General features: G+C 39.5%; 3 protein-coding genes and 1 pseudogene across 11 annotated transcripts; 2 read left to right on the forward strand and 2 right to left on the reverse strand.

Annotated features, from left to right (window-relative positions):
• Positions 1-7500: 7500 nt before the first annotated feature.
• Positions 7501-23438, forward strand: Tsga13 (testis specific 13). Of its 4 annotated transcripts, XM_021237589.2 has the most exons (10): positions 7501-7658; positions 8182-8294; positions 9204-9239; positions 9459-9605; positions 11812-11884; positions 13911-13982; positions 14907-15113; positions 19386-19525; positions 20617-20744; positions 23159-23438. In XM_021237589.2, exons 4-10 carry the CDS (start codon positions 9583-9585, stop codon positions 23323-23325), a joined length of 810 nt encoding a protein of 269 aa, XP_021093248.1. In that variant the 5' UTR covers positions 7501-7658; positions 8182-8294; positions 9204-9239; positions 9459-9582; the 3' UTR covers positions 23326-23438. The 4 variants fall into 4 exon arrangements, with proteins under 4 accessions (XP_021093248.1, XP_004856376.1, XP_087060656.1 ...); XM_004856319.3 differs by lacking the exon at positions 9204-9239; XM_087204530.1 differs by lacking the exons at positions 9204-9239; positions 14907-15113 and having other exon boundaries at positions 7503-7658; positions 23159-23431.
• A 3-nt stretch (positions 23439-23441) lies between these two features.
• Copg2 (coat protein complex I subunit gamma 2) lies at positions 23442-148053 on the forward strand. 2 transcript variants are annotated; one of them, XM_004856323.3, is made up of 24 exons: positions 23442-23731; positions 24819-24871; positions 25346-25426; positions 27512-27583; positions 34977-35056; positions 54360-54435; positions 56496-56588; positions 57558-57644; positions 58978-59135; positions 87800-87933; positions 88602-88669; positions 90655-90843; positions 96715-96810; positions 97147-97390; positions 99968-100043; positions 100836-100939; positions 101697-101822; positions 102707-102769; positions 103237-103376; positions 104287-104458; positions 145713-145810; positions 146519-146657; positions 146949-147047; positions 147491-148053. In XM_004856323.3, the coding sequence occupies exons 1-24, from the start codon at positions 23695-23697 to the stop codon at positions 147619-147621; spliced, it is 2616 nt and encodes an 871-aa protein (XP_004856380.1). In that variant the 5' UTR covers positions 23442-23694; the 3' UTR covers positions 147622-148053. The 2 variants fall into 2 exon arrangements, with proteins under 2 accessions (XP_004856380.1, XP_021093246.1); XM_021237587.2 differs by lacking the exon at positions 23442-23731 and adding an exon at positions 23886-24397.
• Positions 51280-51426, reverse strand: LOC147829605 (U2 spliceosomal RNA; annotated as a pseudogene).
• On the reverse strand, positions 125314-166582 carry Mest (mesoderm specific transcript). 5 transcript variants are annotated; one of them, XM_004856324.3, is made up of 12 exons: positions 166368-166582; positions 157575-157729; positions 156048-156127; positions 155559-155636; positions 155304-155440; positions 155089-155147; positions 153943-153983; positions 153068-153138; positions 152734-152835; positions 151348-151424; positions 150329-150392; positions 125314-149439 (listed from the first exon to the last, which is right to left on the reverse strand). In XM_004856324.3, the coding sequence occupies exons 2-12, from the start codon at positions 157726-157728 to the stop codon at positions 149322-149324; spliced, it is 981 nt and encodes a 326-aa protein (XP_004856381.2). In that variant the 5' UTR covers position 157729; positions 166368-166582; the 3' UTR covers positions 125314-149321. The 5 variants fall into 5 exon arrangements, 4 of the variants coding, with proteins under 4 accessions (XP_004856381.2, XP_004856382.1, XP_087060654.1 ...); XM_004856325.4 differs by lacking the exon at positions 166368-166582 and adding an exon at positions 160662-160969; XM_087204528.1 differs by lacking the exon at positions 166368-166582 and having other exon boundaries at positions 157575-160654.
• Positions 166583-207448: the final 40866 nt, after the last annotated feature.

Consider the following 207448-nt stretch of genomic DNA (forward strand, 5'->3'; position numbering starts at 1 on the left):
ATCATATAAGCACTAATACAATAGTAGTGAGGGAACTCAATACCCCATTGTCACAAATAGATAGATCAAATAGACAAAAAAAAAAGCAATGAAATACTAGAACTCAATCAAACTCTTGAACAAATGAACTTAACAGATGTTACAGAGTGTTCCACCCTGCAAAATCAAAGTACACATTCTTTTCAGCTGCACATAGGTCGTTCTCCAAAATACACCAAATACTCATTCATAGAACATATTTAGATAAGTGCAAAGGAATTAAAGTTATCCCCTGTATATTATCAGACCATAGTGTGATGAAATTGGAGATCAATGGCAAAAGAAACCTCAAAAATTTTATAAACACATGGAAATTGAACCACACACTTCTTAATAACCAATGGGTCACCGAGGAAATTAAAGAAGAAATCAGACAGTTCCTTCAATTAAATGACAATGACAATACAACATATCAGAGTCTATGGGACAGAATGAAAGCAGTCTTATGAGGGAAATACATAGCAGTGAATACTCATATTAGGAAAACAGAGCAAGCCTAATTAAACAACCTGATGCTGAACCTCAAGCTTCTAGAAAAAGAAGAGCACAACAAACCCAAAGCTCATACAAGGGAGGAAATTATAAAGATTAGAGCAGAAATCAATGCAATGGAGTCTAAGAGAATGATACAAAAAAATCAATGAAGCCAAGAGTTGGTTCTTCAAAAGCATAAAAAAAATTGACAAACCCTTAGCCAACCTTATCAGAAAAAGGAAAGAAAAGGCCCAAATCCATGCAATTAGGAATGAAAAAGGTGAAATTACAACAGACCTAGCAGAAATCCAGAGGATCATCAATACCTACTTCCAGAACCTATATGCCAATAAGATGGAAAACACGGATGAAATGGACAGATTCCTAGACACATATGAATTACCCAAGTTGAACGAAGACCTAAAAATTCTAAACAACCCAATATCAACCAATGAAATTGAAAATGTAATTAAAAACTTACCAACTAAGAAAAGCCTGGGTCCTGATGACTTCACCACTGAATTCTACAAGACATTTAGAGAGGAACTACTGCCACTACTGTTTAAACTCTTCAATGAAATTGAAAGGGAAGCAATATTCACAAATTCATTCCGGGAAGCAAGCATCACCTTGAGCCCCAAAGCAGAGAAAGATCCAACAAAAAAAGAGAACTATAGGCCAATCTCACTAATGAACATAGATGCAAAAATCCTTACTAAGATACTGGCAAGTAGAATGCAGAAGATCATCAAGAAAATCATACATGTATCCTAGGTAGTTCTTGCCTACCCTGAATTCATAAATATTTTCCCTTATAATTTCTTCTTAAAGTTTTATACTTTTAGGCTTTCTTATTTAGGTTCAGAGATCCCTTCAAGTTATTTTCATGTATGGAAAAAAAGCATTGAGGTTAATTTTTCATATACGAATACCAGGTGTTCTAGTGCCGTTTGCTGCAAGCACTATCTCTTCCTCGGCTCTTGAATTGAGTTTAAATTCTATAAAATGCTGATGTTAAATAATCTTTCAAAACTCAGTGGACCATATATGTGTGGTTCTATTTCTAGATTCTCTGTTTTATTCCAATGATCTATATGTCTTTCCCTACACCAACACTGCCTTGATTACTGTAGCTTTAGAAGAAGTCTTAAAATTAGATACTAAACATCTTCCAACACTGTTTTTGTTTTTAACTTTTCTAGGTCCTTTGTACTCCTACATAACTTTTAAATTTCAATATCCAATTCTTCATTTATAGCAAGTATATACACAGACCTGAATTTTTATATATACCTCTTGTTTTCTAATCCTGCTAAATTCAAATACAAGTTCTAGGGGCTCCTAGAGATTTCTTAGTATTTTCTCTGTAGATGATCATTTCATCTACATATAAAGATTTTGTTTCTGCCGTGCCAATCCTATCCTAGTTGTGTCATTTTATTGCCAGACTATTTTGGTGGGGACTAGGTTTCAAAGTTTAATGGACAGATGAAGAGTAGGCATATCTGCCCTTGTTCCCCACCTTAAGGAGAAAGCATTGTATCTTCTCCATTTATATAAGGCATTCTCACTGGAAGTATGGAGTGCATGTCTTTAATCTGTTGAGAAGGTTCTGTTCTACTTCTAGTCTCCTGATAGCTTTTACCGTGAATAGCTGTAGAATTTAGTCCAATACTTTTTCTCCAACTACTGACAGGATCATATGGCTTTTTCCTTTCCTCTGTTTAAATGATGACTTTTGGGGGTGGATCTTCCAATGCTGAACCAACACTGTCATCCCTATAACAAAAGCACTTTTTACATCCTGCCAGATCTGACTTCCAATAGTTTGTCTTGTTAAACAAATTTCTATCTATGTTCATACTTTTTTCTTCTATTATCTTTATCCAGTTTTAGGATTAGCACAATGTTGAGTTCCTTAAATGAGGGGGGAAATGTTCCTTCTTTTTTCTGCTTTAATTGTTTGATATAATTTATCAGTTAAAATGTTTATGAGCCTGCTGTTGTCATATAGGTAGGTTTTCAAGCTAGGAATATACTTTCTTTAATAGGTGCTATTCAAATTTTATATTTCCTCCAAGTTAGTTTCATTAATTTGTCTTCCAAGTTACTTCTTAGAAGTTGTCCAATTTATTTCAAAAAAGATTTTTGTAATATGCTTTCTATATCCTTTTAAATTCTGTAAAATCTGTGGTAATGTCTCCTAGATCTTAATATTGTAATTTTAAAAATGTATAACTGATATTTTGTAACAGGAAGAAAAGGTCTAAAAGAGCAGGGGAATTGGGAGGGGTAGGGGAAGGGGAAAAAGGGAAAGGAAAAAATATGAAAAGAGGAAAAAAAATGGAAACAAGGCCTTTGCAAATAGGGAAGGGTGGAGGGGGTGAAGGGAGGGCAAGGGAAAGGGAAAAAAATAAGAACCAAGATACTCATGTAAAGGTACAAGATCCCAATGATGAATGTAACTGTATTTCATACTGAAAATGTACCAATAAACTTAATGGGGGGGGGGGAAGAAGATCATACACCCTGACTAAGTGGGATTTATCCCAGGGATGCAGGAATGGTTTAACATATGCAACTCAATCAATGTAATATACTACATCAATAGAGCCAAGGACAAAACCCATATGATCATCTCAATAGATGCAGAAAAAGCATTTGACAAAATCCAACATGCATTTATGATAAAAACTCTACAAAAAATTGAAATAGACAGTCTCTACCTCAATCTGATAAAAGCCATCTATAAAAAACCAACAGCCAATATCATATTAAATGGTCAAAAACTGAACTCCTTCACACTAAAATCAGGAACAAGACAAGGATGTCCACTATCACAACTCCTGTTCAATATAGTTTTGGAAACATTAGCCACAGCAATTAGACAAGAGAAAGAAATAAAAGGAATAAGGATAGGAAATGAAGAAGTCAAATTGTCATTATTTTCAGATGACATGATACTCTATATAGAAGACCCCAAGAACTCCACCAAAAGTCTTCTAGACTTAATAGCCAAATTCAGTCAAGTAGCTGGATACAAGGTCAACACACAAAAATCAATAGCTTTCCTCTACATGAACAACAGATTCACTGAAAGAAAAATAGGGCAAACAATTCCTTTCACAATAGCATCCTGAACTACCTAGGAATCAACCTAACAAAAGAAATCAAAGACCTCTTTTCTGAAAACTATAACACTTTTAAAAGAGAGATTGAAGATGATATCAGAAAATGGGAAGACATCCCTTGCTCCTGGGTAGGAAGGATCAACTTAGTGAAAATGGCCATACTTCCAAAACTGCTATATAGATTCAGTGCAATCCCAATTGAAATTCTAGCAGCATACTTCACAGACCTTGAGAAAACAATCCAAAAATTCATTTTTAACCTGAAGAGACTTAGAATAGCAAAAGGAATTCTAGGCAACAGAGACATGGCAGGGGGCATCACAACCCCCAACTTGAAACTATACTGCAAAGCTACTGTGATAAAAACAGCATGTTACTGGCAAAGAAACAGACATGAGAACCAGTGGAACAGATTAGAAGATGCTGAAACAAATCCAGAAACACTCAGCCACCTCATCTTGACAAAGGATCCAGACACCCTCACTGGAGGAAAGATAGCCTCTTTAATAAATGGTGCTGGAAAAATTGGGTTTCAACTTGCCGAAGTTAAAACTAGACCTATGTCTCTCACCATGCACTACAGTAAAATTGAAATGGATTAAAGATCTAAATATTAAAACAAATGCTGAACCAGCTGGAACAGAGGCGAGGTAGAATTCTTGAAGAAAATGGTGTGGGAAAAGATTTTATGAACAAAACCTCAGTTGCCCTGCTGTTCCCAGACAAGGGTCTACTATCTAGAATCTATAAAGAACTTAAAAAAGTGAGACCTCCCAAATTTAAAGACCCAATACAAAAATGGGCATCTGAAATGAACAGATATTTCTCAGACAAAGAAGTAGAAATAGCAAATAAACATATGAATAAATGTTCAATAGCACTGCTCATTCAAGAGATGCAAATGAAAACAATACTATGATTCCACTTCACTCCAGAAAGAATGGCTGCTATTATGAAATCAACCAGTAACAAACGCTGGTGTGGCTGTGGGGGGAGAGGAACCCTGCTCCACTGCTGGTGGGAGTGTAGACTGGTGCAAGCACTGTGGAAATCAGTATGGAGATACCTCAAAGAACTAGGACTGGAAGTCCCATTTGACCCAGCTATTCCCCTGCTTGGTATCTTCCCCAAAGAATTAAAAGAATCATACCACAGTGATATATGTACACCCATGTTTGTAGTAGCACAGTTTGTGATAGCTAAAACTTGGAAACAGCCCAAATGCCCATCAACTGGAGACTGGATAAAGAAAAATGTGGTTTTTTAAAATAAAATGGAATACTACTCAGCCATAAAAAATGAGAAATTAGAGACGTTTATGACTACCTGGATGCACATTGAGGCAATACTTGGGCCAGAGGTTTAGCTCAGTGGTGCCAACGCCTGCCTCACAAGCACAAGGTCCTCAGTTTGATCCCTGGTTCCACAAAATAAAAAAACATTGAGGCGATACTCTTAAGTGAAATAAATAGGACACACATGTGTAAATACCAAATGGTTTCTCCAGTATGAGAAACTGAAAGTGTAAATAAGGACTAAAAGGTGTAACAGATAATGTGAATTAGGAAGAAAAGGGACAAAGGGGAAGGGGAAATGGGAAGGGTAAGGGAAAGGAAAGAAGGGAATGAAATTAATATGAGAAAGTGAAAGAAATGGTAATAAAGTTGTAAATAGGGAGGGATGGAGGGGTTGAAGGGAGGGCAGGGGAAGGGGAAAAAATAAGAACCAAGAGAGATTATGTAAAGGTACAAATTTCCAATGATGAATGTCATTATGTTGTATACCTAAAATGTACTGATAAAATTAATTTTAAAAAATAAAGTATAAACAGTTGAATTTTTACCCACTTTATGCACTCACTGTGTTACATTTTTGTGTATTTATAATTTGTTTTATTAAATGTTTTCTTTTGATTTTTCTGGTAGAATTAACTCAATTCAGTACAATGTTGCATGAAAATCTGCTTTTACACCTCTAGGAGGAGGTTAAAAGTGGCTCACCAAAGTGACTCAGCTACCAAGGATGACTTGGATCATGTAAGCCAAAAAACGTTTGTGACAGTGAGAAAGAGCAAGATGAGGTCTTGATTAACAGTGAAGATTAATGGTGAAGATTAATAGAAGATTAATAGTGAAGGTTAATAGTGAAGCTGTGTGTGGTGGCGCACACCTGTAATCCCAGCACTTGGGAGGCTGAGGCAGGAGGATCCTGTGAGTTCAAGGTTAGCCCATGCTATATAGTGAATTCCAGGCTAGTGTGAACTGTATAGCAATGCCCTGTCTCAAAACCACACCCCCCAAAAAAAAGATTGATAGTGAATCAACACAAATAAAACCACAAAATAGTCACATTTTACAACAAAATGAAAGGTGGAGTAGATGTTGCTGACAAGTCATGCAGCAACTATGATGTCACTCAAAGCCCGAAGCATTGGACAATGGTTGTGTTTTCTTGATCCGAAACATGTCAGGCATAAATAATTTCACAGTTTACAAAGAAAATAAGAAGCACAAAATATCACAGATAAATTTTCTTAAAGTATTGGGACTAGAATTGTTAAATGATTGATTACAACAGAAGAAGAACAATATGTATCTAGCCAAAGAACGCCACAAAAGAATTCTGGAGCAGACTGAATTTTTTCACCTGTGGATAGGTGAAACATCACAAGAACCTCCTAAAACAAATCAGGAAGACCAGCAAGATGTCAAGTATGTCCTTCCAAAAAAGACAGGAAGATTAAAAAATACGTGATATCAGTGTATGCAATATTTGTGTATGAAACATACTGTTTTAATGTGTGAAGAGTGTCTTAGGTGTGAAAATTGAAGTAAAGATTATTTCTGTGGTAGAATTTTATTTGTATTTTCATTGTAGTTCACATAGGAATGTATTTCTATTGTTATTTTTAGATTTCATAAGCAAGTAAACAGTTAATGTTGAAAATGATGTTTATTCTAAACACTCATTACATATTAAAATATCAATATTTTATTTTATTCATGTTTTATTTTCCTGTTAAGTACACATTGTATAATATAACAAAAATCATAAAATTACAATAAATAATTCATCAGTAAAAATACTCCTACAGAACAAATGTGGCCATTATTTGCCCATTTTAATGGGTTTTTAAAAATTTTACCTTGGGTCAGGGATTTAGCTCAGTGGTTTCACCGCCTGCTGTGCAAGCTCAAGGACCGGAGTTCGATCCCCTGTACCCCCCCAAAAAAAATTTTACCTTGACACCTCCGGTTAAGGTCAAGAATACATTTAAGCTATATTTGGTTCCCATCACCGACGATGGTGTCTAACACACGACGAATGTGCAGTAAATATGCTAAAATAAATGAATACTGATTTTGAATGTTAACATACAAAACTTAATGGGGGTACAAATATGTATAAAATTCACATTTCCATTTTTAAGGAGCTGACCACTTAGGAAGCAGATAAAACCTGCCTATAAGAAAAGTATAAATAAAAATACACGATACCATATAATTACATTCATGAAAAATAATGCTTGTAGTCTTGAGTGTGGTATTGATCTAGAAAGCTTTGTGTTTAGAAGAAAGACCTGAGTAGAAAAACACACAAAAAAGAAGATACAAATAGTTATTATGCAGTGTTTTAAGCATGGGGACTAAGAGAGAAATGTTCACTATGTATGTACCTTACTTGTGAGGAATGGTATGAAAATACTGACTGAAGTAGAGACTGACTGAGAGATGTTGAAAAGATCAGTATGCATCTGTGTATGCGTGCGTGTGTACAGAAGTCATAGGTTAAAAAATCTGAGCACAAAAGAGTAGATTTTAAGTATGTCTTTTTTCTTTTCATTCTCTTTGTTTCAATATGGAACACCTCAGCGTTCTAGATTGCCTGTTCATCACAAATTCCTTGTGTCTCCTCCAGAATCCAGAAGAGAGTAATTAAGATATTTTCAAAATGGAAAGTTTCCATATCAAGGAATTTCCTTTTCTTCCCTGAGATTTCCTGATGTCCTTAAAGGTACTGTACCCCAGATTATTTTCTCTTTTTTTTCTTTCTTTCTTTTTCTTCTTCTTTATCTGCCTTCTTCCTCCTCCTCTTCTTCATTCTTCCTTCCTTGCTCCTCTTCTTTTTCTTCATTCTTCCTCCTCCCCCTCTTTTTCCTCTTCTTCCCCCCCTCTTCTTCCTCTTCTCTCTTCTTCAGTCTTTCTTCCCTGATCCTCTTCCCCCTTCTTCCTCTTCCTTCCTCCTCCTCCTTCCTCCTCTTCCTCTTTTTTGTTCTTCCTTTCTTGCTCCTTTTCTTCCCCTTCCACTCCCTCTCCCCCTTTTTCTTCCTTCTCCTTCTCCTTCTTTTTCTTCTTCTTGCATATAGGGTCTTTCTGTGTTCCCCAGGCTAGCCTCAAACTCCTGGGTTCAAGTGATCCTCCTGCCTTGGCTTCTCAAGTAGCTGAGCATATAGCTAGCTATGTGCCCCCTACTCTCAGCTAGATCTTTCTGTTTTTATTTTAAATGTAATTTTGTGTTTGTGTGATTTTTCCCACAGCCTGCGGTACACATGAGCAACACAAGCCTGGTAACTTCCAATTTGATAGCTCCTTCTTACTTTTACTTCAGTATACACTTAAAAGTGGACTTACAATTCCAGAAAAGCTATAGGTGAGAAAAAGATTAACAGCTTATTAGTCTATTCCCCTGGAAGGTAACTTTTAGGGTTTGGTTCAATCTAATCATAATCTCTAGACAAATATCTTTAGGGTCTAGGGTCTGGACAATAAAACTAGACCCAAATCCTAAAAAATTACCTATCAACACAAACATTAACTGTCTTTCTAGATCTTCCATCTTTATAGGAATTTGGACTACTAGGTCTTATTAAAGTTTTACTTAATCTTTGGAATCCTAACCTCTCTACCTGTCTTTATTTCTCAGTACTTAAAACAGCAACAATTAGCCTTTCAGTTAGGCTTCTTCACACACAATCCTGCAAGACCTGGCTCAAACTCTACATCCTTTAGGTAAACTCTTCCCAAGCCTCACTGACCTCTCCCTTCTCTAAATGGTGAATTCTACATTGTTGACTGTATCTACCACATCTAATTGTCTATGTCAAAAAGTATAGCAATCCCCAGTGCCCTGTCCCAGTACACACACACACACACACACACACACACACACACAAACACACACACACACATTTTTCCAGCTTCTCCAGTGTGGTTTGTTGAAAGGCAATTTAAAAGAAGGCAGTTCCTCCAACTTTATTCTGCTACTGATAAATGTGAATTAATTTTATTTCAGATCTTCTCACAGGTAAATCTTACTACTATCATGGAATTAGAATGTCTCCTTTCAATCATTTGGTAAATGCCCTTCACTTACAGATGAGGAAATTGAGATGAACTGACTTACCTACTATATAAAAATGTGGCTGTCATTATTGCTTCACATTTTATAATCACCTCCTCTCCCCACCCCCACCCCACTGACCAAGTAGCCTTTATTTCTTGTGGATAAGGACCATCATATTTTGTGCATTTTCTTTTCTCTTTTCTTTCTTTTTGGCAGTAATGAGGACTGAACCCAGAGCCTTGTGTATGCTAGGTAAGTGCTCCTACTACTAGGCTCCCCAGACCCACTTTGCTAAATTTATTTATCTATGTATCTATTCACTTATTTATTTTAGAGACAGGGTCTTGCTAAATTGCCCAAGATGGCTCAAACTTGTGATCCTCTGGCCTTAGCCTCCTGAGTAGCTGGTATGTTTTATGTATTTTCTACACCTACATTTCATCTATCAGTCTTTCCTTGTTTCCCACACAGGATCAAGAACCAGGAGGGGCATACAGGGTGTGCTAACGAAAGAATGGATTGAGTTGAATCCCTGCAGAATGTGGACTATTTAGAGACACTGAGTTTGGGTTTCCCTAATTAGCAGTGAACAACAATGGGACCAAAGAAATACGCCAAGTATGTTGTTCTGTTTACTCAACTAAATTATAAATACCACTTTATACTTGGTGTTTTTTTTTTGATACAAGGTCTCCCTATGTATCCCAGGCTGCCTTGAACTCACTATGTAGTCCAGGCTGGCCTTGAACTTATGATTCTCCTGTCTCAGTCTCCCAAGTGCTGGGATTACAGGCATGTGCCACCACGCCTGACTACTGACTTGCTTTGTAATCCAAAGCATTCTGAACAGTGCTAATCACAGAGTAGGTCCCCATTAAAGATATTTTAATTGACTGATTCCAGATTTAAAAAAAAAAACTTGCTAAAAAACAAAAACAAACAAAAAAACCCTTGCTATTTCATGCATCAAGCAGGGTAACTTTGATGAAAGGATTGTTCAAAGTGAACACTGTTGGGCTGGCTAAAGAAGTACTTTTTGTGTAGTTCTAGGCTTTAAATTGGCCTCAAAGAAGAGTATCTGGAATCTGTGCTGCCTTTTAGATAGCAGAGAATCATTTTTAAAAGTGCCGCTATAAAGATTGTGTTATATTTTTAATTATTAGATAATTTACAGCCATAGGACAATCAAACAAGTACAAACTTGAAGATGTTAATTGGGATAAATTTATTTTGGTTTATCCACAGTGAGTCTCCTGTTCCCCTTGGGGCCATTTTTAAGACCCATTTCCTGGGCTGGCATGGTAGTGCATACCTGTAATCCCAGTAATCCAGGAGGCTGAGGCAGGAGGATCATGAGTTTGAGCCTAGCCTGGAAAATGTAATGACTTAGTGAAACCACATCTCAAAATTTAATAAATAAATAAAGGCTGGGGGTATAGCTTACTCAGTGGGAAGGCCTTACAGTACAAGCAAATGAATAAACAATTTCTTGGTTGAATTAATGGTTATCTGATGGCCAGCAAGGAACAGCAATAGATGAAAGTCAATCATCCCTTGGGCCGGGGATTTAGCTCAGTGGTTTCGCCACCTGCTGTGCAAGCGCAAGGAACCAAGTTCGCTCCCCGGTACCAAAAAAAAAAAAAAAAAAATCATCCCTGGATGGAATTTGATCTTGGATTTGGAATTGTGATACCCAACCTGACTCCATTTGGTATAACAGAATTATTTATATCATGCTATAGCCAGTTGAGCTACCAACTACCTAGCTTGACTATTTCTATTTTTATTATTTTGGTCCTTGTTCAGCTATTCTCATTTTTAAATGAGAGAAGTCTAATTGAGGTACTTGCAGAATTCTTCTAAATTTGAGCTAGTTGAACCCCAAAATGGAACTATCTCCAAGGAGGAAGAGGATCATTTATTTTAATTATTAACCTAGTCTTACTGATGAACATTTTTTTTCTATGTTCTGGCTGTAAGTAAGTTTAAAAAGAACCAGAGAATTCCCAGTATTTATTAAATATTGTGACTTCTACCTCTTTCCTTTTTCCTCAAAGGGAACCAGTGTCAGGTGAGAGATGCGAAAGTAAGGGAAAGAGCAGAATATGAAAATATTTGCCATTGATGATCACTTTTACCACCTTAATTCTAGGAAGAGCAATCTTAGATATGGTTAGGAAAATGAGATAGTCCTCATTTCATAAGTAATGGATATTGAATTGTGAAGTGTCACAACCTATATTCCTTCTCATAGATTCACTGGCTAATTGTTAACCAGTCACTGACAAAGGCCATTTCCATGTGGAGGAAGAGAGAAGTATGCATTCAAATTAGTAGGTGGTCTTTAAGGATGTTGTAAGGGTCTGACTGTCCAAAAGAATTTCTCTAGGCAGTCTACTAGGGCATTTTTTTTTCAGTGCTGGAGATCAAACCCAGGGCCTGCACACTGAACTACATCCCCAGCCCCTCTTTTTTTTGACACAAATTATCACTAATTGCCCAGTTTGGGCTCAAAGCTATGATCTTCCTTTTTTCTTTCCTGAGACACCTTCCCAGAGTGCTGGGATTATAGGCGAGCCTCGTTTAGAGTACTTCTTTGACCCAAAACTTTTATTTTTGAAGAAACTAACTCATTGAATGTCAGCATATCTCCAAGAGGTCCTATTTGTTTAGCCGTTTACTCTGCAGTCCTATTCTTTACTACACATTCCATTTGTGATTAATCCAAATTAGGCCCCTAAATTTAGTGGAGGGAGATTGAGACATATAGAAGAGCCAAGACGCCAAGTTAGCAGATGCAGCAGATGTTCTGCCTCTTTTTCAGGTTTCAAAATGGCAGAACCTCAGAAAACAGCCCACTTAAACTTGAGAAAGGAATAGTTACCAACGATGACGAGGTAAGAAAGAGCAGTTGCAAATCTTGTGTATGCTTTCTTTGGGGTTGCTCAGGAGTCTTTTATAAGCTGGGTCTAAAAACTTCCTGTTGGAAAGCAAACATGGGTTAACACTTAAATATAGAACAAGGTTAATTTATCTCATTTTGTGAAAGAGAAACAGAAGCACGGTGAAAACAGATAAGGACACATCAGCAACAAATCAGGTACCAGCTCCCCACGATGAATGTAATCATTATACACTGCAAACGTGCTAATAAAAATGAAAAAAAAACAACTTTAAAAAATCAGGACACAAGACCTAGGAACTAGTACCCTACCTTAGGGAGTGCTAACTCACTTGGTCTTGCTACCTCTTTTTTTTTTTTTTTTTTTTTTTTTGGTATTGGTATCAAACTCAGGTCCTTGCGCTTTTGAGGCAGGCAGCAGAACCACTGAGCTAAATCCCTGGCCCAGTCTTGCTACCTCTTATAGCAAAACTCCCTTGGGCATCTTGGTTGGTTTCCTAGGATTATCATATTCAAGTGAACATCTCAGGCTTTTATTTTATCAGACAGCAATAATGCAGGTCAACATAACAAAACTAAAAACATATTCCAATTTGGACAATCTTGTGGGTTTAGTCAACTGCTGAAGGCTAGTTTGGAACAGAGATGCAATACCTCAGAAAAAATCAGAAGTAAAAACATTTTCTCCAGAGAATTTCCCCTCTAAAATTAATTTTTAAAAACTGTTTAAAGAATAAAAGTCTTCATACCTTTCTCCCAAGTTAAAAAAAAACTTTCTTAGATTTCTAGTAATTGTAAATATATCATATATACCATATTTCTGAAGCAGGTTTTTCATAATATATTTTAAATAAGTAGACTTCAGTTTTGAAAAAGACAATAAAAATTAATTGGTTATATCTTTGAATTTGTCTCATATTTCATCCCACCCTCCCTAAGAGATGTATGGGTATCTCTCCTATTCCTCTGCCCTTTCTTCTTCCAATGACCAAGAATTACCAGATAACTTGGCATTTTCCTTCTGAAGCCCGTCAACTCCTCTCCCAGAGCTCTGTCCCATTCTTACTACTGCCTTCTTCATTCACCTTCTTGCTTTCTTTACCTTCCATTGTGTATCTACTTTCTCCTGGGCCATCTTACCATACCACCTCTTTGGGGGCATAGCATCTTTAGAGATGCTGATCCAAACACAGGATCATGATCCCCTTCCCCGATTTCTGATTATGTCAAGCCCAAACCAGAGCTTCTTCCTTCAATGTTCTTTCCCCTTTGATTTATCCTTAGATAATTTGGAGCGAGGTGAGAGGGGAAGCAACAATGCCAGAAGCAGTAGCAGGGAGGTGAAAGAGGTTCAGCCACTCAGATACAGACATGACCCTCAATCTGCAGATAGCCAGCACTACCACCGGTGCAACAGCACAAAGTAGCAGACAGAAGTGATAACAATTCAATTACTTTTTGCAACATTTCTAGAATTGTATTGCAGAGATGTTCAAAAAATGCAACAGGCACTGTCTCCTCTTCTCCCTTCCTCTCTGAGTGTGTCTGCTCCTAGCTCAGTTGCAGAGTTGCATCTAGGGCACCCTGGCACCCACAACCCTTAGGCTGTTGCCCTGTTATAATTGCTTTTCTCCTTAAAGGCTGTCCTCCATGTTTACTGCCACCTGATTTCCCTCCTGTAGAGATGGAAAAAGCAGAGAAAGAAGTGTGATTTAATGCAGTGATTTGTCTTAATCCAAACTTTGATGCTCACTAAGTCTACTTCACCTCCTGACAGTATCCCTGACATTTCCTAAGCCTGGTCTACACTTCCATTTATAAGCTTTCCTCTCATGATGTCCCAGGTCCCAGCTCTATGTGCTATGCCCCTTGTTCTAAAAAAAGTGTGCAAAACATAAAGCATAGTGTTCTCCTCACTTAGCATTCATTAAAGGCCCCTTTTTAATGAGCCCAAGTAAGCAGTAGAATATTGTTTAAGATAGGTACAGTGTGAAACCACTAATTCTGATTATTGTCTTTAGATTTTTGATGCAGTTGGCCAATCAAAATTTGTCCTAGAGAACCTTCAATACTACACAACCCATCCAGATTTGGTAGGTGGAAAAGCATTCCCCCAAAATCTCAAAGGATGAGTTTCAGCAGCAGTGCAGAACTCAGTGTAAGAATTCAGTGCTTACTACTGAGTGTCCCCCTAATGCCAAATGTGCCCCACCCCGTTTCCCAGACAGGGAGGTAGGCAGAGCAGCTCTGGCTTCAATGCCAGAGGCAGTTTTTGGGAATTGTTGTGGTGAGGTGAGAGGAGGGCCTGGGAAGAAAGTGATTCTTCCACATGATATTTTTCTCAGTTGAGAAAACGTGTTTATAATCGAAGAAAACATTTATATTCGTTCCCTCCTGTTCCCTTCTTCTCTCTCTAATTCTCTTATTGAGAAAAAAGCAAATGTAGTGGGGCTGCCCCATCCCACCCACACCTTAAGTGACATGCTGTGCTTCGTGACTGCCTTTCCTTTGCTTATGAATGCCTGCCTGTTCAGGCGACTTTGCCGGTGGGGAGGCAGTGGCAGTGGGAAGTTGTAAATAGGGAGGTGTTTGCTGGGCCTGCTAATGAACAACTCCTCCGTGCACAAGCAGCTTGGTCTCTGGCTTCCCCTCTCTGCAGAGACAATTGCCAAGGGAAGGCAAATCAGGCTGAGCCACAGAGGACTTCCCAGTTTGCCCTACTATGCTGGGTAACATGTTACACTATTTTTGGAAGAATTTAAGCATCTTGTTTCTGTTATCATGGGAAACTTTTTATTGTGTTTCCCCAGCGTTTTAGGTTATTTGAAGGGTAATGAATGCCCTGAGGGAAGATGAGGATAGAGGGCTTCTGAGAGTTTAGGATCAATATTTTGGAGCAGATTAGTCCAGTCCCTGCTCAGCCTTTGATTTTACCCCACAGCGTAGTTTAGCCAACTGATTTGCTAGTATTCTCAATCTAACTCTTTGTCTTTCTGGAAACCCTTCTATCCACCCAGGCCCAGTACTATGAGCCTTTGAAGCCCACTACACTGCAGAAATTCCTGGATCAAAACAGGAAAATCACTAGCTTCATGTTAAAAGTAACTGAATATGATCAGGATATGACCTTACTGATTATGACCAACAACACACCTCCCTGTTCAATTTGCCAGCAGGAAAAGGACAGTGCTCTGAAATACTTTTCTAAGGACTTATTGTTCAAGGTAATGCTACATAGGGAAGTCTCCTGGCTCTCTAACTGTGGACTCTGAAGAATTAAGAGTAAACTTGAGAAAGGAACTAACAACATGGAGATGGTACTCAGGAAGCTAACTTTGTCTTCTAGTTCCTGGCTAGATGATTCACAAAGCAAAATCCAGAGGGCCTGTGGAAATACTCAGAACATGAATTCTACAAGCTTGGGTCATGAAATATCATTACAGGGAGAAGACGGGGTCTCAACTGTAAAGTGTTTCTCTTTGGCCAAAGATACTTGGTTTGTAAAGACCAAAGGGAAACTGTCCACTGGCTTTCTAGTTGAGAATAAGGTAGTAAAAGATGAATCAGAAATTGAGGAACAGCAATGAATATCTAAATGGAAGAAGAGTAAAGGTTGTTTTATTTTGCTTTCAGGTATCAGGAGGAGGGAAAAAGGAATTTACCATCACAGTAGATAGATATATTGGAACTTTATTGGAACTTTAAAGATGTTCAAATCCCATTCAATAAACCATTGTTGAACATAGAGTAAGCCAATAACCAGAATAAAAGGATGATTATAGGACAGTTTCTATTTTGAAGGAACTTGGAATCCAATTGGTGATCAATCAATTAAATACATAAAAGTAATACCAAGATATATGAATAATCAAAGAATATACAAGATACAGAAGTAATGTAGGCTACAGAACAATATTTCTGTTGGGAGAAACAGAGTAATCAAGGAGGTGACTCACAATAAAAGAAAAGGGAAATGTTCTAATCACAGAGAAATGCAAAGGCATGGAGGCACAAGAAAGCGAGGCACTTTCAGGGAGATGTAAGAGAGTAACGGCAGGAGATAAAAGGATATAATCAAATTTATGTTTTAGAGAGAGCATTTTGCAGATTGAAGAAAGGTGCATAAGTTGTGAAAGAGACAAAATCCAGAGAAGATTAGTTATGATGTTACTATAATAGTCAAGCTGAAAGATACTAAAGATTTGAACTAAATCAATAGTAGAGGAAGTGAAGCATTGATTTAAGAGATATTTAGGAATCAAGATATAAGCAAAATGTTGACAGCCTTGAGAAAGGGTCTAATCTAACAAGATGAAATTAAGTAAAAGTGCAAACAAGGAATATAATAGAAATTAGGGAATGGGGTATCCCAAGACAAATCCTTAGCTGGGGATGGTGGTGCACACCTGTAATGCTAGCACTTGGGAGACTAAGGCAGAAGTTCAAGGCCAGCCTGGGGTAATAGTAAGTCCGAGACCAGCCTGAACTACACAGCAAGACCCTGTCTCAAAAAACAAAAACAAAACAAACAAAAACAAAGAAACCAAGACAGATCCTTATAATAAAATACAGCACATTAGGAATTAGTACATTCCAAATTTCTTAGTTGTTACATGGATGGCAGTGAGCAATTCCTCTTCAAGAGGAAGATAAAATTCTACTATCTAATGGTATGTATGACAAAAGGAATTAACAAATTCATTGCCTGCAGTCTCTTGGGTCTCAGAATTTGTGCCATTTGAAGGTAAGTTCAGTGGTCATTTCTCATGGAAGTCCATAATATGCACTGAGGGAGAAACAAATGCCCAGCCAGGATTGCCTGGCTCAACATGGAGAGAAAATACAAGACAAACCTGTAACTGGGGTGCAAAAAGAACTTTCTTCCAGTAGTTAGCACTTTGTGACCCCTCAGACTGTGTGGAATCTGAGCAAACTGTGGTACCAGTTAGATTATATTATTAGACAGAATTAAGCTCTGATTATGAAAGACTGGAATGCACAATATCTACAAAGGATCTTCAATATTTATGCTGTATCCTCTCCTTTGCTTGCTGAGAAGTACAGTATTTTGTGAACTTGGAATCTTGTATACACAAATGCCTATCTCTCTCTCTCTCTCTCTCTCTCTCTCGCTCTTTCACTCTCTCTGTTGTGGTGCTAAGGGTTGATCACAGGGCTCTACACAAGCTAGCCAAGTGCCAAGCACTCTACCACTGAGCTACATCCCACTCTACCACTGAGCTACTCTCTTATTTAGAGACAGAGTCTTGCTAAGTTGCCCAGGCTGGCCTTGAAATTGCAACCTTTCTGCCTCAGCCTCCTGAGTAGCTGGGATTTAGGCCAGGCAAGATAAGCATTCTTTTCACACACCTGCACATGTGTAAGAAGAGTGTGGGTTCCAGTAGCCAAGTTGCAAAATGTAAGGTGATTTTTACACTCACAGTTTCTTCTAAGTAAAACTGGCCTTACCACAGTCTCCCGTGGAAATGGCCTACGGGGCCTTATTTTGCACAATATCACCCTGTCTCTCTACTGGTTTGAGAGTAGATGGGGTACTTTCAAACCCAAACAAATAGAAAGTCAGAATAAAAACCTACCTACCAACAACTGAAATTCTTCAGTTAATCAAATTTTTGCTTCCAGACACCGGAATTAGAAAATGAAAAGATTAAAGCAGTGGGAAAGAAAACTAAACATAAGGCACAAAGAGTGAGGCCATAAAAGAATCAAACCATGAGGAAGGACAGTGTAGGGGCCATGAAAGTAGAGGATGGGCTGAAGTTTTACAGAAGTAGAATACACATGGCAGAGGAGGAAAGAAGTGAAAAAGGAAGCAGACAGGAAGAAAGTAAGAGAGGACATTTTAGTAATAGTGATATATTAAGGTTACAGCAGTGGTTCTTATAGAGTGCCACTTTTTATTTCAAATAAGCTCTATTTTTCTGCTATAAGGCCCAGTTCTGCTAGTACTTCTCTTCTTTTTATGGCTGGGTTATTAGCTATGTTCCTAGGCATATGTGTTCTTCCATTAAAACCCTTGTTAGTTGAGGTGACTTGAGTAGATTTTAATAAAATTAGAACAAATTAAAGAGAATGAGTTCAGGATTAAGAAAATATGGTTCAGCGACAGCAAGTATTTTAAAAAAGGCTTTCAATTTCTGAAAGAAAAAGCTCAATACATCAATTAATAGTTTGTGCTCATTCATTCAAACAATATTAGTTGAATACCTACTATATGCCAAACATTATTAGGGATACACCAACATCCCTAAGACTGTCTTTAGTTTAATGAAGTTCAATTCTAGTGAGATAGACAGACCACAATCAAGTAAACAATCATACAGTAATATATAATGTAACAGTGTGGTGACAAAGCAGAATAAAGGGATAGATTGTGAATGGCAGTTTTGGATCATGGATTAGGGAAGGCTCTCAGCAGAGATAATGACTTATGAAAAGACACTTCAATGAGGTCAAAACCATGCAATTACTACACTTGACATTGTTTTCATTTCAGATTGCTATGCATTAGAGAAAAATATAAATTGTAATTTTCTCAAATAAGATAAATCAGCAGAATAAAGGAACTCAAAACCATGTTATAGGAAGAAAAGTTCAAGATATTGGTAATGTTTAACCTGGAAGAAACATAGCTTGGAAGGAAAATAATGGATTGCATCAAAAAGTTGAAGGGCTCTGGAAGAGGCATTAGATTTGTTCTGTTTGGTCTACTGGGTAAAAGTTATAGGGACACTGCTACTGGCTGGTCAAAGTTTTGGGTTTTTTTGTTTTTTAGATATAGGGGGATCAATCACTTGGTAGTGAAATGATGGCAGGGATATGAATGCCACAGGAACTGTTAGAATGGAAGACTTTTAAGACTCTGAAGGTCTTTGATTCTATGATCTTTAGGAGCAGTGCAATTATTACCTCACAAAACACCCCACCCCCAGGCCTTTTCACTATAGACAGAGAAAGGAATGTGGATAAGGCAGTCATCTTCAACAAAGGAAGGTAGAGTCCCATGGATTTATTTCCCAATTTCTCTTCAAATGTTCATTTTCTCAAATAATTTGCTGATTGAAACCTTCCCCGAACATAGTAACTTCTCTGTTGTTCACTTCCAAGGGCCAGTAGGAAATTTCAATCAGTTGCTTAAGAAATGGACCACCTTTCAGGCTGGGGATTTAACTCAGTGGCATAGCACCTGCTTGGCAAGTGTGAGGTCCTGAGTTTGATCCCTGGTACAAAAAAAAAAGCAAGCAAGCAAGCAAGCAAAGAAATGGACCACCTTTGGACAAGCCATCTGGCAATGAAACATAAGTATTAGCTCACTCAGAACTGCTTCCTCTGGTTCTGGTTTCTAAATTCCCAATTCCCTCATGTGTTGTCCCATCATTTCAGAGGAATTACAACAGTCCAGGAACTTAGTCCAGGCTTCAATTCCTAAGGGACTCAGCTTACTTGCTCACTTTTTCTCCCTCTGCCACATATAGGAAAGTCATCAGCACAAAGCCACCAAGAACTTTTGCCCACCCCTGATGCTTCAGAAAAAAATGTTGAGATCGGGGCTGAAACCAATCTTCTCTGTGAAAAAGTTTGATGATCCTACATCCAAGGAAAACCAATGGTTTAGGTAAATGGTCCTGTACTCACTCTTTCATGTCTTTTCTTGTTACTGTCTCCTCTCAATACAATTTAACAAACACAGAAGGGGACCCAAAGGGATTTTGGATAAGATTGCACAGAACAAGATGGAATGAGAAAGTTCCTCACATAGTTTTAGTTGTAAGGAGTATGTCCAACTATGTAATAATGAGACATGGCTTCCCTACATGACTTTCAACCTCATGAACTTTCCCCTACATAACCTTTAATGTATACACTAATTGGGCCAGGAATTTAGCTCAGTGGTTCTGCTGCCTGCCTTGAAAGCGCAAGGTCCCGAGTTTGATCCCTGGTACCAAAAAAACACATAACACAAACACACACACACACACACACACACACACACACACACACACACACAGAAACAGTAATGAGCCAAGCGTGGTGGCGGATGCCTGTAATCCCAGCACTTGGGTGGCTGAGGCAGGAGAATCACAGTGAGTTCAAGGCCAGCCTGAACCAAATAGCAAGACCCTGTCTGAGAGAGAGGAGAGAGAGAGAGAGAGAGAGAGAGAGAGAGAGAGAGAGAGGATAATGAAAACTAAAGTTTTTCACTGACTGTGATTTCAAGAGTGAAGGCGAGTGCTCTATTCTAAGGTTTGCATTTTGAGGAGACAAAAAAATGTATCCTAGATGCAAATTAAAGACTATAGTACAGGAATAATGTGCCATGAAAATACAAAAACAAAAGAGGTCTTATTTGAAAGCAGTTACTGAAGCAGCTTTTATCTAGTTTGGAAAAGAGAGAGGAGATTCTGAAGTTACTTCAAGGGTTGGCAGTGCTACCTTGCTATTGAATGATACTCTCACGCTATACTAATCAGCAGCCTCGTCATTGTCTCTTCTTCTCTCCTGGAATCTCCGAGGATGTAGTCAATTTTTTTTGTTTTGTTTTGTTTTGGTACCGGGGATCGAACTCAGGTCCTTGCACTTGCGAAGCAGGCGGTGGAACCACTGAGCTGAATCCCCAGCCCTGTAGTCAATTTTAAAGTGCCCAGTACCAACCATCAACCTTCTTCCTTAGGATCCACTAAATGAACTTTTTTTTTTTTGGTTAAGGTTTTCAACGGACAATGACTTTAAGACGGAAGGGCAGTATTTGAAAACCTATGCTTTGAGGAAACAGAAAAAAATGTATCCAAAGCTTAACTTTGCTCCAGTCTGTGAAAGAGATAAGATGAAAGATGGTAAGCTCTTCTCTTTCAATGCAGTGTTTTTCTGGACTGAGATATGGGCTAGAGATAGAATTTATGGGGATTGGAGATATGGGGAAATTGATATTTCTTGAGTTCTGGACACTATTTTCCCTTGTAGCAGGCAAGCAAAGAACTAAAAGAAGCTCAAGTGGAGAAGGTTTTGAACCCTGTTTAAAGCCAAAATTTTAAGAAAGTGCAAGCATAGTGTTTCCCAAACTATATCACCTTTTATAGTTATTAATATTATTTGCTCTATTATTTGCTTAGCATTTTTCTTTAAAAGGATTTTTAAAATTCTTGTCCTAAATCACATCATATTGTTGACATCATGGTTTTGGTATACAAATTTATAAATTTTAAAATATTTGCCTATCTACCACATAAAACCACCCAGACATATGCCTGTCATACTTGAGGATAACTGCTTCAGAGGAGTCAAAGGATAAGTCTGTGAGTCTCAGAGATCAACAGGTCTCTTTGGAGTTCAGGTAAGGGATGAGGTTGAAGGGAATTAAAATAAGGTTGTATGGAAGACAGTGTTAATGAAAATGCTCCTTACTTTCGTTTAACAACATTTACAGGGTCCCTATTAAATGCTGGGTACTTAGCAAACACCAATGATAACACTTCCAATATGTGAGACAGATGGACCAGACCATGAAGGGCCCCACATACTATGGAATATAAATTTTCTCCATTTGGTAGTTGGGGCCCACTGAAGGTTTTCAGGGCACTGGATACACAAATGTGTTTTAGACATGGGCCCCTAGACTTCATCAGCCATGGCTGCAAGAAAAGTTCCATTCCTCCCACTGGGTTTCTCTCAACAGTGTCTGAGACTCCTCCCCCAAAGGTATCCTTACTCGTCCCTCAAGGCCACCCCAGTGACTGCCTAACACCTTTGCCAGCCATCCTCAGGCTATAGTCCCAGAGGTGTAAGGTCATATTGCACAACCCTACTTAACTTCTTCAGGCTTCTCTGTTCTTCCTATACTTATTTGCACCCCACGACACCCCTACTTACTGTCTTTCCCTAACTCCTCACATGCAACTAAAACCAAACTGTGGCATGAAACTGAATTTTGATGTAGAACAAAAGCAGCAGAGAGTGATTTATTTTTCTTTAAAAGGGGCCACTCTTAGGTTCAGCCTCATCCCAACCTCAGTTTCTTTGTACTTCCCAGCACGTCTCTGTCACATTTTTATTCTTGGGACTCTCCAAGCTTATGAACACTATTTCTGCTTAGTTCCCAATACTGTTGGCCCAAGGAAGGGGAAGTGGATCTCTCCTTCCCCTAAGCCTGTTTATTTTCAGCCCCAGACTATATAAATGCAAACATCTATTTCTTCCAAGAGAAATTCCACCTGGAAAACATGGTCTGAACATTATAAGCCAGATAAAGCAAACAAAATAGTTAATACAAGACATTTAGTCAAGTCTGAATTAAATCTTAAATGATACCATATGTAGGATACTGCAGTTCAGCTTACATCCATATGGGGGAAAGAACTTTTCTAGACTCTAATTTAGATTTGAATTTCTCTAATCTTGCAAGAGCAAGGTGGTTAACAGGATGCACTCAATTTACATATACAAAAAGAACACAATATCTCAGTTGGCAGCTCCTATCTTGATTTAAGGTGAAGTGACCTGTAGTTTCCCTCAAAAAACAAAAAAAGTGGATAGTTTACTTTTGTACATAAAGGGCCCGTTATAGTGCATTTCCTAAACAAAGACACATCTCCTGAGGAGTTGAACCAGTGTTCCCCCTCCAAAATAATGCCTCTTGTTTATGAGGCATCCAAATAAAAGATTACACCAAGAACGGTTAGGGTGGAAGCCATGAAAGCTAGTTAGGAGGCTGTCCAAGCAGAGGACAGGACTGGAACCAAAGTGATGGCAGTAGGGATGAGGGGATATACACAAGGCAAAATACATCCAAAAAAGGGGGGAGAGATGGGCGCAAGACCATCCCACGCTTCCAGAAAATCAGGCCGATAAGAGAATCTGGATAAAGTAATGCCACTGAGGCCAAAGGTAGAAAAAGTTTGTCACACTCCCAAACACCAGAACACCAATGTATACTTTCTGAAAGGCTAAAAGGCATGCGAGAGTGCACATCAACTTAGTATGACTTGTCAAAGTGGCTGGAGATGGAATCCCTTGAAAAGGGTGGTACTAAGCAAGAAAGATTAAACTGGCAGGGTGCTTCAGACTAGGTTTTGATGAAGAGAAGGTATTCAGAGTTATTTAAGCTGGGAATGGCAGTCTGCAATCTAAAAAAATATCTAGCCTCTTGCTAAGAGTAAAGATCAACTTTCTGGTCCTCCCAAGCCTCCCATTAGGTATCCTTCTAGCATGTTTGGAAATGACATCCACTACGATACCCTGTGCTTTGTCGTAGCTTCCAACAGCTCAGTGAATGAGACGCCCACTTCCCAGGTGCTTCGGGAGCCACTCACACTTTCATCGCTTCAGAAAGAGAAGCCCAGCCGAAGCACGCCGGGGGAAAACTTCCGCAACGGAAGGGCCCAGCAGTGGATTATCAAAAATGCCACGCTCATTAAGTGAAAACAACAGGGCTCTCGCCTGGCTCTACAGGGACTGAGGAGCTAGCAGAAGTAGCCAACCAAATAAAATCACCTTGCAGCACACAGAAAGCGTGGGCTGAGGCGCGAGCAGTGGGTGGGGCGAGCCCGGGGCCCCGCCTCCTCCCGCCCCTAGTGGCGGCGGGGATGTGGGGCGAAAAGGCGTGGTTACATTCCCAGAGGGGTGAGGGCGGCCACGACGGGCCAGGGGGTGGGTCTTGGCCCCGAGTGACAGCCGGGCGGCCCAACCACCGAGAAAGGACGGGGCCGGCCTTCCTGCAGCCTCTTCCGCTTGCCAGCAACGGCGCTTGGGACTACTGCGGTGGGTCTGGGCGCTGGGAAGTCGTCCAAGATGATTAAAAAATTCGACAAGAAGGACGAGGAGTCTGGTACGCGCGGGGCTTCTGTCGCCCACTCTCAGCCGCGGGTGCCCCCTTCCTTCGCCCGCCGCAACCTGCTTTCCTGGACTGCTGGGCTGGGGGCGTGGGCGCTCCAGCAGGGGGCCTACCGTAGTCCCTCCCCCGAGCGCCGGTGCCTCCCTTTGGGCCGCGCGCTCTCGCCCGGGCGCGAGCTGCACCGCCTCAGGCTGCTCGGCAGCCCCGCCCCCGCCCCTCCCCCTCCCCCTGCCCCTCCCCCTGCCCCTTCCGCCCTCGCCCCCGCCCCCGCCCCTCCCGCCCTAGCTCTTGGCTGAGCCACTCTGAACCGCCCTCCGGCGGGTCTGCAGCCCCTTTGGAACTCGGCTGTGCCGGCCTCTGTAGCCCCGGGTACTGGTGATTTTAGGCCTCGAGTGCACATCCTCTTATCCGGGGCTGGGGTCCACGGAGCAGCGAGTGCGTATATATGGACGTGAAGGTGTCTTGTACCTTCCAATCTTCTTGGTGGCCCTCGAATGTGACTTGTTCCCAGGGGCCAACTGTCCCATAGGACATAGCTCTTCGAATGCTCATACATCCAGAAGTGACTTTCGAGCGAGCAGATGAGGAAGATGCCAAGCCACCCCCAAAAGAAAAAGAATTCCCAATGTTTGAAAGCTGCCAAGCGTGGTAGAGGGTTAGGTTAGTTAACCCCCATGGCCTCATCCAGCTTTACGTTCATGTGATTCTCTGTGAAACTCTTCATCTGTGCCTCTCAGTAGATCTTAGAAACATAAAATAGGGCTTTTAGTTAAAAGGGCCGTACCATAATCTCATTAATCTTCGTTGTATGGAAATGACATTTGTAACATTCGTGGGGGCTGGTGAAGACACGAATTTGGGGCACGGTTCCTGTAAAAGAGATCCAAGCTCTTACAGTATGACGACAGGACTTGTATCAGAATCAAAATGACTTCATTCGGTTTATATGCATATTAGTAATTAGTATCACTGTAATAGCTAAGTGATCACCTCATTTTTAGATTTCCCAAACATTTAGTGCCCTTCTCTAAAAATTAATGGTAGAGCAGCTACTGAAGACTTGTTTTGTTTTATGCTATAGGTAGTGGCTCCAATCCTTTCCAGCATCTGGAGAAGAGTGCTGTCTTACAGGAGGTATGGCTTGGAAGTAAATTGTGCTCTCTTTTTTTTTTTCTATTCTTTTTTAGAATGGTGTGCATAGAGCCTTTGGGATACTATGATCAGGACATCCAAAATAATAATTAAGAAATGTAACTGAGTTCAGAAAATAGAGACTTGAGGAAAAAGGAGAATTTACATGTCACAGGAGAATCTAGAGCTTACAGAAATGCAGGTTCTGCTATGTGTTGGGAAATTAACCTCATTGTATTCATTTGATAAATATTGTGACTGTTGTTTAACATAAAGTCCATATAGTAGAAGGCCATGAGTTGGTTAAACTAAGGGAAGGTATACATTAGAAAATCAAGGCCACATCTAACAATTTGTCATATATCATAGTAAAGTGAGGGCTATAGAGATTTTTGAGATTATATTAAATACAGTATTAAAGTAATTTGTGATAGCAAATTCATTATATGAAACATAATGTTTTTAATGTTTTCATAGGCTCGTATATTCAATGAAACTCCCATCAATCCAAGAAGATGTTTGCATATTCTTACAAAGATTCTTTACTTACTGAACCAGGTAAATTATTTTGATTTTCCTGAGATTTGTGTCACAGAATAGAAGTATGTAACATACAGTGAAGTGTTTTCTAGAAAGTATAATAATTTTAAAGAAATTTACTGAACTTTAAAATCCTCAAGTTTGATTGAAATAATATGCAAAACTCAGAGCAAAAGGAGTATGACATGTTTCTTTTTATATTCATGAGATATTAAACTATTTAAGCATAGAATAGATTCTCAATAAATATATTGATGTCAGTTTAATAAGTCTTAATTAGACCATATTTTTGTATTTTTTTGGGGGTCTTCATGGTTATCTGAAAATGTAGTGCAAAGTCAGACAAATTTCAGATTTTTTTTTGTACAGTAGTGAGGTTTTAAAACTTAATATTCAGATTTTGTGTTTATTATCCCTATTTCAATATTACTGGCAATATGATTTTGGGCAAGTTATTTAACCATTATGGGCCTTAATGTCCTGTTCTATAATGAGGATTATGGTAATATCTTTTTTACAAAGTTGTAATGATTAAATGAAATAATAAACGTAAAGCATTGAGAATAGTGCTAGACACATGATAAACATTCAGGACCAGCTGTCATGTAGTTACTCAGCAAGTATTTATCGCATTCCTGTTGTGTCTTGTGCACTGTTGTGGGCATTGGGATATAGCAGACAAAACCAAAAACAATACTTGCCATCGAATGTAAATTCTGCACTCTATCATTGTTACTTCTTTTTTTTCTTGTTTCACACTGTAAAATATCTCATGCAATTTATAGAGGCTTAAACAATATACTTTTGTTTCATAGATCATAAGCTGCTAAAAAGAATATAATGTGCAATTTGAATTCTAAGAGAATGCTTTATTTTTACTGTTTTATAAATGAAGGTCTCATTCAGAGATTTAATAACTTTGTTGTTTGCAGATTGAGACTAAGCAACAAGAATATAGTTTTAAATAAAATATATTTGTTTACAAATAGCATAGTCCCTCTGTGGCAGCACATTATAAATACTTAAGCCACAGTTAGTTTAACTTAATTTTTCCTAGCACACATTATGTCCAAATTGGCTAAATACATTTTATAAACAGAGTCAAAGTTGATTCAAAATAGCATATTCTTTTATATTGGCCAATATCTTTTACATGGGGCAATTCATATTGAAACAATTAACTTGATAAGGAAATTATCAAGCACAGTATAAACATAATTAACCACATGAACAGGTTTGGGAACATCTGCTTTATCTCTTTCCCTGTTTTTTGTTGGATCTTTATGGCAAAATACTTTTAGATTTCCACTAAAGTTAACAAAGCCATGTGTTCTCTGAGCTTCAAGTCAAAAAGGGTTCCAGGGCCAGGATTTAGCTCTGGTTCCACCGCCTGCCTCGCAAGCACAAGGTCCCCAGTTCCATCCCTGGTACAAAAAACAAAACAAAACAGTAGGGTTCCAGTGAATTAGAATCTGCATTTGAGCAAGATCCACAAATGATTTATCTAGGTTAAAGTTTGTGAAGCTCTGATCCAAATCATATTTTTAAAGGTTTGGGCCAGTGTCTTGGGATCTATAGCAGCCCCTTAAGCCGTATTAACATGGTGAATTTGGATCATTCCCTTTTGATTAGACCCCATTTTGCCATATTTTCTGGGATTCCTCATAGACAGTTCTTATAGTTCCATATTTATTATGCTCCTATGATATGTCAGGCATTTGCTGGGCATTAGACTATGGAAATATACAAGGTATGATCTCTGCTGTTGGGCAGTGTTTAGAGATTTTACTCTTTAGAAACTTTACTTGCATCATAATTCTGTCTCCTTGTAAATCCTTCAGGGAACTCAAAATACTTTCTGTTAAAAGCTTAGCATTGTTCCATAACTTTTATGTGTGCTGTATAATACTGAATTATTTTAAATAAGGTATGCATCATTGGCTATGCAGGTTTATAAATTGAAAGCCAGAAAATTACAAGAAGCAGAATGTTCACAAAGAGACTTTTTTCCCCTTGAATTCTAAAAGATTTATGCAGAAATAAAGAGAAAGTCCTTAACATCTGAATTTTTATGTTTAAAAAATTGTTTCAAATTTTACTTAGGGTGAACACTTTGGAACTATGGAAGCTACGGAAGCCTTCTTTGCAATGACTCGATTGTTTCAATCTAATGATGTAAGTTTTCTTTTTTTAATTCTTTATTCTTACTTGTTTTCCCCCAGGGAATTTAGAGTGTTCCAGAATAGAAAGGATTTCCTGAAATGTTTTAAACTGCATGCTTATTTTTACAAAACTTACAAATGGTCATTAAAGGGCATGTAAAAATGAAAAAATGAAAATATATAGTATAAAGCTGTTCTTCATGGATTTATCATGCATATATAAAAAATAGGTAATACTTAGCTTTTGGTATGACACTGAAAAGGTAGACTCAGAAGCCAGAGCATATAGCTACCATGTCTGCCAGGTGTTAGTTGAATTTCTAATGGGCCTGAGGTTGCTGTTGGTCAGCAGGCCTGGCAGTTGAGAAGACCAGCTAGCTGGATGTGGAGTAGGGACAGTGACATGGATATAGGGAGAGAGAGGAGTGAGGACAGATTAAACTTGTCAGCCCTCTGCATCCTACCTCTTATTACCTTAGATCACCCCAACCTGCAAGGCATAACAGTAGCTGCCTTTTTTCTGTCTTCTGAATGTGACACATATTTCTCTTCTTCCCAACTCTAGTACAGAAACATACAGGGAAAAGGACTCTGAGATACGTATTTCCCAGCTTTATGTTAACATAAATTGGCCAGATCTTGCAGATCTTTTCATATATGTTGCATGTCAGCACAGGTCACATTTTGTGCCCAACCTCCAGCACCTCCTGGGATTTGAGTCTGATTATAAGTCTCAATAATGAGAGGTTTTAGGAGTAGGTCTATAGGACAATTGGCAGTCGCCCTGTAGGGCACCTGTCTCTGGGGATGTACCCTTCAGGCAAAGGAAGACTGAGTCCTCAAACGTGGGTTGAATGACTACTTCTGTTGACAAAGGACCCTTGACAGATTTTAGGAGTTTCAGGCCCTTAGCTCCATCAGAATCTGCCTAGATATTCCCATGTCAATTTTCAAGGCCTTTATCCTTGCCCGTCAAGGTCCCAACTTTGATGTAAGATGCCCTGCAAGGGTGTGAACTGGACTTACATTGGAATTCAGGACATGCTTTGTCAGCTCTGTGGCCACATGAACTAAGACTTTCTATTAAGACCTTGAGCTATGTATTTAAAACACTAAGCTCATCGTTTTCTTTTCTCAAGAAAAGAATTCTCAGGGGCAGGGGATTTAGCTCAGTGGTTCCACCACCTGCCTCGCAAGCGCAAGGACCCGAGTTCAATCCCCAGAACCAAAAAAACAAAAAAAAACAAAAAAGAGAATTCTCCAGTATATTTAGAAACAAATTAACCTGTTAATTTAATTAAGCAACTTACTGTTAATGACTTAAGTTTCAACAACTTACTTTTATTAAAATCTTTGGCAGCAACGATGTACTTACCCAAGGATTTGCTCTCTGATCCTTGTCTGCAGATGATAAATAGTAGTAAAATAGTATTTTGCCGCTGCATCATGTCCCGTGTATCACTCAGGGTCATAAATGCCTTTATCACAAGCAGAAAAACAATTCAAATTTGTAGCCTTCCGGTCCTGTTCCCTTTAACTGCTTCCTGTACCAAATTCAGGGTTCAGTTAGGGAAGAGAACCAGTGTATTTCAGGATTAGGTATTTATTAGAAGACTTGGACTAGAAAACTAGGCATTTTGAGCTACTAGAATGGGTTGCACAGGAGTGCTGTCAGTAAAGTCACAGGGATGTGGGTGCTGTTGCCTCTCTGTGACTCTGATTTTGCAGCCAGGTGTCTGGTGCTGGACTTGATTGGGTCAGGAGAAGTTAATAGGACCAATGGATTGTAGGTCATGACGGAATGAAAAGAATTGTTGGAATCAGCAGTGATGGTTGAAGAGTGTGATGTTTAGAAATAAAATGGAAAGGAATACTGTTACTCATAAAGGATGTGACAGTAGAAATGTATGATCACTACAGGAAGATACTAGAGAAAAAGAGTTCAAAGAATAGATAAGGTCTGTATGGATTGTAAGATCCCCAGTAATTATTAGTGGAATAATATTGGAGAGTGACAATAAACACTGCACTAATTTTTTTTTTTAACATAGGGAAGTAACCTAGGGTCTGTATGCATAACCAGGAGTTGTGGCAGATGGTACAGTCTAATGCAAGGAGTGTCAAAGTCAAGAGGTTTTTTTTTTAGAAAAGGAGGTGCAGTGAAAGAAGGTGGTGTGATGATTTGGTTTTTTTGGTACCGGGGATGGAGCTCAAGACCTTGCACTTGTGAGGCAGGCACCAGAACCACTGAGCTAAATCCCTGGCCCTGGTATAATGATTTTGAAGAGGTAATGAGGAAAAACTTGGATATCTTCCTCAGTTGTAGGCCTGGTGAAGTGGGGCTTGTGGGAGAGAAAACAGCTACCATTTTGAGAATGCTGGAGGAGAATCCTTAGGGAAGAACCAGGTTTCAGTTAGAAAAAAAGATGGGAACATTCAGAGAAAAATTTGAGGATGTAGAAGATTTTGCTGATGAAAGTGCCAGAGAACAATAGAGAGGCTTAGGATTTGTGGAAGGGTGAAAAATGGAGCTGTTCATAATTATTTCCTTATTCTTCTAATGCTTACAGAATCTGTGGTGGTGTCTCTTCTTTCATTTTGATATTGGTAAATTGTGTCTTCTCCCCTTTATTGCTAGGAAGTTTGTCTAGAAGTTCATAAACCTTACTGAACTCTTCATGTAATCAGCTTTTTGTTTCGTTGATTTTTTTCCTTCCAAACTAATTGTGGGGTGGGGGTGGGGATAAAAATCAAGCCAGAAGAAGGGAAAAAAGAAAGAAAAAGAAACAGTACAAACCTAAATCATATGATGGTAGACATAGACTTATTTGCATTACATGTAAATGAACACTTATAGAAATCAACTATATAACAGCTATAAAGCCACATACAAATTCCAAAGGAATGATGTCATATAGACTATGTTCTTTAATTATAATGGAATAGATTTAGAAATTGATAATGAAAGAATAAATAGATAATATACCCTATGTTTTGACATGAAGAAACCATTTCAGTTTTGTTTCTAGCCATGGTAAAGGGGCTGGCATTACCCTGGTACAGTAAATACTAGAAAAATCATACAAATACGTGACACAGCAGTTTTCAGCCATTGGATACTAGACATCCAACTACTGTGAACTGAAAAAAGGAAGCAAACAAGATGAGCCTGGGATTGTACTAGTTCACTGCCCAGAAGCAGGTTCTAGGCCTCAGGCTAGGCAGGGCATACTGAAAAGAGCCTGTCTTAGTTAACTTTTCTTATTGCTGAGACAAAATACCTGACACCCAGAGTTAAAGGGGGAAAGGTTTATTTGGTTCACAGGTTGTAGAGGTTTCAGTCCATAGTCGACTGGGGAGGTGTGACAGAGGGATATTGCAGAGGAGAAACAGTTCAAGGTAGGCAGAAGACAGCAAAAGCAAGCAAGTGAAACAAAAACCAGCAAGGAGATAAGAGCAGCTTCTTTCTGCCCTTTTTATATTCTATCTAGGCTACCTGGCTTAGGGTGGGTGCCAAACTTATCAGTGGACTAGTAATAGTAATCACACATCCTCAATCCCAGCATCACACATTCTAGATCCAGCTCCTTCTGAAAAAAAGCCCCACCTATGACTGCATGAGGCTTTGGGGGGACATCTAGACACAAGCCATGATAAAGCCTAACCTTCTCTCTGAGTCAGAAAGGCAGACAAATGTTGGGGAAGTCAAGAAAGCCTAAATCGTAGGGCAGAATATCAAAGAAGAAGGAGGGAAAAGGGAGAAGAGAAAAAAAGAGAGCCAGAAATCTGAGGACTCCCTTGAATATAGGTGAGAGCTGTTCTGTGTGCATGTAAAAGGAAACTGTTCAAGGCTCATGAAAGAATCAGAAGAACTTGAGGCTGAGAATAGTTCATAGTCTTACCAGTGAGAGTGCAAAGACCCTGTCAATACAGAAGGCATTTGGCGTAGTTCTCAAGAGGATATTATCTGAGTGATGGGAATATATTAGCCTTAGATTGTAGCTTTCTAAGTCTTAAAAGTAAGCCTCAAAAGTTAAGGAAACCAAAAGTAACCAAACTTTATGATATACTGTGTGAAACAATATGACAAAATCCAGCACTTAACATAAATTTAATATATAGCATCTAATAAAATCTGAATGTGGTGGTGTACACCTATAATCTCAGGTGCTCAGAAGACTAAGGCAGGAAGATCACCATTTAGGCCAGCCTGAGTGATTAGGGGGAGAACGTGTCTCAAAATAAAATTTTAAAGAAGGCTGAGGGAGGGCCAGGGATTTAGCTCAGTGGTTCTGGCACCTGCCTCGCAAGTACAAGGTCCGAAGTTCGATCCCTGGTACCAAAAAAAAAGGCTAGGGGTGTTGTTCAATGGTGTAGTGCTTGCCTAGCACACACAAGGCCGTGGGTTCAATCTCAGGTACAGCAATCAGTCAATTAACGGGTAAGGCAAAGAAGCAGTTAACTGGAAGAAAACTGGGTCAGCAGATACAAGCCCAGAAATGATAAAGATGATAGGATGAACATACAGTGACACTGAAACAACTTTTATAAACGCTGTATACTTAAGCATATATTGAAAGGCATAGAAAGAATGAGGAGTAAAGAAGGCATTAAAGAAATCCAACTATACTTTCTGGATTTTTTTTTAACATTGTATAAAGTGGAAAATACACTTACGGAGTTAATAGCAGATTAGAATATAGGAAAAATATCACATACTAGTATAGTGTCTGACTTACTTTCCTTGTTGCTGGGACAAAATACTCAAACCCACAAGCTAAGGAAGGAAAAGTTTATTAAGCTCACAGTTTGTAGAGGTTTCATTTCATAGTCAGGTGGCTCCAAGATGTAGTGGCATGGCAGAGGGGCATTGCAGAAAAGAAAGTTCATGATGTGGCAAGCAGAAAACAGCAAAGCAGCGAACAGCAGCAGCCTGCCTTCCCTCTCTCCCTTTACATTGCATCCAGTCTATAAGCCTATTGATCGGTGCCACCTACACCCAGAGGTGTGGGCTTCCATTTCCCACACCTAAAACTGCTAATTTCAATCAGTGGATGAGGTTAGTACCACATATCTTTAATCACAGGTATCATACACTGTAGATCCAGCCAGCTCTGGAAAGCCCCATGTATAAGCACATGAAGCTTTGTTGGGGGGTGGATATCTAGATAAAAGCCATAATATATAGCATATTAGTAATAGAAACTGTATAAAATAAATCAAAGATAATAAAAGTGAAGAGCATCAGTGACAAGTAGAGTAATAGTTTGGAAGTTCTTTTGGTGGTTATCTTACAATTTGCATTATAGATTTTTGTTTGTTTGTTTGTTTGTTTTTTGGTACTGGGGATCGAACTTGGGACCTTGCGCTTACAAGGCAGGTGCCAGAACCACTGAGCTAAATCCCCGGCCCTGCATTATAGATTTTTGACTTAACAAATCTAATATCCATCTTTGTCTTTTTCCGCTCATGGGAAATTTGTCAATCTTAGGACGCTCTTTTTCCACATGTATGTAAGTATAAACATATCTATGTTTATATACACACAGACACATACACATTTACATACATAAATCCTTTATTTTATAATATTAATTTTTGTGGGTTTTTATTGTTGTCATGCATTCAGACTTACTCATATCTTTTCCACTTTTTTTCCTCATTTTATCTATGAGTTATTTGGAATAATTTTCCTTGTGCCTAAAGAATATATGTTATGGAATCCAGTTCTTCCTAGCCCGTGCCATTAAGGTACTAGGCTTACACTTTCTGGCTATGAGGATTTGTTTTCACTTCTGGTACCTGTGAATTTCCCTGTATTTTTCCCATGGCTACTTATTTAATTTTTTGGTTCTTATGTCATTCAACATTTCTGAGTGTTTAGTTATGGAGTATGTTTACTGGCTGAGAGCACATCTTTGCCAATACTTTGTATTGTTAGTCTTTTGAGGTTTTGCCATTTTGTTTGGTGTGAAGTAGTATCAGAAATATAGTTTTAATTTCATTTCTTTGATGATTACTAATGTTGACTCCCATTTTTTTCTTCTTTTACTAAACTTTGTATCTCCAGTTTTCTTCCGCTTCTGTTCTGCTTTTTATTTTTAAATGGGGAGGGTGGGTTTTTCTCAGCTCTGAAATTTTGATTCTTATTTTCTGTTTTCTTATGATAGGAAATTTATATGTCTGTGATCCACCCTATTCTGGCTTTCTCTTTGATTTTTTTTTTTTTCTGTTAAATCACCCTAAGAATCCTCATTCTCTTCTTTCTTTAATGGGCTCGGTGATCTCTTTCTTTAGATTCTTTCTCTAGCTTGGATTCTGGAACTGAGTCTTTGGGTTTCTCTGCTTACAAGAAATTTGAAGTTACTTAGAAGAAGATGAGGCTGGACATACTAAGGAACCATGGGGTCTGACTGGTACCCATAGTGTGTGGATAAATCAGAGGTCAGGAGAGGAGGGAGCAAATTTGTTGTTGTTAGCTTAATACTTTTTGAATCCAGGCATTCATCTGGAAATCTTGATACTTGAAAACAGAAGTTGGTTAACCAAGCACAAATCACGTAAGGCTCAGGAGAAACATTGATGTACACTCAGCTGAGGAAAGTGCAAAGTATGTATTTCTCTATACACATTTTAATTTTTATATTTTTTTCTGGTACCGGGGATTGAACTCAGGACCTTGTGCTTGCGAGGCACGGTGCCACTGAGGTAAATCCCTGGCCCATACATATTTTAAAAGAATTTTAAAAATACTTTTTTCAGGACAAGGCTTTAACTGAAAAAAACCTACGTCTTTGAATTTAGACAAATCAGAGTCTTAAGTTTGGATCTCTTTGTAGAAAGCCCCGTATAATTAATTGAATTTTTAAGGTTTTACTTAGATTTTTTCCAGGGTATCAGTGCATCAAATAGTGTGTTTAGAGCCAAATACCAGCACTCTCTAGGAGACTGAGTCAGGAGGATTGCAAGCTGAAGTCCTGCCTAGACAGTTTAGCAACTTAGTAAGAGCCTGTCTCAAAATAAACTATTAAAAAAGGGCCGAGGGGCTGGGGATTTAGCTCAGTGGTTTCGCCGCCTGCTGCGCAAGCGCAAGGACCCAAGTTTGATCCCCAGTACAAAAAAAAAAAAAAAAAAAGGGCTGAGGATGTAACTCAGTGCGAAAGCCCTGGGTTCATTCAGTCTCCAAATACTGGAAAACAATAACAACAAAAACCAAAGCAACCCAGTATTTATGTTTAGGAAAAAGTAATATTCTGAATATTTTCTTACCCAGATATTTTAAAATTTTGGCAGGAGCTAAGAATCTTTTAAAATGTATTGTTCTAAATATATCTACTTGGTGTCCTCACTTCAAACAATTAAGAAAAAATATCAATAACTATTACCTTTTATGAATAATTTTTCAGCAAACATTGAGGAGAATGTGCTACCTTACCATCAAAGAAATGGCTACCATCTCTGAGGATGTGATAATTGTCACAAGCAGGTATGTGAATAGTCTAGGATGTGATGTTTATGGAATATTTGCTGTTTTCTTTCTGTTGATTTTACTTTTTTGACTGTAAGAAAGCCAGTAAGAATTTAAAAGAATATCATATCTTAAGGATTTTGTTCTAAAATGCACTTGTCATCATGTGAAAATCATCCCTTTCTGATAAGTAAAGAAAGAAGTGATAAAGGGTAATACTATTAGATTTGATAACCACAAACAAGTTCATTAAAAAATATATATAAATGATAACTTAAAGTAAATGATACACTGAAATAATATAAGAAGGCTAGCATCTACAATGTATAAAGAACTTTTATACTTAAAACAATACCAAGCAGTAATTCATAAAATAACCAATATAAAGAATGTAAGTATATTCAATCACTCTTGCGAGTAACCAAAAAATGTAAATGAAAAATTCAGGAATATTTTTTACTCATCAAATTGCCAGGAAGGCAGAATTCAATACTTGTAAGGAAGACTGATATTCTTGTACACACAAGACGGAGTAACACATTATCCAGTTTTTCTAGAAAGCAGTTTGGCAGCATTTATTTAATGAAAAGCTTTATCCCTTTAGCGTAAGGTATACCATGTCTGTAAAACTATCCTCAGAAAATAATCAGACATAGCAAGACTTATATGGAATGGTGTTTATTGCAACACTCTTTTTACTATCAAAAATGATGGACAAATTATGTGTCTATCATTGTTACAATTATTTAATCATGTTTTAATCATACTATAAAATATTTTTAAGTTTTTGAAAATATTTTAAAAATATCTTTGATGATATGGAAAATTCCTCACTAAATTTAGTGCTATGTGCTAGTTTAATTCAGTATATATTTCCATATACTCTCACTTTAAAATATATTGTATGTGTATAAGAAATATGGATGGAAGTACAATGATAAATTACCAATAGGTTATCTCTGGGAATTTGGGATTATGGCGAGTATTTATTTTCTTTAAAGTTTTGATAATTGCCAAATGTCTTAGAATGAGTACATAAAATTTTTTTTTTCTTTTTTCCAGTTTTTATTGTGGTAAAATACACAACAATATTTACCATCTTCACCATTTTAAACATAAAATAGTTCTAAAATATCTAAGAAGTTGCTTTAAAACCCTTTTCATTATTAATAATAACTCATTTAACTGAATATGGTTTTTGTATAACAAAATACATTTTTGAAGGAAGGTGCTTGTGTTTAACCAACAGTTACATTGAATACAGTTGTAATGAGTAACGTTTTCAGCTGAAAATAACAGAATAGAATATGTAAACAATGACTTAAACAAGATGGGAGTTTATTTTTCCTTATATAACCATAGGTCTAGAGGCATAGGCTAGGTGGTGTTGGTTCACTCACTCAGTAGTGGTGGGCTGGTGACTCTTGTGTTTGTTTGGACATGCTCCATTATTACAAAACAGATTTCTGAATTACTGGCAGAGCATCACCCTCAAGGCTGGAGGGCTACTGGGAAGAGGGCCAGGAAGTGCCAACGCCATATGCTTCTTTTATCAGGAATACAATAGCTTTTCCCAAGGCAATTTTTAGATTTCACTTGGCACAACTGTATTATATGACTATCCTTAGGAGGCCAGGAAAATGGGTATTTAGTTTTTATAGCTCAAGCATTAGGGTTAGGCAAGGAAAAAGGAATTGAAAGTAGATGTTGAATTAGTCAACTAATAGTGTCCTCCACAAATATGAAACAAAATCTTAAGTTAGATGGCTAGAATTACTAAATATTTAAAAATTTAAAATAAATTAATCATCTGGGTTTTTTGTTTGTTTTAGCTATTAATACTTCCTCCTAAATTGTTTTAGGCTACTTTGAATGACTGCTTAATTAAAATTTTTTATTTTAATTGATTAGTAAATGTGGTAGGCAGAATAATAAATAGCTCTCTAAAAGATGTCCAGGTCTTAATTCTCAGGACCTGTGAATATGTTACATTACATGGCAGAGAGGAATTAGATTATCCTGGATTATTCATGTGGGTCCTGTACAGATAAGCATCCTTAACAGTGGAAGTGGGATGCAGAAAAGGTTCTGTAAAGAGATGTGATGACGAGAACAGGGTCAGAGGAATGCATTGTTGCTGGATTAGAAGATAGAGGAAGAGGGCCATGAGCCATGGAGCAAGGGTGACTTCTATGAACTGAAAAAACAAGGAAGGTTACTTATCCTATATCTGTTTTTTATTTCTAAAACAAAATGCCTAAAGTTGAGTTCTTAAAAAATTTTGGAGCCTGAATGGTGAGGCCCCATGGCTGATGGCCTCACAGAGGAAGGAGTGTGTGCAGCAGGGACTATGTGGTAATACAGGAAGCCAGAGGGGCTCAGGGATCAGGCTTTCTCTCTTTATAACAGCTCATTGTTGCAGGAACTAACCAGGTCCTACCTTCATCCCATTTGAGGACAGTGCCACCTTCTAAACCCCACTATGTTCCACCACCTTAGCTGCTCCGCAGTAGATACTAAGCTTTCAGCACATGGACCTTTGGGGGCATGCTCAAACCACAGCAACCCCAACAACCCCCAGAAAGGAAGGCAGCCCTGATTATATGTTGATTTTAGCCCAGTGAGATCTCTTTTGGATTTCTAACTTACATAATGGAAAGATGAAGTGAATGTTGCCTTAAGCCTCTAGGTTTGTGGTACTTTGTAATAGCAGTAATAGAAAATTAATATAAATTTTGGTACCTATAAGAGAAGTGCTGTGTAGAAATAGCTAAAAATTGTGTGTGTCTTAGGAATTAATGTGCAAAGAGCACATTCTGGAAGAATTTGAGGTACATATTAGAAAAACTCTAGATTATTAGTAGAACAGTAGATGCTAGTGACTGTCACAGACGAGGAAAGAAGTAAGGAACAGGACAGAGAAAACATTTATCTCTTTAGAGAATACCTAAATTGTTGTGAACAGACTTATGGTTGAAATATGAATTGCTGGTGGTAAGTCCTCATAGGAAAATAAGGAAGATGTTGGAAATAGGAGTTTTATGGCTTGTATCTAGATGTCCCTCCCCAAAGACTCATGGGGTCCTAGGTGGGGAATTCAAAGTTGTCCGGATTAGGGTATATGTTGCTGAGATTAAGGGTGTGAGGCAGAGATTAACAATGCCCTACCCTAGGTGTGAGTGGCACCACCCAAAAGGTGGATAGCCTGGATGGAATATAAAGGGACAGAAAGAAGCTGCTTTGCTGCCTTCTGCCTTCCATGCTTTGCCATGGATTTTCTCTTCTGTGATGTCCCTCTGCCATGCCACCCTGCTTTGGAGCCAGCTGACTATGGACTGAAACCTCACAAGCTGTGAACTGAAATAAACCTTTCCTCCTTTAACTATTTTGTCTCAGAAATGAGAAAAGTAACTAAGACAAGGAGGAAAGGGGATCCTTTATAGTGATCCTTATAGTGACAGAAAGTTTAGCAGAATTATGTCCTGTGGTTATGTGGGAAGCACAATTTATAAGCAGTGAACTTGGATTTTTTTTTTTTTTTTTTTGATACCGGGGATTGAACTCAGGACCTTGCGTTTGTGAGGCAGGCACCAGAACCACTGAGCTAAATCCCCAGCCCGAACTTGGATAGTTAACTGATGAAATTTCCAAGCAAAATGTTGAAGGTGCACCCTGGGTTTTTTTTTGCTGCTTTTAGTAAAATTTGAAAGAGAAATAAATTAAAGGGAAACCTGTTAAAAATGTACTAGACCTTGATGATTTTGTAAATTTTCAGCCTATCCAAATGGCAAAGAATGATAAAATGAAGAGATTTACTGTCAGAAAAGTGTGGGCCAGAGAGAAAGCCAAAGGTGTCACTGCACAACCTTTTGCTGGAACCTCAAATTAAAAGGTCAGCATTTTCACTCACTGAGTACTCTGAAGAGAGGTAGGGTGAGACTTACAGTTTCCTTTAGCAGAGAAATAAAAAATAGAGATGAGGTTATCAAGACAAGATCTATGGAGGAGCCTGTTGTATAATAGAGTGAGTCTGTGAACTTACATGGTAGACCTGCAAGGCACAAGGATTCTGATCTTGAGGCTCTCATACCAGCAGAAACATCAGCTTGAACTTGAAAGCACAGAGAGGATGAAATAGAAGTCAGTACCTAGAATTGTTCAGGCAAGCAGCAACCTAATAGAACTACTCAGCTTTGAATGAATGCTAGCTACCTTTTATGAAAAGGAGAGATAACTTTTATAAAAAGGAGAAGAGCAGGCCTGTAGGGTGGCACTGAAAACTTTACAGAATTCTGCCCAGGCAGAAACCATTTGCCTGACTAGATTTTACAGTTGTTTGGGACCAATGACTTTTTATTCTATTTTCTCTCAGAGTGGAAATATCTGTACTTGTTGGAGCAGGGAACTTGTTTTCTAGTTATATGTGTCTGAAGATGGAGTTGAATGCTGCCTCAAGATGGTTTATGCCAAGATTTTCACCCATACCTAATTTGTATGATTTTGATAATAAGATTGGGACTTTTAAATCAGTGAGATTGAGATGAAATTTTGGACTTTGATTTAATGCTGCAATGTGTTGAGATTTTGGGGGATTTGAGGATGTGATAAATGTATTTTGCATGTGAAATGGATGCAAAACTAATAATAAAATTTTTAGTCCAGTGAGACCTATGTTGGATTTTAATTTTACAGAATTGTAAATATTAAATTTGTGTTAAGTCACAAATTATGGTAATTTGTTATAGCAGAAATAGAAAACAAATATTGTATGGGCCGGGGATTTAGCTCCGTGGTTCTGCCACCTGCCTTGCAAGCACAAGGTCCCAAGTTCGATCCCCGGTACAAAAAAAAAAAAAAGAAAAAAGAAGGTATCCTTCTTCTAGTGAAGGTGTTTGACTCCTTTGTCAAAGATAAGGTGGCTGAGTATGTCTAGAGTTTTTCTGCATCTTCTAATCTGTTCCATTGACCCTCGCGTCTGTTTTTTTGGCCAGTACCATGATTTTTATTTTTATTTTTTTATCACAGTAGCTTTGTAGTATAATTTCAAGGAATTGTGGAATTTCAAGGAATCAGGAATTGTGATGCCCCCATCCTTGCCTTTGTTGCCCAGAACTGCTTTTGTTATTCTAGGTCTCTCCTGGTTCCAAATGAATTTTAGGATTATTTTTTTCTAATTCTGTGAGATAAGCTGTTGGAATTTTGATTGGAATTGCATTGAATCTGTATAACAATTTTGGAAGTATGACCATTTTCACTATATTGGTTTTTCCTATCCAAGAACAAGGGATATTTTTTTATTTTTTGATATCCTCTTCAATCTCCTTTTTCAGAGTACTGTAGTTTTTAATGTTGAGGTCTTTTACTTCTTTCGTTAGATTGATTCCTAGTTATTTCATTTTTTGGATGCTGTTGTGAAAGGGATTGTTTGTCTAATTTCTGTCTGTGAGTCTGCTGTTCGTTTATAGGAAGGCTATTGAGTGTTGACTTTGTATCCAGCTCTGCCACTGAATTTGGTTATCAAATCTAAAAGTCTTTCAGTGGAGTTTTTGGGGCCTTCTATGTAAAGCATCATGTCATACGCAAATAGTAATTTGACTTCTTCTTTCCCTCACCTTATTCCTTTTATTTCTTTCTCTTGTCTAACTGTTCTGGCTAGTGTTTCCAGAACTATATTGAACAAGAGTGGTAACAGTGGACATCCTTGTCTTGTTCCTGATTTTAGAGTGAAAGCTCTCAGTTTTTGTCCATTTAGAATGATGTTGGCTGTTGTTTTGTCATAGATGGCTTTTGTCAGATTGAGATAGATGGTCTATACCAATTTTCTGTAGGGTTTTTATCATGAATGGGTGTTGGACATTATCAGACACTTTTTTCTGTATTTTATTGAGAGGATCCTATAGTTTTTATCCTTGGCTCTGTTAATATAGTGTATTATATTTTTTGATTTGCATATGGTCAACCATCCCTGCATCCCTGGGATGAATGCAACTTGGTCATGGTGTATAACCTTCTTGATGATTTGCTACATTCTCTTTGCCACTATCTTGAGTATTTTTGCATCTGTGTTCATTAGGGAGATTGGCCTGTAATTCTCCTTTTTGGTTGGATCCTTCTCTGGTTTTAGAATCAGGGTAATGCTTCTAGGAATGAATTTGGGAGTATGGCTTCCCCTTCAATTTTATTAAAGAGTTTGAGGAGTAGCATCATTAGGTCTTCTCTAAATGTCTTGTAGAATTCAGTAGTGAATCCATCAGGGCCAGGGCTTTTCTTTGTTGGTAGGTTTTTAATTACATATTCAATTTTATTGGCTGATATTGGTCTATTTAGAATTTCTATATCTTCTTGATTAAACTTTGGTGATTCATATGTATCTAGGAATCTGTCCATTTCTTCTGTACTTTCCATCTTATTAGAATACAGGTTCTCTAAGTAGGTATTGATGATCTTCTGAACTTCTGCAGGGTCTGTTGTGATTTTACCCTTTTCATTCCTAATTGTGTGGATTCGGGCTGGGGATTTAGCTCAGTTGTTCCACCGCCTGCCCTGCAAGTGCAAAGTCCCAAGTTCGATCCCTGGTACAAAAAAAATAAAAATAAAATAAAATAGCCTAATTGTGTGGATTTGAGTCTTTTTCTTTCCTTTTTTTGATGAAATTGGCTAAGGGTTTGTCAATTTTATTTAATCTTTTAAAGAATCAACTCTTTGATTCATTGATTCTTTGTATTTTCTTAGTCCCTATTGCATTAATTTCTGCCCTGATTTTTATAATTTCCTCCCTCCTACGAGCTTTGGGCTTGATTTGTTCTTCTTTTTCTAGAATATTGAAGTTCAACATTAGATTGTTTATTTGAGCCCACTCTGTTTTCCTGATATGGGAATTCACTGCTATAAATTTCCCTCATAGGACTGCTTTCATTGCATCCCATAAGTTCAGGTATGTTATATTATCATTATCATTTAATTATAGAAATTGCCTGATTCCTTTTGTAATTTTATCTGTAACTCATTGGTTGTTCAAGAGTGTTATTTAATTTCCTTGTGTTTCTGAAGTTCTTGTGGTTTCTTTTGCTCATTATTACCAATTTCATTGCACTGTGGTCTGATAATATGCATAGGATAATTTCAATTCCTTTGCATTTACTTAAGCACATTCTATGAGCTTGTATATATATAGTCTATTTTGGAGACAGTCCCATGTGCAGCTGAGAAGAATGTGTATGCTGATGTTGTGGAGTGGAACACTCTTTAGTTATCTACTAAGTCCATTTGTTCAAAAGTTTGGTTCAGTTCTAATATTTCATTGTTGATTTTTTTGTCTAGTTGATCTGTGTTTGTGATAATGAGGTATTGAGTTCCCCCATTACAACTGTATTAGTGCTTATATGATTTTTCATGTCCATTATTATTTGTTTTATATAGTTGGGTACACTGGTATTTGGTGCATATATATTTATGATTGTTTTTCTCCCTTTCTGATTGTTCACTTTACTAGGATTTAGTGACCTTCTTTGTCTTTCTTAATCAGTCTTGGCTTGAAATCCACTTTGTCTGCAAAAAGAATAGCTACCCTTGCTTTTTTCCAGGTTTCTGTCGCATGGAATATTGTTTTCCATCCCTTGTCTCTCAGTCTATGAAATTGTTTTTGAATTAAATGTGTTTCTTGTATGCAGCATATTGCTGGATCTTGCTTCTTGATCCATTCTGCCAGTCTGTTTCTTTTGATTGGTGAATTGAGACCACTAACATTGATAGTTAAACTGATATGTATTATCCTATCTCTGTTGTTTTATTTTCCTACTGTTGGCTTCCTTCTTTCCTTTTCTGTTTAATTTCTTGCCTTGCCTTTGGATTCATTCTGTTGGGCTTCATGGAGTTGTAATCCTTATTGTAACTTTCTAGAATATCCTTTAGAATATTTTGGAGTGCTAGTTTGGTGGTCATGAATTTCTTCAGTTGTTCTTTGTCATGGATGTATCTTATTTCTTCCTCAATTTTGAAGGATAGTTTTGCAGGGTATATCAGTCTGGGTTGGAGGTGTTTTTCCTTTAGGGCTTGAAATACTTCACTCCAAGCTCACTTTGACTTGAGAGTTTGTGTTGAGAAGTCTGCTATGATTCGGATGGAATTTCCTTTATAGGTGATTTGTTTCTTTTTTGTAATAGCTTTTAATATACTGTCCTTTTGTTCAATTTCTGTAATCTTGACTATTATATGCCTTGGGAAGATTTTTTTGATAATGGCTAATTGGAGTCCTATGTGCCTCATTTATCTCTATGTCAAATTCTTTTTCCCTATTTGGGAAGTTTTCTGCCATTACTTCTCTGAGAACAGGGTTTTATGTCATTTGCATTATCTGTCTCCTGCTTTTTCATTGACTTCAGTCAATCCTGTGTTATTCTTCTTTGCATCATCTAGCAGCTGCTGATTGATTTCTCATGATCCCTTGCTGTTTTTAAGAAATCTCTCTTTTCATGATTGCTAACTATAATCCTGTCCTCTATATCTGATATTCTGTGGTCACATTGGCTCATTCCGCTGTGTATACTTTCAGTGGAGCTTTTAATCTCCTGGTTATCTGTTTCAGTCTGTTTCATGAATTCCATTTCTTTACTATGCTAGGTGTTTGTGGTTTCCATTTCTTTCCTATGCTGGGCATCTGTGGTTTGCATCATGTTTCTGAGCTCCTCTAATTTTTTTTATCTGTATCTGCTCTGGTGTCACTAAGCATGTCTTTCATTCTGGTCACCACCTCTAAAGTTTTCTGGGAAATTATTTCTTCTAGAGCCTTGTTCATCTGCTTTGTTACTTCTGCTATTACCACTCCAGATAGACCAGGTTAGTGGCTTTCCCTATTGTTCCACTTAATTGCTCTCTGGGTTTGCCTTTGGTGAGCTGAAAGTCTGGGGAGGTTGCATCTTGTTTAAGATTCTTTTCATTTTCTTTTTTTTTTAAGTTTGATTCCTGGGTTGACACTTTTAAATTGCTTATGACTAGTAGCTTTATTGCCAGTATTAATAACCAGTATTAATAAACCATAAGAAATGACTACTTCTCAGAAGCATCTTCCAGCTAGCTTTTGAGTTTTGAGTCTGTTGCAGGATCCTATCTCTTCAATTATTGGGGATGAGAAGTTTCTGCCTACTTGGCCCAGCTGCCAATTCTTTGGCACTGGCCTGTAGGTTGTTTTTTTGTTTTATAAGACCCTTAGGCAGTCTCAGTCTTGTTATACCAAGAGGAACAACTAATTAGCACAATTATGTCACCTTGGCTGAAGTAGTACAATTAACAATAACAGTAGCATCACAAATAGCCTAGAAAATGACAAACTACAGCCCTTAATACGGCAATTTTACCCTTCGGGGAGAAGATTTAAAAGGGGTTAGTGGGTAAAAAACAAATATAAGAAGAGGAAGAGATCAGAAGCAAGGCTGGAGGACAAAATTTAGGAAACTGGTGGAGAAGACAGGTGAGAAAGAGAACAGGAAAAAGTAAAAACCAGAACAGAACAAAAACAACAAAAAAACTAGAAACCATGTTCAAACAGTCAAGAAAAAACAAAACAAGAATAGAAAGGAGGAAAAAAGGAAAAAAATGAAAAGAAAAAAGAAAAACCCAAAAAGACCAATTCCAGGTGTGTCTCTGCTGTCACTCTTAGGCAATATGGGCAAAGAGTCCAGAGCCAAATTGATTAATCCCAGCAAGCTAGCCACAGCTTCATGGTAGGGTAGTGGATAATCCCAGACAGCCTGCCCTTTTAGTTGCTCTGTAGTTTAGTCTGGTTTCTGGCTATGAGGCTGAAACAGGATTCCTTGAGCCTACAGCATCTATATGTCTTCTGCCACCTTGAACTCCACTCCCTGACCTCTTACTGACTTGAACTAGGCACCCACACCAAGACACTGGGACCCACTAGATGGAGTCTGCTCCAAGCTGTTCTGAGTTCTGAGCTCAGTTGGACCCTCTCCACGATGGCTACCAGCCAGTCACTCTCTCCTGAGTGAGGTCTGAACCTGGATAACTCACCAACCACTGCAGTCTGGTGCATCCACTGCTTCGTTCTACTGGTGCATTTCTCTGTGGAGGCCTGTGGGGTAGCCAGCAGTCACCATGCATCTGCAGGTTTGGCCCACAGTTCCCTTGCTGAGAGTCCGGGCTTGGGAGAGAGCGCTGCTTGGTACCTCCCTCCTTTTCATTAAAGTCTCTCTCTTCACTCTCTCTGTAGACTTCAGTTCTGGCCTCAGATCCTTCCTGGGTACCAGGGACCCACTCCCCTGCTCCTCTCCCTCCTCTCCCTCCACCTCTTCCTAACCTTCCCCCACCCCCCATCACACTGCTATAATCCAGTGTTTGGACATCAAATCTCAGAGAGGGTCCTTCTCTGCCCTCACCACTCTACTGTCTTCCCAGAAGTCTCCCCCTTCCCTTTCAATTTAAAAGAGTGAGGAGTATTGTTATTAGATCTTCCCTGAAGTTATTGTGCAATCCACCAGTGAATCCGTTAGATCCTGAAGTTTTCCAAGTTGGTAGGTTTTTCATTACTTCTTCAATTTCATTGCCTGTTATTGGATCATTCAGGGGTTTTGTATCTTCTTGGTTCAGTTTTGGTAATTTCATATGTATCTAGGAATCTATCCATTTTTTTCAATTTTCCAATTTTTTTTGAGTATAGGTTTTCTAAGTAGTTACTAATAATCTTCTGTTTGTAGTGGTGACTGTTGTGATTTCACTTTTTCATTTCTAATTGCATTTATTTCAATATTTTATTCCTTTTTGGGGCTAAGATTGGCAAATGGTTTATCTATTTTGTTTATTCTTTCAAAGAACCACCTCTTTGATTCATTGATTCTTTGTATTTTTTTTTAGTCTGAATTTCATCTCTGATCTTTATAATTTTCTTCTTTCTACTAGCTTTGGATTGTTCTTGTTTTTGTAGAACCTTAAGGTGCCTCAGGTTACTTATTTGAACTTGTTCTGTATTTCTGATGTGGGCATTCACAGCTATATGCTTCTCCTCCTAGAACTGCTTTCATTGTGTCCTACAGGTTCTGGTATTTTGTAATGGCATTATTGTTTGAATCTATGAACTGTCTTTTCTTCCTTGATTTCTTTTGTGACCCATTGACTATTCAAGAGTGTATTGTTTATGGGCTGGGGATGTAGCACAGTAGCGCCACACCTGCCTGGCAAGTGCAAGGTCCTGAGTTTGATCCTTGGTTCTGCAAAAAAAAAAAAAAAAAAAAAAAGTATTGTTTAATTCCCATATGTTTGCATATGTGGTTACTTTTTTCAGTTTTTATTTTTTATTAGTATGTGTGTGCAGTCCATAGTGATTATGTCCCTCGTGGGGAGTTGGTATATGTATGTCTTGGTTACTTTTCTTGTTGCTGAGACAAAATACCCAACATCCAAAATTAAAAAGGAGGAAAGGTTTAGTTTGACTCACAGTTTATTGAGGTTTCAGTCCATAGTCAGCTGGCTCCAAGGCAGGGTGGCATAGCAGAGGAGAAACAGTCCGTGGCAGGGTGGGCAGAAAAGCAGTGAAGCAGCAGGCAGAGAGTTTGCCTTCTTTCTGTCCCTTTATATTTCATCCAGCCTACAAGCCTATTGATTCATGCCACCCACACTCTTGACGAGGCCTCCATTAACACTCAGAACTATGCTAAACCAATTTAGTTATCAGACCAATATCACACCCCTTAATCCAGCATCACATACCCATGATCCGGCCACCTCCCCAAAACCCCAAATATGAGCACATGAGACTTTGAGGGGCACATCTAGATACAAGCCATAACAAAGTACATAACACATTTTAATTCTTTCTTCATCCTGTTCCCCTTCCTTTTCCCCAGTCCCTCCATCTCTCGATCTCCTTGCCATTTGAAAAAGATCTATTTCCTTACTTCCTCTTATCTTTTATTTTGCTCTTTATTTATATTTTGGGTTTCTCACAAAAGGAAACTATGCTGTATTTTAAGCTTTATTTCATTTAACATGTTTTCTAGGTATATCCATTTTCCTATAAATTCTGTGGTTTCTTTTGCTATTGTCTAGTTTCATTGTACTGTGATCTAATAATGTGCATGGTATAATTTCTATTCTTTTGCATTTACTTAAGCATGCTTTATTGGCTGGTATGTGGTCTGTTTTAGAGAAAGTTCCATGTGCTGCTGAGAAGACTGTGTATTTTGTTGTTGGGTGGAACACTTTGTAGTGTAGATGTCCATTTGTTTGAAGGTATGGATTAGCTTTGGGGGAGTTGGGAGTTTTGAGAGACATTTTGTCATCTTATCTTCTCATACTTCTGTTTGTATGTGTGTGTCTGTGTGTATGTGTGTGTGTGTGCGCGCATGTGCACTGAGGTTTGTGGGCTGAGTATGGTGGAAAGATTTGCTGCTAGCATGGAGACCTCTTTAGAGTTCGTTTTTCAGTACTGCACTCTGGGTGAGGCTATCTGTAGATCTTTGCCTCTGTCCCAAGACCCAGCCACCTCCATTATTTAAGAGAGGAAGCTACAGTATACTTGACCTAGCACCCAGTTCTCTGGGAATAGGCCACAGTATTTTCTCTTTTTTTGGTACCAGGGATCAAACTGGGAACTTTGCTCTTGCAAAGCAGGTGCGGGAACCACTGAGCTAAATCCCTGGCCCTAGGCCACAGTATTTTTAATGACTCAAAGTCAATCAAGATATTGGCATACAGAGAAAGCAATTCCTTGGCAATAGCAGTAAAATCAGCAATAGTAATAGCATCAAAGACAAACTGGATATTGATGTACCCTAAGAACCAGTAACATACCACCCTTAACTGTAGGAAAGAGGTCTATAACTATAGTATAAAAACTAAAATGAATCAAATATTGACATATAGTAAATACTAAATGTAACAACTGTACCTCCACTAATAGAAAAATATTCAACAATAATAGTGTAAAGTAACTACCTACAGATTAATAAAGTTTGTTTATGCTAGTAAAGGTGGGGGGTGGGGTGGGAGAATAAAAACTATAAAATCTATAAAATTAATCAATGGAAGATGAGAAGGAGGAGGATAAAGTGAGGTGAAGGTTCCAATTAGGAAGTAAAAGGATACTAATAGGATTAGATAAAAATAGCAGAAAAAAATAAACAAGAAAAAGGAGAAAAAAGAAAAAACAATAAAGGGATAAGAAAAATAAGATGAAAAAAATAAAAGGAGAAAGGGAAAAAAAATACCCCCTTAAACCCCAAAACCAATAAAGGAAAAAGAAAAAAAATGGGTAAAAAATATAATCTTCTGTATTTTAAATGAATGCTTTCTAGGATCTGCAGTCTTGGAATCCAGGAAGTTGCAGTTTTTAAAATCTAGCTTTAGGGTCTGAGGGTTTGTGAAATACCCCTTCTACTTCAGAGATACCTCTATCTGTACCCCCTAGACTGTGGTAACTGTCCAAAGCCAAACACGTGTCCTGCTAACATTGGTAGATGGGGAAAACAGACCGTTACTCTCTGCTGGATTTAGGAAGTGGGTTGGGGGTTCAAGCAGATTGCTGGACTTAATTCCAGTGCTTTCAGATCCAGCTGCTTCTGAAAGCCACACTTGCCAGGTCTGGCTTCTCACCACAGAGAGCAGGGGTCTGTGTTCTTCCTACCCTATGCTTGCACTTCTCTGGGAATCTGTGTCTAGCCAGCACCCTCTCTGCAGCTGTCTCATTTGGCTGTCTCTCACCTAGTCCCTGTGGTAGGGTAACACTGGAGAACCTTAAGTGGAGTTTTTCTGAAGTTGTTCTGTGGCTCAGCCTTAAACAAGTAATCCCTTCCCAAAAATGAATCCTCATTAAACCTTCTCCAGTATGGCAGGTGCTACACTGGATTTTTTTCTCCAACTCTAACCTGCCCACACTATTTTTTTTTTTTAAAGTTTACAATAGCTTATGCACAATAGGAAGAAAAGGTCCAAAGGGGTAGGGGTAGTGGGAGGGGCAGGGGAAGGAAAGAAGGGAAAGGAAAAATGATGAGAAATGGTAAAAACAGAAATAAAGTCTTTGTAAATAGGGAAGTGTGGAGGGCATAAAGGGAGGGCTAGGAATGGGGAAAAAATAAGAACCAAGGTTCCCAATGAGAAATGTAGATGTGTTTTATACCTAAAATGTACCAATAAAAGAATTTAAGAAAAAAAAGTAAAGTTTGTAATAGCTGTGGGCTTTTCTTGGGCTGGTGCTGCTGGCCTGTGCATTGTTTCTTACCTTCTCTCCCAGGGCATTGGGTTTTTTCCATGATCAGGTTGGTTGATTGGTAGGTACCTCTGGTGCCTTGGGCTGGGAAGAAACAAAACACAGAGGGGGCTTGGAGTTAACAGGTAGCCATGGCAAGGGCATGGGATCCATGGGAGTGGAGTTTGCTGGGGGTGCTTGTGGCTTCTGTCTGTAGGCCCCACTTACAAAATTTATGCATCTGCTGTGCTTTATTTTTGTATCCCTACAAAATTCAGATTGAAATTTGCTTTCCTATGTAATAATATTAAGAAGTAGTACCTCACTGTCCTGAATGGGATTAGTGCTCTTATAAAAGAGGCTCCAGAGAGCTGCCTCTTTCTCTTCCAGTGATTCTGCTGCGTGAGGACACCTAGATGGTGTCATCTGTGAGGAATGGGTCTTCACCAGGCATCAGATCTGCTAGTGTCTTGATCTTGGACTTCCTAGCCTCTAGAACTGTTCACAAATAAATTTCTGTTCTTTATAAATTACCTACTCTAAGCCATTTCATTACAGCAGCAGGAATGGATTAAAACAGCATCCTGTTGAATGTAGATTAAAGTTCCTGCTGCCCAGAGAACAATGTTTTAAAGACATGAAAAGGCAGAAGAATTTAACTCATTAGCTCCTAGTTCCTAATGGTTGAAGGTCGTTTGCAGCACAGAAATACCTTATTATCTCTTGTATTATATGTGCCTGAGTGGTGAGTTGACACGACAGGCATCTCACACTCCCATGTCAGAGTTAACCTGGGAGAAGAAGTAAACCAGTCTACATACCTGGAATGATGACTACTTTGGGTTACTTGTATTCATCATGTAGGTGAAGGTAAAGAAAGGAACTACTGTATTCAGAGATATTTAACTGACCTTGATTTCTGTCTGGAACTAGGGTTATTTCTATATAATTGGGGCAAAGAGGACTATATCTAGAATTCATGGTATATCCTTGGATATATTTTGGTGCTTTCTATTATGTCTGTGACATTGGTGACTGGGAATAGGGAAAACTGAAGGTCCAATCAGGGAACATCCAACAGAGGGCTCAGATCCTTTGGGATAAAGGTTTGAGTCACCTACTGTTGCAGTAAGCAAGACTAGATGAAGTGCTGGCTAATTTTCTTAGTTTTCATAGGTCAACTTTTTCGTCTAAAGTTTTATGGCAACTACAAAAGAACTAAAGTTAGAATATAAATCTTCCATATTTCAGAAAGAAAACAACACTTAGCAAAATAAAACACAACTATTACAGCTGTTTTATCCAGCAAGATAGCTACTAGCCAAATATGGTAACTTAAATTATAATGAACATTAATTAAAGTTAAGTAAAATTAAAGGCTCACCTCCGCAGTCTCACTAATTGTATTTAGGTGCTCGGTAGCCACATATAACTTGTGGCTACTATATTGAATGATGCAGAACATTTCCATCATTGCAGAAAGTTCTGTTGGACAGTGCTGCCTTATAGGAAACAAAGGAAGTATTCAGAAGAGAGATGTAACAAAACACATCGACAGAACTAACTCTAAACACAACCTACTAAAAAACCCAACGAGCTTAAAAAATAAAATACAACTAAACATATGCTACATTTTGTAATTCATAGTCGAAAACAAATTAACATAAAGTGAATGTAGAAGGGTGGTTGAAAGCACACAAGGCAAACACTGTTGAAAGGAAGCTCAGAACTTGCTATTAATACTGTATTAGGAAATTCATATCAATGCAAAAACACTTTGAATGAGACAGAAAAGGAATACTTAATATACAAACTTAAGGCAGAACTATATTAAATTATCAATATAGCATTAAAGTACATAAACCAAAAATCACAAAAAAATGCAAATAGAAGCAAACCAGAATGTCCTGTTATAAAAAAGAAGAAAAAAATGATCTGAATAATGTATTTGTAAAAGTTAATTAATATTTTTAAATTATACCTTTATAATAGAAATATCACCTTTACAAGTGTTTATAGGGTACTTACAAAGTTCAGCGTACATTCAGCCCCTGAACACTCCTTAATTTCAGGAAGTGGAAGTACAACAGAGTCTATTTTTTCTTATTACATTGCAGCCAAACTATAAATTTATTTTGAAAAAGAAACTAATATTTAGATACTACACTTGATCTTATCCAAAAGGCCGAGAAGTGATAGAAACTAATATTTAGAGAAGTAGAAAGAAATAATATATTGAGAAGGAATTAGCCGTTGTTATTTAATGTGATTTTCGTTATATTAAACTGTTTAAATTCTTATTTTGTTACTTTCAAGATGAGTTGTTGTGTGCTTTGGTTTTCCCATCTTTAGAACAGGGATAGTACTAATCCCTTCTTTTAGGGACTTTGTGAAGATTAAATGATTTTTCTATATTTGAACACTTATTAGAATATAGAATAAAATAAAAATTTCAATTTGTTGTGGCACACAGAAGTGATGAATACTGAAAAGTAAACTCAAGAAATGTACAGGACCTATCTGAGGGAAACTTAAAAACTGCTGAGAATCAAGTTCAAGAAGGCCTGGGAAAATAGAAAAGATTCATCCTTTGTTAGCCTGTATATGTATATTTATTGCAGGCACTTCAAAAGATGTTAATGAGGGCTGGGGATTTAGCTTAGTGGTTCCGGCACCGGCCTCACATGCGCAAGGTCCTGAGTTTGATCCCCAGTACCAAAAAAAAAAAAAGATGTTAATGAGATATTGACAGATGATTCAAAATCTTTTCAGAAACAGCCTATGTGACAACAGCCAGGATCATTTATATAAAGAAGAATCATGAGGGGGAACCTGCTCTATAATTGTATAGTAATTAAAATAAATTTATATTGAAAAGGGAAAAATAAGTAATGTAAGAGAAAGTACAGAAATAGGCCCAAATTCACATATGATTTTAGTATTTAAAAGGTAACATTTCCAATCAATGTAAAAATTTGTATATAGCACTAATAGAAAAATATTCTTGTTTATTCTTAAGTTATATTAAGTAAAAAAAGGTAACATTTCCAATCTGTATAAAAATTCAAAAAGAATCATTGATTTGGGATAATGGCTACCATTTGCAGGGGAACACAGCATGGATTTCTAACATAAATGTTTCACTAAAATTAACTTGAATATTTTACTTTGATAATGTGACTATCTCCCAAATAATCTTTTAGCAGTAATTTTAGTGCTTGTTGATGTTGCTTGTCTGAATTTATCACTCTGGTGGTTGAAAATGGTGATTTTCCCCCTACTTCTTTTATCCACACATTTATTATTTAACAGTTTTTTAACAAAACTCTCCCCCTTAAAATGTTCAAGGGCTGGGGATTTAGCTCAGTGGCACAGCGCCTGTCTCACAAGCGCAAGGTCCTGAGTTCAATCCCTGGTACCAAAAAAAAAGTTTAAGCATCAATCTGAAATTTTAAACATTTTTGTTTGTGTTATAAACCATTTCTATCATTATATGTATTGATTCTCATAATGGTCCAAACTTGCTTAACAGAATCTTCATTTTGTAAATCTTACTGGAAAATTCAGTTATTTGTGGGAAAATGGTTAGCACATCATTTATCCAAACAGTGGAAATCTGTGCTACTAATAAAAAGATATTTTAGAAATACTCAGATATTAGCCAGGTGTGCTGGTGTATACTTGTAATCCCAGCTCAATGGTGAGCTGAGGCAGGATGATTACAAGTTTGAGCCCAGTCTAGGCAATTTAGTGCCTTATTGAGACCCTATCTCAAAATAAATCTAGGCTGAGGATGTAGCTCAGTGCAAACACCCTAGGTTCAATTCTCAATATTAAAAAAGTTTTTAAAGGGGCTGGAGATTTAGCACAGTGGTATCGTGCCTGCCTGGCAAGTGCAAAGTCCTGAGTTTGATTCCTGGTACCGAAAATAAAAAACTGATATATTTAAAAATACATGGATAGATATGTAAAAATGTTTTTTAAAGTGTTGATATACAAGTATTCTCTAGTTACTAAGTACAAAAGGAAAAGTTTCAAAATGAAGAACCAATGGTGTCCATTTTAATAAATGTCTGTGGTTGTATGCATTTAAAATTTTTTCTGGGATTATATACATTTAAAAAAATTTTCCCTTAATAAGAAACTGTTCATAGTGATTATCTCTAAGTTGTACTAAAAGTTAGGTAGGTGAGGGAAGATTTAAGTATATTTTATACTTTTCTGAATATTTAAAAAATTAATTGTAAAATAAATTAATTACTTTTATAATTAAAGAAGAAAGAAGCCAGGCATGGTGGCACACACTGTAATCTCAGCACTCTGGAAGACTGAGGTTGGAGGATTACAAGTTTAAGCCTAGCTTGGATGATTAAGCCACTTAGGGAGACCCTATGTCAAAATAAAAAATAAAGGGCTGTGGATGAAAAAGAAATCAAAGGACTTTTGTTATTCACACTGTTTTCTCTTGGTGTCTTACCAGAGTGAGGTCAGAGTTGTGGGCCATTTTGGGTTATGTGAGAGTTGATAAAGAGGAAAATTGAGGGGCCGGAGATTTAGCCCAGTGGTTCTGCCGCCTGCCTTGCAAGCGCAAGGACCCGAGTTTGATTCCCAGGTACCCCCCCAAAAAAGAGGAAAATTGATAGTTTGAGGCTTACACAAATGCAGGAGGACAAGAAAAAGGAAAGCAAAAAGGTGAAACCTTTTAAAACTATGGATGTAGAATTTTGTTGCTCAGACCATGTGCCTCTGCTTGTTTCTGAAGCCATTGATGACTGCCATTGTACAAAGCTATGCATAAGAGAGAGAGAACTAAATGAGTTAGTCTTTTTTGTTAGTTTTTAATAAAAATTTGTGTCTAGTCTGATAGCTTTTTAGAATTTGGGTCTTTGTACCATTATCCTTATTTTTATACCAGTTATTAGTTTTTAAATTATAGTTTCTTGTCTATTTGATTTTTACCTCTTTCCACTGGATTGTAAGTTTCAGGAAGGCAGTGGACTTTGTTTTGCTCACCATTGTATTGATTAGATTTAGAAGTAATTAAGGGGACAATTGCGAATTAGCTAGGAATGGTCTCTTCAAAAAAGAGTATTTTAATTGATCTTCTGTGAACTAATCGATTTTTCGTAGTCTGACCAAGGACATGACTGGAAAGGAAGATGTGTACCGGGGCCCAGCGATCAGGGCACTCTGCAGAATCACAGATGTAAGTTCTTTTTGTTTTCCTGAGTTACCAAAGGGAACATTCTGTTTGTTTGCAGGCAATCATATAGATTTAGCAGGATTCCCTAGTCTGACTTTGTGAATCTCTAGTGTAAGAGAAAGATGACCACCAAAAAGGCTTTTGTGGCTCTGGCTTATCGTCTTTCAGATTATTTTCTTTTGTCTATTTACATTAATGTGCTTTCTCACTATACAATATTTGTTATCACGAATTGTAATAGGACACATTGCTTGTAGGAAATAAAAGTCCATTCCAATTTGGCTTTAAACTTCTTAAAAAATTACAGTACACAGGTCACTCAGAATGTGATGTAAAGCTTATAACCATTTAGTTAAAAATAGGGCAGATCTAGGGAATTTAGAGCAGGATTTTTAGATATATACTGTGGTTATCTATGATTTCCTAGACTTGGGCCTCTTGTTTAGATACTTAAGAGACAGAATTTTGTTAGCCACTAGTAACCAGTAGCTTGTGTACACCTCGGTCTGAGTCAGATTTTTCTTTCTTTCTTTTTTTTTTTTTTTTTTGGTACCGGGGATTGAACTTGGATCCTTGTGCCTGTGAGGCAGGCGGCAGAACCACTGAGCTAAATCCCTGGCCCATCTGAGTCAGATTTTTAACCTGATACAGTCTATCAGATCTGGAGTGATGAGTTCATTTAGTGGTTAGGTTGTTTCTTCCCAGGAACTCTGAGTAGGAAAGATCGAAATGAAAGGCAGGCCAGTGTTGAATAATAGCTATATATGCATGTTTGGATATATCTTACATGTATATTTGCAACCTTCTTAAACCTTTGAAGTTTGGGCCAAATCAAATTGTAAATTTGGCAAATTTGGATCCTAAAGGGAATACAGATTTTTTCTGCTCTGTTGTTTTGTTGTGATTGTTTTTAACTTTAATTGGTAACATAAGTCTAGACCATGCCAGAGCTAGCAATAAAATTCTCTTTTTATTTGAATATTGTTCCTAATCTGTTTACTCTTTTTTATCTGCCACTACCTTCCCAGTGCTAATTTTTTTTTTATTTTTGGTACCAGGGATCCAACTCAGGACCTTGCGCTTGCAAGGCAGGGGGCGGAACAACTGAGCTAAATCCCTGCCCCCCCCCAGTGCTAAATTTTAAAGCAATAAAGAACTGTATTTCCATAAGATTTTGTGCTGAGGGCTTGCTGTAGTAGGATGTTGAAGATTAGCTAAGGGTGGACTTCTCTGGGGAGAACATGTATGTGTCTGAGATAATCACACATTATGCTTAATTTTTTAAAGTGTCTGGAATCCGTATATAATATATGTTCTTCATATAAAGGTATTTTTTTGTACTGGGGTTCGAACTCGGGACCTTGCGCTTGCAGGGCAGGTGGTAGAACCACTGAGCTAAATTCCTGGACCCATATAAAGGTATTTTGAGGACTTCAAAAGTAACCTCCACATTTTGGAAGGCTGATCAGGAAGATCACAAATTTGAGCCCAACCTAGGCAACTTAGTGACTTAGCAAGATTCTGACTCAAAATTTAAAAATGTAAAAAGAAGTTTGGGGATGTAGCCTCTACCCCCATACAGGAATTTGTTTATAGCAGCTCTTACTGAGAGATTCAGCTTCTGCTTATGTATTTTCTACAAGGTGGAATTCTCCACTTTGAGACATTTTGTTTCCTTATTGAACAGTTAAACTTTATCACATAATAATCTTGAGTGTTCTTTTTTGAAACTCCACTGGGTTATTTGGGTTCTGCACTCTAGGATATTATTACTATATTATATAATAATCCTTTTAATGTATTCTAAGTATTCTAAATATTAAATATAAGCACATGACTAGTTTTTGTAAATTACTTTTTTTTTTTTTGGTACCGCGGGGATCAAAAGTAAATTACTTTGATTTTTTTTTTTTTGGTACTGGGGATTGAACTCTGGTCCTTACGCTTGCAAAGCAGGCAGCAGAACCACTGAGCTAAATCCCCTCCCGGAAAGTAAATTACTTTGAAGTGGTAATTTTGCATGACAGTTTTTTCAATAGCTTTTTCTTTCTGAATGTTATTAGGGAACAATGTTACAAGCCATTGAAAGATACATGAAGCAGGCCATTGTGGACAAAGTCTCCAGTGTATCCAGTTCAGCCCTGGTATCTTCTTTAGTAAGTGAGCAAGCAATTTTCTGGTTCTTATACATGTAACATTTTCTAGTTGCAAAAACGAAGTATCACAGTTTAAAAATATGTATACATTTCTGTTACTGTATCCAGATGTGTTTTAGCATTGAGCAGTTAAAGTAGACAAAATCATAGAATTTCATGTTTGAAAGGTTTTGGGAATGCAAAGTTGTGCACATAATTGGGGTGGAGGGTGAGGTGAAGTAGAGAACAGTGAAGAAACTGAGAGCCATTCCTGTAAAAATTTTTCCTTTATGACCTGTGGTTCTACCTCTTACTCTTTTGTCTTTCCTTGAAGCCCTGTATCTGCAATATGTCCTTCAATCCAGTCTCCTGTTTCACTTCTGAATTCCTTCCCTAGAAGCAGTCTTCGTTTTTAATAATAACTTTTCTTTATCCTTTTCATTAAAATAAAATAAAATAAAATGTGGGGCTGGGGATTTAGCTCAGTGGTGCCGCTGCCTACCTTGCAAGTACAAGGTCCTGAGTTCAGTTCCTGGTAACAAAAAAAAAAGTGTTGCACTGCATTTGATTAAAATCAGTAATGAATGTGTGAGTGTATTAGAACATCTGAATCATAAGACTTCCTGATTCTGTAATGCTTTTGGTTGGTTTTTACAGCAGGGGATATATTGTGCTCAGTTTCTTTCTTCAAAGGAGTTTCCTGGAACAGTATTTAAGTATTAACCATTCTGTTAAGTATCAATTCCCTTCCTCTTCTTCGCCTTTCATTACTTTTATATACCCCTTCCAGCTTACAAACATAGTTTCACTTTTGCACAAAGGTATTGAAAATGTTTCTGGTTTATCAATAATGAAAATATGAAATACTTATTTAGCTATAAAATTTTCTATCTTAAGAAATGTCTAATGTAATTTTGCAAGAAAATTAACTCATGTTTCTAAACTTCTAGTGATCATACATTATCTATTCTCTTTTGCTCTTATATATAGCATATGATGAAGATAAGTTATGATGTGGTTAAACGCTGGATAAATGAAGCCCAAGAAGCTGCATCAAGTGACAATATTATGGTCCAGGTAATCTCATTGAATCACAAGAGTCTGTGGATCCAGATCTGCTTTCTTTAAGGGGAACTAATAGTGACTAAAGGCAAAGTGTTTGGCATTTAAGCAGCCTACCAGTGCATATTCTCAAGTAGTTAATCTCACTAATTATGATTATTATCATAGACCCTTTGAGTGTTTAGTAGAAGATAGGTTACCTTCTGTAGGAATGTTCAGTAAAGGTTCTTATGTTCAGCAATAGATTGAAATGTTCATTCCAAAGGTCCTTCAAGATGTATTGTAGGCTTTTGTATGAGAAGTAATTTGTGGAAAAAGATATAGCCCTCAATTTCTAGTTTTTCAGGCCTTGAGTACAGACATTATAAAAATAATAAAGAACAGTTTTTACTTTATAAAACTTGGAAATCATTTTGTCAAAAATATCTTTTTATGATAATTATTAGGCTTATTTCTTATTAACAGGAACAAGATTATTATTTTATCTTCTTTCTGTTACTGGGGATTGAACCCAGAGCCTCACGAATGCTACGCAAGCACTCTAGCACTAAGCTACATCCATTTTTAAATTTTGACACGGAGTCTTGCCAAGTTTCCCAGTCTGGCCTCGATCTTGTGATTTTCTTGCTTTAACCTCCTGAGTAGCTGGGATTATAGATCCCAGCAAGACTATATTCTTGACTAGCAGTCTTGCATAAAATACTTCATGTGTATTTGAGAGGGTATTTATTTATAGCTTTAAAAATATTTATATTTTCTCATATTAGCAAATTATATAGAAACAGTAGTAACTTTTCCCTTGGACACTGTCACTGTCCTAACTCTGTTCATTATGTTTTTATACAAAGCATCATGGTAAAATTCCCAGCCTACTTTAGGAGATTAATCCTATAACTCCTGAGGTGATCACACATGCTTTAAAGCTACTAAAAGAGACCTATAAACACGCATAGTGGTGCCAACAACCTATAGTTAGAGCTCTTGGAAGGCTGAGGTTGGAAATCGCTTGAGCCCGTAAGTTCAATACCACTGAGGCAACATAGTAAGATCCTGTCTAAAAATAAACATGTATGAATGAATGAGAACTGCAACACTGGTAAAGCCTTGGATTTCAGTATGTGTGGGTCTGGTTGAAACTGCTAGAATTTGCAACTTCTTATAAATTATAATTTCTTATCATCTTAGTCTTGCCTGTGTTTAGTTCACTATGAAAAAGATATCTATATACATTTAACTTGGATTTCTTCTTAAGAAACATCTTTTATCTAGTTCCATGTTATTCTATTTTCATGGAAATTTTTTGTCTTTTTTCTAGTCCGTGTGCCATGTTCTTTTTCTTGTTTTTCAGTATCATGCATTGGGAGTACTGTATCACCTTCGAAAGAATGATCGTCTTGCTGTTTCCAAGATGTTAAATAAGTTTACTAAATCTGGTCTCAAATCACAGTTTGCTTACTGCATGCTGATCCGAATTGCTAGTCGTTTACTAAAAGAAACTGAGGATGGGTAAGTGTCTTCACCTTATGTATTTTCCATTTGCAAGTTAATGTACCTCTAGTTGAAGTGAACTCTTATAAATATTTATGAATATTTTTAGGGCAATGTCAACTTTACAGATAGGTTTGATATTTTCCATATTTAAAAAATTATGAAATTACAAGTAACACAATTTAAAAATGTATAGCTCTTGTATATGCACCTAATAGGTTATGATTGATAATAGTATATATATATATTTTTTATTAAATTCTTTTATTGGTACATTGTAGGTATACAACACAATTACATTTCTCATTGGGAGTTGTACCTGTACATAATGCATCTTGGTTCTTATTTTTTTCCGATTCCTAGCCCTCCCTTCACGCCCTCCACCCTTCCCTATTTACAAAGACTTTATTTCCATTTTTTCCATTTCTCATCATTTGTCCTTTCCCTTCTTTCCTTTCCCTTGCCCCTCCCACTACCCCTACCCCTTTGGACCTTTTCTTCCTATTTTACATTATCGATTATTCATTCTAATCATTGGTACATTTTAGGTATACAATATAATGACATTCATCATTGGAAATTTGCACCTTTACATAGACTCTCTTGGTTCTTATTTTTCACCCTTGCCCAGCTTTCCCTTCAACCCCTCCATTCCTCCCTATTTTCAAAGATTTTGTTCCTGTTTTTCCATTTTCTCATATTAATCCCATTCCCTTCTATCCTTTCCCCTAGCCCTCCCACTTCCTTCCCCTTTGCCCCTTTTCTTCCTATTTCACATTACCTATTATACATTTTAGTCCTTATTTACACTTTCAGTTTCTCACACCAGAGAAACTATTTGGTATTTATACATGTGTGTCCTATTTATTTCACTTAAGAGTATTGCCTCAATGTGCATCCACTTAGCTATAAATGTCTCTAATTTCTCATTTTTTATGGCTAGTAGTACTCCATTTTATAAAAAAACCACATTTTCTTTATCCAGTCTCCAGTTGATGGGCATTTGGGCTGTTTCCAAGTTTCAGCTATCACAAACTGTGCTGCTATGAACACGGGCACACATATATCACTGTGGTATGATTCTTTTAATTCTTTGGAGAAGATCCCCAGCAGTGGAATAGTGGGGTCAAATGGGACTTCCAGTCCTAGTTCTTTGAGGTATCTCCATACTGATTTCCACAGTGGTTGCACCAGTTGACACGCCCACCAGCAATGGAGCAGGGTTCCTCTTTCCCCACAGCCCTGCCAGCATTTGTTATTGGTTGATTTCATGATAGCAGCCATTCTTTCTGGAGTGAGGTGGAATCTCAGCGTTGTTTTCATTTGCATCTCTCGAATGACCAGTGATGTTGAACATTTTTTCATGTATTTATTTGCTATTTCTATTTCCTTGTCTGAGAAATGTCTGTTCATTTCAGATGCCCATTTTTAGATTGGGTCTTTAAATTTGGGAGGTCTGATCTTTTTAAGTTCTTTATAGATTCGAGATAGTAGACCTTTGTCTGAGGAAGATCAGGTGAAGATTTTTTCCCACATTGTGGGTTGTCTCTTCACACTGCTGGTGGTTTCTCTTGCTGTGCAGAAACCTTTTAATGAGAAGAGATCCCACTTGTTGATTGTTTGTGCTAGTTCACGGGCAACTGAGGATTTGTTCATAAAATCTTTTCTACACCGATGTCTTCAAGGGTTCTACATAACCTCTGTTCCAACTGGTTCAGAGTTTCTATTTTAATATTTAGATCTTTAATCCATTTCGATTTTAGTTTAGTGCATGGTGAGAGATATAGGTCTAGTTTTAATCTTTGGCAAGTTGAAACCAAATTTTTCCAGCACCATTTATTAAAGAGCCTATCTTTCCCCAGTGAGGGTGTTTGGCTCCTTTATCAAAGATAAGATGGATGAGTGTATCTGGCGTTGTTTCTGCCTCTTCTAATCTGTTCCACTGGTCCTCAGGTCTGTTTCTTTGGCAGTACCATGCTGTTTTTATCACAGTAGCTTTGCAGTATAGTTGCAGGTTGGGGATTGGGATACCCCCTGCCATGTCTCTGTTACCTAGAATTGCTTTTGCTATTCTGGGTCTCTTCTTGTTCCAAATGAATTTTTGGATTGTTTTCTCAAGGTCCATCAAGTATGCTGCTGGAATCTCAATTGGAATTGCATTGAATCTATATAGCAGTTTTGGAAGTATGGCCATTTTCACTATATTAATCCTTCCTACCCAGGAGCAAGGGATGTCTGTCCATTTTCTGATATCCTCTTCAATCTCTCTTTTCAGAGTGCCATAGGTTTCAGAGAAGAGGTCTTTGATTTCTTTTGTTAGGTTGATTCCTAGGTATTTCAGTTTTTTGGATGCCATTGTGAAAGGAATTGTTTGCCCTATTTCTTGCTCAGTGAGTCTGTCATTGGTGTAGAGGAAAGCTATTGATTTTTGTGTGTTGACCTTGTAACCAGCTACTTGACTGAATTTGGTTATTAAGTCTAGAAGACTTTTGGTGGAGTTCTTGGGGTCTTCTATATAGAGTATCATGTCATCTGCAAATAATGACAATTTGACTTCTTCATTTCCTGTCTTTATTCCTTGTATTTCTCTTGTCTAATTGCTGTGGCTAACGTTTCCAGAACTATATTGAACAAGAGTGGTGATAATGGACATCCTTGTCTTGTTCCTGATTTTAGTGTGAAGGATTTCAGTTTTTGACCATTTGGTATGATATTAGCTGTTGGTTTTTCATAGATAGCTTCTATCAGTTTGAGGTAGAGACCATCTATTCCAATTTTTTGTAGGGTTTTTATCATAAATGCATGTTGGATTTTGTCAAATGCTTTTTCTGCACCTGTGGAGATAATCATATGGTTTTTGTCCTTGGTTCTATTGATATAGTGTATTACATTGATTGATTTGCGTATGTTGAACCATCCCTGCATCCCTGGGATGAATCCCACTTGATCAGGGTGTATGATCTTCTTGATGATCTTCTGCATTCTATTAACCAGTATCTCATTAAGGATTTTTGCATCTATGTTTATTAGTGAGATTGGCCTATAGTTCTGTTTTTCAGTTGGGTCTTTCTCTGCTTTGGGGATCAAGGTGATGCTTGCTTCCAGGAATGAATTCGGGAGTATTGCTTCCCTTTCAGTTACACTGAAGAGTTTGAACAGTAGTGGCAGTAGTTCCTCTCCAAATGTCTTGTAGAATTCAGCAGTGAAGCCATCAGGGCCCAGGCTTTTCTTAGTTGGTAAGTTTTTAATTACATTTTCAACTTCATTGATTGACGTTAGATTGTTTAGAACTTTTAGGTCTTCTTCGTTCAGCATTGGTAATTCATATGTATCTAGGAATCTGTCCATTTCTTCTGTGTTGTCCATCTTATTGGCGTATAGGTTCTGGAAGTAGGTATTGATGATCCTCTAGATTTCTGCTGGGTCTGTTGTAATTTCACCCTTTTCATTCATAATTACATGGATTTGGGCCTTTTCTTTCCTTTTTCTGACAAGGTTGGCTAAGGGATTGTCAATTTTGTTTATTCTTTCAAAGAACCAACTCTTGGCTTCATTGATTTTTTAGTATTGTTCTCTTAGTCTCCATTATATTGATTTCTCCTCTGATCTTAATAATTTCCTCCCTTTTATGAGCTTTTGGGTTGTCCTGCTCTTCTTTTTCTAGAAGCTTGAGGTTCAGCATCAGGTTATTTAATTGGGCTCGTTCTGTTTTCCTAATATGCGTATTCACTGCTATGAATTTCCCTCTTAAGACTGGTTTCATTGTGTCCCATAGATTCCGATATGTTGTATTGTCATTGTCATTTAATTGAAGGAACTCTCTGATTTCTTCTTTAATTTCCTCTGTGACCCATTGATTATTCAGAAGTGTGTTGTTCAATTTCCACGTGTTTATGAAATTTTTCCCGTTTTTTTGCTGTGGATCTCCAATTTCATTGCACTATGGTCTGATAATATACAGGGGATAACTTCAATTCCTTTGCCCTTACTTAAACATGTTCTGTGTGTGAGTATGTGGTCTTTTTTGGAGAATGATCCATGTGCAGCTGAGAAGAATGTGTATTCTGATTTTGTGGGGTGGAAGACTCTGTAAACATCTGTTAAGTTCATTTGTTCAAAAGTTCGATTGAGTTCTAGTATTTCATTACTTATTTTTTGTCTAGTTGATCTATCTGTTTGTGACAGTGGGGTGTTGAGGTCCCCCACTACAATTGTATTAGTGCATATATGACTTTTCATGTCCGTTAGTATTTGTTTTATATAGTTGGGTGCATTAGTGTTTGGTGCATAGATATTTATGATTGTCATCTTTTCCTCTTGGATTCTTCCCTTTACAAGGATGTAGTGTCCTTCTTCATCTCTCTTAATCAGTGTTGGTTTGAAATCTCCTTGATCTGCAAAGAGGATAGCTATTCCTGCTTTTTTTCGGGTTCCTGTTGCATGGAGTATTGTTTTGCACCCTTTAACTTTCAGTCTATGAGTTTCATTTTGAATTAAGTGTGTTTCTTGTATGCAGCATATTGTTGGATTTTGCTTCTTGACCCATTCTGTCAGTCTGTTTCTTTTGATTGGTGAATTGAGACCATTAACGTGGATGGTTATAACTGAAACGTATTGACTTGTCATTGCCATGACTTTTTCTTTTTGTTGGGTTCTCCTCCTTTACATTTAATTTCTTGTCATGTCAGATGGGTTCATTCTGCTTTGCTTCCTGGGGTTGTGATCCTCAATGTCTGTTCCTAGGATATTGTGTCAAATTCTTTGGAGTGCTGGTTTGGTATTCACAAAGTTCCTAAGGTGCTCTTTGTCATGAAAGTATCTTATTTCTCCATCCATTTTGAAAGATAGTTTTGCAGGGTACATCAATCTGGGTTGGAGGCTGTTTTCTTTTAGGGCTTGGAATATGTCACTCCAAACTCTTCTTGCCTTGATGGTTTGTGTTGAGAAGTCTGCTGTGATTCTGATGGACTTTCCTTTGTATGTGATTTGTTTCTTTTCTCTTACTGCTTGTAGAATTTTGTTCTTCTGTTGAGTTTCTGGAATCTTAACAATTATATGCCTATGTGTAGATTTTTTTTTATCAAGGCTATTTGGAGTCCTATATGCCTCACTTATCTGTATGTCAAGTTCTTTTCCCCTGCTTAGGAAGTTTTCTGCCATTACTTCTGTGAAGAGTTTTGTTATGTCATCTCCACTCTCTCCTGTTTCCTCATTGACTCCAATCCGTCTTATGTTATTCTTCTTTGCATCATCTAGCAGCTGCTGGATTGATTTCTCATGTTCCCTTATAAGTTTGAAGCAATTTTTCTTTTCCTGGTCACTAATTGCAATCTTATCTTCTATATCTGAAATTCTGTCTTCACATTGGCTCATTCTGCTGTGTAGACTTTCAATGGAGTTTTTCATGTCCTGGAAATCTATTTGCATCTGTTTTATGGATTCCATTTGTTTCCTATGTTGGGATTCCATCATGTTCCTGAGCTCCTCTCTAGATTTATTAATCATGTCTTGCACTAGGGACACAATTTCTCCTGTTATGTGAGAAATTATTTCTGATTTCATTTTTTCCAGATCCCCTTTTGTTGCCAGTTGAGTGGGTCCAGGTGTTTGAGTATCAGAGTGTTCCATCTCATTTCCCTTTGGGGTTGCTGAAGGTGATCTGGAAGTCTGGTTTTGAGACTTATGTACGTGTTTTCTCATTTCGACTGGGGCAGGGTGCTGTTAGCGCCTGCACGGATTACCTCCTCTGAGCTGGGAGAGGTGGGACAGGGGCCAGGAGCGGCAGTAGGGATGGTAGCCCAAAAGCTCTTTCCTGTGGGCTGGGAGCAGTGGGAGGGATGGTGGCCAGGAAGCCCCTTCCTCTGGACCAGGAGCAGTGGGATGGCGGCTCAGAAGCCCCTCCCTCTGGGCCAGGAGCAGTGGGAGGGTTGGTGGCCTGGAAGCCCCTTCCTCTGGGCCAGGAGCAGTGGGACAGAAGGTGGCCCAAAAGCCCTTCCCTCTGGCTGGGAGCAGCAGGAGGGATGGTGACCGGGAAGCCCCTTCCTCTGGACCAGGAACAGTGGGATGGCGGCTCAGAAGCTCCTACCTCTGGGCCAGGAGCAGTGGGACTCAGTACTATGGTCTGTTGGTCCGGTGTCCTCTGTGTCTTTGTAGTGTGGAACCAGGTGGCTGTGCAGAGGAGCGGGGAGGCCAGGGTCCAGTGGATTGTTGCCAGGGGGCAGGCTGATTCGGTGTGTTCTGCACGACTGGGGACCTTGGTAGGGTGTGCGCAGACCTGCCTGTCTGCAGTTGGGTGATTCGGCCTCTTTCGCGTGATTCAGGACCTCGGTAGGGTGTGCACAGACCTGCCTCGATTGCTAATAGTATATTAACAGACTGATATTGAACAAAGAGTACTAATAGATCATCAGGCAGTTAATTAAATATGAGAGCTGGAAGAAGAATTAAGACTCATCCTGTGTATCCTGTAGTTTTATAAAAGAACATGATGAAGTCCTAAATTGACTTATATGCCTAAGATCATTCTGGAAATCTGAGGGATATGTAACATTGCCAGGTATACTTTAACAGTCTTTTGGAGGCTTGGGAAAAGGGCAGAAAGGAGAGAGAGATCTTTAGAGGTATAGTAAGCTGAGGATGAATCTAGTGAGTAAAAAAGATTCCTTTCTTTAGCTCAGAAATCTCAGAGCTTAATTGTATGACAGATTTCTCACGTGGCATGGAAAGCTGGGGAATAACATAAAGAACTCTAGAATCTGCCACTGTTGAGTACTAAAGCCCTGTGGAGAGGGGAAGCCTGATCCATCCTTCAAATCATTTGTAAATAGCAGAGAATTGAATCTAATTAAAGCTGTGACCAAATTGAGCCCCAAATCAACTACTAGCTGCTAATAACAACAAAAAAAGACTTACAGTATTTTGCTGAAAAGTGTTGTTTGCATCAGCCTCTACTGTACCTTTATAAACAGTGTTTATCAAACTGTCAGAAAATGAAGAGGCAGGGAAATGTGAACCATAATCACAGAGGAGGAAAGCATCAATAGGAGCTGACTTATAGATGACTCACATACTAGAATTAGTAGATAATGACTTTAAAACAACTATTAGAGGGTTTTAAAATATTTTCATTTGCATTATGGGGCTAATTTTCCTACTATGGTAGTTGTGTTTTTTCATTTAAGTGCTTTTTGGTAGTTTAATCTGATTTTACAGCTTTTGTACTTTTTGGAATCAGGTCTAGTAGTCTGACTGTATTCCATCTACTTAACTTTAATAAAATTATAAAACATCTTCATAACAAATAATAAGAGAATAACAATAGTTATTACACTGTGTATTGTTATATTCAAATTAGTTACCCAGTATAAGACAAACCAAAAAAGATTCTTACAAAAAAATCCCAAACATAATAACATAAACTTTTTCAATGAACTAAAATAAATAGTATAAAATGAAGCAAATTAGCATATGTATTGAAATACTTTTAAATCAATGGAATATGTAATTTAGGAAGTACAGTGGACCCTTGACTTATGAACTCAATCGATTCCCGAGGGCTGGTTGTAACTCGAGTTGGTTTTAAGTCACTGCAGCTGAGATCTGGATGTTTAGCTGGGTACACACTATAGGTAACAAGAGGCAGATGAATCTTCCATTAACCTAATTAACCCAAGTTGTGTCAGGCCAGTTGTAACTTGAGGGTCCCACTGTATTTGAACTTCTCTCTGTTTCCTCTTTTCTGTTTTGCTCTTTATTTGTGTGTGTGTATTCATTTCACTTAACATTATATTCTCAAGTTGCATCCATTTATTTACAAATGCTTCAACTTTTATCTTTCTATGTCAGCATAGTACTCCATTGTGTATAAATGCTACATTTTCCTTATCTAGTCATCTGTTGATGGACATATATGCTGTTTCTAAGATCTACCTATTATATATTGTGCTGCTGTAAACATGGCTATGCATGTATCCCTGTAATATGATTTTAACTCTTTTGGGAAGATACCTAGGAGTGGGATAGCTGGGCCATATGGAATTTCTAATTTTAGTTTTTTGAGAGTCTCTACACTGATTTCCATAATGGTTGTACTAACTTACATTCCCACCAGCAATGTAGTATAGAGTTCCTTTCCCCGTTTCATCCTCACCAGCATTTGTTATTTTTAGATTTTTTGATGATAGACCTTCTTTCTGGGTTAACATGGTATCTCAGTGTAGTTTTAATTTGCATTTCTCTGATAGCCAGAGATGTTGGACATTTTTATGTATCTCTTGGCCATGTGTACTTATGAGAAGTGTCTATCCATTTCGCTTGCCCATTTTTTGAATGGGTCTTTTATTTTGGGGGGGTTCTAATTTTTTTGAGTTCTTGATGTTAGTCCTTTGTCTGTGGAATAGGCAGCAAAATTTTGTTCCCATTCTGTAGGTTATCTCTTCACTCTGTTGGTTGTTTCCCTTGCTGTGCAGAAGCTTTGTAATTTGATATGATCCAATTTGTTGATTCTTGGTATTATTTCTTGTGCCATTGGGGAAAGTCCTTGCCTGTGCTTATGTCTTCAAGAGTTGTACTCATCTAAGAAAAAAAAAAGAGCTGTATGCATCTTATCTTCCTGCAGGTTAGGTGTTTCTGTTTTAACCTTTAGACCTTTGATACAGTTCGATTTTAGTTTAGTTCATGGTGAGATGTATGGATCTAGACTCAATCTTCTACATGTGGTATCTAATTTTCCCAGCATCATTTATTAAAGAGACTAATCTTTCCTCCAGTATATGTTTTTAGTTTGTTTGCCAAAGATCAAATAGCTGTATTGCTATAGCTGGGGTTGTTTCTGCTTCATCTATTCTGTTCCATTGATCTACATGCCTATTTTTATGCCATTACCATGCTGTTTTCATCACTTCAGGTCTGGGATTGTGATGTTACCTACTTTGCTTTTGTTACCCAGGATTGTTTTTGCTATTCTGGGTCTCTTCTGATTCTATATAAATTTTATTTTTTTATTTTAACTTTATTTTTTTATTAGTACATTTTGTTGTACATATCAATCACATTCATTATAGGGAATTTGTACCAGCACATAATATATCTTAATTTTCCTTTTTTAAAAAAACCATTCCCCTCTGCTGGGGATTTAGCTCAGTGGTTCCAGTGTCTGCCTCACAAGTGCAAGGACCCAAGTTTGATCCCTGGTACAAAAAAAAAAAAAGTTAAAGAATTTAACATTATAAAAACATTCCCCTCCCTTCAACCCTTTTTCCCCTCCCCATTTACAAAACTTTGTTCCATTGTTTTCCTTCTATTTTTTAAAAAAAATCTCTATTCCTTCCTCTCCTTCCTCCATCCCCCTCCCTTGTTCCCCTTCCTATTTGAACATTATCTTCCTACTTCCCAAACTCTGTCCTTCATTTTTCTCCTTATTTACCCTTTGAGTTTCTCACACAAGAAAAACACTGCAATATTTAAATATGTGTGTCTGATTTATTTCACTTAAAAGTATGGTTTCAAGGTGCATCCATTAACCTAAAAACATCTTGAGTTTATCCTTCTCTCTAGTAGAGTATATAAAAACCATTGTATATAAAAACCACATTTTCTTTATCCATCCATTGATGGGAATCTAGGCTGCTTCCAAGATTTAGCTATTGTAAAGTATGCTGCTATAAATATAAGTGTGCATATTTTGCTGTGATATGCTTTGAACTCTTTTGGGAAGATACCTAGAAGGAGAACGGCTGGGTCAAATGGTACCTGTATTTTCAGTTTTTTGAGGAATCTCCATACTGATTTCCACAGTTTACACTCCCACCAGCAATGGAGAAGAGTTCCTTTTCCCCCACAACCTCGCCGGCACATTGTTGATTTCTGGATGATAGCCATTCTTTCTGGAGTGAGAGGGAATCTTGGTGTTGTTTTACTTTGCATTTCTTGAATGACCAGTGATGTTGAACATTTTTTTTTGAACATTTTTTTAATACGTATTTATTTGCTGTTTGTACTTCTTCATCTGAGAAGTATCATTTCAGGTGCCAATTTTTGGATTGGGTCTTTAAATTTAGGGGGTCTGATTTTTTTGAGTTCTTTTTATATTTTAGATGTTATTTGTCTAAGGAGTAACTAGTTAAAATTTTTTCCCATTCTGTGGGTTGTCTCTTCACAACCCAGAGTATGGCGATTTCTTTTGCTGTGCAAAAGCTTATTAATATTATATGATCCCAGTTGTTGGTTTTTTGTAATATTTCCTGCAATTGGGATTTTATTCATATAATCTTTACCTACATCTATGTCTTCTGGAGGTTTTATTTATTTATTTTTGGTACCGGGCATCAAACTTGGGACCTTGTGCTTGCAAGGCAGGTGGCGGCACCACTGAGCTAAATCCCCAACTCTGTGTCTTCTAGAGTTTTACCTATTCTATCTTCCAGCAGATTGTTTCTGTTTTTATATGTAGATCTTTGATCCATTTTGATTTTAGTTTAGTGCATTCATTACAATCATCATCTGTTTAGTTATCTGTGAAATCATTACTGATTTGTTTTTTTCTAGAGAGTTATTCATCTGCTTTCTTACTTCTGCTGCTACCATTTCAGAAATTTTAGGTGGGTGGCTTTTGATTTCTTCCACCTCGATGGCCCCTGTATTTGGCTTGGGCAAGCTGGAGGTCTGGGGTTGCATCTTGCTTCTGTGTCTTCTCATTGTTTACTTTTAAAATTTGCTTTTGTGTGTTATTGCTTATAAATTATTTATGGTAGATAGCTTAATACTAATATAGAGATCTCCTTAGAAAATGACTGCTTTTCAGAGATGTCTTCTACGCGTAGCTGACTTTTGGCTTTTGAGTCTATTCCAAGATCCTTCCTCTTCAAATTAGTAGGGATGAGAATTTGCTATTATTTGGTGTCGCACCCAGTTCTTTGGTACTGGGCTATGGTATTGTTTATGACCCTTAGACAATCTCAGTATAGGCATACGAGGAAGAATAACTGATTACAACAACTATGTCATCTTGGGGAAAGTAGTACAATCAGTAATAACAGTAGCATCAAGCACAGGCTAGAAAATGACAAACTGTGGTAACTGTTAATTTGCCACCTTTAACCATACGTGCATGATTTATAGTTATATAACAAAATTTAAAACAAATCAAAAATTATGCGCACCAAATATCCTCTCAATAGAGCAATTTTACTCATGGTGGAGAAAATTTAAAAGGGATAGGAGGAAAACAATAGAGAAATAAAAGAAGAGAAAGAGGTAGAAGCAAGGCTGAAGGACAAAGAAGATTACCCAAGCTTTGGGAAACCCATGAAGAAGACAGGAGGGAAAAAAAGAAGGAAAAAATAAAAATAAGAACTGAACAAAGCAAATAAACTAAAAATAGTGTTTACACTTATGAAAAAACAAAAACATGGGGCCAGGGATTTAGCTCAGTGGTTCTGGTGCCTGCCTTGAAAGCTTAAGGTCCCAAGTTCTGTCCCCGGTACTAAAAAAACAAAAGCATTCAAGAAAAAGGAAAAACAAACAAAAGCAGAAAAAAAAGGGGAGATTTCTTTGTTGATTTCAAGCCTGTGGTTATCTTCTGGGGTCTGTAGTTTTGTAGCAGTGTCCAATTTAGGGCATATCTCTAATTGTCAGTGGTAGACAGATGAGACAGACAGCCCTGATCAGTGCTGGATCATCCCAGCAAGCCTACAGTGCAATTAGGATGAGGTGCTGGATAACCTCAACAAGCCTGCAGTAGGAATAGGGTGGGGCACTGATTCTGGTACTTTCATCTCCACAGGTGGCCTCTGGTTGTAGAATGGAGGCCTGAACTGTTCAGCTTAGAACACTGTGGGTGTCTCTTTCTGGCCTGACCTTGGCTCCCTAACCCTGGATGTCTCCTGCGGTTGTCCCTCACCCAGTCACTGGGATCTTTGAGATGAAGCCAACTCAAGAGTGCTCTCATTCCTAGGTTTAGTGTGCCTCTTTTTAAAATAGTATCTGGCAACCACTCCCTCCAGGGGACACTTGGACTGGAGTCACTCACCAGTTGTTGTAGCTCACAGCATCTACTGTTCCATTCTACTATATTTCTCCCTGTAGGCCTCTGAAGTCACCTGTCCTCACTGTGTTTCTATAAATTGGAGCCTCCTTTCTCATGCCATGAGCCAGGAGTCAGGGAGAAAGTACAGTTAGCCACCTCCTTTTTCTGCATTGAGTCCTGTCTCTTCACTTTCCCTGTAGGCTGCAATTTTCCCTTCAGATACTTCTTGGGTCCTGGGGATCCACCTCCCTCCTTCTTTTCTTTCCCAAGTTATTATATTCCACTGTCTGGATTTCAAATCTCAGGGAGGCTGATTTGCTGCTGTATTAATAGAACCCAGAATAGGAATCAGGGTATAAAGCATTAAAAATAACAAAATGAGATTTTGTATTTTGAAACAAGTAATGGTCTAAAAAATAATATAATAGGAATGAATTTGTATGTACTTAATGTACTATACTTTCAAAATATGTAAAGCAAAAATCTTAGTGAACTATAGGAAATTAAGTTGTATTCACAGGAGACTTTGAAGAAATCACTCAGAAACTGACAAATCAAGTATGAAATATAAGACTAATTGATCTGTGCATCACTGATAACAAAATTGAACTCATATTTAGAACTTCAAGTTCAGTAGAGAATATATAATCTTAAAATTTTTAAATTGAGGAAGATAATGTATGTACAGAACATATATAAAACTTAGTTTGTAACATACATCGTTACGAAAAACCCATATAATGATCACATGCATTAAGAAGTAACACATTTCTAGTACCCCAGAAATGCTATATGTATCCTACTTGATCCCATTTACCCCCAGAACAAACTATTAGCTTGACTTCTAAACTAGTAATTTCTTTGCTTTCCCTTAGATTTTTTTACCCCTGTATATCCATCCCTAAACAGTAAAGTGTAGTCTTGCCTTGTTTGAACATTCTATCATTTTGTATTTTATAGAATCACTTTGGGTTTTTTGCCTAGTATTTTGTGGTAAGTTACCCTGATTTTACTTGTAGCTCTAGTTCACTTAAATTATATGTCCATACAGAATAAATCAACGTGGAAATAGAAGGGGAGCTGTTAGGGAAGGGGAAAGGGAGAAAGAAGAGATGGTAGGAGGCAAGAGAAGGTAATGAGGATGGATGCCATCAAAACGCATTATAGGGGCCGGGGATTTAGCTCAGTGGTTTTGCTGGCTGCCTTGCAAGCCCAAGGTCCTGAGTTCGATCTCTGGTACTGCAAAAAACCCCACACATTATATACATATATAAATATGTCATAATGAAATTATTATTTTGTACAATTAATATGTACTAATAATTATAAAATAAATAAGTTCCTTGATGATTTATCAGTTTATGTTTTCATTCTCTTATTAATGGACATTTGAGATATCTTCTGTTTTATGCAGTTATAAGTAGAACTGCTACAAGCAGTATCCCTGTGCCATTACCACAGAATGATCTGTGTTCATTTTTTGTGGCTGCAAAAAATACAAGTAGTCTATAATTTATGATAGTGTAACTTAAGTTTTTCAACTTTAAGATGGGGTGAAAGTAGTATGCATGTAGTAGAAACCCTACTTTGAAATTTGATCTTATCTTATGGTAGTGAAATGCAGATACTTTCCTATGGTGGGTGGCAGCAGCAACAGCAATAAGCCACAACTGTCAGTATGCAATCAAGAGGGTAAACAGTGCAGTTCATTGTGTGACTCAGCTATGATTGGTTGGTTAAATGTATTAAAAGCATCTTTTACTTTTAGTATTTTCAGCTTATGATGGGCTTATTGGGATATTACCCTGTTATAAGTTGAGAAGATCTGTACTGAGACTAGGTAATTTATAATCAGTAGACATTTATTTGGCTCATTTGTGGAGGCTAGGAAGTCAGGAGCATGCTGCCTGCATCTGCTCAGCATCTGGCGAGGGCCTTCTTGCTGCCTCATAACATAGTGGAAGATATCACATGGTGAGAGAGCAAATGAGCTACTTTGGGTATCTTCTCTAAAGCCACTAATGCTATCATGGGGCCCCACCCTCATGACTTCATCTGATCCTGATTACCTCCCAAAGCACCCCCACCACTCCAAATAACATTATTATATGAATTTGGGGATTAAGTTTCTAACACATGAACATCTTTTTCTATGCTTTTTGGCCAATTGTATATCTTTGGAGAAATCTCAGTCTTGGCCCATTAAAATTTTAGATTGTCTTTATTACAGTTGAATTATAAAAGCTCTTTATATATTTTTAGGTATAATGCCCTTAAATGTGTAGCTTGCAAAATATTTTCTCCCAGTTTTTAATTTGTCTTTTCACTTTCTTGATAGTATTGTTTAAAGTTCAGAAGTTTTAAATTTTAGTAAAGTTTAATTTATCTTTTTTTGTTTAATTGCTTATGCTTTTGGTGTTATGCCTAAGAGACCAGTGCCTAATCCAAGGTCATAAAGATTTGTTTTAAGAATTTTATTTTAGGGCCAGGGATTTAGCTCATTGGTTTCCCCACCTGCTGTGCAAGCGCAAGGACCCAAGTTCGATTCCTGGTACCAAAAAAAAAAGAATTTTATTTTATCTTTTACACTTGGGTTTTTGACCCACTTTCAGATCATTTTTGTATATGGTATAAGGTAGATGTCCAGGTTTACTCTTTTGCATGTGGATATCCAGTTGTTTTTGGTACCATTTTGTGACTGTTCACTCACCATTGAACTATATTGACATCCTTGTCAAATCATTGTGGTTTTGATCTGTAGTTCCCTAATTGCTAATGACTTTGACCATCTTTTCTATATTTACTATCATTTGGATATCCTTTCTTTTGAATTACCTGTTTGAGTTTTGACCAGCTTTTTATTGAGCTTTATTCCCTTTGATATCTAGGAGTTCTTTATGTATTCTAGAGGTGAGTACTTGGTTGTATGTTTTACAGATAGTTTTTCTCTTACATTAGCTCCTCTGTTCTCTTTTCTGGTATCTCTTGATGAACAGACCTTTTAAATGTAAATACATAGTCAAATATATCAATCTTTTATTATAGAAATCATATTTTTGTTGCTTTGTTCAATAAATATTTTCTTACAAATATAAACCCTGTATTGTAATAATTATGATTTCAGTTTTCATGTTGTAGATCCATAATCTACCTGGAATTTGTTTGGGGGCATAATATAAAGCAGCCATTTAATCCCCCCCCAATATGAATACCAAGTAGTCTCAGTGATAACAGCGCTATCATAAACCAAGTGTCCCTACATACATTGGTCTATTTCTGGGTTCCTGTTTCCCACTACTCTTATTTCTGTCCCTGAGATAGCAACATCTGCCTTATTTAACTTTATAGTAGTGTAGATATATGTTAGAGAAAAATCTCCTCCCTTACTCTTTTGTAAGAGTGTTTTCCAGCTATTGTTTTACATCCTTATTTCTCTGTGTCTATATAATTTTTATCAGGGATTGTTTAGCCTTCCCTTCAGTGCACTTTGCTCCTGCTTCGGGGACTCTTACCAGGGCCACTAATAACCAAGGAGTTCTAATCTGGGCATTATTCCCCAGATGGGACTTTAGGGGTATTTCTCACAGGTAGTTATCAGGCATTCCAGTGACTGGCCATGCTGTCAGAATAAGTCTCTGAATATTTGATTTACTTCCAGAAAGCCACAATAGAAACCTGCTTTGATGCTGAGTTTTCTGTGCCCTTTATGGAGTTAAGTACAAATGGCTAAGCAGAACTCAAATATCTACCTGGAAGAACATGCACTGGGGAAAACACACAGAGACTGGAGTATTATCAGCCACTCTGGCACCTCTATGGCTCATTCATTCTGGGTCAGTGTACAGAGGTCTAGAAGGGCAGTTTTTATTCCTTGATAGAGGGATTATGACCCTTGGGCTTTGAGGTTTTTAAACTTCATGAAGTGTAGAGGCTCCAAATACTCACTGTTGTGATCAAGGGAGAGATCCAGAAACAACACAGTGTGGCATAATTTTGGCTTCAGGCTTACTTTGATAGCATAACATAAATTTTGAGGGGAAGTAGCCCCTCCCTGACATACTCAGGGGCTAGGACCCAAATCTTATAGCTGTAATGTGTGGCATGCCGGTAGCAGGAATTTCCAAGTCACCATTCATAGTTGGGAAGATGCCAGCCTTTCTCTTGACATCATGGGAATATGCTGGAGTCCAAGTTTTATGGTTGACCAGAATTGACTGCCTTACACATTTAGCCAAGTCCAGTTGCCTATCAGATTGGCAAAAATTCAAATATTTTGTAATATCAAATGTTGGCTAGAATGTAGATATTCTTATACCACATTGCTGAGAGTGTAAATAGGAGCAAATGACTTTGAAGGTATTTTGGTAATGTTTATTAAAAAGTAAAACACATACATTATGACCTAGCACTTGCCACATAGGAAGATTTGTACATGTGTGCAAGGAAACAAATACAAAGATGTCAGTTCCACTGTTTTATATATAATGTCAAAATATTGAGAGATATCTTCAGCATTCATAATAGAATATTATAAAACATTTAAATAAAAATTAATTGTACATATTCATATGGTTCTCTTTTAAAAATACTGTTTCATGAAAAATTATTGCTTCATGAAAAAAACAGGATAAAGTAAATGTGCAGTCTAGCGCTGTTTCTATAAAAGAAAAAAGCCCCGCAGTATAGTTTCTCCCTGTGTATATGTATGTATAAAGGTATTGTTTTTTCCCCCTATGGCACTAGGGCTTGAACTAAGGGCCTTGAACATCCTAGCCAAGCACTTGTAGTGTTGAGCTACATCCTTAGTCTTAAAGTTTTTTAAATATCTAAAAAGATAAATAACAAAATATCATTACAGTGGTTATCTTTAGAGAACAGGTAATGAAATGCTTTTTAAGAAGTTTTTATTAGTATATGTTTATAATACATAATAGATACAGTCATTGTGAGAAGTTGGTACATACACATCTCATGTCTTAATCCTTTTTACTTACCTTTTCTCTCCCCTCCCTCCCTCCCTACTCCCCTCTGCTTCCTTCAGTCTTCCTCTACACAATGGTTTTTATAGCAATAGTATATAATTGGATATTGGAAAACATTATAGGACTACTGAGAATAGAACCTTCTATAGTTTCTTAAACGACTGTTTTTAGTATAGTGGAATTTAGGACAGGATAATATCAAAATGTAGGAATTACATTTAATTTGTTAGCTGCTAATAAAATGAAACAGTATTATACTGTTGTTATATATGTGATTATTAGCACAGTTAATTGACTGTAACAGCTCACATTTGGTTGATTGGAATGAAAAGAAGTTACCTTTGGTCCAGTTATGTATAGGAAGGAAAAGATCCACATATAGAATAGTGTAAATACTTAAAATGACGTATTAATCAACTCTGGATTGCATTATTTTGTCAATTTAAAGTGGTTTTTTTTTAAACTGTTGACATCTCTTAAATACTCTGTGAGTATTTTTCTTAGCTCTAGACTTCCTGTTCAGTTTTGTTATATACAGCTAAAAAGATCTCAGTATTTTAAATTTTGATTAATATATTAGATATTGACAGTTTTGTTGGGTATAATTTATAGATGATAAAATTCAGTCAGTGGAATTATACAATTATGTGGCTTTTAGTACCAAAGTTACGTGCCACACTACCAAAATCTTTTAAAACATTTCCATCACTTCATGAAGTTTCTTATTCTCATTTGCTATTTTCCTATTTTGACATTACATATAAATAATCTTTTTTTTTTTTTTTGGTACCGGGGATCGAACTCAGGACCTTGTGATTGCGAGGCAGGCGACGGCACCACTGAGCTAAATCCTAGGCCCAGTAGAATCATATTTATGCATCTTTCATGTTAACTTTATGCTTCTTTCAATTAGCATAATGTTTTTGATGTTCACCATGTTGTAGCATGCTTAATACTTTATTCCTTTCTGTGACTGAATAATATTCCTGGTATGGAATGATGGGCATTTGGGCTATTTCCATTTCTATTACAAGTAATGCTACTATGAACAGTCACGTACAAATCTTTGTGTGAATATATATTTTACCATTCTTTTGAGCAGATTTCTATAAATGGAATAAACTGGGACATATGCTATGTTTAACTTTTAAAGAAACTGACAAACTATTTTCCAAAGTAGTCATACCATTTTACATTGTGTATGAGAATTCCAGTCTCAACCATATGTTATATTGTCTGGTGGTGGTTTTGTTTTGTTTTGTTTTGAGTAGTAGCCATTCTAGTGGGTGTGTAGTGGTCTCATTCTGGTTCTAATTTCCATTTCTCTAATGACTGTTTTATTTCTTTTCAAATGCTTATTAGCTAGTTTTTTTTTTTAAGTGGAGGTCATTCAACTCTTTTGCCCATTTTCTAGTTGGGTTATTTGAATGGGCAGGCTTCCTTGCATGTTCTGGATACAAGTCCTTTAGAAAATAGATGATTATCTGGGTAGTTCAGATAAAAAAACCTGCCTCTCCAAAAAAATTCTTAAGAAAACTACAGATCGATATCTCTCTTAGACCAGTGATGGCAACCTTTTAGAGCTTTCAGTGGTAACAAACAGCCCGTTGCAGCACGTAGGCTGTAGGTTCACTACCACTGCTCTAGACTTTAACACAAAAATTCTTAATAAAATACAGCATATATTTTCTTTTTGTTGCTTGTCCTTTATTTCCTTGTAGTGTTCTGTTGAAGTGTAAAGGTTTTAAATTTTGATGATTATTTTATGAACATTTCCTTTGAGGGATTGTGCTTTTGGTGTCGTAACTAAGAATTGCCTAATTCAAGGTTGGAAAGACTTCATCAACATTTTTTTGTAGAAGTTTAATAGTTTAATAGTTTTAGCTTTTACATTTAAGACTGTAGTCTGTTTTGGGTTAATTTTTGTGTATGATGATGTGGAGGTTGAAGTTAACTTAAAATAAATACATATATTCAGTTTTCCCAGCACCACTTGTTGAAAACCATCCTTTCTGTTTTGAATTATCTTGGCATCCTTTTTGAAAGTCAGCTCACCATGAATGCAGTGAAACACCTAGTTCTGTTCAGTGGATACAAATACCTGTTCTCGTGCCAATACAACACTATCTTGATTATAAAGCTTTATATAGTAAGTTTGAAGTTGGAGAATACAAGTTTTTCAAAATTGTTTTGACTACTCTAGGTCCTTTGCATATCCATGTAACTTTTAGGATCAACTCTGAATTTCTTATCTGTGTAACTTTTAGAATCAACTTTGAATTTCTACAACAAAAACCCTGCTGTCGTTTTGCTAAGAACTACACTGAATAGAACAGTAGGTCTATTTAAAATAAATTATTGTGGGGGAATCACTATCTTGATAATACAGAGTCCTCTAGTCTGTGAAAAGAGACTATTTCTTTACTTGGTTTTCAGAAGGATTGTGTCGTTTTCAGTATAAAAGGCTTATGTTTGTTTTATTAACTTTATTTGTATTTTTTCTTATGCTATTGTGAATGAAATTGTTTTATCAATTTCATTTTGCATATTTTGTTGTCAGTATAGAAACATAGTTGATTTTTGTGTCATCTTGTATCCTGTAACACTGCTGTGCTCCTTTAGTTCCATGAGTGTGCATATATATGTGTGTATTCCTTGGGATTTCCTGTGTACAGGATCATGCGATCTGTGGACAAAGAGACTTTTCCTTTTTTCTTTTCAAACTGGGTGTCTTTAATTATTTTGTCCCTGATTGCACTGGCTCAAGGATTTAGTACAGTATTGAGTAGAAGTGATGAAAGCAGATGTCCTTGCCTTGTCCTTGATCTTAGAAGGAAAGCATTAACCATGGCATTAGTTGTGGGTTTTCTGAAGATGGTCTTTGTCTGGTTGAGGATATATTCTCTATCACTAGTTTTGGAGAAGTTGTTTGTTTGTTTTAATGAATGGGTGATAGATTTTGTCATTTGCTTTTTCTGCCAAAATTAAGATGATTATATGATTTTCATCTTTTATATTATTAATTTGGTATATATGATGAATTTATTTTCTGATTTTTAAACCTTTATATTCTTGTGATTTATACTACTTGTGATGTATAATTGTTTTTATATATTACAGGATTCAGTATGCTATTTTTTTTAGATGTTTGTGTTTATTTTAAGAGGAATATTGTTCTGTAGTTGTCTTATGAATTTTTGTCAGACTGGCATCATAACACTAATTGATTCATGTTTCCTTTTTGTTTCTTTTCTAAAAGTTTGTGAAAGCTTAGTATTATTTGGTAGCATTAACCAGTGAAGCAATTTAGATCTGTGCTTTTCTTTGAGGGATGATTTTAAGTGACTGAGTAGAAATTTAGGCTGTTTTTAAAATCTGTTTTAGTAGTTTGGTATTCCTAGAGATTTATTTCATCTAAGTTAGCTGATGGCATATAGTTGGTCATATTTTCTCCTAATTTTTTTACTTTCTTTGTGATCAGTAGTGCTGTCTCTTCTTTAATTTTAGTAATTTGTATTCTCTCTTTTTCTGCCTTGGTGAGCCTAGCTGAAGTTTTATCAATTTTGTTGATCTTTTCAAAGAACCAACTTTATGAGCTGGACATAGTGGCACATACTTGGAATCAACACTCTGAGAGACTCAGGCAGGACAATTGCAAATTTGAGTTAAGCTTGAGCAACTTTGCAACCTAGCAAGTGACTGTCTCAAAAAAAAAGATTTGAGAATGTAATTCAGTGTGAAGGGTTTAATCCCTAATAACAAAAACAAAAAAAAACTTTGTTTCATTTTCTATTAATCTGTTGACCTATGCGCAGATCTTTATTTTCTTTCTCTACTTTCAGTGTGCCATTTACTCTTCTTTTTCTTTCTCCTCCTTCTCTTCCTTTTTTTCTTTCTTCCTCTTCTTCCCCTTCTCTTTCTTATTCCCTCTCATCTCCCCCTCTTCCTCCTTTTCCTTCTTTTTTTGTTAAGTGCTGGGGATACAACCCACGGACTCATACATGTGAGACAAGTACTCTACCACTGAGCTCATCCCCAGCCTTCCTGATTTTGAGACAAGGTCTTGCTAAATTCCCTAGGAGAGACTTGAACTTTGAATCTTCCTGCCTTGGCCTCCCAAGTAGCTGGGAATATAGGTATCCACCACTATGCTTGGTGTTGTCTTAGTACTTAATATGGAAGCTTAGGTTATTTAGACCTTTTTTATTTTCTACTGTAGGTCCTCCACCCCAACCCCTAGTACCAGGGATCTAACTCAGGACCTTGTGCTTGTGAGGCAGGTGTGGTGCCCCTGAGCTAAATCCCCGGCCCAAGGTTTTTAATATTAGACATTTTCCTCCTACCATTGCTTTAGTTAAAGCAGTGTGTTTGATGTGTTGTGTTTTCATTTTTGTCATATATTTTTTCATTCTCATTTAATTTGTTCACGATCCATGGTTATTTAGAGTTTGTTGTTTAATTTTCAAATATTTGAGGATTTCCCAGATTTCTTTTTTGTTGTTGACTTATAACCTAATTTAGATGTAGTTTGAGACTCAGCTTTGTATGATTTCTGTCCCTTTAAATATATTGAGACTTTTTTATGCTCTGGCAAGATGAGGTGGCAGAGTGTGTCTGGAGTTGTTTCTGCATCTTCTAATCTGTTCCACTGGTCCTCAGGTCTCTTTGCCAGTACCATGCTGTTTTTATCACAGTAGCCTTGTAGTATAGTTTCAAGTTGGGGATTGTGATATCCCCTACCTTGTCTTTGTTGCCTAGAATTGCTTTTGCTATTCTAGGTCTCTTCTGGTTCCAAATGAATTTTTGGATTGTTTTCTCAAGGTCTGTGAAGTATGCTGCTGGAATTTCAATTGGTATTGCATTGAATCTACATAGCACTTTTGGAGGTATGACCATTTTCATTATATTGGTTCTTCCTATCCAGGAGCAAGGGATGGTTGTCTTTCCATTTTCTGATATTCTCTTCGATCTCTTTTTTCAGAATGTTGTAGTTTTCAGAGTAGAGGTCTTTGATTTCTTTCTTTAGGATGATTCCTAGGTGTTTCACTTTTTTGGCTGGTATTGTGAAGGGTTATTTCTCCAATTCCTCTTTCAGTGAGTCTGTTGTTCATGTACAGGAAAGCAGTTGATTTTTGTGTGTTGACCTTGTATCCAGCTACTCTGCTGAATTTGGTTATTAAATCTAGAAGACTTTTGGTGGAGTTCTTAGGGTCTTCTATATAGAGTATCATGTCATCTGAAATAATGACAATTTGACTTCTGCGTTTCCTATCTTTATTCCTTTTATTTCTTTCTCTTGTCTAATTGCTGGAGTTAATGTTTCCAAAACTATGTTGAACAGGATTGGTGATAGTGGACATCCTTGTCTTGTTCCTGATTTTACTGTGAAGGATTTCAGTTTTTGACCATTTCGTATGATATTGGCTGTTGGTTTTTCATAGATGGCTTCTATCAGTTTGAGGTAGAGACCATCTGTTCCAATTTTTTGTAGGGTTTTTATCATAAATGCATGTTGGATTTTGTCAAATGCTTTTTCTGCATCTGTGGAGATAATCATATGGTTTTTGTCCTTGGTTCTATTGATATAGTGTATTACATTGATTGATTTGCATATGTTGAACCATCCCTGCATCCCTGGGATGAATCCCACTTGATCAGGGTGTATGATCTTCTTGATGATCTTCTGCATTCTATTTACCAGTATCTCATTAAGGATTTTTGCATCTATGTTTATTAGTGAGATTGGCCTATAGTTCTGTTTTTCAGTTGGGTCTTTCTCTGCTTTGGGGATCAAGGTGATGCTTGCTTCCAGGAATGAATTCGGGAGTATTGCTTCCCTTTCAGTTACACTGAAGAGTTTGAACAGTAGTGGCAGTAGTTCCTCTCCAAATGTCTTGTAGAATTCAGCAGTGAAGCCATCAGGGCCCAGGCTTTTCTTAGTTGGTAAGTTTTTAATTACATTTTCAACTTCATTGATTGACGTTAGATTGTTTAGAACTTTTAGGTCTTCTTCGTTCAACATTGGTAATTCATATGTATCTTAGAATCTGTCCATTTCTTCTGTGTTTTCCATCTTATTGGCGTATAGGTTCTCAAAGTAGGTATTGATGACTCTGGATTTCTGCTGGCTCCATTGTAATTTCACCCTTTTCATTCCTAATTGCATGGATTTGGGTCTTTCCTTTCCTTTTATGATAAGGTTGGCGAAGAGTTTGTCAATTTTGTCTATTCTTTCAAAGAACCAAGTCTTTGCTTCACTGATTTTGTGGTATTATTCTCTTAGCCTCCATTGCATTGATTTTTTTCTCTGATCTGTGTGATTTCCTCCCTTGTATGAGCTTTGGGTTTGTCTGCTCTTTTTTGTCTGCTCTTTTTTTTCTAGAAGCTTGAGGTTCAGCATCAGGTTATTTAATTGGGCTCACTCTGTTTCCCTAATATGAGTGTTCACTGCTATGAATTTCCCTCGTAAGACTGCTTTCATTGTGTCCCATAGATTCCGATATGTTGTATTGCCATTGTCATTTAATTGAAGGAACTGTCTGATTTCTTCAATTTCCTCTGTGACCCATTAGTTATTCAGAAATGTGTTGTTTAATTTCTGTGTGTTTATGAAATTCTCGTGGTTTCTTTTGCTATTGATCTCCAATTTCATCACACCGTGTTCTGATAATATACAGGGGATAAATTCAGTTCCTTTGCACTTACTTAAACATGTTCTATAAGCAAGTATGTGGTCTGTTTTGGAGAATGACTTGTGTGGAGCTGAAAAGAATGTGTATTCTGATTTTGTGGGGTGGAAGACTCTGTAAACATCTGTTAAGTTCATTTGTTCAAGAGTTTGAGTTCTAGTATTTCATTGTTTATTTTTTTGTCTAGTTGATCTATTTGTGACAGTAGGATATTGACGTCCCCCACTACTATTGTATTAGTGCTTATTTGATTTTTCATGTCTGTTAGTATTTGTTTTATATAGTTGGGTGCACTAGTGTTTGGTGGATATATATTTGTGATTGTCATCTCTTCCTGATGGATTTTTCCCTTTACAAGGATGTAGTGTCCTCCTTTGTCTCTCTTAATCACTGTTGGTTTGAAATCCATTTGATCTGCAAAGAGGATAGCTATTCCTGCTTTTTTTCAGGGTCCTGTCACATGGAGTATTGTTTTCCACCATTGTTTAACTTTCAGTCTCTGAGTTTCTTTTAAATTCAGTGTGTTTCTTGTATGCAGCATATTGTTGGATCTTGCTTCTTGACCCATTCTGCTAGTCTTTCTTTTTCTTGGTGAATTGAGACCCTTAACATTAATGGTTATAACTGATATGTATTGATTTATTTTTGTCATGACTTTTTTTTGTTGGATTCTCCCCCTTTGCCTTTAATTTCTTGTCTTGCCTGATGGATTCATTCTGCTCTGCTTTCTGGGGTGGTGATCCTCATTGTCTTTTCCTAGGATATTGTTTGAAATTTTTTGGAGTGCTGGTTTGGTATTCATGAAGTTCCTCAGGTGCTCTTTGTCATGAAAGTATCTTATTTCTCCATCAATTTTGAAAGATAGTTTTGCAAGGTACATCAATCTGGGTTGGGGATTGGTTTCTTTTAGGGCTTGAAATACGTCACTCCAGTCTCTTCTTGCCTTGAGGGTTTGTGTTGTATTTGAAGTCTGCTGTGATTCTGATGGTCTTTCCTTTGTAAGTGATTTGTTTCTTTTCTCTGTTCGTAGAATTTTGTTTTTCCGTTGAGTTTCTCAAATCTTAAATATTGTATGCCTAGGTGTAGGTTTTTTTTTTTTATTATGGCTAGTTGGAGTCCTATATGCTTCACTTACCTGTACGTCAAGTTCTTTTCCCCTGCATGGAAAGTTTTCTGCCATTCTTTGAACAGTTTTCTTTGTGTCATTTGCACTCACTCCTGTTTCTTCATTGACTCTGATCAGTGTTACATTATTCTTCTTTGCATCACCTAGCAGCTGCTGGATTGATTTCTTGTGGTCCAATACTATTTTTAAGAAATTTTTCTTTTCCTGGTTACTAATTGCAATCCTGTCTTCTATATCTGAAATTCTGTCCTCCCATTGGCTCATTCTGCTGCATAAACTTTCAGTGGAGTTTTTAATCTCCTGGATATTTGTTGCATCTGTTTTATGTATTTTATTTGTTTCCATGTTGGGATCCCATCATGTTGTTCAGCTCCTCTATTTTTTTTATCTGTGTCTGCTCGAGATTTATTAATCATGTCTTGCACAATGGACACAATCTCTGTTGTTATTTGAGAAATTATTTCAGATTTCATTTTTTCCAGATCCTCTTTCATTGCTAGTTCAGGGAGTCCAAGTGGTTGGGTATCAGATTGTTTCATCTCTTTGCCTTTGGGGTTGCCTTAGGTGATCTGGAAGTCTGGTTTTGAGACTTGTTTATGTGTCTTCTCACTTCAACAGATGCAGGCTGTTGCGCCTGTGTTGAGGTGAAATTTTGCTCACCCAGTGGCCTTCTGAATCCTTATGCTGCCCTGTTGTTTGAGGTGAGTTCTGGCTGGGGCCTGTCACACTTGGGATGGTATCTGGGCATGCCTCTGGATGGGGCCTGACCCCCAATGCAGCTGTTGTCTGGGAGGGCCTTTGGCTGGAGGCTGTGTACCCCATTTGCTGGTATATTGATGGGCTTCTGGCTGGGGTCTGCTCTCACTTACCAGTGGTATCAGGGTGGGCCTCTGGCTGTTGCTTGTGCACCTGTGCAGCTCTTTTCCAGGTGGGCCTTTGGCTGGGACCTGTGGGCTCAAGGTGCTGGGGTCAGGATGGTTCCCTGGCTAGGACCTACCTGCACCACTCTATTTCCAGGGGCTTTGACACATCTTAATTTTTTTACATCCCCTTCCTCTCTTCCTTCTCTTCCCTCCCCCTATTTTTACTAAATAATCTCTTTTTGTCCATTTTTCATACATTTTGAGGTGTTGTGGTTGTGTGTATTTATCATTGATACATCTTCCTGATGTGTTGCCTTTTTGTCATTATGAAATATCTCTTTACTTTTTGTTGGCTGATATTAATACAGCCATTCCTGATCTCTTATGGTTAATTTCTATATGGTATATCTCTTTCCATCTTTTTACTTTCGTCCTTCTTGTGACTTTAAACCTCAAGTGTAAACCCTGTGGACAGTTGGCTCTTGGTTGTTCTTAATTACCTGATAATCTCTATCTTTTGGTTGGCATGTTTAAAACATTTTTAATGTAATTATTGATTTTGTTGGATTCATTCCTTGCCATTTTTCTGTTCTCTATAAATCTTGTCATTTTTGTTCTTTTTCCTCTCCTCTTCTTTGCTTGCTTTCAAGTCAGCCAAATATTTTTAATGTGTCACTTAAATTTATCAATATTTAACTTTTCTTTTTAGTTGTTGCTATAGGGATTTTAATTTACCAGTTTACTTCAGATTTATACTAACTCAGTTCCATTAAAATATTGAACCTTTGGGGCCGGGGATTTAGCTCAGTGGTTTCACCGCCTGCTGCGCAGGTGCAAGGACCCGAGTTCAATCCCTGGTACAAAAACAAAACAAAACAAAACAAGAAAACCAAAAACAAAATATTGAACCTTTGTTCCAGTATATTTTCTTTGCCCTTCTCTTTGCTCTTATTGTCATGTGTTATTGTGTATTGTTGTGAATCCACTAATAATATTATAATTATTGCTCTATACAATTTTCAGTACTTTAAAGTAGTTAAGGAAAAAATGACAAGTATAGAATCTTTATCAACTCACATATTTATAATTAATGGTGCACTCTGATTATGTGGCTGGAGTCAGTCTTTCAGTCTAAAATGTTCTTCTTTTAGTATTTTATATAAAGCAAATCTCTTAATAGCAAATTCTCTCACTCTTTGCTTATCTGGGGATGTATTTGTTAGCCTTCGTTTGGAGGACAATTTTGCCAAACACAGTTCTTGTCTCACCAGGCCTGTTGATGCCTGCTTGTAATCTCATCCACTCTGGAGACTAAGGCAGGAGGATTCCAAATTTAATCCCAGCCTGCATAATTTTGTGGGACCCTAACCCCTGCCAAAGAAAGGAAGGAAGAAACGAAGGAGGGAAGGAAGGAAAAGAAAGACAGACCTAGAGATGTACATCAGCACTAGAATGCTTGCCTAGGAAGTACAAGGCCCTGGTTTAATTCCAATAGTGCAAAAAAAGAAAGCAAAACAACAACTTTATTTCAGCATTTTGGATAAGGCATTTTACTTTTTATCTTCCATTGTTTCAGATGTGAAGTCAGTCATTGATTGTATTGATTTTCCACTACACAGTGTAATGTGTTGCTTTTATCTTGCTGCTGGCCAGATTTTTCTTTTTATGTATTCACCACTTTGACTATGGTATAGCTATGTGTGGATCTATTTGTGTGTATTGTACTTGAGAATTATTGCCTCTTGAGTGTGTAGATTAATGGTTTTTAATCACATTTGGGAGGTTTTCAGCCAGTGTTTCGCCAAGTATTCTTTTTGTCCTTTGTCTCTCTTCTTTCCTTCTAGGATTCCTATTATACAAAGTTGCTACCCCCTCCCCTTTTTTAATGTTGCACAGGCCTTCAAATCTCTGTTCATTTTTCTTCCCTTTTTTATTTTTTGTGGCTGGTTTACCTCAGTTAACCTATCTTCAAGTTCACTGGTTCTTTCATCTGCCAATGAAAATCTCTGCTATTGAATCTCCTTCCTGTCATTGTACTTTCCAAATCTGAAATTTTTATTTGGTTTCTTTAAAAAAAAATTCATATTATTACTGATAGTCTTTCTTTAATGAGACATTTAATTTTTTTTTTTCAGTATTACAGTTGGACCCAGGGCCTTCACACTGAGCTATGCTCCCAGGCCCTCCCGTTTACTCTTTACTTTTTATTTTTTGAGACAGGGTCTTGCTATATTGCCACATTGTGTGGGCTGGGCCTGAATTTGTGATCCTCCTGCCTTAGCTTCCCAGAATGCCAGAATTACAGGTGTGTGCCACCACACTCAGTTTAATTCCCTTTAAATCTTTAGACATCATGTACTTTAGTTCTTTGAACGTATTTATATTAGCTGATTTAAAGTTTTTGCATAGTAAGTATAACATCTGGTCTTCCTCAGGTGTAATTTCTTTTTTTTTCCTTTTTTAGGTATAATTTCGGTTGACTGTTTTGTCCCCTGCGTATGAGCCATACTTTACTATTGTACATACTTTATATGTCTTATAATTTTTTGTCAAAAACATGACTATGTCATTTTATCCTTTATATTATTAATGTGGTGTTTAACCTGAATTGACTTTCTGATGTTAAGCCACCTTTGCTAGGCTGCTGGCTTTCACAACTTCTATGGCTGCTGGTTTTCAAGGCTACAATGAAACTGGGAAGAAGGGAAAGGAAATTCGAAGTAGAGCAAGTTAAATGCCAGAAAGCTCATCATTTTTGCCAAGAAGCTTTTTTTCTTGAATAAATGCTCATAGTATTATTGCACATTTTGGTTAATTTCTGGAATTGTGAAAAATTTGGTTTTGACAATTTTTTGTCATTGCTTTTTGAAGAAGTGAATTTTTAGCAATCTTGTATCTACTATTCCACAAATGCATCTCAGTCTGTCTGTGCTTTTAACCACTATGCATATTGTCTATTTGATATCTAATTAACTACATATATGCATTTATTGGCAGCCATGAAAGTCCTCTCTTTGATTTCATTGAAAGCTGCTTGCGAAATAAACATGAAATGGTTATTTATGAAGCTGCGTCTGCTATTATCCATCTTCCTAACTGTACTGCAAGAGAGTTGGCACCTGCAGTCTCAGGTTAATTGTATATTTGATAACTGACTTTTGTTTATGTTCATCCAAGTTTTTAAGTTTGATAGGTCGGCAAAATTAAGGAGTTTTGAAACTTAGCTCTGTATGTGTTGCCTTTGCATTCTGATAGTATACATGTAGATCATTTCAATTGTTCTTTATTACTTCTTTTTCTGAAGTTTCTATTTTCCCATATAAAACATCTGAAAGAATTTTATTTAGAAGGCAAATAACTTTAATATCTTCAGTTTTCCTTAATGTTTAGAAAGCCTATTATAACTATCAATAGTTCTGTCATTTGTATTCAAATATTAATGGGTATACTAATCCTTAGAAAAAAGAGCAATCTTTATTTTCTATTATTATAAAGTTTTTATAGCTGAACAAAAAGTGGTTTTTCTATTTTTCACTTTTTTTTTTTTTTTTTTTGGTACCCGGGATCGAACTCTGGTCCCTGTGCTTGTGCAGCAGGCGGCAGAACCGCTGAGCTAAATCCCCGGCCCAGGTTTTTCTATTTTTGATGACACACTTTTCATATAAATTTTTGATGCTGTGATGTGATTTCTTTACACATATTTTGAATATGATTCATTATGTATTTTATTTTCAGCTGGATAGTATGATGATGTATGATAAAATGAACCATATTTGTAATGGTTTTTGTGTTTTTTCAGTTCTTCAGCTTTTCTGTAGCTCTCCTAAGCCAGCCTTGAGATATGCAGCTGTGAGGACCTTGAACAAGGTAGGATTGCTTTGCTAACTGTGGACTTTGGTATCAGTGTTTGATAAAGCTTTTTAAAGGTTAGTATATATGATTTGTGGGCTTCACTTCTATAATACCTCATTTGTATTTGTGGACTTGGTTATGGCCATTTTTACTAATATTTCACAGAAAGTTATAACTCATTTCTGACTTCTAAGCACTTTATGTTCAAGAGCTGCACTGTTCAGTATCATAGGCATTCACCACAAGTAGTATTTAATTTAAGTTAATTAAGTAAAAAATTTAGTTTCTTAGCTATTCTGGTCACATTTCATGTGCTCATAGCCACATGTAATTAATGATTATCATATTAGGTATTGCGGATATTGAACATTTCTTTCAGTTCCTCATCTATAATCTTAGGGCCAGCCAGATGTGTCTAAGAATTCAGGTTTTTGTGAATTTTGGAAAGGCAATATGGCACCCTCTCTTCTGGTACTAACCAGTTCCAGGGCCCTGGAGCAGCACCCCACCACAAAGACACACTGAAATTTTTACACAAAGCCTATGACTATTCTTGCTAAGTGGATTAATGAAGACTGAGTTTTTCTTTTTTTTCCCTGAAAACACTTTATCATATGCAGGACAATTATATATAGCAAATCCCTTCAAAATTTAAACTCTTGAAACATTCAATTCTTCAGCATTAATACCCACAAATACTATTATTGGGGTGGGGGACAGGTTACATCTTCCATGGGGATCAGATTTTCAACAGTGTTACTCATAAATTATATTACATTGATTTTATTTACTAATCTAGGCAGCCAGAGGAGAAGGATATACAATGTGGAGTAAACACATTCATACTGGAGTGAGGAATGCTGGCAGGAGACAAGCTTTGTAATATTAAAAATGTATAAAGTATTTAGCAAAAGTTACAGAAAACAGACTGAACAAGCAAATTTATTTTATTAGAAAACTTCACTTTCATAGGGCTTGCTGATGTGCTCGTGTCCGTGAAGGGGATGCCTCTGGTCATCTCCTTCTTAAGGGAAGGGGAGAGATGCAGATTTGGGGTCCTTGTCACCCAGGATGGCTGGTGTCCCTTGGAAAGTCTGGCTCTGGGTCCTCACTGCTGCCTAAAAGCCACAATGCTCAAGAGACTGTCTGCCAAGGGAGGTGCGGGGAGGGAAGCACCCCACTTAAGAGATGAGCACACAAAGGTCCAGGTGCAGGTCTGGTTTTAGGGTACAGAACACATGAGGCAGCAGGGCAGGACCAGCCTTGCTTTTCCTCTAGTACTACAGGCTTTTCTCCATCTCCACATCACTGTCCAGCGGGAGACTTGAGTTTTTCATTAGCTTGGGGTATGTTTTGCCATGTCTTTCTCTGTGTATTGTTACGAAAGTGTTTTGCAGGGTGTTACCATGCTTTCAGGATCTTAGGTTAGGGATTCTTTACCAGTGTAGGGTGGGAAGAAGCAGGACACCATCAGCACCAGCGAGAGAGCTTAAGAATGGTGGCACCATCTGTGGCCAGGGCCATCCAGTTTTGCATTATTACAGAAGTAGGGCTAGAGTGCAGCTCAGGACTAGAGCACTTACTTAACATGCATGAGGCCCTGGGTTCATCCCCAGCACCACACACACACACACACACACACACACGCACGCACGCAAAAGCCTGCTAATTGCAGAATTGTTTTCTAATTGCTATTAGCAGTCTTTATTGAGCAGTTTTACCATGGTAAGTCCTGTCTCAAAGATCCTAACATTTGATAGAGTAGACATACATGTGCTGTAAGGAAATACAGGTCTATAATAAAAGACTGTGATATTGTTATGAAGGTTATACAATACTGTGGTAATTAATAATTTATCAAATGATATACCTTATTAATTAAAAACAATTATATTTAACCTATCCTGTACCCTTTAGATTGGCACTTAATTAAAATTTAAGTTTTGCCCTTTACCAACAGTAGTGTGCTTACTTTTTCTGTTTTCTTGCCCTTCCACAAGGTGGCAATGAAGCACCCTTCTGCTGTTACTGCCTGCAATCTGGACTTAGAAAACTTAATCACAGATTCAAACAGAAGTATTGCAACCCTTGCCATTACCACACTGCTTAAAACAGGAAGTGAGAGCAGTGTAGATAGGCTTATGAAGCAGATATCATCTTTTGTGTCTGAAATTTCAGATGAGTTCAAGGTAAGAGTTTAAACTTGACTGTTTTCTTCTTAAAGGTTGCCTATTTTCTTTTTTTCTCTATTTTCTTAATGGTGTCTTTTGAGGAGAAAAAAATTAAAAATTTTTAGAATGTCTAATGTATCCATTTTTTTCTTTAGTGCTATGTTTTATCTAAATAACTTACCTACCTCCAAGTCATAAAGATCTTCTCTCATGTTTTATTTTAAATGCTTTTGGGGTTAGCTTTTATATTTTGGTCCATCTTGAATTAATGTTTGTGTGATAAGTTAAGTGTTTTCTATATTCATAACCAGTTTTTTCAGTAAAATTTGTTGAAAAGACTTTTTTTCACCTTCAGAGTACTTTGGCATCTTTGTTTGAAAAGTACATAACTAATTGTTTATTCATAGTATGTGCACATCTCTTACTAAACTTTTCCATATTAACTTGGCATCCTGTGACCTTGCTGAATTGTCTTATTGGTTCTAATTATTGTTAAATACATTCCTTAATATTATCTGTATAAATAATCATGTCCTCTGTAACTAGACAGTTTTGCTTCTTTTATTTTCAATCCAAATGTTTCTTTTTTTCTTGCCTTATTAAATTAGCTAGTACTTCTATGACAGTATTGAGTATAGAAGTAGTAAGGGTATGTTAGAGATAATCAAAAGAATAATAAATTCCAGTTCAAAGAATAAAAATAGAAACATTTTATTGTTTTATTCTTCTCTGCCATGTAGTATAATTGGCCCTATTACTCTGTACTTGGTATGTTTCAGGACTTAAAAAACAAGCCTAGCCTGTATATTTAAGTGCACATTTTTTATCCTTGGGGAACTTTGAAGTTACGAAAGTTGTTTTTGCAGCTGGGATTATGGGAAAGTAGGTTTGGTAAGGATAATGTTTTATTTTTAAATTTTTTTATTTTTATTTTTATTTTGGTACCAGGGATCGAACTCGGGTCCTTGTGTTTGCGTAGCAGGCGTCAAAACCACTGAGCTAAATCCCCGGCCCAGGATAATGTTTTAGAACAGAAATTGGCAAACTTTTCTCCAAAGGGCCATAAAATAAAATTTAGGCTTTCTAGGGCCCTCCATTGTCTGTTGTGTATTCTTTGTTTCTTTATAACTTTTTAAAAATTTAAAAAACTTCTTAGCTCTCAAAAGTGGGATGTAGGCAAGATTGGGTTATAGTTTAGTGGCTTCAGTTTTAGAAATTTAAAATGTTCATGTACACCATAATATTGTTAATGAGGATGTAGAGCAATAGAAATCTTTATACACCCCTGTATCCATCAATATTTAGTAAAACTTAAGATCTGAGAATATGAGGGCGAGAAACTTACAATTCCATTTGTGGAACCATAAAATCATTTCAGTGATGATATATGTTAAATTTTGCAAATATCCATGTTGATCAAAATGCAGATTTTGTAACATTCATATAAGTACTAAAAAACAAGCAAAACTAAATTATGTATGTTGCTTGTGAATACATTTAATAAACAGAAGAAAAGTAAGGAAATGGTAAAAATATTCAGGAGAGGGATCATTGCTGAGAAGGAAGCATGGGGTATGACCGAGAAAGACAAAAGGCAGGAATTTCAGATACTGAGAACCTGTTGTTGGGAAGCAAGCTTAAGGAGTCAGGGATGCATCCTAAAGTTTGAGTTATATCAAATATTGTATCACTCAAAAACTTATCAATGTAAATCTTCATATTCATAGATAAATAGTTACTACTCTGTCTCTCATATTCTTCAACAAGGGGCCGGGGATTTAGCTTAGCAGTTTTGTCGCCTGCTGTGCAGGCACAAGGACCTGAGTTTGATCCCCAGTACCAAAATAAAAACAAAAAATGGCTGTTATTCAGACTGCTCTTTTGTCCATTTTCTGTCAATGGTGAAAAATTTAGCGTTGAAAGGTGACTGGCTTAACTACTAAAGTCAGATAGTGAGTTAGCAGCACAGCCAAGACCAAAAACTAGATTTTCTAATTTTAAATGCATCCATTTTGCTTCTATATCTGCTACCTAACACTTTGATGTTTGTAACCTTAAGCAGATGAAGGTCGGCTTAAGACTTTGGCCTCTTGTTTTGACTTGTTAAAAAAATTGCCTTTTCTGACATCTTTGCATTCAGACATTCATTGTGTCAGTTAACATAAAAATGTTATTAAAACATTATGAAAGATTTGTTTCCATTTTTTCCTTCTTTTCTCATTTTTCTTTCCCAACTTTCTTTTCTCCCACCCTCCTCCCTAGTTCCCTTTTCCTTTTCCTTTTCTTCCTATTTCACATCATCTATTATACATTTTGGTCCAAGATATATCATGTACAGGTACAAATTCCCAATGATGAATGTGTTCATAATGTATACCTAAAATGTACCAATAAATTTATGGGAAAAAAATTATGAAAGTTCATCAATTAGATATCCATGAGAGAAAAAAGTAAATCCTTAACCCTACCTCACACCATACACAGAAATCAATTCCCGGTGAATTGTAGTCCTAAATGTACAAAGCAAAACAAAAGTTTTAGCTCTTCATCTATGAAACATGTTATGGATATTTTCTCCCTGTTTGTCGTTTCTCTTTTGGTTTTTCTTGTGATGTGTTTTTTCATGTAAAAGTTTATTTTTATGTACTCCAATTTATCAGTCTTCTATTATGCTTAACTTGTGAGTCATTGTTAGAAAGCCTTTCTCTTCAGATTATATAGGATTTTACCCCATGTTTTATTGTAATGCACTTATACTTTCATATTTTACATTTAGATCCCTAATCCATTAGATTTTATTACTGCACATGGTGTGAGAAACAGATGTGATCTTATCCTTTTCCCATAACTATTTAGTTGCTTCCCAAAATTTTATTTAAAAGACCATCTTTGTCCCAGTGATATAAGATATCATCCTTTTCATATAGTAAAAGTTCCATACCTATGTAGGTCTATTTCTGGGCTTTCTGTTCTGTTGGCTTTATCTGTTTATACACCATTGTCATATAGTTTTAAATATGGGAGCTTTGTATGCTGTATTAATATCTGTTAGTCCCTCCATTACAGCTCTTTACTTTTATTGTTTTCCTGAGTATTAGTGCATGTTTATTTTCATTATGAATTTTAGTATCAACTTTTCTATTTTAATGAAAAATCTCACTGGCCTTTTTATTGAGATCACATTAAATGTGTAAGTTAGTGTAGTGAAGAACAGCCATCTTGATCATGTTGAGACATCATAACCAAGAACAAGGGATGTCTTTTCATCTGTTCAAATCTATTTTTGTGCCTTCTAAGAATTTTTATATATGCCTTGGATATTTTCTAAATGCTTATTCTTAAATATTTTATCCTTTTGTTGCTACTATGAATTTTTAAATTGTTTAGCATGTAATAAGTGTACTAATTTATGGGACACAGTGTCAAGTTTCAACACACATATATAGTATGTACCAATAAGTCAGGGTAATTAGCCTATCTCCTTAACATTTCTTTATGTTTGGAGCCTTTGAGCTTCTCTCTTCTAGTTTTTTATAAAATATATTATAGGTTATTGTGAACTATAGTCACTCACCGTACTGTAGAACACTAGAATTTATTCCTTCTGTGTAGCTGTTTTGGTACCTGTTATCCAGCCTGTCTTTATCTCCCTCCCCCTAAAGGCCATTATGTCTTCTAGTTATTATTCATGTATATAAATACTGTTATTTTTATGTTAATTTTATATCTTGTTGAATTATTTTACTGAGTAGTTTTATTATTGATTCTCTGAGGTTTTCAGTTATTCTGTCATGTCATCTTAAAATATAGTAAATTTTTTGTTTTTTCCAATTCCTGTTATTTTAATTGTTTTCTCTTGCTTAATAGCTCCAGAATATTGTTAAATGATAATGGAGGTGGTAGTGTCCTGATAGTGCTTCTGACGTTCATGAGAATACCTCTTGGAGTGCCCTGTTAAGTAATGTGCTGGCATCACAATTGGGGTATATAGTAACATTATGGAGGTATCCATACATTCCCATTTTTCAAGAATTTGTGTTAGAAATGATTTCAATTTTATCAAAAGCTTTTCACCATTTTGAATATAATACAGTTTTTTTCCTTAGACTAATAAGATGATTTATATTAATTTTCTAATAGTAAACCATCCTTGCATTCTTGATATAAATCCTATTTTATCATTATGTATTACTCTTAATGTAGCATTAGTCTGTTAGCTAATATATTAGAATTTTTACATTAATATTTATAAATTATTTCAGTCTAATTTTTCTTTCTGTGCATATATGCTGACTTTTTTAGGTTTAGGTATCATTGCTTCATTAAAAGATTATGGACATTTTTTTCATTTTCTATTCTCTGAAACAGTGTATTGTGCATAGATTTGGTGCTAGCTGGTTTTGGGGAGTTAGGTCTCAGTTCCCCTTGGATCTGTTTGCATTCTGCACATCTTGCTAGTTATGCACTAACTGCCTTTTTTCCCCTACTTTCTCCCTTTTGTTCCCTCTGTGTAACACAAGATATCATCCAGCCTTAGAAGATAATAGTGTCTCCTTCTAAAGTAAAGGGGATGCTGCCTTCCAGCTCCTTGGGAAGCAAAAAGCAAGCATGCTTATTATCTAGCCTAGTAATATTTTCCTTAAGAACCAAGGAAAGTAGCCTGGTATGGTGGCTCACACCTATAATCCCAGCACTCTGGAGGCTGAGGCAGGAGGATCCCACCAGTTTGAGGCCAGGCTGGACCACATAGTAAGTTCAAAGCCAGTCTGAATTATAGAGCAAGACCCTGTCTCTAAAATAACAAACAAACAAACAGAACCAAGGAAAGGTGTGCTTGCTGCCCATGGTAAAATGGTCAGGTTCCATGCCTCATGGTCCTTACCTTGTAGTACAATCCATTGTACATCTAGGTATTATCTGGCTCTCTTTGCATTTGCCCTTCAGGATTTGATACTGAGGAAACTAACCCCAAAATGCTGATACTCTGGCCACTGCTTTTACTGTAATGTACCGTCTTTCATCTTTGACTCAGGAGTCTTGTTTTGTGCCAAGAGCCCATGATATTGTGGCAGGTTAAATTGTCAGCTGCAATTAGGGTAAAATCTCACACCTTTTATACTTCTTGACATTGGTCTTTAAAGTTATGATAACATCCCCCTACAAGTCATCTTATCAAATCATTCTTGGATAGCTTTGTCTGTTTCCTATATGAGAATCAGTCTGTTCAAACTTTTTATATTACTCTTCATTTTAAGAATTTAGCTCAGTGGTGCCGCTGCCTGCCTCAGAAGCGCAAGGTCCTGAGTTCAACCCCCAGTACCAAAAAAAAAAAGTGTCCCAGAATTTTTATGTGCCTATTTGCTTGGGGCAGAGAGTTGGAATCTACTGAATGAACTTTATTCTTCTATTGCTTTTTACTTTCTTTGGGGGGTATCATTGCTTATCTTTTATGAAGAACTATTACTGCAATTTTAGGCAACTACAACACTTTCTTAGCTTACAGTAAATCACAGAGAAAGTATGTCTAGTAGCTAATGTTGTGAAGGTGCATTTATTCTCTCTCTGTCTCTGTCTCTTTGTCTGTCTGTTTTTCTGTCTGTGTCTTCTCTCTGTGGAGTGTGTGAGAGAGATAGCAGTGGTGGGGATGGAATGCAGGAGTGCTTTGCCCCTGAGCTATACCTCCATCCTTTTACAAATTTTTTTTTTTAAATTTTGAGACAGGGTCTGACTTAAGTTGCCCAGGCTGGCCTCAAACTTGGAATCCTACTTCATCCTCGCAAGTAGCTGGGATTTCAAGTGTGCACCAACATGCTAGGCTCTGTGTTTTTTGTACCATAAGTGGGGGTCACACAGTCATTCTAAGGTGAATGTTCTTCTGTTTATCTGCAGGTGGTGGTTGTACAGGCAATTAGTGCTCTCTGTCAGAAGTATCCCCGGAAGCACAGTGTCATGATGACTTTCCTCTCCAACATGCTCCGAGATGACGTAGGTAGAACACTCCTTAACCATAGCAGGTTGCTCTTTTAAATTCTCATGATCACTATTAAATATCGTGATGTTTTCATTACATTTATTTATCATCTCAGTATGCTTCTCAAATAGCATACTTTTAATTCTGGTTGCTGTCTAATTACTAAACATGCTATGGTATTATTTGTTTTCCCATTTGGAGGGAAAAAAAGCCCTATGTTTGTTTTTTTAATAAAAGAGAAATTTAAATTTGAATATTATAAGCATGTGTCTCAGAGTATAAGCATTTCTCTAAAAAGTATCCTTATAACAAATGGAAGTTTTATCTTTTTTTTTTTTTTTTTTTGCCAGGGAGGCTTTGAATACAAGCGGGCCATTGTGGACTGCATAATCACCATTGTGGAAGAAAACCCAGACAGTAAAGAAGCAGGTCTAGCCCACCTTTGTGAATTTATTGAGGATTGTGAACACACTGTTTTGGCTACTAAGATTCTACACTTGTTGGGCAAAGAGGGTCCCAGAACACCTGTCCCCTCTAAATACATCCGCTTCATTTTTAATCGGGTTGTCCTAGAGAATGAGGCCATCAGAGCTGGTAAGTCATGGGAACATTGACAATGATGTCACTGCTGATGTTCTGAAATATATAACTCAAGAAGGTGGTAAAGAAGTTGAAAATAGCCGGGGATTTAGCTCAGTGGTTTCGTCACCTGCTGTGCAAGTGCAAGGACCTGAGTTCAATCCCCGGTACCAAAAAAAAAGTTGAAAATAAAGTTGTAAAATCTGTTTGATGGTAAAATCTTGGGACTTTCCTTGGGCCCAGACACAGTACATACACTTTCTCTGCACTCCAATTTCCATCCAGATTTTGGTCTTGGAGACAAATAATCCTTGACTTTTAGTATCATGGGAATACTTTGGTGGCTTCTCCATTTTTTCATTTATAGCTGTAGGTATGAATGTATGTAGAATTTGTGTTTGGATGTGTCTCTGTATGTGCACTTTTAGAGAACTCTTCCTCTCTCATCTTTGCTTCTCCTTAGCATATGAACAGGTCAGGTCCAGGCTTTGGATTTAGCTCAGTGGTTCCGCTGCCTGCCTCCCAAGCGCAAGGTCAGGAGTTCAGTCCCTAGTACCATATGAACAGGTCCAAATCTGTCCTGTAATCCTTTGTCTCTCATTAAGTACTGATTACTTTTCTTTCCCCTCTGAGATAAACTTGAAGTAGCCATTACTAGCTATCTCTGAATTCTTTTCCATTTTCTTTTAGCCCTCTCCCTTAAAAATCCTCTGAAACTTTAAAAGAATTCCTTATAAATTAGTAAAATTAAGTTGGACACTTTAATGTTCTTACCTTTGTTCACGTCTCAGTTTGATGTGCTGCTGACTAAGCATTTCATGAAATTCTTTCTTCCTTTGGTTTTCACAATGGCCTACTTTTTTTTTTGGTTTTTTGAGACAGGGTCTCCCTTTGTAGTTCCAGCTGGCCCTGAACTCACTATGTAGCCCAGTCTGGCCTCAAACTTGCAGTGATCCTCCTGTCTCAGCCTCTCAAGTGCTGGGATTACAGGGGTGTGCCACCATGCCCTGCTCACAATGGCCTACATTTTTCTGTAATTCCTCAGTCTTAGAGAGTTTCTCTTTCAAAGTTCATTCCGTTAAATATTAGTTCTTAGGATTTTGTCATTTCAGCATACACATTCTTCCTGGTGATTATTTTCAGAGCTCTGTTGATATGGTAAGACATTCTATCATGTCTTTTTCCTGAACTACCATATCTGTCTTTCCTACTGCACTTCATATTCAATCTGAAATTCAGACTAACTCAAACTGACATTCTCACCTTTGTTATACAGTCAGCTGTTGAAACAGACATTTATTCCACCATTTTATAACCCTGTTCATTCTTTAGCAAAGTCCTGTCAATTCTGCTTTCTTATATTTCTTCATTCTCTTGTCTCTATTGACATGGGTGCTGACTTAGGGTCTCATCAATTTCAGATACCTAAGTGGTTTGACTGTTCTTAGTTTCACATGTACCCAGTCCATTCTCCACAATGCTAAAATACAAAAATTTACCTCATATCTAATGTCCTTTAGGGCCTGGGATTTAGCTCAGTGGTTCCGCCGCCTGCCTTGCAAGCACAAGGTCCCGAGTTTGATCCCTGGTACCAAAAAAACCAACAAAAAACTAATGTCCTTTAATAACAACTTGGAGGTTGAACCATACTTGACTTCTTTTTTGTCTCTGGTCTCTCACTTTGACTCCTTTGTTCTCCAACACAGGTTTTATGCTCAGCCTTGCTCACTTGGGTCCGATAATATACCATGTTTTCTGCTGCATGCAGGGGGCATGTGTACTTACTGTTCTCTCTACCTCTAATCTTTTCCTTTCCTCTCTGACCACCACTACTTTTAAAATTTTAGCTCAAGTAATAAGTGTCACCTGCTTGTCTTCTCCTCTATCAGATCTGATATAAAGTCTCTTTTCTATACTCACTTATCATCCTGAATATAATTCTACCTAGAACTTACTATGCTGCATTGTAATTCTTTCTTTACTTGCCTGTCTTTCCTACTGGAGTGTAACTTTAGTGCTCGTTTCGGCAGCACATGTACTAAAATTGGAGTGTAACTTTAAAGTCGGAAACCATGTCTTTTATCTTTCTACCCCCAGTACATACCACAGTTACTCATAGAAGTTAAATTAACAGTGAATCTATTGAATGAAAGAAATTTTAATAATAGAGTTTCTTCTTTATAGTTGGGGCTAGTTGTGGTTTTTTGGGGGTTTTTTTGGTACCACAGATTGAACTCAGGACCTTGTACTTATGAGGCAGGTGGCAGAACCACTGAGCTAAATCCCCAGCCCTGGGGCTAGTTGTTTGAATTAGAACTTAATCACATCAGATGATATATAAGAAGTAGTAGGGTAGAGACATAGCTCATACAGAAAATATGCATGATTCTTCTTCCTCAGTACATGGAGGATTTTCCTTTTTAGGGCTGTCTACAGCCTTCAGAATTCTGTCTATGCTTAAATGTATCAAAGGAATAAGATTAAGGAACACTCAATAAAACAAGAGATTTTCTCTCCCCTGGACATGGACTGCTCTCTGTTTAATTCTAAGAGGCCAATATTTATGTTGCTTTGTTTTATGCTTCATAATAGCTGCTGTGAGTGCTCTGGCTAAATTTGGGGCTCAGAATGAGAATCTTCTCCCGAGCATCCTTGTACTCTTACAAAGGTAAGAAAAGGAGTATCTTTAAAAAAAATAAATAAGAATTCTATATGGCTAAAAATAGTGAAATCCTCATTGTACTAAGAATAGAGCTGATAGAGTAAGTCAGGGGTAAATGACATTTTTTTCTCTTTCTAGTAATTATTTATGTGCTATATACATGTAAAATTCGAGTTTGGATTTCTCTGTGACTTTGGAATCATAATGAAAATGTACTTCAATTTGTTGAACAGGTGCTAAATTCAAAGAAATCTTAGGTGATGCATAACACCAAGTGTGAAAATGTTAGCTTTTTGTGGGCTACGTAATTCCCTATTGGATGAGGAAAAGACTTGCTTTAGCAAATACTGTGTGATTGCACTTTGTAATTGAAACAGGTAAATCACAAGCTAAAAGCTGTCTGGTTTAAATAAAACAAATTGCCATTTGAGCAACAACACTGCCTGGATCCTGAATGCTATTTATCCTTTTAGTATCCTTGGAAAGTATAGTATTTCCATTTATTACTTTTTAGAGAAGTCTAAAGATACCAGGTTCATGTAATTGCAGATGCAAGAATAGTCTAAACTGCTATTTCATTTTACCATGTTCTTCCTAGTTCCTTCAATGCCTACTTATGTAGTACTTGTGATTCACAGTAACATTATTTCTTTAGTAATTCAGAACCGTTCCAAAAACTTTAGGAGCCAATGATGGTAGTTTTATAAAGGTAGTAACATATGACCTTTAGTTATGGTATTGAAGCTATTGGAAATCTTTGGGATTCTGAAACATGCCTATTCTTTTTCTCTTGGACAGGTGTATGATGGATACTGATGATGAAGTACGGGACAGAGCTACCTTCTATCTGAATGTGCTACAGCAGAGGCAGATGGCACTGAATGCTACGTATATTTTCAATGGTCAGTGAGAGCCAGGGACATAGACAAATATACTTCTGTTCCCCAAATGGTATCTTGGAACATAATAGTTCATGATGATTTGTATATTAGCTGGCTATACTAGGCAATTGCTTAGTTTTTCTTTGAATGCAATTTCATTTCTAGGGGAACTTGTGTTCACAAGGATATTTTCTAACTTGATAATGGAAACCCTATGAAACAGCCTGTGACAAAGTATTTCTTAAAGTATGCAAGGGCCCAAAGAATATTGCTTATTCTTGATTCTTCTTGATCACCCTCTTGGATAGGTCTATCCTTCTCTTTTCTTAGGCTCTCATTGCTCCCATGTGGCTAAGGTTTTTTCTTTACTAAGAGGTACTTACATTTTGTTAAAAAATGTTATAACTCTGCTCCCATATTTCCTTAAAAGAAATATGCCAGTTTATAATTTTATAAGGCAGTTGTATATAATAGCCTTTATTTTTAATTTCCTAGTTTATAAAATGGTTATCTTTTTTTCCTTCAAAAAGCTTAGATAAGTATTACAAATCATTGCCAAGAGATTATAATGCTGAGATTTCTCTTTTTTTTTTATTAGCCAAATTTGTGGCAGTTTATTAGATTATACAGTTAAACATGTACATACCGTATGGCCCAGAAATAAAACTCCTATGTATTTTTCAGAGACAAATGAAAATATTTATCTACATAAAGAATTGTACACAAATTTTTGTAACAGATTCTTAAGCCAAAAATAAGAGATTTCTCTACTTAATAGGTCTGACAGTCTCTGTACCAGGAATGGAAAAGGCCTTACACCAGTATACATTGGAACCTTCAGAAAAGCCCTTTGACCTGAAATCAATTCCGCTTGCTATGGCTCCTGTCTTTGAACAGAAAGCAGGTAAAAGGGATAATTAACTCTGTTAGTTTTTCTATATACAGGTAAGTTTTGCAAAACTACTAAATATTAGCATATCATCCAAAGTGGAAAATAAAACTAGAAAAAGAAAATGTCTAATAATTGTTTTGTTTAATTTTTACTTGATATATGATAAATTATATTTTTATTAGGAATTTTCTAAAGGCTTCTGGTTTTTGCATAAAAGCATTATGAAACATGCCCCAGTATGAAAGTGTTTTCTTTTTTTTAAATCCAAAGTGTTAAGACCATTTGAAGTTAGTTGCCACTGTGTATCTCCAAGCAGTACAGTGCTGTCACCACCAATTTTTATTTCCTGAATTTGTCAGTCTCTTAGTTAATTAAGCCTGTTGAAGATTTATCTTGAAAGAATGTAGGACAAGATCATTAAAAATATTTCCAAAGAATCTCTAACCTTAAAACTCAAAAGGAAAAGAAATAAAAGGGAAGAAAATATTTAGTTGTTAGAACACAGAAAAACTGGGAATGAAAGATCATATGCTTATTAGTCAACATTTTCAAAGGTTTTTTGTTGGTATTTTATAAGTGATATTTCCTGTTTTGATTGTAAGATTTGTTTTATAAATTGTTTCTCCTTTTATGAGTAATTTTTTTTACATCTCAGTGTATTTAAAGCAAATGCTGTATTTTTAAGGCCCACTTTTTTAATAACATTATGACCACTAAATTCATTTTCATTTGAATGTCCTCCTACCCACAAAAAAGGTGACAAAAAACTATTGGTATTATTTAGCAATAGCTCATTATCTATCTGCTAGAAGTTTTTGCCCATGTCTTTCTATCTGCATTCTTAGCTCACAGTGGTGGAGAGAAGCTAACTTGATTGTTTATATATGTCTTTGTAGAAATCACACTTGTGGCTCCCAAGCCTGAAAAGTTGGCTCCTTCCAGGCAAGACATTTTCCAAGGTATGATGATTTGATATGTAGAAATAATAATCATTGATCCCTAGGCATTATATTATAAAGACCACTGCTTTTATTCAATTTGATTTATTCTCAAGTCAGGAAATCTTTGTATAGCAAAAGATCATAAGTTATAGTTGCTAGGGCTACCTGGAGCTCATGAAACTTTCCAATTCCCAATCGCTAACTTAGTAACTGGGAATGTTGTTCCTGTCTGTGCACTGTTGGTTCAAAGGGAATTCAAATTTTAAGAAGTTAGAATTTCATTTCTTTTGCTTTTAGTAATTCAGTATATAAACTTGCTAACTTAAAAGATTATTTTGCTAAAACTTGAGGGAATATTAGTTGAATGTTCCACTGTTTTTAAGACTATGGACTAAAACATTTTTCCATTTATGGAAGTTAAAACATTTTAGCATAGCTCTCCTTGTCTTCTTTATATCTTTCTTTCTTTTCTTTTTTCTTGGTAGAACAATTGGCTGCCATTCCCGAGTTTATGAACCTAGGACCCTTGTTCAAGTCTTCGGAGCCTGTTCAACTGACGGAAGCAGAAACAGAATATTTTGTTAGATGTATCAAGCACATGTTTACTAATCATATTGTGTTCCAGGTAAGATAAGTGCCCTTAGTTCCTGTAGAGACTTAGTATAAACTGATATGTTTGGAGACAAACATCAGTTCCCCTTTAGCTGGGCCAGGGATTTAGCTCAGTGGCACTGCTACTGCCTCGCAAGTGCAAGATCCTGAGTTCAATCCCCAGTACTGCAAAAATAAATAAATAAATACATAAATAAATAATTCCCCTTTAGCTTATTATTCTAGCTCTTACTCTTTTTTTTTTTTAATTTAGCAATTCTCTTTGTTTTTTTTGGTTTTTTTGTTTTTTTGTTACCAGGGATTGAACTCAGGTCCTTGCGCTTGCGAGGCAGGCAGTGGAACCACTGAGCTAAATCCCTGGCCCAGCAATTCTAGTTTTCTTTCTAAAGCTATAAAGATCCCTTCATATGATAAGTAACTATTGACTCTTAAAATATAAAACTGAACTATCTGAAGAAATTGAACAACATAAAGTATGACTGTTTTAAAATCAGCTTTTAACATCAAGGTATATTAAATGAGTTGTTTAAAGAACTTATATGTATATATTTTAAGGACTTATATTTGACAGCCATCAGATTTATACCATCTTGTTTCGTAGAGCACAATTTCAGGAAAGAGAAAAACCTGATGAATAATATAAACAGGAAGAGTTCAAAAATAAGACTATCTCTGTTGCCCAGATTAAAGTCTTAGGGTGGGATTGAGGGTATAGCTCAATGGCACATGTGTACTTAGTATGTGCAAGGCCCTCCCTGGGTTCCCAGGACCACCACCCACCCCACATAAAAAAAGAAAGAAAGAAAATCTTAGGGTACCTATAAGTGCTATTTAGAGAGGGAAGGTAGTGTGTTCCAGAGCTGAGCCTGAGATTATGAGATTATGAGAAGAAACCTTCGTTTTTTCATTTGCTGACATTTCAGTTCGACTGTACCAATACTCTCAATGACCAGTTACTGGAGAAAGTGACGGTGCAGATGGAACCATCAGATTCCTTTGAAGTGCTGTGTTGTATCCCAGCCCCCAACCTCACTTACAATCAACCAGGAATATGTTACACTCTTGTTCGTTTGCCTGATGAGGACCCTACAGCAGGTACTAACCCACAAGAAAAAGAACATACTCATATGATTAAGAATGCATTACTTCTTGAGCTTGTAAAATGTCAGGACAAATGTTTAGGGTTCAAGAATATGATTCTTTTCCAGAATTTAATGTAATGATGATGATGTATATGTTTATAAAATTGGGTTACTGTCACAGAAATATTAATTTAAAAACTAAAGTCTCTGAGTAAAATCTGCTGGTGATTTAATCTTAAAAGATAAACTAAATGTATATACTAGTAGTCCAAAAAGGAACTCAGGTTTTCTATTGTAAAAATGTAGCCACTAGTAAGGGTTCATATGTTTTATGTCTCCTAGGAAGATTCATGACCTAGTGATGTTTCTTTCTAGAGCATTTGGAAAAGCTTGGTTATTTACTAGATGATTGGCGTTTTAAAAAACATTTTTAAAGGTCCTGTGTTATAAAGCTTGTGTTTGAAAGTATGTTTCAGGCTCATGAGTAGCTTACCTAACCCGTGTGTTCCACATTTGAGAAAGATTTTGTAATTCTTCACTTGGCCCATGTGCAGTTATTGAGGGGTTGGGAAGGATGTGGCCAGTAGAGCCAACTGCTAGTGTCTACAGTAGGATGTACAAATTTGGGATTTGGGAAGATCTTGTGATCCATCTCTTATCAATGTCAAGTATCTGTTGTACTTGATTTCTCTCCCATATTCACTGCACAATACCTACAGCTGTAAATCACTTAACACAGAAATAAGCACACATATCAGCGTATGTTTTGAATAGTCTTTATTTTAAGTACAGGAAAGACAGGTTAACAAAATTAACAAATATTGGGAAAGTTACAGAGTTACCAGAAATCACAAAAATACTAGTAATTATCCCTGGTCATCATTCAGTTACGTTTGGGGCTGACTCTGCTTTCTTTCATAACCCCTGTCCTAACTCCTTTCTCGATGTTGGTTCCTGGGAGTTCCCGCCCAGTCTCATCTGTGTTGGATGCTGGACCTAGGCTACTCAGACGCTGGCACGAGGTAGATTCAAGTTGGCACCATTGCTGAGTTTGAATCCAGGTGTTCCCTCTGGCCCACGGTGGAACTGCACTTCTGTCCTATCGTCATCCTAGATCATTATCCCCTGGGTGGGAAGGCACTTTCCTATCTGGCCTCAGGTATTTCTCTGTTGAGCTTTAGGCCATCTGGCTTTCACCTTCAGTTACCTCAGTATCCCTTTGTGAGGTTTCTCTGGTTCCATTCCCTTGTAGCTTCACTTTCTCTTCTGGTCTGCTTTTCTCCGCAGTTAGATGTGTCTACTGATTAGGCTTGCTGTACTCTTAAGTAGACTAGTTTTATTTATCCTTCTTCCAAACTAGTATCTGGGCCTACCCCTGTGGCTTTTGCCGTCATCCTGGGAGACTGCATTTTATCAGTTCTTCTTGTTTCATTCCTCCTTTTGTACTTCTCACCAAGTTTCTGTTTTTTTAAGGGATGACACTACTTTGCCACTTAATTTCAGAGGGAGGTGAAATGCTGAACCCATCGAAAACTTCAGCCCTTCCTAACTGAGAACACTAGCTCCTCCCATTCCCCAGGTTCATGCTGATAACTGATAACTCAGGTGCCCCACATCCCAGGGAGTAGAATTAACAGAATCTAGTAAGTACAATTTCACAATACCAAAATACACAAAACAACAATATTGAAATTACAGAAGTTACATATATTACAGGAAAACAATAGAAAACATTTCCACCAAAAGAGGAAGAAGAGAAGAAGTTTTCTCATCCCTCTTCACTAAGGAGTTTCTTTATAAATACAGATCTTAACAAATTAGCCCAGTGGTTTCAACCTTTGGTCTGCTGGCTGTGGACTCTGATTTTTGTGTATAAAATTTTGGCAATTAGAGAATTTTCTGATCAGTGATAGAACATGGTTATAAACTCTTAGTGCATCTTGGAGAAAAATGAAATCTTGTCACAACACTTGGACTTTTTAAATTGTGCTAATAATCAGTTTTATATACCTATTTGAAAACAAACTCCTTTCTATTCTTTAGTTTTGCTAGAAATGTCAAGTTTTAGTTCATGACCAATCAAAAGTCTTTACTATACAACAGAATAAGTGAAATACCAGGGCATAGATGGTAATGGGAGTCTTTCATCCATTCTTTCTTTTCTGTTTACATTTTCCCATCACAGATATTCCAAGCTTTACCAGTGACCTCAAAATCTATCACCTCTACCTCTCATCTTAGGAAAAAAAAAATAGAAAGTCTTGGATATGGTAATCCCTCAATTTGAAAACAATACGGAAAGGAAAACAGGGTTTTTTTTTTCTTTTTTTAAAAACAGGTTTTATATATACATAGAGGATTTTAATTCTGGCCCTGACTCTGTGATCTTGGACAAGTTATTTGACCTGTGAAGCCTGTTAGGTTTGTTATAAGGATGAAATGAAATAAAGTACCAAGTATGATGCTTGACATATAGTAAATAATAGATGCTATTTTGTTTAATTATGTAATTGCCTACACTCTCCTTTTTATCTTTAAAATCAAGGCTTAAAAAAATAAATAAATAAATAAAATCAAGGCTTCTATAGTTCAAAAGCCACACTCTCCACTTTCCTTCAAAAAGTTGTTCCATCAGTTATACCTTCCTTCACACAATCTTAAAACTTTCCTACTCCCCTTACTTCATAAATGTGCAAAAGTCCTTTGGAAAGAATTTACTTTAACCAAACACAGTATTACCATTAACATCTTCTCTCAAGAAATTGGGCCATTTCTTGAAAAAGTTATCAACATCGTAAGTTCTGACTTAATTACTTCTACTTACCATCTTTTGTACTCTAGAACTTACTCATTTACCCATGAAGTTTTAGAAAAACCTTCAAGGCTGTATTCCTTCTTACCATCTATTCTTATTCAGCAACTTTCTTCCCTCTAAATAGTTCTTGCACAAGTACCAATATGTATTATGTATATACTGTTCTGCCATTGCTCCCCACTTTGGACTTTTTTAATGCCCCTTTATATTTCACTGCCTATTCAGAACAATTCTAAATCCATATTGCTTTTGTTGTACTTTATTGCATCACCTGTCCCATCATCTGGAACCCTTTGAACAAAGGCAAATAACTTATTCTGAAAACAGTCTTCAATATGAAACATTCATACTAAGATCAACTTCAACAGTATAAGGTATGTGTTTCTTTTCTTTTTCATTAGGGAGACTGCCTGCTATATAGCAATTCATAACTCTTTTATATATACTTCAATTCTGAACTTTGTGCCTAGACTTCCTTGAAGTGCCATCTTGACTTTAGCTCTTGCAACAATTGGGTGGACTTAGAACTGTTATCTGAATATCCAGTGTCCCATCCATTAATTTTTGTTCAGTGTTGACTGTATGAACTCTTGGCATTCTGATGAAATCCACAACTTTCAGTAATATTTGCTTTAGTGTTTTTTACTTTGACTCACCTCTACTCACTGGGACCCACATTAATAACCCTTAATGAACCTTTGCATTCTTCCAAATAAACATTCAATCTGAATTTTTGCTCAAATAGGAACAGAGCAGGATTGGCAGTCTAGTTATCACTAGAATTTAAGTCTGGCCTTAAAATTAATATTCCCACAATTGACCCATTATGAGACCTGCCAGGATTCCCAGGATCTGACTGAATTCTCAGTAAAGAACTCCTCATTCACCTCATAAATCTTTACACAACCTGCCTTTTCTTAAACTGACTAGAATTTCTGTCATTCCTTTTGAAGCCATCGTTCTGTCTTACTGGATATGCTTCCAGATGATGAGACACATGATGACCTCATCATCTTCATTATCTCTAATCTGTCTTTACTGGTATTCTTACTTAAATGATCGCATTTCTCCAGAATGCAACATAAACATGCATAGGCACTCATTTCTGCTTTTTGCCTTAGGGGAAAAAAAACCCTCCTGTATTGGTGCTGCCTGGGCCCTGTTCACTCATTGTTTCTCAGTGAATGGATTATCAATATAAATATGTGTGAGCTTTTTCCTTTACCTGCTCTCGGTGCTCAAACATGTCCTTGTCTTAGATTTTAACATACTCAACTGCATCCTTGGCTATCAAGAACTGATTTCCTAAGGATTGCTAAACAAGCTAACCTTTCAGATTCCACTTCATAAATTTATCTCTATATGAACTTTTATTCTTCTGACTACCCATTCATCAAATAATTATCTGATGGAGCTATCAAGTAGCCACAAGATTCCCAATTGAAAAATTATTTCTCGATGCTTTTCCTATTTTCTTTTATTCCATACTTGGAATGAAATTTCAATGAATAATCCTCTACCCAACTTATCAACTCTAAATTTCAAATTCCCAACATTATTTGGAGTAAATGCTGTCCCCTAACTCCCGTATTGTTTAACTAGTATTTCTGTGCCATTTTGGCTCTGCTAATTTGGTTGGAGACCACATTAAATATACTTTAGCCTATGTCCAACTCTTACGTTTGGTCATTTTACAGTTGTCTGTAGGGTTTCCAATTCCTGACCTCCAAACACTTCTACCACTACATCCCCATAGGTTGACACTAACTGTGTAAAGTGTTCATTGATAACTATTGTTTCTGTTGTTCTACTTAAGGAAGCAGTTTCCACAACATATTCAAGGTTTTTCCCTACTTACTTCTCTTTTAGACATTATGTTCTCTACCTGTACTGCCCATATGGTATGCTGTGAAATGCAGCTTTACAGCATACCATGTGAGATCTAACAATACCCCCCAGCTTGGGAGTTCTGCATTCCACTGTTGCTTTTCCACATTGACTGCATACCAAGGGAGAACCCCCAGAATTTCAGAAGATTCTATCCTTCCTGTCCCTTTCACTTCCCACCAACTCACCTAACTGAACTAAATTCTAAATGTGACCTTCGTGCTGCTACATTCTTCACTGCTATTTGCCATACTGAATAGAGATATAAAATTGCACAGCAATCCCGTGGATTTCACCCTGCTGTCACTTTCCAGAGAGCCTGATACCTCCTGAATGTCGAATCATATTTTTTAACCTCCCACTTAATATGCTTACTCAGAAATCCTTCCATCAGGGCTGCATCATTAGTCACCTGCCCTCACTGCTTCTAGAACTACCTCCATCTTTCTTCCAAGAGGGCACTACTTACTGACTCCATCTGCTATCTGAATTTATCAGTACAAGGCAAGCCTAGGTACCACTACATGAGAAACAAGAGTAGACTGCCTTGGGATCCTTCCACAGACATCTTGTTATCTCTTCATGTTCACGTGGTGGTAGTCAACATTTTCAGGGTACCCATGTATGCTACAATATTATTGTACTTTGGTATTGTTTTCCTTTTTCCTCTTCTGTTTCTCTGTCTTCTGGAAATATCTGCCTCTCATTCTTACACAACATGCCCACCCAATCTCCTCCATACGTGCCCGCTGACAACCTGAACTACTTACTGCCCAGCCTCACAGCTCTCTCTTCCAGGCAGCCCTTCTATGTCACTCTTTCCTCCTCCTCCTCCTCCTCCTCCTCCTCGCCCTCGGCCTCCACCTCCCACCTCAGCACTCATCTCATCCTGAGCTCTCCTTCAGCACTGGCCCCATGCCCCTCTGCTGCTGCCTTTCCTTCCCCTGGACCATGGGCCCTGCTCTCTGCCTACCCCCAGCCCACCCTCTTCCTTTGTGCACTGTCATCTCTCTCTGCCTCACTCCTCCACCTCAGTGCTCAGCTGGGACCATGGTGCTGCCACTGCCCTCCCTGACCTTGACAGGAAATCCCCATTCAGCCTTCATCCTTCCAGACACCTCTCTGCGGCATCCCTGGGCTCCCTGTCACCCTCAGTCAGCTCTGACAGTCACGACTCTGATGCCTCCATCTACCCCCACTCACAGGCCTCATTTCCTCCCCTCCCATCTCTGCCCAGCCTCCGTTCTCGCCCTTCCACCAGTGATTCTCACCCGAGGATGCACGACCCGCAGGTGGCCTATCAGAACCATCTTCTGGGTCCCTTTGCTGCTGTTGTTTACTGTCTGTGAGCAGAACCCTGCTCCCCTCCCGTGTCCTGACAGGCTTCCCTGGGGCCATGCCCACAGCCCCGTCGGGTGGAACCCACCCCCCATCCCTGGTAAGAATCACTGCTGTGGGTGCCCCCTGCGCTCCCTGGGCCTCACCCTCTGTCAGGCCCCAGCGTTCCAGTGGTGGCCATCTGATGTCCTCACGAAAGGATGTCAGCAGACCAGCACTGTCCTCCTGGAACCACGTTTCCCTCCCTGTTTACTACTCAATACAAGAACTGACCCAAACCCACTCTATGTGAGAGTTGTTCATCCAGAGGACCTCACCCTACACCAGCCCCCTTGAGCCCCTGAACCAAGGCAACCCTCTTGCAGCTGTCAGTATGTTTGAACCAAATGTGGTCTTCTGGGAGATTGCTATTGTCCCTTTTCCTTCTCTTTGTTAATCGCTCCTGCCATTTGTGATTCCTGCACAGGTGTCTTATGGAGTACCTCTTTGATCCTCAAGTCTTTCCTCCTCTCCAACAAAAGCCAGCTTTTTATCCGTCCGTTCCCCTTCCCTTCAGCTTTCATTCCTCCTAGGTGGGTTCAGTGGTCTCTCCAAACTGCAATCTTCACTTTACATGCTAGACATGGAATGTTCCACCTGCTCAGTTCAGTAAGATGTCCTCTTGATACCTGGAGCTAGGCTCATGGGCCTCAAACCCAAAGCCTCCCTACCCTCCCACCCACCCTGACCCAAATCCTGTGCCAAACCCCATCCTAGACACCCACCCTTCCCAGCGGATCCATGGTAAAGAGCCTGGCCAAAAATTTGTACGTTTGCAACAACATTCAAGGTTTTAAGAGCATATGTTTGTCCTTGCCCATAGGCATCCACCCCTTTTCTGTGTTGCCCTTCCCATGCCGAGCCTTGCAGGCAGGCCTGAGCACTCTAAGGGCCTTCATTCCAAATCTGGTGCCACCCTCCTCCCTGGTCCCCTGTTGCTGTCCAGCCTGTCTCCCTCCTCTGCTCTCCATCCTCCCTGGGTGCCTCCTGCCACCCTGTCTGTGTCCCGTGGGTGGCTGTCCCTTTCCCTGATTCTCCTCTCATAACCACATCCTTTCTTGCTGCCTATCTCTTGCCAGCCCTTTCTTCTCTTCATTCTCTGGCCAAGGAAAGCCTCTCTGCCTCTTCTCTGGGGCCATACTTCTCTCAGCTAGTCCCTGCCACTTCATCAGATTCCCATGCCTCTTTTCTCCATAGGCTCTGCTGTCTCCCTGTCCGTGCCGTCTCCGCTCAAACTCTTTCCATCCCTGTCCCAGCCTCACTTCTGCAGCCATTCTTGGCCACTGGCTGGATCTTTCATAGATCCCCAAATCCGCATTCCCTTAGGATACCTTTTCCTTCGCCTTTCCCACGCCAGCCTTCTTCTTTGCTCTTCCCTTCCCATCAAACAAGCTGACACAAACTCTGCAGCCACTCCTGCAATTCTTTGTCTCCTCTCCTCTCCTCTGTTACTTGCATTTGTTCCCAAGCATGCCCCATCTGAGAAAGTACAGCCCTACCCATTGCATCCACACCCGTCCTGGGTCTCTGGATAGTGTTCCTTATTATGACTTAATCCATACTACCTTCATTATATCCATCAAATTCTAAGACATTGTTTTTCCCTCCACTCATCCTCTTGATCAGCTCTCCCAAAGCAGAAGGCTCCCACCTACTCCCCGATTCCCAGCCTCCTGGGTTTAGGATTACTCCTACCATGCCCATTTGCTAGTGACCTGAGTTCTCACTCTAAATACATGATGATCTACTGAGTTGTTAAGGGCTTTGCCCAGCCCAGCCTTCACTCTGTCCCCTGCAGTGGCTGCTACACTGGACACTTCTCTTCTTTTAGCTACCCTTGAACAGTGGAAACACAGCTTCAGTGGTCACTGTGAAATGCCTGTTCTGCATCGGCTCCCAGCTGTGCTTTCTCCATGTGCAAGCATCTGTCCCATGCACTCAACTCTCTCTCCTTGACTCATCCCCCCGTCCCTGAGATTACCTAGCAGTGCTCTTTGCAAGAACCCTCTGAAAATGTGACAGCACTCAGTTTCCTCTGGTTAATCTGAGTCACTGTGACCTTTTGCTCCAATCCCTCACCCACTTCTGGGAACACTCAGAACACTTTCTTTTCTATCTTCCTCTCTGGTGGTTCAAATTTTATACCACCCATCGCACTGACTCTCCCCCAGAGATCTGCCAACTCCCCATTTGGGAATTCTGCTTTTTTTTTTACCTTCCCCTTTGAACATTTTGCCCCTTTATCATCACTGAAACCACCACACATGCATGTGGTTCTTTTATGATGAAAGGACCTATTATATCTTTCTCTTTTCATCACCTCTCCTGGCCTAAGCCCAGTCTCACAGATACCTTCCCAGGGCCCCACAACTCCAATGTCTGTCTTTGGACCCTGAGTAAAGACTGAAGCCTTGCCGTGCCATCCGCTGCATTTTCTCATGCTGTCGTTTTGCAGAGGTCCTGTGTTTCCTTTTCAGTCATATATCCTGTCACATTCCAAACTGTGCATGTCCTCACTGACAGGCAGTTCACTTCCTGCCCTGCATGCACTGCTGCCAGCATTACTAGCTTCTTTATCACCAGTGAACTCTCCTTAGTCCATCTGGATCAAAATGCACCCTGAACCGTACTCGCTTGTCAGTTCTGCCACATTAGAACAGTTATCACCTCCAGTGGGGAATTACCCTAACCCTTCATCATTTTGGTTTGATTTTTTTGTTAATATGTGATTTGCAACATTTCTTGGAGGCCATGACTGGTACAACCTCATTCGACTCTGGCTTCTTATCCATTCCTTCCTGCTTTCCAGTCTCTCATATCCTCCTCCTCCTCTGCCTCCCACCTCAGCACTGATCTCTTCATGAGCTCTCCTTCAGCACTAGCCCCATTCCCCTCTGGTGCTGCCTTCCCCGACCTTGACAGGAAATCCCCACTTGGCCCTCATCCTTCCAGGTACCTCTCTGCGGCATCCCTGGGCTCCCTGTCACCCTCAGCCAGCTCTGACAGTCACAACTCTGATGCCTGTATCTATCCCCACTCACAGGCCTCATCTGCTCCCCTCCCATCTCTGCCCAGCCTCCATTCTCGCCCTTCCACCAGTGATTCTCACCCGAGGACGCACGACCCACAGGTGGCCTATCAAAACCATCTTCTGGGTCCCTTTGCTGCTGTTGTTTACTGTCTGTGAGCAGAACCCTGCTCCCCTCCCGTGTCCTGACAGGCCTCCCTGGGGCCATGCCCACAGCCCCCTTGGGTGGAACCCACCCCCCGTCCCTGGTAAGAATCACTGCTGTGGTTGCCCCCTGTGCTCCCTGGGCCTCACCCTCTGTCAGGCCCCAGCGTTCCAGTGGTGGCCATCTGACGTCCTCACTCAAGGATCTCAGCACATCCATTCTGATGCAGGCCTTTCACTTTCTGCTTCTACCTACAACTTTCCATTCCCTGTGTCCCCCTTATACACAACACCCCATCCTCAATCTTCATGAATGATTTGCCCTTTTGAAATCCCAGCCTCTCCCATTTGTTTTCTCTCACCAGATATGACTCTCAGCATTATATCAGGCTAGGCCATGTACTGTCCTACTGCTTTCCTTTTTCTTTAATCTTCTCTTCACTGTTCCAGTCAGATACACAGTGCTCCACAGAGCCATGCCCTTTGGTCCTTGTATTCCCTGCTTACCGTTCCTTACCTAGCATTGTACCTAAGAACCTCTCTCGTACTTTTTGGATGGGTCCACTTGTCTTTTGCCAGCCTACATTTATTACTCTCAGCACTAGAGTTGGAATTATCTATCAACCTACTTAAAAAAAAAGTGTTTCCTGAAGGTCTGGACTGTGTCTCATCTCCTCCTGCCACACCCACATACCACCATGCCCACCTTCTCTGGAACCCCTTTTAAACCTGCCCACTGGCCCACCCCAGCAACCTTCATCTGAACCCTGGTCCAGCCATCTACCCTCCCCCTACAGATCCTAGTAAAGCTCTTGGACTACAATCTCCAGATATGTATTAAAAAGCTTGGCCATAATTTGCACCCTTGTCATGTGTTCAAGGCTTTAAGAGCACACATTCCTTCCTACCCATTGCTGTCTACCTCTTTATTTTTCCTTCCCCATGTGAAGCCTTGTACCACCCTTTCTCCTTGCTCTTTTCTTGCTCTCCAGCCTGTCACCCTTCCACCTGACTCTCTTCTCTGTACCCTCCCTGGGTACCTCCTGCCATTCTGTCTGTCTTCAGTAGATTCCCCTCTATGAATTTTATTAGTGTCACACAGTCACATTCTCGCTAAATTATGTCAGTCTTGTTTTGTTTTGGGTTTGCCTCCTTGCCAAAGGAAGCCTTTCTTCTTCTCTGTGCTCATATTTTTCTCAAGTACCTAGTGTCTCCCATTTGGTTTGCATTGTTCCCATTGCCGTATAGCAGTGCATACTTTTTTGACTTACTCTCATAGTTCCCACTCTCTCAAACCTGTCCCTATCCCGTCTCCTCTTCTGGAACCATTAGCTGACGCTCACTTTGGAATTGCCTTGATTTTTGGCCTCTGCCTCCCCCAAAACTGTTTTTTCTTATCCACGCCCACTCCAGCCTTTCTTCCTCTCCTCTCCCTATTTCTTCAAGCATGTTCCCACAAAACTCTGCAACCAGTCCTGCCTCTTTATCCTTTCCACTCCTTCATCGTTTCCATTTCCCGCCATAAGGCCCCATCAAACAAATACACCCCTGCCCATCACACCTGCCCTCTGACTACCATTTGAGACTCTTTTTTTTGGTACCAGGGATCAAACTCGAGACCTTGCACTTGCGAGGCAGGCTCCAGAAACACTGAGCTAAGCTAAATCCCCAGCCCCATTTGACTTTTTTAGACCCATCTCTTTCTTTTTCTTTTCTTTTTTTTTTTTTTTTTTGGTACCAGGGATCGAACTTGTACTTGCAAGGCAGGCGCCAGAACCACTGAGCTAAATCCCTGGCCCCTAGAACCATCTCTTTACTTTCCTGCACAGGAGCCATGTTCAGTTGCCTAGATTCTGACAGGACCTCTTCTAACATAGGAAGATTCTTCATCCGTTTTGCTTATCCTCCTCTCTTATCCTCTGCTCAAGTCCCCGAAAGAGAAGCCGTGTCTCCAAATCCATTATATACCCTCACCGTGGCTTTGCTTTCTTCCATTGTGGCAAATATCTGCTTTCCTTACCTTCTTCCATTAAACCCATGTTTCACTGTGCTTCACAATCACCTACTCATGCACATGTGTACCACACCACTACAATCCACCATGCAGCACACTACTACACCTTCATCCTTTCAGCAACTCTGGAACTGCAGAAGCACAGATTCACTGATAAAATGTCTCCTCTGCATTGGTTCCTACCTGCTGCACCACCATCTGCAAGCAGCTTTGTACCCACGTTCTAGGATTCATATCCCTGGCACTACCTACCAGTGCCGACTGTGTAGGAGTAATTTAATGTGCAGCACTGGTCACATTCTTCTGTTTAACCTGAGTCACTTTGGCCCTTTCTCACCCTTCATCCAAAGGACCTGATTTTGCAACTGCAAAAGCTTTTGTTTCTCTTGGGTGTCCATCTCCTATGGTCTGGCTTTGATACCCCACAAGCCTCATTCTCACTCTCTGAGATCTGACAACATCTCCAGTTAGGGAACTCAGCATTTCCCCTTCCATTTTTTGCTTTTACCTCCTTTGAACAAGCTTACCTTCACACAAAGCCTTTTGATGGCTAGCACATTCCAAAGTCTCTTCTTTCCATCTGGGAGGTAGATTTGCCCTCACATCACCCATCCTCTATATTTTCTTTAGTGTCAATTTCCAGAGCCCATGTTCTTCATTATACAGTCCTACTTCCATTGCCACCTCTGAATCAATCCATGGACTCAAAGAGTCCTTCCCTTGCTGTCTGCTCGCTTCCTCATCTGCCCTCACCTGCCATCGCTGCCAAATTCTTTGTTCCTACTGTGTTCTTCCTGCTGATGGACTTCACCTCTACCATCCCATCATCTCAGTCCCACCATGGTAGGCACAATTGATTCCTCTGACTGACCATTCTCAATCATACCATGATGTTTATTAATACAGTGGTCCCAGTGTTTCCAAAGTGGGCTTCACCCCTACAACCTCATTCAGCTTTGACCTCTTGCCAGTTTTCTGCTATTCTTCTTTGTCTTCTCCATGCCCTGCTCTTTCTCCAAGGATTTTATCCTTTGAACACTTTTGAACCCAAGGTACCTGTATTTTCCATGTTCTATCCCTCATTCTTGGTGATAATGTGCCTTCCATGGTGCACTGCTTACGTGACCCTGTAGGCAACCCTTTGCTCTCTCCTTTGCTAGCTCCTCCCTCTGCACCCTCCCATTTGACAGATCCCACCATGCTGCACACTCTTCACCTCTTGCCTCTGCTAGGTCCAGCTGATCCTTTGTTCTGCTTTCCTTCTGTGCACAGGGAGGACCACTTATACTTTTACTGTCTGTCATGCTTTCAGTGGGTTTTTGTGAATCATCTGACAGATGCATTAAGTTTCTTGGGTATCCGCTTCTGTGTTTTTACCTGGCTTCTTAGCCACTGCACCACAGAATCAGGCATCTTTAGATCAGACAGTACTGATACTACATATGCTACTCATGCTGCCAGACAGTCCATGATCATGTCCTAGTGGCCCCATGTTACGATTTCCTTTCCCTCCTCACACCAGATGCCTAAAGCATTTCTCAATCCTACTAAACACACCTTTTGACATAGTACTCAAGGAATCTCAGCCTCTTCTCCCACCACATATCTGTGCCACATGCTTTTGTCCTCTGCCCTCACTACTGCCACCACACATGCCCACCAGCAACCTGAACTACTGCCCGGCCTCACAGCTCTCTCTTCCAGGCAGCCCTTCTATGTCACTCTTTCCTCCTCCTCCTCCTCCTCCTCCTCCTCCTCCTGCTCCTCCTCGCCCTCAGCCTCCACCTCCCACCTCAGCACTCATCTCATCCTGAGCTCTCCTTCAGCACTGGCCCCATGCCCCTCTGCTGCTGCCTTTCCTTCCCCTGGACCATGGGCCCTGCTCTCTGCCTACCCCCAGCCCACCCTCTTCCTTTGTGCACTGTCATCTCTCTCTGCCTCACTCCTCCACCTCAGTGCTCAGCTGGGACCATGGTGCTGCCACTGCCCTCCCTGACCTTGACAGGAAATCCCCATTCAGCCTTCATCCTTCCAGACACCTCTCTGCGGCATCCCTGGGCTCCCTGTCACCCTCAGTCAGCTCTGACAGTCACGACTCTGATGCCTCCATCTACCCCCACTCACAGGCCTCATTTCCTCCCCTCCCATCTCTGCCCAGCCTCCGTTCTCGCCCTTCCACCAGTGATTCTCACCCGAGGATGCACGACCCGCAGGTGGCCTATCAGAACCATCTTCTGGGTCCCTTTGCTGCTGTTGTTTACTGTCTGTGAGCAGAACCCTGCTCCCCTCCCGTGTCCTGACAGGCTTCCCTGGGGCCATGCCCACAGCCCCGTCGGGTGGAACCCACCCCCCATCCCTGGTAAGAATCACTGCTGTGGGTGCCCCCTGCGCTCCCTGGGCCTCACCCTCTGTCAGGCCCCAGCGTTCCAGTGGTGGCCATCTGATGTCCTCACGAAAGGATGTCAGCAGACCAGCACTGTCCTCCTGGAACCACGTTTCCCTCCCTGTTTACTACTCAATACAAGAACTGACCCAAACCCACTCTATGTGAGAGTTGTTCATCCAGAGGACCTCACCCTACACCAGCCCCCTTGAGCCCCTGAACCAAGGCAACCCTCTTGCAGCTGTCAGTATGTTTGAACCAAATGTGGTCTTCTGGGAGATTGCTATTGTCCCTTTTCCTTCTCTTTGTTAATCGCTCCTGCCATTTGTGATTCCTGCACAGGTGTCTTATGGAGTACCTCTTTGATCCTCAAGTCTTTCCTCCTCTCCAACAAAAGCCAGCTTTTTATCCGTCCGTTCCCCTTCCCTTCAGCTTTCATTCCTCCTAGGTGGGTTCAGTGGTCTCTCCAAACTGCAATCTTCACTTTACATGCTAGACATGGAATGTTCCACCTGCTCAGTTCAGTAAGATGTCCTCTTGATACCTGGAGCTAGGCTCATGGGCCTCAAACCCAAAGCCTCCCTACCCTCCCACCCACCCTGACCCAAATCCTGTGCCAAACCCCATCCTAGACACCCACCCTTCCCAGCGGATCCATGGTAAAGAGCCTGGCCAAAAATTTGTACGTTTGCAACAACATTCAAGGTTTTAAGAGCATATGTTTGTCCTTGCCCATAGGCATCCACCCCTTTTCTGTGTTGCCCTTCCCATGCCGAGCCTTGCAGGCAGGCCTGAGCACTCTAAGGGCCTTCATTCCAAATCTGGTGCCACCCTCCTCCCTGGTCCCCTGTTGCTGTCCAGCCTGTCTCCCTCCTCTGCTCTCCATCCTCCCTGGGTGCCTCCTGCCACCCTGTCTGTGTCCCGTGGGTGGCTGTCCCTTTCCCTGATTCTCCTCTCATAACCACATCCTTTCTTGCTGCCTATCTCTTGCCAGCCCTTTCTTCTCTTCATTCTCTGGCCAAGGAAAGCCTCTCTGCCTCTTCTCTGGGGCCATACTTCTCTCAGCTAGTCCCTGCCACTTCATCAGATTCCCATGCCTCTTTTCTCCATAGGCTCTGCTGTCTCCCTGTCCGTGCCGTCTCCGCTCAAACTCTTTCCATCCCTGTCCCAGCCTCACTTCTGCAGCCATTCTTGGCCACTGGCTGGATCTTTCATAGATCCCCAAATCCGCATTCCCTTAGGATACCTTTTCCTTCGCCTTTCCCACGCCAGCCTTCTTCTTTGCTCTTCCCTTCCCATCAAACAAGCTGACACAAACTCTGCAGCCACTCCTGCAATTCTTTGTCTCCTCTCCTCTCCTCTGTTACTTGCATTTGTTCCCAAGCATGCCCCATCTGAGAAAGTACAGCCCTACCCATTGCATCCACACCCGTCCTGGGTCTCTGGATAGTGTTCCTTATTATGACTTAATCCATACTACCTTCATTATATCCATCAAATTCTAAGACATTGTTTTTCCCTCCACTCATCCTCTTGATCAGCTCTCCCAAAGCAGAAGGCTCCCACCTACTCCCCGATTCCCAGCCTCCTGGGTTTAGGATTACTCCTACCATGCCCATTTGCTAGTGACCTGAGTTCTCACTCTAAATACATGATGATCTACTGAGTTGTTAAGGGCTTTGCCCAGCCCAGCCTTCACTCTGTCCCCTGCAGTGGCTGCTACACTGGACACTTCTCTTCTTTTAGCTACCCTTGAACAGTGGAAACACAGCTTCAGTGGTCACTGTGAAATGCCTGTTCTGCATCGGCTCCCAGCTGTGCTTTCTCCATGTGCAAGCATCTGTCCCATGCACTCAACTCTCTCTCCTTGACTCATCCCCCCGTCCCTGAGATTACCTAGCAGTGCTCTTTGCAAGAACCCTCTGAAAATGTGACAGCACTCAGTTTCCTCTGGTTAATCTGAGTCACTGTGACCTTTTGCTCCAATCCCTCACCCACTTCTGGGAACACTCAGAACACTTTCTTTTCTATCTTCCTCTCTGGTGGTTCAAATTTTATACCACCCATCGCACTGACTCTCCCCCAGAGATCTGCCAACTCCCCATTTGGGAATTCTGCTTTCTTTTTACCTTCCCCTTTTAACATCTTGCCCCTTTATCATCACTGAAGCCACAACAGACGCATGTGGTGATGAAAGTACTTACCATCTCTGCTCTGATCCATATCTTGCCTGCCTCCCTTCCACCCTCCTCTCTGCTCTCCATTCTCCCTTGCTGCCCTGTCTTCCATAGGTGATTGCCCTACCCTGATTCATCCTCTCGTAATCACATCCTGTCTTGTAGCCTTTTCTTGTCACCTATTTCTTCTCTTTGGTTCCCTGGCCAAAAAAAGCCTACCTTCCTCTTCTGTGTGACTGTACTTCTCTCAGCCTCCTGCTGCCTGCCACTTTATCAGATTCTGCTCCTTTCCTAAACCTGCTTTTTTGCTCATACTTTTCCTTTCCAAACCCAACCTGTTCTTCTAGAACACTATCCTTATCTTCCACTGAGTCTGACCTCAACCTTCTCTTAGGCTGCTTTCTCATCCACTTTCACTCCAGTCTTTCTTTCTCCTCACCTCCTCCAGCAAAGTAGTTCCCACAAAACTCTAGCCAATCTTGCACTTGCTATTCTTCATTCCTTTTCCTCCTACTTTTATCTGCAAGCAAGAGGGCTCCTTCAAGCCCTGTCAAAGTCTGTCATACATCTCCCATTTCTTTTGTTCTTGTTGGCCCAGCTAATATCACAACAGTCATGTTCAGTATTTAAAGTCATTTTACATGTGGCCCATTCTCCACCGCTTCATTCTTCTACCTACATCTTTCCTCTTCCTAAAAAGAAGCCACGCTCAACCCAGGAATTACTCCTGGGCTCATTTCTCACCCTCAGTACAAATTTGGTCCTTTGTCACCATCTTTCAGTAAAACTGCAATTTTGCATTGGGTTTAGAGACTCACCCATATCCTCCTTCCCCAGGTACCACTCTGGGTCTGTCTGCGGTACACTATGGCTCCCCCTTTCAGGCACCCTTGAATAGCTGAAGCACAGCTGCAATGATCACTGCAAAATGCCTGCTCTGCATTGCCTCCCAGCCACCCCTCTGACATTTGCAAGCATCTGCCTCCTACACACAGGACTTGCTGGACCTGAGTCCACCTTCATGTCCTTGAGGTTCTCTGCCAGTGCTCTGTGCAGGAGCCATCATAAAGTACAGTGCTGCCTGGTTTCCCAGTTTAACTTGACTGACTTCAGTCTTTCAGTCTTTTTCTCTACAGGGCCTAGTTTTGAAAGCACTTGGGCTTTTGCCTCTCTTCTCTCATTTGCTTGCAAAATCTAGTCCTGATACAGCAAATCTCAGGGACATCTCCTGGTGCCCTCAGTTTGGATACTCTGCATTCTGTCTTGTCCTTTTTCCAAGCTGACATTGCAACTGTATTGATGTCCCATATTTAAAAAGATCTTTGCCATCTGGGCTGCCTCCCATCCCTTTCTTTTCCTGTGAACTCCTGTGACACAAATCAAGCCTCACAGCCACCCACACTCCTTTCTATGGCAGCTCATGTTTCCATACTGGATATTGATTTAACCGTGATAACACTCTATCCCTGTTGTCTTCCAGAGACCCTCTACTTCCTCATCCACATCCATTCCTCTTTACCCTCCCAGTCAATCCATGGTCTCAGGAGTCCTTTTTAGAGAGCCTGCTTCCACCTTCACATGCACTCACTGCTACCATCATTGCCAGCTTCTATCCCCAGCATGCTCTACTGACCATTAATTTACCTCTAAAAATTGTACTTTCAGATTTTTACCGTTTGAAGACTTTATCACATTTATTTCCCTCATCTTTTCATTGTGTTAACCTGCGTTTGGTCCACAGTGTTTCTGAGGTGCTACTGGTCTCCTTTGGCCTCTTCCCACCTGTTTTTCATGCTCTCGTCTTATTTGGGCCATGCTTTTTATCCTCCATGAGATTCATCATGTACTTTGGTATACAGTGAAGGAAAAGCTTCTAGATTCTTCACATTGACCCCTTCATTCTTGATCTTTGCCTTGTATCCCTAGATGCAGTGCATTCCCTGATGGTCTTAATAGCCTTCTTCTATTTTAGCCGCTGGCTCCATTTTCTGCTGTGACTCAATATTCTTGCCAAGTAAACATCACGTCACTTAGGGTTCCTAAGTTGTGCTCCCACATGTGTGAGACACTTCATCTGCTCTCTTATTTCCTGGGACTAGTTGATCATCTCTCTCGTTTTCATCCTATATTGTCCATCAAGATACTATCAGATGGTCACCATCTAGCATTCTTATCGCTCACTTCTGAGTTGTCCAGCTGATTCTAGAGAACACTTGAGGACAACCCCTTTCTGACTCCACCTCATTCTCACTGCTCTCCCTGTTGGACTTTGGCATGAGACACACTACCAGATCTCTGTTCTCTGTATAAACACAAATGCACATGTCCCTCTGGCTATAGTCCATGATTTCTTCCCAGCTCCCACAACCTTAGTTCCTTGTAACTCCTCAATAATCCTTTCAAACACAGAATTCTGAAAACACTCTTGGAAACATCTGCCTCTGATTCTCCCACCACGTTCCTGTGCCACATGCTTTTATCCTCTGCCCTCACTCCTGCCATCACACATGCCCACCCCATCTCACACACCTGCCCGCTGGCAACCTGACTACTGCTGAGCCTCACAGCTCTCTCTTCCAGGCAGCCCCTCCATCCCACTTTCTCCTCCTCCTCCTCCTCCTCCTTCCCCTCCTTCCCTTCCTCTTTCTCCTCCTCCACCTCCCACCTCATCATGAGCTCTCCTTCAGCACTGGCCCTATGCCCCTCTGCTGCTGCCTTTCCTTCCCCTGGACCATGGGCCCTGCTCTCTGCCTACCCCCAGCCCACCCTCTTCCTTTGTGCACTGTCATCTCTCTCTGCCTCACTCCTCCACCTCAGTCCTCAGCTGGGACCATGGTGCTGCCACTGCCCTCCCTGACCTTGACAGGAAATCCCCATTCAGCCTTCATCCTTCCAGACACCTCTCTGCGACATCCCTGGGCTCCCTGTCACCCTCAGCCAGCTCTGACAGTCACGACTCTGATGCCTCCATCTACCCCCACTCACAGGCCTCATCTCCTCCCCTCCCATCTCTGCCCAGCCTCCGTTCTCTCCCTTCCACCAGTGATTCTCACCTGAGGACGCACGACCCACAGGTGGCCTATCAGAACCATCTTCTGGGTCCCTTTGCTGCTGTTGTTTACTGTCTGTGAGCAGAACCCTGCTCCCCTCCCGTGTCCTGACAGGCCTCCCTGGGGCCATGCCCACAGCTCCCTCGGGTGGAACCCACCCCCCCATCCCTGGTAAGAATCACTGCTGTGGGTGCTCCCTGTGCTCCCTGTGCCCCCTGGGTCTCGCCCTCTCATTTCAGGCCCCAGCGTTCCAGTGGTGGCCATCTGATGTCCTCACTAAAGGATGTCAGCAGACCCAGGACTCTCCTCCTGGAACCACGTTTCCCTCCGTGTCCCCCTTCTCTCACAACACCCCAACCCACATTTGCATGAGAGAGCTGTTTACCACACATACCTCTCCCCATTCCTGGTGACTGCACCTAGTTTCACTCTCAGGTATTCATTCCATCAGTATCTCTTTTCTTTATATTCTCTTCTTTTCCAGTCAAAGAAAAGGAGCCCCTATAGAGCCTTGCCTTCCCCCTTGGTCTGCACATGACTCCTTACTGCCTGCAAAGCAGCCTGTCAACCTTTACATTTTCCTTCATCCTGACCTGAAGCTACCATTTCTTTTTTGGGTGGATCCCCTCTCTTCCTCTGCAAGTATCCATTAGTCTGAACCTTGGACACAGAATTGTCTTCCAGCTCAGAACAGTAGGATTTTCTCAGCGTCTGGCACTTGGCTCATGTCCCTCACCCTCAACCCCACCCCCCACCCCCCACCCCCATTCCCACCCCACCCCATTACTCCCAACCCTGCCCTCCCCACCAATCCCATTAAACCCCATCCCTTACCCCTCCCTCCCCACCCACCCACCCATGCCCCGCCGGATCCGTAGTAAAGAAAGAGCCTGGCCAAAAATTTGTACGTTTGCAACAACATTCAAGGTTTTAAGAGCATATGTTTGTCCTTGCCCATAGGCATCCACCCCTTTTCTGTGTTGCCCTTCCCATGCCGAGCCTTGCAGGCAGGCCTGAGCACTCTAAGGGCCTTCATTCCAAATCTGGTGCCACCCTCCTCCCTGGTCCCCTGTTGCTGTCCAGCCTGTCTCCCTCCTCTGCTCTCCATCCTCCCTGGGTGCCTCCTGCCACCCTGTCTGTGTCCCGTGGGTGGCTGTCCCTTTCCCTGATTCTCCTCTCATAACCACATCCTTTCTTGCTGCCTATCTCTTGCCAGCCCTTTCTTCTCTTCATTCTCTGGCCAAGGAAAGCCTCTCTGCCTCTTCTCTGGGGCCATACTTCTCTCAGCTAGTCCCTGCCACTTCATCAGATTCCCATGCCTCTTTTCTCCATAGGCTCTGCTGTCTCCCTGTCCGTGCCGCCTGCGCTCAAACTCTTTCCATCCCTGTCCCAGCCCCACTTCTGCAGCCATTCTTGGCCACTGGCTGGATCTTTCATAGATCCCCAAATCCGCATTCCCTTAGGATACCTTTTCCTTCGCCTTTCCCACGCCAGCCTTCTTCTTTGCTCTTCCCTTCCCATCAAACAAGCTGACACAGGGCCAGGGATTTAGCTCAGTGGTTTTGCCGCCTGCTGCACAAGCGCAAGGACCTGAGTTCGACCCTCGGTACCAAAAACAAAATAAACTAGCTGACACAAACTCTACAGCCACTCCTGCAATTCTTTGTTTCCTCTCTTGCATTTGCTCCCTAGCATGCCCTATGTGAGAAATATAGCTCTGTCCGTGCAGCTGCCTCCCACCACTTATTGTGTCAACTGGATCTTTCATGTTCGATATTATGGCTGCACCACCTGCTGAAACACATGATCACAAGTTTATGTCTTTTTCTTACACAGGCACCACTTCCCATCCTGTTTTGCCTTCTTCCTCCCTTGTCATCTGGATCATCAACCTCTAATGTCTCCTCAGGGCCTTGCTGTGCTCTGCAGGACCAAGTTACTTCATTCTTTACTTTCTCCACCAAGCCTTTGAAATCACTGTGTTTTGACGTTTCCCCAGTCCAGGCTTTACTCTGTCCTCTGGAGTCTCTGTATGGGACAGACACCTCTCTCCTTTCAGGCATAATAGAAGCACAGCTGCATTGTTCACTGAAAAGTGCCTGTTCCGCATCATCTCTCAGCTGCCCCTGTCATTTGCAAGCATCTTTCTACCCACACACAGGACTCGCTCCTCTTGAGTCCCTAGCCATGTCCCTGAGGTTCCCTGCCAATACTGCCTGTGCAAGACTGGTAGTAATTTGCAATACTGCTTGGTTCTCTTTGTTGCCCCTTTTTTCCATACTGTTCTCTTCTGCAAATGTCTAGGGTTTCTTGTCTTTTTGCTCCGCTTCTAAGGTATGGTTTTGATACTTCCTATCCCAGTACCCACTCCTGTGTGATCTGCCAACACACATAGTTAGGCAGCTCTGCATTCCACCTTCCCTTCTCCAAGTGGGCCATCACTGAAGCCACCACTAACTCATAAGAGTCTCTCCCATTTATTTCTCTTCCCATCTCATCACGTTCCATGACCCAACTCCCATAGGCACTTTTTCGTGGCAGCCCAACTACTTGTCTTTGCCCAGATATGTATTTAAGCCTTGCACTGCCATTCCCTGTGACACAGAAGTCTTTCCCTCGGTTTGAACTGCCTTCCTGACATGCTCTGCCTACTTTGCCAGCATTGCCAGCCTTTTTGTTCCCATTTTTGTACTCTACAGAGCCCATCTGCTGTTTGAATTCAACCCTGGCCATCCTAGCTTGTTTGTGCTGCTTTGCTGATAGTCACCTCCCCTCTTGGAATGATTACCCCTGACCTCTCTTCATCTTAATATGCTATTTATTGATACAGTGGACCCAGTATTTCTGAGGTGCCACAACTGCTATGGACTCATTTCTTGTTTCGTTTTTTTTGGTACCGGGGATCAAACTCGGGACCTTGTGTTGGCAGGGCAGGCACAGGAACCACTGAGCTAAATCCCCAGCCCTATGGACTCATTTCTTTAAACCTCCTCTCATTTGTTCTTCATTCCTTGCGTGTCTATCCATGCCATATTTTTTTGCTTCCAGGGACTTCGTCTCACTTTGCCTCACAGGTGGGGAAGAGATCCCTAATACTTGCCTACTTGCGCCTGGCATTTGCCTCGATTGGCTAAGTGCATTCTTTGATCCTCTCAGCACTCCTCTCCTCTCAACTGGAGGCTCCTTCTTGCTCTTTTTTATTCTTGTTGTCCATTGAGCTATCTTCCCTGTCACTCTCTCCATGGGTTAAAACTCTGATCCCCTCCTCTAGTTCCTGATGGTTAATTTTTTTCTCCTGCTTTCCTCTACTGCATAGTAAAGGATGTTACTTTCCCCACCCTCCACTTTTAGCTGCCATCTGTCATGGTCCAATCAGCTCAGTAGCCTTCTTTGGTGCATACTTCAGCCTAGATCTGCTCACACTTCCTGTTGATCCAGAATATTCCATCTTCTTTTAATCAGAAACTGTACAGAATCCATGTACTCTGCTCAGCAGCTCATGGTTGCATCTCTGTCTTTAGATACGTGTTTTCTGGCACCAACAACATGGCTCCCTGTGCCTTTTAGGAGTTCTTTTACCTTTTTTCATTCAGACTCTTCTCTGAGAGAACATCTGCCTCTGATTCTCTGACCATGTTCCTGTGCCACATGCTTTTATTCACCACACATGCCTACTCCATTCCTTCACACACGTGCCGGCTGGCATCCTGACCTTTCATCCTTCCAGGTGCCTCTTTGTGACATCCCTGGGCTCCCTGTCACCCTCAGCCAGCTCTGACAGTCACAACTCTGATGCCCCCATCTACCCCCATTCACAGGCCTCATCCGCTCCCCTCCCATCTCTGCCCAGCCTCCATTCTCGCCCTTCCACCAGTGATTCTCACCCGAGGACGCACGACCCACAGGTGGCCTATCAGAACCATCTTCTGGGTCCCTTTGCTGCTGTTGTTTACTGTCTGTGAGCAGAACCCTGCTCCCCTCCCGTGTCCTGACAGGCCTCCCTGGGGCTATGCCCACAGCCCCCCTCGGGTGGAGCACCCCCCCCATCCCCGGTAAGAATCACTGCTGTGGGTGCCCCCTGTGCTCCCTGTGCCCTCTGGGCCTCGCCCTCCCATTTCAGGTCCCAGCGTTCCAGTGGTAGCCATCTGACGTCCTCACTCAAGGATGTCAGCAGACCCGGCACTCTCCTGGAACCACCATGTTCCCCTCCCTGTATTCCCTTTACATAGAACACCCCAACTCACATCTGCATGAGAGCTATTTAACATACATACTTCTCCCTGTTTATGGTGACCCCCATCTGATTTGACCCTCAGGCATTCCATCAGTATTTTGGCCCTAATCTGGTCCTTCTGTATGCTTACTGTTATCCCCTTTTCTTAAACTACCCTCTTCTTTTTTGATTAGAGACAAACAGCCTCTACAGAGTCTTTTACTTTGGTCTGTAAATCCCTCCTTTGTCCTACAAAGCAGTCCCTTACTTTTGCCTCTTTTCTGCCCTACCTGCAGCTGTTAACTCTCTTTCTTATTTTGGGGTAAATCCAATAGTATTGCCAGCCTATATTTATCAACATCAACAGTGGACATGAAATCTTCTCCTGAGTCATATCAGTAAGGTTCACTTTTCAATGCCTGGAGCCTGGCTCATGTCTCCTACCCCTTAACCCCTACTTATCCACTAACCCCTTCCTCTCCCCACCTTCAACCCACTATTCCCAACCCTGCCATCTTGTCTCCCAAACTAGACTCCATCCCAGTTGAATTCCCAGTAAAAGCCTGGCCTGAATTTTTGCACTCAGCAACATTCAAGGCTTTAAGAGAACTCTTTTTTTTTTTATGCATTGCCTTCTACCCCTTTCTACCTTGCCCTCCTTGTGCCGATCCTTGCAGGCAGGTGCCACCCCTCCTCCCTGGTCCCATTGCTGTCAGCAGTCTCCCTCCCACTCCACTCTCCGCTCTCCATCCTCCCTGGGTGCCTCCTGCTGCTCTGTTTGTCTTCCATAAGGGACTCCCCTGCTGTGCTGCATCATTGTCCCATAGTCACATTTTACTTGCCGACTTGCTACTTATTGCCCATTCTTTGTTGCCTACAAATTCCTCCCTGCCTCTTCTCTATGGCCATACTTTCTCAACTATCTAGTTGCTACTACTTCATCAGATTCATGCCTCATTTCTATTAGGAGTCTGCTCTTCCTAGACCTGCTCTCCTTTTCAAATTCCTTTCATCCTCTCCCCACTACCATCTCTTCTGGCACCATCAGCTGTTACTCATTTGCATCTTCCATTTGTTCTAGTCTCCACCTACCTTTAGGCTGCCTTTTCCTTCCTTTCCTTCCTTCCTCGCTTCCATTCCTACCACTCCAGTGTACTTTCTTCTCTGCTCTTCCTTCTCCACCCAGTGAGTTCCTCAGAAGTCTAACACCAGTGTCCCCACTGCTTTCTTTTGATCTTTCCTCTCCTCCTTTGTTCTTCTTTCTCTGGGGTTGAGCCCAGGGAATACACCACAGTCATCACAGTTGCCCTCCCACAACCTCAAGGGTCCCCTTTGTTTTCTCTTTCTCTCTTGATCCCACTACATTAAAACACTGATTTTCAGATTTGAAGTCCTGCTTTTTACATAGGTACCATTCTCCATCCTGTTTCTTTTCTTTCTTGTTCTCTGGATCAGCTAACCAAAACAAAACAAAAGCTTGGCCTGTGAAACTCCTAAGTTCACAGCCCCTAGGGCCTTGCACTATATTTCCTTTACATTTTATTACCTAGGTTCCTCACCTTCTCATCCTAAACCTACACCACCTCAGTGGGTTCTAGTTTCCACTTCTCACCTGCAGCTTCACTCTGTCTTTTGCATCTCTACAGCATGGGACAGGACACCTGTCTCCTTTTAGCCACCCTTGAACAATGGAAGCACAGCTGCAGTGGTCAATGCGAAATGCCTGTTCCACATTGCCTCCCAGATGCTCCTCTGCTATTTGCAAGCATCTGTCTCCCATGTGCTGGACTGAATCTGCATGAGTCCATCTCCATGTCCCTTTGGTTATCTGCCAGTGCTATCTTTGCAGAAGGCATCTTAAAGTGCAAAACTGCTCAGTTTTGTTTTACAAAATCTCTGTGGCCCACAATCTCTGTAGGCCCTCATTCTTTGAACACCCTGGCTTTTGCTTCTGTCTTTGCTCTGCTTCTAAGACCTGTCCTTGATACTACCCATCCCACCAACTTGTCCCCTGAGATCTTGCTGGCACCTTTAGTGTGAGAACTCAGCATTCTGCCTGCCTTCCTCCTTTTTTTTTGTATCTGGGATCGAACTCGGGTCCTTATGCTTCCACATCAGGTGGCAAAACCACTGAGCTAAATCCCCAGCCCTGCCTTCCTCCTTTCTATACTGGCCTCTTCCCTTTCACTGAAGCTACCATAAACTCACAAGGGTGTCTCATAACCACAGCCTTTCCCGTCACTTTGTCTTCACATCACCAACCCTGACCCAATCCCAATCCCACAGATACTTTCCCATGGAAGCCCAGTTCCAGCATCGTTTTCCAGCCTTGATGTGAGTTTAACCCTCACACAGCCATCCCTGGTATTTTTTCCGGCTGTCACTTTCCAGAGACTCTCCACTTTCTCTTCAATGGCCACTCCTACTTCCTGCAACCTCCCAGTCAATCCATGGACTCAAGAGTCTTTCCCTTAGTGTTCCCTCCCTTCCTAATCTGTTCTGACTACTACCACCATTGCCAGCCTCTTTGCCATAGTGTTCTACTGAGCCCATCTGCTATTTGAATTCTCCCTTAACCATCCTAGCTTCTGAATTCTACCACATTGGAGACAGTTGTGTCTTTATTAGTGCCCTTCTCCAACCTTTCATTATCTTACCATGCATATCACTGATAAAGAGATGTCCAACATTGTCAAGGTGTCATGACCACTACAGCCTTATTCTTCTTTGGCCCCCTCTCACTTCTCCTTCATGTTCTACTTATGTTAATCTTCCCTCCAGGTCTTTGTCTTCCTGGGCTTTCTTACACACTTTGCCCGCCTTAAGGAAAAGTTCCTGTATCCTGTGTTGCTTCTGCCTTTACTGTCCTTGTCATTCTCCCTTGGTGTAGTGCCTTCCCTGATCCTCACAGTAATTCTCTTAGCTGCTTTTTCTTTCATCTTTCTCATTCTTCTTGCCAATTGGCCCACCTCAGCTGTCATGATCTGTCCTAGGTTGAAGACTCCTCACCTCTTCTCTCCTCTTCTAATCCCAGATTGATCTTTTCTCCTGCTTTCCTTTTCAAATATGTAACAGAGTTCTCTGCACCCTCCCGATTGCCATACTCCCAGGCCTGAGAATCATCTAATTCCCTTCCTTAGTCCCCTTGGATATTTTTTCCTTTCTTGACCTTCCCTAGGTGCTCACAGCTTTACCGCAGCCTTGTCACACTGCACTGACACATGCACCAGCCGAACACCTTGCTCACTACACTGTGGCCCCAGCTGTCAGGTCCTTCCAGTTCCAACATCCATGGTACCAGGAACCTATCACATTGCCATTCTCATCCTTACTTTCACACTATTCTGAAAACATTCTTGGAAACATCTGCCTCTGATTCTCCCACCACGATCCTGTGCCACATGCTTTTATCTTCTGCCCTCACTCCTGCCGCCACACATGCCCACCCCATCCCCTCAAATACATGCCCGCTGGCAACCCCACCTGCTGCCGGGCCTCACAGCTGTCCCTTCCAGGCAGCTCCTCCATCCCATGCTCTCTCCTGTTCCTCCTTGGCCTCGGCCTCCACCTCCCACCTCAGCACTCATCTCATCCTGAGCTCTCCTTCAGCACTGGCCCCATGCCCCTCTGCTGCTGCCTTTCCTTCCCCTGGACCATGGGCCCTGCTCTCTGCCTACCCCCAGCCCACCCTCTTCCTTTGTGCACTGTCATCTCTCTCTGCCTCACTCCTCCACCTCAGTCCTCAGCTGGGACCATGGTGCTGCCACTGCCCTCCCTGACCTTGACAGGAAATCCCCATTCAGCCTTCATCCTTCCAGACACCTCTCTGCGGCATCCCTGGGCTCCCTGTCACACTCAGTCAGCTCTGACAGTCACGACTCTGATGCCTCCATCTACCCCCACTCACAGGCCTCATTTCCTCCCCTCCCATCTCTGCCCAGCCTCCGTTCTCGCCCTTCCACCAGTGATTCTCACCCGAGGATGCACGACCCGCAGGTGGCCTATCAGAACCATCTTCTGGGTCCCTTTGCTGCTGTTGTTTACTGTCTGTGAGCAGAACCCTGCTCCCTTCCCGTGTCCTGACAGGCCTCCCTGGGGCCATGCCCACAGCCCACCTCGGGTGGAACCCACCCCCATCCCTGGTAAGAATCACTGCTGTGGGTGCCCCCTGTGCTCCCTGGGCCTCACCCTCAGGCCCCAGCGTTCCAGTGGTGGCCATCTGATGTTCTCACGCAGCACATCCCCCTCTGATGTAGACCTAGCACTGTACTCTTGGAGCCACTGGGTTCCCTTCCCTATTTATTCCTTGATACAGGACTCAACCGAATCCCAGTCTGCATGAGAGTTGTTCTTTTGAAAGCCTGTTCCCATCTATCATGCCCTCCTACTCTGATATGACTCCAACTTCCTGTCTGTATCCTTGACTCAAGTGTGGTTTTCCTGAGCAAGTACTATCATATGATCTCTTTTTCATTAATCTCCTATTTCTAGACACAGAAAAGCAGCCCTTCATGACTACTCCTTTGGTCTGGATGTCCTTAGTTTCCTACAAACCAGCTCCTTACCTCTGCCCTCCCTTCCACCCCTACTTAAAGCTCCTCTGTATTTCTTGAGTGGACTCAGTAGCCTTTCCCAACCTGTATTCATTAAGCTCAACAATCAGAATCTTCAACCAGGTTTTTTCAGCAGGATTATTACCTGTTTGTCTGGGTCCTGCCTCAAGTCCCAAACCCATCCCCAAACTCACCCTTCCCCACCACTTAACACTGCTGTTCCAACCATGCTCTCTAGTCCTACTCAGTCTACCCTAACCCAATCTCCATCCAAAGCCCCAACACCTGCATTGACCCACCTCAGCCCATTCTTCCCTACCTAGTCCATAGTCGAGCCTGGCCCAAAATGTGCATTCTTGCAATAATACTCAAGGCTTTAAGACCACACAGTCCTCTCTCCCTGTTGCTTTCGACCCCTTTGTGCTTTGCCTTCAAGACTAGCCTGAGCACTGTATGTGTCTTCATTCCCACTTGGTATGGCCCCTTCTTCTTCTCCTATTGCTGTCCAGTCTGTCTCACCAACCCGTCCCCACCCCCACCCCATTTTCTCCATCCTTCCTGTATGCCTCCTGCCCCATCTGTCTTCCATATGACCTCCTTTTCATATCATCTTCCCTCATCCTTTCTTGCTGCCTTGCTTTCTGTGGCCATTTCTTTTCTTTCTCCTCCTGGCCAAGGGATGGCTCCCTGCCTCATCTCTGGGCTGTACTTCTCTCAACTGCCTACCACCTGCCCACTTTGGTATTCACTCCTTTCTCCATTATCAGTCTGCTCACTCCTTAGTTCTGCTCTCACTACTCAAACTCTTTTCATCCTCTCCCTATTCAGTTTCTCTTTTCAAACCTTTGACTACCACTTCTTCCATTGTTTTCCACCTATTTCTTCTGATAGGCTCTCTTTTCCTACTTCTCCTTCACTAAAATTGTTCCTCTTTTCTGGTCCCTTTCTATTAAGTAGGTACCCACAAAACTCTATAGCTATTCTTACCACTTCTTCCTCCGCCCTTCCTTTGTAATTTCCATTTCCCCTAGTAAGGCCCTACTAGCCAGATGCATCCTTGCTCCAAGAGCTTGCCCTCATAGGACCCCTAATGTTTGTTTGAGTCCTACGTGTTTCTTCTGTCTTGGCACATTACCTTCACAATGCTTGTGTTCAGATTTTAAGACTCTCTTCTTATGTAGGGGCCACTGTCTCTTCTCTTGTACTCTGGATCAGGTGGCCTGAAATATAATCCCTTCATCCAGTCCCTAAAGCCCCTACCTCTAGAGCATTGCTTCCTCCTGGATTGCTGTTTGTCTCATATTAAATTCATGATGCCCCATTGGGTTCTAGAGTGAACCTCCTACACCAATTTCAGTGTGACTATGGAGTCAATCCCCTATGCACTACATGTCCAACCTTCCAGCCACTCTGGAATTTGGAAGAACAGATATAATGAATGATTTTTTAAAATATCTCCTCTTCTATTTGCAAGCATCTTTCTAGCTACATTCTAGACTCAGTCTGCATGAGTCCATCCCCATGTCCCTGAGATTACCTGCCAGTGCTGTCGGTGCTGGAGCCATCTGAAAGTGCAACCCTACCTGGTTTTGTCTGTTTTACTCATGCCTTTGGCCCTGTGTCCCACTATTACCTTAGCTCCCCATTCTGCAAATGCCAGGGCTTTTGATCTTCCTCTCTGCTCCTACGATCTGACACTGATACCACCCATCCACCAACTTGTCCTCTCAGATCTTCCAACATCTCCAATTTGGGAATTCTGCATTCCATCTACCCTCTTTTCCTCACTAGCCCCTGTTCAAGATTGATCCCCTTATATGCCTCCTGTACACTGTGTTGCAGTCAACCCATATACTTGACATCACACATACCACCTTCCTATGTCAGTGCAGCTCCAATGCCTTTCTCTTACCACTCTGGATTCAGACGTAACCCTTGCACAGCCATCCACTGCATTTTCTCCTGCTGTCCTTTCCAAAGACCCTCTACTTCTTCTTTGACATCCAGTCCTTCTCTTGCCATGCCCCAATATATGCACTCAGAAGTCCCACCCATAGTGCCTGCTGCCTTCCTGATAAGTCCTCACTATGCCACCATTGCTGGTCTCTTTGTTCCCAATGTGGTCTGCTGAGTCCATCTGCTATCTGAATTCACCCATGACCATGCCACCCTCTCATTTCCACCATATTAGAGACTATTATTTCCTGTTTCAGACTTGTTCACCGGGCCATCACCTTGCCATTTCCTTGTTTGACACTGGTCTTCAGTGATCACAGGTTCCCATAAACATTACAACTCACTCATGTTACAACCTCATTCTCATTTCCCCATACTCTCTGTTACCTGTGCTGTGCACTTTTGTTCCCTGAGCCGGCCCGCCAGATCCATCACTTTCTCCCTTCTCCTTGGCCCTGATGTGCCTTCCATGCTGCAGTACCTTTGCTGACCCTTTCAGTAGCCCTCTTCTCTCTCCCCTGCTGACTCTTCCCTCTGCTCTTTATCAGCCTGCTCCCAACATGCTGCACACCCCTCACCTCCTCTCTTCCTCTGCTGGTTGCAGCTGATCCTCTTGCCTGCTTTCCTCTGTACTGCTTAAGGAGATGCAGCCACACCCTCCAATCAGCCATGCTTTCAGCAGCCCTCTGTGAATCATCTGGCTGAGCATTAGTCCTTGGGTGTCCACTCCCATCTTCACGTGTCCCCCACACCCAGTGCTCTGCCACATTCAGGCATCTTAGCCTCAGATAGACCATACTGGCGATACATTCTGGCCAGCTGTCCCTGTGGCCCCAGCTGTGGTCTCCTTGAAGAACTTCACATCCGTGGCCCCTGTGTCTTTCATGTTTCCTTTCTCCTTTCTTTCAGTCTTCTGAAAACACTCTTGGAAACATCTGCCTCTTCTCCCACCATGTTCCTGTGCCACATGCTTTTTCCTCTGCCCTCACTCCTGACACTGCAATGCCCACCCCATCTCACACACCTGCCCGCTGGCAACCTGACTACTGCTGAGCCTCACAGCTCTCTCTTCCAGGCAGCCCCTCCATCCCAGTCTCTCATATCCTCCTCCTCCTCTGCCTCCCACCTCAGCACTGATCTCTTCATGAGCTCTCCTTCAGCACTAGCCCCATTCCCCTCTGGTGCTGCCTTCCCCGACCTTGACAGGAAATCCCCACTTGGCCCTCATCCTTCCAGGTACCTCTCTGCGACATCCCTGGGCTCCCTGTCACCCTCAGCCAGCTCTGACAGTCACAACTCTGATGCCTGTATCTATCCCCACTCACAGGCCTCATCTGCTCCCCTCCCATCTCTGCCCAGCCTCCGTTCTCGCCCTTCCACCAGTGATTCTCACCCGAGGATGCACGACCCACAGGTGGCCTATCAGAACCATCTTCTGGGTCCCTTTGCTGCTGTTGTTTACTGTCTGTGAGCAGAACCCTGCTCCCCTCCCGTGTCCTGACAGGCCTCCCTGGGGCCATGCCCACAGCCCCCTCGGGTGGAACCCACCCCCCATCCCCGGTAAGAATCACTGCTGTGGGTGCCCCCTGTGCTCCCTGTGCCCCTGGGCCTCACCCTCCCATTTCAGGCCCCCAGCGTTCCAGTGGTGGCCATCTGACGTCCTCACTCAAGGATCTCAGCACATCCACTCTGATGCAGACCTGGCATTCTGCTTCTTGGAGCTACCACATTCCCTTCCCTGGATTCCTCTTTCACATACAACACCTCCACCCCATCTGCATTATATAATTGTGTCTTCCCCTTATTTGTTTGTTTCCTTTTCCTCTTGAAAGTCATTGCCAATCAGACAATGCCCTTTTTACTTACTTTTCAAGTATGTCTTCCTTTTTCACGCACCATATTCATAATTCAGTTTATATTACCTTACTCAACATTGTCAGTATTTTTCCAACTCTGAAAGCAGCATTGAATTCTCACAAAAGCAATTTCTTTACTATATTTTTAAAACAAGTGCTTAGAACTTGTTGTCCCATTCCTTATTTTTGTACTTCACCCTCAGACTCTGTTAAATGATTTGTCTAAAAGATCTGTGTTGTAAATTATACTGATTTGCCTTATCCGTTCTGTAACTTCCTTTCTCTTTCTTGTTTGATACCTTGAAACCTCTGCCCTCTTTTAGCCATTGTTTGGCATCATCTTTTCTGAGGCTGGTAGCTGTCCTTTCCAAATATGGATGTGCACATTTCAATGCCATTCTCTACCTGGTGCTCTCTCTGCTATCTTGCTTCAGTTCCTCTTTACTCATTTCTTAATTTCTTCTTTTTTGTTGCGAATTAGATTCAAATTTACAGTTCAATCTGTCTTAGCCATTTTGCTTTTTTCTAACATTCCACTCTGATACATTTAGTTGTCTTCTCACTTGCTTTCCTACCTTCATTTCTTTTTCTTTCACTATCTTTAGCTCCTCTTATATCCTGTATCCCTTTTCTTGGTTTATATTCTTCTGCTGATCTCACTGTTGCTGGGTTTCCTTATTGTGAAGCTAGCTGGCCTTGTATTTACTCACATTGCTTTGAAGTGTTATCAAATCTATGAAGTACTTTTTTTTACTTAGTTTCTACCTATATTCTTATCTCATTTGTTAAAATTATACTATCTTGTTCTTCATAGTGTCATCCTTACATGTCATTTTCCATCTAAAAGTAAATTTTACAGTGCTTTTCCACCTACTTTCTTCTTTTATTCCTATTCTGTTCTGCCTTAGAAAAACAATTTTTGTTAACCATCCATTTACTATGTATCAGTCCTATTATTTTCTGTTAGGTACCTTTTCTTGTTCTACATTCATTGCTCAATCCATTTTTATATTTTTGCTTTCCTACATACTGTGCTGAATTGCTTTGGTTCTGTTTGTTTCTTAGTAGGATCCCTGCCTCTTGCCTTATTTTGTGTCCAGTTCACTAAGCCTGACTCTAACTTTTCTGTCAACTACAGTTTTCTTTGCAGATCTACTTTCCTGGACACTGTCCCTCCTGTGTCCTATATTTAGTTACCAACTTTATCTTCACCCCTTCTTTCTTGTTGAATTGCCTCACTAGACAGTACTCTTCCTGACTCAACTGCTTTTTAAGTAATTTTCCTAACCACCACTAAAACACCAATAAAAACCTAAGAATTCCTTAAAATATAAACCATTTTAAAAGACAAATGCCTAATTAATTTACAAAGAATTCATTCAACAGCAGATATGTGTGGTGCAAAATGATTCCATACTACATTAAAGACAACAATTGGCATTTCCCTTTTATACTGTAAGAAATATGACATATTTTCAAGATAAATAACAAATATATATATTTTTAATGAATTATGTAAAGAAGAAATACTTTGGAAATGTTTACTTACCAATTGATGAGTTTCTTCAGTTGTCCCACCCATACTGTAGGGAAGATGACAGGAGCATTGTGCAACATAAAAAAATCCTTGTGCATAGAAAGTGAGCCTACTGGTAGAAGAGCTATGACCACATCAAAAATATACCTTTCTGAGCAGATTTGTGTGCAAGCAAATAATTTTTGTTAGCACAAGAATGGTAACTCACTGTACCAAGTTTTGCAAGCATATGGTGATATATATATAGGAACTTTTCTAGCTGGGCATGGTGTTGCACACCTGTACTGTCAGGTCTATGGGAGGTTGAGACAGGAGGATCACAAGTTTAAGCCCAGCCTGAGCAACTTAACAAGACCTTGTCTCAAAATAAAAAGTAAAAGGGCCAAGGATTTAGCTCAGTGGTTCCAACCTGCCTCGCAAGTGCAAGGACCCGAGTTTGATCCCCGTACCAAAAAAACCAGTAAAAATGAACTGGGATGTAGCTCAGTGCAAAGGCCTTGGGTTCAATCCCCAGCACTCCCCAAAGAAAAACTTTTTATGTTAGCTAGTATTTACATCATGTGACTAGAGAGCAGGTGATATCTGCATCACCTTCTGAAAACTGTTCTGTAATTTATACAGTATTTCCTGGCTATCCTCTGTGTTCCCATACTTACTGGCTAGTCTCTATTTTCTTTTTCTTCTGTCAAGACTTGGCCTAAGTGTGGAGCAGTAGCCATTTTTTCCATCAAAATCTGTGCCACTGTCTTTCTATCTTTAAACAACTTGAATAGTGCTCTTCTCCTTTTCTCTTTATCTTTCTCTTTTTGCTATGAACTCCTCTGACATTTATTTCAACATTCTATTGTTTTTCAGCTAGATCTTTCCAATGGATTTAATTATTTTTTGAATACGTACACTCTTTAATACTCACCATTCAGTATTCAGCCTATTGTCTTCCTATTTCTTGCACTTGGTAGTGAGTGTTTCCACCATCCAGAAAGTCTGGACTTGCCTATGATTCCATCTCTGGCCCATTTTATGTCTGTTAATCTCCCTCTTAATTTCCCATTGTATTGTACACCAATTTTTTCAAATCTTTTTCTAACAAAGCTTTCTGGGCAGCAATATATCATAAATTCAATCTCTCCTCTGCTTCTCTCTCTTTCTGTCTCTCTCTCTCACTCAAGACATCATTATATATCCTAGGCTAGCCTCTAACTCACAGCAATCCTTTTGTCTCAGCCTCTCAAGTGCTAGAATTACAGGTATGGGCCACCATGCCCAGCTTTCTTCTTTTTTTTTCTTTTTCATTCTCAAATTCTTATTTTGTCACATTCTCATCTCCCTCTTATCTCTATTGCCTGATATCAGGTTTAAAATACAACTCTTCACTGAACTTTTAATTCTCGTGTCTCGATGCTTCTCACCCTGGCCCTTACTAATACTGGTCTAACACGTTTGGAAAACTGCATGCTTTATACCGCAGCCTAAATCCTACAACCCCCTGTCCTTATTTACATCAGCTTTCATTTCTCTCTGCTCCTTTCTTTTTTTTTTTTCTTATCCATGTCTCAGTAATTTCTCTCACTTGACATCCAGTTCTAGTGTGACACTTTTGTTCTGAGCAAAGAACATACTTCAGGAAGTTCTTAATTTCCTTCAGTTATTTGCACTTATATATTAACATCTATAATGGTATTACTGGCTTCCTCAATACTCATAGTAATGAATACATTATCTTATCAAAGGGTGTGTTTTTGACTGGTACTCTTTTAATAACACACCTTTCTCACCAAATACAGATCATCGTCTTTACCAGATAAATACCCAGCCATATTTCTAAACCAGTGTTTTTCAGGTTACTGTCAATGTCTTTTATTAACAAGATTCATCCTAATCTTCCTCCTCTGAGCTTTTTTATCAACCAAGTCTTTTAACTAAAACTCCATCACCCTAGAATTTGTACAGCCACTCCCTCACTTTTTCATATTTTAACTTTGTTATTTTGCTTCAGATCCTTTTTTATAGAAATAAAATACTTAATATATAATCAAGATAGAATCATTTCTCCCTTTTAAGAAGAAAATCACTATATAAATGAGATAAATGGAGATATTTACCTTATTTTTATAATTTTAATAAATAGTTCCATATCTGTGAATAATATTCAGTGCTGTCTTTGAGAGTGTGTATTCTTATATATGTGCTTATTTAAATTTTTTTTCCTATCAAGACTTCAAGAACTAGTCTGATGCCTATTCACATTGAGATCTTTACTTCTCTTCTCTCTCACTATCTATACCACACACTCATTGCAAATGTAACACCAAACATTTAGCCCCTTCAGAGATCTGACAGATCTCTCTAGACCATTTCTGATCTCTTTAATGTACAGCTTCTTTGTCAGCCCAGGACCCTGCTCTAATTCACACAGCACTCATTACTTACAGTAAAGCTCCTGTCCTATTATGTTCTACCCTAGCTTACCTATCCATTTTAATGACTATCCCTTTATTATAACAACAGATTAGTAGGTATTCTCCTGAAGTTTACTTCCTCCATGATTCCCAACCATTCCTTAGGAAATAGTTTCCTTTATAAACAAACCACTCACCCATGCTTCCTAATTGGCCAGTCTTTATTTATCTTGGTGTTGCTAGCAATGCCTTTTTAGAATGTATCTTAATAAAACACCCTTAAACTTTCCTATTAAGCAGATTTTTAATGAAAATGTCTGTCATGGAATAGACCTAGTTAGCTTACGCTCTCCTATCCATATTGCTGACACTCTTAGATCCCCCATTCATTTGCTACTGAGCCTTCCCAAACAAGTTCACTGACATGACCCAGTGTGAGATCTTACCAGTTTTTCCCTTCAGGGAGAAACTTTTTTTATAGACCTGATCTGCCTCACTGCCACTCCATCTACCCTTTATTTCTCCATATAGGTATTCCCATACATGGCAGTAGTCTTTTCTGAATAAACAGACTCCTCACAATGGGCGCTCACTGTGCTCACTCTCTGCACACTGGATGTTTGCACTAGCCCTGAACCTATCTCTGCACTCACTCTTCCACCAAGCTTCCTGAACAGCTCCACTCATAACCATCTATGTTTCATTCAGATGGACTCCTTCTCCTTTTGAACAGCACTCCCTAGGCAGGTTTCTTTCTAGTGCCTTTTGTTTGAAAACAAAACAAGACAAAACCACAGTAGAGTAACTTCTAAGAGTAACTTCATTACAGCACTTTACATGACATTCATTTGTTGTTTCCCTTTGATGATTTATTTGCCTTCCCACATATTGTATAATTATTTACCATCTGAACATGAGAATAACAAATGAAGTTTTACTCTTGAGTTGGATTCCCAACATGATCTCCAGCCACTCATTTCCTAATACAGTATTAATCACCCATTCTACAAGCTATTCAGAGAGCTCTCCCATTGTCTTTTTATATCAGTTTATCTTAATCCATCTCCTCCCAAGCACTCTAATTAAAACTTCCCACCAAAGCTTCCACATGACTCTTAAGGCTCTTGTTCTTTTCCCGTTGAAGTCTGATATTAAGACCCAACATCTGTCTGAAAAACCCACATATTAAGGTCTTACAGGACTTCCCTTCTGGAAAATATCATTTCTCATCCTCTCTGCCCAGGTTGCCTCTCATACTCATAAGTATTCTTTTCCCCCCCAGTACTCGTGATTGAATCTGGGGCCTTCACAGTGAGCTACATCCTCAGCCCTTTTTTAAAATTTTATTTTTAGGCAGGGTCTCGCTGAATTGCCCAGGCTAGGCTCAAACTTGTGATTCTCCTCCTTCACCTTGCCAGAGTACTGGGAGTATAGGTGTGCACCACCCTGCCTAGCTTAAGTATTCTGTACAGTGCTCTCAGTACATAGTCTCTCTTACATAGCAGTCTCTCTCTTCTCTCTTAACCATCATCTTTGGTGCACCTATGGTGTCATATCCCTCATATCAGTACCTACCAATCTTCCAGTGACTCCATGTCTTCTGCAGGCTCCTCCACTCTTTCCCTTGATTGACCCTAGAGAAACAGCTGTGTTAACCTATATTAAGTTGCTTTTTTCACCAGCTACCATCTTTGTCATACTTGTGGATTTGATAGTCTTTCCTTCCATGTCTCTTGCTTCCTCTCCACTGTTCTGAATACATGTATATTCTCAGTTCAGTCCAGACCTTCATAGTCCCACCACTGGCCTTGCCTAAGATCCATTGCATTTTGACTCCTTGACCTTTCAGTCTATTGGTCATATTTTTGCTTCAGATATCATTCAGCAAAGATTCTAAGAGGGCATACCCCTACCCATTTCATACATCCTTCTCCTTCCTTAGCTTCAGCATCCATCTTTTCTCTAATTCTGTATTCTTTTCATAAATATCTCCTCAGTAGTTGACTCTTATTTTCAGCCTCATAGCACTCTTATTTAGCCACCCTCTCTTTACATTCTCTGCCTTTGGATGTAATCTAATGTAACTCACCTCTCTCTACTGCAATACAATCTGGCCCTCTTTAATGCCCTTCTCTACCCATACTTCACACACACACACACACACACACACACACACACACACACACTCCCCAGCCTAAATCCTACTTCTTTTTTTGTCAGCCTCCATCTTCTCTTCTTCGGTGACATTTTCATACAAGACTCCCTAGGAAATGTGTGTCACTTTTAGCCAGTCTCCACGAAGCAGGGAACTTCTCTGAGCAACTTTAATGGCACACTATGCAATAATCTACAGTATCTTAACTCTGTCATCCTTTCACTTACCATCTCTCTACAGGAGAAGAAAGGGTTGCAGAATTACTGTCTTCAGATATACTTCCATCGTCATAATCTTCACTCATTCCCCATCTAGCAGGAATAATCCATTCTCTGGAGAAACTACCTGTTCACAACCTCTAAGTAAGCCTCTAAAGAAAATTGTCAGCAATAGGTTTTTATCAGCATTAATCTTAATCAGCTTTCTAATGAGTTTTTCCATTAACTAAGTCCTTTAATTACCAATTTTTTTTCCAAGCTTCAAGAGATACTCTACTGCAGCATCCTACTCAGGTATTTGCTCCTCACCCTTTCTGTATATTTCCCATGGCCTTTATGCCCCACATGTGACCAATCAGACCTGGTTTGAACTCTGACAGAACCCCCCATTTGAGATCTTTACTCTACTAGCTCTGCTTTACACCAGGTAATACTTCCTTTCCTTTGCATCTACTCTCCTTACCTTTTTTATTCTAACCTCCTGACTTTTGGCCTGGGAATACCATCTTATCCTTTCAGTTGATGTGTTATTCTTTAGTGACTGGGCCTTTTTCATCTCAGGGCAGCTTCAGTGTTGCTCTTCTGTACTGTTCCTCCATTCCCTCCTATATTTGTTCTAGAGAAAAACCTTTCAGCATCACTCCTGCCATTTATATAGCATTCCTAAGGATTCCGTAGTGGCTTCTGGATAGTTACTTGCTCCTCAGTTTTGGCTCAGTGTGTGACCATCTTTCTTGACTTCGTACACCCTATACTACATCTGTCCCTTCTCAGTTCACTTCAGAAGTACATGGATTGCTGCAGTTAGCCTGTTTCAGACCCATTCTTTCTAGTGTTTTGTCCTGTTGATGCACCCTTCCTTTATTATCCTTACAAAGCTTTCTAGAATTGTTTCATATACTCCATCCTTACCTCACCAGTCTTCCCTCCAGTGGTAGAGACCTGTCAACTTCCTTCCAAATTTCCCATTCTCACATTTGCCATAATGTATGTTCTGCACCCCAGCCAATTCACACATCTCTCTCTTTCCTCCCAGCATCCATCTTTTCTCCAATTCTGTATTCTTTTCAGATGTATCTCAGAAATTGGCTCTTATTTTCAGCCTGTCCTCACAAGATGAATCCCATTTCTGAGAACAATTCCAATGTAGACCTTAAAGCATACTTTCCTGTTCCCTTTGGTTATTTGCCTTGCCTTATGCTTGAAGCTATCATCTTTATAGCATGGAGGTGGATTCAGTATTGTGCATTTGCCCTGGAAAGGTCCCTCTTCCCTCCTCTCATCACCCAGTGTCAGTCATCTTCTCTAACTGCACTCATAGATTACCACCAGTAGCTTTTTTGAAATTCACCCCAGAGTTTCTATAATACCTTGCTATATCAAACCTTTTAATTAAAAATTTGCTACCAAGGTTTTAAGAACATTTTCTCTACTAATACCTGTCTTAATTTACTTCCTCAGTCCATTTCTGTCTCATGTACTTAATTACATTTACATTTACTTCTGTCTTCTACATAAAATTAAATTTGCCTCAGTCAGTGATCAACATTGTTCCCTAATTTTGTGTCTCCTCTTCTTTTCATCTGCCTATATTCTGCTTAAGCGGGAGTGCATATAATTTATTACTTAATGTCTGTCCTGACGCTGCATTCTTGTGACTTTTAGCCATACCTCTCGCGTCTCTTTCATTTTTTTAAGACCTCAATTGACCTGTGCTGGGTTTCTGTTAACATATACTTCTTTTCCATTCCTCCTGAAGAAAATCCTACCTTAATTTAACCACAATAATTTCTTATAATACTGACACAGATTCTGCAGTGCTGATAAGTATATTCTTTCCTTTAGAGATTAATCCACTACTGTCATAAATTTTCGACATGTTCTATTGAATCCATTGCTCTCTGAATTCAGATCCATTCTTTATGGACTTCCCACCAGTGGTCTGAATTTGGCACCATTTTATTTAGCTTATCTCTAACCTTTCAGTCTCTTGACTACCTCAAAATTGTCTCAAATGACCCCCCCAAAGTTTGTTGTTTTACAACAGAGTCTTGCTCTGTAGTTCAGGGTGGCCTTGAACTCATGACGATCCTCCTGCCTCAGCCTCCTGAGTACTAGGATTACAGGCATGTGCTACCATACCTGGCAGTTGTAAAATAATTTTTAATACATTACTTTACAGTTCCTAAATGAAACCTCATCAACACCTATGTATTAGCATACCTTACTGTTTCCAACTACCCCATGGACTTTGACCTCTTTCCTGTTGGTCCTTACCTTCCTCTGCTAGCCAAAGCTCTTCTCCAATCTTTTGAGACCCAGCTAAACTGTTACATCCTTTCACGTGTTTTATAGTTTTCCCACGCTGTTAATCCTGAAACTTCACACAGTATCTGTTAAATCTGATGTTAAAGAATACAGCATTCAGTTATAATGTTATAGATAGATCATGCCCACACACCCCTAAACAGTCAGCTCCTAGAGACTTAAAAGATTGTGTCTCAACCGTCTTTTAGTGTCCGGTACATTAGCTTACTCCTTTATATGTAATGTCAGTATGATGGATGGGGGATGGAGAGACAAACACAGAGTGAGTTTAAAGACAAGCAGATGAAAGTCTTACTACGGAATTGGTCATACACGTTCTTTATATCTGAGTCTATTCTTTCTTCTCCTTGCTCATCTCCCATATAGCTTCCTAATGCTCCAATTCCTAATATTTTTTGTACTTATAAGGCTTTCCTTAGACCATGGATTCACCCTAAATGCCTTTTCTTCAGTTCCCTCATTATCATGAAAACTACACTTTTCAAAAATGTGACCCCCAACTCCATTTCTTATTACTTCCAATTTGACTTTTTTTTTTGGTACCGGGGATCAAAACATTTATTACTTCCAACAGTCAAACATATAATTGCACACTTGCTTTTCCATCTTAAGTCACTGACTTTATCAATAATAGATTCTATTTACTGACCTAATCAGTGTAATTGAAAGTTGACTTAAAGCAAGTTCATTCTGGTGATCTGTGGAAATCAGTCCACAATTGAAAGTATTAATACTGAGACTCAGGTGTATTTGGTCAATGTTAGTCTGATGGTCTGTAATGTTTTTTACCATCAGTGTGTCTTATTTTGTCAGGTCCTGTAGCAATGATTGTTGTTTTTTTTTTTTTCAACATATAGGGCCTTATGACAAGCATGACAAAAAGCCTCCAAAAGTGTTTCCCTTACTGCTTTCTTCACACCAACACAGAAATAGTTTGCCCATGTCATCTCTTCTGTACTATTCTAACCCAAAGTCCAGAATAGATTTTAACATCCTACTTTGTGAGACTGCCTTTCTGACTCACTTGCATGTGGCCTTGAGAACTACTGCCCTAGAAAATAAGGCATATATATGTTTAACTTGAAAACAGAGCAGCACAAATGGTGCTTCCGTTAATGATGGAACCGATGTGCTCGTAATACCTCTGACATGGGCTTGCCTGCTCTTTCTCCTCCAGTTGCAGGCTCCTTTAGCTGCACCATGAAATTTACAGTCCGGGACTGTGACCCTAACACTGGAGTACCAGATGAGGATGGGTATGATGATGAGTATGTGGTGAGTCATCGCTGTAGAAACATTGACACCGTTCCAACACTAAGACAAGACATCTTCCCTAAGAGCATTTTTCGAGGAACAGCTGGCATGAATTTATGGGGTTTCTGTTCTTCTCAGATTACCACTCCTGTGTAATGGGATTGCACCATGCAAAGAGAATAGATTTACCACTTTATAATTAATTAAAACAAGGAAACTCACCCTTATTTCTACTTGTAATAGGGATGTTTAAGATGAAAACACATTATTTTTCATGAGACTGTAATACATGAAATCAGTTTTACTTGAAGTGGGTTGTTCTGTTTTTGCTTCAGCAACTTTTAGTTTGCTTATAATATAGCCAGATTATGGACTGAAAAATATTCATAGGAAGGAAGACTTATCAACCTTTTAGTGAATATGAATTTTAGAAAGTACTGTGTGGCCTGAATTCAGCAGTTAGGTGTGGCAGCATGACAGCTGTGCATCTCAGGGCTACAGGTATGGATCTGAATTTGGCTCTTGCTAGATGTCCTATTTTTTCACTTTCCTGTGCTAAGGCCCACAGCATTAACTTTATCCAGACTACATCATTTAAACTTTTGTGATGGTAGAGTTTTTCCTGTGCCCCTGCAGGGATATAACAGAGTGATAAATGATTGGTTCCTTCCGTCTTTGTTCTGTATGAAAAGGACTTCTATTTACTGACTGCTGTTTGTTACCTACTAGCTGGAAGATCTTGAAGTTAGTGTGTCTGACCACATTCAGAAGGTACTGAAGCCTAATTTTTCTGCTGCTTGGGAAGAGGTGGGAGATACCTTTGAGAAAGAAGAGACCTTTGCCCTCAGCTCTACCAAAACACTTGAAGGTGAGAACAGTTGTGTTCCCAGTGTACTGTCTGATATAACAGTATAAAACTTAATAGGCATATGTGTTATTCCAGAACTCCTCTTTCATTAAATCCATCCTAAGTCATTTATTTAAAAGACCAGGTACCTGTCTTTATCATCTAGTTGAATCATCCATTTTCAAGGCCAGTAGCCTCACTCAACACACTATCCACACCACTGTGTGCCCCAGCTCCCAGGATATATGAGTACAAAGGTAGATCCTAGTGCTCAACTTCTCTAATACTGTTGCATAAACTTTCTCAACACAGAAGCTGTCAACAACATCATCACATTTCTGGGCATGCAACCATGTGAGAGGTCAGATAAAGTACCTGAAAACAAGAATTCCCATTCGCTCTATCTCGCAGGTAAGAGACTTCTATCAGAGTTCCCTTATACTGTATTTTGTTACAAAATGTAATAAGGGCTGTGGACGGGCATCCCATGTCCTGCTTTTGTACCAGAAGCCCATTATGTAACAATCTGAAGCCCTGTCAAAATGAATAATTTGGTTTGCATGCTATTCTTTTAGGATGAATGTCTGCCCTGACATACTCAGTCTCTCACACAGATACCAGTGCCACCCACTCTCGCCCCTACTTAGATAATTGAATACCTTCTGTGTACCTGATCTCATGGGAATATTTTTTTAAAAGCTAGAACTGATATGTAGTATTCAATTCCCACAAATTTCATTTTAGAAAAGCTAAACTAAAATAATAGAAAGGAGATGTAGGTAAAGCATGATAAATTTCATTATCGGAGCTTATTTTGAGTTCTTAATATGGCTTTCCTTACTTTTTTTTCTCAGGTGTATACAGAGGTGGCTATGATTTATTGGTGAGGTCCAGGCTGGCCTTAGCAGATGGTGTGACCATGCAGGTGACTGTCAGAAGCAAAGAGAGAACACCTGTAGATGTTATCTTGGCTTCTGTTGGATAAGTTCATATGAGGAAGATGACACACTTCACTGTCAGTGAGCTTTTAGGCTAGTGGCATGAATTTCCCCAGAATCACACTCCTAAAGCTTAATGACTTTGGAGAAGCAAATTAAATCTTTGGCCCTAAGCCAGCAGATCAAGCAAATGTCTGTCCTTGTGCATGGGTTTTGGTGTTTCATGGTTTGGTCTGGTTTTTCCTTATTTTTCTCATTTGGTCAGCTTTGGTATGACAGTGCAGCTTTGGGTACTCTTGAAAATCAAATACTATCTTATACTCCAGCTGCTTAACTTCCATCATTCTTTTATTTAATGTGTGAAAGCTCCTGACAATGTTGGAAAATTTTATCCCAGAGGGTGGGGGGAGCCAGAATCCATTTTTGTCACAATTCATTTTTATTAATAGAAAATAAATACTTATTCCAGTTTAAAAGTTGTTATACTTGAAGTAACTAATTTTTTTTAAAAAATTTTAATCACTTAATAATCCTGCTTTGACTAAGACAGTGAAACTGTAGCTTTAAAAAAGTATTCAGCACCATTTGCTTATAGGTCTTTCACAGTTTGTTCTTAAAAGTATCTGGGAACTTTCCTGTCTATAAAGGACAGGAATAGCTGAGCTACATGAGAAAGCCTCTCTGGGACAGCCAATGGAAGCTAAGCGATCATCACAAGAAGAGTGCATATTCAGCATGGGAACTGGACTACACAACAGTCCTCTCCCTCTACTCCAGTTAGGCTCAGGAGGGACATGCTTCTAAAGCACTGAGGTATGATGAGTCAGAATGTTATGCACTGTTAGAATTGGTCTTTCTAGGTAATAATAGTAAATCTGGAATATAATGAATGCAATTGGTCCTTCATGTCCTGTGATTTTAGGAAAGTCTATAAATAGTTTGGATTTAGCTCAGTTTATTAAGAAATTATACATAGTAATAAGGTTCACTATTGTGGCAGAGTAAGGGTCTGCTGGTTAAGTATCCTTATATATAATCTGTAGGCAAATCATAGCCTAGAAGCGTACTCAAAATACTGTATTGTTAACAATATCTATTTTAACAAAATATCTAAAATTAGAAGCAGCTGATAAAACTAAATCCAAAGTTATGACAAGGGAGATTCACTCTCACTCTCACTGAAGCTGTGTTAGAGAACTTTAAAAAAACTATGTGCCCTTAAAGCCATTCAAGGAGAGGTAAGCAGGCCCCCTCTCCTCATTTTTCTACTGTAGGATTCCAAATGGGAAATTATCATTTTTAAGTATTTCATAAAAGTTCACAGAAGTGTTAAAAAGTCTTTTATAGGGGCCGGGGATTTAGCTCAGTGGTTCCGCCGCCTGGCTCACAAGTGGAAGGTCCCAAGTTCGATCCCCGGTACCAAAAAAAAAAAGTCTTTTATGCAGAAGAATGTCTACTGCCTGTCTTTCTGAGTCAATGAGAAGGAGTGCTCACCAGAATTTCCTAAAATACAAAGGTAAGTCCATACCCTTGATCAGATGTCAAAGGAACAGGAGGTGGACTATTATGTCACCCTTAGAGCTTTTGCTACCTTTTTTCTAGATTCTGTTCACCAATGTGAGTAAAATGGACTTTTGTGAGAACAGTATTCAATTGCCAGGACCTCTTTTGGGCATTTCTTCCTAAGTGGAAAACACAACAGATACAGGAGTGGGAGAGGTAACACAGGGAAGCTACTCTTTCCAGCTCAGAAGGAGTTGATGAAGCCCATATATGCATTCAAGAAGCCCATGGGATCCTCTAGCTGTGGGTAGTGGCTAATGTGGTCATCCAGAATCGACACTGTGGACCTCGGCAGCGTTTTCCTAGTGGAAGAGAACAGCATGTAGGTGAACTTGAGGCTGAGCGGGGAGGAGTGTAAGCCAGTGAGAAGCCCCAATAAATGCCCCTATGGACATACTACACTGGAAGGAACTACCAACACAGTTTATTCACCTTCTACATTGGAATTATATCTTAAGCAGATAAACTTGTTCCACTTTAGACACACTAGCTTTTCATTGTTCATAATCCAACAGTCAACTTGAAAATACAGCACTTTTGCAACAGTTGTCAAAACAGAATTCAGCTCCATAGAGAAGCATGAAGCATCAAACAAGTGAATCAGTTCAGCAACTCGAAGCCCAAACAAAGATAGCAAAAGAACTTCCTTAATGTCGGAGATGTGAGAGGGAATATTGTTTAAAATTCTATGCAAGCTGTTTACTACTGGGTTGTATACAGTAGGCCACATGAAGGTATGGAACTTTGTTAGGTGACAAAGTCAAGGTTTCAAATTCTAACGCCTTCCAAGTAAGTACCCAGAGAAAATAACAAACACAAAGAATAACAACTTTTCCACAGTGAACTCGTCTCAATCTCTGCTGCAGTCTGCTCAGGTTAGGACAATGAACTGGTTTTATAATCAGACTAAAACAGGGTATCTACTCTCATACTGTGGTTCACGTGATAGCTTTTTTTTTTTAACCTCTACACCTGGGAGTATGTGAAAACAGGCTATTTAAGATAATGTATAACTGAACTTCTTGATCTTTATACTTATGTGAGAATAAGGTTTCCCGACTCATCTTTTTATGTTGTGTCTCCTGGATGAGAAGCTAATGAGGTCAGTGCCAGTGTCCCTCAAGAAGTAGTTGTGTTTACCCCTGTCAGGATGAAATACTAACAAAACTAAGACCTCTGAGGGAGACTCACCTGTACAGCTCCAAAAACTCTGGATAGGGATTTATAGGATCCATTGGCCCATAGATAAAATGAACTGGGAAAGAGAAGAGGAATGACTTACTGAAAGCTCTCAAATCTGTTCTCCTACGGCCACCCTAAAATTAACTCCCCTGGGATGTGGTGGGAGATTTCTGTAAAATAAAAATTTTTATGATAGAAAACCTAGCTTCTATTATTGGTTAGGCTATAAGGAACTACTGAGCGTTCCCCAATCAGTTCATTTGGGACATTTTCTCCTACATAGAACCATTTGGTCCCTCTTCAGCTCATCTGTGCCCTGGACCAAAAGGAATAAGCCCCACTTTCAACATTCTCTTTCTGTAGATCAAGATACTGTTACTGTCATTTCTTAAGTCTCTTCAGTTACAACTGACCCTTGACATTTGAAACCCACCAATAATTTCTTGAGCACTAGCCACTATGTGGGAAGCATTGTACTGATTTCCTTTTTAAATCTGTACAAATAAGATGAATGAGCAGTCTTTTTTTTTTTTGGTACTGGGGATCGAACTCAGGACCTTGCACTTTCGAGGCAGGTGCAATGCCACTGAGCTAAATCCTCGGCCCTAAAGGCTCTTGATTATCAGCCTCCAGTCCCAGCAATTCAACATTTAATGTGGTATTCAGTGATAGTGCACACCAAAGAAATCAGCAATACCAACTACATTTTCAGTAATACCCTCAATGTTTTATATACTTCAGTCTACACAGATGTCACTGGTGTTTCTAGATGTTGGGAGTAGCATTGCCAGTAAAATAAAGGATGCCCAGTGAAATCTGAATTCAGATTTTAAATTAATTTTGGTGGTTTTTGTTAGTATGTCCTCCATATATAAGTAGTTGTTTAGCTAAATTTCAGATTTAACTGCATGTCTTATATTCTTATTTGCCAAATCTTGAAATCCTTATTAGAGGTGATAGGAATTCTGGTTATTTTAACCCCATACTCCTTAAGGTTTCCTATCAAGAAGTAATATAAAGATACTCACTGGGAATAGTTACAGAGGCAAGAGCTCCCACCCAGCGTCTTCTAAACTTCTTCCTCTGATTGATGTACTGTAAGAGGCTATAGGACAGGTAAGTCAGCAGGTACAGAATTCAAATTCCTGACATGGCCGCAAGAGATGGATCTTAATGCAGAAGCAATTTGGAATTTCTGGAGCGGCCTACTTTATCCAAGTGACTACAGCAGTGATCATATCTGCTATCGATGTGAGAATTAATGGTTCCGTGCATCCAGTAAGCAAGAAATGAGGTCTCAGAAAAGCTAAGAGTTATTTTGGAGTGTATGTGACTAACGCCTGGATCTTGGGTTCCAATTCTGGCTCCACACTAACCAGCTCAATGCCTCAAAGATATGATATAGCACACATCTTTTTACTTAGTTTCCTCATTTTTAAAATAAGAGTATTGAACTGCTGATCTCTAAAGAGGGTTGATCTCTAAATTGACATCTGCCTCTGAAATTCTAAATGTAGAAGTGCATAACCATAAGGCATCATCTCTGTACCACAGACAGAATGGGGAGAATTTCTTTTTCTAAATATAAGATGCCACAGCCACATATTAACACTCAAACTCATGCATTCTAATTGTTCTGGCTGGCAGCTTCAGGACAATTATTTTTGTGAACCTCAGTATCGCCTCTTAGAAATAGTATTTGCTTTTTTGGAAAGGAAACTATAAGAAAATTTTAAGACAGTTCTTCTTGTTTTTCAATTTTATGTAGTAAAATGAATCTTTGGGGATTTTATGGCTGTTAGGAGTGGGAAAGAAGAATGGCTACCTTTAATGCACAATTCCCAGCAAAGCCATCAGTGAAAACACTGGAAGCTACACTGACCCATCTGGTAAAAGGACAGAGCCCTACCTCAAGGAGTTACAGATAACACCATCTCAAGATCCTTGTTCTCATTTGAAGTGAGGCCTGGCAATTCTTTGTACAACATAGGGAAATCCTGAGTCTCATTCCCTTTTGCAACCAAAAAGACATGCAAAACGAGCCTTTTGAAGTGTGAGGGTTGCATTTAGACTTCTTTCAGAAAGGAGAATGAACATTTTGAAGCATTTAGTACTAACAAAGAGTCTAAAGAAGGATTTGCCAAAGTCAGGTACAAAACAAAATTAGCATTAGAATTTGCAGCAATTTATAAGCAAAAAGCACCAAATGGCTTAGGTGTAGGAGCTCACCCTGTTGGACTTCTTTCTTTTTTGGAAAGCACAGACCATGACAATATTAGGTGTGCCTAACAGTCCTAAACCAGCCTTCTTGTGGTAGAAAACAAGCCAGCTAGGCACAGAATAAGCAATCCTGTGTCTTTGTCCAAATTCCAGAACAGCCTTTCTGGAACCCAAAACAAAGGCTTATTTCTTACCTGTCTATGACCAAGTTCCCATCATTGTTGCGGATCCCTGCCCACATGTCCCATAGCTCACTCTCAGAGGGTCGGGTATATGGTCCAAAGACTGGGGTGAGACTGGAAAGAGTCAAAAATGCAGAAAGGTAAGTGTGGGGAGAATTTAGAATGATAAATCTGACTAGAACTTCAGTGGTCACACGGTCTGGCCCTGAAGTGGTTTATAAATTCCTTCTACTGCTACTACCTTAACAAGAGGCCAACACCTTTGCTTGAAAATACCAAATCTCAGGATTTGGCCCAGGCTGTAATTATTCCTAGGCTATACAGTCAGTCTTTCATAGTGACTTACCCTCGAGAGAATACAAAGAAGTTCATCAGCCTTGTGAGGATGGGTGAGAGCACGCCTCCATCTTTGAGTAGCTATAGGTAATAAGTGAAAAAAAATCAAGGATCCAGCAAAAGATGACAGTGCACCAGGTTAAAAGAATTTATACTAAGAACTAATAAAGGTAGCCAAATCTACCTGAAAATTTTGGTACATGGCTTTATTTTCTCTTTTTTGTATTGCTGACCCACATTCTTCTCTTGTGGGAGATAAATCTGTTTCGAATTCCTTTTAAGAGATTATTTACATTTTGCTAAATCCCTAATACTTTTTTTTTTTTTTTTTTTTTTTTTTAAAGAAATGAGCTCTGTGTTGCCCAGGCTGGCCCTAGACTTCTGGGCTCAAGCAGTCTTCCTGCTTCAGTCTTCCAAGTTGCTAGTATTATGGGTACAAGCCCTTTTGCCTGGCCATAAGTCCTTAAGACTTAAGTTTAGACCAGGATCCCAATTTATTCAGACTTAATGCTTGTGACACAAGTCTTTACATAGTAATATTTCTTCAAGTATTTGTTCATCTTTCATCCTCAGAAACAGTTTTTAGTTTTATGTAGGAGTCACTTCCACTGCTTTTATCTGCCTAAGCAGGGAAAAATTAACTTCATTAATGTGAATCCATAAGGAAGAAGACTTTAATTATAGTCCATCACAGCAGATACAGCCATTAAAAGGTCCCAGCACAGGGGCTGGGGATTTAGCTTAGTGGTTCTTGCACCTGCCTCACAAGCGCAAGGTCCCAGAGTTTGATGCCCAGTACCCAAAAAAAAAAAAAAAAAAAAAGTCCCAGCACTATTTATGTCAGCACAAATCCTAAAACAGGCTCTTTTCAGTAAAGTAACCAACCTTTTGGAGAAGGAGAGGACGGTGCGTCTCAGGAAAGATACCTTTAGAAGAAGAGATTGGTTTTAGTCAGTACCAAAACTTAGTTCAAATGCAAACCTATTACTGGAGACTACTGACCCTATTTACTGTCACCTTTGAGACATTTACTGCCAAGACAGAATTGCAAATAAAAACTTAGTACAGTCATTCACTGCATGACAGTATTTCAGTCAACAAGGGACCATATATATGTATATCTCCCTGATTAAGCAAAGCATGACTGCAGTGTCATATAATTACTTCGCCAAGCAATTCCATATTCAACTGGTAAAATTTTAGTCCACTGGAATTACTTCCCCATTTTAAAGGTAGAAAAATGGGAGAAATAATCTATATTGTCATACATCATGCTGATAACTAGGCTCTGGCTCCCTTTAACATATCCTCCAATTGCTCAGAGGAATTGTTCAGTAAGTGTAAATCTTTTAAAAATCTAGTTTTTGCTTTTCCATATTTTTCCAGAGTCAATGGAAGAAACACAGGAGCACTATGACTCTTCTCCCAAGCTGTCCTTAAGGCACTCGGGACATTTAGATATTCGCAGATTTACAATCTGAGCTCAATGGTACATAATACAAGCATCTCTGAAAGGTCTAATACAGGGTCACTAATTTCTAACTGAAACTTGGTGCTAGCATCTAATTAAGACTTTACGGATCTAATACTAATACCACAGACATAGAAGCACCTATGGCCTTCTATCTTGAAGCTTATTCTTTTATAATCCACTGCAGTTCTTACAGATACAGCAAAATAGCCTTTACACTCCTCACTACTTCTAATCAGTGTTGCTAAACCCATCATTAGATCTGTCTAATGCACTGCAAAAGAAACATATATGACTACAGTGCAGCTTCTTCAACCACATTCAATATAATCACTTTCCTTTGTGCTATTGATCTCATTTTCTATATTTAAAAATAGTATTCTGAGAAAAGGTCCATAAATATCGTTAGACCATCAAAGCAGCTCATGACACAAAGAAAAGGTAAAAGACCTAGTTTCATTGTGTCTGCAGTATCATCAGATTATCATTTATTGTCCCATGACAGCTAAAGTGGCCCTTCTAGGCTATATCCCAATTCCATCTACCACCAAGACAGTTACCTCCGTTTGACAGACAGAGACTCTTTATGGTAAGCCGACCAGACCGATTCTGCTTGTACCTGGAACAAGGGATGAGGAAACATGTAGCTGAGCAGACAGACACGAGTGCAGCAGTGAAGACAGTTCTCCCCCAGGGAAAGGGCTAGGATGGGTCCAGGAACTATTTATTTTTCCAGCATCGTTCGGTAGGGTAACAAGTCTGTGGCTTCACTGACCTATACAGCAGCTCCTGAGCAACAATATCTCCATAATCGTGAGACAATAGGTTGATCCTGCGGTTTTGGAGTCCCAGATGCCGCAAAAGTGCCTCCACGATGCTGGCTTGCTCAAATATGGAATAGTGATGTGGCCTCTAAGGAAAGGAAAGGCCAGATATACAGGATAGTCACAAGTGCAGATCTCTGCTGACCTGACCGCTCCCTCCACACCTATCCCACCGCCAACACCAGCCCCATATAAGTTCTGCTTACTGGTTTGTCACTGAAGCCAAAGCCTAAGAAATCAAGGGCAATCACTCGATGAAACCTCAGGGTCAGACCTTCCCAAATCTATAAGAAAGAAAGGGTGATTTGGACTTTCTACTCCTGTGCTGCCCCTCCCCTCACAGCAGCTTCATCCCAATCTCAATTAAACAGACAGATTTGGATAAAGAAAATTACTTGATAAAGCAAAAGCCTCATGAGCCACTATAGGCCTCACAGATGATTCTCTTGGAAAGTGCTTGATTCCTAGTAATTAATCTCTATCAAGGACAGAACTCTAGCATTTTTAACTTGGCAATGATCCTTCCAGACTGCCAAAGAGCTTTTTACTCCCGTAGAGTAAATGAGAAACAGTTCAATGTTGATGCTGTGTTATTAAGCAATTCAAATGTGCAAGAGTCTCCTAGTGCTGACAAGAAAATCCTTGATTTTGGATTTTTTAAAGATACAGTAGGATCTAGAAACTGACTTCATTACCTTGTACCAATCATAGCTGGAAGTTGGAAAGCCATGTAAAAGCACAACTATCTCAGGACTTCCAACCACACCCACAGAGTCTGGGAAAAAGGAAAGAAATCTGTTAGACCAATTCTCTGTAAAAATAACCTTTAAGATGTTAAAAATCTAAGTAATCTAGTTCAAAGAACAGGCACTTTCTCTTTTGAATCAGTATATTAAAAATGCAAATAGCATACACTTTATATGAAAATATTTGAAGGCAGGTTGCTCACTTTCACCTAGATGTTTTTCCAAAAGCATATCCTGATTTCTTCCTCTAGTTTTCATTATTAGTATGTAAACTTTTTCACAGTAAAAAGAAAACTTTCAAAGTTAAAAACATAATTACAACAAGAGATAAAAATGCTTTGACCTTATCACTAATTTATCACAAAAATTCTCTAAGGTATGGCAGGTCTTCCCAGTGAATGCCTTCATTTATGCTGTTTGTCTAGCACTTGTTATTTCAGAAGAGAACCAATGCATCATCAAAAGCATAATGCTAAGACTATTACAAAATTCTATCAACTACAAAAAAAGGGTCAATCGATCAATATAGACTTTTTAAATGTGTATTACAATATGGATCATTAAATAGCTTTAAAGTTAGCCAAACAGTAGTATTAGATTAAAACAAATACGTTCATATACTGCCAATAGCATGAAAATTTGGTTAGTTTTCAAAAATAATTTAATTGGAACCAATTAAAATTTTTATACACTGTAGCCTAGGAGCTTTATTAAGAATCTGTGCAATGCCAGATATTGACAGTCTGGAAACAAACCAACTATCATAAAGAAAATTATATACTTACACTTAATTGAATATAGCAAATGAGAGGAGGTCAGGAGCAATAATGAAAAACGGTTTATGACAAACATTTTTCGTTATTGCTCTTGACCCCCTCCCAAAAGAAATCTTTTCCAATCTGTTCCTCAGTTTCGTCACCTATGAAATGAGATTAATGACACCCATCTCCAAGTGCTGTTGTAAAGATTAAATGAAACAAGGCTGAAAATGTAACTCAAGCCTGGCATATGATAATTACTTGATAAATAGCAGTCATAATAATAATTATCATTAGCAAATTAATTTATACAACAATGAAAGATTTAAATCACATTTGGGAAAACATATGACAAATCATGTTTACAGAAAACAATTCAATAAAATAAAATCAGGGATGAGAGGGAAACAATGGTTCCATCTCTGAATTTTGTACCTACTACCTAACACTAGGGGCGCTCAAAAGAGAAAATCCGTATCTAAATACATATTAGGCTGGAAAAATACTTTTACTAAAAAGTCAGGTGTACAGAAATTGTAATCTCAGTTTTATTCCCTACCCTCCCAGCAGCTCTCTGAACCTCCCTGCTCTCAAGCAAATAAGGGGAAATAGTCCATTCCTTCAAGCATAGCACAGAGACCAACAGACACAAAGTAAGGATCTCAGCTAGGATCTAAGTGACCCACACCTTCAGGGTCTTCCATTGGTCACTTCTTACCTTGGTAGAAGATGCGCAGTCCCTTATAGGTGAAAAACTTGCCAGAAGTCTTCCATGAGTGCAGAGCAGGAGAGAGCTGAGGGGGTGGGATGTGTAAGTAGGCAGCAAGCAGGGGCATAGCCAGGAGCCCCACCTGGACCCACCACTCCCTCATCCTGTGGAGAAAGGGTGGGGGGCACTGTACACATCTGCAAACCAGAACTGGTACCATGGAGTGGGAAATCGCCCCCCATAAGGACCATAGCAGAAAGCTTCACAATAAGAATGTGACTGCCTTTGCCTGCTATAGCAATCACGTATTTGCTCACCAATCTAGTTTTAAGGGGAAAAAATATTTCAATATGTAATCTACTGCTCCCCCCTCCCCTAGCTTCTCCCTATGAGCTCTTCATGATAGCCACTAAGGAGGTTTTGCTCGCTTTTATCAAGTTTTTACAGGGAAAAAATAATTTCCCTCATATTTACTCTAAAAATTCTACCACCTACTCAACAGCCCTCTCCAGTAAAATGTTTAAAGTACATGCAAGGTACTAATGTCTTAAAGCGTATGTGTAAACACATATCCTTAAGCACAGAAGTGTTCCTAATTTTTAATATTCATCAGCCTTCTGGCCTAAGTGAAGCCCTATTTAGCACTACTGTCTAGATTTGGGCTGAGAAACTGCTCAGAGCAGAGTCTGTAAGAGCGAGGAGATAGCTGTTGCACAGTATATTCCAACATAAGCAGCTTGGTCATGACCCCAAATATCTAATCTCTTTGAGAAGTCTGGGGAGCTGATTATATTTCTGCTTTTCTTAGCAGACAGCTGTGGAAATTCCCATTTATTTAATTTCATAGGGTCTTCCCCCTGAACCCCCCCCCCCAATTAGTCAGAACCCATACCTGGCATGTTAGAACTGGTTTTGTCTTTGGATGGAAGCACTGGTTTGTACACCTAGCTTTGCCATTCCCAGAATTTCAAAGGTCTTATCCACACTGACTAAAAGTGTTGAAGAGGAATTAGAAACAATTTCCTCTATCTAGTCTGTGACTTCCAATGGTCACAAGGGAAAGAACTGTCAGAAGTTTTCTCAAAACAGAATATAAACCATACTCTACAAAACTAAAATTTGAGCTGCCAAGAAAATAGCTACTGGGCCAGGGATTTAGCTCAGTGGTTCTGCCGCGCGCCTCGCAAGTGCAAGGTCCCGAGTTTGATCCCTGGTACCAAAAAAAAAAAGCTATAAATAAAGGAAATCAACCACTAAAGTCCTAGTGGACACACACCCTACCACTGTATTACCTGTAATCTCCCCATAATCTCTGATACAAACTAATCCAATTCACAAAATACTTTTTTTTTAACTCTAAAAATAAACTGATGGTCCCACGGTGGTAAAATAACCATGCCCCTTGAAGAATCTCAGCTCCCCTGTTTATGTTTTAGAGATTAGTAAGGCAGTCTATTCCCCCTCCCAAAGTATCTGTGAAACACAATAATTTGGTTCTTTTTTTTTTTTTTTTGTACCGGGGATCGAACTCATGACCTTGTGGTTCTACCTTTTAAGGTAATTCTAAGAATGAGTTGAGAAGTGCTAGATGGAACATGATATGATGTCTATCACAGTCTGCTCCCTGAAACAGTAACAGACTATATACATCCCAATACCTTCTTGAAAGGTAAATGACCAAAAGTATTGGGTTTCGGTTATTTTCTTAGCACTGTCTGTCCTGTCTCAGTTTATACATTTTCACGTTGCCTCTCGTAGCACCCATTCACTGTCCCAGCAGCTGAATGTGCAGTGACTCAGCAGAGCCAGGGATGGGCTCCAGTAGCGGCAAACTAGGGGGCTTCCAGCTAGTGTTGGGGGGTTGTAAAAACGAAGCACCTGACACCCTCACTCTACTCCAGCATACACACTGCATCCTCCTCTTTCACTCCCAGAAAGGAAAGACGCAACCCTGCAGGGACCCATTCTCGGTCTTAATTACCTCAGTAAAAATGCTCCGAGAACATTTCAAGATTTTTATCAATCAGACAAAATAGATTAAACATTTTTGGTTGAATCTCCATTATTCAATGGACCCATGATTCGAGAGTATGAATTCAGCAAAATCCAGTAACCAACTTTGTGGAAATTAACCTTTCTGCGCCTTGATTTCTTCATCTTATAAATGGAGAGGGTATTCATCTGCCCAAATCTGCCCACCTGACGGCATCGCAATGAGACAACGCACTACTTTGGAAATCTAAAAGAAAGCAAACACCTCCCAGAAGTAGTACCATGATGACAGTTTGGTCGCGTCCCCCATTTCCCCCGCACTTCCCCTTATTAACACCGCGAGAGTACTGAGAGCCAGGAGCCTGGTGGGTCCAGGTACACCCACGCGGTCCTCTGTCACTGCGCCGTCAGGGTCTGGAAGGCTTAAATCGCACCGCGGCAATACCCACATCTCGAGATCCTAAGTCGTGCCGCGGCAATTCTGAAGGGTCTGGAAATCCTAAACTGGGAGATGTTAAGTTCTACAAATCCCAGGTCTTGCCACAGGACTAATCAGGTTAAATCCTAAAGCCCACCTGGGCATTACCATGGCTAGAAATTCTAAATCACGCCACAGTGATGACTAGATCTAGAAATCCTAAATCGCCCCATGGCAATAGCAGGGTCTTAAAATCTTAAATCGTACCAGGGCGATGCTGGGGTCTAGAAATCCTAAATTGTGACAGGGCAATAGGTGGGTCTTTAAAATCCTAAACCCCCCAGAGCCATTTCAAGGGCTAAAAATCCTTAAGTCACGCCACAGCGACAACCGGGGTCTAAAATCCCCAATTCACACAAGGGTAATACAGTACTATAGTCTAGAGATCCTAAAACACACCAGGACTAGGCAATGATCTAAACATCCTAAATCACCTGGGGACATTCCAGGGTTTCCAAATCCTAAGCCAGGGAGACCCAGAGTCCGCTCCTACCGAGGACAGGAGCGGCGACTTCCAGGGCAGCAGCACTGCCGCGGACCGGGTAGGGTTTTCGGCACCGGCGAAGCTGCACGGCTCAATCCCGGTCGACCACACCCCCTCGTACCCCCTTGGAGGCCGCACCCACCTGCGGAGGCGATCTCGGCGCACCATGGCCGCGTTATCCCATGCTGCCCGCCGCAGGGTTGCAGAGCTTGGGGCGCGCGGTGGCACCCGCAGCAATGCAGGCTCAGGGGCAGCTGGGGCGCAGCGCGTGGGTCGGCGGTGAGGTGAGTGGCCGCGGCAGCGAGCAGCCACTGGAGCGTCCGATGCGGCACTGCACTGAATGGTGAGGCGAGGCTGCCGCAGAGGAGGCGCCGGGGCCAAGGCTGCCCGCCCGCCTGGGGAACGCACGCTGGGATGCGCTGGTGGCCACAGCAGCACGGAACGAGGGGGCACCGTCTTTTAGAGCCCACCCCGCCCCGCCCATGACCCGCCCACCGCCGCAGCAGCATCCCTCCCGCTCTCTCTGGCTGCAGAGCTCCTCCCCGCAGCCCCACCGCAGGAGAGATGAGTCACCCCCCTCACATGCACCTTTGGGGGTGCCAACACCCAACACCGCCCTGTAGGTCCCTCGCAGACCCCTCTCCAACTCCGAGCTCATGGTTCTGCTGTAGAAACCCTTCTTCATAGACACGCCTCGGGTAAAGATGGCAGAACCTTAAGACCCCGACACTCACTTAGACCAGCCGCAGGTCGGGCCCAGAGGATGGTCTCTTGACCTAAGGGCAGCTGGGCTGAATACTTGCAGTGGTGGCTCCTGTTTTGTGCCCGAAGTGTGGATGCTGAAACCTGTGCTTACCCATGTCCATAAAGCGGGCTAAGCCCCTAAGTATGGTAATGACGAAGGGTCACACGTGTGGCTAGGGAAGGACAGGCTCTCCAGGACCCTCCTTTGAATGGTGGACAAATTCATGGTATGACCGCTACGGAGCGGGGCAAGCCAAAGTTGCAGAAAGTCTGGTTTCACTAGCTGGGGCCACAGCAAGGTGCCAGGCACGTTCCCTCTGCAGCAGCGCCACGTGGTCGGCATGCGAGAGGCCACCGCAGCACCCGTCCCAAAACCCGCTGGACCCACCGTGCCATCGGGAGTGCAAGCCCCCCTTTATTTGTGTATGATGTAATTGATGAAAGGGCCCTAGCGGTGCAAGAAAGAGGGAAAGCATTTTTAAAATCCATAATTCTTTGAAAAGGCTTCTATTACGCCTTCAAAGGTGTAGCATATCACAGAGTGTCTTTGTGCATTTTTTAGCTGTAAACTGAAATTCTGATGACCGCGTGCCAGCTGCACGCCAGCGAGCAACGCCTGGGCCCTGTTGCGACTGTTCCAGCAGGGGCGCTGCAGGCCTCTCTTCCGTACCACGGCAGCTCTGTGGCTCTGCAGCCCAGCAATATAGTCCCTTATAAGTCGACAGAAGCCAACTGTCCGGCTGACTGTGCCCGCGGGCATCTCACCACGCACCAGGAGCTCAGGGCCACCCCCTGGACACTGTAGAAGCCACTACCTAAGAGTGTGTCATCAGAAAGTGTGGGAAAGGACTGAGAATACTTCTATTGAGGTCCAACTGAGAAGGTCAAATGCTCGTTTAGCACCACCCAGCATGCTAAGAGCCCCGGGGTACCAAATGAATGAGAAATGGCCCCCGCCTCAGAGGAAGACACTGGCGATCTGGAAGGGTGACAGACACTTTTTAAATTTTTTAGTTCTCTTTCTATTTCTCAGTAATATTTTGTGAGAAGTCAGCCCCCTCCCCCACAACATGTAAGGCCCTCAAAGGCGGAATCCAAATATTATTTACCTTTTGTATCCTCTAAGCCTGCCATGGTGTGGGCCACAATGCAGGCCCCTAACAAATACTGAATGAATAAGTACAAGAATTTGAGGGCTACAGGGGAGGAAGTAATTAAGGGGAGGGGGAAGGGATGGCCTGAATAATGAATAGACATTTACCAGAGAGACAAAGAACATTCCAGCCAGAAGGGTCGGCATTGGCAAAGCACTGGAGGCTCCCAACCGAAAAACCTTGAGGGAAAACCTCGTCTTTTTGGACACCAACAGGCAAAACAATTAGGCTAGGAAGAATAGTTCATCATAAGGAATCTGAAATTTATCTTAAAGAAATGAGAAGCTATAGATGGATTTAACCCTCTGAGACTTTATTGATTACTTAAAATATAATTAGTTCCTTTATAAGTCGAGGATCACCTGTATTAACTGGCCACTGCCACCTTTTAAACATTGAATTACTTAGAAAAATTTAAATTGGTCCTTTCAACACAGTCAAGGCACTCCTATTTTAAACTACTGACAAAAGCCTTGGCATTATATATTTTTCATGTTTATTGTCAATGGAACCTTTGAGACCCACAAACAATTTGACATTTTCATTTTCGCCAGGCCAGAAGACCCCGCATCCAAGATGAAGATAATTTTCTAATTAATGGACTGAGTGTCCCACAAATGATCTTATTCTGAAGACCGTGAACATATCTACCCGAATGGAACAAGTAGGTAGACTGGGAGGAGAAACCATTTAAACCCCTGGGGAAAGGGGGAGACGGAGAGGGAAAGCTCCCCAAAACAATATGAATTCCAAGTCTGGCACGTAGAAGTCCTCCAGCACGAAGTAAGTAGGAAAAACTTCCTTGAAAAAGGAGGGATGGAGGTTAAGATGGGCAGGAACTCAGAACTTGCTTAGGCGAAGAAAGCATTCCAGTCCCCAGTCAGTTCCAGCACAATGGCAAGGAGTGGGTGAAACACAGAGCATGTGACAGATCAGCCCAGATAAAGCTTTCAGAAGTCGTGGAAGAAAATGCTGGCCATAATGCCCCAAGAGCCAAAGAGGTAAGTAATTTAACTGTGCCTGACTTCCAGAGGGGAGCTTCCCCAGCTGAGGGAGAATCTGGTCCAAGGTATAAAACCCTGAGAAAACATGTAACCACACATAAATGCAAAGTCCCTGTTTGGCTTGCTCTCAGGGAATCCTTTCAGTTCTTCCAAATACTGTTCTTGGCCAACATCACGTGCAGCAATATTCCCTCACCTAGCAACTTATCAGACATTCCAATTCTAACATGAATGCATATCGTAAAAAGACCTCAGATTTGTGCAAAAATTAGCATAGAAAGCTCAGCATTTACCATCTCACTGATGCACAACAGCAGCAGATCAGCAGGACTGGCACCCCAGGCTCAATCTAATCTGAATTTGAGACCCAGAATATGACAAATGCAAGAATAATTATGAAGATAACATAATAGAACACCGGGACTGCTGCTTTTAGAGGCATAATTATAGGTTTGGAAAAAAACTTTAAAAGTTCAGGATGGGAGAAAATTGGGTGACCAGCAGCACTTTAAGAAATTGAGGTTTTTTTATTGACAAAAGATGTAATGAGTCAGTGTGATACAGTTCCAAATAATCTACTGAGACTGTAGACTATGGAGAAGTACCCAGAATATGCTAATTCTACACTATCCTGCAAGTTAGACTGCACAGAGAGTATTTTCTTCTATTCAACAGAGAAGATATTAAGAGATACATAAACAGCAACATGTGCAGAGGTTAACTAAAATATAGTACAAATCATGTCACTGAAGGTATAACAGCTCTCATAGTAGGAACTTAAAGTACCCAATTTGTCCCTAATCCTCAAGAAAGTTTGGCGAGATGAGTATTTCCATTCACACATCCCAGAGAAAGACACAGGACCTCGGAGTCCTAAATGTTATTATGTGAAGTGTGGAGAGCGGTGTGTGGAGAGCGGTGTTAGCCAAAGAGGCTCCATTTTGAATCTTACCCTCCATTGTATACAGCAAGGAGACTATGTTATGAGGAACCGTGTCCTTGCCGAATTAGATTGCCCTGGAACGTGATGAACGTTCTGTAACCCCGAGAAACAAGGAAGCCCATGAGGGTGGGGAATTTCCAAAGAACTAGAAAACAAGGAAGCAGGTGTCTCTGGATAAGGGTCATGATTAACAACCAAACTCACCTGCTGTATAAAAGAGAGGCAAAAAATAAACTTGGGCGCTCGGTCTCTGGGAGCCCTCCCGACTCTATCTCTTTGTCTTTATTTTTCTTCATCCTCACTCCCCTATTCAGGTACTGTTCGACAAGTGACGGCGGGCTCCGTCAGTGAAGGGACTGGGAACTGAAGGCAGATGTGTCTGGCTCCAGAGTGGGCTTTCCACTGCCCCACACTGCCTCCCTGTTTGAAATAACAGCCATGTTTAGTGTGAAGAAAAGGAGCCTTGTGGACTGAGTGGAAGAAGGAAATGTATTAGCAGTCCTCAAATATTTGTGGAAGCAGTATTAGACATTTTATTCTGTATTGCTCCAAGGAGTGCAAACTGTAGAGAAACAGATGTGGATTCAACATAAAGAATTTTCCAAGAGCAGGGGCTGTCTGGAGGGATTGGGTGGCTCAGCCATTCTGTTACATGACAAGTTCTCTATCACTCAGGGCTGGGGAACCTTGTGGTAGGTATGCCAGCTTTGCGGATATGACTAAATGAATGACTTTTAAGGTCTTTTTCTACCTGACAGAAACTAAGACTCAAAGAGGTACTGGAATTTGGCTAAAGTGATCCATCCTCCCATCCTTCCGTGTGTGCGTCTCCCAGCTCAAAACTGTACAGCAGGCTGCTTCACACCGAAAGATAAATTGAAGAAATCATCACTAAAATTACATCAATCTCTCTCGACCAAATTTAACCGACATATTCCTACTAGTGTTTTCCTCTCTCTTCTGGTTCATTTTTGGGTAAAATATCTTTGCAGCAAAAAGCTCCAAACATGAATGGTAAAGAAAGAAAGCAACAGAGCTGAATCCCTTAACCACATAAAACAAACTCAAAGAACAGATACTATAGTTGTTTCTATACATTTACAGTATTACTGGGCACCCTTAAGCTATCTTTACACACCTTCTCTCTGCATTACTCCACACAACCTGTAATCCCACACCTGGTACTCCTACCCCACTATTCCATACCTAGGAGCCATCTAGGCCGCTCAACCAGATAAATAGGTTAAAGGATTCTAGTTGGTTAATACTACTTTCTTTCAGACACACCCGTAATTTCTTCCTAGCTGCCTGGGGAAGAAAGGCTACAGCACACAACTCTTTCTCCACACTTTCCACTCCCCCTTTTTAAACTGCTTCTCTTTTTATTTTATTCCTCCTGCCCGGATTAGTCAACGCAGGAGCAGGTGTCTTGGTTTTTCCTCGATTGCTCTCATCACCTCGCACTTCCCTCAGCTGCAATGATCTGTCCTCCAGGGTCCCCACCCAAGCCACCAAAGCAGATCTCCGGCCGTTGGTCCCCATGTATGCAGGAGGCCCCACGGGAGACCCAAGGGCCTCACGACCCGGCCCCTTCCACCTGCCCGCCACCTCGCCCACATCCGGGTACCTGCGATCATTCCTACTCCCAACGCCATTTCCCAGGAGGGAGAGCTAGGCCTGGCGAGGGGCCAAGTCCCGAGGCCCAGGGGTGCCGGCCACACCAGCTAACTGTGCGAAGGCGCGAATTCAGGTCCTAGGCTCGGCCTTCAGCCTTCAGCTTTCCCGTCTCTGGTGAGCTGCAGGAAGAGGAAGGCCGTGGCCCTCGCCCACGTGCCGTGCCTCGTGCAGCACCCACACACTCCGGGAACCCGCACTCGCTCGCACCCCCTGGACCACTGTCATCACTCAGCACACTCCACGCACACCATCCACACGTCACTTTTGATGGGGGCTGCTAGGGAGAGGATGGAGTTCACTCCTTTCCCGTGTGGTCTGTCTCTTACCTGACTCAGGTAAGACATGGGCTGCGGGAGTCCATGTTGGGAGTGAACCGGGCACGCATGCGCTTCCTGGGGCCAGAGCTTCTTGGCCCTTGCCTCCAGTCTTCAGAGAGTACCCGGCCAGGCCACTGAATAACTGACCCTGGGCTAGAGCGTCGCCACTTCGGCGAACAAGCCATTCACACCCCCTACTCCCCCAGCCCAGCATGTGCGGCTGCCTTCTGCGTACTAGGCGCCAGCACCACCTATCGCAAAGGGTATGAAATGGCAGGCCACGCCTTTAACTGGTATTAAGGCGTTAGAGAATAAAGCTGTGCACTGCCTGACCTGAGTACTTTTCACATTGGATTGTTAAAAGTGAAGGCCAAAGAAGGGATATTTTGGAAATGATTAACTATGGAGAAATCTTGGTGAGCCTCCCATATTTCAACTATTTCCCTAACTTACCCTCAAGACTCCCAATCTCTATCTCCAACTCTGTCCTCTACTCCACACTATAAATGTATTTGCCTGTTCATCTTCACATGGCTGACACACAAAAATCTCATAGTCAACAAGAGCTAGGTTAAATTCACCACCCCTTCTTGTTCCCACACTGACCCCTTCTCCAAAATCTTCACTTCCTTCTGTATCCTATCTTAATGGCACTACCGTCCACTCCAGTCTCCTACACACAATCCCCAGAACCTGAGGCATAATAGGGTGAGGCCAAGGGCTCAGGCAGGCAGCAGTTTCCCTCCTCCTAGTCGTTTTCATCTTATCTCCCAAATTTCTCTTGAATTCGTCCCATTCTCCTCTATTCCTACTACCATTTGCCTTCTTTTGAGCCTCCTTATCTCTCACCTAGACTATTATTGTTTCTGATTAGTTTCCGGGTCTCCACCACTACACCTTTCTAGTTCAACATTAACATACCCACTGCAGTGTATACCTGACCACATCTTTTTTCTTGTTTTTTTTGTTACTGTTGTTGTTGTTGTTGTTTTTGGTACCGGGGATCAAACTTGGGTCCTTGGGCTTTAGAGGCAGGTGGCAGAACCACTGAGCTAAATCCCCAGCCCCTGCATCTCTTTCCTTCTTAAAACTTTTTATTGATGCTAAGTTCAACCTTTTTACCTTCTCATACAAACACTTCACAATGTGGCCCTTGCCTTCCTCTAGGATCATCTCTCATAATCTCTCCCTGCTCCCCTTGCTTGTACCTGGATCATAAGCTGACCAAATGTTACTAATTGTAGTTCCTCAAAAGATACCTTTCTCCACAGTTTCCACAGAAATTTAAACACATGTCCTTTTCCTTGATCACATAGGTCTTTCCCCACATTGACTACCTAAAAGCTTATTTATACTTCAAAAATCAGTTTGTTTGTTTTTCTTTCTTTTTTAAAAATAAATTTTATTTTATCTCATTCCCCCCTCAAGTCTCCTCCCATCCCCATGTACAGAAGCTTTGTTTCTGTTTTTTCCTTCTATTTTCTCTTTTTTTCTTATCTTTTCCTTCCTTTCTCCTTAGTATCAATTATTTCAGTGTCTCTTTGTCATTCCAACATTTTATGAAGATGATAAGATAGCAAACATTTGTTGATTACTTCATGCCAGACACTATACCAAACTCCTTATGTATATTTATTTCTGATAATAACCCTATAAGAACTATTATTATCCTAATTTTACCAATGAGACAGTTTAGGCTTTGAAAAATTGTTGAGTCAGGATTTGAATCCAAATCTATCTCCTCATGTTTATCCATTAATTGAAATATCTGGTAGAAAAAAAGAGAAATATTTGGTAGAATTAAAATATTTGAAAAGTCACAGGTGATTTCTTAAAAGAATTAATGCTTACAAAAGTTTTTTTTAAGGAAGGGGTATTGGAGATTGAACCCAGAGACTTCACACAGAGCTACATCCTCCGTACTTTTTTATTTTAAATTTTTAGGTAGATTCTCACTAAGTCCCTAAACTGCCCAGGCTGAGCTTGAACTTGCACTCCTCCTGCCTCAGCCTCCCAGAGTACTGAAACTACAGGCTTCTACCACCACACTTGGCTTACTTATCTTTTAAGAAGAAAGTACATAGCTATTCTACTCTAGTGGATGGAAATAGATTATTCTAATTTATATATGGAAATAGATTGTTCTAATTTAAACTAATGGTTTAGAAAGCAAAATAAATACTCTTCGTGTCAGGCTAAACAAGAAAATAATCCTGTTATTATTCTTTATGGTCTGTTTTTATTATAAAAATGTTGTTAATAATGCTAAGGGACTGATATATCGTAAACTATATATAATTTTCCTCCCTAAAACTCCTTCTGGATAAGTGGAAGCAGAGAGATCTAAATAAAATTACTATTATAAAACATTCAAGAAGTTGCCAGAAATAGAGATACCAAGATATTGTGAGAAATGTATGAGCTTTAAATGAGTTAATATGTATAATATCCTTAGTAGAGTGTCTGGCACATAGGAATAACCATTTACCACTATTATTGTTGTTAAGAACTTCAACCAGCTTACAATCCTATGGTAGAGATAAATGCATAAACTGATAACAAGCAATGTGATAGATAATAAATGATATAATATAATTTAGCTATGATCAAAATTCTATCAGAGTTTAAAGGGATGGACTGTCTGTCAGGGAATAAGGAGAATGGCAAGGAAACAAGATGGCCCGAAGATCCCATGACTGTATTGCTCAAACCAGAGCAATACCACCTAACTTTTGCAGAAATATTTTATTTGTGGGCAAAATATTTTACTACAGAAGGCTGTATTTTTTTAAAAAACTCATAATGATTAAACTTTCCACACCATTCCAAGCATTCTTTTGACTGGCACAGAGGCCATGGCCCCTAGGCAAAAGGGCAAGGCTTTCACCAGAATGATATGAGAGTAGAGAGTTCAGGGAAAAGGGAACTGAAGCTTTGGATGGTGTAGCCCAGTACTCACAGGAAATTTTAGCCCCACCTGGAAGTCCAAAGTGGGTAATCAGACTCCAGGAGGGGAAAGCACATTCCCATCCCCCAGGCTCCAGTGCGTGCCTAGCAGAGGAGAAATAGCCCACTTCAGCTGTGGCGATGTGTACATCAAGCAAGAGGGAAGGGGTAGGCCATGGAGGCTGTGGTCCAGCTTAGCCGGCACACCCCAAGAAGCCCCACCTCTTTCCTCCAAACCCATGCCAGGTGTCGACACACTAACCCAGTGTTTCCCCAGCCAAATGACATGGAAGGCTACTTAAAAATCTTCATTCTTTACCACAGACCATTAACTTTATGTAGGCAAAACATATTTATGTTCCTACAGTTCTTCAATAAACAGAATAAAGAAACTTTCTGTAGGTAGTTCACTCTGGCCAGGGAAAAAGAGGCCACCTTTTCTGATGAGAATAACTAATGAGACACATACACAGGGAAAGAAGTTCAAAATTAAACAGAGGAGCACTGTTGGTAGAATTAGATACAACTTCTTTGGAAAGCCTCTTGCCGGTAGCCATCAAAATTGACCCAGCAATCCCACTTCGTCAAATTACCTATGTATATTCCCTGACACGTGTCTGAGGTTGAACAATGCTATGTCATTTGGGAAGGAAAAAAAAAACGCTTTACCTAAACCGGATATAACCTGAATATTCATCTATAGTGTACTAGTTACAAAGTCATCCAACCTGCAGATCTTTTCAATGTTACATGCAAAAGCAAAATGCAAAACAGTACGTATCAACCTATAATCCTACTTGTATAAAAATATGAGTTCCATGTATCTGAATGTATTTATAATATTGTTTATCTTTGTGTATGTATTAGAAATGCCTAGAAAGACCCAGTTGTGGCAAACGGGCAGCCCAGGGACAAATCTGGTCTGCAGGAAGATTTGTTTGTTTGATTGATTGGTTGGTTGGTTTTAGATTTAAATTTAAATGCCTTGGGGAAGGCTCCCCTACAGTCCCTATTAATCCCTATTGTCTTATACTTTCTTCTTCCCTTTGTTGTTCCCAGACCCTAAATGCACAGAGGGGGAAAGGGATGGTGGTGGTGTGTGTGTGGAAGGGTGCTTAGCTTTCATTCTCCATTTCTATACTAGAGGCAAACATTACTTTTACACCTTAAAGGAAGGTAGGATAGGGACTGCCTTCTTTCCCAGTCAGGGGAGTGGGAGGCCTGGAGAAAAATAAAGATCCTGGAAAAAAAGAAGGGCTGGTTTGGAATCTCTTGCTTACAGCTTCAGATAAGGAGCAGGGAGTGTTTGAACCAGCCCAGAAAGCAAGGATAAATTGTAAAGCCCACATTTGAAATTTTTAAATCCCTTCTGCACTGTAATGAAGAAAATATCCAGACTCCCTGTCCCTTCCTTCTCCACCACAGTTTGCAGCCCCTGGTTTATAGCTTGGGCTCCTGGGCAGAGCCCTGGTGCACTGTGGGAGGCTAACTCTAGTCCTCAAAATCCCTCAGGGTCTCACTTCCCTGGACCTGAGAGTTAATTCCTCCTTTTTCCCTGTGTTGGCACCAGCTAAAGAGGAAGCGGGGGCTGTCAGCACCAAAGACACTGGGAAATCCAAGAAGAATGTCCCTAAGCCAAGGTCTACCAAAAAGTACTGTCCTGGCCCATGTTCTGTACCACAAAGGATCATGGTTTCCACAGTTAACTTTGAGATAATGTTAAAAACCCTGCAGTCTGCAAAGTAAAGGTTTACCTTAAAATAAGAACAAAGAACACTTCCAAAGGAAACATTCTCTTATTTTTGGCAGCAGCTGAGAGACAGACTGGTGTGAGTCCTGGAGGCCATACCACACTATTTCATCTACTGGAAACTCTTCGATTGAATGGGATTACTTTATTTGAAACAGTTTCAGTGAGTGCAGACTGGTATTTCAGACTTCCTCTTTTGTGCTCTGAACAGTGCGGAACTGGGAGATTGGGTCCTGAAGAAAGTCAGAGCCATAATTTACTCACCTCTCTGTTTAGTTTGTTTCTCAGAAAAAGAAAAACAAACAAACAAACAAACAGAAAACTGAGGTTCTACAAGCAAAGAAAGGGTGGCTTTCCACCTGTCACCTGGTCTACACCATTCCCACTATTGCTGTTCCACAACACTATGCTTGCCAGGTCCTTGGGGATAAATCCACAGAGTTCACACTGGCACACTAAATGTTCATCACCTGATGAATGGATAAAGAAAATGTGCTTTATCCATACAACAAAATATTGACAACAAAGGACTGATGAATGCTACAATGTGGATGAGCCTCAAAACTTTATGCTGAGAGAAAGAAGGTAATCACAAAAAATGCATACTGTATGATTCCATTTCTGTAAAATGTGCAGAATATGTAAATCAGTAGGCATATAAAGTAGATTCATGGTTGCCTGGAGTTGGAAGAGAAAGCAGAGAAAGGGAGTGATTCCTTATGGGTGCAAAGGTTTTTTGGAGGTGGTAAAAATACTCTGGAATTCATAGTGGTGATGGTCACATAGCTTTATAAATAAACTAAAAGGCATTGAATTATTCGAATTATACATTTTAAATAGGTGAATTATGTTATATGTAAATTATATCTCAAAATTATTTAAAAAGAAAAGATATAAGCCAAGAAAATGTTAAAAATCAGAAATGGCATGATTAGTATAAAAATTAATTAATATAGACAATATTTCAGAACAAGCATGCTACCTTAGATAAAAGATTCACAATGATAAAGGGGCCAAGTTGCACTGAAAACACCAAATCAGACCCCTGCAGACAGGCAGGTCTGCAGACATAATCCCGAGGTCACAAGTCGCACTGAACACACCGAATCAGCCCGCGCCCCAGCAGCAATCCACTGGAACACCCACCCACCGGCTCCTTTGGCCTCTTCTCTGTATAGCCACCTGGTTCCACACTACAAAGATGCAGAAGACACCGGACTACCAGACCACTGTACTGGAGCTAATCAAGTTCTCAGCATTTAAAGAACTCCTGCCCAGAGATAGGGGCTTCTGAGCCACATTCCCGCTGCTCCTGGTCGAGAGGAAGGGGCTTCTGGGCCACCATCCCTACCGCCACTCTCGGGCCCTGTCCCACCTCTCCCAGCTCAGAGGAGGTGAGCCGCGTGGGCGCCAACAGCACCCCCCTGCCCCCCAGGCGAAATGAGAAAACACGTAAATAAGTCTCAAAACCAGACTTCCAGATCACCTACAGCAACCCCAAAGGGAAATGAGATGGAACACTCTGATACTCAACCACCTGGACCCACTCAACTGGTAACAAAAGGGGATCTGGAAAAAATGAAATCAGAAATAATTTCTCACATAAGAGGAGAAATTGTACTCCTAGTGCAAGACATGATTAATAAATCTAGAGAGGAGCTCAGGAACATGATGGAATCCCAACATAGGATACAAATGGAATCCATAAAACAGATGCAAATAGATCTCCAGGAGATGAAAAACTCCATTAAAAGTCTACACAGCAGAATGAGCCAATGTGAGGACAGAATTTCAGATATAGAAGATAGGATTGTAATTAATGACCAGGAAAAGAAAAATTGTTTCAAAATTATACGGGAACATGAGAAATGAATCCAGCAGCTGCTAGACGATACAAAGAAGAATAACATAAGACTGATCGAAGTCAATGAAGAAACAGGAGAGAGTGCAGATGACATAAAAAAAACTCTTCACAGAAGTAATGGCAGAAAACTTCCCAAGCAGGGGAAAAGAACTTCACATACAGATAAGTGAGGCACATAGGACTCCAAATAGCCTTGATCAAAAAAAATCTACACATAGGCATATAATTGTTAAAATTTCAGAAACTCAACAGAAGAACAAAGTTCTACAAGCAGTTAGAGAAAAGAAACAAATCACATACAAAGGAAAGCCCATCAGAATCACAGCAGACTTCTCAACACAAATTATCAAGGCAAGAAGAGCTTGGAGTGACATATTCCAAGCCCTAAAAGAAAACAGCCTCCAACCCAGATTGATGTACCCTGCAAAACTATCTTTCAAAATTGATGGAGAAATAAGATACTTTCATAATAAAGAGCACCTCAGGAACTTCATGAATTCCAAACTGGCACTCCAAAAAATTTTAGACAATACCCTAGGAAAAGACAATGAGGATCACAACCCCAGGAAACCCAGCAGAATGAATCCAATGGGTGTGACAAATTAAATGAAAAGGGGGAGAATCCAACAAAAAGAAAAAGTCATGACAAGGCTTTTAAAACTTTTAACTTCATCTCCCTAATGAGGGTATAATTCAATCTTATTATTGTACTGATTAGTATTTTTCTGATTCTAGAGTTGCACATCATTCCTTGTGCTGTACTGGCTATTTATCATCTTCTTATGTCTACATTTTAATTGGGTTGTCTATTAATGAGCTCTAAGAATTCTTTGTATATTCTGGTCATAGGTTATATGTATTGTAAATATGGTCTGTTTAAGGACTACTTTTCATTTTAATGATGTCATTTAAAGTTCTAAATAGTGATGGAATCCCATTTATCAATTTTTTTCTTTTATACATCAAGTTTTTTGTATCCTAGGTAGTTCTTGCCTACCCTGAATTCACAAATATTTTCCCTTATAATTTCTTCTTAAAGTTTTATACTTTTAGGCTTTCTTCTTTAGAGTTATAGATCCCTTCAAGTTATTTTCATGTATGGAAAAAAAGGGTTGAGGTTAATTTTTTATATACGGATACCAGGTGTTCTAGTGCTGTTTGCTGCAAACACTATCTCTTCCTCGGCTCTTGAATTGAGTTTATATTCTATAAAATGCTAATGTTAAATAATCTTTCAAAACTCAGTGGACCATATATGTGTGGTTCTATTTCTAGATTCTCTGTTTTATTCCAATGATCTATATGTCTTTCCTTACACCAACACTGCCTTGATTACTGTAGCTTTAGAAGAAGTCTTAAAATTAGATACTAAACGTCTTCCAACACTGTTTTTGTTTTTGTTTTTGTTTTTAACTTTTCTAGGTCCTTTGTACTCCTACATCACTTTTAAATTTCAATATCCAATTCTTCATTTATAGCAAGTATATACACAGACCTGAATTTTTATATATACCTCTTGTTTTCTAATCCTGCTAAATTCAAATACAAGTTCTAGGGGTTCCTAGAGATTTCTTAGTATTTTCTCTGTAGATGATCATTTCATCTACATATAAGGATTTTGCTTCTGCCGTGCCAATCCTATCCTAGTTGTGTCATTTTATTGCCAGACTATTTTGGTGGGGACTAGGTTTCAAAGTTTAATGGACAGATAAAGAGTAAGCATATCTGCCCTTGTTCCCCACCTTAAGGAGAAAGCATTGTATCTTCTCCATTCATATAAGGCATTCTCACTGGAAGTATGGAGTACATGTCTTTAATCTGTTGAGAAGGTTCTGTTCTACTTCTAGTCTCCTGATAGCTTTTACCATGAACAGCTGTAGAATTTAGTCCAATACTTTTTCTCCAACTACTGACAGGATCATATGGCTTTTTCCTTTCCTCTGTTTAAATGATGACTTTTGGGGGTGGATCTTCCAATGCTGAACCAACACTGCCATCCCTATAAAAAAACCACTTTCTACATCCTGCCAGATCTGACTTCTAATAATTTGTTTTGTTAAACAAATTTCTATCTATGTTGATACTTTTTTCTTCTATTTTCTTTATCCAGTTTTAGGATTAGCACAATGTTGAGTTCCTAAAATGAGGGGAGAAGTGTTCCTTCCTTTTTCTGCTTTAATTGTTTGATATAATTTATCAGTTAAAATGTTTATGAGCCTGCTGTTGTCATATAGGTAGGTTTTCAAGCTAGGAATATACTTTCTTTAATAGGTGCTATTCAAATTTTATATTTCCTTCAGAGTTAGTTTCATTAATTTGTCTTCCAAGTTACTTCTTAGAAGTTGTCCAATTTATTTCAAAAAAGATTTTTGTAATATGCTTTCTATATCCTTTTGAATTCTGTAAAATCTGAGGAAATGTCTCCTAGATCTTAATATTGTAATTTTAAAAATGTATAACTGATATTGTGTAACAGGAAGAAAAGGTCTAAAAGACCATGGGAATTGGGAGGGGTAGGGGAAGGGAAAAAAGGGAAAGGAAAAAATATAAGAAGAAGAAAAAAATTGGAAACAAGGTCTTTTCAAATAGGGAAGGGTGGAGGGGGTGAAGGGAGGGCAAGGGAAGGGGAAAATAATAAGAACCAAGAGACTCATGTAATGGTAGAAGATCCCAATGATGAATGTAACTGTGTTTTATACCTAAAATGTCCCAATAAAGTTAATGGGGGAAAAAAAAACTAGACCTGTATCTCTCACCATGCACTAAACTAAAATCAAAATGGATTAAAGATCTAAATATTAAAATAGAAATGCTGAACCAGTTGGAACAGAGGTTAGGTAGAACTCTTGAAGACATCGGTGTAGGAAAAGATTTTATGAACAAAACCTCAGTTGCCCGTGAACTAGCACAAATAATCAACAAGTGAGATCTCTTCTTATCAAAAAGCTTCTGCACAGCAAGAGAAACCACCAGCAGTGTGAAGAGACAACCCACAATGTGGGAAAAATTCTTCACCTGCCCTTCCTCAGACAAAGGTCTACTATCTTGAATCTATAAAGAACTTAAAAAGATCAGACCTCCCAAATTTAAAGACCCAATCCAAAAATGGGCAACTGAAATGAATAGACATTTCTCAGACAAGTAAGTAGAAATAGCAAATAAATACATGAAAAAATGTTCAACATTACTGGTCATTCAAGAGATGCAAATGAAAACAACACTGAGATTCCACCTCACTCCAGAAAGAATGGCTGCTATCATGAAATCAACCAATAACAAATGCTGGCCGGCCTGTGGGGAAAGAGGAACCCTGCTCCACTGCTGGTGGGCGTGTCGACTGGTGCAACCACTGTGGAAATCAGTATGGAGATACCTCAAAGAACTAGGACTGGAAGTCCCATTTGACCCCACCATTCCACTGCTGGAGATCTTCCCCAAAGAATTAAAAGAATCATACCACAGTGATATATGTGTGCCCATGTTCATAGCAGCACAGTTTGTGATAGCTAAAACTTGGAAACAGCCCAAATGCCCATCAACTGGAGACTGGATAAAGAAAATGTGGGTTTTTAAATAAAATGGAGTACTACTGAGCCATAAAAAATGAGAAGTTAGAGACATTTATTGCTAAATGGATGCACATTGAAGCAGTGCTCTTAAGTGAAATAAATAGGACACACATGTATAAATACCAAATAGTTTCTCTGGTGTGAAAAACTGAAAGTGTAAATGAGGACTAAAATGTATGATAGGTAATGTGAAATAGGATTTAAAGGGGCAAAGGGGAAGGAGGTGGGAGGGCTAGGGGAAAGGATAGAAGGGAATGTGATTAATATGAGAAAATGGAAAAATAGGAACAAAATCTTTATAAATAGGGAGGAATGGAGGGGTTGAAGGGAGGGCTGGGCAAGGGTGAAAAATAAGAACCAAGAGAGATTATGTAGAGGTGCAAATTTCCAATGATGAATGTCATTATATTGTGTACCTAAAATGTACCAATGATTAGAATGAATAATCGATAATGCAAAATAGGAAGAAAAGTTCCAAAGGGGTAGGGGTAGTGGGAGGGGCAGGGGAAAGGAAAGAAGGAAAAGGAAAAATGATGAGAAATGGAAAAAATGGAAATAAAGTCTTTGTAAATAGGGAAGGGTGGAGGGGGTGAAGGAAGGGCTAGGAATGGGGGAAAAAATAAGAACCAAGATGCATCTTGTAAAGGTACAAGTTCCCAATGAGAAATGTAATTGTGTTGTATACCTAAAATGTACCAATAAAAGAATTTTAAAAAAAAGAAAAAAGAAAAAGGGGCCAACTCCAGAAAAAGAAAGAAAGTGGTAAAAGTGTGTATATATGATAATACAGCTTCACAATAACTAAAGAAAAAGCGATGGAACTTAGCTTTCTTCCTCTGTGACAGTTTCATTCTCAGGCTGCCTCACAACAATGTAATCTATTGGTTTGGCAACCCCAGAGGAGGGCACCACAGTAAAAATTCTGAAATAATTTTTAACAGCTCAGCTTAGACACATGCCTTTCCCTGACCACTAAGACTCCAATGACCAGGGCCAGGTCCCAGACCATCCATGAATCTGAGCAAGGACAAGGTAGCATTAGCCCCACACTGAAGAACACTTCCCAACAGGAGAAAAGGGGCGGGGGCTGGGGGCTGGGATATGGCTCTGTGGTTGAGTCTTTACCCAACATGCTCAGGACCCTGGGTTGGTTCTGTAGCACCACAAAAAGAAGGAAAAATATGAGGATCTGATAATAGATTTGGCGACTCAGCAAGCAAAGACAGTAGAAGACTATTGTGCTACTTTTGGAATCAGAAGAAAACTGGTATTTTGTTTTTAATCTTTAGAAAGACTATCATATTTTTTATTTTCTGCTAGAAGAACACCAAGGCAATATTCTCTATGCATAGAGGTGGAAAGAGGCATTCTTTGGCCATTGTACCAACTTTCGCTAAGATGGATTGGAGAAAAGCTAAGGGAGATGCCATCTAAGCAGAACTCTTTTTTTTGCCAAAGCAGAAGGTAGTTCGTAGAAAGAAGTGGAGGTAGATTTGGTCTTGGAGGGGATTAGTATAGTCCCTTGAGGGAAATAACAGAGCAAGTCAGCTACAGAGGAATAAAGGATCTTGGCAAAACTGAGCATGGGTGAGATTTCGTGAAGGGACCATGCCAAGACATGGGGATGGCTGACACATCTGTGGGGTTGCTTCTTGTGCCATGTGCACACAAAATTCAGGATACAACTATTGTACTTCTGAAAGTCTGACCTATTTTGCTTGATGATAAATCACTTGAAATACTTTTATATGAATTTATGAAGTAAAATCCAGACATTGTGTGAATTTTTAAACCAGATACAAATTTCTTGCTTGCAATAAACTCTTCAGACTGTCTTCACTCTCTCCTTCGTGGAAATTCAGATTTCTCCTCTGCCATTAGAGGGCTTTGGTGGAAACCTTTGAGAAGTACCTCTTTAAGGAGTAAGGACTGGGGAATCAGGGATGTTCCTGGGTTTTTCAAATCTGTGTCCTGACAATTTGCCAGAAGAAGCCAGTCAAGAATTCTGAATGGTGAGCCAGGGACTTAGCTCAGTGGCTCTGTTGTCTGCCTCACAAGTGTAAGGAACCGAGTTCAATCCCCAGTACCAAAAAAAAAAAAAAAAGGAATTCTGAATGGCAAGGTCTGGGATTCTGAGGACGGGGCTAATATCTGTCAGGGTTGGCAGAATCAATGTAAGAATATGCATGAGGCACTGGGGTCCAGGGGTTGCTCATACAGACCCTCAGAGCAGCTGCTTTCCTGGGTGATGTCTCATGTGGAGAGTATGGGAGGATCCTTCCCTGACCTGAAGTCTGGATTAGGGTTCCTTGGTAGCGGTAGGAAACTGGGGTTCATGGAGAGGCAGAATCATTTCTAGGGTCAGAGGAAGTTCATCTTGAAACAACAAGCTCTAGTGAGCTGGCTTTTTGCTTTAGCATTGATGGAATGGAGATTTGGAGCTGAGAGATTTTGAGGTCACAGGTTAAATAAAATATGGAAGCACCACAAAGGGTTGTAAAAATATAAAGGCATCTTAACAGCAAAAGAAATGAAAAAGACAAAATGGAAATGATAGTCCTACCCCAGGAAAAAAAGTCTATTTGCTAGCACCTGGTCTTATGTGTGTATGTAAGTGTTTTTTTGTTTGTTTGTTTTGTTTCTAAATTCTTTTATTGGTACATTGTAGGTATACAACACAATTACATTTCTCATTGGGAATTGTACCTTTACATAATGCATCTTGGGTCTTATTTTTTCCCCATTCCTAGCCCTCCCTTCACCCCCTCCACCCTTCCCTATTTACAAAGACTTTATTTCCATTTTTTCCATTTCTCAGCATTTTTCCTTTCCCTTCTTTCCTTTCCCCTGCCCCTCCCACTACCCCTACCCCTTTGGACCTTTTCTTCCTATTTTGCATTATCCATTATTCATTCTAATCATTGGTACATTTTAGGTATACAATATAATGACATTCATCATTGGAAATTTGCACCTTTACATAATCTCTCTTGGTTCTTATTTTTCACCCTTGCCCAGCCCTCCCTTCAACCCCTCCATTCCTCCCTGTTTATAAAGATTTTGTATCCACTTTTCCATTTTCTCATATTAATTCCATTCCCTTCTTTCCTTTCCCCTACCCCTCCCACTTCCTTCCCCTTTGCCCCTTTTCTTCCTATTTCACATTACGTATTATCCATTTTCGTCCTTATTTACACTTTCAGTTTCTCACACCAGAGAAACTATTTGGTATTTATACATGTGTGTCCTATTTATTTCACTTAAGAGTACCGCCTCAATGTGCATCCATTTAGCTATAAATGTCTCTAACTTCTCATTTTTTTATGGCTGAGTAGTACTCCATTTTATTTAAAAAACCACATTTTCTTTATCCAGTCTCCAGTTGATGGGCATTTGGGCTGTTTCCAAGTTTTAGCTATCACAAACTGTGCTGCTATGAACTTGGGCGCACATATATCACTGTGGTATGATTCTTTTAATTCTTTAGGGAAGATCCCCAGCAGTGGAATAGCGGGGTCAAATGCTATGTAAGTGTTTTTTACACACAGGCCACAAAAAATATTTTTCACAACCCACACCATTCTGAGGATCTGGGAGTCAGTGACAGACAGGATGGGTCTTCCTTTCCTGCACTGAAGTAGTATGAAAATTGCCCCGGAGAACTCCATTCAAAGACAGGCCAATTCCCTGATGCCAACTTGCTTAGTATTACTGGTTTGCCATTTCAATATTTCTGTATTTGAAGGGCTTATTGAACATAAAAGTGGATACTGTTAATATTTTAAATATTACTTGTATTAATTTAAATAAACTGTGAGCTGTATGTATTATAAAGACCTGTATTGTATTTTCATCTTAAAATAAAAAGCAAAACAGAGACCAAAAGACCAGCTCCTGGCCATCAGCAGGAGATCTGCAGCCTGACCACAAGATGTCCAAGGACACTGCCTTTTCTGTCTCTCTTGGTCGGGGCCCCTCTGGAAATTCTAATCAGTAAGTCTTGATTATCAAGGTGGATTTTAAACAACAGAGAACAAGAAGGGGTGGAGTGGAATGGAAGAATTAAATTGACAATATAAATTCTCTCAGCAAAGCAGTTGAAAAAAATTAAATAATTACAAACCCGAAGGCCAAAAGAAAAAGAGAGAGAGAAAAAACACGATGCACCTGGAGCCTTAGGTTCTGAAAATACAATTTGCACATAGAGAGTGGAAGGTCCTTTGGCAAAGGGGTCAGGGGCTGAGGACTCACTGAGGAACAGAGGACCGTTGCCCTGGAGACGGTCTTAGCTTGGAAGTGGCAAAGAGGAAATTAACAAGGGCTTGGGGGGGGGGCACTATTTAGGATGGTTGAAATCTTAGAAACCAGATCAGACTACATGAAAGAAATGTGTTTAAAGGGATAAATACAGATTTAACTGCTTTGAAAAATGAAAATAGGAAAAAGGCTATTCTCATTGTTTCTATTTAGTAATCAAGGGGGGTGATCAAACACTCAACTGATGTTATAGAGAAGAGGGAAATTTGCTAAGGGCACAAACTGGGATATACTTGTCTATCTCCTCACCTCTGCCCTAGAACATACTAGCAAAATGTGCTCTCAGAGAGCCACTGATAAAGAAATAAGAATAAAAATGAATTCCAGGGCCTCCTCCCTGGTGATAACAACTGCATGTGGCAGATGCAAAAGGAGAAACTCCAGAGCTAATAATGTACAATGCATGTGTATTAGCTGGACGTGTCAAGGCAAGGCAATGATCGAAGGGAATCTCTGACCGAGAGGCTTTTGTGTTAGAATTTAGTACAATTAGTCCAGACACCCTTTGCAAGATGGCTTGGGCTTTTGGTAATGAATTTGGGACCCTGAAAATCCAGAGCTAAAGAAGAAGCTCTACCTTGGTGATCTGGAGCAGGAAAGCCTGAGATAGATCAAAAGGCTTAGAGACAAGAGAAAATGGAGAGAACCAAGCCTGGGAATGAGCACAAAGGACATGCATGGAGCTATAGTCACCAGTGACAAGGGGAAGAACAAAGGAGTGGTTGGGTAACATATGAGAAGGGCCTGGACTGTTGCTAAAGGTGTACTGAAACTTTGGTTCTCAAAGTGTAGTCCCATTGATTAGCAGCAGCATCACCTGGGGACTTAAGTAAAACACAGCACTCAGTTTCCCCAAAGCAGCAACTGTGGGGACAGAATACAGCAATTTGTGTCTCAACAATCTCACAGCAATCCTGAAGCATCCTAGAGCTTGAGGAACATTCCATTGAAGCAGCCCTGGCTTGCCTTTAGTGCTTCATGGGTTCAAGCCTGCTGGGGAGCAGGGCTCCCTTAAAACCTCTGATCAGCCTAGATAAATGTTGTTATGGCTTGTGTCTAGATGTCCCCCCAAAGCCTCATGCAGTTGTAGGTGGGGGTTTTTCTGAAATGGCTAAATCTACAATGCGCGATTAATTCATGGTACAATGCTAGGCTCAAGGGCACTAGGATTAAGGGTGTGAGTGCTACCCGCCCTAAATAGTCTGGATATGATATAAAGGATAGAAAGAGCTGTGGTTGTCCCTTGTTGTTTTGCTATCTCCTGTCAGCTGCCATGAACTGTTGCCCCTCTGCCATGTGCCACCTTGCCTTGGAGCCAGCCAATTATGGACTGAAACCTTCACAAATTGTGAGCTAAATAAACCTTTCCTCTTTGAACTTTTAGTGTCGGGTATTTTGTCTCAGCAATGAGAGAAAAGTAACCAAAACAAGTAGAGAAGTGGAAAGACAGTAACGGAGCCACAAGGAACTGAATCTGAGTTTGACACAGTATTGGACTGATGGTGGGAGAAATTTTAAATGCAATTAGCCAGCTCATAGAAGAGAAGTGAGCTTGGCATGGTGGCATGCACCTGTAATCTCAGCACTTGGGAGGCTGAGGCAGGAAGATCAAGAGAGTTCAAGGCCAGACTGGGCTATATAGGGAAATTTAAGGCCAGCCTGGACTATGTAGTGAGACCTTATCTCAAAAAAAAAAAAAAAAAAAAGGACAAGGAGTAGATAAAACTGGTTTCAGAAATAGGATGCTGGGAAGAATCAGGATTCACTGATCATCTTTCCCCTCTAGGAGAACTAACAAACTGGAAAACTACAAGTTTGAAATGGAAAAATTAGCCCAATAACAGAATATAAACAAAGGCAATCTATGATCTTAATATGGAGCAGCTCTACAGATCAGAAGGCTCCTAAGAAATAGGAAAGAAACATTTTCAGCTAGAGATCAGGTAGTAAAGCAACAAGAAGTTTCAGACATCAGGAACCAAAAACATGCAGACATAATGGGATAGGGTCAGGGCACTAATGGAGAAGACTGTAAATGACTGTAATTTTCAGAACTGTGAAGCCATAAATTGCACTGGGAGAACTGCCTGCTATTAGTGTAGCACTCTCTGCTCTCAAGATGCAGCAGCTGCAGGCTTCGGAATTGGTTAAAATGATTCCTGGAAAAAGAAAGAAAATCGTATATGAAGGATTAGAGGTGGAGCCCAAAGCCCTGAAAAAAGGACCTGGACCATCACCAGAGGTGTGACTGTCCTCATGTTTCTGCAGTCCAATAATAGAGTTTTACAGCTAGAAACTCAAGGGCATAAAAAACAAACAAAGGGCCAGTTCTTATTACCATTAAACTTTGGTTTCATATGGAGGCAGAGAAGGGCTCCAGTTTGTGGGAATATAGACTATATACAGGATGTATACAGCAAACAAAACTTGCTCTGGAAAGGATCTTAGTTTTGGAAATGCAAGAAGGCCAACTAGGGATATAATAGGAGCTGAAGAAAAGACTGAAGAGACCCAGTGCCTTCTCCAAGTTCTAACCCCAGGAAAGGCTGACGCTCCAGTAGGAAATAAAAGATAAAATATTGAATCAAAATGAGGGGGGATTGAGGCACTAGGAAATCCAAGAATGAAAACTAAGCAAACAGGCAAGCCAGAGACAGGTGGCTGCTAGAGACCAAGTCCACGTAGTTTTCCTCAGCCACCCCTCCCTTTTTGGTGAATTTTTAACTTTATTGAGATATGACTGATGCATGAGAAACCACAAATTTTTCATTGAATATTTCAATGAACAAATATTTCATGCCATGAATTTCAACATGAAATCATCATCATATTCAAGACAGTAAACATATCCATCACCCTCCAAAATAATTGCCTTGTGCTCCTCTGTAATCCATGTCTCTTCCTTTCCCCCTACCCCTTCTCACCCCCATAACCAGTCTATTACTGATCTAATTTCTATCTCTATAGAGTTGTTGGCCTTTTTTGAATCATATAAATGGAACTGTGAGATATGTGCTGTTTTTGACTGATTTCTTTCGTTTAATGGAATGGTTATGAGACTCATACATGTTGTCGTATGTTAGTTTATTTTGTTTAATTACTGACTGGTATTCCATAATATGAAATCAACTACATAGCCATTAACTGTCTAATCATTTATTCATTTATATAGCCACTCATAGGCATTTAGGTTGTTTCTATTTTAGGCTATCGTAAATAAAGCCATTATTGGGCCAGGGATTTAGTTCAGTGGCGCCACACCTGCCTCACAAGCACAAGTCCTGAGTTCGATCTCTGGTACTGCAAAAATAAATAAATAAAGCCATTATTAAACATTCATGTACAAAGCTTTGTATGGATGTATTTCACATAGGAAGATACTGATGCTGTATTATTTGATTGGGGTTTGAATTGTTAAACTTTTGTTAAGAATTTTTGTGCCATGTTTATGATGGCATTGGAATATAGTTTTCTTAAAATGCTTAATGCCAATCTAACAAGATCAGTTGGGAAATGGTTCTTCCTCTTTCATTTTATGGAAAAATTTGTGAAGAATTGATAAAAATTATGATTGAAGTTATCTCAGCCTGGAGGGCTTTGAGGGGTGTTGGATTTGTGGAGGAGGGAGATTTTTAGGCTATAAACTCAATTATTTTAATAGATAACATGACAATTCTGGCAACCTATTTCATCCTGAGTGAGTTTTGGTAGTGTGTATCCTTGTCAGATTTGTTGGCATACTTTTTTTTGATAAATGTCATTAGCCTCTTAATGTCTGTAGAAGCAGTAATGATATCCCCTCACGTATTCCTTATATTAGTAATTTGTATCTTTCTCTTTTCTTCCTGGCTACAGATTTATCAACTTTATTGATGTTCCCAAAGAACCAGTTCTTAATCCCCTCAAAAAGAATAAGCTCTTAAGCAAGTTTCTGGGATGTTAGGCCTTTAATCCCTTATCACAAGAGCATTCCAGTCCCATGTCTAAAGGGACTCAGCTAACCGTGCAGGCAAAATTCTTAAGGAATAATGCTTAAATGTAAATTCACCATCCATCTGGATACATGAGACCCCTCTCCCCAGCAGGATTAATAAGGCTGGACTTCCTGATGCCAAGAAATCTAATTTTTCATTAACAATAAAAAACTACAGGTATCTTAGAACAATGCTTGAGATTACATATAATATGATTTTCTAGGCATGTTGGTGCTCCCAAGATGCTCCTCATTCTTTAACAGCCAAAGATTGGCACCATTAGTCAAGAAAAAAAAAAGAAAAGACAAAAATTACCAAAATACTAGGAAAAAAAGAAGAAAGATCCCACAAATATTGAAAGGATAACAAGGCAATATTACAAACAATTCTATTCCCCAGGGTTCAAAAACTTTGATAAAATGGACAATTTCTTTGAAAAATACAATAAAAATTTTTCTATAGAAGCAACAGATAAACAGTGTTCTGAGAACCCTACACCTATTACAAAAATTAAATTTGTAGTTGAAAACTTTTCCCTAAAAAGCTTCATGGCAAGAAAGTTTCACTGTAAATTCTACTAAATGTCTAAGGAAGAAATACGACTAACTCTATATACCATCTTCCTCAAATAAAAGACAGAACACTTCCTGGCTTATTTTTATGAGGCCAGCACTACCCTAAACACAAATATCACTCAAAGGCCTCTCAAGAGAAAACTAAAGGCAAATATCCTTAATAGACACAAAAATCTTTAACAAAATATTAGGAAATTGAATCTATCAACATATGAAAAGGATAATACATATGATTAAGTGGGATTCATATTAGGAATGCAAGTCTGGATCAACTTCAAAAATCAATATAGTTTGCCAAATTAATAGGTTAAATAAGGAAAATCATATGATCAAATCAGCAGATAGAAAAAAACCTCTTGACAACATTCAGTATCAATTCCTGATTAAAACTCTCAGAAATGTTATGCTTTAGATCTAGAATGTCTCCCCAAAATCCTCAGGGGTGGATTTTCCGAGGTGGGGCTTTTGGAAGTTGGTTGGATCATGGTAGAGCTACGGCTGGCTTCTGTAAGGAGGTGAGGCCTATTGAAGGCTGGTCAGTGGAGTGTGACCGACCTGGAGGGTGTCTCTCTCTCTCTCCCTGCTCCTCCCTTCTTTCTCTGCTTCCTAGCAGCCATGATGTGAAGGGCTTTCCTCTTTTCCATCCCCTTCACCATACTGTTCTGCATTTGAGCCATCCAACCATGGACCAAAACTTCTGAAACTGTGACCCCAAATTAACCCCTTCTCTTTTAATTTGTGAGCGTCAGGTATTGCATCTGTACATTGGAAGTTTGCATAGAAAGGCTGAGTTTTCTACTCAGTGATTATAAGAATGAAACAACTGAGTTGAGTCTTCACCTGCAAGCACTGGGAGGAAAATCTACTTCCAAGCTCATTTTTATTGGAAGTTTTGGTTTTATGAGTGAGTCCCCTGATTTTTGCTGGCTGTTAGCCAGTTTCTAGAGATTGCTCAACATCCTTGACATATGGTCCCCTTTATCTTCAAGCCAGCAACAGGGTATTAGATTCTTCTCATGCTTCAAGTTGTTGACTCATTTTTGGTGACCAGCTGGAGAAAATTCTGTTTTCAAGTGATTAGATCAGACTCCCAGATCATTCTCCACATCTGAAGATCAACAGTGCTCATAAAACATCAACTAATCCTGGGAGTAAAATCCATTCTACTAACAGTCCTAAAGATTATTCTGGTCATGTTCACTAGAAGGGCAGGAAATATGGTGGGTAATCTTTTAATTCTTCCTACCACAAGGACGTTTTATTTTTAATAAAATAACTGATTCATCTAGACAGCAAAACTAAATGTGTTTATACAACAGAGCTTCAAGATACATGAAGCAAACACTAATGGAACTAAAAGAATTAGACAAATTCACATTTATGCTTAGAGATCTCAGCCTTTCTCTGTAATTGGTAAAACAAATGGACAGAAAATCAGTTAAGATATAGAAGACTTGAACAACACTACTGACCAAAATGGCCTAACTGACATTTGCATAGCATATTCCCAATGATTTTAGAATGCCCACCCTTTTCAAGTTCATATAGTATAATCACTACTATAGATTGTATGTTGGAGCCCAGAACATTTCAATAAATGTAAAAAGATGAAAATCATACAAAATGTATTTCCTGACCACAAAAAAATTAACCTAAACTGTAGTAAAACCCATTATAGCAATTCTACCACGACATGGAGACATTCCAACTTTACGTTTGGATGTCAATATACAATGTTCTTTTGGTTTGATCAAAGAAATACTAATTCACTCACATCAGAATGGAAGTGAGTGCTGGAGAGGGTGACTCTCTGAGAGAAGATCCAAAACAGAGAGAGAGAAAGAGAGAGAGAATAATGAGTGTGCATCATTGTATAAATGGAGAGTCCTGCCAGCATGAGATTTGCCAGCATGAGATTTGAGAGACTCTACCTTTCTACCTAGCAGGAAATTTCAAAGAGGTAGCAAGCAGATACATGTGCTTAAGGGACATGGGGGTGGGTGAACTTTATCAGAATGCTTCAGAAGGAACAAACAAAGGCATAAAATGAGCTTTTTTTTTTTTTTAAAGGAAATAAGGCTTAAAAGGGTCTAAAACTAAATCAAATACCAACAGTTTTAATATGGTCTTCATAGCCAAATAGAAAGAAATTAAACAACAAATATAATTAATTCATCAATCAAAAATGAAATTGCAAGGGAAACAAAAAACTATTTTGAACGAATGACAATGAAAATGTGACATATCAGAATTTCTGGGTTGCAGCTAAGGTAGTGCTCATGAGGAAAATTATACCTGACCCAAGGAGAAGGATCTGACATTAGTGACCTAAGCTTTCACCTTTAGAAAAAGAAGAGCAAAAGTAATCCCAAAATGCATAAAAGTAGAAATAATAAGGATAAAATGATAGCAATGTTATATGTATATGTCCCAATACCCCATGATGAATATATTCATTTTATATCACAAACATACTGTACTAATAAAAATTTTTTAAATAAAAAAGATAAGAACAGAAATAAACAAAAAAGAGATACATTAGGGAAAATTAAACTAAGTGAAAAGTACTTCTTTGTAAGCTCCAACAAAAGTGACACACCTTAGTTGGCTAGATCAAAGAATAAAGAAGACATACCCCTGATATAAGGAATGAAAGGGGTCATCACCACAGATCCTACATGGATATGTTTGTGCCAAGAAATTTGACAACCTAAATGAAGTGAAAAAGTCCTTGAAAAATAGAATTTATAACTGACATCCCCCAAAAGTATTCACAACTTATATATGAGACAAGACATATACCCAGAACACATATAGAACTCTTACACTCATTAACAAGAAAGCGAACTACCCAAATTAAAAATAGACACAGGACTTGAAGAAATTTTCACAAAATGATAACTAGCCAACACACAAAAGATACACAATATCATTAGTCACCAGAGAAATGCAAGCCAAGCCACAATAATTTACTATTACATATCCACAAGAATGGCTACAATTTTTAAAAATGAAAATACTAAGTATTAGAGAAGATGTAGAGAAATTGGAACCCTCACATACTGTGGGTGAGAATGCAAAATGGTATAACTACTTTGGAAAACAGTTTAGCAGTTTACATTTACCCAGCAATTCCATTCCTATTTACACAAGAGAAGTGAAAATACATGTCCATATAAAGGCTTATACGTTAATATTCATAGCAGCTTTATTCATAAGAGCTAAAATCTGAAAAAATTCCAGTTGTCAACAGGTGAATAGATACACAAATTTCAGTATTTCTATATGCAGTAATAAAAAGGCACTAAGCATTGATGCTTATAGCAACATAGATAAGCCTTGAAAAACAGCATGTTGAGGTGATGGGTATACCCTGATTTGATCATTACACAGTGTATATAGGTATTGAAATGTCACATTTTCCTCTAACATATATCATTATTAGAGCCAATTAAAAATAAAAATATGTATTTTTACAAAACAATATGATGAACAACAATAATTATGCCATATGAATCTATATAGAAGAAATTCTAGAAAATGCAAATTTAATTTACAATAACAAAAGTAGATCAGCGGTAGCCTCGGACTAGAGTAAGATGTGTTGATTGGACTGGACCAAAGGGAAAAAAAATTTATTTTGGTACCGGGGATCGAACTCAAGTCCTTGCGCTTGCACAGCAGGTGGTAAACCACTGAGCTAAATCCCCAGCCCACAAAGGGAACATTTTAAGAGAGAATTGATTGCAATTGTGGCTACATGGGCATACATTTGTCAAAATTCAGTGAATTTTATGCTGGAAATTGGTGCATTTTATTGCTTGTACGTCATAATTCAGTAAAGTTCAGTGTAAACAATCTTCCTACAAGGAAAATTACAGACCAAGATAGTTTCACTGATTTCTATTAAACATGAAGGAAGAAATAATGCCAATCTTACTCTCTTTCAGAAAATAAAAGAGAACACTTCATTTTAGGAAACCAGCAATGCCTTGACACTGAAACCACATACATCACAATCAAACTCCATACCGTATCCCTTATGAGCATACATATATAAACATAGACAAAATATTAATAAACTTAATGGAAAGGACAGTATATCACAACTAAGTGAGTTGATCCCAACACTGAAAGGTTGGCCTAACATTTGAAAGTCAATTGATATAATCAATATATTTAGAGAATAAAAGGGAAAACATAACATAACTGAGGCACTCACTTACTTAAAGGATATATCATAGCCATACAGAATGTTAGACCCAGTGAGAGAGAACCAACCAGAGACCGATATTAAATCCACACAGGAGTTGATTACCGGCCGGGACCAGAGCTGAGCACTGGCCTCGACTGGGGGGAGACAAACATGTTTTATACACCTTTGAGGCCAACAGTTTCTAGGCCCCCCATGGGATAGAACTAGCAAAGCAAGTGAAAGGTACAGAAGCAGAACGTCCTGCTGTTAGAACATTTGTAAAACAATAGTTGATTAATTGTTGTTTCTAAAAAGACTTTCTAAGGGGAGGAGGTTTCTAAGCTTCCTCCTTCTGAGTTCATCTAAAGGGCAGGCAGGTGGGTCAAGCAGCAATATGGAGTCTGTCTTGCTAACTAGGGTCCTTCACAGAATACCTTTTAAACAAGCCTCTTTCCAACTGAATCTAGTTTAAAACAAGCTCATAGTATGTGAATGCCTGGACCCCGATTGCTTAGTTGCCTCACACCTAATCATCAGCTCTTTGTTGAAGGAATATTGCATTATTAACACTAGGGGCCTCTGCCTGCATAATAGCACGTGAGGGTGAGAGCAGGCATTCAGAATATAACATTGTTCTGCTGTGATAGTTTACCTGTGGTGTCAATTTGAAGAAGAAACACCTAGCTGATCAGTTTAGCACAATTCTGGGTGTGTCTGCATGATTGGCTTACTGAAAAGGGAAGACACACCCTAGGTGTGGATGGTATCAACCAGTAGGTTTGTAGCTTGGATAGAATAAAAAAGAAAAGAAGGAAGTCTCACTTCTGCTTCTTCAGAGTAGCTTCAGTCTTGGCCACCACCTTTGGACATTTGTCTGCAGGCTTTCAACACAGATTCTTCAGTCTACCAATGCAGACCCTTTGGCTTCCTCATAAGGACTTGCATGGGACTTGGCAGTTAGCTCCAGGCCTTTGACTGGACCCTGTGACTTTTTGGCATACAGATGGCCCTTTTGCATTTTCCCATACCTGATTCTGTATGTGGCCACTGTAAACCTATCTTGATATAGAAGACAGATAGATATTATATTATATTTTATTATATATGAAATCTGTTCCTCTAGTGAACACTAACTGATATACCTTGATTCCTGAATATTTGGTTGAAAGATTCCTGTCAAAGCAAGAGTTTACATTTCTGGGGCAATGACACTGGATTCTGAATTCATTTGTTTAATTTTCTTAATGAGCAACATTTGGATATTTGTCTCAGAAAAGAATTCCTTTCTGGTACTCCTCTTCTCCAAAAACAAGAAAGTAGTGAAATAAGCTGTCTGCTGTCAACTCATAGGAATCCAAAAAGTTCTCTTAACCACGGCCAGATTCTGCATTTGACAACCACTCTGAATCCTGAGAACATGCCCTACCCCAGCTCTAGACAGCAAGACTCTGCCTCCTTGCTTCCAACCCTGCTCATTTCTGAAGTCCATGAAGCCAGCCTGACTGAGTCTCTCTCCCTGCACCTCCAAAGTAGCATCAGCCAAACTGCAGCCACCAGGAAGACCATCACAGCAGCATCTCCTTCAACCAGAGAGCTCAGTACCATTAACTCCAAACCATAACCTGGCCCAAAGAGCCCAGAGAAAGACTCATGTAGCTGCTCTTACCAATGATAATGGAAAATGTCTGTAAGAGTCTAGAGGTGGCCTGAACGCCCTTGCTTGCCAGAGAAGGTGCAAGGAGGACCTAGTGATTGCTGTGTAGCAACTCAGGAGGAATCAGCTTGAGCCAAGAATTTCCCCCAAAGGGTAGTTTAAAGATATCTGAGAAACTATGAGAGATAATTCTCTGCTTTTACTGGGGAACCATGCTCAGGCCTTTTTCTTTTCTTTTTTTTTTTTTTTAATTTTGAGATAGGGTCTTGGTATGTAGTCAAGTCTGGCCTTGAACTCACTATGTAACCCCTCGAACTTACAGCAATCCTCTTACCTCAGCATCCTGAGTGTTGGGATTACAGGCATGCACCACCACGCCCAGCAAGGCCTTTCAAATGTTCCTTTCCAGAACCATTCCTGATACTAGACTGGCTTCCTTTGTTTCCCATCCTTGCAGGAGCCCCTGAGTCATGTGCTGTCCTCCCTATTCCTTACTGCTATCAAGAATTGAAGTGGCCATAAAATTTATCTATCTGGGACCCTTTCGAGAGTAAAATGTGGATAGCATTACACTGTGATAACTGTGATGGTCCCAGGCAGTACAGGCATATGGTTACCCTAATAATTACTTCTCTATCCCAAGGATAATGCTCAAAACTAAGTGGAAAGCCCCTATACCATCCTATTCTCTTTGCTGCTCCCATTAAAAATTGGACAGATTTATTATAAAGGCTTTACTTCTAATCATTAGAGATAAAGTGACAATGATAACTGAAATAACCAACAAGAGAAAGTTAAAACAATGTTCCTAGTTTATGGTCCCTTGTCTAAACAGCCAAATTCATTTTGAGATGGCAACTGATGTTTCACAGACTTTAGTTTTAGGGTTTATTTATGTATATATTTATTTATATGACCACTTATTATAATTATATATATATATGAAAATCACAAGATTTAGACAAGCCAATACTACAAAATAAATTATTACATAGCCATCAAGAGATTACTATTGCTGAGTGATATTAGCAAAACAGTGGGCTGAGAGCCTCAAAATCCTTTCCTCCACAAAAAGCCATGAAAAAACTAGCAAAAATTGTCAGAATCAACTTTTCAGAGCTCTGGAAATTTAATCAAAAGCTTATAGCAATCCAGAGAGTATTTATTCAAGAAAAATGGCTAAATCTCAGTGAAAACAGGAAGTTTTGTGATAATTTAACTTGCCCTGTTCCCATGCCCCTCTTTCCAGCTCCACAGTAGCCTTGAAAACAAAGCGCCCACACTTGCAGTGAAAACCAGCAGCCTGGAAGCCACAGAAAGGGGGCTGCTTCTCTCCCCCACTCTTTGGAGCTTCTTAAAAGCCTCATTCATAAAGAATTGTCATTATTTTATCTATCTGGTGTTTCCCTGGGAGACCTCACTTGTATGGCTTCCTTTATTTGATTAGAGTTCATCAGTGGGGGGAAAAACACTTTTCTCTAGAATGTTTGTCAAAAACAATTAGAGCTAATTGTTTAACTTCATGGCTGCTTGAGTCAATGAATAATGGTTGAGGCAAATAATAGACTAACCAAGAAGCTTGAAAGAAGAATCTGGGAATGAAATGTCTATGGGGTCTTTAAAAAGATATGTATATTCTTGGGACTCTAGAAGGCTACATGCATACATGCAACATGCTCATACCTAGGGTTGTGCAAATAATTAGAAAAGATCTGAAGATCTCACTTGTAATGACACAAAAGAAATGCAAGACTTATGTAATGAAAATGATGAAACATTTTTGAAACAAGTGAAAGAAGATGTAAATAATGGGAGTACATCCTGTTCATGGGTTAGAAGACATTATTTTTAAGATGGCCGAACTCTTGGAATTGATCTATGAATTCAATACAATCCTTAAAAAGTACCAAAGCCTTTTTGGTTTTTTATTTTTTGTACAAATTGGCAAGCTGATGCTAAATTTCAAATGGAAAAACAAGGAATGCAGGAGAGCTAAAAAAATCTTGAAAAAGAAGAGCAAAGTTGGAAGATTCACATTTCTACTTCCCAATTTCAAAACTTACTAAAGCCACAATATTCAAGACTATATGGCTCTACCAGAAGGGTAGACAGATAGATGATTAAAATACACTTGAGAATTTAAAAATAAACTTATATATTTATGGCCCACTGGTTTTTTTCCTCTTAAATTTTTTTATTGGTGCATTTTAGATATACAGCACATTTACATTCATCATTGGAAACTTGTACCTTTACATGATGTATTTTGGTTCTTATTTTTTCCCATTCCCCTGCCCTCCCTTCACCCCCTTCACCCCTCCCTATGTACAAAGACTTTGTTTCCTTTTTTTTTCCTCATATTTTTTCCTTTCCCTTCTTTCCTTTTCCCTACCACTCCCACTTCCCCTACCCCTTTGGACCTTTTAATGAGTAACTGATAACATGAAATAGGAAGAAAAGGCCCACTGATTTTTGATGAGAGCACCAAGACAATTCAGTGGGGAAAAAAATAGTCCTTTCCACAAATGGTTCTGTGAAAATTGGATACTCATATGCAAAAGAATGAAGTTGACCCCTATCTCATACTACGTACAAAAATTAACTAACAATACATCAAAGACCTAAATTAACTGTAGAGCCAAACCTATAAAACTCTTAGACGATAATATAAAGGTCAATCTTTATAAATTTGGGGTAGGTTTATTTTCTTAGATATGGCACCAAATTCACAAACAACGAAAGAAAAAATAGTTAAAATGGGCTTCAAAATTTACAAACTTTTGTGCTTTAGAAGACATTGTCAGAGAGTGAATGGGAAAAATATATGCAAAACATGTATCTTATAAGGGTCTTGTATCTAGAATGTATAATGCAATTCTTTTAGCCCAACTATGAAAAAGAATAACCTAATTTTAAAATTGTCAATGGATTTGATAAATTAAATGAAGGTATTAAAATAACCAATAAGGACCGGGGATTTAGCTCAGTGGTTTCGCCGACTGTTGCGCAAGTGCAAGGACCTGAGTTCCATCCCCGGTACCAAAAACAAACCCAAAAAACATAAAATAACCAATAAGCACATGAAAAGATACTTAGCCTCATTGTCCATAAGAAAAATGAAAAGCAAAACCACAATAAAATGCTACTTCATATATGGTAGAATGACTATTATTTTCTACAGCAATACAAGATTACTTAAGACAGGATGGTAATACTCTTTGAGATTTCTGAGTTTTTTTGTTTTTGTTTTTTTGGTACCGGGGATCAAACTCGGGACCTTGCGCTTGTGCGGCAGGCGGTGGCATCACTGAGCTAAATCCCCGGCCAAGAATGACTATTATTTTAAAAAACAAAATAACAAGTATTAATGAGTATGTGAGGAAATTGGAACCCTCATACATTGCTGATGGGAATGTAAAATAGTTCAGCTGCTATGAACAGCTTGGCATTTTCAAAAAGTTAAACATAAAATTATATGATAAACAATTCCACTGCTAGGCATATACTAAAGATAATGGAAAATATATGTTCACACAAAACCCTGCACATGACAGCTCATGGCAACATTATTCATAATACTTGAAAGGTCAATACAACTAAAGTGTTCATCAACTAATGAATAGATAAACAAAATGTGTTATATCCATACTGTGGGGTATTATGGAGTCATAAAAAGGAATGAAATAATGATACATGGTACAACATAAACTCTGAAAATATTAGACTAATTGAAATTAGCCAGACATAGAAGGCCATAATTTATGGTTCCATGTATATATCAAGTCCATAAAGAAAAAGAGGAGATGAATAGTGACTACTAGTGAATTTGGGGATTTCTTTTGCAGTGATGAAAATGTTTTCTAATTATACAGTGGAGATGGTTGCACAACCTTGTAAATATACTAAAATCCTCTGAATTCCATACTATAAAAGGATGACATTAATAACCATATTCTTTTAAACCTTTTTCAATCACCTTTCCATTTCTGTAAGTTTTCATTTCATCTAATACTTGACCCATATTCACATGTTTCCACTTGTTCAAAAAATATTCTTTAAAGCTAGTGTGTCCAAATCAACACCCAATCTAGGACCACACATTAGATTTTGCTTTGATGTCCCTTTAGTCTTTGTGAACATATTTCAGTTCCTTTTGTATGGCTTTGACTTTTTGGAGAGGCCAGGTCACTTATCTTTCAGAATACTCTCCCCACTGGAATTGTCTGGTTGTTTTCTTTTAGAATCATCCAGCTTTTTCTTCCATCTCTGGTTTTTCATATAAAAGAAGTTATATCTAAACTGTGTATTTGAGTTGGTGATATCTGGCCAAAACATACCATAGGTTATACTGGATGCGCCACAGAGTCACATCATATCTGATTGTCCATTAGTAGCATTAAGATCGATGCCCAGTTATGAGAGTGATGACAGCCTGATCTATTCATCATATGGATTTTTCACCTTGCCACTAGAAAGGTATCCAGAGGTTTTGCTTTGGCACTAGGCAGGTAGATTTCCAACAACCATTCACCAGGGTATTTAAAAACACTTATAGAAGCTCTTTGCCTGAATCAATAATTTCACTTGAGCTTCTAAATTTGTTTGTGACATTTTTCTGGCAGAGCTTTTCCTCAACTATTGAGTGGGCCCCTAAAAGTTCTTGTGTGGGACACTTACTTCCTTAATGCAACCATGTTGGGAGGTGGGGTCTGGTGGAAGGTGTTTAGGTCATGGGAACAAACTTTTCATGAATGGGTCAATACTTTTCTTGAGGGAAGAGGTTTATGATCAGAGGAGTTCAGGCCCATTTTCTCTCACACATGCCCTGTTGCCCTTCCATTTTCACCATGAGTTGAAGCAGCCTTACCAGAAGCTGAGAAGATGCAGGTCGCCAACCTTGGATTTTCCAGCCTCTAGAACTGAGCCAAAATAAATGTCTTTTCTTTGTAAATTATCCCATCTTGGATATTTTGTTACAGCAACAGAAAATGACTAAGGTGGGCAATTTGCTTATCCTGAAATAAATTCCTGCTAGAAATGAAGAATAAATACTTACTTTCTTCTATTTAATTACAAATTTGCAGGTATGCCCCCCCCCCAATAGGCACCAATTCCATCTTCCTTTCTTCTGGTTTCTATGGGTCTGTTTTTCAGTCTGAAAAGGTAGGCGAGGCATCTCTTATACTCAACTTTGACTCATTTGGCATTTCCTCTCAGAGATACCATCAACTAAGCTCCCAAACTTTTCCTAGAATTCAAAGCAATCCATTGAGAAAAAACACACCCAAACCAGCCATAGGACTTCCAAAATCATTAGTAGAGGTATTAGGGCCTAGGGAAGTTGTCCAAGCATCCATTCCAGTGAGATTAATTCAACCAGGTAGAGATCGATCTCTTCCTTCTTTTTCCTCCATTCTAATTGTGGCTGAGCCCTTTATACTAGACCCATCTCAACTCCAAGCATGTTCTCTGGAAGGCCTTCTCTCTATGGGGAAGAGGCAAGCCCAAACTAAGATGGGGGTGTTCTCAGAGGAGTTTTGGCTAACTTGTGATACCTGGTCCTCCACCCATTGCTGACTGAGGATGCAAGGAAAGGGGAACAGGGCCTTGCTGCAGTCTTAGCAAGAGCTGGGAGAACGAGCACCTTTGCAGCCCATAGTGTGAATAAACTGACTGATGCATAAACCAGAACACCAATGTGTTCATATACAAAGGCAATGTTTCTTGCCAAATGGACCAGATGTTCATGTTGACTGGTCAGTGCATTCTCTCTTGTTGGAAAATGTACATTGGAAGCCAAATTATAATCAGGAGATTGTTTGTGAGCATGAAATCAGAACAAAGGGAGGGAATTGGATGAGCTCTGTGGCATCCATAGGGATAGAGGGGGGACTACATATTTGTGTCTAATGGTCAAAAAACAACTCTTTCCCTTGACAGGGCTGGAGACATAATGACAAATGTTTGTTTCTTGGCTCTACTTTTCAGCACTCCCTACAGACCACCCCCCTTCTGCTCCCATATTCTTTCTTCAGCTGTTAAGGCCATTGATGTGGTTACAACTCTCCTTCATATTCCATCATGCCTTGATTAGATATCCAGGTGCTGTAGCATCCTGTTTCTTCGGAGGACATCTGCAGACATTTATTCATATCCATTTTATGTGGATCTTCTTCATTCTAAAATCAAAGGCTAATATTACTTATCAGTTTGGAAGATACTTCTCCATTTTGCCTTATGTACTGATACACTACACAGAAGAAAAAAACAACTGACAATGACCAGGGTGCTCAGGGAGGAGATTTCTCATGTTTTGATCTCCCATGTCCTTCATGGGCACTATCACAGAATATTATTCTTCACAAATATTTATTGAGTGCTTGGGGCCGGGGATTTAGCTCAGTGGTTCTGCCGCTTACCTTGAAAGCACAAGGTCTCGAGTTCGATCCCTGGTACCAAAAAAAAAAAAAAAAAAAAAAGATATTTATTGAGTGCTTACTGTAAGCCAGACACCATACTGGTCACTGGGGATATAGGGACCGAGCTATGATGTCCCTTGCCTTTAAGGAGCTGAATGCGCAGTAAAGGAGACAAATAAAGAAATCATCTATTACAGTCTGGGCTTCTTACATACCTGCATTGAAGGCAAGTAAAAAGAGAATCTCCCAAAGCCTAGGATGAGGGGAAGGGATAGTCAGGAAAGGCTGCCAGAAAGAGATACTTTAGTTTCATCTTTAAGCAGCAGAAAATAGGTTAAGAAAAGGTGTTTGACCCATGCAGTGTTGATTAATTTTTATATATGGTATAAAGCAGAGGTCCAACTTCATTCTATTGCATGTAGGTATTCAATTTTCCCAGAGCCAGTTGTTGAACAGTCTTTTCCTCAGTCCAGCTTTCTTTGATTAGTGTTTGCACAGATAATTTTTCTATTCATTTACTTTTTTTTTGGTACCGGGGATCGAACTTGGGACCTTGCGCTTGTGAGGCAGGCGCCAGAACCACTGAGCTAAATCCCTGGCCCTATTCATTTACTTTTAACCAATCTGTACTCAGTTTTAAGGTGCAATTTTTATAGCTAGCGTATCTATTTGCCTTTTAATTGAAGTGCTTATACTAGGAATTGGCAAACTTTTCTGGAAAGGGCTAGATAGTAAATATTTTATGTTTTGCAAGTTATCCAACTCTGCTGTAAGTTCTCAGCTCTGCCACTGGAGTGAGAAAGGAGCCACAGGTGACACATAAATTAATGGATGTTCCAATACAACTTTTCTTAGAACAACAGACAGTAGGCTAAATTGGAGCCAAATTGTTTACAACCATGGTTTAGGCTATTTGTGTTTATTTCCATTGTTAAAATGATTGGGTTTAAATTTAATGTCTTGCTGTTTTTAAAGTGGTTGTTCTAAGGTTTACAATATGCATTTTAAACTTATTGCAATCTACTTTTAAATAGCTGTGCCTTATGTATTGATACAATAGACAGCGGGGACAAAAAGGTTGAAAATGACCAGGGTGATCAAGGGTTAGACTGCATGTATATTTTAAGGACCTCACAACAGGACCTCTCACTGCCACTTCCTCTCCCAAACTTTGTGCTATTGTCATCTATTTTAATTTAACATGTCATAAATCCCATAATACATTGTTATTATTTGTACTTAGTGAATTTTTTTAAAGAAAAAACTTAGCAGGAAAATAAAAAGAATAAAATTTACCCTCATTTTTATTGTTTCCATTGCTCTTCATTTCTTTGTGCATATCAAAATTTCCACTAGTATCATATTCCTTCTGCCAAATAATTTCCTTTAACATTTTCTGTAATACAGATCTATCAGCTCTGAATTTCCTCACTTTTTGTCTGAAAAAATACGAATTTTATCTTCATTTTAAAAAGCTATTTACGGCCGGGGATTTAGCTCAGTGGTTTCTCTGCATGCTGCGCAAGTGCAAGGACCCGAGTTCGATCCCCGGTACCAAAAAAAAGGAAGAAAAAAGCTATTTATCCTGATTACAGAATTCAGGGTTGACTTTATTTTTTCACTTTCTGCACTTAAAAATGACCCACCATTGTGTTCTGTTTTGTATAGTTATTAACAAGAATGCTGTCATCTTTTCTTTCTTTGTTCTTTTGTTTGTAATATCCCCCACCCCCCACCTCAGGTGCCTTTGAAATTTTCTCTGAATCTTTGGCTTTCAACATTGTGGCTATGATAGTATAAAGGTAGATTTTATCTTGATTTTGGTTTGGTTAGGTTGCATTTAGCTGTTGAGCATCTTAGATCTCTAATTTGTTGTCTTTCATTAATTTTGGAAAATTCTTCACCACTATATCTTTATTTCTTGTCTGATTCTCTAGCTTCTACTTGACAGTGTCCATAGTAGTTAATTAGTGCTCTGTTTTGTACTGTCTTCTCTTTGTGTTTCATTTGAGATCATTTCTATTGCATCATCTTCATGATCATTGATTCTTTTATCAGCTGTGTCCAGACTGGTACTGGTCCTAATACAAGAATTCTTTAAAAAAAAAAAAAAATCTTCATCTTTGATACTGTGGGTTTTTTTTCTTTTTTAACAGTACCTGGGTTTGCACCCAGGGCCTTCACACTGAGCTATGTCCCCAGCCCTTGTTTATTTTTTACTTTGAGACAGCGACCTGCTAATTCACTAAGTTTCCCAGGCTGGGTTCAAACTTGTGAGCCTACTGTCTCAACCTCCTGGTGTGCTGGGGTTATAGGCATGGGCCACCACACCTGGCTGATGCTGTGTTTTTTATTTCTTACATTTCCTTTTTTTATAATTTCTATTAGCCAAAATTTTCCATATACTAACATATGTGTTTGCTAACTTTCCCCTAGAACTTTTTTTTTTCTTTTCTTTTCTTTTTGGTAACAGGGATCGAACTCGGGACCTTAGGCTTGTGAGGCAGGCGGCGGAACCACTGAGCTAAATCCCCGGCCTCCCCTAGAACTTTTAATATAATTAATTAGTCATGCTTATTTTAAAATCCCTGTTTGATGGATCCTCATTGCTGAGTCTGGTTCTGTCCATTGCTTCATCTCCTGATAAATAATCTTCTCTTTCATTTTTCCTTCTTTTTTTGTCATAATTTGATACTGAATGCTGTAAATATGTAAAAGCTAATAGAAACTAAGGTAAATTGTATTTATGCTTAGAAATGTTCATGCTCTTTCTTCTGTTTCTACACAAAACAAGTCATCACAACTTTATTGTGGAGGTTGAGTTAATCTAGGTAGTAGTTGTGCTGACTTGCTTTTGGTTTTTGCTATCGTTACCCTCAGTGTACTAGAGAGGGCCATAACCTTGTGCTTGGTGTAAGGAATGGGTTTCTGCAGGCTTTTTCTCAGTATGTCTGCTCCACTGCCAGCTTTCAGCAGGACCTGCACACCTGTACCACTACCCTGCACACCTGTCCCATTGAGTGGAGGTTTTCTCACACATCTGCTTCCCCTTCAGTCTTAGATAAGCTATTGTTGCTAACCTGTGGCGGGGAGGGGAGCAGGTGGTAGTTCTTGATTCTGCTGATCCAGCCTGTCTTAGGCAAGGCCTGTGCCCCTGGGTCTGGAGGTTGAGATTATTGTCATAGTGTTCCTTCCTTCTTCCCCTCATCTGTCTTCTGCTAACCAAACTCCACCTTGGAACTGAGAGATTTCCTTTATACCCCCACCCCACATAAGACAGCTTTTGAAGGACATTTTAGATCTAAATACTGTTACTCTCCCTTTCTGTCTCTCCTCCTTCTTCCTTTTTTTCTTTCTTTCTCACCCCCCTCCTCTCTTCTTCTTTCTCTCTCAGTTGATAGATACACATAGATAGACACAACACACACATGTGACCTCAGCTCTCTGAAGGATTCAAGGAAACTTATGATTTTGTAGATTTATTCATTTTTCTTATTGTTAGGATGGCAGTAATGTTCCCTTGAAGCTTTTTATATCCTAAATGGAAGCACAACTCTTATTAAAGTGGCATTAGTTTTGTTTTGTTTTTATCACTGGTATGATCTTGATTATTTAAAAATCATGAAGGACAGGCATTATATTTGCAGAGTTTAGCACAGTGATTGTAAGATAGTGGCCTATAGATTTCATTTTAAAACCTAGGCTCAAAGCCAGGTGTGGTGGCACAAGCCTGTAATCCAAGCACTTGTGAAGCTGAGACAGGACAATTGCCTCAAGTTTGAGACCAGTCTGAGCTACATAATGAGTTCAAGCCCAGCCTGGACTACACAGCAAGACCTGTCTAAAAAAAAAACACCTAGGCTCTAGGTTATTTTGAAAAATGAGACCACTGGACACACTTGATCCACATTTACTGGCCTCTTCACAGGCCAGAATGTGACAGGTACCTTCCAGCTCTGACAACACCTCCATTCTGACCCAGATCAGTCCTCACAGTACTCTTGGAACTGTGTCCATGACAGAACATTGTTCTATTCAAATCCCAAGGCAAAAGCCAGAACATGTCATGTGACAACCAAATGCCCTGGGCTTCATTACAGGTGGTAAAGGAGGTTTTGGATCTTCTAATAGGGGATATCATGCATCCTTTCTATCACATCTAGATGTTCCATGTGGCCCATTGTATGATTTGAATGCATCCCCCAAATTGCATGTGTTGAAAACTTAATCCTTAAATTCATATGTTAATGATATTTGGAGGTAAGTCTTTTTTGAGTTAATAGAATCATAAGGAGTCTGACTACATGAGTGGATTAATCCATTCATGGGAAAATGGACTAATGAACTATCAAGGAAATGCCTTTTTTTATAAAAATGAGCTCTCTCTGGTGTCTGGCTAGCTTGGTCTGTCTCATCATGTGATGCCCTCCACCATGTACGATGCAGTAAGAAGGCCTTTACAAGTGCCATGCAAATACTATCAGCACTGTCTTCTTGAACTTCCCTGCCTCCAGAACCATGAGCTAAATAAAACTATTCTTTTTAAATTACCTGGCTGCAAGTATTTTTTTTAAATAGCAACAGAAAAAGACTAAGACACTTCAGAGATGCCTGTAGAAAGAATTTTACAGATGGAACTGCTGACCCGTCCATCAGAAAAGCAACCAAGATGTCTGTCCTAGTCACTTTTCTTGTTGCTGAGACAAAATACCTGACACCCAAAGTTAAAGGAGGGAAGATTTATTTAGCTTACAGTTTGTAGAGGTTTCAGTTCATAATTGGCTGGTTCTAAGGCATGGTTGCATGGGAGAGGGGCATTGCAGAGGAGAAACAGTCCATGGCAAAGCAGGGTAGGCAGAAGGCAGCAAGGGATAAGCAATGACCCTCTTCTGTCCCTTACATTTTACCCAGGCTATCCTCTCTTAGAGCAAGTAGCACACACCCTTAATCCTAGCATTACATCCTTGATCCCAGCATCACAAACCCTAGGTCCAGCCACCTCTGAAAAGTCCCACTTATGACTCCATGAGGCTTTGGGGGAACATCTAGACACAGCCATAACAATGTCAATTAAGACAATTCTTAGTTTCATCAGAAAGTAGTGCAGCCTGTGATGATTTCAAAGAAACGCCGGGAGATGAGTATTACTCCCACATTGGGGCTGTGGGGATGTTTGAGGCCTTTGGGCCCAGGCCCAACACTTCAATTCTAGCCCAAGGGTAGCCAAAGGTCTACAAGGGCCAGTTTCCACTCAGAGGTGGTGGTGCTTCTCTGTTGGACATGTCCCACTACTAGTAGAATGGCACCAAATTGTTACCACCATTGAAGGAATATCATCACAACATGGGGCCTGCAGATTTGTGGACTTACTGCCTCCCATACAGTTCCAATCCTAGAGGTAAGGAAAGAATCCAAAGATTGGACTGGACTGAGCAGAATTGTTTCCTTAAGCCTCTGGAAGTGCATTTCATTTAGGAAATGAGGGTAAATGCAGCTAGGGAAAAAAGCCAAGGCCCACATCCAAGAAGTAACAGGCCTGTGACAGGCCTGGGCTCTAACCAGGAAATCAGATTTGACTCCCAAGAGTGGGAGAATGGAGAGCTAATTGGATGGATGGAGGCTTTGAGGGTAGACAGGCAGAGGGACTCAAGAGGAAAGAAGGTCGAAAGGGTTTTGGGGCAATGACCTAGTTTGCTTGATACCAAAAGGCCCTGATTGGGCCCAGGAGCACTTAAAACAAACTAGCCTTACTTTAACTATAGTGCCCTACCTGGGCTTTTTCCCCCAACTCTGCAGAGACTACACGCTTTTAGGAACCCTTACAGGGTTAAAAAGAAGACATCAAACAAATGGAAGTTCACAAGAGCACTTCTAACTTCAGGAAAAATAAGATTAATCAGTGCAAGTAGGAACTTTTAAAGAAAAGAATCAGAACTTCTTCTCTCACAAACAAAGCTTGAACCTCTTAGCAATCAGAGTCGTGATTGCAAGATCTCACTCAAGTGCTTGGAGAGTCTTTTATTGCCAAGAACAGCGGCACTTCACATAGAGGAATTACTCAGAATTCAGCTCTGGTCTAAATCACCCCAGACAAAAGCCATAGGCACTTTTCAGGCTGAAGTCAGTATCAGGCTTTTCTTTCTTAGAGGGAAAATGTGATTTTTAAAGTACAGATTGAATTCACAGTCACTGAAGAAAATCTGTGAAATGTGTAAAAGGTATAAAGAATAAAACAAATGTCCATATTCTATAATACAGAGATAGCTTGCATTTAAATTTTTTTTTCATTTTTTTTTTCCTGTGGATACCTGTATTTTTCTCCATGAAAATCAAGATCATATTAAATAAAAAGTTGTGCCACGCTCTTTTCATTTACTATATCAGGAAGAGATCACCATTACCTTAATTACTACTTGAAACACACTTTTTAATGGCTTCATAAGATTACATTTTTCCAGATATACCATCATATATTTTAATTCTTTTTATTGATAATCAGTTAGATTGTTTAATTTTCATCATTTCAGATAGGATTCTATTAAACATCTTGAGTGTAATTTCTGACCATTGCTCTGATTTTTTCTTAGGAGAAATTTTTAGAATATTAAGTTTCAAGAACTTTTCAATACCCACCCTGAAATTACTCTTCAAAATGGTCACATGTCTTTATAGTCACAGTAATAGTGTATAAGTGTGCTTGTTTCATAGATCCTTAGATAACACTGAGTATTATCATTAAAAGAAGAAAAAAAATATTTTCTCTATTTGTTAGTTGAAAAATGGGATACAGTTATTTTGTCTTGTATTTCTTTGATCACTAGCTAGGCATTTCCTCATACATTTTTGGAATTTTTTTCTATAGATTATTATTTTGCACCCTTTACCTATTTTTAATTTTTAGGGTAAACACCTTGCTTTAATTTTGATCCAGTTATGACATAGTAGAATCCAAAACAAATGGTGATATTAAAAGCCTTTTAGTTTGTAGCTTTAAGCTTTCCAAATGTCCCACTGAGGCACATTGTGAAGGAAATAGATGGCTCTGCTGGAGCAGAGTCTATCAAAATGTGGCCCTTAGAACCTCCTGTACCAGAATTAAGGGGTGGAGAGAAGAATATGTATTTAAATTTCTCTATCCTAGACACACACTCAGCATCAGATTGAAGAACCCACAATTCCATAATTTCTCTATATGTTTCATATGCAGCCCAGATTGACAACTACAATCACTGCAAAGGTCAATAAACCTGATATTCCCATATCTTTTTTCCCCCCATTAACTTTATTGGTACATTTTCGGTATAAAATACAGTTACATTCATCATTGGGATCTTGTACCTTTACATGAGTGTCTTGGTTCTTATATTTTTCCCCTTCCCTTGCCCTCCCTTCACCCCCTCCACCCTTCCCTATTTGAAAAGACATTGTTTCCATTTTTTTTCCTCTTCTCATATTTTTTCCTTTCCCTTTTTGCCCTTCCCCTACCCCTCCCAATTCCCCTGCTCTTTTAGACCTTTTCTTCCTGTTACAAAATATCAGTTATACATTTTTTAAATTACAATATTAAGATCTAGGAGACATTTCCTCAGATTTTACAGAATTCAAAAGGATATAGAAAGCATATTACAAAAATCTTTTTTGAAATAAATTTGACAACTTCTTAGAAGTACCTTGGAAGACAAATTAATGAAACTAACTCTGGAGGAAATATAAAATTTGAATAGCACCTATTAAAGAAAGTATATTCCTAGCTTGAAAACCTACCTGTATGACAACAGCAGGCTCGTAAACATTTTAACTGATAAATTATATCAAACAATTAAAGCAGAAAAAAGAAAGAACACTTCTCCCCTCATTTTAGGAACTCAACATTGTGCTAATCCTAAAACTGGATAAAGATAATAGAAGAAAAAAGTATGAACATAGATAGAAATTTTTTTAACAAAACAAACTATTAGAAGTCAGATCTGGCAGGATGTAGAAAGTGGTTTTGCTATAGGGATAGCAGTGTTGGATCAGCATTGGAAGATCCACACCTAAAAGTCATCATTTAAACAGAGGAAAGGAAAAAGCCATATGATCCTGTCAGTAGTTGGAGAAAAAGTATTGGACTAAATTCTACAGCTGTTCATGGTAAAAGCTATCAGGAGACTAGAAGTAGAACAGAACCTTCTCAACAGATTAAAGACATGTACTCCATACTTCCAGTGAGAATGCCTTATATAAATGGAGAAGATACAATGCTTTCTCCTTAAGGTGGGGAACAAGGGCAGATATGCTTACTCTTTATCTGTCCATTAAACTTTGAAACCTAGTCCTCACCAAAATAGTCTGGCAATAAAATGACACAACTAGGATAGGATTGGCACGGCAGAAGCAAAATCCTTATATGTAGATGAAATGATCATCTACAGAGAAAATACTAAGAAATCTCTAGGAACCCCTAGAACTTGTATTTGAATTTAGCAGGATTAGAAAACACAAGGTATATATAAAAATTCAGGTCTGTGTATATACTTGCTATAAATGAAGAATTGGATATTGAAATTTAAAAGTTATGTAGGAGTACAAAGGACCTAGAAGAGTTAAAAACAAAAACAAAAACAGTGTTGGAAGACGTTTAGTACCTAATTTTAAGACTTCTTCTAAAGCTACAGTAATCAAGGCAGTGTTGGTGTAAGGAAAGACATATAGATCATTGGAATAAAACAGAGAATCTAGAAATAGAACCACACATATATGGTCCACTGAGTTTTGAAAGATTATTTAACATTAGCATTTTATAGAATATAAACTCAACTCAAGAGCCGAGGAAGAGATAGTGTTTGCAGCAAACGGCACTAGAACACCTGGTATCCGTATATAAAAAATTAACCTCAACCCTTTTTTTCCATACATGAAAATAACTTGAAGGGATCTATAAATCTAAAGAAGAAAGCCTAAAAGTATAAAACTTTTAGAAGAAATTATAAGGGAAAATATTTGTGAATTCAGGGTAGGCAAGAACTACCTAGGATACAAAAAACTTGATGTATAAAAGAAAAAAATTGATAAATGGGATTCCATCAATATTTAGAACTTTAAATGACATCATTAAAATGAAAAGTAGTCCTTAAACAGACCATATTTACAATACATATAACCTATGACCAGAATATACAAAGAATTCTTAGAGCTCATTAATAGACAACCCAATTAAAATGTAGACATAAGAAGATGATAAATAGCCAGTATAGCACAAGGAATGATGTGCAACTCTAGAATCAGAAAAATACTAATCAGTACAATAATAAGATTGAATTATACCCTCATTAGGGAGATGAAGTTAAAAGTTTTAAAAGCCTTGTCATGACTTTTTCTTTTTGTTGGATTCTCCCCCTTTTCATTTAATTTGTCACACCCAATGGATTCATTCTGCTGGGTTTCCTGGGGTTGTGATCCTCATTGTCTTTTCCTAGGGTATTGTCTAAAATTTTTTGGAGTGCCGGTTTGGAATTCATGAAGTTCCTGAGGTGCTCTTTATCATGAAACTATCTTATTTCTCCATCAATTTTGAAAGATAGTTTTGCAGGGTACATCAATCTGGGTTGGAGGCTGTTTTCCTTTAGGGCTTGAAATACATCACTCCAAGCTCTTTTTGCCTTGAGGGTTTGTATTGAGAAGTCTGCTGTGATTCTGATGGGCTTTCTTTTGTATGTGATTTGTTTCTTTTCTCTCACTGCTTGTAGAATTTTGTTCTTCTGTTGGATTTCTGGAATCCTAACTATTATATGCCTATGTGTAGATTTTTTTTGATTAAGGCTAGCTGGAGTCCTATATGCCTCACT

The sequence above is a fragment of the Heterocephalus glaber genome, unplaced genomic scaffold, assembly GCF_053883595.1.
Source record: "Heterocephalus glaber isolate CG9 unplaced genomic scaffold, H.glaber_assembly_v1.0 deba00000546, whole genome shotgun sequence".
Taxonomy (NCBI): Eukaryota; Metazoa; Chordata; class Mammalia; order Rodentia; family Bathyergidae; genus Heterocephalus; species Heterocephalus glaber.

What these genes read in the sequence shown, in the direction of transcription:
- Tsga13 (XM_021237589.2), top strand. Translation starts at nt 9,583, where the DNA reads ATGGGACCAAAGAAATACGCCAA. An exon ending in AAGGAAAACCAATGGTTTAG is followed by an intron (nt 19,526 to 20,616) that starts GTAAATGGTCCT and finishes TTTTTGGTTAAG; the next exon opens with GTTTTCAACGGACAATGACT. An exon ending in AAGAGATAAGATGAAAGATG is followed by an intron (nt 20,745 to 23,158) that starts GTAAGCTCTTCT and finishes GCTTTGTCGTAG; the next exon opens with CTTCCAACAGCTCAGTGAAT.
- Mest (XM_087204528.1), bottom strand. Translation starts at nt 157,785, where the DNA reads ATGGTACCAGTTCTGGTTTGCAGATGTGTACAGTGCCCCCCACCCTTT. An exon ending in TTCTTTGTATTCTCTCGAGG is followed by an intron (nt 152,836 to 153,067) that starts GTAAGTCACTAT and finishes GACTCTTTCCAG; the next exon opens with TCTCACCCCAGTCTTTGGAC. An exon ending in TGCCTCTGTAACTATTCCCA is followed by an intron (nt 150,393 to 151,347) that starts GTGAGTATCTTT and finishes TCTCTTTCCCAG; the next exon opens with TTCATTTTATCTATGGGCCA.
- Copg2 (XM_021237587.2), top strand. Translation starts at nt 24,319, where the DNA reads ATGAGGAAGATGCCAAGCCACCCCCAAAAGAAAAAGAATTCCCAATGT. An exon ending in CACTCTGCAGAATCACAGAT is followed by an intron (nt 54,436 to 56,495) that starts GTAAGTTCTTTT and finishes GAATGTTATTAG; the next exon opens with GGAACAATGTTACAAGCCAT. An exon ending in CAGGCAAGACATTTTCCAAG is followed by an intron (nt 102,770 to 103,236) that starts GTATGATGATTT and finishes TTTTCTTGGTAG; the next exon opens with AACAATTGGCTGCCATTCCC.